Source organism: Acipenser ruthenus, chromosome 16 (genome assembly GCF_902713425.1).
Source record: "Acipenser ruthenus chromosome 16, fAciRut3.2 maternal haplotype, whole genome shotgun sequence".
NCBI lineage: Eukaryota > Metazoa > Chordata > Actinopteri > Acipenseriformes > Acipenseridae > Acipenser > Acipenser ruthenus.
Window position 1 is genome coordinate 15,753,877 of NC_081204.1, and position 288,358 is coordinate 16,042,234.

A 288,358-nucleotide genomic window follows, 5' to 3' on the forward strand; every position below is an offset into this window, starting at 1 on the left:
AGCTTGCTGTACTGAACCATATTGATGTGAGAGGGAGCTGTACTGAACCCTATTGATTTGAGAGGGAGCTGTACTGAACTGAATTAACAGATCGCTGTACTGAACCCTATTGATTTGACAGGGAGCTGTACTGAACCCTATTGATTTGACAGGGAGCTGTACTGAACCCTATTGATTTGACAGGGAGCTGTACTGAACCCTATTGATTTGACAGGGAGCTGTACTGAACCCTATTGATTTGACAGGGAGCTGTACTGAACCCTATTGATTTGACAGGGAGCTGTACTGAACCCTATTGATTTGACAGGGAGCTGTACTGAACCCTATTGATTTGACAGGGAGCTGTACTGAACCTTATTGATTCACCCCGAGTCATGTGTATTGAAAGAGTGAAATTAACCTGATTTCAGTGGGCAGGGAGATCATTACAAGGACCGTGGAACCCATTACTGAGATACAGTAGGAGATACTACTGGGTTCAATGGTAATAAAACTCCTTGTGTCACAGCACATCCAGCTATCGAAATGTGCACCAAGGACCCATTATCAATACCTTCTGTTCCATGTAGCTTTCTCTTTTCGCTTTCCAATAAGCATTTAGAAACAAAACCAACAGTTTCTAAAATTAGCAATCTCTTAACATTTATTCTCTTCAGCTGGTAGAACATGATTTACATTTCTAAATATTGTTTCCAGTTAAATATCACTGTAGTAGTAGTGTACCAGTGCTTCCTTGGCTCGAGGTATTAGAAGGGTCTGACATGTATTCTTAGTCGTAAAAAGAAAGCACAAAATACCTTGTTTTTTGTAAGTCTGTCAAGTTACTGCAACTTATCAGTGTAAAATAAATGTAGAATAAAAAACAAGGTACATATCGAATACACTAAACCGTTTCTTATATATTTTAAGCAAAAAAAGTATCTGCTGGGTCAACAAAATGCAGGTCCGGCAGACATCAAAGGGACTGCTCTGCGGTGCCTGTTTGGAATGGCTGGTAAGAGCAGGTACACGCTAGACTACAGGTGCAACGATACAGCAAAGTCAACACAATGCCTGCACCGATCCACGCAATGGTCCTGATACAAACAAGGGCCAAGGGTTTAGAACAGGCACAACATGCATCCATATTAATTATAAAACACAGCTATTGCTCAAAAACAATGTGGTCAGACACACATCACAATTCAAATCAATACACAGGTTTTACTGTATTCTTCAAAATCAATAAAAAATAAAATAGAGGAGAGCAATAAAATCAGGGGTTGGATTAAATCAAAATTATGGCAGTGCCATAGCCGTTAGAATATAAAGTATAGCTGGCAGTGCCATAGCCGTTAGAATATAAAGTACAGCTGGCAGTGCCATAAACTTTGAGGCTCAGACAATACATTAAACTGTTAAAAGAATAAAGCTTAGGAGCTGTAATCTAAATCATGGAAACGGGCAAGACTGCCATTGGATTGTAACCTGCATGTAGGTACCACTGTGCCTACACTTTCACGAGCGCGAAATAAAAAAATTAAATAAAAAACTACATTAAAATAACTTAATATTGCTGTAAAACAGGTATCCTTTATTTAACATATTCAATAATAAAAACCTGTAAATCACAAAAACAACTAAGGTAGATTTTTCTTAATGTCACTAGTTTGTTGACCAGTATATTTTAGGCATTTCAGGTGTGTCCATCAATTAAGAAAAAAAAAATAAATAAATAAAAGAGGCAAGGGATCAATGTTCCAATACACTACACGTTTAGATAAATATTTCCAAATCTTTAAATAAAAAAATAAATAAAAAAACAAACAAAAAAACACACCTCAACTGCAGGAGGAACACCTCCCTCAAAAGAAGATTTAATACACAAACACAGACAACAGGCAATGCAGCCATGGACATTCTGGTCACTGAAAGATGTTTCAGAAGCCCTCCTGCGACACAGCCTTGATAAAAAAAAAGGTGTGAGATTCTCCAGAGCCAGCCAAATGTAATGATACAATGAAACTGGGAATGGGTCAGAACACGGTCCAAAGGATACAGGAATACCTGGCATACCCTTAGATACACACTGACCCAGCAAGTGATGCAAGCATCATGGACTGCAGATCTGTTTACCAGCCAGCAAAACCCTGAAAGGATTTGGTCTTCAATACAAATGAATGCGAGTCCCTTGAATGGAGCCTCAATGTCCTGTCACTGGTGACCAGTTCATTTAGCTTTCATTGTACTGCATAGTAGAGTTTAAGGCGATGATGATGTCTTTATTGTAGATTTTTTGGAATGAGACAATACCACAGTAACTGTTACATGGATTCACAGCTTTTATCGTGCACAGGGACTCAAACCATTAAAAAGAAAAAAAACAAAAAAACAAACAATCTCACTGCATTTTTGTTGTTGTATTTTTGTAAAATAAAATGTCCTGCATTTTGATACAAGTGGATCTCATAGAAAAGTCCACCATTTTCAACAACCTAATTGTAAAAAGATTTATTTTTAAAAAATCAGCAGCAAACAATGCCACCTGGAAGGAGGATTTATTTTTTGTTTTTTTTATATGGTCTCTGTGCTGTAGTACATTTCCCTTCCCTATACATTTTAAAGACAAGAAAAAAGCAGTTAATTCACAAACGAATTTGGGTAACAAAAGGTTCTTGGCAAATACAAATATAGTGGATTCTGTCTAGAGTTTGTATTCCATAGAGGAACCAAACTACCCAGTGCCAAGAATTTATATATATGTATATACACATACAGTTTACATAGGTTTAAAGAAACGTTGGTTTATTAGGTACATTTACGTAGGTACATTTTAATTGTCATTAAGGTTTGAACATGGTGCCAAAGTCATCGTTGTAGAAGTTCTCCCTTTCGTTCCCCCAATAACCGCCCCTGTTGTGCCTGTGAGGGGCACCGTTCCCTCGGTACCCGTCAAAATGCCCCCGCCCGCGGTATAAAGAATGCCCACCGCCCCCCCTGCGGTTCCCTCGCCTGCGGCTGGCAGAGTTCCCGCCTCCTCTGTGGTGAAAGTTTCCCTGGCCGTAGCTGGAGGGGTTCCTGGGTGCGGCTCCACCGCGGCCCTGGTTAGGAGCCCCGGAGCCTACAGGGCTGCTGCTGCTGCCTCTGCTAGCAGAGTTACCCCTCCCCCGGCTGGTACCAGTCCCAGATGTCGTTGCTGTCGAAGTGCTGGCCCCTCTGCCAGCTGAATTCCCACCGACACTATTATCTGGAGTCCCGGGTGCAGCACTGCCACTTCCTCCGCCAGCTGAACCCCCACTACCCTGACTTGCAGTGACAGTCCCCCTGCCAGCTGAACCCCCACTACCCTGACTTGCAGTGACAGTCCCCCTGCCAGCTGAACCCCCTCTACCCTGACTTGCAGTGACAGTCCCCCTGCCAGCTGAACCCCCACTACCCTGACTTGCAGTGACAGTCCCCCTGCCAGCTGAACCCCCACTACCCTGACTTGCAGTGACAGTCCCCCTGCCAGCTGAACCCCCACTACCCTGACTTGCAGTGACAGTCCCCCTGCCAGCTGAACCCCCTCTACCCTGACTTGCAGTGACAGTCCCCCTGCCAGCTGAACCCCCTCTACCCTGACTTGCAGTGACAGTCCCCCTGCCAGCTGAACCCCCTCTACCCTGACTTGCAGTGACAGTCCCCCTGCCAGCTGAACTCCCACTACCCTGACTTGCAGTGACAGTCCCCCTGCCAGCTGAACCCCCTCTACCCTGACTTGCAGTGACAGTCCCCCTGCCAGCTGAACCCCCACTACCCTGAATGAGACTCCCTGATGTAGCACTGTTGCAGCCACCTCTGTAAGCAGGACTCCTGCTGCTGTCCAGATTACTGGGGCAGGCAGGGGTTTTATGACTACCATCGCCCTGATTAGTCACAGATGCTGGATTGCTACCGCCCCCACTATTAGGAGCAGGATTACACGTGACCTGAATGTTCAGGGTGCTGAAAGCAGGTTTACTGCTGGCTTGGTTAGCAGGGTGAGCAGCCGGGTTTGTGGGGTTCCTGGGTGCAGGGGCAGCGCTGGCTAGGCTGCCAGTACTGCCCAGGGCTGGTTCTGCTCTCTGCTGGTCGCCGGGAGTGTTTGAGGCAGTGAGGAGAGTCTCGGGTCCTGTGCCGAGAAAACTCTGGTAAGTGTTCACATTGAACATGCTGTATGTCATCGTGGTGGGGGAAGCGGGTGAAGCAACAGGCGCCAGCGGCATGGGGTCCTTGGCAGTGGAAGATGTGAAGATGGAGATGGCGGATCGGAGCGCCTCCAGGTCCAGTCCTGAAGCCCTGTGCAGCAAGGGAGCAGCCTGACTCTCAGCAGGCATAGCTGGGATACACACTCCTGGATCCAGGCTTTCTGCTTTAATGGTTCCACCGCAGAGCTCGATTTTCGAAGATTCTTCTTCAGAGTCTATCGACATATCCTCCTCCTCCTCCTCCTCCTTCAGCTCTCCCACTGGTAACATCCCTGCATCCTCTACAAAGAAAAGAACATATGCAGATCGATTTAGATTGTATGTTGCAATGCAGCAACAAGTATTCTGAACATTAAATTAGAACAAGTGTAAAATGGTGTTCCTTGAATTGTTTTGATTTTATCATCCTACTATGTTTCTTTCAATATTGAATAACTGATGCTGGACTAATACTGGATATTCCAGCTGGAAAAAAAAGCAGCCATACAATTTTAGTCCCTTTGGTTAATCCACATAATAATTTCCACTCAAGAGCCATTTACATGCAGAAGTGAAATAGCTTTTTTAAAAAGTGCTTATACATCAAGATGTCCTGCCCATCAAAAATCAAACACTTGTTTCGATATCTGAGATGTACAAATTCAGTGAATAAAATTAAATTCAATTGAATGTATTTTAATAAAACACTACAATAATACAACACACAAACTTGCTAAGTATTGACTACTTCATAGAAAATAACCTTGAAATAAGTTAAGATAAATTGGCACTAGCATTATGTAAATAGTGTAAAACACAACCTGTGAGAACTCATAGCCTTCATGCAATTCCAATCCGCAGGGCTGCACAAGCGCACGCCCACAGGGCAGTGTTTGTTCAGGAGCCAAAGATTATACCCTCCACCCCCAGCACGAAGTTTTCAACTTGCCTCGGCATCCAATAGAATTTTGTGTAAATAAATTCCTGTGTTATTTTGTTTCTGCGTGCTGCTGTAAAATGTCTCGTACTGCAAAGTATGGTGGCCCAGTAAGAAATTAAGTCAGTTTTTTTTTTTTGTGATCAAATGTTTTTATTGAGGCAATCACAAAACAACAATACAGAATATTACATGAACAAATGAAACGCCCCATTTTCTTTTTAACTCCCTCCCTCCCAATACCCCCCACAAGGACCTCCGATTTAACACCTTGATGTTGTCAGCCATACTTTTCCAGGCGTTCCCTGGCACCATGGATCTGAGCGGTGGAGAGCTCCAAGTGATATCAAGGAACGCAAGGACCCATTGGCACCAGGGAAGGAAGTGCGGCGGCTGCCAACGCAAAGCAACCATCTTTTTCGCCACAGTGAGGTCAGCCAACCAGATGCGTTTCTGCTGTGGAGTTAAGTCGAGGGATGTGTCATCGTTCAATAAGAGAACCAGAGTGGAGCAAGGGATTACTTTTGCAAATATAGTGGAGAAAGTAGAGGATACCCACTCCCAAAAAGCAGCTATGACAGGGCATTCCCAGACCATACGCAGAAAGGTGCCAAGGGTTCCCTGGGGGCAAAGCGAGCAGTAAGGGGTAGGGGCAAGCTTCATGTGAAAGCGTCTACGAGGGGTTCTACGAGTATGTTCTATGAAGAAAATTGAAAATGGATCATCTGATGGTTAGGGTTCTTAGAAGCTAAGCCTAAATTATTCCAGATAGTTCCCCAGTTAACCTCCCTATCTAAGGAAGCTAGGTCTCTATTCTAAATCGTACTAGCTGCTAGAGGTTTGTATGAAGCTTTTAAAAGATAAGACATATAATGAAGAAACCAGCCCCTTTGTTTTGCCCCCTGCATTTAGCATATCGTGGAGCGGATGCACTGGTAAATGAAGTCTGTTTATTGTGTTTACACCATCACGGGCCCAGAATGACATTCCAATACGATCGTGTTTACACGATCCTTAAAGGGTTAAGTGAACTCCCTCCCAGCGCACACTCACGTGTGCTACAGCACCAAATTCCACTGTGTGTGGGGGTGTATTCTACACATCATTACTAATGCTAACTAAGATCAAATAAATAAAAATAAATAAATAAATAAACCATCCCTAAATTAGTATAAATATTTAAATGAACAGAAAAACTCCACCAACACCACCACCACTCAAAACAAGGCATATTTTACATTTTTCCCCAAACAAACAAACAAACAAACACAAACAAACAAACAAACAAACACACACTTGTTTTAAAACAGTGCAACCAGAAGAACGTTCAAAGGCTTTCTCTCAACCCCACCCCACCTCCCCCACTGCCAATCCGTTTCGGAAGCAATGGGACAGTTAGCATTGAACTGTGTGTAATATTTACAGCATTCACTCTAGAAACTGGGGTCTACAGCACTGCTAGTACTCCAAACTCACCTGGATGCTAGTTTACTTCACTTAAACTAAATGAAGGTCTCTTTTTTATTTTAAGGTAATAAGCATGGAGAGATCTACTGCAATGGATACCAACTGGTCAGAGCACCGGGTGTCTAATCATGCCATGGCCCTTGGAAGAGCATGACAAAGCGACTCCAAACGTTTCTCTAGTATTTGAACTCTTTCTCATTAAGGAGGATTCCCATGCAGGGCTCACCTGGCTGCACTTCTGGAGTGCTCGTCCCCGGTACACACTTGTCTTCTGTGCTGGAGCTGTTGAAGCCAATAAGGCTCTGAAAACTCTGCATGAAATCCTCTATGGTGGCGACTACAACCCCATTGTTACAGTGCTTGGGAAACATCTCAAAACGTTTTTCTGGAAACAGAACACAACAATAATAATTCATACGATGTTAAGCAGGCTTTGACAATCCATTAGATCTTAAAGACCATCATCAGTTCATTAAGTAGCTCAAGTTCAAATTCAGTTTTTACAGCTAAATACAATTGGAAAATAAAATTAGCAATGCTTCCAAAAAGTAGTACAAAAAAGAATGCATTTCTTTATCACATTTTAATTCTGACATCTCTATTCCAATAACAGCTTTTAAAAATGTCCAAATAACAAAAACAAGCGCTGTGACAGGTAACTGATGGTTTAGCCATTTTAGGATAAAGGGTTTGTATAGGGAACACCTTAAAAAAGAGAACACGTCGGCTAAGGAACACCCCTGTGGGGAAACGGAATCTTCCCATTGTCAATGCTCAGCTTAACGGAACAGGAACTTTGCTTAACACAACACCTTTTTGGTACCAATAGCCATTCGTTGCTAACCGATTAAAAACTGACAACTCATTATCAAAACTTACTCATCAAATGGTTTATGAAATCTTTTCAAAAATGCACTGAACGTGTCTTAACCCTTTGCAGTCCATTGTCGGACTGGGTCCGACATTGCAATTATTCCTCACAGGTCCTTTGTCGGACTGGGTCCGACATCATTATAGCAACGCAATAAACGGGTGTTTAGTCGTTTTTTCTCTGGAAAAAGCCGAGAAAACCATTCAATTGCCGAGTGGGAGCGACAGGAGCCGAGACAAGTCGGAAAAAAAAAAAGGCGTATCTCATGAATAGTCATACATGGTATCAGATAACCGGGCGTTCATAGTAAACAAGCTGGCTGAGTGCGTCAGCGCACAGAGACTATCATGGACATTTGCAGAGCTTTTTTCAGATGTTATAGTAATAAAATAATGACGGATCGCATTATTGAGGAGTTTGGTGATAAAACGAGTGATCCGGAGATGATCGATCGGTATGTACGACTATTATTATTATTATTTATTTCTTACATAGCTGAACGCTATATTATCATTATATTATTATATTTATTTCTTAGCAGACGCCCTTATCCAGGGCGACTTACAATTGTTACAAGATATCACATTATACATTATTTCACATTATACAGATATCACATTATTTTTACATACAATTACCCATTTATACAGTTGGGATTTTACTGGAGCAATCTAGGTAAAGTACCTTGCTCAAGGGTACAACAGCAGTGCCCCCCACTGGGGATGGTTGAGACTCTGGTGAAGAACTACGGCACAATGGGCTGTAGGTTGTCTCTCAAAGTCCATATCCTTGATGCTCATCTTGATAAATTCAAGGAGAACATGGGAGCATACTCGGAGGAGCAAGGCGAGCGCTTCCACCAGGATATACTGGACTTTGAACGCCACTACCAAGGACAGTCTAATGATGGGAGACTACATTTGGGGGCTGATTCGTGAAAGTGATTTACAGTATAATCGTAAATCTCGAAAAACTACTCACTTCTAAATCTTTTGTAGTCATTTTTGTATTACTTTAGTATAAATACATGTTCATTTGGATTCATATGTTGTTTTTTTCTGACTATGTGAATGAAAAGACACAAATTCGCCCGTTTTCTCATTGGAAATAGGTAAATTTCAAAATATCACTGTCCTGGTCACAAAAGCAAAGTTTGTGGGGAATAGCCATTTTCTATACTTTTGAGGCATAAGCAATTATGAAATAACACTTACTACCCAGGAACCAATCAAAAAAAAAAAAATTGTTACACGATGTATTCTATTAGGAGCTGCTTGCTGAAGGTACCTGTGAGGAAGACCACATGTCTGCGCTGGATGTTCTGGGCCTGCAGCTTGATAAGGCAGTCCAGCTCCGGAGCCTGGCGGCTTTGTGAGTCGCACTCATGATAGGACAGGAACTCTACCAGGTGCTTCTTCTGGTAGGAGTTTAGCAGGGTCAGGAGGCTCAGCACTTTGGAGTTCATCCTGAGAAAGTGAGAGAATGCAGGCCCATTCGTTAATCCATGTCAACATCATTAGCATCTGTTTGGATATCAAGGTCACCCACCACTTAACCACAGACAGCTGGTTTACAGATGCCAGGTAGCACTAGTCTTGGACTACCTAGTGTTACTTTAGACAAGGTAATCCAAGATTAGCACTAAAATCAGGGCCGGTGAAACCAGCCATTATATATATAGGTGTTCTAAAATGCACTTAGTAGTTTTACCTTGACAAGAAGGTCAACCAATTGATAAATCTGAGCTTTAAATGATTGGTCAATGACCACCAATCAATAGAAAGCTGTTCTTTGAATGCTTGTTCGCTCACCTTCCCATTTCCTTCAGCTTCTTCTGTGTTTTGAAGTGGATTTTCCATTGCCAGTTACTTTGAGTGTTCCGTTCCTCCAAAAAATTAAGGAAACTCTGCAGTTTTTCTGAAAAGACAAGTAAATTGTCAAGACACATCTTAACCAATGTCACTGCCTGCCACTGAAGAATCGAAAACATGATGCGTAAAGAATTCTTATATTCACCACACTGCCCCACTCCTACCTACACCCCCTCTCTGCTCCTCCTCACAATGAGAGAAATAACCCAAGTTTAGCAATGTTTCGCAGATGGTAAAAAAAAAAAAAAAAATTTAAAAAAAGAGACACTGCAAATTTGAGACTCAAGACAAATGTTGAATAAGATCGCAAAATGTTCCACGTGTTTTTGTTAGCTGTTAAATTGCCTGGATCGATTTGTAAAGATTGTGTGGCTTCTAGTTGCGCCTGAGACCCTAATAACAGAACTTCTCAGAGTTTAACTGTAAACATTTGTGAGACATACACTTCTTCACATAAGTAATGCATTCAGTCAAGGCTGACAGAGTCACAGCACCAGGTTTACAGTGATATAGAGCTGTATATATCTGCATAACAGTGAAAGACAACACCACGTTTATGAACTCTCTCACCCAGCAGTAATAATGTATGGGTCCAAGTACTGAGCACTGGGGAATGCCACAAGCAACATTTGACAATCCAGACACAGAGCCTCCTAATGAAATAAGATCCTGTCTGTTAGTGAGATATGACTTAAACCATTTCAAGAGAGTACACGACATGCCGACCCAGCTTTTGAGACGATCAGTTAAAACGTTATGGTCCACTGTATCAGAATAAATACACAGCTAGAGTGTGCACTTAACAGTAAATCAGTCACCACTCTGATGAGCGCAGTCTCTGTATTGTGCGCACAACGGAAACCCCACTGAAAAGTTACCCTCAAGAAACAAATTCAGCTGGTTGGTTACTACTTTTTCTAGCACCTTTGCTAGCAATTACAGATTTGAAATAGGTCTATAATTCGTTAACCCTTTGCAGTCCATTGTCGGACTGGGTCCGACATTGCAATTATTCCTCACAGGTCCTTTGTCGGACTGGGTCCGACATCATTATAGCAACGCAATAAACGGGTGTTTAGTCGTTTTTTCTACGGAAAAAGCAGAGAAAACCATTCAATTGCCGAGTGGGAGCGACAGGAGCCGAGACAAGTCGGGGAAAAAAAAAAAAAAGGCGTATCTCATGAATAGTCATACATGGTATCAGGTATCAGATAACGGGGCGTTCATAGTAAACAAGCTGGCTGAGTGCGTCAGCACACAGAGACTATCATGGACATTTGCAGAGCTTTTTTCAGATGTTATAGTAATAAAAATGACTTGGATCGCATTATTGAGGAGTTTGGTGATAAAACGAGTGATCCGGAGATGATCGATCGGTATGTACGACTATTATTATTATTATTATTATTTATTTCTTACATAGCTGAACGCTATAGCAAACGAAAGGGTGGGGCGGGGCTGGAGATGCCTAGTGAGTGCTTTGTTGATATGCAGGGCCATTTAAACCTGTTTGACTGTGAAAAAAAATACTTTTAAACAGCGCGTATAAAATTAACTGCGCGTGTGAAAATTAATTAGACCTGGCGTGCCTGACGCGCAGTTAATAAATGGACTGCAAAGGGTTAAAACTGTAGGGTCTTGGGTTGTTTAAATCAGGAGGTTTAACCACAGCAGTTTTGAGCTTCGTTAGCGCCCTCCCTTCGGCTCGTCACTGTCAACTACCTCACGGCAGAGCCTCCATCGACAGACATGTGCGCTTAAAGTAGCCTAGAGTTATTTTTGTTTGTGTCAATAAGGGATGAAAAATAGAAACATCTGTCTGTCTGCCACTTAAAGCACTACTCCAACTGATTTCCTTCCACATTTCAGTGGACATTATTATTATTATTATTAATTTCTTAGCAGACGCCCTTATCCAGGGCGACTCACAATTGTTACAACATATCACATTATACATTATTTCACTTTTTTTTTTTTTTTTTTTTTTTTTACAGATATCACATTATTTTTACATACAATTACCCATTTATACAGTTGGTTTATCACTGGAGCAATCTAGGTAAAGTACCTTGCTCAAGGGTACAACAGCAGTGTCCCCCACTGGGGATTGAACCCACAACCCTCCGGTCAAGAGTCCAGAGCCCTAACCACTACTCCACACTGCTGCTGCACATGAGATTCAGTTCCTCCACCTGCCTTCCAGTTTACAACAAGGCTTCCCTTTTTAAAATAATGGTATTTTCATCCTTCATCCCCATTGTATCTGAACACAAACTACACCTTTTAAAAATACAGGTTTCCTGACCAGGTTCAACATTAACACATAGCTATTTAATACTCAGTCTGTCAAACAAAGCGCCTTTAAATCAATGATTTTTTTTAACTGAAACATGGCACAGAATGGATGATAATATCTCCCTGATTGAGGCTTCTCCCTTAAATTATACCTTTTCCAAAAAAGCACGCTCAATGGGGCGGGGGTGGGGTGGACCTGCTAGTATATTTCATAAAGATTTATAACTGTAAATAAAAAAAACTGAGGAGGAGTACTCTTCATTTCAATCTATTTTTATTAGTTAATAGTCAACTTCCAGTTCTTAATGTAATTTTCTATCACCCTCCAAAACCCAATCAATGCTTTGTCTAAATTTGCAGAACTCCTTTCTATATTATCTGCTAATTATGACAGGATTTTACTGCTTGGGGATTTCAATCTGCATATTGATAATGAATCTGATACAACGGCCATGGAATTAAGGCTTTTGAATTCCCTTGATTTTATTCAGCATGTTACAGGGCCTACTCATAATCGTGGTCACACTTTAGATTTGGTCATCTCTCGAAGGCTAGATGTTCATATTTCTTCCATTACTGTTTCAGATCATTTTTGCATTTTATTTTAGGCTATTTTGCCCTTATCAAGAAAGAGTGTGGTACATACTGTTAAGAAACGCGTTCTTAACTGTCAAGTGAAAAGAGATTGTCGCAAGGCAGAACATACATGGAGAGCTACAAAACTACAAATCCATTATGATATTTTGAAACAACTTTGATTGAAGTACAACAAAGCTTTATTAAGGTCAGCAAGATGCACTTATTTTTCTAATCTTATTGTGGTAAATAAAAATAACTAGGGTCCTTTTCTCAACAAATCAATTGACTAGTTAATCCCTCATCCTCCCACTGACACTGAGGCCTCAGTTACTGTGTGGAGATTTTCAAACAAAAATAGTGAATATTAGGGATCAAATTTCACGGCATGACTGATTCAAACATGCCAGTTAGACTGGTTGAATCAGCAATGGACTTGTTTTCTTTGATCAATGTATAAGAGCTAAATCCGATAGTAATGCCGATGAAATCTGCTACGTGCTCTATGGATCCGATACCAGCTAGATTGCTGAAGGACGTGTTCAGTGACTTGTGCAATGGTGCTCCAGCTATAATTAAGAGTTCTCCGTCAACAGGGATATTTCCAGCTGCTTTTAAAACTGCCCTGTTGAAACCCCTACTTAAAAAATGTAATTTAGATAGTTCAATTCGGAGTAATTATAGACCTATTTCAAACCTTCCTTTTTGAATAGTTTCCTTGATAGTAATACTATTTTGGAGACGTTTCAGTCAGGGTTTCGTTCAAATCACAGCACAGAGACTGCTCTGGTTAGGGTTGCAAATGATCTGCTTATGAGTGCAGATTCAAATGCTATATCTGTTTTAGTTCTTTTAGACCCGAGTTCTGCATTCGATACTGTGGATCATTCAATTTTAATTAATCGTCTTAAAGAATGTGCCTCTGGAACTGTGCTGAACTGGTTTAGATCATATCTAAAAATCGACAGACGGTACTGTTACCGTCGGGTTGTCTGTATCAGGACTGGCTAATATTATATGTGGTGTCCCTCAGGGCTCCATTCTCAGTCCTATGGTTATTTTCCTTGTATATAGAGGTGCTCAAATTTGTTGGTACCCTTACAGCTCATTGAAATAATGCTTCATTCCTCCTGAAAAGTGATGAAATTAAAAGCCATTTTATCATGTATACTTACATGCCTTTGGTATGTCATAGAATAAAGCAAAGAAGCTGTGAAGAGAGATTAATTATTGCTTATTCTACAAAGATATTCTAAAATGGCCTGGACACATTTGTTGGTACCCCTTAGAAAAGATAATAAATAATTGGATTATAGTGATATTTCAAACTAATTAGTTTCTTTAAATTAGTATCACACATGTCTCCAATCTTGTAATCAGTCATTCAGCCTATTTAAATGGAGAAAAGTAGTCACTGTGCTGTTTGGTATCATTGTGTGCACCACACTGAACATGGACCAGAGAAAGCAAAGGAGAGAGTTGTCTGAGGAGATCAGAAAGAAAATAATACACAAGCATGGTAAAAGGTAAAGGCTACAAGACCATCTCCAACGTACTGCCCAGTGTCAGAAAGCTCTGTCTCAGTCGCAGGTCATGGGTCCTCCAACAGGATAATAACCCAAAACACATAGCTAAAAAGCACCCAAGAATGGATAAGAACAAAACATTGGACTATTCTGAAGTGGCCTTCTATGAGTCCTGATCTGAATCCTATCGAACATCTATGGAAAGAGCTGAAACTTGCAGTCTGGAGAAGGCACCCATCAAACCTGAGACAGCTGGAGTAGTTTGCTCAGGAAGAGTGGGCCAAACTACCTGTTAACAGGTGCAGAAGTCTCATTGAGAGCTACAGAAAACGTGATTGCCTCTAAAGGTTGTGCAACAAACTATTAGGTTAGCAGTCCCATCATTTTTGTCCATGCCATTTTCATTTGTTTTATTATTTACAATATTATGTTGAATAAAAAATCAAAAGCAAAGTCTGATTTCTATTAAATATGGAATAAACAATGGTGGATGCCAATTACTTTTGTCAGTTTCAAATTATTTCAGAGAAAATTGTGCATTCTTCGTTTTTTGTGGAGGGGTACCAACAAATTTGAGCACGTCTGTATGTTACCACTAGGGTATTCGTAAACATGGGTTGAACTTTCATTGTTACGCTGAGGACCCACAACTCTACAGCTGTTAAAACCAGGCGATATCAATGCTACTAGTTTTATTTGAGTGTCTTGCTGATACTAAAAGTTGGACCTCTCAAAATGTTCTGCAATTAAACCAAAATAAGACAGAAGTCTTATTAATAGAGTTATTATTAGAGTTGACAAAAATAGATTTGGGTAACCTGACTTCAAATTTGAAATCCAAGGTGAGAAACTTGGGGGTTAGATTTGATTCTGAGCGAAGCTTTGAATCTCATATTAAACAAAATTACTAAAGTGTCTTTTTATTATGTGAGAAACATTGCTAAAATTAGGCAATTTCTTTCATTATCTAATGCACAGAAAGTAGTTCATGCCTTTATTCCATCTAGATTGGACTACTACAATGCTTTCACATCTGCAGCAGTTCTAACTAAAACAAAGAAAAGGGCACGTATTACTCCTGTGTTGGCGTCACTGCACTGGCTTCCAGTTTGTTATATGATTGATTTTAAAATTCTATTAACATTTAAAGCATTTAAATGGCCAAGCACCGAACTATCACCGAGATGTGAGCGTATAAGCCTGCGCGTACACCGAGGTCAGCTGACAGTGACTTACTTTGTGTTCCGAGGGTGAAGCGCAAAAGGAAAGGAGAGGCTGCTTTTTGTTATAATGCTCCCAGACTGTGGAACTCACTGTCATTCTCTGTCAGAGGTGCACCCTCAATGGCAATTTTTAAAACAAGACTTGACACATTTTTACAACATAGCCGCCTTTTTAAATTGAATGTACTTTTAATGTGTTTCGTTTCTGCTGCCTCTAATGGTTAAAATGAAAGCTTTCTTTTAGCTTGTATTACATTGTTTATCACTTTTGTACTAATTAATTATTTTTTAAATTCTCTCTTTTAGTATACATGTTTATTTTCTCTTTTAAATATATTTTCTATGTAAAGCGCTTTGAGCTGCTTTTAGCATGAAAGGCACTATATAAAGTTTATTATTATTTTATTATTATGTGCAGTCTGAACATGAAACATTTAGCATCCTACTTCTCTTAGAAATCACCGAAGCCCTACAAATATAAAAGGTTTGCAGGTTCTGCTCTCTTACCAACAGTGATGACGTCAGGGTTCAGAACAGACTCATCCGATACAATGAAGCCACCAGACACAAAGAGCTCATTGTATGTATGGTTTTTAACATCATCCAAGCTGTCCACACCAGCAAAGCTGACCGACGGCAGCTTCTTTAAAGACACCAAGGCAGGAATCTGGAGGAAATACACATTTTAAAAAACACTGAATATGGGCTGTATCAAGTTACAACACACAATCACTGGCTTACAAGTGCGATTGTTAGGAATTCTTATTAGAGTCCTGTTAAACCACAACCTAACAAATAGGTTTTATTCCAGTATTTCACATTTTTCTGTTCTCAAAAATTGCTCACAGCTGATTCCCACGTAGAATAGTAGCAAACCAATCAAACTGTTGGTCATAGCAAGACCATGGAATTCAGGACACGCTTTGTAGGCTGTCTCAACATTGAACCCCCCCCTCAATAGCCTCCTGTATGTCGGGAGTACCTCATGGATGTTAGCAGCAATGTCTTCATTCTGAATTATGATCAGCAGCTTGTCTAAAGAGCTGTTCTTTTCCAAAAAATTCTGTGGGTTACACTCTGCGTTTCCTAATCGCATCAAGTATTCCTGAAAAAAAAAAAAAAGACCAAAACAAAACACACACAATGGTGAACAAGTTAGACATACAGATTGTAGTAGTAAAAATAGAACAATATATATATATTATATATATATATATTTTTTTTTTTTTGCAACAGTGTAGAGTCTACAATTATCTTTTAGGATTACAAAACTACTCTTGCTTTTAGTACATGCGTGCCTGGGAAAGCCAAAGCTGCGTACGTGCAGCCAGGTTCCTACCCACAGCCCGCCCGCTGAGTTTGGACACATGGACCAGGCGCAGCTCATCCAACTGTTGTGGTGAGGGCCTGTGGTTCTCTGAAAAGGGACCTCAGCAAATGGCACTGGTATGCTACCAGGATGCTATTGTAATTACCCAACCTTGCAGAGAATGCACTGGCTAAATAGGCGTGCTTGGGGCAGGTAGCGTCCTCTGACAAAGGCGGCAATAGAAGCTACCAGCAGAAAATGGGCCAGGCCCAGCTTCCACATCATGTACCCTAGAGCGTCCATCGACCGGGGAAACAGAAGGAGCTTTTGCCAGATGATCCCAGGAGGACTGGATTTCAAAAAGATACAGGTGCACTGGGGGGGGACACGGGAGACATGGTAGGCTCATCATTGAAGATGGACTGCCTTGTTTCACCTTCTGTAGGCCAGGGCACTTGCAAAATTGCAGTGGCCCTCTTGATCAGAGGTAGAAGCTCCGCTGACAGGGAGAGCTTAACAGCAGGGGATGCGCGGTCAGACTCCACGTCCTCAGGCAGGAACGCCAGCTCCTGTTCACCCGCCTCCTCAGAGGCGGTGATGGACAGTATGTCCTCCTGTGGCCAAGGAGCAAACTGATTGGTTGTAATGTTTACGATGTATATTTTTCCTTAAAGTATGTTTCAATAAATACCCGGGGGAAGCAAGTGCAACCACTTTGGGAAGTTATTTGCATGACAGAGTAGGTACAGTAGTCTCCGCGAATAGGAACACCTCCTAAGAGAATACCGCCTCAGGGAACACACTGAAAGCTGGTGAAACTGATTTTTCCCCCCCATTCTAAATGCTCCGGCTAAAGGAACAGGAACTTTGTTAAAAGAACACTTTCTTGGCACCGATAGCGATTCGTTCCCAACTGATACAGCACTGTTTTGTAACCTGATAACTCATCATCATTATCAAACTTAAACTAACATGGTTTATTCAATCTTGTTATCGCGAGAGTGTCTTGAGGCACACTGACTGGTTTATTAAATCTTTCCAGAAGCGCCGTCATATAACAGACAGCAAAATGTGCCACAGTTTCTCTTGCTACAAAACTTTGGAAATTGCTCGAGCTTTTGAAAAAAACCTGAAAATCAGACACAAGTCGGCGAGCAAATTTGGAGTTTCCTGTTCTCCATTCTGTTAAATAATAATGTGCATGTCTTGTATATTAATGCTCAGTTTTGAACGTGTAGGGGTGCTGTGTTAACTTAGTTTGACAGTTTGTTTATTAACGTTAGTTTGTCTGTTACTTTATTATTATAGGTTTATTAACATACACTTACCTATTGCTTTTCTACTTATTCAGTTATTTCATATGGCGATGCATGTGCATCATGACAAGTAACACATATGTATTTATTTGTTTATTTATGGATTCATAGTGTGTCTGGTGGCTAACTCCGTCTAGAGAACACGGCTATAAGAACACTTCACTTGCTTCCCGAGGGGTGTTCTCTTAGCTGGGAGACGACTGTACTACCTAATAAGTTACCTTCACTACACTATTTGCAAGCTAAAGTGGGAAGTGCGGTTGCATGTTTGCTCGATTTAGTCACACTGCGTTGACCATCACAGTAATACTGGAGCTGATGAGGTGAAACAGAAATGCAAATTAAAATTGTTATCACAGATTGGTTAGTAGATCTTTATTCTGTTGGCTTTTGAATCTCTAAATTAAAAATCAGCTTTGAGAGAAAGTAGCCCCACTATAGAGTGAAGCAGCACAGGGCAATAACAAGCAGGAGGGAGATTGCTGTTAATGTAAGCTTTCTGAATCGTGGTACAGTAACAATCTCATCTTTAACATTATAAAACTAATATAATGGATACAGTTGCCATTTGCAAGTCTAGATTTGGTTATCTTATAAATGTTTTGGGCAACTTTAGCAGAGAAATAGCTAATAGCTTTTCAAGTGGCCTTGAACCACTGCTTGGTTTTGTTAGTTTTTTTTTTATGTTAAGCTTGTGCTTAGTTGGGAGATTTAAAATACAAGCATCATCATTTGTCCACGCACCAACCACACCATGATCAATGTATGTTCCTTTAAAGATTTGTTTTCATTCATGTATTTAAGCATAGAGTATAGTTTAAGACTACAACTGCATAGCATTTTGGACAATGCCAGCTTTGAGTGTGTGCGAGACCCCACACACCTTCTACAAGCATCTTACAATTAGGGCTCACAGAAAAACCCAGAATGACTCCAACTATACATAGGGAATATTAAATGATTCGCTGCCAAGTACAAGATAAATTGCTGGTTTCACAGACTCTGATTACTACTAATCCTGGACTAGGTAATGTAACCCCAGATAAGGTGGTCCAGGTTTAGTGCTGCTCTGTGTCTGTGAAGCCAGGCCAAAGTGTTGTATTTTAATGATCTGAACAACTGCAGGAGTACTTCTGCCCGTCTCGACTGAGATCAGAAAAATAACACCACCACAGTCTGGATGGAAGATGGTGCATACCTTTATTTCAGCGCACACAGTGCTTTCTTCTTCTGCATGGATATAAAACTTCAAAGTGTTCTTCTGCACATCCTTGATGATTTTGACCAAACTAGAGAAGACTTCTGGCTTGAGCTGATTGATGAGGTTACTGAAAGCAGCTGGAGCCTGAACAGCCGATGAAATCGGAGAGCAGTGAGCAGCAGCTTCCCCCAGCGGCAGCATTCCATCTCGGCCACCTGCCACCGCTGCAGGCTCAGGCTCCATCGCAGTATCCAGGGACGGCACGCTCAGCGCAGCGGGGTTTACATTCAGGCTCTGTTGTTCAGGCTCTGGTTCATCTTGTTTTAAACATTCTTTTCTGGGAGACTGCGACAGCTCCATCTGGACCTGAGGCGTGTTCGTCACTGTCCCGAGTCGAGCTCCGGTTTGCAGGGACTGCTCTGGAGGAGAACTGCTTAACTGAGAATGTCTGGCAGCAGCTCTGAGCTTTTCAGAGTCCACCAAACTTCTCATCTTCTCACACAGCTTGTCGACGTAGTTCTGCACAGGGACGTGCGGCTCCCGGACTCGGACGCACTTGGAAAACCCAGACGTCAGCTTCTCAGGGATGGAAACGACCGACTTTGTGCTGTACAAGACGTTCTCCTGCCTCAGAAGCTCCTGGACTTTAGTGGTAAAGCCCCCAAACTCTTGGAAGACAGTGCTCTCCACGTCTCTGGGTTCAGCAGAGGTGTACTCCGCGGTGAAGCTGGACCAGCCTGGATGGACAGCGTCCTTGTCATCTTCGTGCATCTCTGCTGGCATCGGGGGAGAGACTTGGGTGAACTTCACGGGAGAAGAGTCTTGGCTGCGCAGCACGCGGGGGTCATGAGGACTAATAGCCTCCTGAGCTAGGCGGTACGTCTGTGACTTCATACCTGCAACACGAGCACAACAATACGCTCACTTTGTAAGACAATGAAAACAGCAGCACTGCACATCTAGAACTCTTCAGGGATCAGCTTCAGCTGTTCAAGGCACCCACTCCAGGGACTATTGCTCTTCAGAACAACCATTAATATAATTCATATACAATACAATGTTCCCTCATCTCTTCAGCAAATCTTGAATGAAGAGTGATGAAGGCTTAGTATAACACCTCAGTTCCCCTTGTATAAGTTTCCACATTAAAATTTGCACAGTAATATTGCAGTTTTCCCATTGTTATACTAATGAACTTGCCAATCATTTACCATACAATTTTACAATACCTCTTTGTGCTTTACTATACTTTCCCTATGCTTTTATAACACTTTGCTATGCTTTTACTATGGGAAGCTTTTATAAGGGCCATATAGGTTTGCTGTGTTTCATGTTCTCCTGATGCCAGCAGCATGTGAAGGTATTTTGCTCACCTGTTATTGGAATGAGTTTCCAAGCCATGTTGCTGTCCCCTGGCAGCCTGGCCCCCTGCTCCCTGTGGTGTGTCTGCTCGAGCTGCGTGCTGGAGCAGGGGCTGAAGCCCTCCAGACTGCTCACACTGCCAGCCATCTGCTCCTGGATGCAATGAAGAGCCTTTTCAAAAACACATCTTTAACTCTAGTAAAGGATAGGACCTTGCCTCAATCCGTATCACAAGCCCCCTCGCCTTCTCTACCACCACTATTATGGAACAGTGAGTTTTGGGTCTGCACCAAAAACTAGAAATTGCTACCAATTGCTGCTCAGATTAAAATATAAAAATGTCCTTGAGAACTTGAAGCTGTAACACTGTTACAACATGTACAGTTCTAGTTCATCATACAAGTAGAAACTGGATAATAATGTCAAAGAAAGGAGTCTACCTCTGAGCTGTCCTTCCCGTCGCTCCTATCATCCCCAGAGGCAAGGCGGAGGTCACTGGCATTGCACGTACTGGAGGGATCTGCTGCCATCAGGGCCCCCTTCTTCTCTGAATCCTCATAGCCGTGCATCGTGGGGGGCTCCTGAGCACATCCTAAGTCCAGGGGCTTGTTCAACAGGGCCACAGCCGAGGCACCCCCAGTGCTGGTCAGGGTGTCCAGGAGCAGCTGGATGAGGCTCTGGGTGTCGGCAGCCACAGTGCTGGAGGGGTCTTGCTTCCTCAGGTCAGTGTCCTGACCACCCAGACAGGTAATGAGAGAGGAGGAATCAGGAGACTGCTCGACATCAGCTGGGAACAAGGAACACAGGCCAGTCAGTGCTGTTCAATGGACATGTTTTTCAAAGCATCAACTAGTTATCTCCCATAAGAAGTTAGAAAAAGGTTACTGTAGCAAAATCACTAAAATAGAACTGGGTATTGTAACAAATGCTGCACAGCAGTTATGAAGCGATACACTTGGTGAGTCTATTGAAGTGGACTTTATAAAACTATCAGGGAGAAAAGGACATGTGCAGGTAAGAGCAATTAAATGTTCCCAACTGATGTTTTAAAAGAAAAAAAAAGAAAAATAAAAATAAAAAAAAAAGTTAAGAAATTAGACTTGTGCAAAGCTAATAAATATCACACCAACTCTTTGTGAACAAACCCAACCTAGCATGTTAAACACAGCACACCTTTGCTAAACATTCAGAAGTACATAGCGTACTACAATATCTCTTTCCTTGGGTAATTATCATCATGTTAGTAACAGTTAACCAGTACTACCTCCTACGTGAAGTCAAGAGAACTCGAAGACCTGGACTGTCACTGATGGAGTCAAGCAAAGTCATACATCAATACTCTTGTTTCTGGAGATTGCCACGAACACAAGCTCACCTTTCAGGTCTTCTCCGTTCTCCCCGGCCCATGTCCTCAAGTGCTTGTAGGCAGTTTCGACATCGTCCCCCTCCAGCTTTCTCTTCAGACTGCGGACGCTCTTGAACTCCTCGCTCTCTGCCCCTTCTCCCATGTGCTTCTTCCTGCTCTGAATCAGGTGGATCAGCTCCTTGAGTTTCTCCGGGTCGTCCATCGCATTGTGACTAGTCTTCTGCGACAGCGGCGCATGCTCCGAGCCATTCCCCCAGCCAAGCCTCTTGCTTTCGCACTTGCCCTCGGAGCCCTCCCGGCTGCACTCTGGGACCCTGAGAGAGCTTTCCACCATCTCCCTCACTCGGGATAGTGACAGCTTAAAGGCGTTGGACTCGTATAGGTAGAAGTGCAGAGCCTTATCGATATTTGTCTTTACGTATGGTGGAGTGAACAAAGCCTTTCTATGGTCCAGCTTCTGGTCATACTCATACAAGACAAACTCCCTGATCCGTTTCCTCCCTCCTTCAGGCAGATTCTTCAGGTAATCCTTCGCACAACGCTCCACAGCAATGTTCGGGGGTGTGGAAGTGTTGTTGCGGGACTTCATTAGGCCGTAGTGGAGGGCAGGAATAAACGTCATCAAATGAGGCATAATCTCCTCCGTGCCTTCGGTTGATTGGGGTGCTGCCTTTGCACTGCTTTTTGCTGATTAAAAAAAAAAAAAAGAATGAATAATTAAAACACAATATCAAAGGATTACATTTACATTTTAAGGAGCAATTGGTTCTTAGCATGTTTAACCCTTTACAGTCCATTTATTAATTGCGCATCAGGCATGCCAGGTCTAATTAATTTTCACACGCGCAGTTAATTTTATACGCGCTGTTTAAAAGTATTTTTTTTCACAGTCAAACAGGTTTAAATGGCCCTGCATATCAACAAAGCACTCACTAGGCATCTCCAGCCCCGCCCCACCCTTTCGTTTGCTATAGCGTTCACCTATGCAAGAAATAAATAATAGTCGTACATACCGATCGATCATCTCCGGATCACTCATTTTACCACCAAACTCCTCAATAATGCGATCCAAGTCATTATTTTATCACTATAACATCTGAAAAAAGCTCTGCAAATGTCCATGATAGTCTCTGTGCGCTGATGCACTCAGCCAGCTTGTTTACTATGACCGCCCCGTTATCTGATACCTGATACCATGTATGACTAATCATGAGATACGCCTTTTTTTTATTTATTTATTTATTTTCCGACATGTCTCGGCTCCTGTCGCTCCCACTCGGCAATTGAATGGTTTTCTCGGCTTTTTCCGGAGAAAAAACGACTAAACACCCGTTTATTGCGTTGCTATAATGATGTCGGACCCAGTCCAACAAAGGACCTGTGAGGAATAATTGCAATGTCGGACCCAGTCCGACAATGGACCGCAAAGGGTTAATTCTGGATGTGCAGATAATGTAATTATCAATGTAATTCAAGGTTGCTGCTGCTATTTCCTGGCAGGTCACTTCCTTGTGCTGTATGTTAATTTCATTCCACTATGCCAGTGTTTTATTTTTTTTAAACTGTACCCCTTCTGTCTTATGGTGTCAGCTTAAGTACCCCTTTACAATTTTCACTATGCTGAATGGTACCAATGCCCCTCAACATGTATGGCTATTCACAGCCATTATGGCCGCAGTGTCTTTTCCGCTACAGCAACTAGAGATGCCTGTGTCAGAAAGTGTTTGGATCCAAACAACAACATGGTTTGTGTGGTTAAGTTGCATCAGCAGGGGAAAAAAAAAAAAAAACAACACACCACACACAACAAAACACACCCCCCACAACAAACACTACCCTTTCAAGCACATGGATTTCTACCATGTGTAATAATGCCATCTCAGAAGAGAGCAGAACAAAAAAAATAGCTGAAAGCCTTACACAATCTGCAAAAAAAAAAAAAAAAAAAGGTGCAAAACTTGATCATATTTTCTAATCAGTAATTTACAAATGTTTATCCCTACATTGCATTACAGTGTTTATTGTAAGATGGACAAAAAATTATAATAGAGATTTGGTACAATGCAACCCAGCAACTCATTCTGTATGCTGCACGTGGGATATACATTTTAACACAAAGGCTAGTAAACTCCAGGGATGTGCATTTTGGTACATTTTTATGAAAGTTTAAACTCTGTGGCACGTAGTAGTTTAAAAAAAAAAATCACTGTGTGTACAGATATACATATAAACACTTTTTTCTGTTATATATACTAACAGTAGACCGTTCGCATCTCAACGAGACAGGATTCTAAGCACCTTCATCTATGTGTGTTTTAACATTTTTTTGCATTCCAACAGCATCGCCGTATCTTAAGCGAAGATTCTTGAAAAACCGTACATCTGTGCGTATGTTTTTTGGGGTTTTTTTTGCCCCGCAGCTCTTTCACACACAGTACACCTTGCCGTCTTGAGAAGCCACGGATACTTCATCTCCCATTCAAAATTATAAGAATGTATTTTTCATTTGCATTTTTGTGCATTACTACTGCTTGCAACATGGCCGAGGTGCAGATGAGCAATCTTCTTCATGAGAATCCCCTGAAGATGCTGAGGGCATCCCTGTTAAACTAGTGCAGAAAATAACAAAAGCACAACGTTAAATGAAGTGACTGCAAAAATGAAATGAGAGTTAAAAGTAGGATCGGGGATGAACAATTCATGTAATTTGTCAGCTCTGTTTGAAATAAAATTAAAAGGGACCAGAATTAGGCTCAGGCAAGATATGATGGTAAAAGCAAAGATAGTTTTGCAATTAACAGCTTTTTCTGAGTTTAATTATGAAACAGAATCAGCTAAATTTGTCACCTAATTAAAAATAAAACCCGAAAACTTCAAGCCCTACTTTGTGTGTGTGTTCACATCTACTTTTTCCAAAATACTTGTTTTATTTCTGAGCAATATGGACCTCTGTGCGTCCCGTGAATTTTTTTTTTTACGTCCAATAGATTTATTTTGCGTCTAGGGCACAAAATTTTGTGTTAACGCGACCTCTGTGTGTGTGTAGAAAATATATGTAGAAAATATATTATATATACACTACCAGTCAAAAGTTTTAGAACACCCCCATTTTTCCAGTTTTTATTGAAATTTAAGCAGTTCAAGTCCAGTGAATAACCTGAAATGGTAGAAAGGTAAGCGGTAAACTGCCAGAGGTTAAAAAAAAAAGTTTAGGTTACCAAAAACTGAAAAATAATGTACATTTCAGAGTTATACAAAAAGGCCTTTTTCAGGGAACAAGTAATGGGTTAACAACTTACAGCTGTTCTGCAGCAATGGAAGTAAATTAAAGCCTTGAAAGTTGATGCTAACAATTCCTACAGGTGTCCCAACTTTTGTTGATTACTTACAAACCCTCTGTCTGTATAAAAGCAGTGTTGGAACAGACTGTGTTACTACACCCTCTTAAGCATTATTTGGACAGTATTGTACTGCAGGAAGTAGTATATTGCTCTCATAATGGCAAGAAAAAGGCAATTAACAAAGGAAGACAGACAGACCATTATAACCCTTAAAAGTGTAGGTCTTTCCTTTAGAGAAATTGCAAAGAAAGCCAAGGTGTCAGTGAGTACAGTTTCCTACACCATCAAAAGGCACTTGGAAACTCTGACAGGAAGAGGTCTGGCAGACCCAAAGCCACAACAGAATCAGAAGACAAGTTTCTGAGAGTCAACAGCTTGCATGATAGGCGGCTCACAGGACAACAGCTTCAAGCACAGCTTAACACTGGTCGAAGTAAGCAAGTCTCAGTTTCAGCTGTGAAGAGAAGACTTCGAGCTGCAGGTTTGACAGGTCGAGTAGCAGTAAGAAAGCCATTGCTAAGATGGCAGAATAAGAAAAAGTGGCTTGCCTGGGCCATGAAGCACTGCCAGTGGACTACTGAAGACTGGAAGAAGGTCTTATGGACCGATGAATCAAAATTTGAAATCTTCGGTTCATCACGCAGGGTTTTTGTACGCCGTTGAGTAGGCGAAAGGATGGTTCCTCGGTGTGTGACACCAACTGTCAAACATGGAGGAGGAAGCGTGATGGTCTGGGGCTCTTTTGCTAGATCCAGAGTCGGCAACTTGCACAGAGTGAGTGGCACCCTGAACCAAAACTGCTACCACAGCATTTTGCAGCGCCATGCAATACCCTCTGGTATACGCCTAGTTGGTCAGGGGTTCATCCTACAGCAAGATAATGACCCAAAACATACCTCCAGGCTATGTCAGAACTACCTTAGAAGAAAAGAACAAGACGGTAGGCTTCAAATCATGGAATGTATAATGTGATACCTTGTAACAATTGTAAGTCGCCCTGGATAAGGGCGTCTGCTAAGAAATAAATAATAATAATAATGGCCAGCACAGTCTCCAGACTTAAACCCCATCGAGCTGGTTTGGGATGAACTGGACAGAAGGGTGAAAGCAAAGCAACCTACAAGTGCAACACATTTGTGGGAACTTCTGCAACAGTGTTGGGAAGAACTTGCCGAACAATATTTGATTTCCATTGTAGAAAGAATGCCACGAGTGTGTTCGGCCGTTATAACTGCAAAAGGTGGCTACTTTGATGAGTCAAAAATTTAGATTAAATTTTGTTAAACAAAACGATTCCATGATTTCTTTTTTATCTCCAATTGTTTATTTGTTCTATGCTTTAATTTCAGAGTACATTGAGACATTAAACTGCGTAAATTTCAATAAAAACTGGAAAAATGCAGGTGTTCTAAAACTTTTGACCGGTAGTGTAAATATATATATATTTGCTGAACCAGTCCGGGGTGAGCCTGGCACAGAGTTCAAATCCTGGAATGTGCCGAGTTATTGGATGACTTAAACTAACCTGTATTGATTGAAATAATATGATATACTCTTTGTCAATAATTATAATAATACTGTATATGTTCCTTTCAAAAAGATCTGCCATACTCAGTAGAAAACAATGGATAGTTGTTGTGTGCAGTCTATGAAAGCACACAAAAAACTTGGCAGACTCTTATCATAAGGCCTTGTTATCATATTCCAGTTTTATGAGAAAAAGTACACTTTACTTTCACTACTTCATGTCTCATATTAATCACCAAAAAATTGGAAAAAAGGCTAGGATGTCGTAAAACCTGCTTCAACTGGATTTTGTATGACCAGAGAACGGGATCAGACTTAATTCAGTAAAATAATATTAGTAACTGTTCTACTGAAGTAACTGAATTAGAAATACTTGTTATAAAATCATTTAAAGTTAAACTGTTATACAAAGAACAGTATTACTGTTGAAAGAACATATTACAGGTAAACACTAAAGAAGTTCAGTACTAACTGACACTGTCAGAATATTGTAATAATTGTACTGTGTTTTAAAGAATATAAAACCAGCATAAATATTGCAGCAAATTATGAACAGGTTACAATGATTTGAACTAAGAAAACTGAACAAGTGTTACTAGGAAGCTGTGTGGTCCAGTGGTTAAAGAAAAGGGCTTGTAACCAGGAGGTCCCCGGTTCAAATCGCACTGACTCATTGTGTGATCCTGAGCAAGTCACTTAACCTCCTTGTGTTCCGTCTTTCGGGTGAGACGTAGTTGTAAGTGACTCTGCAGCTGATGCATAGTTCACACACCCTAGTCTCTGTAAGTCACCTTGGATAAAGGCGTCTGCTAAATAAACACATAATAATAATAATAATGTTAGAAAAAAAGCTTGTCTATGTGCCTTTGTTATTTGTACACATACACCCTTGGAAGCCGGTCAGACTATTGCACGTGGAAGCCTGTAACCTTGAAAGAAGCAGGCCTCTGGGGGAACTAAACAGGGTGGCCAAGTATTGCAAATTAGTAAATTGATTGTGTTGTTACTAAGCATAAAGGTTTTAAAAAAAGTATTAAGATCTAATAGTGACAAAACTCTCTGAAGAGAAATATGTATATATAAGTATTTTGATCTAATAAGAAACATAATATTTAAACTAACAAGTGTTTTTGCTTGTTTAAGGCTCTACTGTAATACAAATAGACTGTAGCGAACACTTAATTTAATCTATTTAAAATAATTAGTTAATTTTCTTCATGCGTCCTTCACAAATACAAATCTACCCGATTCCAGCCTTGCTGAAGAACCCCCAGATGAGTCCAATTTTCAGCTTTGTCCAACACCTGGTCGTCTAATGGTTAGACGGAGACCTGGAGAGGCCTACAAGCCACAGTGTCTCGCACCCACTGTGAAATGTGGTGGAGGTGATGATCTGGGGGTGCTTCAGCAAGGCTGGAATCGGGCAGCTTTGGCATGAATCAAGCCAAGTACAAGGTTGTCCTGGAAGAAAACTTGCTTCCTTCTGCTCTGACAATGTTCCCCAACTCTGAGGATTGGTTTTTCCAGCAGGACAATGCTCCATGCCACACAGCCAGGTCAATCAAGGTGTGGATGGAGGACCACCAGATCAAGACCCTGTCATGGCCAGCCAAATCTCCAGACCTGAACCCCATTGGAAACCTCTGGAATGTGATCAAGAGGAAGATGGATGGTCACAAGCCATCAAACAAAGCCGAGCTGCTTGAATTTTTGCGCCAGGAGTGGCATAAAGTCACCCAACATCAAGACTGGTGGAGAGCATGCCAAGACCATGAAAGCTGTGCTTGAAAATCAGGGTTATTCCACCAAATATTAATTTCTGAACTCTTCCTAAGTTAAAACATTAGTATTGTGTTGTTTAAAAATGAATATGAACTTATTTTCTTTGCATTATTCAAGGTCTGACAACACTGCATCTTTTTTGTTATTTTGACCAGTTGTCATTTTCTGCAAATAAATGCTCTAAATGACAATATTTTTATTTGGAATTTGGGAGAAATGTTGTCAGTAGTTTATAGAATAAAACAAAAATGTTCATTTTATCCAAACACATACCTATAAATAGTACAACCAGAGAAACTGATAATTTTGCAGTGGTCTCTTAATTTTTTCCAGAGCTGTATATACACATACAGTGCCTTGCAAAAGTATTCAGACCCCTGACCAATTCTCTCATATTACTGAATTACAAATGGTACACTGAAATTGGCTCTACCAAATATTAATGTGTGGGGGTTGAATACTTATGCAAGCAAGATATTTCAGTTTTTTATTTTTCTTAAAAATATTTCCCAACATAAAACCAATGTCACCTTACAATAATTGATTTTGAGTTTCAGTGTTTTAAAATAAAATATCAAACAGAATCAAATTTCAATGTACCATTTGTAATTCAGTAATATGAGAGAATTGGTCAGGGGTCTGAATACTTTTGCAAGGCACTGTATACTTATATTATATTATAGTCAGGATTCTGTGAACTTTGGTCCACCTAACTTTTTAGAAAAAGGAGGAGTTGGAAAAAGAGAGCGATGAAATCATGTTCCAATATTTTTTGGCAAGAAGTTATAGCCAATCAATTTTGAAAAAGGAGTTGACCAGATCCTTCTAGAATGTATCATTAAACTTAAAGATAAGAAATGTCAAGGCCGAGTGATGATTAGATTTACTTGGGACTTCTGATGTATTCAATGGAGGGGAAATCCTATAAAAACCTAGGCAAAACCCCAGTCAAGTATCGCGCGACTTGCTAACTACAAGTTGTTTTGTCCGTGCTCTGAAGATCTCTGAAAAACTGATTGCTGTTTGGTCGTATTCACAAGTCTCTGCCTTTTGAAGACAATTTTTATTTTTCAATATATCCTACACTACACTTCCATATACTGGAATGTAAGCATATATTTGAATTGAATATCTCTTATGTTAATTCTCAAACTGAATGATGTTTTATTATTATTATTTCTTAGCAGACACCCTTATCCAGTGCGACTTACAATTGTTACAAGTTATCACATTGTTTTTTACATACAATTACCCATTTATACAGTTGGGTTTTTACTGGAGCAATCTAGGTAAAGTACCTTGCTCAAGGGTACAACAGCACTCCCAACTGGGATTGAACCCACGACCCTCCGGTCAAGAGTCCAGAGCTCTAACTACTACTCCACACTGCTGCCTGCTATAAGGTATAGAAATTATGTATTAGTCTTGAGAGCGAGATAGATACACATATATATAGAATGTTCTACAATTTAGCGGTAGGTGTTTTTTAGCTTTATGCATTTTATAGCCTAAGAGCTAAATATATGATAACCATATTTGTATTATTGTATTGAAGTACTAATGCTGTTAAACCTGTAAAGCACTGGATCACCCAGACTGCTTTTTACTTGGGATTTACGGTGGTCCGCGCAACCAACCAATCCAATTTTTAAAGCATTTAACAAACCGAAAAGAGCACTACTACTGCTCTGATTCATTAAAACTTCAAATTAAATGAGTCTGTGTGATTCTTGAATATTAAAGTTGCGAATATGTTCCTGCACTCTTTATTGTGTTTTTCTAATTTAGAGCCCTGCAAATGAACTCCCCATTTATTTAATGTATTTTTTGTCACACCAGTTTGTGATTGACAAACCGCTGGTTTAAGACACAATACCGGGGCTCCCGAGTGGCGCATCCAGTAAAAGCACTTGCGTAGAGTGCCGGCTGCGCCCTATAATCTGGACGTCGTGAGTTCGAGTCCAGGCTATTCCTTTTCCGACCGAGGACGGGAGCTCCCAGGGGGCGGCACTCAATTGGCCGAGCATCGCCCGGGGGGAGGGAGGGTTAGGTCGGCCAGGGGGTCCTCGGTTCATCGCGCACCAGCGACCCCTGTAGTTTGGCCGGGCGCCTGCGGGCTTGCTTATAAGCTGCCCGAGAGCTGCGCTGTCCTCCGACGCTGTAGCTCTTGGGTGGCTGCATGGGGAGTCCGCAGTGTGAAAAAAAGCGGTCGGCTGACGGCACACGCTTCGGAGGACAGTGTGTGTTCGTCTTCGCCCTCCCGAGTTAGCGCAGGGGTGGTAGCGGTGAGCTGAGCATAATAAAAAATAATTGGCCATTCCAAATTGGGAGAAAATAATAAAAATAATTGGCAACGACTAAATTTATAAAAAAATAAATTAAAAAAAAAGACACAATACCAAGAGGAATTCTTAAAACTTAAGTTTAAATCAAAATTCATTTAGGAAATGTCTTCACTGTGAATGCTTCACATTACCATTTACTTCCCATCTCATCGTTATGTCAGTTGAGCTCCACCACTCACCAGCCTTCACCACATCTCGGGGCTCCTGGAACAGAAACAGCGCCTGGAGACATCTCAACTGCTCGCCTTTCAACTCTGAAACAACCAGGGACAAGGGGCAGGATTACTCTACTGTAAGAGACAGCACTCTGCACATCTTCAACATTATCCTTCTATTCATGATAGATTACACCTACCGTTATAAACCATTTGGGAGGATGAAAGCAGGAAAAGAAATCCTTTGTCTTCCAGAGGTTTGACAAGCACCTAAAAAACAGTGAACGTTAACATTAGCAGTAAACAAGTTCCACGTCCTCGTTCATCAGTCTTCCTTCCAGTTAAAAGCAACTACAGTCCGCACACACGTAGCAAGTTCAGGTATGATTTATATTGTTTCACATATATAGAACAAAGAATCTCTTTAAAAAGGTGCTCCTGTGAGTTATTGTGAATATTATTATAATAATTATCCTGTGAATAATGTATTGGATTTATTGACTCAATATTCGATAACACAAATAATCATTTGGCACAGCCCTGAACTGAGAGTTTAAAAAAAGATTGCTGACGTTTCTCCAAGTAATGCTGGACAATGACACAGTCAGCTTCCCCTCAGGCGGAGAGGGGTGTTTCTTACACCCATGTCCACGGGGGTAGGGTCTGATTACCCAACACGTTTCACTGGTAACCAGAGCTGGATTGAGTTGAAACTGAAGGCAGGAACGCCAGTGTATAATTATGTGATCATTTATTCAACTGCAGAGTACAAGGTGATCATTTTTATATTCACAAAACAAGTCACTCATTACCATTATACCATTACTCTATTAAAGTTTACTCAACTGAAAAGCAAATCTACCAGAAATGTGGGTTATTTTGTTGAACAGCAAAAGCATCCTCAGGAGCATAATGTAAGGGAGTGGCATCTCTGATGGATTAGTTTACACTTGGGAGAAAAACTGCTCTGTGTCAATGCTGTGAGCAGTGGATAAACACAGCTCTGTGTCAATGCTGCGAGCAGTGGTTAAACGCAGCTCTGTGTCAATGCTGCGAGAAGTGGTTAAACACAGCTCTGTGTCAATGCTGCGAGCAGTGGTTAAACGCAGCTCTGTGTCAATGCTGCGAGCAGTGGTTAAACACAGCTCTGTGTCAATGCTGTGAGCAGTGGATAAACACAGCTCTGTGTCAATGCTGTGAGCAGTGGATAAACACAGCTCTGTGTCAATGCTGCGAGCAGTGGTTAAACGCAGCTCTGTGTCAATGCTGCGAGAAGTGGTTAAACACAGCTCTGTGTCAATGCTGCGAGCAGTGGTTAAACGCAGCTGTGTCAATGCTGCGAGCAGTGGTTAAACGCAGCTCTGTGTCAATGCTGCGAGCAGTGGTTAAACACAGCTTTGTGTCAATGCTGCGAGCAGTGGTTAAACGCAGCTCTGTGTCAATGCTGCGAGCAGTGGATAAACACAGCTCTGTGTCAATGCTGTGAGCAGTGGATAAACACAGCTCTGTGTCAATGCTGTGAGCAGTGGTTAAACACAGCGTGACAGTGAAAGTAATGGAACTTGAGTGAAGAAATCCTACAACAGTTGTGTACCAGCTGTAAAGCCATACCTCAAAGCGTGCAGTTCGGTAAAACAATGTGGCAGGGAAACTGATCATTTTAACTGGACAACAATAGAAATGGAACTAAACTGAGAATTCTGGAATACAGCTGTGCACCAAATATTAAGACAAAACACTAAGCCAGAAACAGAAGTCACATGACATCAATGTCAGCCATGTCACGTCAGAAGTCAATGTCACAGTCAACACAACATTCACCATGCAGTGTTAATATAACCCTGCAGTGTTAATATAACCCTGCAGTTATGAGGGGACTGCTTTAAACAGACCCGAGAGGAGAGGAGGTGCAGTGGAGGCAGCTTTTTAAACCAGCTCCACAAAGTATGTGTTCTTCTTACAACAGCAGGGCTTTCAACTGGCAAAAGCAAGGGCAAGGCCAAAATGGCCTACAGTTCAATACATGTGTAGAGGGCACCAAGACCACTACACTTAAGTCAAGGCCAAAGTGTAGGATGTTGTTATTTTGCTTAGGATTCATATATAAAAATTATTAGCCACAGAAAGAAACAATACAGTTTAACTAAATAATAACTATGTTCAGAAGATGCTGTTTCTTGGCAAAAGCTGCCTCTACATTTTTAATTGTATGAACTGTCCTGTGTGGCTACTGGCTTGCTGACACACGGGTGACTTTTGGGCCCAACAGCTTCACTGTTCGGAAGAACAGCTGTCATCACCGAGATGCACAGAGAGCAATTCAGCGCTCGACAGACAGGGGTCAGCTGTGCACTGAGAGGAGGAGAAATCCCTTGTCATCAGAGGAGACACACAGACAGCAATTCAGCACTTGACAGACGGGGCCATGAACATAGAGGAGGAGAGATCCCTGACCAGCAAACTGGCCAGTTGCATTGCTGCTGGGAGCCCTGCCAGCCAGCAGCCTAGACTGGAGCCTGCAAGGACGTAGCTCCCTGCCCTGAAGGCACTGGCTTTTCCCACTACGCATTGGGGCCATTTTGTTCAGTTTTAATATTATTATTATTATTATTTATTTCTTTGTATCCAGGGCAACTTACAATTGTTACAGGATATCACAATATTTGTACATACAATTACCCATTTATACAGTTGGGTTCTTACTGGAGCAATTACCCAGTAAGTTGGGTTCTTACTGGAGCAAGTACCTTGCTCAAGGGTACAGCAGCAGTGTCCCCCACCAGGGATTGAACCCACGACCCTCCAGTCAAGAGTCCAGAGCCCTAACCACTACTCCACACTGCTGCTCTACTAATAATAGCATATATTCTCCAGTTTAAACAGAAGCTAAACTCAGAAATATTGTTCCCGCGTGCAACATACAAAATGCAGAGATGCTGTGTTGTGTTTATAGATAAACCGAAAAAAACAAACCTGTTTATCAGAAGATGGACAAATACTGCCAATAAACACTAATACAATGTAGAACTATTTCCTACCATCTTGGTTTCGTTGTGGTAAAAAAAGGAAATACATATGGGGATAACGGCAATTGAACCGTATTCGATTGCGTTACAGTAAATATTTGTTTTTTAAAAATCGGTGGGGGTTTGGGGGGGGCTTAGGTCCACGGTGTCCTCGGCTCACAGCGCACCAGCGACCCCTGTAGTCTGGCCGGGTACCTGCGGGCTTGCCTGTAAGCTGCCCAGAGCTGCGTTGTCCTCTGATGCTGTAGCTCTGGGTTGGCTGCATGGCAAGCCTGCAGAGTGGAAAAAAAGCGGTCGGCTGACGGCACATGCTTCAGAGGACAGCGTGTGTTCGTCTTCGCCGCTCCCGAGTCAGCGCAGGGGTGGTAGCGGAGCTCAGCTTAAGAGACAATTGGATGTCAAATTGTGTGAAAAGCGGGGCAAAATCAATTGACGACTACTAAATAAAAATAAATAAAAAAACATGCCTCCTATTTACTGTTCTGAATGCCCCTTTATCTACTCATTTGTGACCTGTTTCTTTTTTTCAGGTCGAAAAAAAGTCCCTTGGATCAATACTGCCGGAATTTTGAATGCTTGAATCAGAACGTTGCATAGTCTTCTTTGTTCAAAACTGAATAGATTCAACTCTTTTAGCCTGTCTGCATACGACATGCCTTTTAAATCCGGTCGCTCTTCTTTGCACTCTTTCTAGAGCAGCAGTATCCTTTTTGTAACGAGGTGACCAGAACTGAACACAATATTCTAGATGAGGTCTTACCAATGCATTATAAAGATTTAACATTACTTCACCTTGATTTAAATTCAACACTTTTCACAATATATCTGAGCATTTTTTTGGCCTTTTTTATAGCTTCCCCACATTGTCTAGATGAAGACATTTGAGTCAACATAAACGCACAGGTCTTTTTCATAGATTCCTTTTTCAATTTCAGTATCTCCCATATGGTATTTATAATGGTCATTTTGATTGACTGCATGCAGTATCTTAATTATGTACGTGAGCAATTGGATCCTGGGCGTATTTGATTGGCTATTTTTACTACCTCTGTGAGCAGTAATTAGCCTAATGGGAACGTCACTCATACAATGCAGACTGTTACATTAAAGAGGCAGGTTGTTTTAAAGAAGAAAAACAGTACAGTACATCAATGCAATTTTAGAAACTAATGGGCAGGCTGACTTACCAGTTTCTCCTTTTCCAGCTTCTGGAGCACACTTGGTAAGCTGCTTCCAGATTTAGATTTTTCCATCAGCTCAAAAAGGCTGCAATACATCCCACTTTTTAGCACTGTAATAAAAATGTAGGTTAATGTTGAATCTACAAACCTTTCACCTTTGTGGTTTAAAGCATTTAACACACTGCTTTACCTTCTCTCTGTCTATTGTAAGTGTCCCTGTAAAACACGGCAGCCGGGATCTTCAGTTTCACTTGATCCAGGGCCATCACACTTCCCACGTCAAGCTTCTCGGGCCTAAAACACAGAACAGGCATTACAGAAACACATGAAAAATGCCACAAGAGTTGCAGTACACATTTTTCAAGAGCAGTTAACACACATCCGTTACAATGAACTGAAAAGGGGTGTGCAAGCAAGGGCAGTTAAAACACATTCGTTACAATGAACTGAAGAGGGGTGTGCAAAGGGCAGTTAAAACACATCCGTTACAATGAATTGAAGACGGGTTCACAGAGAGCAATTAAAACACATCCGTTACAATGAACTGAAGAGGGGTTCACAGAGAGCAATTAAAACACATCCGTTACAATGAATTGAAGAGGGGTGTGCAAAGGGCAGTTAGAAATCACTTACAGTTTGAAGGGGGGAAATAGCCACTTGTCAGATTTCAGGTCGGCATGGCAGATTAGGTTCCCCTTGTTTAGAAACTGACCGCTCCAAACCGTGAAGTGGCCTTTACCTAAAATTATATTTTTTTAAATATGACCATTACAGAAAATCCATACAATTCTGCAGCTTTATAAAATTAAATAAAAAAACAGCAGAGAAAACAAGATACCTCCACCCCCATCTGAGCTGTTGCTGACTGACCTGAAAAGAACAAAATATGGAGTCAAAAAAGTTTACCAGTCTTTACTCCAAATGGGAATTTGCACCAAAGCAAAATCTAACTGGTAATTTAATAAAACAATTCAATTTCCCTTTCACAAAAAAAACAGTGCAAATTACAACCAAGCACAATGTTCTGGAGCCCATCATTTTCATAAGCTGCCCTGCAAACCCTCTGTGGTCATCAGCGGACCCAATTCATGAGTGAAACGATGAGCCAGGGCTGGGGCTGTGTGCATACAAAAAATACATCTGTGCAAACCCCATGTGTGCCTTGTTTATATGCACAATCTAATCAGATTCAAGCTAACTGCTTGAGGAATCTATTCCCAGTTCCTCTATATACTGTGTGTGTAAATCACGTTTGAGCTGCAATCTGGTCTGAGGTTTAATCCGACTCAAGTGCAGAAGCATTGATTCCACCCAACCCTGTTGCGTTTGGCATGGTAATTATTTTCGAATTCAAAACATTTAGTTGTACAAGGATCAAATTATCTGTGCATGTAAACGTAGGATGTAATTTGCTTTTCCAAGTGTGGACAAATATGACAATATCATTTTAAAAGCGTGTTTCAGGGGTTTCCCCAACAACAAAACAGTTTGACCCAAGTGATTGACATAGAGTCCGAGTAACCCCCAGATGTCCACTAGAGCTAGGAAGTCTTTTAGTAACGTCCTCCCGTTTAAAAGCAAAATCGCCAAATGAAATGGTTAGGCATTTCTTTATGAGAATTTTTATGTTTAAATGTGTGTCTGTACAGTCTCAGTCAGTAATGTAGGTTTATTACATTGGGTTCTTCCTGGTATTACATTGCAAAATGGGGCATGGTCTTGTATGTAATTTGTAGAGTGGCTCCATGTAATTGTGTACTTACATTGGCGGAGGCGATGGCTTTGGCACTGGTGCACTGCCCTTGTCTTGGCACATGAATGACACCACAGCATAGGGACACACGTGCCTGGGGCGCTTCTTAATGTCATCAAAGACATACTCATAGAAGTAGGTCTAGAAATAAAAGCAAAGTAAACAGGATGTGTGAGTAAAGTATGATATTCTCCCTGTGCTGGGTTGTACGTACTCCTGCAGTATCTGTTAGTAGAAAGCAGGACTGTTATATTTCTATTCACATATCCTTGCTAATAAATCAACTTTGACCAGTGATTTGTGTTTGATATCAGGTTATGCATCCCGCCTGCTTTCATGTCAATGAATTCTGTTCCCGGTCCCTATCACTGAATCTAGTAGCGAGTTTATCCATTTCAATGGTTCACATGTTTGCCATTCTTGTCATTTACCCGCACTGTCCGATTCCCGCAGTACACAGCGACTTCCCTCGAGGTTCCTCAAGTTGACGGTGGTTAATGTTTCTAATAAAAGACTCGAAAAAGAACAGTCAAATCTAAAGCTAAAAGACCAAATTAAAAAAAAAAAAAAGTCTAGGGCTGTCCAGTGAAAAAAAATTAAAATTGCGATTAATCTCACGATTAAAAAAAATTAATCTAGTTAATCACGTTTTTTAATCGCATATTAAATTGTTACAATTACTACATCCACTGAATTTAAATTTGTTTTATTACTGATGCTATTGTTTTTATTATCCTTAACTGTAAATAAAATTGTTTAAAATGTATTTATGTATTTATTTAACCAGGAAATTTACCCATTGAGACCACAACAAAAATGCAATAATTTAGAAATTACAAATACAACCAACACAATAAAATGTGCGGTTCAAGCTTGATCAGCAGCATACAGACATCAGAAAACATGAAATACATAGGATATCTATTTTTAAATGTGATTGTGAACTGAAATTTGTTGTTTTTTAATAAAATTATAAATATGTAGCTATAGTAGCACTTCTAGGAAATTAACTGTTAATTGTGAAGAGTACAAAAAAAAAGTCATCATATCCAAAAACTGCAAAATAACAATTATTAGGCTTTACATACTACGCGCGCAAAAAAACCCCAAAAAAGAGCAAGGCAGCCTAACTCATTTATTATCATGATCATACTTTGCTTGATATGGGCTTGCAGCGATCCTGCATTTCTGTCAGAACTGGTGGGTTGAATTTGTTGTTGTTATTGTCTGTAACAAAAGAGCTGCTAGTGTATTTTGAGAGATGAAGGCGTTTTCAGCACGCAGCAGACTAGATGTACTTGTGTTTGATACTGGAACTCACTTTGACAGTAGACAAGTAAGCGTCTTTCTGTCCAGTGAGCCCGTCAAAAATCTCATTCATTTTTACTGCTTTGCTCCATTAAGCGGTTCAGTGACTAACTTTCTATTTAAAACAATAACTGCACTCAGACACTCAATACAATGCTGCCGCAGACTGAAGTACGGTGTGCCGAAAGGCTCAAGACACAGCAATGCGATTAACGTGCGTTAAAATAAATAATCTCTAAAAACATTTACGCGTTAATCGCAGAAGTTAACTGCAAAAGAGGTATAGTTAGGTTATTATCATAACCCAGGTTCCCTGAAACAGAAATGTAACCATTACCTAATGGGCATCAAAGCTGCACGCAGTACCTGTGATGCAATCACGTCCGCCCCCAAGGGCATAAAAGACTGCCGACATAAACATTGTCATTGCTTTTCCTTCAAGACCGCTGCAATAAAAACTTGAAGGTTAATGGTTACATTTCTATTTAAGAGAACCAGGGTTATGATAATAACCGAACGATACCGAAATGTAACCATTAACTAATGGGTAGAAATGCCAAAGCTGGTCGCAAGGCAATATTGCAGACCAGCCAGAATGCCATAAGGCTAAGTAAAGGCTACCTTGCACGTTACCAGTACAAGTAGCTACGGCTAAAAAAAAATGAGGGAGAACGCACATCTATGTTTATACTTCCATTTCAAAACCAGGGTTTTGTGGATCCACGACATTCAGCCGATAGAACCGCGTAGAAGTATGGAGAGTAGCCCACACTGCTGCATTGCACATGTCCATGGTGGAATGGGCAGTGAGCTTTTCTGGCAGGGGCAAGTTGGCTTGCTCATAGGCCATCCTGACTGTCTGTAATCCATCTTGACAGCCCCATAAGACAAAAAACTGTTCAGACTGCCTCCAACTCCGAGGGTCTGTCCACATAATATTCTAGTGTCCGCACCGGACAAAACGCATGGAGCTGCCGCTCTATCAGACTAGATCAGATCTAGACTAGATCTATCAGACTAGAAAGGAGGCGGATGAAAAGCCTTGAGCTGATTTCCCCTTGCCAAATAGGTCCTGTAAAAATTGCAGTATAACTGCCATGGGACAAGTCGTTGGGTTAAAACCCTCAGGGGCCAGACCCAGAGCTGCAGGCTCGATGGGTCGGGATGCCACAATATCCCCCTGCGCGTGACTGAGCAGGTCGCTGCGTTTCGGTAAGCTCCATGGCTTGCCGCTCAGGAGCTGTCAGGGTTAAAACCATAGTCTCCTGGGCTAATAAAGGGGCTACTAATAGCACCCTGGCCCAATAGTGCCTGATGTTTTCCAGGCACTGCGGCAGCAAGGCACATGGCAGAAAGACATACAGCAGCTGCCTCAGCCACTGGCGTGCCAAGGCATCTATTGCCAGTGGGTCTCCGGCTCCTGTTATGGGGAACCAGAGGGAACAATGGGTTGCTTCTTGGAAGGCAAAAAAAGGTCCACCAGTGCTTTCCCGAACAGTTGCCTAATAAGGCTCACGACCTCCCGGTGAAGCTCCATTCTGTGGCACTGGGGACTCCCCTTGAAAGGAAGTCCCCACTCAATTTGTCACCCCAGGTAGATGTACTGCTCACAGCAAGAGGAGGTGATTGTGCACCCAAAGCAACAGCTCGCGGGCTACGCGATGGAGACTGGGGGCCCCCGCATGGCCGCCGTGGTGGTTTACATTAGCCATAACGGTAGTGTTGTCCGTCCAGACAAGCAATTGTCTCCCCTGAACCTCCTGTATACAATGCTGCAAGGCTAGAAACACTGCCTGCAGCTCCAAAATATTTATTTGGAGACCCTGCCATGGGGGTTTCCATAGTCCTTGAGCTCCTCTGCCATTCCACACAGCGCCTCAGCCATGGCTGGACGCATCTGTGGTGACAACCTCCCTTCTGGCGACGCTGCCCAGCGCTACGCCTAAGCGCAGGTGAGTGGGCTGTGTCCACAAGGATATCGCCTGCAGATAGTGCAGAGACACTCTCAAAAGGCAGCCTGGGCTCAATGCGGGCTGAAAAACCCTGCTGTTGAACCAGGCTTGGAGAGAATGCATGTGCAGAAGACCCAAAGGAAGGGTCTGGGAAGATGCTGCCATCAAGTCCATAAGCCTCAGAAATGTCACTAGTGTGAGCTTTTTGTTGAGCTGAAAAAGCTTCAGACAAGCGGCAATTCGCTGCACTCTGTCCTCCAACAGAGTGGACAGCATGGACCTAGAATCCAGGCACACTCCCAAAAAGGAGGCTGTCTGCGAGGGTGTGAGCTGGCTCTTTGCCTGATTCACCGACAGGCCCAACTGATGTAGCTGGTTGGTGATGAGTTCTATGTAATCCACTGCCTGCACTGAGCAGAAATGAGCCAGTCGTCCAGTTAAGTCTCAAAAGGGGGCCAGAATAGCTTCATGCACTTTGAAAAGGCACAGGGACCTAGAGAGGCCAAATGGCAGTACCTGAAACTTGTACGCTGTCCTTTGGAAAAGTGAACCTCAGGTACGTCCCGCGCCCTGGTCTTATGGGGATGTGAAAATAATCATCTTTCAAGTCCTCCGTGGTGAACCAGTCGTCTGGCCTTATTGACTGCAATAGCTGTTGCACTGTCAACATTTTGAACCTCAGTCGACTTAGATACAAGTTGACCTGTCTGAGGTCGAGGACTGATCTGAGGCCACCATCCTGCTTGGGCACCAGGAAGTCCCTGGAGTAAAACCCTTTTTCCCAATGAAGAGATTGAACTGCGCACATAGCCCGCTTTTGTAGCAGGGCTGTCACCTCCTGAGACAACACCACTGCATCTCGTGGGTCCGTGACTAACGTTGTAGTCACGCCACAAAAGGGAGGAGGAAAATGACTGAATTGTGTAGTACTGAGCACCCAGGTTTCCAAGGTGATAATAACAAATGCGCTACTGGTGTTGCGCTATCGGAGTCTCCCTCAGCGGGGAACTCTTAATTGGCCATCTCCTCCGAGGCAGTGATAGACAGCAGATCTTCTTGCTGCCATCCTGTGCGCTACTCTGTTGCTCTAAAGGCACACAGGGAGCAGGTGGAGCAGTGCCCTGTTGGGAGACCGCCTCCCAGAGCTTATCCAGCTGCTCAGAGCTCTCTGATCTGAGACCGGTGGCTCTTTCTCTTCTTAGGAGGGGAAGCCGGAGGAGGAGAGGGAGAAGACGACCACGAAAGGTCTCCTACATGAAGTTCTCCTGCTCTCCCTTGGCACAGAGCCCTCAGGGGAGGAAATAACCCTCTTTCTGAGCCGAGGATGGAGGGGAGCTTTGTCCAGGTGGAATGGACAAAGATCGCTCTACAGAGCTGGGAGACCCTCACTTCTTCAGCGTGCGCTTAGAAAAAGATGCACAGAACTCAGGAGTTGCAGTTGGACAGTGCCTCCTGAACATGCTCAGGACCCAAACAGGCAGTGGCACACACTGTATGGTACTTGCACAATGCACGGTGCAAACTGTAAGGTGCCAACAATACAGTGCACAGGTCATGGTACGGTGCACAAAACGGTATGGTAGCGACTGCCAGTGAATCGGCAAGGGGTAACCTCGTTCGTTGTACAAAGTACCGGCGGGGACGGGAGTGGAAGTGATATAGGAATGCCCACCTATAACGCTCTTCACTAACCAACAGCTCTAAAACTGAGGAAAGCCTACTCCTAGAGCCCTAACAGTCTTCACATTAATTCTGCAAACAGATCTTAATGTGGCAACAAGACACCGTGGGAAAAACTGCAAGCAGCTTGACCCGAAGCGTGCGTCTCAGTCTAACGTAGGACAGCTGAACCCAGCAGCCGCGTTACTATTTCTGTGAAAAAAAGAAAAATAGAAAATACACAGAGAAAAATGTTTCTCACATAATACAGTAACCAAACAATTACGTTATTTTAATATAAGCTAGCAGCTTAAGAGCGAACACAAGTAGCTGACTTAAGGTGTTCGATCCCAGGGAAGGGGCAGCAGAGCTGCCGGCTTCATACGGGGCACAAAGTCGCTAAGGGACTTAAACAAAAACCACGGCTGAGTGCACAATACGTGCAAGTAAAATTACTACAAGCACACGAATAAATCTAAAAAAAATGTAATACACAAGCAATAAAATCAGATACAAAGTGTGATACATCTGTTTGTAGATCTCTCTCCTGCTTCAGGTCGGTGAAAGGAAAAACGATGACTATGGTTTGTGTCAGCAATCTTTTATGCCCTTGGAGGCGGCGTGACTGCATCACAGGCACTGTGTGCAGCTTTGATATATCTATTCAGGTTATCACAGTCTTTAAGGTTAAATACCCATTAAGTATTTCGTACTTGATAGGGACATTTGCATAAGCACTACAGTATAAGGCTATATTTGCATGTAGAAGCAGGTCAGATGATTAGAAACGAGACCCTGGTTCATGACTGTGGCTTCCACCAGATGGAAACACTTTCATCCCATCAGGGCTCATTTCACACATTCAATGCATCTAGCTTGTCACATTGTTACAAAGTGTCCATGCAGTTTCGGACAGATGTTTCAACAAGAAATCTTACATAGACATTTTTATTTTAGTACTGCAATATGAATTGATTATGGATTGATCCCCAAGATATAGCCAATCAGCTGTCAGAACAGTGAAAGGTCACCCTGAGCTACATTCCCAGCATGTGGAATAACTTCTTGTAGTGTATAGCTGGTAGAGGATATCAATGCAATATAACAATCAGTAATGTCCTGGTACTTTCTGAATGAATGTTCATGCAAAGTTTAATCAAACTCAGTCTAACAGCTCCCAAGATACAGGCTTAATGACTTATGTGCCAATGGGATTTCCTTACGCTTTGTTTCTCCTTGACGACACTGTGTACCTCCACTAGAAATCTCTTCAATAACAGCTTTGTGAAATCTCTACCTGTGTGAGCTCAAACGCTCTGTAGGACCACAGCGTCGTGACCCGTGAAGAATTTTTGGAAACGTGACAATCAAACTTTGGGGTTGGATCCAGGATGTTTTTCGACATGTTTTCATATATGCTCTTAATTCTTCCCTAAAAAATAAAAATAAATTGAATGGTATATAGAAGATATAAAAACATATCAAAAGCAGTTTGGTAAATATAGAAGTTTTACATCAATCCATAATTGAAAGGAAAATGCTGCAGGCAACACCACAATTAGTGCTCTGGAAAATCTGAAACATTAATTATATTACCTTCATAACTTTAAATATGATTATTTCTCCAGTTGCTCCGACATCAAAGGGATTCATCTGTAGCAGATCAGCATGCTTGGACAGATAAACACCTATTAAAAAAAATTATAATTTAATAATCAATTTCTCAACTCAATATCCAACTGTACACCTGACAAATTAAACTACAATCTGATCATTTATGCTAAATATTGTTAATAGCAAGTTTGATGATAATTGGATAAGCGGCTCCCCAGCTAGAGATAGCAGTAAGAGCTAGAGGTGGACGGATATACAGACAGACAGACACCTCTCTATATCTCTAGAATCTGATGTGTTCAATAGGACATGCTGTACGCACCTTCGACAATAACCTCTTCATGTGGGATTTCATTCCCAAAGGGGGAATCGATGTATGACATGCAATGCCCAGTTATACACAAACAGCAACTTAGAACAATTCTCAAAACAGTCCCTGGTGTCCCTGCAGTTAATCACATACTGGATCTGGAAATGCAAGCTGTCCTAGAAGTACCAGCCCTGATCATCTGACAGATCTGTAAACAGCACAGCACAGAGAGAGAGACACACCAGGTCACCCTTACAGGTGAGTGCCAGCAGTGACACAGTGTGACAGCTCTTGTTGTTTCAGGCAGGTACAGCATGCAGAAATCAGCAGCCCTTCACAGGCAGTGTACATGCACCTGCTCTGGAAGGAGACCAGGGAGGGGCTACCAGCAGAGCTCACATCTGCAGGTCATTCACAGAGTGCTGTTAGGAGACGCGCTGAAGTAATCTGAAGGCTCTGAGTTAATCGAGTTTGAGGGGGAGTGACAGGTGGCTACAGTTAACACAGACATTCTCTAAATAAAGATTTGGCTTCTATTGCATATATAGATGTAGATAAAGATATATTATTGTCCATGTATATTATAGCTTGTGTGTATGGAATTGACAGGGCAGAGCTGCCTCTAATCTAGGGGCTAGATCAATAACTACTACATTAGCGATGGATCATCAATAGGGCACAGGTTTCACAGTCAGCTCAACTCAGCATCAGCATTAATGACAATTCCATTGAAAACAGAAAGCAGGGTACTCTGTACAGGTGGGAGGTGCTTCTGGTATTTGTCTTTTTTGGTTCACCTGTGTGGTGCAATTCATTTGCATGTCTAGTGAATATCCATGCCTAGGTGAATGTATCTTTGTGATGTTTCAGTCTGGGCTCAGACCTCAGAGACTGCACTGTTAGGATGAGCCATGCCTTGCTGTGGAATTCAAGCACTCCACAGGGTTCCATTTTTATCTGCTGCCTCTTGGATAAATGAATTGTGATCATGGCATCGACATCTGTTACTATGCTGCACTGCACCAAGGAGAACCAGATTTCCTTTTCCTTCTCACTATCTGATTAGTCTCCAAGTTCTGCTTGTCATGTTGACTTTAAGACCAGGATGTCCAGCACTAGAATTCTGCCAAGACTGCTCGTGGTTGGATCTCGTCATTTATTCAAAACTACCCCACCTCTGTGGATGGCTTTTGATCGGCAACAAGAAATCTTGGTGGCAGTGAGCTTTCCATTGATGCACATATGCGCTTCATTGTTAGACCTGCCTTTTTGTCATTTGACAAATATAGCCAGAATATCAACAAGAATTGAAATTCTCATTTATTTAGTTGTACTTCTGGGTGTCCCAGCAAACAAAAAAAATCCCATTCTATAGTCTCTATACTGGCTTCCTGTTGAGAACAGATTTGGATTTAATGTTTTGATTGCTTAAAGAGGTCCATTACAAGCTCTGCAGATTGTGGTTTACCTGTCCATAATCTTTAAAACCAGGATTAAGACATGCTCATTTAATAGGGCCTTTCACTTTGCAGCCTATAGGGCACTATAGAAGACTGTACTGTATTTTACAGTGCTAACTCTTCACAGTGGCCCTTTATACCACAGGATCACTTATGACGTCTCTCATAGCTCGCATAATGCCATTCGCTAGCACTTCATTCTTGTAGCTATGGTTCCTGACTACAGGGTTAGCTCTGCATTGGATTTTATTTTAAATTCTTCTGCTCAACTCTAGATTAATCCTGTTGGAGGGGTTTGTCCTCTCAGATGAAAATGCTGTTGTCTTGAGAATGCCTAGCACACTGGTCTTGCATTTAGAGGGTTGAAGCATCAGTGTGGCATCTCTGACAGAACACCAATTACTGTCGTGACCGGAATACAAAATATGTATTAGCACCCTTTTTGCAAGAACCGACGGTCACAAAGAATGAAGCCTATATAAAACGTATTATACAGTTTCAGCACAGATAAACATACCCAATGAAGGCTTGCCAAGTGTTGTGACTCTGGAATGTCCAATGTCTAATCCTTTTTCACAAATCCAGTTGAGCTGCAACATACAGAAATAAGCGTATTAGAAAAGATTTGCAAAATCTACTTGTACAGAGCAGGTCACCAGGTCACCAGAAGAAGCATGTCACAGTTACAGCAGGGTTAACTCCATAGCCTTTCTTCAAACCACAAGTGAATGATTTTGGTAATGTGCTTGAGAGAAGCACAGGACCAAATGACAGGGCTGTTTGAGTCACTCTCTCCCTCGCTTGCAGAGCTGGATGGGGAAGCTACTATGGAGCTTGTCAGCACTGTGCCACACGAATTGTCTCTTCACCAGCAGCAAAACAAGTTTTGTTTTTTTAACTGCAGCTGCCAACAGCAATGCAGTGTACGTATATTCAGAATGCAGTTAACTTGGAAGGCTGCTACTTTCTGCAAAGCTCTTCAAAAATAAAAAAAATAAAATCTATGTACAGAACGACGTTGCATATCCGACCTGCTGTGGACTGGGGTACAGGCGGATATGTGAAAAAGTCGGATTTACAAACAATTATAGAAAAAGCATTTACACATCCATAAATAGGTTAGTGTACAAAAACACGCAAACTGCTTTAAATATGGAGAAATGTTTTGCTTTAAAAGTAAATGTACAGTAACCGGCAACTGATGGCTTCTTTCTTAACTCTAGAAGTCCCTGCCTCCCTGGTTCTGCTTTCTTAATATCTCTGTCACGGTACAATCACGGTACTTTTCGCTCTTTCTTGACATAGCCAACAGCCGATAAGCAGCTCGGTTTGAACTGCTTCGGCTATTTTAAATAAACAGCCGGTAAGTATTGCGTTTATGAAGCTTGCTTTGTTTAATTCAAATGCATTTAAAAAGCTACAAGCTGCCATTATCTGCAAGCGTGCGCTCCATCATATAAACACGTTGCACAAAACAAAGCTTTCGATTGGTGCATTGAAATGTCACTGCTACATGCAGCTGACTGACACGCACACAGCCCGCCTCTTAAAGGGGAACGCACCAAAAGGCTGACTGCTAGAACGCTTTCACTGTTTCCATCGCGGAACCTGCATTTGCTGCCAATTCCATTACTCTCGTAGCCTACTTTTAATATTTATTTATTTAGCAAGGCAGTAATTGATCAGAGAGGTAATGTGACGTTTGGATATGCGACATTCAACTGTATTTACTTTCAATCCGAGTGCTACTGACATTTTTCTGTGATAAATTGACCTGGTCATGTCAGTGTCTTTGACTACTCTTACATTCTTCTATAACGATTCTATTTAAGATCACATACATACATACATACATACATACATACATACTGACATAACCTGTGGGATTAACTGGAAAATAGATTCTAATCCCCCTACTAAATGTCTTGTATTGTAATGCAGGGACAGTGTATTAAACACGGTGAAAAGAAAACACACAAAGTTACATTTTATTTGTGCATTTGTAATTTGTATGGTGGGCAGTAACTATTGCTGTAACTTTATACATTATAATAAAATGACCCAATTAAAACGGAATGTGACTCCCGAGTGGCGCATCAAATAAAAGGCGCTCCACTTGGGAGTGCAGGATGCGCCCTATAGCCTGGAGATCGCTGGTTCAAGTCCAAGTTATTCCATCGCCGATCGTGGCCGGGAGTTCCCAGGAGGCGGCGCACAATTGGCTGAGCGCCGCCCGGGTGGGGAGGGTTCAGGTCGGCAGGGCAATCCTCGGTTCACCACGCACCAGCGACTCCTGTGGCCGATAGGTGCCTGCGGGTCTGCTGTAGAAGCCACTCAGATCTGTGTTGTCCTCCGGCATTATGGGTCTGGTGGCTTCGCTGTAGATCTGCAGCGCGAAAAAAAGACGGTTTGGCAGGACACGTGTGTCTGCCACCGTTGAGTCAGCGCGGGAGTTGGGTATAAAATCATTGGTGATGACTAAAGAAAAAAATGAACACAAACTGAATATGTGGGTCTCTACACTGGTCAGGAGTAACAAGTACTGGAACTGCTGCATAAAACCACTCAACATGGGGAGCCTTGTTCTTTAATATTTCTCGAACGGTCACTGCCAATGTATTCCTCTGTCCCAGTACTTGCTGTAGGGGACAGTATATGTAATTTTCTCCCAACACGATTTGGCCTCTTAAAGTTCTTCAGTGAGAAGATAAAAGACACTACCACTGTGGATGGGCAGTAAAGTTCACTGACCCAGCCAGGGAAGAGGGGGCTTCATTTACTAGGCTTTTGCACTAATTTTTTATTTAACTTTATTTAAACCTGGGACCTGGCTCCTTCAGTGTTTATATCCAAGATAAATAGTTCTGATTGACTCCACCTTTAAGAAAGGTGCATCAATAAATCAGAAGCAAGCCTGTCAAGTCAATGACAAGTGTATCCTGGACAGTCTTCCTTTATAGTTGGGTTGGTGTAAACTTAGCACTGCAGGATTTGTTTACCTTAAAAACGAAGTATCCATTTTTACGATCGCATTCCATGATGTGGAACAAACTATGGAGCTTTAACGGAAGTAAAAGGCAACTGTCTTGGAGACGTATTTTTTAATTTACTGTGAAATCAAAGAGCCCACCTTTGTAGGATCAGCCAGCAAAAAAGCATAGGACTCCTCAAGCTCCTTCTCTGTCCGCCCGTCCTGTTTCAACTCTCGTCTCTTTTCAATAAACTGTAGAAGAAAAACAAAAACGCACAGCCAGTCAGCATACAGTTGAATCAGAAATGCAAAAAAAATCAAATGTAAATATTTTGTATGCCGACCTCCTTCTCCAGCAGCTCGCTGTGGATCAGGCTGGCCTTCTTATAAGAAAAGGTGCTTCCTGAAGACGGGTCGAGGTAGGAGGAGCTCATAATCTTCAGAATCTCTTTAAACTCCCGAGAGTCCAGAGACATGAACTGAAACAGCGCTGCAAAACAAATACTCATTTCAGACACAAGCATCTGCAGGACAAGCTCTTAATTACACTGGAATCCCCCTTTCAGACCACTGTAGGGGCTGACCAATGGTCTGAAGCAAGAGCTAGTCCTAACAGAGCTTGAAGCTCATTAGACCTGAATTGAAAGGAACTGACAAGGTTGATCTGTTCTTTATATGGAGCTGGAGACCAGGAAATAAGTTTTTTTTCCCCAGCACAAAAGAAGTCACACAAAATGAATTGTATGTGATCTGTCTATATTCAGAGACACCCTTGAAGATTTCAGTACTGTACAGGACCGGGCATGAAATGTGTATTGATGTTGTTGGGCTTTTATTATTGAAATGTAGACATTGCAGAAATAAAGGTGAAAATGTAGACTTCATGCCCTTATTAGGACACTGCCTTAAGTCCAGGGGACCACAAGAACATGTTCACAATCGATCGGTCCCAGAACTGCATGTATACCAACTACCATTACATGACCTACTTAAAGAGGTAGCCTTCATTAAATCTGCTGCTACTGGAAATCAGTGCAGTTCTATGGACTGGCACCTGCATTAAAGAATACCCTTGCTGAGGAATTCGGCATGCCCTGCAGATGGGGGGGCAGTACCCCTTTCACACTGGCACTCTGACCCAGGTCCTGGCTAACCCGGGTCCCAATCCCGGTTTTGTGTGAAACCACATACCTAGGTCAGACCCGAGTTAACCCGGGTCCCAGCGACCCACTTCAGGATGTGGGTTGACACACTTTGACCCGGGTTGAGCGAAACAAAATGCTTGACGGCCGTTCGTGAGCCGACGCAATAACAAACAGACATGCCTGCGTGAAGGTTTCACTTCCACGAGGAACGTCTCTGTTTTGCCATATTTCGTTGATTGAGAAACACCATGGGCCAGATTGCAGCAGGGATGAAGAAGCATTTGCTTTAATCAACATTTGGGCCGATGGTTCAATCCAGAGAAGCTTGGATGGAAGCGTTGGTAACAAGCTGCTTCCGGGTCATTGATACGCACATTGTGTACTTGCGTCTGTCACCCAGCTCAACCTTGCTTTATCAAAAGCAGTGTGAAATCGCGTACCCTACCAGCATGACACCAGGTCCTGCCCGGGTAGATCATGCCAGTATGAAAGGGTTTTTTGTAAATTTTGTCCAGCTTCAATGTTCATTTCATCATCCCAGCACCAAACCACAGACTTAGACACTGTCCAAATTGTTTAAAAATGTTTTTTTTTGTATTAGATATGCTTCTGGCAGACACATCTAAAGCCTCACTACATTAATCATGATGTAGTTTTAAACAGCAATTCTTCTCCAATGGCAAAAAAACAAATGTTTTAATGCAGACACTCTTAGGAGAAGGCCAAAACACAAAACATATGAAAGCTTTAGCTTACAGAACATCGCTATAAATCTGAGACGGGCAAAGACATAAAGGTTGGTAATGCAATGAAACTGCAGCAGGTAAGAGAAGTGTTTTTAGCAACAAGCACCTGCATGTGCACAACGCCATCATGGCCGAGTTTTCCCATTGGAAATCATCGAGCCAGCAGCATGCATGTTATGTGTTTGCTGTGTGGCAATAGCACAGAGCAACAGCTGACTACATTTACATGGACGTCAACAACAAGTTCTGTAAAGCAACTTGACGCTAGATTCCGTTTAATTTATTAAATGCATAAATGTGAATTAAAACAATAAAAAATAAACACTGACAAAGTGATATTACTTCTTTTTAAACAAATAGCTTTTTATAAATTACAGCATCATATGTCTTTAAATAAATCTATAAAAACAGTGAAGCAATATGAAAAAATAATAGCATCTGGGGTATGATAATGGCCTGTTTGACTACAGGGTGAGCATTAATTGCATTATTAGACACTGTATGCAGTCTAATCATTCTGACCAAAAAACACAAAATGTAAGCAATTTAGGAACTCAAGCACCTCGAGTTGGTCGATTCAGGTTGCTTAACTTTTGTTTCGTGGTAGATTTCTTCTAAGCTGTGTTTAACACAGGCACAACACACTTGATAATTAAACAATCTGAATCATTTGTGTTGGATAACATGGAAAGAAGTTTGAATGCAATAGAAGTTACACGTGTTCACAGGTTTGTACACTCTGTTAGTTTTAAAAGGAGATTATCAGGAGGTATAGTAACTGGTAATGCAAGATTGCATTTAATTGCACTGATGACTACCGTCTGACTGATGGAATAAACACAACAGCACATTGCTGGAGGAACAGTTCAAGAGATAACATAGGTTAAGCACAAGGCCACACCAAGATAACACCATCTTAGGCAATGTGAGCTAGAACCAGTTTTCTTTATGACACGTACACGAGACCCTTCACAGGGTGCCCAGGGTGATTGAACCCACAAAGAGAAGGAAGGAAACTTAATCAAGGTGCACTCAGCTCAGCTCACATTTCTCTTTCATTAAGACTAGTACTGCAGACTTGTCGATCGGAGTCCTGGAGGATCAAACCTACAATATTATAATATTATTTTGTTCTGAACTTAAGTTTTGCTCCGTGCAGATTGCATATGAAAGTGTGAGCTGTACTGTTTTGCTTGGAGCATTCTTTTTGTTTCCAGAATTAAACTGCACATATAAACTGAATAAAATAAACTGATATCTGAAGAAAAGGACTCTTATGCATTTCTTTGCATCTTGATCACTATTATTATTACTATTACTATTATCTGCTGTATTATTGAATTGTGGTTTGTCACACTTGTACTTTGCTTGAACAAAAGTTATTGTATTTCTTGCTCTTATTGTATTACTTGTTTTGTAACACTTGAAATGTATTTGCTTACGATTGTAAGTCGCCCTGGATAAGGGCGTCTGCTAAGAAATAAATAATAATAATAATAATAATAGATCACATCAAGAAATACTACTTTTATAAAGTACTTCAGTTTGTGTCTCAGGTCTAAAGCAGTACTGATGAGAGCTGGATGAGCAGCAGTTTCAACTTCATGAGGGTGGAGATGCTCTTCAATGGCATTTCCTGTACTGCAAGCATACGCTTGCATTGCTGTTTGTCTGCCCCCACCTCCTCCACACTCGATCCAGAAGCAGCAATAGAAGCACAAAGCGTATGTACACGATGCTTTATTTTCATATGCTTTCACATTGCTCCTGTACTGCCAGTGTAACTAAGCTCTGCAGAGCACTATACAGTTTACTTTTTGCTCTCCCTTTTTATCACAATATGCCCAGACAGGGCTTCACTTATTTCGAGCTCCCGAAGATGACATTGCTAATCACGTCAGCAAAAGCACGCTGGACAGTGGAAGGTGAATATCCACCAGCAAAGCACCCAGGACACTGGGAGGGGAATATCCACCAGCAAAGCACCCAGGACACTGGGAGGGGAATATCCACCAGCAAAGCACCCTGGACACTGGGAGGGGAATATCCACCAGCAAAGCACCCTGGACACTGGGAGGGGAATATCCAGCAACAAAGCACGCTGGACACTGGGAGGGGAATATCCAGCAGCAAAGCACGCTGGACACTGGGAGGGGAATATCCAGCAACAAAAGCACGCTGGACACTGGGAGGGGAATATCCAGCAGCAAAGCACGCTGGACACTGGGAGGGGAATATCCAGCAACAAAGCACACTGGACACTGGGAGGTGAATATCCAGCAAAGCAGCACGCTGGACGCTGGGAGGGGAATATCCAGCAACACACTTTGCGAACGTTTAAACTCTAAACGATAAACACCCCTACTTGGCACGTTTTACTGCAACACCTGCACCTGTGTGCGACGTGCTTGTGATTTTCCTGTATACTTTATGCAGACAGTAAGAGCTGAGTTGACACAGTTTATACACTGTGCACACCCCCTAGGAGGACAACACTAAACACTTCAGCAAACAAAATGTAGCACCTACTCAACGCTACACACAAACTGCTTTTTCTTCAGACTATATTGAAATATTTACACCTTACAAAAGCTATCAATATTAGCAATAAACCCATGCAATACAGAACTGCTTCTACAGAAACGTTTCAATATATTTAATTGAAAATACTTTGTTTTAGGGTGTCAAATTTCCAGGATGGTCTGGCATTTACTTGTATTTAATTTATTTTAAAAATATGGTATCCATAATTCACCATATTGAATCTTGAATTGCATCCATCTTGATTCCATGAAGTAGGATATTTGCCAGTTTTATTTTTTGTGCATGTAGATTTTGATTGAACTTCATTCAGTGGTTCTTAATCCAGTCCAGGTTTTAACTCCAAGCAGGTCCTAATGTAGCTAATTGAAGCTGCTAAGAGTCAATTAACTAATTTAAGACCTGGTTGGAATAAAGACAAGGACTGGAATTGATCTCGAGGGCCAGAGCCAAGTACCACTGTGATAGGATTAATCTAAAATTCAAGAAAGAGAACAAATTCTTATTGTTACCTCTAGGGGGCGCAACAGAGATCTTTTGGGGCACAATTCAAAACGACCCTGTCGGCTTTCAAAATCACCAGTTACCATCCAAAGAGCATGCTCCGATTTATTACTGCGTTGCTATTCAAAATAGCAACATGGCCTTTATACCGTACAGTTAATTTATTTTGAACTGGCTTTAAAAGCAAATTTACACACAAACATTACAAAAGGAACGCAAATCGACCTCACAAGGCCAAATAACTTAACAATGCTAATGGACCATGAGAAATACAAAAGGGTTATTCCAGAGTGGCAAGGGGTTTGATCAATTCTATACAGCCAGTGACCAAGAATACTGGACAGAACACCAGGAATTACAGCACGTGTCCAGGCATAATATCTTAGAGCCAGGGGCTGAAGATTTTACTAATGAAAATTTAAGAGAACAGATTTAGGCAGTAGGTTTCTTAACCTGTTTACTGCAAGAAAATAATTTAACAAGTAGTGTAGTATGCATGTGTGTGTTAATGTAAGTTTATTGCTTGTAGGGACAGATGTTGGAAATTGTGTTCTTTATGAACCTGCAGAGTCATTCATATTTCAATTAAATAAATGGATTGGTGGTGTATTTAAAGTGTGTATGTACAGTCTCTTGTTCCATGATAACCGACTGGTATTAGATCTCTGCAGTACTGCATAGTGTTTATGAAACTTGATGACCAAACATTTACACATTTGTCTTCAATTAATTCTGGACATCAAAATGATTGAAAGTGATGCACCATTCAACCACTCAGGGTTCCCTATCAGGAGCACCAACACTCACCTCGCACCTTTCCAACACAACCGCACAAGTCTGATAACGCCCAAGGAAAACCTGAACATGTATATCTGACTTTGCATTCAAATATTACTTGAATACAAATTCAAAAATAAATATACTGCCTTTTAATTGTGTCTGCTATTTTGAAAAACGAATCTCGAACATTAAGTAGCTAACGACAAATCGTGAAATGAAGGGATCCAAAGGGGTGGAGCTTTGCAGTACCATATGTCGCCCCCTACAGTGCATTAACTGTATTGCTCTTTTGATCAGAATCACTTGGAAAATAATTTACTTCAAATTGAATTAAAATAGACCGTACATGATGTTCCTTTTCTTGAGATAAAAATGCCTACATTCTGAAGCGATCCCCTAACCAAGCAGTAAACCGGTCTTAGATTGATTTCAAATATTTCTGGGGGAGGGGTAATACAAATAAAAACCCTAACTACACCTTTGACACTTGGGCACAATGTATTTGAATTTCTGGAATTCTTACATAAGCTACTACAAGTCCTTGACCGATAACACAACCGATATAGCAGCGGCACTCCATGACCAATGGACTAGCCATTCCATGAGGATTCCTCTTAACCTACTACCTTTCCATTAGGATGGCATGGACCAACCACAACGTGAAAGAGGGGGCCAAGTTCTGCATTAGAACTGTGTGGCAACAGCTCTAGCTACCAATTACTGGCCCACAAAAAATCTGGGTTATGAAAAAAATGCAATAGAAGCATTAATTTGAACCAGAAACCACCAAGAAAACCCAAAAGGACAATGGACGATGTGTGTGGTCAACAACCTACCAAAAAGCACAAGACCAGAACGCAAGACTTTACTGGGGAAACCTATTTTATAATTCCAGTAACAAAAGCTGCTGGATCAACAGGTTTCTATTTGGGGAATATACGGGAAACGCGATAGTCCAGAGACGGCCCACGCTGAACTCTTCTCAAGACAACACGACGATAAGGATAAGGCACCCTCTTCACGTGTTGAATGAGTGTTGATGTTCACCAGTTTACCTGCATTTGTTTTGAACGGGATCGATGCTGCTGCTGTATACGGTTTTAAAATAAACTAACCTCTGCATTGGATCAACCAAAAAAAACAAACGTTCTACCATCAGCCGGGTTCACCTTATAATACATACAGCAGACCAACTATGAGATAAATTAGGACAGAATACAGCTTCTTTTAGCAAGAGCGAATGATGAACAACCTTTCTTTTCTTTGTTCTTCCGGGGAATGTGAAAGCTTCTCCTTGGCTGTTCTAGCGCAGCCTTTTCAAACGCCGCGGAGCCATTATCACTCGTCTTCAGGTCCGACATGCTGCTCCTGCGCCGCTCTGCATCTTCTTGCCCTGCTAGCAGCACGAGTCCTGCTTCACATACAGCCTGTTCGCCATCTTGTTTGGATGCGAGAGCCGAGCCTGGCATTAAATGCCTCGGAACATCACTATTCTCAATAGATACGCTGCCTCCGCGGCTCCTCCCGTCCGCTTTAGTCTCCTGTCCTACATTCTGGTTGCTGCTAGCCATTTTCGTGGGAGAAGAACAGTCTTTAATCGCTCTGTGCTTCTGGGTCAGTGTTTCTCAGCCTCAGCTAGCCACCGCCATACCTCTTCTCTGACGCACTTCTCCAGAGTTCTGCTGAACTCTGTGGCGCCTCGGCGCTGTTTTATGAGAACTCTGCGCGCGCCCCCTGCAGTCGGCAGCGCACGTTCCTGTACTGTAAGATGTGTTCAGTCCTCTGGACTCCGCTGACACTACAATGTGCTTCATTTTGTTTATAATAAAACACCCTTTTGAATACGTTTTACACCAGGATGTGTGTGTACGTTTGTGACGCCCTTGTTAAGAGTTTGCTTTAACCAGCTGCTGTATCCCACCCCAGCTATCTCAGCACTCCATCACTGAACTCAGAGTAATCAGACCCGGTCAGCATTGAGAATCTTCTGTCCTTGTGGTGAACGTCTCTGAGGATTGCGGCAGTTCTAAGCAGTGACATTCTGAGCTGCTATCAGCAGCAACACTTCATGGGAAATGCACATCAAGAAATGTTTTTAATTGTATCAAATACAAATGAATGTCAAGACAGTGTGGATGTATGGACAGACAGCGTGGATGTATGGACAGACAGTGTGGATGTATGGACAGACAGCGTGGATGTATGGACAGACAGCGTGGATGTATGGACAGACAGTGTGGATTTATGGACAGACAGTGTGGATTTATGGACAGACAGTGTGGATGTATGGACAGACAGCGTGGATGTATGGACAGACAGCGTGGATGTATGGACAGACAGTGTGGATGTATGGACAGACAGTGTAGATGTATGGACAGACAGCGTGGATGTATGGACGGACAGCGTGGATGTATGGACAGTGTGGATGTATGGACAGACAGTGTGGATGTATGGACAGACAGTGTGGATTTATGGACAGACAGTGTGGCTGTATGGACAGTGTGGATGTATGGACAGACAGTGTGGATGTATGGACACACAGACTGACTACATATACCCTTTCATTCTGATCCCACTAAGATAGGAAGATACCAAACATGTACTCAGCATGGGGCTTGGGAGGGGTAAACCGGATCCTCAGCACACACACACTGAGACACACACACACACACACACAGACACACACTGAGACACACACACACTCACATTCACACTCACACACACTTTCACACACACACACACACACACTCTCTCTCACACACACACACACACACTCTCTCACACACACACACGCACACACACATACCCACACACACTCACACACACTCACACACACACACACACTCGCTCTCACACACACACACACAGATAGACACACACACTCTCTCTCACACACATACACACACACACACACATACACTCTGACACACACTCACTCACACACGCACACACACACACACACAGACAGACAGACACACAGACAGACACACAGCAATGCATACAGACACGCATGACGCACACACACAGACAGACACGCACACAGATACACACAGACAAACACTCATACACTTACACACACACACACAAACACACGCACACACAGACACATACGTACTGTGGCAGACTAGGGGGAGGGCTAAAGGACTACATCACCCAGAATTACACGGGAGGGAGCCAGGATGAGATACACCTGACTCTAATATTTAATGAATGTCCACTGCCTGTGATTAGCAGGCAGGTATACCAAGGGGCAGAAATGTCTGTTCAGGGCAGTCTGCAGTCTGTGTGAAGGCAATCAGGGTGGAGAGACCTGTGTGGATCATAGAAAAAGCTTTTTTTGTTGTGTGTGCTTTGAAGTTTTTTTAATCGGTAAATGGCTTAGCCGTCCGATTTTATTTAGAATCGTGAAGAAACAGTTTAGTTTAGTACTCCATGTGGGAGTTAGGTTTTGTTTTGATTTTTCTTTTATTTCTGTACGTAATAAAATTGCACGAAAGTGCTTAAAAATTCAATTTCTGTGTCTGGGTCGGCTAAAGAGTGCAAAAGAACCTGAAAAATAAGTGAAATCTTTCACAGTACACAGACATACACACACACACACACACACAGACAGACATGCACACAGATGCACACACAGAGACAGACGTGCACACAGTCGCACACACCGCACACACACAGACAAACATGCACACAGACAGACAGACACAGGCACACAGACACAGACACACAGACACACACAGACACAGACAGACACATGCATAGACACAGACAGACACAGGCACACATACACAGACACAGACAGTCGCACACACCGCACACACACAGACAAACATGCACACAGACAGACACACACAGACACACACACACAGACACAGACAGACACAGGCACACATACACAGACACACACATGCACACACAGACACAGACACAGAGACACACACTTGCACACACACACACAAACACACACACACAGACAAACAGACAGACAGACAGACAGACAGACATGCACACAGACGCACACACAGAGACAGACATGCACACAGATGCACACACCACACACAGAGACAGACACGCACACACAGACATGCACACACAGACACACACATACACACACACACACACACACACAGACACAGACAGACACACACACAGTGTTGAGGTACTAAGGCGATGCTTCTATATCCCAATCTGTAAAGCTGCTCTGCAGACAGGATGCATTGTGATGCTGTCTGCTAGAGCAGAGTGGAGGGCAGGATGTGGTGGGTGCCACCAAGGGGGGCAGCAGCATAGCAAGACTTTCCGAGTGTCACAGCAATATCAAGTGTTGTGAGTTAGGTCAATGAATCCAATATGATACCCAATATGACGACAACTGTAGCTGTTGCGTTGGCATGAATTCAGAATTATAGTAATAATAACATTACAGAACTAGCACCACAGCTGTTATTTTTGTGGGGCACTCCAAGTTGAGGAGGCCACTTTTAGTTTTGTTTGTGGTTGAGGACACACCTGTGATGGAATAAAAAGTTGTAGCAAAAAAACAGCTGTGACATGGTGAGACAAATAGTGTGACCCTTATCAAAGCTTCCCATAGTAAAAGCGTAGAAAAGTGTAATAAAGCACAGTTAATGCACCTGCATATTAAAAACATGGTAGACTGCGGTAAATACATAGTACAACCATAGAAAAGGCGTGGGGATACTGCAAAGGGTTAAAGGGTAGTATTAATTGAAAGCTTCATTCAATGAATTGACACGTCATTGATGTAAGAAGGGTTTGAGACCCCCTCCCCCCAGGTCTGCTGGAGCTGCACAGCCCACCCCCACCCCCCACCCCTCTCCCCCATTCCTTCTGAAGCTGCACAGTGGGCTGGAAGCGGAGGCTGCTTATGTAAGTGACCTTGAGGGTTTCACACAGCAGCTCCAGCACTGCAATGAGCAGCACTCCCTCTGGTCTTCATTACTGTTTCCATACAGCAATGACTCAAGAGTGATGCAACCTGGTGACGAGCACTGGGTAGCAGCTCAAAGGAGGACTTCATACCCTCTCAATGTGCACCATGTTATCCTGTGCTGGGTGTTCTCACGCATCATGTATTACTGTTTCTGCACTCAAGTGACCAGCATACACTGACCTGGGCTCTTACTAACAGAGACATTGATCTAGCCTACATGGCAACTAGAACTGAAGAGCAGGTCCTGAACTCTGGACTGAATCCTGAGCGAGGTTGTGTTCCTGTCATTAGTCCAGTATAGACAGGACCACTAGGGGTGCAGCTGGGGTTTGCAAACTTAAGTGATTCTTATTGCAATTACTCAAATACTGTTTCATTCTCTTTTTTGTCTGTTAAATGTGCTTTAACCTCTGAAGCGTCTCTTCAATTCTAGTTGCGAGCCGTACACATGGTAACACAGGCTAGATCAGCCCGTTTTTGAATCATTTTTGTAGCAAGTGCCATGTTGAGACGAGCAGAGCTCTGTCACAGGGCTGATTAAAACCCTTAAGCCTGGCAAGGTGTGCAGAATATACAAAGTAAATACTGGTGTTCAGGCAGGCTCCCTGTCTCATTTAATACTGCAAATACCTACTGACTGTAACTACAGTGCTGAGGTGTGGAAAGATGAAGACATGAAGCAAGTCAATATTATGTTAGAGGCATTAAAATGTCTCATGGGGTGCCCAGCCTGGTATATTTGTGTGAACAAACTGAGATGGAGAAGTATGGGACCTTTCATAACTGTCCTGCAAGAGATTCAGATAGGTTTGTGCTAAAAGTAATACATTCCAGAAAGATGCAAGCCCCTCCGACACACAAAGATCATAATTGTGACAAGTGCCAGAAAAGACAAGGCTCAGTTAAGAAGGGAACTTACACAGCTTGTGTCCCCAAGTGGTATCGTGTTTATACCAAGACTAGCCCATTGGAGCTGGTGCATAACTTCAATGGAAAAGAAATAAGAAGGGCAACCTGTCTCAAGTGCAAACATCAAATAAAATGGGAAGCCATTGGCAGTATACAGTGCCGAGAAAAAGTTTGTGAACCCCTTAGGATTTTCACATATTTCACATATTTCACATATGTCAAACCTAAAATGTTATTAGATCTTAATCTAAGTCCTAATAATAGATAAAGATAACCTGATTAAACAAATGACACAAAAACATGATACTTTTTCAACATTTATTTATCCACAAATGATTCAACATTCAATATCCATGTGTGAAAAAATATGTGAACCTTTAGATTCAGTAACTGGTGACACCCCCTTGAGCAGCAATGACTTCAACTGAGTGTTTTCTGTAACTGTTGGTCAGTCTTTCACATCGGTTTTGAGGAATTTTGGCCCTTTCCTCCTTACAGAACTGGTTCAACTCGGTGACATTTGAGGGCTTCCTTGCATGGACAGCTCGCTTCAGGTCCTGACACAACATTTCGATGGGGTTTAGGTCCGGACTTTGACTAGGCCATTCTAAAATGCAGAATTTCTTCTTCTGCAGCCATTCTTTTGTAGATCTGCTTGTATGTTTAGGATCATTGTTTTGCTGCATGACCCACTTTCGGTTCAGCTTCAGCTGACGGACGGATGGCCTGACATTCTCCTCTAGAATCTTCTAATACAATGCAGAATTCATGGTTGTGTCAATGATGGCAAGCCGTCCAGGTCCAGAGGCAGCAAAGCAGCCCCAAACCATCACACTCCCACCACCATGCTTGACGGTTGGGATGACGTTCTTCTGTTCGAACGCAGTGTTTGGTTTTCACCAAACATAACGTTTCTCATTGAGGCCGAAAAGTTCTACCTTTGACTCGTCTGTCCAGAGAACATTGTTCCAGAAGTCTTATGGATCATCTAATATTCTTTTTAGAGAGCAGTGGTTTCCTCCTGGCTATCCTTCCATGAACACCATTCTTGTTCAGTCTTTTTCTGATAGTTGAGTCATGAACACTTACATTAGCCAAGGCGAGAGTGGCTTGCAGATCCTTGGATGTTACTCTGGGGTTCTTTCTGACTTCCTTGATGATTTTCCGGTTTGTTCTTGGATAGATTTTGGTAGGACGACCGCTCCTGGGTAGAGTGACTGTGGTCTTGAACTTTCTCCATTTGTAGTCTGTCTGACAGTGGATTGGTGGAGCCCCAAATGGTTTTGTAACCCTTTCTAGACTGATGAGCATCAATAACTGTTCTTCTGAGGTCCTCTGAGATTTCTTTTGATTGTGGCATGACGTGTTTCCACACACCTGTATGGTGAAGACCAAACTCACAAAGTTTCTGATCTTTAAATAGGGTGGGGCCTCCCAAACTCACCCCTGAAGATCTACCTAATTATTTAAACACCTGATTCTAATTATCCCCTTAATTGAGCTGATAAAACCAGGGGTTCACTTACTTTTTCACATACCCTGAATCTTAATTACTCATTATTTGTCTAATTCATATCATTTTGTTTCAAAAGACATGGAATTGGTTAATATAAACCCTTTTGGATATTTAAGAAAATACTTGCTGGTTTTGATTCAAGAAAAACTCTGGAATTTCCATAATTATCATTGGGGTTCACAAACCTTTCTCGGCACTGTAGAATGCCCACAGTGTAGGGTGCATACTGAGGGAGCTGCAGTACATTACTGGTGCCAACCAGGGAGAGCTGACCATACCTGTGATGCGAGACACTGGATGCCCGGGACAAGTTCTGCCATTTGTCGGGGAGAAAAAGGGACACAAGAAAAAATGGGGTCCCACTTGACCCAAAGAAAAGAGCTTGCTCGCCTGCAGCTGAACAGGCACACACTGAACTTTCTATAATTAAAAATAACCTATACTTTCCACTTAACAGTTTCTCCGAAAAAAATGAACCACTGTTGTTTTCAAATAACACTTTATCTGTGAAATAACAACACTCCAGGTCTTTATAGACTAGGAAAAAAGATGGGTGTTTTTCAGCTGATAGTTTTTCTAAAAGAAAGAATGCCACATTGACCTTTTTATGAACTATTGTGTGTCTGAAACTTTACTGAAAAAGTGTATTTTTATTAACTAAGCAAACGCAGGTACCAGCCAGGAGTCTGACTGCGAATATTAAGCTTGCTAAAAAATATTGTCTTTATTCAACTGAGCTTGTTCGCTTCCAAAATGATAGCATCTCTGAAAATTACAAATTGAAACTAACACCTCACACTCCCAGTATTTTCCAAACAATAACATAAGTTGGTACCCAGTGATAGCCATCTAGACTATGCATTTCTCATCAGCCAAAATCCAAGGTGTTGTTTGGTCTTGCGACATCACCAGCTAAAACTGGTCTAGTAATGTGCTTCTGAAGAAATATCCAGGAGTGTATTTTTAGTGGAGGTGTTGAGACAGGATCTGGTCAGGGTGTTTAACTAGGATGCCAGCTTGCTGAAATGTATTATTATTCTAGTTGAAATGTTAAATAAGCCTAGAATTCATATTTAACCAAGCTGATGCATTCTAATTATATTTACTTAGTGCTGTGGATGCATTTTTGCTTAAACCTATTATAAGTATTTCGGAGCGTGATTTTTATTAAACATTTAGTGAGCTTTTTATTTATCAAACACATTGTAACTGCATAAGCAGGGAGGTTGTGGTGACGTCAAGCAGGATGGGTAGGCAGCTGAAAAATTGGACATAAAAGCCATCGTCCAACTATACCAATGGGTCCTCAATCTTCAGTCTTGACCTGAGCTCTTGAGCTGTCCGTCCCAGCCTTTGCAGCTTGAATCCAGCATCGAGACTCTGCTGGCAAACCCTCACCTACTTGACATCACCAACCTGCTCTGAATTAAGCAAACCTCAAAGAAGAGGGGAAGCAAATATTCACTGCCTGAAAACTAGATGTCTTAGATAAGTAGAAGTAGAATATGCATGTACAGGTGGTTTAGATAGATTTGTACGCCTGACTAATGAGGTATCATTTCATGAAAGTTTCTCTTATAAAAATTGAGCTCTTAATTACTGTTCTTTCTTTCAGCTTTTGCAAAGCTTGTTCAAATAAAATCAGATGACATTCTCAAACTGTAAACTGTAAACTGTTTGGTTGAGATGCGTCCTGAGTAGGAAAGCACTGCAGTATTATTAAGAACATTGTTAATAAGTATTGTTCTCAATTAAATATAGCTTCTCCGAAGGAGGCTGTTCTCCTAATATAAGTGTCGGGTCTGTTTTTTTGTTCCTCTCATAAATTGTATTGGGTTTAATGTATTCATTTCTCTCGGGCCCAGTGCATGAGTAAAAAACCTTTATAAGGCCAACCAGATCCGCTCTTTGCCGCCTGCAGACCCTATATAAAGCTGCAGCAACCTGCGCGCTGACGGAGAGTGAGAGTGCTGAGAGAGTGACAGCAGCAGGAGTTAAAGACCATTTTCCAGCTAAAGCAACGGCACTTATAAGCGCAATTCCAATTCTACAATAAACAGACTTTCCAGCGCCAAAAGAATATTAGAAGTGTTTCCTTTCTTCCCACTGAAACCCACTACACGCCGCCACCATGTAAAAGACGATGTGACAAAGACATCCTCTTTATTATTGTCTGTGTCAAATAAATAATGTAAACATATAAATGAATAACAGACACTGAAAATGAAAAGACAAATGTATAATTTACTTAGGAGACAAAACTGCGCTTTGTCATTGTCGTTCTCCTTTGTAAAAACAAAATGAACTGAGAGAAGGAACTGAGCAGCTAGAACTGACTGCCATGAACTGAGCATCTAGAACTGACTGCCATGAACTGAGAGAAGGAACTGAGCATCTAGAACTGACTGCCATGAACTGAGAGAAGGAACTGAGCATCTAGAACTGACTGCCATGAACTGAATAAATGCAGTGACCTCGCTGTATTTGCAAAAGCTGCTCTTCAGTTTTAGTTCCCAGCCACAGATGTAACTGGCTATACAGATTAGATGATCTCGAGATGGCACTTACTATAAAAATGATTCAAAAACGGGCTGATCTAGCCTGTGTTACCATGTGTACGGCTCGCAACTAGAACTGAAGACAAGCTTCAGAGGTTAAAGCACATTTAACAGACAAAAAAAAGAGAATGAAACAGTATTTGAGTAATTGCAATAAGAATCACTCAAGTTTGCAAACCCCAGCTGCACCCCTAGTGGTCCTGTCTATACAGGACTCATGACTTGAACCCCACCTTGCTCAGGATTCAGTCCAGAGTTCATTACCTGCTATTTAGTTCTAGTTGCCATGTAGGCTAGAACAGTGTCTCTATTAGTAAGAGCCCAGGTCAGTGTATGCTGGTCACTTGAGTGCAGAAACAGTAATACATGATGCGTGAGAACACCCAGCACAGGATAACATGGTGCACATTGAGAGGGTATGAAGTCCTCCTTTGAGCTGCTACCCAGTGCTCATCACCAGGTTGCATCACTCTTGAGTCATTGCTGTATTGAAGCAGTAATGAAGACCAGAGGGAGTGCTGCTCATTGCAATGCTGGAGGAGTTGCTGTGTGAAACCCTCAAGGTCACTTACATAACCATGTTGCCGTATTCCATGGGGTGAGGGACACTAGTTACATTCAGACACAGGAGAGAGAGAGAGAGAGAGAGAGAGAGAGAGAGAGAGAGAGAGAGAGAGAGAGAGAGAGAGAGAGAGAGAGAGAGAGAGAGAGAGAGAGAGAGAGAGAGAGAGAGAGAGAGAGAGAGAGAGAGAGAGAGAATAAGGCAGGTAGAGTTGCCACATGATGTGCTCCAGATTGTTAAACTGAGGCTTCAAGCCATATGCTATAAAATGCAATTTCAGTTTGTTTCAACTGCAGTCTTCATCATTGTTGGCCGGGTGCTGTAACAGCTCATTGCAATGTGATTCAGCCAGGGCGTGGTGCAAAACACAGTCCTCACAGATAAGCTCCTGGAGCCGCAGCAGCATTGCTCTTGCTGGGATATTAAAGGTTTCAGGGCTTATTCAGCATGTTGTCTGTGCTGGGCACAACTAACCTGTTAGTGCTCTGAGACAGAGAGCTGCCTTTTGCATCGTGTACATTCTAGTTAATGCAATTGTATGAAAATGAGCCATGTAGGAAGTTGTAATAATCTCTACCTACCAAATCCAGTGCTCGGTCACTAATACCCTTTCTCAATATTTCTTAGTCTCGCCTGACTGTAGAATGACTCTGTATTTATATTTCTTGCCTTTTTATGAACAGCACCACTGTGCCCCCCTACACCCTGTATTGACAGTACCCTGTATCCATCCTGCTTCTCCAGCTGCCCTGTCTGAACTCCTACGACAGATACTGCAGTAACCAGGTGGTAGCCAAGGCTGTGCTGGACCACAAGAAGCTGGACCACCGCGTGCACGACTTCCTGCAGTGCTGCCTCAAGTCGCCCTTCAGCCGCAAGCTGGACCTCTGGAACTTCCTGGACATCCCGCGCAGCCGGCTGGTGAAGTACCCGCTGCTGCTCCGAGAGATCCTGAAGCACACAGCCAACGAGCACACAGACCAGCAGCACCTGGACGAGGCGGTGAGGCTCCCTCTTCTAGAGTGTGAGAGCAGGGAGGCTGACTGAGAGCAGGGCCTCCCAGCCTCAAGAGAGTGGGCCTTCACTTCCTTCACCTGCCTCCAGTATTTCCAGATAGATTAAATAACTGACAGCTCTTTGTGCTTCTTGGATGCTAATTAGGACTCCTTCGTCAGTGAGGGTTCGTCAGACTCATTTGTGCCAGTCTGCCATCCTCACTGGGGCTGAGCTGAGACTGGTTTGGTCTCGGACAGTCTGCTAATGGAATGAAACTTGATGTCTTTGTCATTCTTCTCAAAGTCTTTGTCATTCTTCTTTTTGTAAATACGGTTCCTGGGTATAGAAGAGGAGGCTGGCTTGGTCGTGGGATCGGAGGACGCTCACTGAACCTTCAGTTCTCTTGAGCTGTGTGGGGAATTGCTGTGGTGAGGGGAACACATTATTTCACATTCCAAACTGGGGAGAAAATAGGGGGTAAAATAATTCAACACAATAAATGTATTTTGTATTAAGTGCTAGCAAAGGAATGTTGATGTACAATACAATGGTAATTAAATATTTAAAAATGAATGATAAAAACAAACAATAACATATATTTTTAAAACTACTGTATATTCATACTTGATTTGCCCAGGAGTTCCATTTTCAAATTAAGAAAGCAAGCTACTTTCTGAGCTCGCTGTACTTCCTTGTTAACGGTGTGCGACTTTATTACTAGAAACTGCCAGCAGCATACACTCCTCAAAGAGCAAAACGCAGTTTTTAAAGTAAGGGGGTGCCCTTTTTCCTCAGCGGAAGAATATGAAACATAAAAACATGACTAAGAAATAACAAATATAAACCCATGGAGTATCGGCATTAACACATAACAGAAACAATAACCCCATCAGTTTGCCATGACTGACTTCAATGTGTGTTGATGAAAGGCCTTCTTTACCATCTCAGTAGCACAACGACACAAGCCCCCAGTGCCTTGCTCTTGATATTTTGTTACCCAGATTTCACTGGGACCAAACCAGTTTTTCCCACCACAACACTATAAGTTCGCTTCCTTCCTGTGTGACAGTAAAAAGTGCCCCACCTGCGCCTCACACTCACGTTCTGTGCTTCCCACAGGAATCTTTGTGGAGTCAGGAGGTCCTATTACTTGTGGCACACGAAGGAAGTGAACTTATAAAAGGAAACCAAATCCAGTGTAAAGAGCCCTCTGTGTCTAATCTGAATGTGTACACAAAGTAAAAGCAGTCCTCCTTTGTATTTCGATAGCTGTCTCATAGATCATGCTTTAGTCACAGGGTTTGTGTACAGAGCTTCAAGGATGCCTAGTCAGCTTGCTGAGAACTGCAGAGGGTTCTGAACTAAAGATGAGTCTGTTTAATTGTATAACAGGAGAACGCATGCTTGATTTAGAAAGTAATAAAGTCCAGCTGAGATGTACTGGGAGCAGAGTGTCATGTGATACATGTGCCATGTGTTGAAGTGTGTAGGTGGAGCCCTGTCACACGCTACTCTCATGTGCTCACAGTCGCTAGGATCTCAAGACTAACATCTCTATGAGAGACCAGGTTTTGCAAGACTTGTCTGCTTCCCCTTAACTTACTCCTACAGCCAAAAGAGTAAGTTTAGAGTCAGCATAGTAAAGTAATTTAAATGTATATCCTTGTACCTGATAATTTCTAGTGTCCCATTGCTCTGCAGCATTGCATACACACAACATTTTAAAAATGAATCCAATTTGAATCCATAAACATGGTTTGTCTACCACGATCTGCCTAATTATTACTTAAGAGGCAATATTGCAATTCAAAACCAACACAGCATGGAAGTATAGGCCTGAATTGCCTTGCATTTCTCAAGGCTCTATGAATGATGAGCTGATATTGGGAGGGTCACGCTGTGAATGAACGCCAATGTAAGAATGTCATTTTAAAGTGAACTCTTTTACAGGATTAAAATAATATGAAGAAATGCTCCAGTACCTTAATTAGTGCTTATAACTGAAGAACACTGCCCTCTGCTGGTTACAAACTGAACACTGATGCCTGTTTCTTGTCATTGCAGAATGATACTGTTAAAATACTATTGAAATATTACATTATTTTACTATTGCATTTGTTCAACCCATAAAGCAATATACAAGAAAATCTTATTTTTCTAAAAACATACTGATACAAAACTCTTGAACAAATTTATCATTATATGAAGGGTTTAGATAATATTATTATAATATCATATAGCATCACACTTCATTTACGACATTACAGGAATCAGTCAGTATACTGGATTCACAACCAGCAGAGGGCAGTGTTTAACCATGTAAGTTTCATTATAACTAGAAAAACAACCTCTTTTAGTGCTGGCCTGCAACACTCACTACGTGCTTACATTGAACCACAAACAGATTAATTCAGGCTGAAGTTTCCTCAGCTCCCGTTTCTATACAGCGTGGGTCACGGTACAGTACAGGCATTCAGCATGTGGATTTCATACCTGCATAGCTACTGTACAGTACAGGCATTCAGCATGTGGATTCATACCTGCATCGCTACTGTACAGTACGAGCATTCAGCATGTGGATTCATACCTGCATCACCACTGTACAGTACGAGCATTCAGCATGTGGATTCATACCTGCATAGCTACTGTACAGAACAGCATTCAGCATGTGGATTCATACCTGCATAGCTACTGTACAGAACAGGCATTCAGCATGTGGATTCACACCTGCATCGCTACTGTACAGTACAGGCATTCAGCATGTGGATTCATACCTGCATCGCTACTGTACAGAACAGGCATTCAGCATGTGGATTCATACCTGCATAGCTACTATACAGAACAGCATTCAGCATGTGGATTCATACCTGCATAGCTATTATACAGAACAGGCATTCAGCATGTGGATTCATACCTGCATAGCTACTGTACAGAACAGGCATTCAGCATGTGGATTCATACCTGCATAGCTACTGTACAGTACAAGCATTCAGCATGTGGATTCATACCTGCATCACTACTGTACAGTACAGGCATTCAGCATGTGGATTCATACCTGCATCACCACTGTACAGTACGAGCATTCAGCATGTGGATTCATACCTGCATAGCTACTGTACAGTACAGGCATTCAGCATGTGGATTCATACCTGCATAGCTACTGTACAGAACAGGCATTCAGCATGTGGATTCATACCTGCATAGCTACTGTACAGAACAGGCATTCAGCATGTGGATTCATACCTGCATCGCTACTGTACAGTACAGGCATTCAGCATGTGGATTCATACCCGCATAGCTACTGTACAGTACAAGCATTCAGCATGTGGATTCATACCTGCATCGCTACTGTACAGTACAGGCATTCAGCATGTGGATTTCATACCTGCATAGCTACTGTACAGTACAGGCATTCAGCATGTGGATTCATACCTGCATCGCTACTGTACATACAGGCATTCAGCATGTGGATTCATACCTGCATCACCACTGTACAGTACGAGCATTCAGCATGTGGATTCATACCTGCATAGCTACTGTACAGTACAGGCATTCAGCATGTGGATTTCATACCTGCATAGCTACTGTACAGTACAGGCATTCAGCATGTGGATTCATACCTGCATAGCTATTATACAGAACAGCATTCAGCATGTGGATTCATACCTGCATAGCTACTGTACAGAACAGGCATTCAGCATGTGGATTCATACCTGCATAGCTACTGTACAGAACAGGCATTCAGCATGTGGATTCATACCTGCATAGCTACTATACAGAACAGGCATTCAGCATGTGGATTCATACCTGCATAGCTACTGTACAGAACAGGCATTCAGCATGTGGATTCATACCTGCATAGCTACTGTACAGAACAGGCATTCAGCATGTGGATTCATACCTGCATCACTACTGTACAGCACAGGCATTCAGCAAGTGGATTCATACCTGCATCGCTACTGTACAGTACAGGCATTCAGCATGTGGATTCATACCTGCATCGCTACTGTACAGTACAGGCATTCAGCATGTGGATTTCATACCTGCATAGCTACTGTACAGTACGAGCATTCAGCATGTGGATTCATACCTGCATCGCTACTGTACAGTACAGGCACTCAGCATGTGGATTCATACCTGCATCGCTACTGAACAGTACAGGCATTCAGCATGTGGATTCATACCTGCATAGCTACTATACAGAACAGACATTCAGCATGTGGATTCATACCTGCATCGCTACTGTACAGTACAGGCATTCAGCATGTGGATTTCATACCTGCATAGCTACTGTACAGTACGAGCATTCAGCATGTGGATTCATACCTGCATCGCTACTGTACAGAACGGCATTCAGCATGTGGATTCATACCTGCATAGCTACTGTACAGAACAGCATTCAGCATGTGGATTCATACCTGCATAGCTACTGTACAGAACAGGCATTCAGCATGTGGATTCATACCTGCATCGCTACTGTACAGAACAGGCATTCAGCATGTGGATTTCATACCTGCATAGCTACTGTACAGTACGAGCATTCAGCATGTGGATTCATACCTGCATCACTACTGTACAGTACGAGCATTCAGCATGTGGATTCATACCTGCATCGCTACTGTACAGTACAGGCATTCAGCATGTGGATTCATACCTGCATAGCTACTGTACAGTACAGGCATTCAGCATGTGGATTTCATACCTGCATAGCTACTGTACAGTACGAGCATTCAGCATGTGGATTCATACCTGCATCGCTACTGTACAGTACAGGCATTCAGCATGTGGATTCATACCTGCATAGCTACTATACAGTACAGGCATTCAGCATGTGGATTCATACCTGCATCGCTACTGTACAGTACGAGCATTCAGCATGTGGATTCATACCTGCATAGCTACTGTACAGAACAGACATTCAGCATGTGGATTCATACCTGCATCGCTACTGTACAGAACAGGCATTCAGCATGTTGATTCATACCTGCATAGCTACTATACAGAACAGACATTCAGCATGTGGATTTCATACCTGCATCGCTACTGTACAGTACGAGCATTCAGCATGTGGATTCATACCTGCATAGCTACTATACAGAACAGACATTCAGCATGTGGATTCATACCTGCATCGCTACTGTACAGTACAGGCATTCAGCATGTGGATTCATACCTGCATAGCTACTATACAGAACGGCATTCAGCATGTGGATTCATACCTGCATAGCTACTGTACAGTACGAGCATTCAGCATGTGGATTTCATACCTGCATAGCTACTGTACAGTACAGGATTCAGCATGTGGATTTCATGCCTGCATAGCTACTGTACAGTACAGGCATTCAGCATGTGGATTCATACCTGCATAGCTACTGTACAGTACAGGCATTCAGCATGTGGATTCATACCTGCATAGCTACTGTACAGTACGAGCATTCAGCATGTGGATTCATACCTGCATCGCTACTGTACAGAACAGCATTCAGCATGTGGATTCATACCTGCATAGCTACTGTACAGTACGAGCATTCAGCATGTGGATTCATACCTGCATCGCTACTGTACAGTACGAGCATTCAGCATGTGGATTCATACCTGCATAGCTACTGTACAGTACAGGCATTCAGCATGTGGATTTCATACCGTGACCCACGCTGTATAGAAACAGGAGATGAGGAAACTTCACACTGAATGGTCAACATGTTTTAATCTGTAGTCTGTAGTAAAGTCTGATCAAGTCACCAAATGAGGATATTTAAGTAATGGGGTGATTGTTTAATTATTGTTAAATTACTTTACTATGTTGACTCTAAACTGACTCTTTTGGCTGTAGGAGTAAGTTAAGGGGAAGCAGACAAGTCTTGCAAAACCGGGTCTCTCATAGAGATGTTAGTCTTGAGATCCCAGTGTGAGAGCGCATGAGAGTGGCGTGTGACAGGGCTCCACCTACACGCGTCAACACATGGCACACACCCTGCTCCCAGTACATCTCAGCTGGATTTATTACTTTCTAAATCAGGCATGCATTCTTCTGTTATTGTTTATGTATTTCTTAACAGACGTCCTTATCCAGGGCGACTTACAATTGTTACAAAATAGCACAATACAAAGTATCAGAATATCACATTGGAAAATATCACATTACAGATAAGAGCAGCTATAAAGTACAATAAAATCATAGAAAATAAGATCAACTTCAAATAAGAGCAAAATAAAGAATACAGTAAATAATTACATTTAAGAGTGAATTTGACTAAGAGCAGTTAAACTAATAGTAAAAATATTTGCTTATAAGAGTAAAGTCTGTTAAGAGCACATAGTAAATACGATCGATGGATGAGAATGATTTCAAATAAGAGCAATTACAAAAAATGTGAATACAGATACCTATAAAAGTAAAATCAAATATATGATACAGGAAGCAGTTATAATTAAGAGCAGTAGTAGAATACAGCATAGTGTGGAGCAGTTCAGTGCAAGTGCAAGCCGATGTAAGTACTGATACAAATGGGTGCCATATAGTCCAGTATAGTCGAGTGTTGTGAGGTTTACAGATGCTGTCTGAACAGTTGTGTCTTGAGGAGGCACCAGAAGGTGGTCAGGGACTGAGCAGTCCTGATATCCGTGGGTAGGTCGTTCCACCACTGAGGGGCAAGGGAGGAGAAGGCGCGGGCTCTGGAAGCGGGGGAGCGGAGGGAGGGGTATAGCTAATCTGCCAGTGATGGGGGAGCTGAGGGGGCAAGAGGGGGTGTAGGGAGAAATGATAGGAGTTAGGAGGGTGCAGAAAGGTCAAGGCAGCGATAGGCGAGAGCAAAAGTTTTGAACTGGAAGCGAGCAGCGATAGGGAGCCAGTGCAGAATAACAGAATACCCAGTAAGTCAGGCATATAACATTGTCTGTTTCTCTATTTCTTTCAGATGCACAATTTCTTTAAGCAAAGATGTCCAAATTGAGATGAGTCATATATATGATAGTGCCTAAGCTGGCTGACTGCAGGGACACCCTTCCCAGGTACCTGCTTTGCTGTGTGTAGTGCTGCTGTGTTATTCTAGACTGGAGAGGTCAACTCACAGCATACTGATTATAAAACATATTGCAGACAAATCTTTTATGAGTAGTTTGCTTTATGCGCTGTACAGTAATGTGACAGGGTGGATGCAGTGTACAGTACTGTACAAACTGCTGCCTCAGTCTGCTCAAGCAGCACGCTGCTGTACAGTAATGTGACAGGGTGGATGCAGTGTACAGTACTGTAAAAACTGTAACAGGGCGGGTCAAGACCAAGTCCTCTGGTACTGGACTAGGAACTGAGTCATGACTTTGCACCAAGTCGGAACAGTATGGTACTGAGATGGAACCGGGTAGTACCGGGACGGTGCCGGGTCGGATCAGTACCGGTTCAGTGCCCTCGGTACAGGACCCTCGGTATGGTACCCTTGGTATGCTACGGGACCCTCGGTACAGGACCCTCGGTATGGTACCCTCGGTATGCTACGGGACCCTCGGTACAGGACCCTCAGTATGGTACCCTTGGTATGCTACGGGACCCTCGGTATGGTATGGGACCCTCGGTATGGTACCCTCGGTATGCTACGGAACCCTCGGTATGGTACGGGACCCTCGGTATGGTATGGGATCCTCGGTATGGTACAGGACCCTCGGTATGCTACGGGACCCTCGGTATGGTACGGGACCCTCAGTATGGTACCCTCGGTATGGTATGGGACCCTCGGTATGGTACCCTCGGTATGGTACGGGACCCTCGGTATGGTACAGGACCCTCGGTATGCTACGGGACCCTCGGTATGGTACGGGACCCTAGGTATGATACGGGGTCCTCGGTATGGTACGCTCGGTATGGTACGGGACCCTCGGTATGCTACCCTCGGTATGCTACGGGACCCTCGGTATGGTACGGGACCCTCGGTATGCTACGGAACCCTCGGTATGGTACGGGACCCTCGGTATGCTACCCTCGGTATGGTATGGGATCCTCGGTATGGTACAGGACCCTCGGTATGCTACAGGACCCTCGGTATGGTACGGGACCCTCAGTATGGTACCCTCGGTATGGTACGGGACCCTCGGTACGGTACGGGACCCTCGGTATGGTACGGCACCCTCGGTATGGTACCCTCGGTACGGTATGGTACCCTCGGTATGCTATGGGACCCTCGGTATGGTACCCTCGGTATGGTACGGGATCCTCTGTATGGTACCCTCGGTATGGTACGGGACTCTCGGTATGGTATCCTCGGTATGGTACGGGACTCTTGGTATGGTATCCTCGGTATGGTACGGGACCCTCGGTATGGTACGGAACCTCGGTACGGTACGGGACCCTCGGTATGGTATGGAACCCTCGGTATGGGACCCTCGGTATGGTACGAGACCCTCGGTACGGTATCCTCGGTATGGTATGGATCCTCGGTATGGTACCCTTGGTATGGTACGGGATCCTTGGTACGGTACGGGACCCTCGGTATGGTACCCTCGGTATGGTACGGAACCTCGGTACGGTACGGGACCCTCGGAATGGTACAGGACCCTCAGTACGGGACCCTCGGTATGGTATCCTCGGTATGGTACGGGACCCTCGGTACGGTACCCTCGGTATGGTACGGGATCCTCGGTATGGTACGGGACCCTCGGAAAGGTACAGGATCCTCGGTATGGTATGGAACCCTCGGTATGGGACTCTCGGTATGGTACGAGACCCTCGGTACGGTATTCTCGGTATGGTATGGATCCTCGGCATGGTACCCTTGGTATGGTACGGGATCCTTGGTACGGTACGGGACCCTCGGTATGGTACCCTCGGTATGGTACGGAACCTCGGTACGGTACGGGACCCTCGGAATGGTACAGGACCCTCAGTACGGGACCCTCGGTATGGTATCCTCGGTATGGTACGGGACCCTCGGTACGGTACCCTCGGTATGGTACGGGATCCTCGGTATGGTACGGGACCCTCGGAATGGTACAGGATCCTCGGTATGGTACGGGATCCTCGGTATGGTACGGGGTCCTCAGTATGGTACCCTCGGTATTATTATTATTATTATTTATTTCTTAGCAGACGCCCTTATCCAGGGCGACTTACAATCGCAAGCAAATACAAATACATTCAAGTGTTACAATATAAGTCATACAATAAGAACAAGAAATACAATAATTCTCAAGTGTGACAAACCACAATTCAATAATACAGCAGATAATAGTGAAAGTTACATCAGGATATGATTAAATAGTGATAGTTACATCAGGATATGATTAAGTACAGAATACTACAGATTAAACACTTGGCAGATTACAATATTCTGAGGTACAGGATTAAATGCAGTAAAATAGGGGGCAGATAAGAGCAAAATAAAGCATATTTAAATGAAGGGTGATAGTGTCCCAGGATACAACAGAGGAGTTCTACAGGTGCTGTTTGAAGAGGTGAGTCTTAAGGAGGCGCCGGAATGTGGTCAGGGACTGGGCAGTCCTGACATCTGTAGGAAGGTCGTTCCACCACTGCGGAGCAAGGGTGGAGAAGGAGCGGGCTCGGGAGGCAGGGGAGCGTAGCGGAGGTAGAGCCAGTCTTCTAGTGCAGGCGGAGCGGAGAGGTCGAGTGGGGGTGTAGGGAGAGATGAGGGTCTGGAGGTAGCTGGGTGCAGTCTGATCAAGGCATCTGTAGGCTAGTACAAGAGTCTTGAACTGGATGCGAGCGGTGATCGGGAGCCAGTGGAGCGAGCGGAGTAGTGGAGTAGCGTGGGCGAAGCGAGGTAGAGAGAACACCAGGCGAGCAGCAGAGTTCTGGATGAGCTGGAGCGGACGGGTGGCGGACGCAGGGAGGCCAGCCAGGAGGGAGTTGCAGTAGTCTAGACGGGAGAGTACCAGGGCCTGGACCAGGAGCTGGGTAGCATAGTTGGTGAGGAAGGGTCGGATTCTTCAGATGTTGCTCAGGAAGAATCTGCAAGTGCGTGCCAGAGTGGAGATGTGCTGGGAATAAGAGAGGCAGGGGTCCAGGGTGACTCCAAGGTTCTTAGCTGAGGAAGAGGGAGAGAGTGTGGTAGATTCCAGAGGAACAGAGATAGAGAGATCAGAGGAGGGGGAGGAGGAGGGAAAGAAAAGGAGGTCAGATTTAGAGAGGTTGAGTTTGAGGTGATGCGAGTGCATCCAGGAGGAAATAGCAGACAGACAGGTAGAGATACGGGAGGAGATGGTGGAGTCAGAGGTGGGGAAGGAGAGGAATGGTGCTACGGGACCCTCGGTATGGTACGGGACCCTCGGTACAGGACCCTCGGTATGGTACCCTCGGTATGCTACGGGACCCTCGGAATGGTACGGGACCCTCGGTATGGTACAGGATCCTCGGTATGCTACAGGACCCTCGGTATGGTACGGGACCCTCGGTATGGTACGGGACCCTCGGTACAGGACCCTCAGTATGCTACGGTACTCTCGGTATGGTACGGGATCCTCGGTATGGTACGGGACCCTCGGAATGGTACAGAACCCTCGGTATGGTACGGGATCCTCTGTATTATTATTATTATTATTTATTTCTTAGCAGACGCCCTTATCCAGGGCGACTTACAATCGTAAGCAAAAACATTTCAAGCGTTACAATACAAGTAATACAATTAATACAATACCCTCGCCCCTGACCCCGAGGTTAAAGAGCACATCCGCTCTGCCAGTCCTCGGATGCCACGCCGCTTACCGTCCGGGTCAATGAGCTTGGGTGCCGTAGCTCTGCCCCCTTCCTAAATGACGACTTCCACCTACCCTACGGAATAAATTGTCGTGCCATTTAATTAAGGGTACTCTGTTCCTCTTGCACCGTGCCCTCACAGGTCGAGAGGGAGATCTAACACCAAGAGTCATTCGATCTCTGTCACACCTCGGTATGGTACAGTACCATTATGTATGGTACGGTACCCTCGGTATGGTACGGGACCCTCGGTATGGTACCCTCGGTATGGTACGGGACCCTTTTTACAGTACCCTCGGTATGGTACGGGACCCTCGGTATGGTGTGGTAACCTTGTTCACTGTTCGGTACTGGTACCGGGTCGGGACCTACATGTCTACTCTGTTTGTGATATTGCAAAAAGCAGTATACAGGAATGTCCATCTACATAGCTTCTGGCAAACCCAAACAGTCCTAATGCATACAAGACTGAGGGAAACCTGCTGTAGAGCCCTAACAGCCTTCGTAATGGTGCTGTAAGCAGTCACCAAGACAGCAACGAGATACAGTAGAGACTGCAAGCAATCTGCGCCGAAACGCGTATCTCGGTCAATGCACAGCTGCTGTGTTCGTGTTTCTGCAAAAAAAAAGACAGGAAAAACACACAAGAGAAAGAACTTTCTCACAGAAAACAGTAATCACACAATTACAGTTCAAATAATAATAAAATAGTTTACAAAACAAAACTTTTATTTTAAACTCCAGTCGGAGCTAAGCAGCCTGTGAAGAGAGCAGAAGTCAAGCTGCTTGGTCCCTGGGAAGGGGCGACAGTACCTGCTGGCTTCACGCCGAGCACTATGTGCAAAAATGATGTGTAATTAGTAAACTAATACAACGTCCAAAGATGATCGCATTTAATAGTGTAATACACATGCCTGCGACACAGGCACTAGCGCGCAGCTTTGGTATATCTATTCAGGTTTCGGGGTCTTTCGGAGGTAAACACCCATTTGGTTACACTTCGTACAGGAAAGGGAGCAGCATTTTTATGTTTAATAGTAGTTCCTGATTACAGTCTTTGTTTTTTGTGATTCATAATTAGTTGATATGTTGTGTGTAGGGTGTCTCCTCTTATAACAGAGATTATTTTGCACAGTTTAGTAGACAGAACCCAAACTGCAGGAGAGGAAAACTGTTATATCATTAAGAGACACCCTACACACAACGTATTGACTTACAATAAGGTGACTTTTTCACGCTGTAGATGTAGTTTAAACTCCTGCCTTTTCATTTCCTGTGCTGTGGGTCAGGCTAGTCCTGAGTCCTGCAGGCCTTGTCACAACACCGAATGAGTAAGAAACCCCTTTCAGCATGATTAGAGGGAGCTAGCTTTTAAAAGAGTGCGCTCCATTGTCATTGTATGCAGTGTACCCAGGCTCCTGGTGTGGATGGCAAACAGCTGGGCTTTGTGTGTGTCTGCAGTCAGAACGGCTGGAGGCTGCATGTAAAGAAAGGGTACACACAGCCCCAGACACCTCAGAGCTGTGGTGATGTGATCCAGCTGAATATACCCTTTGTCTACAGTGGAGAGCAGAGGCCTGGGAAAGCGAGAGGGACCGCTGTGTTGTCTGTGCATGACATCATGATAATATGATGCCAGCCAAGCCCAGGAAAGGCTCAGTTCTTAAACAGGAACGGAGCTGTTTAACGGGAAATGATTTGCAGAGGTATACAGGTTTACTGTGCACAGGAGATTGGATGACAAAGTGGTGGTTTGCGGGGTGATGAATAGAACAAGATACATCTACTATGAATTACTATCATTGTGTAGGTCTCACAGGTTTACACACACTTCACTGCTATATTTGCTTTGTAATGGCATTTTGCTCGAAGCTCGGAGAATGTATTGCCGGCTCCTTCAAGATATTTCAATGCTGCCCTTCTGCTTATTCCTCACATTGTACTTCAAGAGGTCACGTGACGGCATACAGAGCCCATTGTAGAGTTTACCAGAGTGTGTGTGTGTGTTTATACAGGACAGAGTGAGAGCTGGGTGTGTTTATACAGGACAGAGTGAGAGCTGGGTGTGTTTATACAGGACAGTGTGAGAGCTGGGTGTGTTTATACAGGACAGTGTGAGAGCTGGGTGTGTTTATACAGGACAGAGTGAGAGCTGGGTGTGTTTATACAGGACAGTGTGAGAGCTGGGTGTGTTTATACAGGACAGTGTGAGAGCTGGGTGTGTTTATACAGGACAGTGTGAGAGCTGGGTGTGTTTATACAGGACAGTGTGAGAGCTGTTTGTGTTTATACAGGACAGTGTGAGAGCTGTGTGTGTTTATACAGGACAGAGTGAGAGCTGTGTGTGTTTATACAGGACAGCGTGAGAGCTGTGTGTGTTTATACAGGACAGCGTGAGAGCTGTGTGTGTTTATACAGGACAGTGTGAGAGCTGTGTGTGTTTATACAGGACAGAGTGAGAGCTGTGTGTGTTTATACAGCATACTGGTGACACCTTATCAGGTAAGACTCACTGGTATTATTATTATTCACGGAAATCGAAAGGAGCTCTACAAACATCCTATTTTAACAGTGTATTGCACTGTTTTTTTCTCATATAATTACCAAGGTTACATTTCCGATATGCAGAAGACAGGACTCATGAACCCTTACTTCTTACCATTTGGTTTTACCGTTGAATTGATGATTTGGTGTTCTGGGTGAACTGGCTAGACTCAAACGAACCACACTTAAGACAGGTCAGGCTTCACATCCTTTATTTGATAATGCTTCATGGAAGTTACAAAAGATATTTCAGATTTCATTTCAAAATTCATCTCCACAAACCATCTCACAACATACCTCTTTCTTTCTACGTGGCGTTTAATAAAAATATAAAACGTGCCATTGCCTTCCAGAAAATATAATACATGTCATCTTCATTTCATACTCCGATCCCGTCAGCATTCGCCTTTCCCAGTCCTGCTTCGTACTCTTACAAACCAACTCCAAATATGCAACCTTGAACTACACAGGAAGCATTGCCAAATAACCACAACCCTCTTACACCAAGTGTACAAACTAGAAACACAAAGTCCTGAAGAATACAATTAGACAATACTTTAAAAAATAAGAAAGGAATATACATTGTTTCATAAGGATTACCCTGCGCCACACTGATCCCTTAATGCAAGTGATCTCGCAGTATTTACAAAGCAGAATGACACAAACATTCTATATTATGAGATTTAAAAAATACAAATAAAAAATGACTTTTTTGGCAATAATTTAGCAGTTACATTTCTGCTATGAAGGTTCTGTCCATCTCATGTAAAAGTGATTCATTGTGGCATCAGACATTCTTTTTGATCACATTAAGGCCTTTTTGATGTAACTGGGCTGGAAACGGTGTCGCTGGTATTGAGTCTCGCAGACTACAGTTTAAACCAACACTCCCAGGTCCTTTCTCAGTATCTTTCTGTCTGCAACAGTGTGCCTGTAATAGTAGCGTGTGCTGTAAGACTCTTTTCCGTCCTCTTTTTATTTTGAATGGAACAGCAGCTCAGTGTTGCAGACGGACACAGCCCTCTGGAATAACCCGCTTCAGTTATCATGCGTTTACAGCGGCAGAACACACAGCCAGGGCCTGGCACAACAGGGTGGGGATTTTCACTTTTAGTAACATTCATGGTCCACAGTATTCAGAAGAGTAACTCTTTCCGCATCAGCTTATTCTGATATTAAGTAAATATCCTTTTCCAAATTCCCATCTCCTCCCTCCTATATCTGACAAATGTACAATATAATGCCACATCTCCATCTGATTTTAGACCAGTCCTGTTTGTTTCCATTGGCAGCAGACAGACTGAGCCCAAACCAGTCTGATCCCCAGTGAGGATGGCAGACTGGCACAAATGGGTCCTGCCAGCCCGCACTGACGAAAGAAGATCCCTAATTAGTATACAATGCAAAGGACCCTCGAGGAAATGTAGAAAAGAAGCACAAAGCGCTGTCAGTTATTTAATCTATCTGGAAATACTGGAGGCAGGTAAAGGAACGACTGCAGACTGCAAATGAAACCAGCAGCAGATGCTACAGCCTGGGTTTGTGCAGCACATGGGAACCTGACACAACAATACCTTTCAAACCCTAATGATCACACTGAGAGGTTAGCAAAGCCCAGCTGCTGCTCTGCCTGGTCAGCAGAGCTCTGACCCTCTCCATCCCTGTGCAGGCTAACAGTACTGAAGTAAATGCACACACACACACAATGCATAATGCCAAGGCCTGCACACAGACTGGCTTGTGATCCCATTTGCTCTTCTGATTGTCCGAAACATTCTGTTGGTCATCAACAGGACTTGTAAACATTCTATTAAATCTATCCTAAATAAATAGTTTTTTTTGTTGTTTCTATTATCTCATTGATTGAACAGTAGTACTAAATTGGAGCCAGCATTTGGCTATGCACCTTCTCTGACACCACGATTGGGCTCCCGTGATGGAGCACGAGGCCGCCTGACTGTATTTGTAACCGCCCTGAATTTGGCAGCCAAGAAAACAGAGTTTTCCAGCAGGATTGCAATGACAGCTTTCTGGTCAAGTATCTCCATCTACCACGAAAGGTTACACAGGACTAGACACAGATATTCAGACACAACTGGCCGTTACAGTACTACAGTCACGAAACTGCTGGTGTCGTCACGAGAAATAAAAAGTGCGTCTCCAAACTGCTCTTTCTCAATGCCACCCCCCACCCCCACCCTGCGGAATTCCAATACTGTACAGGTTGAAGACGTGACACACACGACACAGTGTTTTCTGTTTGCTTCCCCTCCTGCCCCCCAGAGCTCAGACGTTGCTCTCCAGAGGTTTGCTGTGTTGATCTGTTTGTTCCATCTGTTCACAGTCTGCGCTCATCTCGCTGGTGTCCATGCTGCAGTCTGACTCACTGCCCGAGTGGTCCATTCGGTCAGACTTTGGTATTTCCTGCGATGTTTTGCTGCTGTTGCTTCCCCCCGGGGAGAGGAGGGGCTGTGGGTTTGGGTAACTGCCCCCCACAGAGTCCCGGAGAGGCTGTGTGTCTGGGGACTGGCCCCCCACAGAGTCCCCGCAGGCCCGCAGCACCGCGTCCTTGGCCTGCCGAATACAGTTGAGCCACTGCTGCTTGTTGAAGCTGTCGTTGGCCTGCAGCAGGTGGGCCTGCAGCTGGGAGCCGCTCCTGAAGGTCACCCGGAGGAAGTTTTTAGCTGCAAAAAATATATATAAAAATGTTGGGGCTGCAGTTCAAAATCTACTGTCTTTCTACTTATCTGAAAACAACTCGGACTGTCACACATCTGCGATATGTACAGGCAACACAATTCAGTGTCAAAGGCTGTGTTCTTGTAAGGTCTGCTTCAGAAAACATTGAAGGCAGTACAGTATAGACCTTGTACCTTATGTTCAATATAATCTGTTATATCCTTATTTAGAAGCGATGCACTGCTTCTGAAACTGAAAATGCAGTCAAATACTCTTCAGCTGCTACAAATTTCTGTTATCTCCTCTGAAGTCTAAATGATGTTAGATTATATCGATGAATTAATTTTACATGATTGTAAAAACCTAACCATATTAATAAGGCAATGTGAAGTTGCCATTCTTACTGTGACGCAGCATGAGAGAGGTGGTTGTGTTTAGCATGGCAGTGCAGAGATTGAGAGAGGTGGTTGTGTTTAGCATGGCAGTGCAGAGATTGAGAGAGGTGGTTGTGTTTAGCATGGCAGTGCAGAGATTGAGAGAGGTGGTTGTGTTTAGCATGGCAGTGCAGAGGTTGAGAGGTGGTTGTGTTTAGCATGGCAGTGCAGAGGTTGAGAGGTGGTTGTGTTTAGCATGGCAGTGCAGAGGTTCAGAGATGGTTGTGTTTAGCATGGCAGTGCAGAGGTTCAGAGGTGGTTGTGTTTAGCATGGCAATGCAGAGGTTGAGAGAGGTGGTTGTGTTTAGCATGGCAGTGCAGAGGTTGAGAGGTGGTTGTGTTTAGCATGGCAGTGCAGAGGTTGAGAGGTGGTTGTGTTTAGCATGGCAGTGCAGAGGTTCAGAGATGGTTGTGTTTAGCATGGCAGTGCAGAGGTTCAGAGGTGGTTGTGTTTAGCATGGCAATGCAGAGGTAGAGAGAGGTGGTTGTGTTTAGCATGGCAGCGCAGAGGTTGAGAGATGGTTGTGTTTAGCATGGCAGTGCAGAGGTTCAGAGATGGTTGTGTTTAGCATGGCAGTGCAGAGGTTGAGAGGTGGTTGTGTTTAGCATGGCAGTGCAGAGGTTGAGAGATGGTTGTGTTTAGCATGGCAGTGCAGAGGTTGAGGTGGTTGTGTTTAGCATGGCAGTGCAGAGGTTGAGAGGTGGTTGTGTTTAGCATGGCAGTGCAGAGGTTGAGAGGTGGTTGTGTTTAGCATGGCAGTGCAGAGGTTGAGAGGTGGTTGTGTTTAGCATGGCAGTGTAGAGATTGAGAGGTGGTTGTGTTTAGCATGGCAGTGCAGAGGTTGAGAGAGGTGGTTGTGTTTAGCATGGCAGTGCAGAGGTTGAGAGGTGGTTGTGTTTAGCATGGCAGTGCAGAGGTTGAGAGGTGGTTGTGTTTAGCATGGCAGTGTAAAGATTGAGATGGTTGTGTTTAGCATGGCAGCGCAGAGGTTGAGAGGTGGTTGTGTTTAGCATGGCAGTGCAGAGGTTGAGAGGTGGTTGTGTTTAGCATGGCAGTGTAAAGATTGAGATGGTTGTGTTTAGCATGGCAGTGCAAAGATTGAGATGGTTGTGTTTAGCATGGCAGTGCAGAGGTTGAGAGGTGGTTGTGTTTAGCATGGCAGTGCAGAGGTTGAGGTGGTTGTGTTTAGCATGGCAGTGCAGAGGTTCAGAGGTGGTTGTGTTTAGCATGGCAGTGCAGAGGTTGAGGTGGTTGTGTTTAGCATGGCAGTGCAGAGGTTCAGAGGTGGTTGTGTTTAGCATGGCAGTGCAGAGGTTGAGAGGTGGTTGTGTTTAGCATGGCAGTGCAGAGGTTGAGAGATGGTTGTGTTTAGCATGGAAGTGCAGAGGTTGAGGTGGTTGTGTTTAGCATGGCAGTGCAGAGGTTGAGAGGTGGTTGTGTTTAGCATGGCAGTACAGAGGTTGATTCTGACGGGATGACAATGGCTTGTCCAGGGCTACCCTTCGGCTGCTACTTACTTCTCTCATTGTTGCTGAAGGCCCCGCGGATTGATCCCCCCAGGCGGATCTCTCCATCTTGCAGGTCCTCCCATGCTAGATCCTTCACAGGGATGGGCTGCCGGTAGAGCTGGAAACAGAGCTGCTCGTTCAGGGTGACGGCTCGCGTGAGAACAAGGACGTCTTGGAACAGGAACACGTGGAGTTTCTGAAGAAAACAAAAAAAGAAGAAAAAGGACGTTAATTTTGCAAGCAAGAGATCAAGCAAAAAGAAAATACATATATATGTGACAGAGTCCGGGGAAAGATTATAGAGGGTAGATATATAGGACCATGAATAACACGTAGCTTGTACCCTCTATAACAAGTACAGAGAAAAATATGTAATCCTATGAGTTTTAAAGTAGGTAGCAGGACTACAGTCCCCCAAATGCCCGGAGGTTGGTAAACATGGCTAACCAGAAAGAAACACAGAGTTTCTTAATACGGTGCACCTGTCAATAATTAAGGACACAGGTGTATATAAATAGGGCAAGGTGGATGGAGTCTGGTTGTCTCTGGAAAGGCTATGTCGTGTGTATAGACCTGCGGAAACTCCCAAGAAAAGGTATATTGAAACTTTGTTGGATTTGTGTTGTACATCGGGAAATGGCTTAGCCATCTGATATTTAGTTAAAAGAACACAAGTTTAGTTAGCACTCCAGAGTGGAGTTAGGACTTTGCTTGTTTGCTTGTTTTGTGTTACTGGGGTGTTCCCCTGTAAAAAGGATGCTGTGACTATAAATATACAGGCACTAAATATATATGCTATTGTGAGCTGTGTTTATTTACACCAGAAGGCAGTGGAAAAGATCCCGAAAGTGACCAAGCTTACCCCACCTTCTCACAAGATCTCTATATATCTATATCTCTATATATCTCTATATATCCCTATATCTCTATATCTATATCCATATATCTATATCTCTATATCCACAGCAGGCTCAGCTATTTGACTCCACCGATGCCACACATTGTTTGTTCAGGTGATCAAGGTAGCACTGAAGATGTCATCGAGAAGTTTGTTTGTAAACCTATTATGTCACTTACCAGCAATTTAAACAGTGCGGGCACATACAACTAAACATATCCTTCTGAAAACAAGAACCAGGGGCCTTTGATAAAAGTAATCTTCAAAGAAACCTGATCAAACCATGCCCCCCCCCCCCCCCCACCCCAGTTCACTGAAGGTCAAACCCAGGGATGATGACAGAGCTCTTTGATGTGGCCAAGTGAACAGCAGCAGACCTAAAGCTGCTACATGAAAGAGAGGCTGTTTGAAAGAGCAAGACTGTGGGGGGACCTTTTCATCATCCCCCACCCCATCCCTGGCCAATGAGACCTCTTCAAACTGACAGAGGAGCAGCTTCCATCGCTGACATCACTGAATCAAGACCCTGTGCTCAGAACCAGCTTCCATCGCTGACATCACTGAATCAAGACCCTGTGTTCAGAACCAGCTTCCATCGCTGACATCACTGAATCAAGAACCTGTGTTCAAAACCAGCTGACATCACTGACATCACTGAATCAAGACCCTGTGTTCAGAACCAGCTTCCATCGCTGACATCACTGAATCAAGACCCTGTGTTCAGAACCAGCTTCCATCGCTGACATCACTGAATCAAGACCCTGTGCTCAGAACCAGCTTCCATCGCTGACATCACTGAATCAAGACCCTGTGCTCAGAACCAGCTTCCATCGCTGACATCACTGAATCAAGACCCTGTGCTCAGAACCAGCTTCCATCACTGACATCACTCTGTTCAGCTCTCTCATCACTTCTGCAGGTATTTATTTTCCCCATGCATGTTTTATTTTTCATATTTAAGAAGGCTGTGGGCCCATGTTGATATATAAGCTCTCTATTTGGAAACAAACCCCTTTTTTCATTTCTGTTTTTCCAGTATGTAATTTAAAACATTCTGCTGTCTTTCATAACTTTAAACAGCCACTCAATTAAAGAATATTCCGTAGTACTAAAATAAACTTTGTGTGGGTTCTAAAACTTTCATTCCCAGCCTGCCTTTGACTCATACTATTAAACAGTCAACTGACATGTCCAGAAGCCAGGCTCCTCACTGCTAGATGGACTGCATGTCCCTTTTGAACCTGCGATTATGAAGATGCAGTTGACCTCGGGAAGAACAAGTTGTTCAAAGGATTTTCAAGAGGAAGTGAATGAAAGGCTTGTTCTGTTTTACAATCACGATATCTCTCAGCATGTTGTGTGGTGCTTTTAAACCCAAGAATCTAACATTATTTCAGAAGGATGCTATGAGTGTGATGAACCTGACATTATTTCAGAAGGATGCTGTGATTGTGATGAACCTGACATTATTTCAGAAGGATGCTATGAGCGTGATGAACCTGACATTATTTCAGAAGGATGCTATGAGTGTGATGAACCTGACATTATTTCAGAAGGATGCTATGAGTGTGCTTGACGGCGAGACCCTTACAGCTCCTCTCTTGTTCTTCAGCTCCCCGTGGCAGCTCAGGACCCTGGAGTTCTCAATGAGAAGGTCCCTCTGGTTGTCCTCCGGGTAGACCAGCCTCTCCTTGTAATACTGGCACTCCGACTCCCCCGTCTTCACGTTGATCTCTGCCACGATTCCCTGAATGATGTTGATCTGAGGAGGAATTCAAAACAGGACTGTCAGGCGTGGCTAACAGAACAGAACAGAAGAGATCTTCAGTACTGCTGTTTTTAAAATGCTCGCAACCTCCACACTGTACAGCAGGGGTGCACACATCTGGTCCTGGAGGCCCCAAGTCTTTTATAGCATCATTACATAATAAACGCATGAAGACCTGGAAGGAGGTGAAATGGGTTCTGCACCTCGAGTCCCACATTGTGCTCCCCTGCTAAACAGCATCTCTAATCTGTGTGTTCAAATGACGAAAAGCCAGGAACAGTAATAAAGGACTATTTGATGGCCCATGCTGGGTCCTCTCAACTATTCATCATCAGGCAACCACTGAACCTCTGTCACTCCAGCAGTCTAGTGAGATCCGGAGTGACTGGGGCTGTCCAGTGGGACCGGGTCGGGTTTCCATCTCATAACGGTGCTAGTAATCCCTGCAGCTTCCCCTTAGCAGCCCTCAGAGGGCTCAGTGAAACAGATCCAGTTGCAAGACAAACAGCCTGCAATGAAATCCTCTTCAGCCAGGCTGGGGTAATGTGAGTAAGGTTCTCGGGTGCCAAACAATGTCTTTCTATTGTGATCTAGAAACTCAAACCCCACACACAAAGTGCGGCACGCAGCTTTGATAGTTATATCCGCCACTGTCAGGGAGGGAGTTCAATGAGGTATCTGTATCAGCTGTTGTTTTAGTTACAAAGTGACTTGTACAGCTGTACATTAAATGGAATTGCAGTTACAATGTACCCCCAATCCAAACATTACATTCAAATGAAGCTCTCAGACAGCAGGATGAAGACAGCCAGCTGCCTCAGTAAAGATGCCTTCATCTTCTCAAACTGATTTGAAGTGTAACGGTTTGTGCTGACTTTGTAAATCCAGAAAAATCACTGAAAAGGACTTGTGCGGTTCAAAGAATAATAACCAATCAATTAAAAAGCTGCAATCTTTACTGAGGGTGTCCTGCGGATCCCAGGACATTGTGAATAAAGCAAAGCCATAGCTTCAAAAAGGAATCAAGCAACTGTAGCAAGGAATTCAGTATCACTCACAATAGGACCTGCAGGGTAAGTTGTTTCTTGCTAGTTTTATGCAGTTATAGAAATGGTTTTATTTCTCAGATATTTGCCTTTGTGCTTGCTTCAGAATAGGACCTTTTGTGTAAAATGTAACAACAACCTTTCTAAAGTTTACTATAGTAAAAGCAACATGTAATAAAGCATAGGTAAGCATTGTAAAGCACAGAGAAGTGTGGTGAAGCATGGACAACTATGCATAGTATAACCATAGGAAAAGCACAAGAGAGGTTGTTTGTGATCCCTTCATCATATTATTGTTTTAACTGTCTACAACTAGCAAAGAGGGCTTGGAAAGTGAGACTTTCAGGGCTGCATCTAAGCTGCTTATTTGTACAGTTTTATCAGAAGACTGGGCTTTGCACTCTCTTGAGGCTGGGAGGCCCTGCTCTCAGTCAGCCTCCCTGCTCTCACACTCTAGAAGAGGGAGCCTCACCGCCTCGTCCAGGTGCTGCTGGTCTGTGTGCTCGTTGGCTGTGTGCTTCAGGATCTCTCGGAGCAGCAGCGGGTACTTCACCAGCCGGCTGCGCGGGATGTCCAGGAAGTTCCAGAGGTCCAGCTTGCGGCTGAAGGGCGACTCGAGGCAGCGCTGCAGGAAGTCGTGTACGCGGTGGTCCTGCTTCTTGTGGTCCAGCAGAGCCTTGGCTGCCACCTGGTTACTGCAGTATCTGTCGTAGGAGTTCAGACAGGGCAGCTGGAGAAGCAGGATGGATACAGGGTACTGTCAATACAGGGTGTGGGGGGGCACAGTGGTGCTGTTCATAAAAAGGCAAGAAATATAAATACGGAGTCATTCTACAGTCAGCCGAGACTAAGAAATACTGAGAAAGGGTATTGGTGACCGAGCACTGGATTTGGTAGGTAGAGATTATTACAACTTCCTACATGGCCAATGCTGCTGCGGCTCCAGGAGCTTATCTGTGAGGACTGTGTTTTGCACCAGGCCCTGGCTGAATCACATTGCAATGAGCTGTTACAGCACCCGGCCAACAATGAATGAAGACTGCAGTTGAAACAAACTGAAATTGCATTTTATAGCATATGGCTTGAAGCCTCAGTTTAACAATCTGGAGCACATCATGTGGCAACTCTACCTGCCTTATTCTCTCTCTCTCTCTCTCTCTCTCTCTCTCTCTCTCTCTCTGACTAATACCTTTTCCTCATCATGGCTGTACAGTCCACAAGTAACTCTATAAGCACCCTTGTATAATTATTGAAATGTGAACGCGTGGTTTCCTGTTGTGTAAGTAACCCTCTAATCTTGACACCTCCCACGCTGGTTCATATTAAACCATTAATTAACATGACTTCATCCTCAACAGGCACTTCTTCCACAGTGTCATCGAACACCAAACCAAAGGCTGATCACTGAACACTGTAATAACCTAGACCACTGTCTAAACAAGGTGCTAGCACACTAGAAATCAGTAACTTCCCAGATTTAGCAATCACATTAAAAAATAAGTTTATTCAAGCACTGTGATTCAGTTCCCCGTAGTAAACAATTGTGAGAAGCTGCATTACTCATCTCTCTGATGGCACTGATGAGTAACAGTTAGTGTAAACACTCTGCAAGAACATCCTACAACCAATTTCCAACATCCACTTTAAACAGGGAAGCAGGACTCCTCTGCTTTGAAGGACCTGTCTGTCTGCCTCCTCCTGCACCCCACAAACACAGGAGCGCTCGGACAAGCAAACTGCACCCCACAAACATAGGAGCGCTCGGACAAGCAAACTGCACCCCACAAACACAGGAGCGCTCGGACAAGCAAACTGTACCCCACAAACGCAGGAGCGCTCGGACAAGCAAACTGCAAGGACCGCTACCTTCAGCACTTGACAGAGTCCCAGCAGAAACTAGATCTACACCATGTCTGCTTTATCAGGAGTGCACCAGTAAACTGCTTCAGGCAGTCATAACAATATAAAAAACAACACATGCAAAAAAAAGATTGCTTCAACAAGTACAGCATTAAACACTATTGCATTATTACAATACCGTTCCTTAAAATAAGTATTTTCATTGAGTTATTAAGTATTACGTGAACTGAACTGTACATGTGGTCTATGCAATTCTACAACAGTGATGGCCTTGTACCAAGCGTAAATCAAACAATAAAAGACTGCTTAGTCTATTTCTGTCTGTAACAAAAACACCAGGAGGTTCCTTTTTTCACGATTTAAATGATATCTGTACTTAGATCTGCCACCTTTCCGATCGCAAGGTTCTGTGCTCTGTGGTACTGGACGCTATATTTTCAGAACACTGTACAACATTCTTAAATGTATTTTCTTACGATTGTAAGTCGCCCTGGATAAGGGCGTCTGCTAAGAAATAAATAATAATAATAACAACAGTAACTTATATGCAAACTGTCCTCATTTTCCCAAAGGTGATAGTAACAAGAGATGGAAATCGCTTGTGTGAGACATGTGGTTGCTATTAACAGGGATGGAAATCGCTTGTGTGAGACATGTGATTGCTATTAACTGGAGTGTAAACTATGGACATTGAAACTTATGGTAAGTGTTTTAAGAGTAATTTTTGGTGCCATTGAAAAGCTACAGTTGAAAGGGTCATTGAGATTCCTCAAGTCATGTTAAAACCCACAGAAGGGTCTAATTTCTGGTGGGGTTATAGTTTCAGACTGATATGAATAGCGTCTATTGAGAACAAAAGAAGCAGGTATTAAAGCAAGGCTGTGGCTGGACTTCTACAGCAGGATCGATTTCTTTTTGATCTGCACGTGTAAAGAGGTCCATTACATCTTAAAACAGCCGCAACAAGCTGCTCTTTTTGTTCTTGCCGCGACGAGGTTAAACTAACCTCTGTTGTAATGCATTGGGGGCCTGTCAGAGCTGCAGTGAAACAGTTAACCCTGCACAGCCTCCCACTGGAGGGGAAGCCGCTGCTCCGTTAGGGGCCGTCCCATTGCAAACTTCACCAGAGAGGCTGCTCTTCAGTGAGTTCAACTGTGGAATCTGGACTTGATGGGTCTTTAGAAAAACAGCTCAGACCCTGAGTTATCGTTTGTTTGCCTTTTCTCTCCTGTTTCCTAATGCCGCAGGAACACCCCCCCCCCACCCCGTTTCCATTACTGAGAAACAAATCAGCCGTTCTAAACCCCCCCGTTCTCATTACTGAGAAACAAACCAGCACTTCCAACCCCCCCCCCCCCCCCCGTTTCCCATTACTGAGAAACAAACCACGGGAGCCATGGCAACCACAAGGCCCTTCCAGGTCTCATACTCCGCAGGGGTCCCGCCTTCCTCTGTGTGTCACTCAAGCCAAACACGTGTTTGCTTATTTAAAAAGGGGTGGCAGAGGGGGGAGCTGAAGCACTTTGCAGATGGAATCTGTTGTGTGTTCTTCCCCATGCTCACCGTGCTTTCACTGGTATTTCTTCTGCATTTGTGCTCATTTTACTAGTACAGCAAGACCACTGTCACTATAAGAAAACTACAAGAAAAGTCAGTTCGAAATAAGAGCTGCAGCAGTCATCTTGCTACACTGTGGCACATACGAACGCATAAGCCAATCCACGGCAATGCAAAGACATTTGACAAGCCTGTTAGGAGTGCTGCATGAGGCTGTGTTCTCACAAACCTCTTCTACCAACAAGAAATCACAAGCTGTTTTATGCGTTACTGTTAACAGCCTGCAAGACCTCACAAGCTGCATCGCAGTCGTGCTCTCCAGATTAATTAAAAACGAAGCAGCAGCGCGCAAATTCCAGCACTCGCAGGGAAACTATTCCTCACACACCTAACCCTTCTCACACAACTGGGGGGGCAGATGGGGGATTTAAACACGTTCCACAAAGATGGACAGTCATCTAAACAGTGGAGGTATTCAGATCAATGAAATAGAGCCCCAGTCATCTCACGCATTTGTGAATTGTTTTCACGTAAAGTTTACTCAAGTTTTACAGCAACGTCACAATCAAAACTAATGTGAACTACGTCTATCCCCACTCTGGTCTCGTTCAGTCACTGGAGTCCATGGAAACAGGGTGCTGCTGCAGTACCACAGCGCCACCTACTGACCTCAAAGTACTATCCCGCTGGTGTAGTGATAACAAAATTAAAACTCAAAAGCTTGAGCGCCTAACATCTAACAACATAATGCGGCACATTCCTGCAGCTTGGGGGCTGCACGCCTTGACGTGGCTGGACGCAATTCCTGTCTTTCAATATACAAAGTCTTTTATTTTTTTTGTTCTAAACCTGTTCTGTGAGTCTTCTTGCATTACTGCAGTAAATCCTTCCAAGGGTTGTAATGTCATGCCACAGTGTATGGACTTATAGAGGGGGTTAGTTTGATTTGAGGCATGCAGTTGCTTCATATGTCTCACCACCACTAACCTAGACACATCTGACCTCCACTCACACACTGTTAATGTCAGTGATACGTATCGATACTGTATTGAAAGCTTGGTAGGCAAAACACATGCAGGTGTTGCTGCTCGTTCACCCCCCTCTCGGGAGGCTGGGCTGCTCGTTCACCCCCCTCTTGGGAGGCTGGGCTGCTGGCTGCTCGTTCACCCCCCTCTCAGGAGGCTGGGCTGCTCGTTCACCCCCCTCTCGGGAGGCTGGGCTGCTCGTTCACTCCCCTCTTGGGAGGCTGGGCTGCTGGCTGCTCGTTCACCCCCCTCTCGGGAGGCTGGGCTGCTCGTTCACCCCCCTCTCCTGCCCTTCACCTTGGGAGGCTGGGCTGCTCGTTCACCCCCCTCTCGGGAGGCTGGGCTGCTCGCTGCTCGTTCACCCCCCTCTCGGGAGGCTGGGCTGCTCGTTCACCCCCCTCTCAGGAGGCTGGGCTGCTCGTTCACCCCCCTCTCGGGAGGCTGGGCTGCTCGTTCACCCTCCTTTCGGGAGGCTGGGCTGCTCGTTCACCCTCCTCTCGGGAGGCTGGGCTGCTCGTTCACCCCCCTCTCCTGCCCTTCACCTCGGGAGGCTGGGCTGCTCAAATGTCAGCCATCCTCATGCTCTGATTAATCCATTATAAAGCTGATTACTCAAGGGGGCTGCTGAGGGAAACAGATGCTTGGGTTGGAAACACTGATACCTATTTTAGGCTGTTTGCAATGATTTCAGAAATACCTAATTATGTATTAAATGATTAGGATGAGAGCAACATTTCTACAGTAACCACTATCCGGTTTACAAATCAGTGAAGAAGAGGAGCGTCTGTGAGGTCTGTTAAGCCACGCAAGTCTCCCACAGAAAAAGCACCTCACAGTGTAATACAACATATTGAAAGCATGGTAAAGCACAGAGAGGTAGTACAGCATTTTAAAACCATGGAAACTATGGTAAACCATGGTGAATGCAAGGTGTAAACAAGGGACAAGCTTGGGGGAAAGACTGCAAAAATACCATGGGGAACTTTTATAAGGGGCGGTCTGAGGGGCGTTCTTTGGAACGAGGGGACTCCAGTGCAAAAAGTAAAAGAAAAGCACTGCATTAAAAGAGAAGTGAAGCCCCTGATATAACTGACAACAACAGGAACACAATGCTGAAAATCTGCTTTAGACTTGATTTCCTAAGCCAGCAATGAAGTCATTAGAAATGGAAGCCATTCTCAGCAGAGCACAGAAAAGGAGGCTCTGCTCTGGGTTCAATCTGGCCAGACTGGTACAAACACAAAGCAGCTTCCTTACCCAGCCTACCAGGATGTGGCCGACATGCTCCGTCGATCCATCTGGCTTCCTGGCTTCTCGGAGACGGCTCAGAAGATCTGACCAACACAAAAACATGAGGAGTGTTTGTCAGTCACAGGGAGGCCAATTTCCTTTGCAGGAAGCTTGCAAACATTTACACAACTTTATGGCACTGGAAGAGGCTTCACTGTTATGGTAGATCTTAAAACAGGGCAGCTTTGTGTTAGAGTAAAAAAAAGAAAATTTCTCTACCTTCGTGCAGAGGGATGAGAGAGTCCAGAGTCCCGAATATCTGGTTGAGCTCCTGCTCTGTCATAATGGAGAGCTTCAGCATGGGGTCATGGTAGGCCTGTGTACAAACAGAAGAGCCCCCTTAGCTAATACTCAACACAGATCTTCACTTGCGCAAGTGGACACGTTGTAAATGAATACAGCTATTGAGTACACTTCACCTACATGCTTTAATTAGTCAGGATATGCATTTACCACAAAATGCTACGATCAGACAATTTGTTTTTCAAGTGTATGCTGGAGTACAGTAATGTTTGCTTTTTTGCAATTTCAGGTTGCCAGTCACAACACTGCACGCTAAGTATTGGAAAATGCCATGCATCTAAGAGCATTGAACTTAAAGAGAAACGTTGTTATGAAATTAGACAAACATTTCGACTGGAAGTGTGTCTGACAACATCTGTTCGGCTTGATGAAGGAATAACAGTTTGAAAGTTATTAATGTTGTGAAAAACCGTTTCCAAACAACAGTTTAACTGCTCTGCTGCTTTTTATCCTGGGGTGAATTTGCATGGCTATTATGAAGCTTCCCTTGCTTTTCCATACTTATTCAATGCATTTACCACTGAACAGTGCTGTCTTTAGGTCTATTAGTGTCTTCCCCCAGTATGACTTATATTTATTAACATTACTACAATGAAATGAGATCCATGAAGAAGCAACTGCTATTGAGATCCAGCACGGTTCAGACCATTCAAATCAAAGAGTTATGAAAGGAGCAACGGGGAAAAGGAAATGTGTTTTTAAACAAACGCAGAAGAGCCCTGCGTCTCTGAACTCTGAACTCTGCTCAGCAGTGGGGTAATAAGAGTTTGAGTTCTGGTGACTATTTAAGATTCTGTCAGAGACGTGGCCTGCAGCCTGCACCTGTTTTCAGACCCCCACCCTGCAGCTATGTACTGGATGTGCTTATGGTGCTCTCCACCCCCCCAGGGATGAATCTTGCGCATTTCTCTGTGTTATTGACTCACCTTCTTGGCAAGCTTCAAGTCTTCAATTAGGTCTTGTTCTCCCTGGGATAGTTCAAATATTGCCTGCAGGAGACAATGTGACAACAAAAAAAACATTATATAAGAACAAATCTCCCAAGCACGTCAGAGCAGCATGAACAAAACGAAACCTTGTTTTAATCTATAATCTATGCAATCTACCCTTTTAATATATACGCTGGCACAAAAGATGTAAGTTACTCAAAGTTTCAATATCCATACTTGTATATACTTAAAAAACACTTTGTAGAAAAGCTAAGCAACTTTAATTCTTAAAGAAACATCTGATCAATATTTTGATAATGATTAAAAAAAAAAAAGTATTTATATACAATCTACACACTGCTGCGAGAAACTAAACATGAAGGGGCCTAAAACTGGGTTAAAGCCTCAGGATGTACAAGGAGTGACTGCATCATGTCCTCACAGCCCTTGCTGCTTAGAATCAGTGTCATGGATTGTGATGAGCCCAATAGGTTACCCTGGCTGCACCATGCTGGCCTCTTACTGGGATCTAAAACCACAGACCAGTTTTACAACAAACAGATAGATTTAGTAGATGAGACAACAAACAACTGACTTTAGAACTTCCCAGTAAAGTAAGTGAGCAGGTTAACCAGCTCTTCAACCAGCCCCCAGTCTCCTGAGCAGGTTAACCAACTCTTCAACCAGCCCCCAGTCTCCTGAGCAGGTTAACCAGCTCTTCAACCAGCCCCCAGCCTCCTGAGCAGGTTAACCAGCTCTTCAACCAGCCCCCAGCCTCCTGAGCAGGTTAACCAGCTCTTCAACCAGCCCCCAGTCTCCTGAGCAGGTTAACCAGCTCTTCAACCAGCCCTGTCTCCTAAACCAGCTGGAAACCAGTAAACCACCAGCTCTGACCAGTACACAGCCAGGGTGTTGATTGCTGGATTTTCCCTCAGGGCAGTCAAACTGCCTGGTCTGAATGAGGTACATGGCTACTACATTCAGCTGTACAGCTGTTTCCAATTGGCCACGCTGTCTCCCATTCTCTTTGATGTGATTCTCATACACTTGGTAAAATAATTATAGGAAGGGGGATCAAATGGGCAGACAGATATGCGTGATTAAAGCATTCAGACTTTTTAATGACACAAATGAGACGGTATGTGAGACTCCCACAGATGAACAGATGTATAGAAATGTCATTATGACAGTTTTCTTTCCTTTGGGGAAATCGAGCTCTGCAAAGATTCTCAAATGTCAGTCTGCTCTCGTGCAGTTCAGCTGTAGTGGCTGCAGACATTGAAGAATGAAAGGCTGGTTGTGAATGAGAAGAGTCCTGCTCTCATGCTATCAGGTGTGTCATTTCTCTATTACTATCATCAAATCATATTCAGTGTTATTAAGTTTGCCTTTTAAATGTTACGTCAATTTAATTTGGGACTGCATTGAAACCTAGAGATTATGAGCTCCCAGCCCTTATCACAACACCACCAGGCACAACTGGCAGAGTCTCTGAGTGACCGGCTGACCCTGCTGAACACTGTCCACTGAGACACCTCTTTGAGTGAGCAGCTGACCCTGTTATTCTGGAACACAAATGAACCCCTGGACATCCTGAGGAGGAAGGCAGCTCCTCTCCCAGCCACACAGAGGCTTCCAGACCCTTACCTCTTGCCGCTTGATCTCCTTGGCGGAGAGCATCTGGTTGACTCTCACGTCGAAGGTCTCGCTCCACAGCTTGCTGTCTCTGCGTTTGGTGATCGCAGGGGGGGCATTGCGGGACCAGGGCCGAGGGGTGGAGATCTCAGAGCGGCTCTCGCTGCGGAAGCTGATGGAGCGCTGGAATAGAAGCCATGAAAAACAACAGCTGAGTGACCAGCACCTCGATTACCACTGTAAACACAGGAAACACTGAGATCTGATCAAACTCAAAAGAAACTGTATGCTCCAGTAGTCTGCCTTCACCAGTCCAAACGTTCCTCAACATGTTCTATTTATCAATCAGATGTACTGTGTATAATGCACTGTTGCAGGGTCTGCCTGCTCAGCAGCTTAAACTGTAAAGAAACCTCTCATGTAATAAGAGGATATAGAGTATGTAGAAAGGGTGGAGTCCGTCGCTGAATGATCATAACCCAGGGTTAGAAACCTCTCATGTAATAAGAGGATATAGAGTATGTAGAAAGGGTGGAGTCCGTCACTGAATGATCATAACCCAGGGTTAGGGTTTTGAGAAGTGAGACCACTGGCATAGATCTCTATAGCTATGTCTCCCAGGACAAAAACAAGTAGATTTAACCAATTTAAAAAAATGTGTTGCAGTTCCCCAAAGCTTTGCATTTAACATGGTTTACCATCATTTGCCATGTCTTTAAATATGCTTTACCATCCCTCTCTGTGCTTTACAATGCTTCCCTATGCTTTACCATCCCTCTCTGTGCTTTACAATGCTTCCCTATGCTTTACCACACCTCTGTGATTTACAATGCTTCCCTATGTTTTACCGTACCTCTCTGTGCTTCACCGTGCTTTCACTGTGCTTCATTACACTTTGCTATGGGAGACTCTCGTATGTAAGTGTGTCTGCTTGCTTCCCCACACGGTTCTGGCGAAGGCCTCAGCCGGTACAGTACTGTGCAAAAGTTTTAGGCAGGTGTGAAAAAATGCTGTAAAGTAAGAATGCTTATAGTTTATATTTATCAATTAACAAAATGCAAAGTGAGTGAACAGAAGAAAATTGATTGCCTTCAAAACAGCATCAATTCTTCTAGGTACACTTGCACACAGTTTTTGAAGAACCTCGGCAGGTAGGTTGGCCCAAACATCTTGGAGAACTAACCACAGTTCTTCTGTGGATTTAGGCAGCCTCAGTTACTTCTCTCTCTTCATGTAATCCCAGACAGACTCGATGATGTTGAGATCAGGGCTCTGTGGGGGCCATACCATCACTTCCAGGACTCCTTGTTCTTCTTTACGCTGAAGATAGTTCTTAATGACTTTCGCTGTATGTTTGGGGTCGTTGTCATGCTGCAGAATAAATTTGGGACCAATCAGATGCCTTCCTGATGGTATTGCATGATGGATAGGTATCTGCCTGTACTTCTCAGCAATGAGGAGACCATTAATTCTGACCAAATCCCCAACTCCATTTGCAGAAATGCAGCCCCAAACTTGCAAGGAACCTCCACCATGCTTCACTGTTGCCTGCAGACACTCATTTGTGTACTGCTCTCCAGCCCTTCGCGAACAAACTGCCTTCTGCTACAGCCAAATATTTAAAATTTTGACTCATCAGTCCAGAGCACCTGCTGCCATTTTTCTGCACCCCAGTTCCTGTGTTTTCGTGCATAGTTGAGTCGCTTGGCCTTGTTTCCACGTCGGAGGTATGGCTTTTTGGCCGCAAGTCTTCCATGAAGGCCACTTCTGACCAGACTTCTCCGGACAGTAGATGGGTGTACCAGGGTCCCACTGTTTTCTGCCAATTCTGAGCTGATGGCACTGCTGGACATCTTCCGATTGCGAAGGGAAGTAAGCATGATGTGTCTTTCATCTGCTGCAGTAAGTTTCCTTGGCCGACCACTGCATCTACGGTCCTCAACGTTGCCCGTTTCTTTGTGTTTCTTCAAAAGAGCTTGGACAGCACATCTGGAAACCCCTGTCTGCCTTGAAATTTCTGCCTGGGAGAGACCTTGCTGATGCAGTATAACTACCTTGTGTCTTGTTGCTGTGCTCAGTCTTGCCATGGTGTATGACTTTTGACAGTAAACTGTCTTCAGCAACCTCACCTTGTTAGCGGAGTTTGGCTGTTCCTCACCCAGTTTTATTCCTCCTACACAGCTGTTTCTGTTTCAGTTAATGATTGTGTTTCAACCTACATATTGAATTGATGATCATTAGCACCTGTTTGGTATAATTGTTTAATCATACACCTGACTATATGCCTACAAAATCCCTGACTTTGTGCAAGTGTACCCAGAAGAATTGATGCTGTTTTGAAGGCAAAGGGTGGTCACACCAAATATGGATTTGATTTAGATTTTTCTTCTGTTCACTCACTTTGCATTTAGTTAATTGATAAATATAATCTATTAACATGTCTATTTTTGAAAGCATTCTTACTTTACAGCATTTTTTCACACCTGCCTAAAACTTTTGCACAGTACTGTAGATGGGAGCTGGCAGACTGTGTGCGGGGGCCTTGTGCCAGTACAGCTGACTTCATGAGCACAGCCAGACGAGGAAAGAAAAGCCTGTCGTTCTGTCAGCGAGTCAGGGGGCCCTGCAAGTCTCTGCTGGATTCGCCTGCAGACAGAGTGTCACTCAGACCTGTCTAAACACGTCTGCAATAATCTATTAAACATAAAGAAGCTGCTTTGCATCAATTGTAAAAACAAATCGCCTGCAGTCAGGTCCATGTTTTATTTGAACATATTGAACCTTTTCAGAGTTTTTAAGGATGCTAGATGAGCGAATGCACAGGAAGCCAGGCTGTGAATAGAACTCTGCAGCGCAGTAATTTTTAAACCTTTAAAAAAGAAATACCCACCCTAAAAGAAAATCATAAACCACGAGCGTCTGTCAGGTAAAACAATAGCCTTTGTCAGTGACGCTGTGATGCCAGACGAAACTGGGATAAATTGTGACTTTACTGTGAACCACTTGAGTTTCAAAAATTGAGAAGGGTGCGAGGTTTCTTTTTTCATTAGGGCTTTACTTATCAAAGTTAAAACATTAATACAAGAGTGCTGCTATGAAAATAAGGCTTCTTCTTCCTTTCTTTTATGGGCTGGTAGAAACTGCCAGGACATGCGTTTACTTTAATTGTAAAAATAAAAAAGTATACTCAAGGATGCTTAAAAATATAAAAATGATGGGCTGGGCGCCACAGCAAAGCAACCTATTATTAAATGGCCTCAGGCACACATGAGATTGTGTATGTCAGAGACAGAAGATCACAAGGCACTCTGCACTGGTAAATGAGCACACACAAACACAACCCTCCTGGTAACACCGCGGCAGTGGAATCTCAGGCACTCTTCACTGGTAAATGAGCACGCACAAACACAACCCTCCTGGTAACACCGCGGCAGTGGAATCTCAGGAACTCTTCACTGGTAAATGAGCACACACAAACACAACCCTCCTGGTAACACCGCGGCAGTGGAATCTCAGGCACTCTGCACTGGTAAATGAGCACACACAAACACAACCCTCCTGGTAACACCGCGGCAGTGGAATCTCAGGCACTCTTCACTGGTAAATGAGCACGCACAAACACAACCCTCCTGGTAACACCGCGGCAGTGGAATCTCAGGCACTCTTCACTGGTAAATGAGCACACACAAACACAACCCTCCTGGTAACACTGCGGCAGTGGAATCTCAGGCACTCTTCACTGGTAAATGAGCACACACAAACACAACCCTCCTGGTAACACCGCGGCAGTGGAATCTCAGGCACTCTTCACTGGTAAATGAGCACGCACAAACACAACCCTCCTGGTAACACCGCGGCAGTGGAATCTCAGGCACTCTTCACTGGTAAATATGAGCATTCTTCTTCTGTAGTGTGTTTTATAATTCATTTTCTGTCAACTCACAGAATCGTTGTTCAGCCATTTTCTCTTGTGAAGAGTGCAGGGAAGCAAGGCGCTCCTTTGAAAAGGGGTGGGACTGATGCTGATGTGAACCAATCACATGACTATTGACTATAAGGTTTTAACCAATCACAAGCCAGGATTTCCAATCATGGACTCATTTTATATATATATATATATATATATATATATATATATATATATATATATATATATATATATATATATATATATTCAATGCATGGCTGACCATTGCTCATGTTATAATTTAAACATTAAGTCCTAGGATTGCAGAATTCATTAGTAGCTCAGATCATTAATGCAAAAGACAGAATACAGAATCCCATTCACATTGTGCGTGAAGGAGCTGTAGAATTAACAATACAACAAACCTCTCAGAGGCTATTTTCCAAACAACAGAGAAGGTTTTGGCTAACGCAGGTCCTTGGGGGAATAACAAGTAAGAAAATGAACAGGCTTAGGTCTCTGCTCCGCAAGAACATATTAGCAAAGCTGAATGTATCGCATTCATTGCTTAAATGCTATATAGCTTTGTCTAGACTTAATATAAAAGCGACTTTCGTTCCAAGCCAACTCTGTAATTACGTAAATGAACACAACAGCTGTCTAAATACAGTTGTAACACTAAGCAAGGCCAGCTGGAATCTCTTTCCACACTGCTCCCCAGTGGAGTGAAGCAGCCTCTCTCTCTCTCTCTTCAGAGGTGACACAAACCCTCTCTCACAGGGGAGTAGCTGGAGCTGGAATCTCTTTCCACACTGCTCCCCAATGGAGTGAAGCAGCCTCTCTCTCTCTCTCTTCAGAGGCGGCACAAACCCTCTCTCACAGACAGCGCTGGAGATCTAAAGGCCCAGGGGGATGCAGGATCTTTGGTGTAGTCACGCTATGTAACAAACCCACAGTGCAGGGAGCTGCCTCCCCTCCCCCAGGTACTGAACCGCAGAACAAAGTGAGAACAACAGTAGCAGCAGAACGCTGGAGAGAGACAGGCAGCTGAAAAGCACTGCCGCCAGCCTGTTCAACTCATTTATTTCTCCTTGAAAAGTGTCTTTGCTTTAAGATAGAGCCCCATGGTGTTTAAACACACGACTGCTTATACAAATATCTTTTGGTAAAATATATCATTATATTTAAAATATATAATCTAGGTTGCTCTATGCAAGATGAAAAATGTATTGAAAATATATACTCAACACAGAAGTGACCTAAGAGAAAATATTAAACATTTATTTTGGATATACTTAGAAAAGGCTTCAATTAATAATGTATAAAGACTGTATGCTTGACCCAAACCCCACACAAAATAAATACTATTTTTAGAAAAAACAAAAAAACTGTAACTGAGCCAACACATGCGTCAAACTGTTCCCCTGCAAATAGTTAGGTCCTACGCAAATGCATCTTTTTGAAAGGGCAAAACACAATGAAGTAAACACTGTAGCTGATATGTGTTTCCTGGCAGCGCTATGTCATCTAATCCTCTTCTCTTCTGGGAATAGTCCTCTCCTCTCACCCCAGATCCCTGTTTGGTCTGTACATTCACACTGAGGTTTGCAGACAGACAGACAGATAGACAGGCAGACAGACAGACAGACAGTGGCCTGTTTGGTCTGTACATTCACACTGGGTTTGCAGACAGACAGACAGACAGACAGACAGACAGACAGACAGGCAGGCAGACAGACAGACAGACAGACAGACAGACAGGCAGACAGTGGCATTGCAATGGCTCGCGAGAGCCAGCATGATGAACACACAATTAAACATCCTGCACTCGCATCCGCCCTCACGAGACAATATTTACTATTCTGTGGATGCTGGTTAGCACAGGTCTGCTCTGAACAGCATCTATTTCACATTTATGATATCTTCTACTTTTATATTTTTTGTATTTGTAAAGCTCCCTGCAAAAATTCTATATTTATATTAAAAAGGTTTACTCCAGACCACTTCCTGATTTATTTTCAGTACTGATTTAGGAAGATCTCCTCAGTGCCAGTGTGGCTGGGAATAAACGGCATGGTTTCACTGTGATGTGAGACCAGCCCTGCTCCGGGACAGAGCCGTACCTGCAGGGTCTGGCCGATCCTCTTCAGAGGGGTGGTCTTCACAGGGGGGATGAGGCTGGCCAGAGATGTCACCCTGGAGAGAGGCTTCACCCGCTTGCTACTGGGCTCCTGTCACATGGAGGGAAGACAAACAGTCAGAGGCCTGTACATTGTTTTTGACTATAATTTAGGCAAACGAAAAGGGCAGATGATCCCCCACGCAGAACATATTTATTTAGGAAATAAATATGAAATAAAAAAATATGATCACGTTTGACCTTTGCAAAGGAAAGGCCATATCCATCTGTTTTAATCATAAATGTTCCTGTATATTTTTAATATATATATATATATATCATAATATGAATAAAACTTAAAATATATATATATATATATAAAAAAAAATATCAACAATACCCTTTTTCCTTTTTTCATTAAATATATACTGAAACATAAATATATAAACCAATACTTTAATATATATTAACATATATTCCAAACTGGTTGTAAAAGGGTTAAATGTCAGAAAGCTGTGAGAAAAGTCTTTGCCAGGAGTCACTGGACCTCCTTTTGGTAAAGCAAGGTGTGCTAAACAGAGGGATGGTAAAGCAGGGGAACTACAAGGCAGGGCATGGAGGAACATGACGGGGGAAACTGCATGCTCATCCCCACAGTCTACACTGATGAAGCAGCGCCTCAATCAGTCACCTGATATTCAACAAGTAAGAAGCTGGTTCAACCAAGTGGTTTAATGGGACAGGATTCCCACCCTCGCTTAGACCTTGACCCCCGACGCTCGCGCTCTGTTACCAGCGTGCTGAATACTGCTCACTGTGACATGCACATGCAAGCAGGAATTATTGAACATTTTTAAATAAAAACAAATCAAAGACAACTGCAGTGATACATTGCTTTTTTGCTTAATAGCAGAGCGTGCAAAGACTGATTCGATAATCGGGTTTGTCGCTGTCTAACAAGACAATACATAGGATTGCTTCAAGGCTAGGAGAGATGCCAAAAGAATAGTTGAAACAGACACTGTTGTATAGTCATGCAGGAAAAACACTGCCACTGTTCTAAATCACATTTGTTTATTTAGCAGACGCCTTTATCCAAGGCGACTTACAGAGACTAGGGTGTGTGAACTATGCATTAGCTGCAGAGTCACTTACAATTACGTCTCTCCCGAAAGACGAAGCACAAGGAGGTTAAGTGACTTGCTCAGGGTCACACAATGAGTCAGTGGCTGAGGGGGGATTTGAACCGGGAACCTCCTGGTTACAAGCCCTTTTCTTTAACCACTGGACCACGCACTGATATGGGACAGGGTGCAGGGGTCCCTTTGTGTGCTCCCCGGACTGACACCCCTAGGCTTGTGAAACGTGCACTTCTCATAGCATGGGTACATTAAGAAACAACCTCCAATTCAACTTGAGTTCCCTTTGTTCTCTATTTGCTGAACAAGCCCCTAAAGGCAATTTGATTCGATCTGACTGGGAGGAACCAGCCAAATTGACCGCCCAAGAGCACACAGATAACAGCATCTCTTTCAGTTACTCTCTCTAATAAATCAAGTAGAAGCTGAAATGCACAGGTACCTTCCGTTTTGCAATTTCCATTTGACCCCTACATCAGGTAGCAATTGACAAAGATCCACAACATTTCATTTCTTCAACACTAAAAGCGGTCTCTGCCTCAGCCATTTCTGTGCCCCTGTGAAAAGCTCCCTGCTGGCCTGACTGCAAGTCCCCTCATCCGGCTGCAGGGTCTCTGCTTCGGTCCCAGTCCCCAAGTCACCTTCTCAGGCGCTCTGGCAGTCATGCTTCATGCATTTCCATGCTCCAGAGCTGCAGACTGCAAGCTGTGCAGCACCACCAATACATTGAGCTTGCCCTCCATTCACAACAGCAGCACAAAGCACACAGACGGCTGCTACAGACACACCCGGGGGGCACCTCCGTATTCTGCACAACAAGAGTCGAGAGGCAATCGGCAAGAACAATACAAGGGCTGCTTTTTAAAGCCTTGATTCCTCGTCCACGGATACATCTCCTCCACACTGGGGTCTGCAGAGGCTGACGTCAGTGTAGCTGCATCCTCATTCTCAGCACAGTCTTAATCAGCTTCCTTCTACAGACTGCTCTGCTAGCTAACATATGCCACCAACCAGAAGCACGCTTACACAGGCAGGCAGGGAGACAGGCAGAGAGGCAGGCAGGGGGGTAGGCAGAGAGGTAGGCAGGCAGAGAGGCAGGCAGATGGAAGGCAGGCAGACAGGCAGGCAGGCAGATAGGCAGGCAGGCAGACAGGCAGGAAGGCAGACAGACAGGCAGGCAGACGGGCAGGTAGAGGGAGGCAGACAGGCAGGCAGGCTCTAGCTAGCAGCTGCTGCAATCACTATACAGCAGGAATGTCCTTGTTCTGAACACCTGGATAGCTACCTCACAGGACAGCTCAATTTTATCTCCATTTCCTCCTGTTTGATAGCTTGATATCTATGAATGCCATCAGCAATTACATGCCCCTTCACTTACTCACATACACTCCCAGCCACGAGTGTAAATACTAAACTAGAGAAGTTATGTACAAACAGAACGTGTGACATGCACACAGACACATGGACGGGCAGGGGCATTAATATAGCCAAAGACTGGGATACTCTCAATAACTTGTACTAAAGAATGTCCTTACCAAGTTTCATCACAATTGGATGAGCCGTTCTCTAGACATATGAAATCTGCATAATCTGAAGTTAAAAATAAAATAAAATAAAAAAACATAAAAAAATGGAAAATGCCTTGATTAGAGCTCCTTTAACCCTAACCCTAGAACTTCCAAATACCGGATGAAACACTGAACAGGTCAGAATACATAAAGGTATTGATCTATGCCACCCTGCTCCCCAACAGCATTTATAACCACTCAGCTAAGAATCAATTTGTATCACATTCACTGTCTTGCCCAAGGATCGGGGCCAGTATCTGGGAGCTGACATTGCTGTTTAGACTTGGCACTGCCTGTCAGGGGGCTGTTAGCGCAGCAGACAGTGAAAGGTGGGGCAGGCAGAGGGGCTCTCATGTATCAATGCTGCCTGCCTGTCTGCCTGCCAACACCATTCCCCTGACTGATGTGGACGGCTGTTGGCACGAACGCTATGCTGAAAACTTTTGCACGAGTCACAAATCTCTTTTACTACAGTTCCTGCTCTACTGTATATCTGAAGCCAGGAGCCCAGATTGCACCTCTGGAGGTCTGGCTTCGAATCCATTTACATGTGAACGGAGGTCTCAACCTAAACCCCTGTGGACATCAGTGTAATCCACAGCACAAAATAAACCCCACAGCAGCCAGCACAATGCTGTCAGTCTCAGCAGAAAGATGCAGTGACCCACAATCGTGTTCACCTTCTACAAAGACATTCCTGGGGATTACTTACTACATCCTTCCATAGCCTCCTGTGCACCCAGCTTCACAATCAAGACGTCATTTGCGTGTGTGAGAATGGAGGGCCGGACCAGCCCCTCTGTCTGTCTCAGGGTGCCCTGAACCCCTGACCTGGATTAGCTACATGTAGGTCTTGCCTCCCTGCTTCTAGTATCCACACGAGGGCTCCACATGAAGGGCCTGCCTCCCTGCTCCTGCTACCCACACTAGGGCTCCACATGAAGGGCCTGCCTCCTTGCTCCTAGTACCCACACTAGGGCTCCACATGATGGGCCTGCCTCCCTGCTCCTAGTACCCACACGAGGGCTCCACATGAAGGGCCTGCCTCCCTGCTCCTGCTACCCACACGAGGGCTCCACATGAAGGGCCTGCCTCCCTGCTCCTAGTACCCACATTAGGGCTCCACATGATGGGCCTGCCTCCCTGCTCCTGCTACCCACATGAGGGCTCCACATGAAGGGCCTGCCTCCCTGCTCCTGCTACCCACACGAGGGCTCCACATGAAGGGCCTGCCTCCCTGCTCCTAGTACCCACACTAGGGCTCCACATGAAGGGCCTGCCTCCCTGCTCCCCACACGAGGGCTCCACACGAAGAGCCTGCCTCCCTGCTCCTGCTACCCACACGAGGGCTCCACACGAAGGGCCTGCCTCCCTGCTCTTGCTACCCACACGAGGGCTCCACATGAAGAGCCTGCCTCCCTGCTCCCCACACGAGGGCTCCACATGAAGGGCCTGCCTCCCTGCTCCTGCTACCCACACGAGGGCTCCACACGAAGGGGCTGTCTCCCTGCTCAAGCGCTATGGGAAGGGAGAATCAGAGGTATTTACAAAGAATTTAATTCCAGCGGCTCAAAAAGTCTCCCTGGACTCTCCAGCATGCAGTGGGAGGGAACTGGGAATGGGAGTGCGTGTACACTTTGAATATAACATGGTTCAGGATGTGATGTTATCTCATGCTGGACCATGCAGTATATGCTATTTATAAAACAGCCATGGTTAAATATTTTGTGTGGGAGATCTGCCAACATGTATGCGATGTAATAAGTGATTCTGAAAAGTCACTCCAGTTTTTTAATTTTATTGTGAACCATTGCTCGCGAGGACACAGAGTATGAGATGTATTCTGTTCTGCCACCTTCAAACTGACCTTTTTGGAGAGCTGGGTTCACAGACAATAGCAAACTAGTTATGTGTGGTGACGACAAATGCCTCGGGACTTCCCTGGAACAGGCATTACATAATTACCTGGAGCAAAGCGTTCCCATTGTTTGTCTATAATAAGTGCAGTCCTTGTTGACTCACTCCTAATTGCCTAAGTGGCTCTTTGTTCTGCCTGCTAATCTTGAGCCCAAGTTTACACTGTAGACTTCCTGTAGTGGCCATGTCCATGGAGTCACGCTACATGAACAGTACAATCCCAGAGCTAGCCAAGGCTCTAGCCCCTTCACCCTCGTCCTCGTGATCAACATATTTATATGCTTTGGTTTGTTTTTAAATTTGGGCCACAGATATTCCAACTACAACCCTACAGTTTGAAAGCTGCGGCTGCTTTTTGGTACCAAATACTGAGCTGTAGAGAGATGTGACTCCAATGATGTAGCTGCACTCATGTGATAAACAGCAAGCAGCAGCCCTGTAGTGACAGTGCTGCATTTGAAAAGAAAAACAGAACAATACAAGCACAGAACCAAAGGGTTTATCGCAAGGAAAGGAGGATGTATGAAAAGGATGCTAATAAATTAGCAAGAAAATGTGTGTTAGCACCTCTTTAAATAAAGAAACTGAAAAATAGAAATCTCCCCAAAATGCAGGGCTGCTGTTTCCTGATTTGAGTGTTATTAGAATGAAGGGTAACAGCGTGAATAATTGTTGGTGCCACTATACCTTATTGATACTAGCCTGACCACTGCTAGAGTCCTTCTGAATAAACCTGTACATGCATTGATGCAGAGGAATGTTTGCTCACTGCTCCCTTCCAATAGTTTGCTATAGTGTTCTGCAGCACGGGCTGCATTGGTTCTGAAAGGCACCGGCATCCCCATGTGAGGAGTCTGTCCACAAACACTTTCCTATCGAGCATGTCTGAGGGGTAAGAAGCTGTGTAACTAGCTCTAATAACAACGCCTCCCAGAATCTAGGTTTCAAATTCCACACGATGATAACAAGGTCTGGAAGTCCCTCCTGTTAAACCTGTCCTGACAAAACAAAGACGGGTCCCGCCTGCAACTGGCATGTGAAGCCCTGGTCCTGCCTTCCAGCTAGGCCGAGCTGGTAGCTATACATCACAATGTGAGCAGCACCATGGAAACAAACCCGCTCCCCTTATTCACAGCAATACCTCATCAATCAACGGCTCACTAAATGAACCAACAAGACAATAGCTGGGTGCACTACCTCATCAATCCTACACGCTAGCAATCCAGCCGCAGTCCGAACCCAAATGATCCCTTTCCAGTCTCAGTGTGCCAAACAGGAAGCAATGTTTTGGTAACAAAAGAAAAATACAGCACCTGACACTCACTTTGCAGCAGACAAGAGCAATTATATTATTGACGTGCATTAGAACTAGAGATTGCACTTACTGTACTTGTATTTATTATTGTGAAGCTTCAACTGTGCAAAATACATTCATAAATAAATAAATACATAAAGTCCCAGTAAAGCAAGGTACCCAATTTTAACTCCTAAACAACAGACCAATATTGAAGAAAATAACAACATAATAATTAAACACAGTACACATTACATATATGGCAGAAATCCGTACTTTTGTAAAGCCCCTTTTTGTATACAGTGTAATACATTTGCCATGTGATAAATGATATAAATCTATATGAATAATATATTTAAATCATAATATTCATTTATAGTACACATTTATTTTTCATTTGGGACATGACTAAAAAATTAAAAATACCACGGCACTGATAAACATTTTTGAAAGTCTTGCTATTCCGTAAACTTATTCTTGTTTTTTTTGTCCAATGCAAAGAGAAGGGCAGATAAGTAGCCACCTGTCTGAAGCTGCCACACCTATCCAGACCCTTAGGGGGCAGTCTGTCCCTTATAAAAGCTTCCCACAGTTTATTTGCAGTTTGCTGAAGCTTTTACCATAGTTATACTATGCACTGATCACAGTTCACCTTGGTTTGCCATGTTTATTAATATGCTTTACCATACCTTGCTATTCTTTACAATGCTTGCCTCTGCTTCATTACACTTTTCTATGCTTTTACAATGGGAAACTTTTATAAGGGGTTAACCCAGCTTTCACTGTTTGTGACATCCCTGATTACATTTCCAATACGGTGCTAAATCACATGGTTTAACACATAGGTAATATATTCTGCATGTATTTTCACATATCCTGTCATTTATACATGAGAATATCATCCAGAACTGCTAAACACTCACTAGAGCTACATTTGGAAACACTAAAGAAATTCAATGTCAAACATTTTGACTAGAAGTCTTTTTCAACGTCTTCAATCTGACCATTATATTTCTTTTATATTTTATATAATAGATATATTTATTAGATATACTCCAGAATACATTTCTGCATGCTTGATTTGTCTGAAACGTGTTTTCCTTGCAGTGATTTGCTGGTACTTGGATCTCAGGAGCTTTGCTAACCTATTGTACAGTCCTCACTAACCCTGCATTCACTAGCAAGGGTCATTACTTTCCAATGAGCCCGTCGGCTTCGTAACAGAGCTCACAATGCAACGTTAAGCAGACATGAATGTGAACTGCTCATACTGAAGGGCAGCTGGCTTCGGAAAGCCCTCTTTTTATGGGTTCATAAAAGTAAAAACAGTATTTAGTGAGATAAGAACAACCATCAGTGAGCCCAAGACAGCAGATGATAGTTATCAACAAAACACCCGATACAGACAAGAGCCTGGTGAAGCACTGCACTGTACAGACAAGAGCCTGGTGAAGCACTGCACTGTACAGACAAGAGCCTGATGAAGCACTGCACTGTACAGGCAAGAGCCTGGTGAAGCACTGCACTGACTGTACTGACAAGAGCCTGGTGAAGCACTGCACTGACTGTACAGGCAAGAGCCTGGTGAAGCACTGCACTGTACAGACAAGAGCCTGGTGAAGCACTGCACTGTACATGCAAGAGCCTGGTGAAGCACAGCCCTGACTGTACTGACTGTACTGACAAGAGCCTGGTGAAGCACTGCACTGTACAGACAAGAGCCTGGTGAAGCACTGCACTGTACAGGCAAGAGCCTGGTGAAGCACTGCACTGACTGTACTGACAAGAGCCTGGTGAAGCACTGTACTGACAAGAGCCTGGTGAAGCACTGTACTGACTGTACAGGAAAGAGCCTAGTGAAGCACTGCACCCCTGTTTACAGAGCAGCGCGGGACAGACCCTGAGCAGCAGGGCAGCCAGCACAGCATCGGGTTTGTTACACAGAAGAAACAAGAAAAAACCAGCTCAGAGTACCAGTGCTCCCTCGATATTGTACCACGTGAGAATGCACCGTTAAATTGTAAATATGTTCCTGTATCAGGCTCCCTTCACTAATTCACTGTTAAATTGTAAATATGTTCCTGTATCAAGCTCCCTCTACTAATTCACTGTTTTCAATATTTTTCTGCTCAGCATAAATAAACAGGTAGCCCTGCACTTGCTGACTACATCTTCTAAATTGCATAAATACTTTGTTATTGTAACCAAATCATGTACAGATACCCTAAAAACGCAACTCGACTTTATTGTGTTCCACAGTAATTAGCCTCCTTTAGTGTGACTATTCTGTTGCAGGTGCCTTAGACTTCTGAAAGGTTACTGTGGTTTACCAAAGCTTAGCAAAGCAAATGTAAAGCAAGCACATAAGCAAAGTCATTCACAGAAAGGTATGGTAAAGCATGGTGAATATTTCACATTATTAGCACAGGAAATGCCTAGAAATCTGTACAAATCAGGTAAAAAGGATGCAACTAAAGCAGTCACCCTAAATACATACTTTGCTTAAGAAATCCCAGAACAAGTCAATAATAAACCTTCTTTGTGTCCAACCAGCCTGCAAGTGCTCTAAAGTAAATATCAATTTGCTTAAAAAAATTTAAAAAATAAATCCCCAAACTAAAAATTAACCCTTTGGTTTCTCAAGAGTGTTTGTTTGTGAACGGCACAGACCCGTATTCATTTCAAAAGGAAAGATATCTGCGGCACATCCCATACAGTGAACAAAGCGATCCACAGCCAGCCCGGGTACCATACCTCTGTCTCTCTGAGAGCCACGCTCCTCACAGACTGCACTTCCAGGGCACAGCTAGCCCTCTTGGCTACAAGGTAGAAGGGGTAATCCTTGGCCACCATGGTGGCAGTGGGCGGTTCGGAGCTCACAGTTGAAGCACAGTGGTCGAAGGCAAAGCTGAGCGGTCCAGCCACCGTGTCTAGGATTGAGCTGCTTCTTACACTTACACACCAGGGGAGGAATGAGGCTGCTGTGAGTCTGTGTCTGCCTGAGTGTAACCCAACACCCAGCACTGCTCTGCACTGTACTGCTCAGACCGCCCACTGATTGGAAAGAGGGGGAGGGGGGGCAGAGAACTGAAGAGAGCTGCAGCAAATTACTGTACTGTGTAGAGAGAGAGAGAGAGGGGGGGGGAGACAGAGAGGGAGTGGGGGAGAGCAAGAGAGAGCGAGAGATAAAGAGGGAGTGGGGGGAGAGAGGGGGAGAGAGGGAGTGGGGGAGAGAGAGAGGGAGTGGGGGAGAGCAAGAGAGAATAAGAGAGATAGAGAAGGACTGGGGGTGAGAGAGTTGGAATGGGGAGGAAGAAAGAGTGGGGGAGGGAGAGCGAGAGAGGGAGTAGGGGAGGGAGAGAGAGAGGGAGTGGGGAGAGAGAGAGAGGGAGAAGGGGAGAGAGAGCAAGAGAGGGAGTGAGGGAGAGAGAGAGTAAGAGAGAGAGTGAGGGAGAGAGAAAGAGGGAGAGGGGGAGAGAGAGCAAGAGAAGGAGTAGGGGAGAGAGAGAGAGGGAGTGGGGGAGAGCGAGACAGACCGAGAGAGATTGAGGCAGACATTGACAAAGTACAGACTCAGCGATCACAGTCTGGAGGTGGAAATGTCAGTTTATTTATTCCATATTTGTATTTTATTTTAAATATAAATGCTTTGGCAATACCTGTAAAACTTGTCATGCCAATGAAACATTTTTTAATTGAATTGATAGAGAGGGAGTGGAGAGAGAAAGAGAGAGAGAGAGAGAGGAGTGGGAGAACTGTCCAGTCAGATTAATGATTGTAAAGATCTGCAGATGTGTCTGGGAGAGGTACAGAACAGCTAGTCGCTACATGATGCACAGTCTGTTTAGATACACAGCGCTGCTTATGACTGATTTGATTACATGTATTAATATAAGGGAATTCTCCTCTGTGTTCTCAGCTTCTGTTTACTTGTGCTCGATTCAATGCAAATACTTTAACCATCTTGCCATGCTAATGATAGTCTTTCACTCTGCAGGCTCGCCATGCAGCCACCTCGCTCGGGTCGCTGGTGCGCGGTGAGCCGAGGACACCCTGGCAGACCTAAGCCCTCCCCCACCCGGGCGGCACTCGGCCAATTATACACAATCACACACCTGGTTACGTTTGCTCCGAGTCCTAATCAGAGCTGGACTCTCAGTTTTCAGAGCATTCAGGTAACAGGGGACTCGAAACATGAATAGAACCCAGCGTGGAACTGGGGGGGAATTACAGGAGATCAATTCCCTTAGAAATAAAGAACATACTGCTTTGCCTTGCTGCACAAATGAGCTCCGACTGCAACCACAAGCAAAGGCTTTATCAATTGAGCCACTTGCGGAGTGCAGCTTGTGTTGAGGGTTCAGGGCTTTTATTAGGGAAGTCCTGGAAGGTGTTTGTATGTATAGTACATGCACACAATAAGTTGTGAGATTCTAGTACTGAATCCATTTTCCTATTGAACACCACTGAATCATTTCGTTTTGGAATCTATCTCTCTTTCATCCAAATCCAATGTTAGAAAGACTGATATATTATATACACTGCTGTGCAAAAGTCTTGTGTTGCATTTTTCTATTCTGATGCATTATGAGCATCAACAATTTACTCAAAGCCTCCACTAGTGTTTTCTACTATTATAACAACCTTGACTTGCATAAAGAAGGGAAAACACTGAGTGAAATAGCTTGCATCACTCGATTTTCAAGGTATGGTATCTGAAGCATAATCAACAAGTATGGAGAAACATCATCTGTAATTGACAAACGCAGGACTGGAAGACCCAAAAAGCTGTCTAACAAGGATGAACAATAATTGAAGATAATATCCTTAAGGAATAGAAAGAAGATGAGTGTTGAATTGGCAACAGAACTGGCAGAAGGCACAGGTGGCGTTGTCCATCCATCAACAGTCCAAAGCACCTTTGACCATTGTTCCATAGTCCAATTCCTGTGTTCTTGTGCATATTTTAGCCTTTTAGTCTTGTTCCCCTTTCTAAGAGAGGTATTCTTACTGCATCACATCCTTTAAGTCCTGATTTCAAGAGTGACCTTTGTACTGTTGATTTGATGGACAACGACACATACAAAAGTGAACCTACTGTTCTACCACTGTATCAACAGCAGCTACCACTGCCTCTCAGTACAGGAGCGATTGCTGTATCACTGTCTCCCTTGCCAGTGAAGATCATTATGTAATGGTATAGTTAAAGCATGCTGTGGTTCTAGTCTACCAATGGCAGCTTCTTCACATTGTATCTGCATTAATAGTTTTTCATTATTGAACCGTAATAGGTCCCAGTATATTGGCATTTTAAAGTAAAACATTGTATTTGCAATATGTTAGTTTTTTCTTAATAACATGGAAACCCACAGGGAAGTTTTTTTTTTTTGTATTGTAATTTGGAAAGCCGCAACACGTCAGATTATTAGAACACATTACCACACGGTCACACTGCAGTTTCTACCTGAATCATGTGGTGACAGGAAATTCTTTATTAATACCATCAAATACGCTGAGAATGCCAATGTAGCAACTTCTGCATCCTGTTCCCGTAACATACATTTAAGCACCCAAATATAGCCATGCCTGAGTCTGTGACAAGACAAGCCCTGCTCCACACTTCAATACGAAGTCACAGCACTGATACAGTACGGCTGTCACTTTAAATGTCTAAGCGTTACAGTTGATTTGACTTCCACAAACGTTTAGCCATTCACTGGATAAGACTGCTGGGTTTTGTTAGAGCAGTTTACAGCACTGGAGAATCCCCATGGAAAATGCTCTAATAAAATCCAGCAGTCTTATCTAGGTGGAGTTTAGACTGATCAAAAAGTAAATGGTACAGGTTAGTTTACTGCAGTAACAGAGTACAGCTGCCAGTGACACACATTATCCCTTTCAATTGACATTGCACATTACCCTGAATAACAGAGATGGGTGAATTTATCAATGAGGAATACCAATTCCAAACTGGAAAGCAAAGCAGCTGGCAGGCAGCCCAGCTCACGTCACAAGAGCTCCCTGTTTCACCCCCACCTCACACAGAGGTTAGGATGAACCTTCCTTTCCACACAGAAACAGCACTTCGTTATGCAAATCACACGAGTTCCATACACTACGGACTTTACGAATATCAAACGACTCCATTCTTTGTGATCCCCTCCAGTGATGATGGTCTTTATTTACAAAGCAAGAGCGTGTTTGAACAGCAAGAGGCAGTTATCCCAGTGAGCCGGCCCCCTGATCTGCACCCAATCCCACCTCCCTGCCACCAGCTTCTCCGCAGATTACCAAGCTTCTGTTCCCTTCCTTCCTTCCTTTATTCTTTTAACTTGTGGTGATCTAAAATAGTGTGCCTTTAAGACAGTCGATCTTAACCTCCATCTCAGACTGCTTTCCGCTGTATCTCATTGTATTGTTGAATGTTAGTAAGAGGGTCAATGCCTCCCCCTGGCAGGATTAATACAGTGGTAAGGGCAGCAGCATGGTCAGGGCCAGGGTCAGGGCCAGGGCTGTCCAATGGATGGTTCTTGCGCAGTATTCATCTCGCTGAGCTCCCCAGTGTGGCTCTTTTGATTCAGCACTGGAGTTTCCCATTCAAGGCTCCTAATGGGTTTTAAAAGACTAATATTGGCTTGTAGTCTAGAAGCAAGTACAGTCAAAATGGAAATGAATTCATGTTGTATATTTAATGAGCAATAACATACTGAAGCTGTGACTCCTGTAGTCTGGTTAAACCTTATCCCTCTTGTTTAAAATGTATTTGCTACTATTCAGTCAGCTATTGCGTTTCAGTAAACTAAACTCCAGTTACTCACGCCTCGCTCCAGTTAGTCACGCCCCACTCCAGTTAGTCACGCCACACTCCGGTTACTCACGCCCTGCTCCAGTTACTCACGCCCCACTCCAGTTAGTCACGCCACACTCCGGTTACTCATGCCACACTCCGGTTACTCACGCCCTGCTCCAGTTACTCACGCCCCACTCCAGTTACTCACACCACACTCCAGTTACTCACGCCCTGCACCCGTTACTCACGCCGCACTCCAGTTACTCACGCCGCACTCCAGTTACTCACGCCCCACTCGTTACTCACGCCGCACTCCAGTTACTCACGCCCCACTCGTTACTCACGCCCTGCTCCAGTTACTCACGCCGCACTCCAGTTACTCACGCCCCGCTCTAGTTACTCACACCACACTCCAGTTACTCACACCGCACTCCAGTTACTCATGCCCTGCTCCAGTTACTCACGCCGCACTCCAGTTACTCACGCCCTGCTCCAGTTACTCACGCCGCACTCCAGTTACTCACGCCCTGCTCCAGTTACTCATGCCGCACTCCAGTTACTCACGCCCCGCTCCAGTTACTCACACCCCGCTCCAGTTACTCACACCCCTCACCACTCTCTCTGTATAAAGAAGCATCTCCTACAGGGTTAACTAGAGGGTTAACAATGCCCACTCTGCAGTACTGGCAAGGGTTAACTTTATCAGCTCTTTCCTATTGGTAAAGGTTAACTACGTCAGCTCCCTGTGCAGCGCAGCTGTGGAATAACACAGTATAAATAACACAGTATAACACAGTAAGACCGGAGGAGGCAGTACATTTTGCTGTCAGACTGTCACCCCACTGCAACGAGCTCAGTGTGTGGGAGAGCTGTTGCTGACTCCAGTACCAGCTATCCTCCCCCAGCCTACTGATCATGGAGAGACTGAGCTTCCTCTGTGAGCACGGAAGCACTGGCACTTCCTGCTGAGTCTGCAATAGCACTGGCACCGGCTTCATATCCATCATTTGATATATTATAGATAGGGCTTCAGTTTTTCGGGTTTTATTAATTGTATTTTTCAGTGCTTATTTTTAGCTATTTTCGAGTTTTATGTAATTTTTTTTTTCGGGGCTTTCGTTTTAGATATACTGTATGAAATTAGTGTTTTCGGTTACTTTCCAAAATGCTTCAGCGTTTATTTTTGTGTATGTGTGTGTGTCAAGATAAGTATAGTAACTCGACAGTTCTTTCCTTTGCTGTCTTCCACAACGAAATCCCTATGGTCACGGGAACATTCTTCTGGGGTTTTTGTGTGTAGGCATTTCTGTACATTTCACCACTATTTTGTTTTAAATCACCTGTATCTTAACTCTAATACAGCTTTAAATCCCGCTAACAAGCCTCCATCCTGATTGTAATCTCGTCACTCAGTAGTTGGTGCGGGATTAAAGTATTCAGAACGAATCAATGATAGATGCAAGTCAGGAAGGCGGTAAATTGCCCAGCAGCACAGCGAAATTTATTTATTATTTTTGTAGTAGGTTTTATTTTTTTAATGTAAAAGGGTAAAGTCAACGTGAATAGATTAACCATTTCCACAGTTTTTCCGGTGTTTATTGGCTATCCACTGATTTAATTTTTTTTGTATCGGGGGTGTTTTATCGGGTTTTATTGGTTAAAACTGAAAATCAGAAGCCCTAATTATAGATCATGGTGCCACTCTCAGCCAATCAAAGCGCCAGATTTCAAACATTACCTGTGCTGGCCCTGTGGGCACAAAGTGACTAAACTAAGTAACAGTGAATAAACTAAGCGTAACTACAACATGATTTATAAAAAGTTTAGATGTCCAGCTGACCCTCTCTCGAGTGTCTTCTCATTTTGCACTTTGGGTGACAGACCCTCTCAGCTTCACTTTGTGATACTCAAAGTGTCAACTGGACATATTAACTTGTGTTAAAGACAGGGTCAACTGGACATATTAACTTACATAGTTGTATAAAAATTATTTTAGAAACTGTTTTGATACGATTTCAGCTGAGACCAACTAGGGCACTAAGATATGCTGAGTAAAACTGAGATATCCTGCACACAATCCAAAATAAATACTCATTCAAGAAGCATTCTGTAGGTTACAAGTTGTGTAATGCTTTAGTCATCACAAAACCACATGTCATACATTTCATGAACCATGTCAGCCCTTTCCATGACTCTGTGTAAGGTCAAGAGTAGTCCATTCTGCTGCTTGATACTAATAAACATTACTTCTATAACCTGCAAAGGAAAGGAAAGCACTTCAGAAACAGAATGACACAATGTTCTTTAATTAGGTTGCTGTCACATCACGTCATCCATTGAAACCACAGACTTCTCTCAATAGAACGCAATATCCCAGAGTTATTCACTCTCAGTTCCATTACGAAATGCTTCTAACCCAGCTCAGATCTGCAGTAGTGAAGACACTATTCTATTGTAGAGCATATTCCCTGGCTCATGTTAAGACCTGAAAGTGTATTACAAATGTAACTGGACTAATTAATTCAATCTCTGTGTCTTGAAGAAAAAGGGCTCCTTTCCTGGCAGACATACTGAACTGGGTGAGTGACCCCTGAACTGGGTGACCAGGGCTAGGTGGCATGTGGACTGGATCAGGCTAAAAGGATAGCTGACTTGTGTGCAGATAATTCTAGGGCTGCAACGAAGGGTACATTTTGACCTTCGAACCTGAAGAACCAGGCACTTCCTGCTGAGTCACTGTTCCAAGCAGGTTATCAGCCACAGTCACATTTTACTACTACTAAAAATATGAATAATAATACTAATAATAATAATATGAACTTACGCTTGTCAAGTGACCCCGGAGATTGGTTGTGCCTCCATGATACATCAACAGTTGCTTGCACAGTTTGCATTTTAATTTTTTTGGGGGCATTTAACAAAAAAATCCCAAACAGCAGAGGGGTTTCGAGACATTTCTTTCATTACAGCTTACGCTCTACAACGCTTTGCTGTCGTGAAGGTGAATGAAGAAATTAAAGGTTTGCCTCTGGATAACACGAGCTGGAGGGGGGAGGGTGCTCAGTTTTTTAAATTAAAATGATTAGTGTTAGTGTATATTTTGTATGTTTCAAACATATTCTACCATAGCACTTCTCTTACTGAAGCACTACAACCGCTATAGGTAACTCCAGTGCTTTGGCTACTATACCCTGCTCCGTACACGCGTACACGGCAGCGGCGCCATATAGAGTTGCTATGTACAGTATAACAATTTGGTAGTGGATTTTGTTTATGTAATATGCATTATACAAATCAAAAGTTCCAATTTTTGCATCTGAGTGACATTTAATGTGTGATTTATAGTATTCACACAGTCAAACGAGAAAAAAACAAAAAATCAAAAACAAAACACAGTGTATGAATGAACCTGACGAACCTTCGAAGGTTTAAAACTACCTTCGAATTCCTGTCTAGTGAACGAACCTTCGAACACAGCCCTAGATAATTCACAACTGCAACAACAAACGGTTTGATGCAAGGATGACATAAAGCATCCATATCCTGAGAGGAAAAGGACATTAAACATCAAAGCACTGTGAGAATAAGAGGCAAGATACACAACAACCTCATGTGGATAGCTACTTAGCAGAGAGAAAGACTATAAATATTCAAGCAAAACTAAACATTTGGCGCTCCACATAGATTGCTAAAAAGTGAAGTCGTTACTCCAGGACTGAAAACAGGAGGCAAGCTGCATGCGAGTAAACAACCAAAGAGACTGAGGACCCAACAAGAGGAGGCAAGCTGCATGCGAGTAAACGACCAAAGAGACTGAGGACCCAACAAGAGGAGGCAAACTGCATGCGAGTAAACGACCAAAGAGACTGAGGACCCAACAAGAGGAGGCAAGCTGCATGCGAGTAAACGACCAAAGAGACTGAGGACCCAACAAGAGGAGGCAAGCTGCATGCGAGTAAACGACCAAAGAGACTGAGGACCCAACAAGAGGAGGCAAACTGCATGCGAGTAAACGACCAAAGAGACTGAGGACCCAACAAGAGGAGGCAAGCTGCATGCGAGTAAACGACCAAAGAGACTGAGGACCCAACAAGAGGAGGCAAGCTGCATGCGAGTAAACGACCAAAGAGACTGAGGACCCAACAAGAGGAGGCAAACTGCATGCGAGTAAACGACCAAAGAGACTGAGGACCCAACAAGAGGAGGCAAACTGCATGCGAGTAAATGACCAAAGAGACTGAGGCACGGAGGGAGGACTGCCGTAAAACGTACACAGACTTTCATCAGACAAACAAGCCTGAGTCTGCTGTACCCAAGCCACAGTATCCAAAGAGACTGTGCCCGGCTACCTGAGTAGTGTACTGTGGTACCACTCCAGCTATGGCAGAATCATGTGGGTATATAATGCATTACAATATATTGTGGATGAACAAATATTGTATATCGCTACCGGTATATCACGCAACAACATATCTGAATTGAATGTCTAACCATCTGTTGAGCTAGACTTCAGTATGGCGAGTTATTCCAGTACATTCATCCCACTGTACTGCAGCTGCCATTGCCCCTCAGTGCAGATTCAATGCAGTGACAGTGGAATGGGTCTTTGTGTTCAGCAGGGAATGCAATGGGGGGCTCTAATAAGTAGCTTACAGAGAGGCAGGCTGACACAAAGTATTAAACCACTTGTTTAACAGTGGAAAGTTCAGCATACTTTAAAGTCTTAAACTGAACCTTTATAAATGCTAAAACAGCAAAGTATAAAATAAAGACTCATTTGCTCACACTTCTGAGTAACACTCTATACCAGAGTACTTTAGCAAGGAGACCTGCAATATGCAACCTTCAGGCTTAAACTCCCCTCGACTGAACTTGGGATGGCCTTTTAAAGCCTTACTCACACTGGACTCCACCTTTCAGGAGATCCCATCATTAACATTAACAGGTAGGTACAAGCCATGACATCTATAAAAATACAATACATGTCAAAACAACATTTATTTTCCCTAATGGACACACAGTGCTTACATACTGTCATCCCTTTACATTATATTACATTACATATCAATACAGTGCCTTCTCATTGACCTGCATCTTGTAAAGCGCTTTGTGATGGTGGTCCACTATGAAAGGCACTATATAAAATATATATTGATTGATTTTAGTATAAAAAGTTCTAATCTTAAAAACTTCCCCATAGACTAACATTAGGCACGCTCACGGGTAGAAAGCGGCATGCATGAGGCGCAAGCACGACACCAACTATGGTGGAGTCCTTGGGGCAGAGAAAACCTTTGGTTTGTAACAGGTAATTAGTGCATATAAAGTGAATACAAACACAGAACTAGAATAGTGAATACAAACACAGAACTAGAAAAAAAAAACACTATTTCTGTATAAACAGCAGATATAACTCTCTTGATGAAAACAGATGCGTGCACTCATCTCCTTTCAACAAAGCAAGCAGAGCGTCACCTACTATTAATACTTTAACACATAGCTTTTTTCTTTTCTTTTTTCTTTTCTTAAGTTTAAAAGTCAATTCCTTTCCATTTTTAGTACAGGTCGTCATTATATAAACAGTATGATGCTCTTTAAGAATATTAATGTCTGTGATGAGGTCGGGATTGGACCGCATCATCACAGTCCTACTTCCAGCCTGGGGGAAAATCAAACTCCACACCACAACCACACAAGCAGTGACTTCTCCTGAAACGTCTGTTTTTTGCCCTGAAGGCTGGGGTGCTGCTGATGACGACCTGCATGATGTTTCTGTAAAAGATGAAGCAATCTGCTGAGCTAAACCGATCCCTCTTCTCTTTGATCCAGCAAACAGAGCCCACTGAAGAGCTCATGCAGTTCAAAGCGTAGATGAAAGATTCCCTTCCCTCGTGTTGAAAGGCTACCAGAGCCTGCACAGCAGTGAATGGATGCACTGATATGAGTGAGGTGTCCTGGTTTGACCGCATCCAATTTCTCATGACATATTCTATTCTTTGTCTACTAACAGTATGCCAGGCTTTGTTTGTAACACATGCAAAACCTTGTTGTGCCATTCCATTGGGACCCCACTGTAATACCCATACCAAAAGATCTGTGTCATTGATACAGGTAGTGGACAAAAAAATGGAAACACCTGGGTAAATGAGGGACACCAAGTATATTGAAAGCAAGGGCTTCCACACAGGTGTGGCTCATGCGTTAAGCAAATAACATCCCAGCATGCTTAGGGTCATGTATAAAAACAGGCCTGGTTGCCTATAATTATGGCTAGCATGGCTGCAAGAGGAGACCTCAGTGACTTTGAAAGAGGGGTGATTGTTGGGGCGCGTTTGGCAGGAGCTTCAGTGACCAAGACAGCTCAACTTGCTGATGTTTCACGAGCAACGGTGTCTAAGGTGATGTCAGCATGGAACTCCGAGGGAAAGACATCATCAGCAAAGGGCAACAATGGGCGGAAGCGTGTGATATCCGTGCATTAATTAGAAGTGCAAGGCAAAACAGGCGAGCAACTGCAGATCAATTGACTGCAAATTTCAGCCTGGGGCACAAGCAGCCAGTTTCATCAAAAACGGTCCACCAAGAACTCTATAGAGAGGGATACCATAGTGGGACCAATGCCCTATTAAGTGACTTGACACTGGTGTTTCCATTTTTTGTCCACTACCTGTATGTCCAGAGGTTAAAAGAATGTGGAACTTTATTGAGAGAATGATAGAATATAACTGTGTCTCAACTCCAAGGCCCCATGTCACGGTCTGTGTCATCGATATGTCCAGAGGTTAACGCAATGCTGCAGTGAAAGGGTTTCATTTTAATGGAATGCTTACTTAACTATGAGCTGATGCAAGGCACTATGTTTGAGGCCTGAGCAGAGTCATTCAGCATCACATCACTCGGTTCATTAACCATGTGATAAGGGCCTCAACTGTAACTCCTATGGGCAATGTTGTATGGGTTATTGTGTTTCTCATAGCGTCTTCTGTACCAAAATGAAGACCTACATTGGCCGGATATACCCCACGCGACTGAATGCCAGCCCTGAATATCCAAGGTCTGCTGTTTTATCACTGTTCAAAAACTAGGACTTAAGGCTCCCGAGTGGCGCATCCAGTAAAAGCACTTGTGTAGAGTGCAGGATGTGTCCTATAGTCTGGACATCACGAGTTCGAGTCCAGGCTATTCCTTTGCCGACCGAGGACAGGAGCTCCCAGGGGGCGGCGCTCAATTGGCCGAGCGTCGCCCGGGAGGACGGAGGGTTAGGACGGCCAGGGTGTCCTCGGCTCACCGCGCACCAGCGACCCCTGTAGTCTGGCTGGGCACCTGCGGGCTTGCCTGTAAGCTGCCCGAGAGCTGTGTTGTCCTCCGACGCTGTAGCTCTTTGGTGGCTGCATGGTGAGTCCGCAGTGTGAAAAAAAAGCGGTCTGCTGACAGCACACGCTTCGGAGGACAGTGTGTGTTCGTCTTCGCCCTCCCAAGTCAGCGCAGGGGTGGTAGCAGTGAGCTGAGCATAATAAAATAATTGGCCATTCCAAATTGGGAGAAAATAATAAAAATAATTGGCAACGACTAAATTTATAAAAAAAATTAAATAAAAAAAAAACTAGGACTTCATTTCAGACTTAATTCAGCAGTTAAAAATGTGTCAATTAGTATCTGGATTATTGATGATATTGAAATGAGCAGCTGTCAGTATTGCGCAGATCTGAGCCCGGAGACAGAGTGCAGTTTGACTTTGAAGAGATGCATCAAACAGAAGAGCTGCCTCTGTCCTGTCAGGATGAAGTGCAGCCCGCGGGCTCACACAGGCAGGGCCGGGGCGGGCTTGTAAAAGCTCTCTCTCTCCCTTTGAAAAGAGAGCAGAGGCGTGTTTGTGCCAGCCTAGCTTTCATCTCTTCTAACTTCCACCCTGAATCTCAGCCTGCGATGCCTCTAACTGAACTGCTAATAGAATGTCTTCAAGCTGCAGTCCCACAACCATATTCACTTTTGCACTAAAATATAGTATCTTGGTGTGAGTTTACTACTGTACTTTCATCCACAGTTAAGTCACTTTATTTCAGAAGAAAGCTGCTAAAAAGCTCCAGTTTCCAGTTCTTATACAGGCTGTATTCCCCCTCCCACCCCTTTGAAATCTTGTTGTAAGTCGCCACAAGTCTATTTATTATACACTTTATACCACGCGTGTGGCTGCTTCAAAGCATGTTTATATTTCATATTTCAAAGGCCAGCATGTGTGACATAACAGCAGTGGCTTTGTCAGGCTTTTAATTCAGAGCTCAACACATCAGTGGTAATGTTTAATGCATAAAACTACAATAAATGACTTATTGTAGTACATGTTAATTACCTGTGGTGTAACAGAAAACACAATGACTATTTGTGAGTAAAGACATGAAGAACAGTTTAGCTCTTTGATTCTTTCTGAGTTTCCCCACTTTGAACCATCCTGTATCCTCTCCATTCAGTATTTCACAGAACAGAATGTTTTTAAATGCAAATGTGACAAGTCTTCCGATATGCAAATGTGAACAAAAACATCTGATTCTGCGTGTTTCTAAAGCATGTCAGGAGCCACTGGAATGTGACTTGAGGTAGCCACAGGAACACTAACAAACATATCATGCAAGGCATTTTATTAGAAAAAAATACAATAAAAGACCTGCACGATTTTACTAAGATTGTAAGTCATTCCATTTAATTATAAAAAAGTTTGCAATTTTCATTTTTTCTCTGGAGTCCTGGTGAGTAGCTGAGTAGCGTGTTTTTTTAAGCTCCTAATGTAGAATGTTGAGTTTGTTAAACATCAATAACATTCCGAGGGCGAGACACACAGTCATATGTGTAGCTGCTGCTCAGAGTTTCCAGTGGGAACGGGAGATCATTAATGTGACTTTACACCTGAAGAAGAGACCTTGAGGTCCTGAAAGCTAGTGTATCTAATAGTTAAATCTCATAAACAGTTTATATTTACACACAGACAAACAGGCATTCCCTTAACTTTGCAGCCAGTGGCATGCTTTAACCCTGAAATGGGGAACTAGGAGCAGGCTGCCTAAGGTAAGTATGTGATCTAAGGCGGCACCAGATGTCAGCATTTGCTATAATGTCCTGTGTTTAAAACTGAACAAGGGAGACCTGCATTGTGAACAGAAGTCAGATTGCTACAGATCAGATGTATGGAAGATATTTACTGACAGACCTATAAAATCCAGGTTCTTATTGCGATTCTCAGTTCAGGTCTGGACTGTGGGGCAGCACCTCCAGCCCTCCTTCCCAACACAACACTGCTGCACTGTGCAATGACAAGCTCAGTCAGCCCCCTCCAGGCATCCTTACCTATCAGCTGCTCCTCTCACGCTATCCCTCTCACATAACTCCTGCACTGCTCTCGGCTCTTATAACCTGTAATTTATTTCAAGGCACCATCCTGTTCTTTCCAAGTCCAAAAGGGGCTGTGCAGCCCGTAATAATCAGCACATTGGCCGATTACAGCAGCACTCAAAGCATTTGAATTAAACCCACCTCAAATGGATTGAACCCCTGTATTCATTGTGTTTGCATCAACAAACTGCCCCGACAGGTAGCTTGAGATCACTGACCAAACTCATTTCACTGGTGACTTGATGAGGGGGCTTAGAGTCACTTAGGGTCTGCACAGCAACTGCAGAGAAAAGCTATTTGTGAATATCGGTATTTATTTTCCAACCTAAAATCCAGAATTGCTTAGACCCACCTAGTAACAATCGCTAGCATAATACAAAAAGTTACCATCCTGTTTTCTTTCAGCAGCTTTGACATGCCTGGAGCGTTCTTTAAAGCAGTCTGGTTTACAGGTTCTTTCTTGGTCAGTGACTGATTTATGAACCACATCATGACTGTCCAGAGCTCCATAGCAACCAGACAGCTAGCCAGTCTGTACTCGCATGTCTAACCCTCACGCCTCACTTGTAAGTCTGCATTGTGATTGTGTGACTGTGGGACCATCTGGGCTACAGCTAAATGAAAAAACAATTTCTTCCCAGTCTGAAAGCAATATTCCACCCTGCTCACCGCGCCTGTACACATCAGTATCATGAGAGAGCCCATCATCACGACCTACACAGACACTGGACATGCTTATACGCAGGGATTGTGCTACTGGAGTGCTGATGAATATCCTTTCCATTTAGTCACAATTGGATAAGCTGCTACATGTAAAATATAAGTGTGCACTGGAGTCTGTTCATACAGGGTGCCTATAGCACACAGACTGGACTCCACTCTGCACTGGAGTCTGTTCATACAGGGTGCCTATAGCACACAGTCTGGACTCCACTCTGTATCAGATTGCTCTTTGAGGGCAGGGCTGTTCACTGACTACTCAGCGCTTTGTTCCAAAACAAATGACGGAAACCTCAGGCACTCCTGTCCAGGAATAGATCAGCAACCTTGAGATCCACACCTCTCAGCTAGAAATACAAATACCACAAACAGGAACCACATTCACACTTTGTGAAGAGGCATGGACAAGCACGCTTTCTCAGTTATAGTAAAGACCTACTTGAGAAGACCTAGTCACTCAGCCATTCAACAAAAACACTTTCCATTGCAGTATGCAGATAACAGACCAAGTCTTTATTCTTAATTGTTTACCTACTGCCACTGAAAATGTACCGAAACACACACATAGTAATAGTAATTAAGCAGTCATTATCTGAAATGCATTCTGCCCAGGATGAAGTCCGATATATTCATGTCGGTTCATGTAACATTATTCATCCGTATAATTTATCAAAATGATAACACTATGTAACACAGTTTTTGTTCCTGGGTAGTAAGTGTTATTTCCTAATTGCTTATGCCTCAAAAGTATAGCAAATGGCTATTATTCCCCACAAACTTTGCTTTTGTGACCAGGAGTGATATTTTGAAATTTACCTATTTCCAATGAGAAAACGGGCGAATTTGTGTCTTTTCGTTCACATAAAGTCAGAAAAAAACAACATATGAATCCAAATTAACATGTATTTATACTAAAGTAATACAAAAATGACTACAAAAGATTTAGAAGCGAGTAGTTTTTCGAGATTTACGATTATACTGTAAATCACTTTCACGAATCAGCCCCCAAATGTAGTCTCCCATCATGTTCTTGTTATACTGTCCTTCATTGACAGCTCATCCAGGAGCCTCAAAGCCGTGCTGCTCCATAATGGTAACAAGTACCCGTCTCTTCCCCTGGCTCACTCGGTGCACCTCAAAGAGGATTACAACAGCATCAAGACCTTGCTGGACGCCTTGAAGTATGATGAGTACGGCTGGGACCCCCGGAAGGTGCTGATGCCACCACTGCACATCAAATTGGGCCTTATGAAACAATTTGTCAGAGCTCTAGATAAGGAGTCGGCAGCCTTCAAGTACCTTCAAGACTTCTTCCCTAAGCTGTCTGAGGCAAAGGTCAAAGCCGGTGTCTTCGTCGGACCACAGATAAAGAAGATCCTGGAGTGCAATGAATTCCCCAAGAAGCTCACTAGTAAGGAGAAAGCGGCTTGGAACAGCTTTGTCGCAGTGGTTCAGGGCTTCCTGGGCAATCACAAGGCCGAAAACTATGTGGAGCTGGTTGAGACTCTGGTGAAGAACTATGGCACAATGGGCTGTAGGATGTCCCTCAAAGTCCATATCCTTGATGCTCATCTTGATAAATTCAAGGAGAACATGGGAGCGTACTCGGAGGAGCAAGGCGAGCGCTTCCACCAGGATATACTGGACTTTGAACGCCGCTACCAAGGACAGTATAACGAGAACATGATGGGAGACTACATTTGGGGGCTGACTCGTGAAAGTGATTTACAGTATAATCTATAGGAGGCTGTGTGGTCCAGTGGTTAAAGAAACAGGCTTGTAACCAGAAGGTCCCTGGTTCAAATCCTACCTCAGCCGCTGACTCATTGTGTGACCCTGAGCAAGTCACTTAACCTCCTTGTGCTCCGTCTTTCGGGTGAGACGCAGTTGTAAGTGACTCTGCAGCTGATGCATAGTTCACACACCCTAGTCTCTGTAAGTCGCCTTGGATAAAGGCGTCTGCTAAATAAACAAATAATAATAATAATCGTAAATCTCGAAAAACTACTCACTTCTAAATCTTTTGTAGTCATTTTTGTATTACTTTAGTATAAATACATGTTAATTTGGATTCATATGTTGTTTTTTTCTGACTTTATGTGAACAAAAAGACACAAATTCGCCCGTTTTCTCATTGGAAATAGGTAAATTTCAAAATATCACTGTCCTGGTCACAAAAGCAAAGTTTGTGGGGAATAATAGCCATTTTCTATACTTTTGAGGCATAAGCAATTAGGAAATAACACTTACTACCCAGGAACCAGAAAAAAAAAAAAATTGTTACACGGTATAATGCAGAGAGTGCACCAGTAGTGTCAGGAAGGTGCAGCACTCAAAAGGGTCCTCCAGTATGAGGGTGTAATTGAAAGGAAGTGCTGCACCCCGACTGCTGGCTGATCTGTGACACCAGTTGCTTTTAAGGGTGTTTAGTAGCAAATGTACAGTGTTGTTAATATTCAGTGTTTATTCACAGTTTATTCCATACTGTGAAGACCTGTAGGGTGCAATCTTCACTGCTGAAAATAATACATGCACGAGACCCTTGATAAATAAAATACAAGTCTCCTTTTATTTTAGTTGCTGATCAGCAAACACAAGACGATCTTAGAGCAACTTGTTATATGACAGAGTCAGAGACACACAATACTTTTTCAATACAACTCTGCAATGTGACAGTCAAAGAGAATACAAATAGAGAAAACAATACAACTCTGCAGTGTGACAGAGTCAAAGAGAATACAAATAGAGAAAACAATACAACTCTGCAGTGTGACAGAGTCAAAGAGAATACAATCAGAGCACACAATACAACTCTGCAGTGTGACAGAGTCAAAGAGAATACAAATAGAGAAAACAATACAACTCTGCAGTGTGACAGAGTCAAAGAGAATACAATCAGAGCACACAATACAACTCTGCAGTGTGACAGAGTCAAAGAGAATACAAATAGAGAAAACAATACAACTCTGCAGTGTGACAGAGTCAAAGAGAATACAATCAGAGCACACAATACAACTCTGCAGTGTGACAGAGTCAAAGAGAATACAATCAGAGCACACAATACAACTCTGCAGTGTGACAGAGTCAAAGAGAATACAATCAGAGCACACAATACAACTCTGCAGTGTGACAGTCAAAGAGAATACAAATAGAGAAAACAATACAACTCTGCAGTGTGACAGAGTCAAAGAGAATACAATCAGAGCACACAATACAACTCTGCAGCGTGACAGAGTCAAAGAGAATACAATCAGAGCACACAATACAACTCTGCAGCGTGACAGAGTCAAAGAGAATACAATCAGAGCACACAATACAACTCTGCAGTGTGACAGAGTCAAAGAGAATACAATCAGAGCACACAATACAACTCTGCAGTGTGACAGAGTCAAAGAGAATACAAATAGAGAAAACAATACAACTCTGCAGTGTGACAGAGTCAAAGAGAATACAATCAGAGCACACAATACAACTCTGCAGCGTGACAGAGTCAAAGAGAATACAATCAGAGCACACAATACAACTCTGCAGCGTGACAGAGTCAAAGAGAATACAATCAGAGCACACAATACAACTCTGCAGCGTGACAGAGTCAAAGAGAATACAATCAGAGCACACAATACAACTCTGCAGCGTGACAGAGTCAAAGAGAATACAATCAGAGCACACAATACAACTCTGCAGTGTGACAGAGTCAAAGAGAATACAATCAGAGCACACAATACAACTCTGCAGTGTGACAGAGTCAAAGAGAATACAAATAGAGAAAACAATACAACTCTGCAGTGTGACAGAGTCAAAGAGAATACAATCAGAGCACACAATACAACTCTGCAGTGTGACAGTCAAAGAGAATACAATCAGAGCACACAATACAACTCTGCAGTGTGACAGTCAAAGAGAATACAATCAGAGCACACAATACAACTCTGCAGTGTGACAGTCAAAGAGAATACAAATAGAGAAAACAATACAACTCTGCAGTGTGACAGAGTCAAAGAGAATACAAATAGAGAAAACAATACAACTCTGCAGTGTGACAGAGTCAAAGAGAATACAAATAGAGAAAACAATACAACTCTGCAGTGTGACAGAGTCAAAGAGAATACAATCAGAGCACACAATACAACTCTGCAGTGTGACAGAGTCAAAGAGAATACAAATAGAGAAAACAATACAACTCTGCAGTGTGACAGAGTCAAAGAGAATACAATCAGAGCACACAATACAACTCTGCAGTGTGACAGAGTCAAAGAGAATACAATCAGAGCACACAATACAACTCTGCAGTGTGACAGAGTCAAAGAGAATACAAATAGAGAAAACAATACAACTCTGCAGTGTGACAGTCAAAGAGAATACAAATAGAGAAAACAATACAACTCTGCAGTGTGACAGAGTCAAAGAGAATACAATCAGAGCACACAATACAACTCTGCAGTGTGACAGAGTCAAAGAGAATACAAATAGAGAAAACAATACAACTCTGCAGTGTGACAGAGTCAAAGAGAATACAATCAGAGCACACAATACAACTCTGCAGTGTGACAGTCAAAGAGAATACAAATAGAGAAAACAATACAACTCTGCAGTGTGACAGAGTCAAAGAGAATACAAATAGAGAAAACAATACAACTCTGCAGTGTGACAGAGTCAAAGAGAATACAATCAGAGCACACAATACAACTCTGCAGTGTGACAGAGTCAAAGAGAATACAATCAGAGCACACAATACAACTCTGCAGTGTGACAGAGTCAAAGAGAATACAATCAGAGCACACAATACAACTCTGCAGTGTGACAGTCAAAGAGAATACAAATAGAGAAAACAATACAACTCTGCAGTGTGACAGAGTCAAAGAGAATACAATCAGAGCACACAATACAACTCTGCAGCGTGACAGAGTCAAAGAGAATACAATCAGAGCACACAATACAACTCTGCAGCGTGACAGAGTCAAAGAGAATACAATCAGAGCACACAATACAACTCTGCAGTGTGACAGAGTCAAAGAGAATACAATCAGAGCACACAATACAACTCTGCAGTGTGACAGAGTCAAAGAGAATACAAATAGAGAAAACAATACAACTCTGCAGTGTGACAGAGTCAAAGAGAATACAATCAGAGCACACAATACAACTCTGCAGCGTGACAGAGTCAAAGAGAATACAATCAGAGCACACAATACAACTCTGCACCGTGACAGAGTCAAAGAGAATACAATCAGAGCACACAATACAACTCTGCAGCGTGACAGAGTCAAAGAGAATACAATCAGAGCACACAATACAACTCTGCAGTGTGACAGAGTCAAAGAGAATACAATCAGAGCACACAATACAACTCTGCAGTGTGACAGAGTCAAAGAGAATACAAATAGAGAAAACAATACAACTCTGCAGTGTGACAGAGTCAAAGAGAATACAATCAGAGCACACAATACAACTCTGCAGTGTGACAGTCAAAGAGAATACAATCAGAGCACACAATACAACTCTGCAGTGTGACAGTCAAAGAGAATACAATCAGAGCACACAATACAACTCTGCAGTGTGACAGTCAAAGAGAATACAAATAGAGAAAACAATACAACTCTGCAGTGTGACAGAGTCAAAGAGAATACAAATAGAGAAAACAATACAACTCTGCAGTGTGACAGAGTCAAAGAGAATACAAATAGAGAAAACAATACAACTCTGCAGTGTGACAGAGTCAAAGAGAATACAATCAGAGCACACAATACAACTCTGCAGTGTGACAGAGTCAAAGAGAATACAAATAGAGAAAACAATACAACTCTGCAGTGTGACAGTCAAAGAGAATACAAATAGAGAAAACAATACAACTCTGCAGTGTGACAGAGTCAAAGAGAATACAATCAGAGCACACAATACAACTCTGCAGTGTGACAGAGTCAAAGAGAATACAAATAGAGAAAACAATACAACTCTGCAGTGTGACAGAGTCAAAGAGAATACAATCAGAGCACACAATACAACTCTGCAGTGTGACAGTCAAAGAGAATACAAATAGAGAAAACAATACAACTCTGCAGTGTGACAGAGTCAAAGAGAATACAAATAGAGAAAACAATACAACTCTGCAGTGTGACAGAGTCAAAGAGAATACAATCAGAGCACACAATACAACTCTGCAGTGTGACAGAGTCAAAGAGAATACAATCAGAGCACACAATACAACTCTGCAGTGTGACAGAGTCAAAGAGAATACAAATAGAGAAAACAATACAACTCTGCAGTGTGACAGAGTCAAAGAGAATACAATCAGAGCACACAATACAACTCTGCAGCGTGACAGAGTCAAAGAGAATACAATCAGAGCACACAATACAACTCTGCAGTGTGACAGAGTCAAAGAGAATACAAATAGAGAAAACAATACAACTCTGCAGTGTGACAGAGTCAAAGAGAATACAATCAGAGCACACAATACAACTCTGCAGTGTGACAGAGTCAAAGAGAATACAAATAGAGAAAACAATACAACTCTGCAGTGTGACAGTCAAAGAGAATACAAATAGAGAAAACAATACAACTCTGCAGTGTGACAGAGTCAAAGAGAATACAATCAGAGCACACAATACAACTCTGCAGTGTGACAGAGTCAAAGAGAATACAAATAGAGAAAACAATACAACTCTGCAGTGTGACAGAGTCAAAGAGAATACAATCAGAGCACACAATACAACTCTGCAGTGTGACAGTCAAAGAGAATACAAATAGAGAAAACAATACAACTCTGCAGTGTGACAGAGTCAAAGAGAATACAAATAGAGAAAACAATACAACTCTGCAGTGTGACAGAGTCAAAGAGAATACAATCAGAGCACACAATACAACTCTGCAGTGTGACAGAGTCAAAGAGAATACAATCAGAGCACACAATACAACTCTGCAGTGTGACAGAGTCAAAGAGAATACAAATAGAGAAAACAATACAACTCTGCAGTGTGACAGAGTCAAAGAGAATACAATCAGAGCACACAATACAACTCTGCAGCGTGACAGAGTCAAAGAGAATACAATCAGAGCACACAATACAACTCTGCAGCGTGACAGAGTCAAAGAGAATACAATCAGAGCACACAATACAACTCTGCAGCGTGACAGAGTCAAAGAGAATACAATCAGAGCACACAATACAACTCTGCAGTGTGACAGAGTCAAAGAGAATACAAATAGAGAAAACAATACAACTCTGCAGTGTGACAGAGTCAAAGAGAATACAATCAGAGCACACAATACAACTCTGCAGCGTGACAGAGTCAAAGAGAATACAATCAGAGCACACAATACAACTCTGCAGCGTGACAGAGTCAAAGAGAATACAATCAGAGCACACAATACAACTCTGCAGCGTGACAGAGTCAAAGAGAATACAATCAGAGCACACAATACAACTCTGCAGTGTGACAGAGTCAAAGAGAATACAATCAGAGCACACAATACAACTCTGCAGCGTGACAGAGTACTGCACCGCTCATTAGCTCTCCTTGTCATCGACCCCCCACAACCGCACTCCAAGTCCTGTACTCTACCCACTAGTTAGGTGGAGGTATGGAAATGATCTAAAGTTAACTATGAACTCTTAAAGGTGTAGGCTATGCAATAGACAGAGGTTCATTACAAGACACACCTGTTCAGACAGCTCTGTAAACCTCACAACTCTCCATGATACTGGACTATATGGCACAATTGTACCAGCACTTGCACTTGCACTGAACTGCTCCACACCTTGCCATATTCTACTTCTGCTCTTAATTAGAACTACTTCCTGACTGAAAAATCAATAAAATATGCATTAAAAAAAAAAAGAACTACTTCCTGTATCTCGTATTTGATTTTACTCATCTATCGTATTTACTGCGTGCTCTTACTGGACTTTACTTGTATAAGCAAATATCTTTACTACTCCTCTTAGTCGAACTCGCTCTTAAATGTAATTATTTACTGCATTCTTTATTTTGCTCTTATTTGAATTTGATCATTTTTGCTACTGATTTTATTGTACTTTATAACTGCTCTTATCTGTAATGTGATATTTTGTAACAATTGTAAGTCACCCTGGATAAGGGCGTCTGCTAAGAAATAAATAAATAAACAAATAAATAAATAAATAAATAAATAAATAATAATTCGGGTTGTATCTGAGTTACCTGTGTAGTTATCTGACTGGTTACTCATGATTCAAATATGTTCAAAATTAACTGTGCCGGAATCTATCTTTATCAGTGTCACAAAGACGGCCGGAGTGGGTGGCGTCAGACCAGAGCCAGGAAATAAATAAACAAAAAGAGAGGTGGAGTTTGGTGGAGCTGAGCGAATGCTTTCGCTCGGCATTTAATAAATAAACAGAACAGACAATAAAAAGGTTGTAAGACAATAAACACACAGGACACGGCACTCGTTCCCAAAACAAAAAGACAAACAAAACGAACTATACAGACAAAACACGGTGAGCAGATTTAACTACTTATTACTTTTACAATTATTACCTCCGTCTCCTATCCCGTTCTCCACTCACCGAACACACAACCCCGAGTATGTGAAAACATGCTGCTTTTATGCAGCTGTACCGAGACTCGACTGCTAGTCAATCATTCAACTGGAGTCGCGGTACAACTGCACATGAATTAATAAAGTGCAATTCCCCGTGCTCACATATTACATTTTACTTGCACGTGAAGTGCTGTGCAATCCTCGTGCCTAAATACAAATATACATTTTAAACACTCGTGTTACACAGACCCGTTTATAACCTGTGTACCAATGACTATACACCAACATTAACACACAACACGCAACATATAACAGAAAATACACACAGGGGTGGGCACTTCGTCACAATCAGTCACTAATCTATGAAGAGTTTAACAATGCTTTTGCATGAAACAAACATTGGACTTTCTGGCAGGCAGGAGCAATGGCAGGTATCTGTTTCTTAGTTATCTTTACTAGGAACAAACCCTTTAAGATACAGATAGACACTGGTGTACTAAAGTGCTGCAGTCAGGAGCTGGTGGATAAAACGATGCATCTCGGGGGTCTAATGTACGGGGAATGGCATCTCTGATAGTATGGGATGTAAATGTGTAGTCAAATGTAGCAGACGTTGTTAACTGATAAAAGGAAAAAGAAGTGAATGCATCGTTAATGCTGAAGTCACACGATTCAACGGTTAAAACATTTTCACTGCCATATCTCTCCACTTGTTCCTTATACAAGTTTACCCTGGTAAATTTGAACAGTAATTGCACACTTTTCTCATGGTTACACTATGCGTTTACCATCATTTACCATTGTTTATCAGTGCTTTACAATGCTATGCTTTACCATGCTTTCACTGTGTGTGATTTCACTCTGCTTCCCCATTATGTTCAGCTCCTCTGCTGTCAGGCTGCAGACCTGTCAAGCTGACCCCCTGATCTACCCTGACAGCCCTGCTGAAGCAATATCAACATCCCCTCTGATGGAGAGAAGTCACCCGCCGGCCTGATTGTTTCATTACCAGCAACCAAAATACAGCGTGCAGATCTGTCACAGCACATTAGTGAAGCCAGAGCTCCACTCAGCAAGGTTAAACAGTGTGCGGGTGTGTGTGTCAGTATGCAAGGAACTAACACATATTTTCATTTCAAAACACCTGGTACTGCACTAAGTAAAAGAAAGTTCTCAGTTTGCTTGCCTTGTCTTCCAGGAAATCTGTCATACTTCCTGGGTTATTTCACCACAGCAGTGTCAGTAGGTTCTGACCCGGGTAGAGCATGCCGGTGTGAAAGGGCTTAAGAGTGTTTTTTTTCGTAACCAGTTAAAAACAACACAGATGTCTAAATGTAACCCTTTTGTAAATCTTACCCCAAACCTCTACCTATACAGCCCTCTGTGTTCTAGCCATCTCTGCTAAAGAGAATAAAACATGCTGTTGACACCAGCTAATCTCCTCCGGACAGGAAAACAACAACACCCAGTACTTCTCATGCAAAACATCAAAGCTGTTTGTGGTCGAATTTAAAAGCTGGAACAATATCTATATTCAGTTATCTTATGAAATGACAGTTTGTGGGGTATAAAATGAAAAACAAACTACCCACTCCTAGTTGTGCACGCATTTGAAAATAGGACGATTAGCCCTGGGGCTCTTAAACACGTCTGATACATCAGAGTGCAACCATTAACCACTCCCCATGAAACTCAAAGCACTAAAGCATACAGCTTAGAACAAATGTGGAATTTCTTACACCCACTGCAGAGTGTTGCAGGGGGACAAGTTAATGGTTACACTGGTGTACCAGCTTTACTTAGAGATTACACATGCTTAGAGCTCTATTGAGGCCACAATGCTGAGTTTTAAAAAGCCACCAGGATGAGATGATTGAAACAGAAAATGATACACAGTGATTCTGAATAAGAAGAACACATTTAAGATAACTGTGATATCCCATATCTACATCACATTTCTCTTCAATACTAGCTGGAGGGAGGTGTAGATACTGTTACAGACAGACAGACAGACAGACAGACAGACAGACAGGGCGTTAGATAGACACACAGACAGATTAAAAATATAATTTGTTAGTCATAAATCTCCTATTTTTTGGTTTTGTGTTCAGACAACATTATCGCTGTGCTTGTCTCATGGATGTGTGAGGCTGGACTGCCCTTTGTCTTGCAGAGAGAGAGTTCACTCGTCAGGCCAAAGTGAGTATTCTGAGTGGAAGTTTACAGAAACATCCATTCTGCTGATATGTCATAATGGAAGCTTCCATCCTGTAATCTCCAGAACATAACAAGCACCCTGTGTTTAGCAAGCCTTGGCCGAGCAGCCAGGGGAGACATCCCTTGTACAACACATACAGTACGGTGTTATAACACGCCTCTCTTTCATAGCGTCTCCATCATACATCACATACATCTCTTGCATGTTTCTAAATGTTTGCTGGCTACCTCTCATTACGTTGAGAGTGTATGTCTTGTGCATTCTTAGCTGTGTCAGAAAATACATGCTCAAATTGATTAGAAGTAGCCACCGTACACTTTTGACCATATTCTAGGTCATTAAATCTAAATAAAAAACAGATGAAAAGCTGATATTAACACATTTGATCTGTTCATGTAGATTCTGCTGTGGTTTAAACGTTTATAATGCTTTGTCATTCTTACATTCGGAGTATGGTATCTGCACTCAGTGGAATTCTAAGTGTAGTTTCTGCTAATAGGTTCCAATGGTGACGTGACTTGTAATGTATACTACCCTAGCACAAACACCTGAGTGTGTACTCCCCTAGCACAAACACCTGAGTGTGTACTCCCCTAGCACAAACACCTGAGTGTGTACTCCCCTAGCACAAACACCTGAGTGTGTACTCCCCTAGCACAAACACCTGAGCGTGTACTCCCCTAGCACAAACACCTGAGTGTGGACTCCCCTAGCACAAACACCTGAGTGTGTACTATACTAGCACAAACACCTGAGTGTGGACTCCCCTAGCACAAACACCTGAGTGTGGACTCCCCTAGCACAAACACCTGAGTGTGTACTCCCCTAGCACAAACACCTGAGTGTGTACTACCCTAGCACAAACACCTGAGTGTGGACTCCCCTGGCACAAACACCTGAGTGTGGACTCCCCTAGCACAAACACCTGAGTGTGTACTACCCTAGCACAAACACCTGAGTGTGGACTCCCCTAGCACAAACACCTGAGTGTATACTCCCCTAGCACAAACACCTGAGTGTGGACTCCCCTAGCACAAACACCTGAGTGTGGACTCCCCTAGCACAAACACCTGAGTGTGGACTCCCCTAGCACAAACACCTGAGTGTGGACTCCCCTAGCACAAACACCTGAGTGTGGACTCCCCTAGCACAAACACCTGAGTGTGGACTCCCCTAGCACAAACACCTGAGTGTGTACTACCCTAGCACAAACACCTGAGTGTGTACTACCCTAGCACAAACACCAGAGCGTGGACTAGCACAAACACCTGAGTGTGGACTCCCCTAGCACAAACACCTGAGTGTGGACTCCCCTAGCACAAACACCTGAGTGTGGACTCCCCTAGCACAAACACCTAAGTGTGGACTAGCACAAACACCTGAGTGTGGACTCCCCTAGCACAAACACCTGAGTGTGGACTCCCCTAGCACAAACACCTGAGTGTGGACTCCCCTAGCACAAACACCTGTACAGTACAGTAAGGCATGTGCACTGAGAACATTCTTTAGTCTAGTGCAGCACCACATATCATGCTTCACAAATAAAAGTTTGCTGTAACAGGGTTTTCTTTCAGAAATGCTCATTTGAAGCCAGTGTGCTGATCCATGACAGGTAAGATTTATGGAATGTATTTGTAATGTACAAGCACTTTGATGTTTGAGAAATATCCCAGTTAATAAAACACAGACTAACTTGTGATGAATACCACCTGTCCACTGCATAGTGACCAGTCTGACAAATCCCCCTTCATACAGGTCTGCCTACATGAACGCTGGTGCGCTGGTCCAGTCAAACCCTTTCATACAGCTCTACCTACATGAACGCTGGTGCGCTGGTCCAGTCAAAACCTTTCAAACAGCTCTACCTACATGAACGCTGGTGCGCTGGTCCAGTCAAACCCTTTCATACAGGTCTGCCTACATGAACGCTGGTGCGCTGGTCCAGTCAAACCCTTTCATACAGCTCTACCTACATGAACGCTGGTGCGCTGGTCCAGTCAAACCCTTTCAATTTCCCTTCAAAGGGACTGAGCAAACATGGTGACAAGAATAAGCATTAAAACACAAAGGTGTCTGTCTGCTGTGGAGAATTCATCCTGCTGTGCTTACATCAGCAGAGTCCATGCCTGACAGCACCATGCCTGCTGTACAGTCAATAATACAATCAGGTGACTGCTACAGGGCTATGACACTAAATACCATCAGGTTTTTATAGGACTAAATGACAATGTTTTCACTTGTCAGCTGTCAGAGACCCCCCCCCCCCCCAGCATAGTCTGAAGATCGCATGAGCCTCTAAAAAAGGGAATGCATCACTTCCTTAGCAACGGTCTTAACGACCACAAACCATAAACCACCACCATGGCGTCTCCAGTTCATGCACGATTGCTTATTTATTTATTCACTCCTGCAGCCTTCAGGACCAGCACTACTATAAACGTTTATGTAGTCTGAAATGTAAATGCACATTTCACAACATGTATTAAGCATAGGTTAGACAATAAGTAAGAAATGAATTAATAAGAAAATGCAAATAGATAAACAGCCCTTAAAATTCACCATCCTGAACTACACGATGTTAAATGTGCTGCCAGTCTTTATTTATTGGAATACAATTGAGAACAAATGACCCACCCATGTGCTATTTTTAAAAGCACCATTATAAAACACGTGTATCTGATAATTACATTGCTCTTGTAATGCATTAAAATTCTAAATGGTTTTGGATCTTTAGGGAAACGGAAGAAGTTTCTTTTTGCTAACGGTATTGATGGAAATGGGATTTGATGTCTTTCTGAATATGCTTCATGCCACTAAGTCATTGCAATATCCATGTTTCAACCCATGCATTTTTACAGTACCAATCAATGATCATGAGAAACCTCCACACATGAACTTATTTAAAGGTTATATATATGAGGATACTATAGAGATATTAAAGGATTTTGTAATGGTAATATGGCTGCTAAAATAATCATACAGGAGTGTTTATTGTTTACAGCGACACTGCTAAAATTCCACTAATGTGTGCACTTACTGATCAAGTTTTAATCAGAAAAAAGACAATAATGTAATCTTCCTAATTAGAAGCACACAGCTTGATCTCTGCCTTTGCTTTACTGTGGAGTCAAAAACAAAACTCCAGCCTGACTAACAAAATGTGATTGCCTGCCCCAGGCGTTAAAATGCCTAGTTACAGCTCTGAACTCACTAAAACATTTTCATTATAAAGCAACCGAGTCAGTACTTGTGAGATTGTGTTGATACAAATTCCACAAGGTAGAAACCAATTCTCTTGTATGTGTGTATGGGCAGCATGCTACACTAGTTGTATTGGGTAGAGTGTACTCTCTTACAGGTAGAACACACCACACACTCTGGATTTACAGCCTGCTGAGACTCCTCAATGGACACTGTGCATTGTTTCTCAAGCTCCACGTCTCCTCACAGTGCAGGGCACAGACTGTCTGGCCTGTCCAGGGAGGAATCGTCAACACACACAGTGCTGATACCTGTGGTGTGTGGGGAAGGGTTTCAGCTAATTCTTCACACAGACGCAGTTCTGCATGAGTCACTTACTGACAGTGTAGGGGACGCAATGTGCTTCAGCATTTCCTTAAATAGAAGCGCTTCTTAAACTGCGCTCACTAAGTCCTGCCTGGGTGGAAACAGTGAAATACAGAACCAGCGCTTTGAAAGCATGGGTCTCTCCAGTGAGGAAGCTGTGACACTTAAAGGCAGAGGCAGGGCGGTTTTGAAAGCATGGGTCTCTCCAGTGAGGAAGCTGTCACACTTAAAGGCAGAGGCAGGGCGGTTTTGAAAGCATGGGTCTCTCCAGTGAGGAAGCTGTCACACTTAAAGGCAGAGGCAGGGCGGTTTTGAAAGCATGGGTCTCTCCAGTGAGGAAGCTGTCACACTTAAAGGCAGAGGCAGGGCGGTTTTGAAAGCATGGGTCTCTCCAGTGAGGAAGCTGTCACACTTAAAGGCAGAGGCAGGGCGGTTTTGAAAGCATGGGTCTCTCCAGTGAGGAAGCTGTCACACTTAAAAGAACAAGCAGGGCGGTGTTGACGATTTGAAAGTATTTACCCTCAATTATATATATACATTACAATTAAGATATTTTATAATAATATATTCCAATCTAATATACAAATTGTTCAGATATATGTTGTTTGTGGTAAAGCAGTCTGTAAGGCACACATTTACCATTGTGCCTTATAGTGCTTTACTTCACAATTGACTATACTTCTATTTATAAACAGGGTGACAAACAAGGTCTTCTAACCTCATCCACTCTGTCCAGGTTACACACACCACGGGACTGGGGTATTTCTTGTAAATAACCTCCACACTTCCTACTTATAAAAGCGACTCTATATTTAAAACATGCTTTTTCTTTACTAGCATCTCTATGTTTAGCCACACCACTATAGGTGTGCCGCCCCTTTCTCTGCGCTACATCATACATTCTGCTTGAGAGTTATCTTTATCTTTTCTGCAAATGTGTGTGAACTCCAGCGAGCTCTGGGTTTGCACTGTGATAGCGCACTCTGGACTACGAAGCGTATCAAGCTGTGTTTGCACTGTGATAGCGCACTCTGGACTACGAGGTGCATCAAGCTGTGTTTGCACTGTGATAGCGCACTCTGCACTACGAGGTGTATCAAGCTGTGTTTGCACTGTGATAGCGCACTCTGCACTACGAGGTGTATCAAGCTGTGTTTGCACTGTGATAGCGCACTCTGCACTACGAGGTGTATCAAGCTGTGTTTGCACTGTGATAGCGCACTCTGCACTACGAGGTGCATCAAGCTGTGTTTGCACTGTGATAGCGCACTCTGCACTACGAGGTGCATCAAGCTGTGTTTGCACTGTGATAGCGCACTCTGCACTACGAGGTGCATCAAGCTGTGTTTGCACTGTGATAGCGCACTCTGCACTACGAGGTGCATCAAGCTGTGTTTGCACTGTGATAGCGCACTCTGGACTACGAGGTGTATCAAGCTGTGTTTGCACTGTGATAGCGCACTCTGCACTACGAGGTGTATCAAGCTGTGTTTGCACTGTGATAGCGCACTCTGCACTACGAGGTGTATCAAGCTGTGTTTGCACTGCGATAGCGCACTCTGGACTATGAGGTGCATCAAGCTGTGTTTGCACTGCGATAGCGCACTCTGGCCCTTCTCGCTGCTGCAGAGGGAGCAGGTCACAACTTGCTACATTAAAAAGTTTTATTTTTAAAACCTATAAAAATAAACTTCAGGAAAATAATATGCAGTTACTGTACCGTGGCACGGCAAACAAACATGGTTTGACATTTTTTTCATTGTTTTCACTGCAGTTTCTAATCATAGTATAATCCCCTGGACAGCTGGACTGGTGCTAAATGCTATTTCAACTGTTCAGAGAGCCTGCCGCTGAGCAATAACACAATACATCTTCTTTTATTGCTATTCTGGATGAGTAGAGTACAGCACGCCAGTTCTATTGCTATTCTGGGTGAGTGGAATACAGCATGCCAGTTCTATCTTCTATTCTGAATGAGTGGAATACAGCATGCCAGTTCTATTGTTATTCTGGATGAGTTCTACTGCTATTCTGGAAATGTTATCCTTCATGTTGTGTGCTGCACAGTACACACAGATACACACAGAGTTCCAGTCTAAAATACAACGTTTTGATTGCTATTGCATAGTTTTTGTAGTTTATTTAATTTATACTGCTCCTCGCTGTACTGCCACCCTCGTTATAGCGGCAGTCTGTCCCGATTCTGGCAGAATAACCAGCGAGGACTGTGTGTTAAGACTGTTTATCTTTATCGAGCAACCTTTTAAGCCAGCCATTATTTATCCCACCTGGGTGTCTGCTGTTTGATCCTAGTTTCCTGCACTTTACTGTATGTAGGGTGAAAAGGTCTTTGGTCAGGTTACACTAATACAATCATCCAAACTATTAAACACCCAACAGGGGACTGTCCAGTGCACAGAGTAGACAGACTCCTGTCAGTGCTGCTATTCTGATTGGAGCTGCTCTACACACAGCACCACTCTACAAGAGAACAAACCACCTGTGACATCGCTTGGATTATATCATTTTCATTTTTGTTATTTAAAAAATAAAACAAAATAAAAAATAAAAATATGCTAAAAATAAAAACCTGAATAGGAAAAAACTAAACACAAAACCCCTCAAACCACAATCCCCAACCCACACCGCTCTTTTTCCATGCAGATGCAGGGGTGATTCAAAGCAAATGATAAAGCTTTTTGAAGTGATAAAATATGATAACAATTATCTATTAACGGCATCACTGACTGCCAGCTCCCACCTGCGAATGAGTCACAATTCCACAGAAACCAAACTGGGTCACACCTGGGAGCCAGTGCAAGGAGCCCTTTCAGAGAGATATACAGCAACCCCAACGACACTGCTCAGAACAGTCCCTACTTCAGATATACAGCAACCCCAACGACACTGCTCAGAACATTCCCCACTTCAGATATACAGCAACCCCACACTGCTCAGAACAGTCCCCACTTCAGATATACAGCAACCCCACACTGCTCAGAACAGTCCCCACTTCAGATATATAGCAACCCCACACTGCTCAGAACAGTCCCCACTTCAGATATACAGAAACCCCACACTGCTAAATATCCCAACACATATTCTGAAAATTAATCTGCTTTTAAAAACAAGTTGTTCTGTATAGTATAAAGAATACATATAAACTAAGTTTAAAATTCAATCATTAAGCATTCCAATTCATTTTATCTTGTGTACAGATCCCGAGCTTCCAACATACAGCATGGTCCTAAAGTTAAATAAAAATACCAACTCCTTTGAAGTTTCTGAGTTCAATCTTTGTTTTCGTGATTGTGAATACGTTCAGCTGTGTGCAGTGTCTCTGTTTTCGTGATTGTGAATACGTTCAGCTGTGTCTCTTTGTTTTCGTGATTGTGAATACGTTCAGCTGTGTGCAGTGTCTCTTTGTTTTCGGGATTGTGAATACGTTCAGCTGTGTGCAGTGTCCTCTTTGTTTTCGTGATTGTGAATACGTTCAGCTGTGTGCAGTGTCTCTGTTTTCGTGATTGTGAATACGTTCAGCTGTGTGCAGTGTCTCTTTGTTTTCGTGATTGTGAACACGTTCAGCTGTGTGCAGTGTCTCTTTGTTTTCGTGATTGTGAACACGTTCAGCTGTGTGCAGTGTCTCTTTGTTTTCGTGATTGTGAACACGTTCAGCTGTGTGCAGTGTCTCTTTGTTTTCGTGATTGTGAACACGTTCAGCTGTGTGCAGTGTCTCTTTGTTTTCGTGATTGTGAATACGTTCAGCTGTGTGCAGTGTCTCTTATCATAACAGAAATCATTCCGCACAGTTTGAGCAGCCAGAACTCTAACCCCAAACTGCACAAGATGGCAAAGAGGGTTTGAATTACACAGGCACAGGAAGCATGCGTCTCCCCAATATCACATACGGACACAAAGAGAGACAGATTGTGATACTCTTAATATGTTAAAGAATGTACTTTACTACGTGAGCCACAGGAGACCATATATAACTGCTAACTTGTTCATCAGTTCAGTGCAGAACCAACTAGTCACACAACATTAAATCATCTAAATCTACAAAGCAGGACTCGTTTGAGTGCCAGTTGAGTCCTGCTAGTCGGTCAGTGCTCGAAGCACAGCGAGACACAAGCTGCCAGGCAGTCTGAAAGAACAATGCTGTCCCGACCCTGGCTTCCCTGTACTCTGTTGCTGCTGAGTGGGTTTATATGGAGAAGCCCTGTAGGACTGCACTCTGGACACTATTTCTTTCCACTTTCTATCAAATAAACAAGGCAGTTACAAGCTTGCCGGGTTTGAAGCATGTTTGAAAATGTTCTGCAAGAGATATGAACCTGAACCTGATAAAGAACAGCACTTAAAACACATTCCTGACCTTCTCTGTCAAGACACACCCCAGCCTTCAGTGCTGACAGCTTCAACAGGTATGCTCCTTTATTTTCATAGCACTAATGAAAAACAGACTTCAATAAGTTAATGCAAGCTACATTTTCAGAATATTTCAAAGACAGGCAGCTTCAAATACATTTTCTTGTTGCTGGTGTTTGCATTCGTTCATATTGCAATGACTCAAATACTGTATTTAGGTGCTCCAATCCCACGACCAAGTCAATTGCTTCTTCTACACCCAGGAGCTCAAGAGCGGATGTCAGTGAGTTACTGGCCTCTGGGGGACACAGGCCAGCCCTGCAGGTGTCTGCGTGAGCTCACCAAGCTCCTGTCCAGTGAGTTACTGGCCTCTGGGGGACACAGGCCAGCCCTGCAGGTTCTATGTGAGCTCACCAAGCTCCTGTCCAGTGAGTTACTGGCCTCTGGGGGACACAGGCCACCCCTGCAGGTGTCTGCGTGAGCTCACCAGGCCCCTGTCCAGTGAGTTACTGGCCTCTGGGGGACACAGGCCAGCCCTGCAGGTTCTATGTGAGCTCAACAGGCCCCTGTCCAGTGAGTTATCTGTTCAGTATTATCATTTTTCTTTATTTTTTTTTAACCAGCTAGCTAATTTCAGTACCGTCCTGGGTGTATAATTTGTGGCTAATTAGTTTAACTTGCCATATTGTGTTATATACATATTGCAACTTTTGTATTGAGTTTATTATTAATAATAAAACATTAAATAATGAATTCTGTAGAATGTCGTTTTTCCATTTTTCTTTCTTTTTTACTGACTGCATGTGGCAAAGTGCCCCGCCCCTGTGTGCATTTGTGTGTTCTGTGTATGTATGTATGCGTGCGTATGTTAATGTTGGTACACGGGATATAAACAGGTCTGTGTTTCACGTGTGTTTAAATTGTATATTTGTATTTAGGCACGGGATTGCACATCACGCACGTGCATTTAAAATATAATATGCGAGCACGGGGTTGCACAGAATTAATTCACGTGCTGGGATTCAAGTGAATAATTAATTAGTAATTGAATCCCAGCACAACAGTATATATAGATGCACATTTTCATTCAGTCGGGGTTAGGTGTTCAGTGAGTGGAGAACGGGATTGGAGACGGAGGTAATAATAAGAAGAAGAAGAATAGTTAAGTGTTTTCACTCACCGTGTTTGTTTGTCTCCGTGCACCGTTTGTCTGTGTAGTCCGTTTTGTTTGTCTATTTATTTTGGCGTGTAGTGCCGTGTCCAGTGTTTTTGTCTGTTCCAACCTTTTATTTTCTGTCTGTTATTAAATGCTGAGCGCAATCACGCGCTCAGCTTTACCAAAACCCCATCTCTCTGTCTGTTTACTCCCTGCTTCTGGTCTGACGCCACCCACTCCGGCCGTCTTTGTGACACTGCATCAGAATGGCTCTGTTTATTGGCGTTGTTGGTGTGGTTTAACCTGGTGGATATGGATGCTTACAACCTCTTGCCGTTCTGCCTCTGCCTAGTGTCTGGGCTAACTCCTGCCAGAACTGAACAGCTACAAAATGACTGTATTACACAACGGTAGATTCACATTGAATAGAAACTAAATGAAAATGCATGGTGCACTGAGGAATAAGCACGCATGTCTGTGTTAATCACTTTATAAAAATAATGTTCTTCATTACCCTAGAACCCTTTTTTATTTTAAATGTCTGGACACCAGGACCTTTGATGTTAAGCCGGGACTGTCCAAGCTAAACCGGGACGTCTGGTCATCCTAGTGCTGAGGAGAAACAGTGCCAGACGGTGCTGGCTGCCTAACTCTCTATGCTGTCAGATAGGATTTTCTGAGTTTGTGAAAGGACTGATCTTTGCTTCAATTTCCACTTCTCACCTGAAGAAGACTGCTGTGGTCTTGAAAGGCTAAAGGTATAGATTTTTTTATACTATAACATTTTATGCTTTTGTAATCTATATTAAATCTTAAATGTAAGTGTGTTTTTTGGCTGGTTTTAAAAACACAATTTGGCTACTTTTTGTTGCAAATACAAACACTAAATACAGGGTGCTCATCAGAGACTCTGGAGTGTACCATCACAACTGGTATGTAGGGAGGCGCAGAAAGACTCATTTGATTTCCCCCCGGGAAAAGAGATTGCTTCATTGGTGCCCAGCACCGACATTAGAGTGGTCAGGTGCCATATAAGCATTTTGATAACAATCAGTAAAGATTCTTAAGTTAATTCTTAAGTCAATGTTCTGCCTGTAGAGGAAAGTGGCGGAACAGCGTTCTGGCTCAACTACACCAGTGGTGAAGAGTAATGACATCAGAGAACCACTCCAGTCTATAATTGTGTTTAATGATTGCTGAGTTTGTGATAACTGGGGCATTGTGAAAGCACTGTCCACTCCGAAAGGACAAACAAGAGAGCTGGCACATAACAGAATGCCTTGAAATCATCCTTTCTAAAAACAGCTCTTCCAAAACCATCCATTGCCAGCAACATTCATCCCCCCACACAAAACTAGAGCATGTGTAAAAATGTAAGCGTGACAGACAGACAGGGTGCCTTAAAAAACACAGTCTGAACTGTGTCATCACCAATGTATTCTCTAGGTATATGTGAAGCTGCAGGTGTCACCTCCATGCAGAGAGTTAAGCACCTCCATGCAGAGGGTGAGGCACCTCCATGCAGAGGCTGAGGCACCTCCATGCAGAGGGTGAGGCACCTCCATGCAGAGGCTGAGGCACCTCCATGCAGAGGGTGAGGCACCTCCATGCAGAGGCTGAGGCACCTCCATGCAGAGGCTGAGGCACCTCCATGCAAAGGGTGAGGCACCTCCATGCAGAGGGTGGGACACCTCCATGCAAAGGGTGAGGCACCTCCATGCAGAGGCTGAGGCACCTCCATGCAGAGGGTGAGGCACCTCCATGCAGAGGCTGAGGCACCTCCATGCAGAGGCTGAGGCACCTCCATGCAAAGGGTGAGGCACCTCCATGCAGAGGGTGGGACACCTCCATGCAAAGGGTGAGGCACCTCCATGCAGAGGGTGGGACACCTCCATGCAAAGGGTGAGGCACCTCCATGCAGAGGGTGGGACACCTCCATGCAGAGGGTGAGGCACCTCCATGCAGAGGTTGGGACACCTCCATGTACCCCAGACTCTGACGCTCTCAATGGCTTGGATAAGCAGCTCCCTTGATATTTGTGAAGCCCTGAAGTGTGACACACAGAACAGTATATATGCAGAGATGCCAGCTGCTAAGATCGGACTGCAGCAGCTACCATACTGCACATTGCAGTGGAAATGGGACCCCCCTCCCTCTACCTTAACATCCCGGTTGGCTTGTCAGAAATACGGGGTGTCTAAGTGATACTGGTACTCATGTCTGTAAAACCATATGGCAGGACTATGCAACCCACATGGATAACTTACAAGGAAACCCAGGCAATACGCAAGAGCTGCTGTTCAGCGTATACTGTATGCGCGACTTGTATTAGTGACGGAGATACTTCAGTGATAAAGCCAGACAGAGACACTTTGTACACAGTTTATCGTTGAGCAAAATCTTCCAGTTGCTGTTGCCATCGGTCCTCTCTGCGCAGAGATTGGCAGTTTAAAAAAAAACTTCGACAAAACTAACAAGAAACATAAACAACTTAATCAGCAGCAGCTCTGTGGCACTGCAAATAGCATTCCTCCCTCATTCTTGCTATGCTACTGTGTGTATATATATATATATATATATATATATATATATATATAACACCATTGATTAATGAAGAGTAAGACCAACTTTATATTTTAATAGTTTTTTTCCCTGATCTCGTGTAAATTGAGTATTTTTTCCTTAACCACAAAAATGTCCAGATTTAGCTAAATACAAACGCGTACCACAAATTCAACATTTAAAATCAGTCTAGAAATCTTTTTTATTTATTTTTTTACACTTCGAGTGAACATTTTGACATGTTAAACCTGGGTTTCTAACAAATAAATCAGTTAATTTAAATATTTTGTTTACACTTGGCAAATCAACATTTAGCTAACATTTCTAACAAATAAATCTGTGAAAAAATACATGCAACTTAACTCTTTTTTAGTTTGTTTTGTTTAAACCTGGTGATTCAACAGTTACCTCACAGATACATCTGAAAAACATTATTGTTCAGCAATTCAATCTGAGGTTTTCACAAAATACAGTATGCACATCGGGAGTGAAGTGAACAACACGAATATAGCACGAGTACAAAAAAATACGCGATTTACAATAATCCAGGAATTTTTTTTTTTATACTTATCGGCACTTTTCATCACTGCAGTTTCACTGACACACTCGCCACTTCAAACATAATACAAGTCCTACAGTAATCGTCAACGGCTCATTTGAAAGGTAAGAACTTGGCCTAATTAGCTGTCATTTATGTATTTAATTTTTTTTTAACAGAACTGCCTCTTTAGTCAGTCACCCCCCTTAGTAACACTCCACGCCCCCCCCAGGGGGGCGCGCCCCCCAGTTTGCGCACCACTGCTCGAAGCCCAAAGCACGTGCCAAAGCAAGCACCGCTTGATCTGCCTCGAGTGCATCGCAGGCTCAACCCTCAATAGGGCTGTGCATGAATGTGCTTCCTGTCTGGCAGTGTATCTGCTTTTCAGTGAATGTTTAAGATTGTGCTGTTTTAGCAGGATTTGGCTTTCGTGTTGTGTAATTATGTTTAAAAGATTGCTTATACCCCTTTAGCAAAGCTTAGTGAACGTGCTTCATTAATTCATGTTTGTGCAGATGGGTTTTGGTTTCTACACAGTGCAGATGGGTTCTGGTGTCTACACAGTGCAGATGGGTTTTGGTTTCTACACAGTGCAGATGGGTTTTGGTGTCTACACAGTGCAGATGGGTTTTGGTTTCTACACAGTGCAGATGGGTTTTGGTTTCTACACAGTGCAGATGGGTTTTGGTTTCTACACAGTGCAGATGGGTTTTGGTTTCTACACAGTGCAGATGGGTTTTGGTTTCTACACAGTGCAGATGGGTTTTGGTGTCTACACAGTGCAGATGGGTTTTGGTGTCTACACAGTGCAGATGGGTTTTGGTGTCTACACAGTGCAGATGGGTTTTGGTGTCTACACAGTGCAGATGGGTTTTGGTGTCTACACAGTGCAGATGGGTTTTGGTTTCTACACAGTGCAGATGGGTTTTGGTTTCTACACAGTGTTTGTGGCCTGGTCCATGTACAAATACTGCAGTACCATCCAAACACTACAGTTTCCAACAGTATACAGCAGTACATGCTATAGCAAGCTGTAGTGTTTTTGAACAGTACTACAGTACTTTCTTATGAGATAGTTGCAGCGTATTCATTTTAAAATTAAAAAATAAGTAATTGTGATCCTGCAGTGCAGTTGACAGGGTGCAGGACTGCTACTCGCATTGCTGGCCAACCAGACGAATACACGAACGATATCATGCAATCCCAGTGCCGCAGACAGAGTGGCTATGGGCCACCCTCCCCCAAAAGACAAAGCCGCCGAGCTATGAGTGGTACAATGGATTAAAATGAATGAATAAACAACGTCCAAGAGCGCATTGCCAATATGAAATGATAATGAAAGAAAGCAACTGAAAACAGGGCCTGCCCCCTGGACCATGACTGCACTGAAGGACGAGCCCAGCCTCTCCAGCCTGATCGAAGGACGAGCCCAGCCTCTCCAGCCTGATCGAAGGACGAGCCCAGCCTCTCCAGCCTGATCGAAGGACGAGCCCAGCCTCTCCAGCCTGATCGAAGGACGAGCCCAGCCTCTCCAGCCTGATCGAAGGACGAGCCCAGCCTCTCCAGCCTGACCACGCACCCCGCAGACTAAAACAAACTGCTCAGCACTCAGATAAGGAAAACCCCTACTTACTTTATTTTTTTTTTAATTTCGATGGTAGGAGGAAACCTTAGGGAATCCATGGCTGAGGGTAGCCCTTCCTCCAGGCTCTAAAATGGTCATCTCCTTGTTTTGGCCTCTCCGCGTGCCTGTGCAGTGATTGAGAGGCCAAAACAAAAAGAAGCGACATGACTGCAGCCACACAGAGTTTTTATGCTGGTGCTTGGAAATGATGCGTTGTGGGCGGATTCTCCTTCCGGAAATACAACCAAGTTTACATGCCTACATGAAGCCCAGATACTGATTTACTGGCACAGTCGGATCGTATCTCTAACTCGTTGCAATGATTCACAGACAGCGTGCTCCATAAATGTGTGCTGAGTGACAGAAACGCGTGGAGGGAACTCGATGAGCAGTGCTCACTGAGGAGGATCAAGAGAATGACTCATCCATCATACAGACAGCTGTGCACACGAGCTGCAGCGACAAGACGTTTCAACTCAAGAGAACAAAATATTGAAAAAAATTACACAACATTGACTCAAAACATATAATGTTGTGTTCTTTCAGAACGCAGTGTTTTCACACACTTCTATTCCCTGTCTTCACAGAACAGTATATGTGTTCCGATCAGTGTGCTTCCCACCGTCCTGGAAGCACGCTGATCGGAAGCTGTGCTCTGGGATCATTGCTATTTATCAAAGACTTGAGACACAGGTAGGAACCGGTCAGGCTGTTGAAAATCCTATGTTATAATAGCTAATGAAATACTTTCACAAATCTAACATGTAGTTGAATTTGGGGATTTTGATTTCAGAACCTATTTCAGCTAGGGATTGACAGGGAAGTGAATGTTCCCCGCCCTGAAGTCTTGTCCAGTAGTTTATCTTGTTTTCTCCAGTTCAAGCTGTTCCTCTGTTCTCAGGAAGTGAAGGAAATGTTTTTGGGAGCAGTATCTGGCCTGTGAGTGCAGAGCTCTCTCGCAGTGCTGCAGTGTGCGAGGAGAGAGAGGGAGAGAGAGAGAGAGAGAGTGTGGACTGTGAGTGAAAAGCTCTCTCACAGGGCTGCAGTGTGCGAGGAGAGAGAGAGAGAGAGAGAGAGAGAGAGAGAGAGAGAGAGAGAGAGTGGACTGTGAGTGAAAAGCTCTCTCACAGGGCTGCAGTGCGTGAGGAGAGAGAGAGAGTGGACTGTGAGTGCAGAGCTCTCTCACAGTGCTGCAGTGTGCGAGGAAAAAGACAGAGTTGTAGAGTGCAGTGTTTGTGGCACTGTGGAACGGACAGTGCTGTCTGATTATATCACACAGTGAACGCTGCAGTTATTTTATTGTGGGGGGTTAGTATCTGCCCAGGTCTACAAACGCTCTGCTCAAGTGCAGGTTATTCTTTAATGTGGATTATACATACTAACACTAAAACAAAACATTCTGTGGTGTGGATGCTGAGCACCCGCTTATTATACCCATGGGTGCTTGAACCCCGGGGCATCACGGAGACGACACTGTGACTGGTGGGTGCTTGAGCCCCGTCCGGGGCATCACGGAGACGACACTGTGACTGGTGGGTGCTTGAGCCCCGGGGCATCACGGAGACGACACTGTGACTGGTGGGTGCTTGAGCCCCGTCCGGGGCATCACGGAGACGACACTGTGACTGGTGGGTGCTTGAGCCCCGCCCGGGGCATCATGGAGACGACACTGTGACTGGTGGGTGCTTGAGCCCCGCCCGGGGCATCACGGAGACGACACTGTGACTGGTGGGTGCTTGAGCGCCGCCCGGGGCATCATGGAGACGACACTGTGACTGGTGGGTGCTTGAGCGCCGCCCGGGGCATCACGGAGACGACACTGTGACTGGTGGGTGCTTGAGCGCCGCCCGGGGCATCACGGAGACGACACTGTGACTGGTGGGTGCTTGAGCCCCGCCCGGGGCATCACGGAGACGACACTGTGACTGGTGGGTGCTGAGCCCCGGGGCATCACGGAGACGACACTGTGACTGGTGGGTGCTTGAGCCCCGTCCGGGGCATCACGGAGACGACACTGTGACTGGTGGGTGCTTGAGCCCCGGGGCATCACGGAGACGACACTGTGACTGGTGGGTGCTTGAGCGCCGCCCGGGGCATCACGGAGACGACACTGTGACTGGTGGGTGCTTGAGCCCCGCCCGGGGCATCACGGAGACGACACTGTGACTGGTGGGTGCTTGAGCCCCGCCCGGGGCATCACGGAGACGACACTGTGACTGGTGGGTGCTTGAGCCCCGGAGCATCACGGAGACGACACTGTGACTGGTGGGTGCTTGAGCCCCGGAGCATCACGGAGACGGCAGCGCCTATGATCGGGACCGATTTTCAAAGCTGTTACTCCAAAGTGTAAACTACTGTCAATTACTCAAAATAAACACACTAACGTAGTTAAACTGCATTCAGTTAAATACCCACTGGGCTTAGTTCTAGTTGTGTAACTTTGACAGGTGTTTTTCTCCTTTTGAAATCAGCTCCAGGGTTTTTCTGTTTTATCTCTGGTACCACACTAGGCTACAGAAAGCTCTCGGTTTGCCTGCCTTACTTTTAGGTTATCTGTTTGCTTGCACTTCCTAGGTCATTTAATCTGGACAGCGAATATCTTCCTAGCCTTTCAACGCTTTGACCTCAAAGACACTTCTGAGGGGAAACAACCACTGTACCTGAAAACGCAGCGTGCAAACCGAGAGCTTTCTTTAGCTTACTTTGGTACTAATTATCATTTTATTTAAATACATGTCTGCTAAGTGTGCTTCTTTAAAAACTGCACATGCATGGCCTGCTGCCCATACAAACGGGCGTGCCCGGCAGGTGAGATTGAAGGAATCATTTCATTAGCTGGAATCGCAGTGTGGTGGTTCAGAGAGATTATGATTTCTAGGGTAGGAATTCTGGTTTTTGCTCCTAACTTGTTGCTTGCAGGGGTAGTGTGTTATAAGGGGTGTCTTGTATTTAGTGATACTCTCTGGCTCTGGAAAGAATCCTTCTTTAAACATCACGGTCTGTTTTGAATAGCTGCAGTCCTGACCATTGATAGCAATCCGCTGCCTTAGTTATTCAGTAGGATACAATCTGAAAGGAGTGATGCCAACGTGAACACAAGCAAAGCAAATCACACAGCCGACCTACACCTCAACTCACAGCTAAACCACAAGTAACCAAACATCAGTGCAGGTGGGCATGGGTTCACTGAAAGAGGTCAAATCTATAGCAATCAGCAGCCCCTATTCCCATCTGAAAGTCAATTTAACAATTAATACTAACATTCCTATCAATGATGGACTGGCATTTCAGACTTGCTAATAACATTTTCAATGAATATAAAATTATAATGTATTATATAGAGCAAGTAATAAAGCATAAACAGCATTTTCAAATGTGTCAGAAAGACGTGAAAGGTTATAACCTTGGACCCCCTTACTACCCGTTCGGGTTGAAACTGTGGTGATTTTGTATGGAAGTATATTCACAAAGCACAGTGTTGCAGGGGGAGAGGGTAACAGTTACACTGGTTTACCAGATTGATTCTGAGAGCACTATTGAGGTTATATGGAGGCTTTAAAGCTAGCCATGCAGTTTATGTTATAAGGGTGCTGCTGTGCACAGCTAGCCATACAGTTTCTGTTATCAGCACGGAGAGGGGCGTCTCTGTACTCTGTGTTTCCCCCCTGCATGCTGTGTTTCCCCCCTGTACTCTGGCAGCACCCCCCTGCACGCTGTGTTTCCCCCCTGTACTCTGGCAGCACCCCCCTGCACGCTGTGTTTCCCCCCTGCACGCTGTGTTTCCCCCCTGTACTCTGGCAGCACCCCCCTGCACGCTGTGTTTCCCCCCTGCATGCTGTGTTTCCCCCCTGCACGCTGTGTTTCCCCCCTGTACTCTGGCAGTCCCCCCTCCCTGCACTCTGTGTTTCTCTGCATTCTCCGAGGTGACATTTATGGGTTTGCCTACAAAAGGGAAGCGATTCCCATTGACTTGTGTAATCACGACCCATCAGAAGGAGCTACTGTTCTTTGCCAGGTCTCATGAAATGCAATCCCCGGAATGTGTTCTACTTTATCAGCTCTCAACTAAATAGCTGACAAGATGTTATTTGGATCTTGCTTTTCTGGAAAGGTTACAACAGTCATGAAATTCTTGGGAATGGCTACTGTGACGTGATTTGTGCGCTGCAGCCAGAGGCAGACTGCTTATGGGAGATGCGTTTCCTAACGGTAAGGGAGGGGTCCAGGGCAGCCAGCGAGGCACTGACAGGACATGGCAGAGAGGTGTAGAAATGAGGGCTTTATCTCAGTTAATCTCGGTTTTAATTGCAGATTTATTTAACATAACACCAATGCGACTACTTTATTTTTCAGGTCTCAAAACAACTGAGCACTGCCTTTTGTTTGTCGTGCTAATTTTTTACAGTCACTTTTACACTAAACAGATCATTCTGCATGTAGCTCTATCATTGGTTCAACTGTAGCATTCAGTGTTCCTGAATTTAGAAGAAGTAAAGAACTCAAATATTAAGATTAAGAAAGATGTAAAAAGCGTGATTAATCTGCATTGAAACTGTGTTACTTGACAGCCCTTGTTTAAATTGTGTTACTTGACAGCCCTTGTTTAAATTCTCTCTGTGATTCACAATGCATACCTATGCTTTACCATACTTTAACTGTGCTTTATTACACATTGCTGTGCTTTTATTGTGAGAAACTTTTATAACGGCCAGTTCACATTGTTTCAATGCAACCATGAAAGTGATGTTGAATGAATGCTGTACACCAGTGATGCTGCAAGTGGCCCCTTGGGAACAAATGTGTGGCCCCTCGACTCTAACTGAACTTGAATCTTGCTGTTCTATCTGGTTTCTACTCTCCCCAGTTTAATATTCAGCCTACAGATCTGAAGCGCCAGGGAACGCATGACTGCTGAAGGAGGGTTTGATGCAAGATGACTTTTGTAATAGGAGAGAATGCGTGACCTGAGTGTGATGTTAGGTGTGTGTGTTGTGCAGGTGTGGCCTGTGGCAGCGCTCCACACGTGTGTACTGCAGGAAGGACTCCGCTGTGTCTCACCTGGGTGTCCAGGCTGCAGAGGCTAAGGGAGTCTTCATCTCTCTTGCTCTGCTTCCGCTTCCTCTGCAAGAAAACAAGAGAGTAGACGTTCAGAATCAGACACCAGATTACAAAGAACAAGGCAGCTCACTGGAGAACACGCAGCCTTATTAACAAGACTTCTACTCAAAGAACAACACAGCTCACTGGAGAACACACAGCATTATTAACAAGACTTCTACTCAAAGAACAACACAGCTCACTGGAGAACACACAGCCTTATTAACAAGACTTCTACTCAAAGAACAACACAGCTCACTGGAGAACACACAGCCTTATTAACAAGACTTCTACTCAAAGAACAACACAGCTCACTGGAGAACATACAGCCTTATTAACAAGACTTCTACTCAAAGAACAACACAGCTCACTGGAGAACACACAGCATTATTAACAAGACTTCTACTCAAAGAACAACACAGCTCACTGGAGAACACACAGCCTTATTAACAAGACTTCTACTCAAAGAACAACACAGCTCACTGGAGAACATACAGCCTTATTAACAAGACTTCTACTCAAAGAACAACACAGCTCACTGGAGAACACACAGCATTATTCATTAACTATTTGCAAGGAAAACCATGTTATTTGTGTACATTGAGGAAGGCACCAGCTGAAACGTGTGTCTACCTGCTTTATTTATAAAATAGTTTTACCTTTAGATATTTAGTAAGCAAGGGTTCTGAGTGGAATAAAACTGGCAATAACTGGATCCATAGACATCGTCTCCCAGTCCTTGCTTTGCAGATACTATGGATTTGCAGTGCTTTTCAATGGGTTTGTTCACTCAGTGCAGTTTTAAACTCAAAAGCATTTTGTGCACATGTGAAAGAGATATTGAAGATTGACTGTTTTCCTTTTAAATCAGAAGGAAGGAGTTTACTTTACTGATATTTCAAAAGTTTGTATCTTAAAAGAAAACAGCCATGTGACAGGATTGACCGAGGTTTGAGACTCAGAGACAGTTTTAAAGTTCAAAATAAAGTTTTTAATAAACAAAAATACAAAATAAACCAGCACAAGGGCCAAACAAAAAGGTTTAAACATAAAATAAACACAAAGCAAAAAGCAAAACTTACAAAAATAAAGGTTTCCAGGCTGGGCGTTGCCTTCACTGGAACAGAAAAACACAGCACAAACAAAACACACCTTCTCCTTCCAGAACTCTCTCTACCACTCTCTCCAGCCAGGGCCTCTCCTCTGGCTTTTATCCCCTGTGGTACACTGAGCCCAATTAATCAATAATTGCTAATTAGTCAATTAGGGCTCCAGCCACATTCTCACATGTTTTCCTGGCAGGGAGGAATTTTAACCCCCTCCCTGCCAGTCCCAACCATGATCATAAAGACGGGGCAGTCCCCCGTCACAAGCCACTGATTGAAAATGCCGATGAATCGAAAGCAGCTGACCTCAGACCATTCACATTGATTGTTGGCAAACCAGTCCCATTCTTACTAGTGAGGGCACTTTGCCTTGATTGCTTCCAGACGCACACCATTAGGCTATTTATATCACAAATACCTTTTTATCGCTAGAACACTTTTGTCATTTTCATTTAATTGGATGCTAATTCAGGAGTTTGGTTCTCATCCAAATGTGGTTTATGGAAACCTTCCTAAAGACAGGGCTAAACAAATTCTAAATATATGCCTGTCCTGCTTTGTGTGTCAAGTGGTTGTCATATGGTCAAGGTAGCAAGTGTGGTTAATCCAGCAGCAACAGATATACAGAAGCAGGAGTTTCCAAATATATCACAATATTTTATTTATTAAGAAAAAACTGATCAAGAACCAAAGAAAATTAAAAAACAAACAAAAATAGTGTACACAAAAACAATTAGTGCACATGTGAAAGAGATCTTGAAGACTGATTGTTTTCCTTTCTAAATCTAAAGGAAGGAGTTTACTTTACTGATATTTACTGATGAGTTAGACTGAGACACACTGTACACTGAGCATTCCAGCTTGTACTGATGAGTTAGAGACACACTGTACACTGAGCATTCCAGCTTGTACTGATGAGTTAGAGACACACTGTACACTGAGCATTCCAGCTTGTACTGATGAGTTAGAGACACACTGTACACTGAGCATTCCAGCTTGTACTGATGAGTTAGAGACACACTGTACACTGAGCATTCCAGCTTGTACTGATGAGTTAGAGACACACTGTACACTGAGCATTCCAGCTTGTACTGATGAGTTAGAGACACACTGTACACTGAGCATTCCAGCTTGTACTGATGAGTTAGAGACACACTGTACACTGAGCATTCCAGCTTGTACTGATGAGTTAGAGACACACTGTACACTGAGCATTCCAGCTTGTGCTGATGAGTTAGACTGAAACACACTGTACACCGAGCATTCCAGCTTGTACTGATGAGTTAGAGACACACTGTACACCGAGCATTCCAGCTTGTACTGATGACTTATAGGACACACTGTACACTGAGCATTCCAGCATGTACTGATGAGTTAGAGACACACTGTACACTGAGCATTCCAGCTTGTACTGATGAGTTAGAGACACACTGTACACTGAGCATTCCAGCTTGTACTGATGAGTTAGAGACACACTGTACACTGAGCATTCCAGCTTGTACTGATGAGTTAGAGACACACTGTACACTGAGCATTCCAGCTTGTACTGATGAGTTAGAGACACACTGTACACTGAGCATTCCAGCTTGTGCTGATAAGTTAGAGACACACTGTACACTGAGCATTCCAGCTTGTGCTGATAAGTTAGAGACACACTGTACACCGAGCATTCCAGCTTGCACTGATGCTAAACACCCTTCCTGACAACAAGAGAAAGTGAAGATGAGTGATCAGAAACACAAAGAAAGCAGTGACAGTTTGAACAATCCGACCCCTGGTAAACCTGCACTGAAATAACTGATCGCAGGTCTCATCACAGCATGAATACATCTCATCTGTGAGTGTAGGGTTACTAATAGGAGTGTTCAAGCAGCTGTAGGGGTTGAACAGTGTATGCAAGAACTCCAGGCTCCTGCTCATTGTTGGTAGCTCTGAAAGCAAGGACTGGGTGCAGTGTGGGTTTTAAGCCATGGCAATATGCACCACATTGCACTATGTTTCTAATATGCAGTATTGCAATCGGAAGGCAAAATGGGTCCAACTGCTGCTGCAATGCAAAGTTTTTACCATTTGTACATGAATAGGAAAAGATCTAAAAATACAAAATGAGTGAAAACAAAAACTGCCACTAGCTGCATGCAGAAATAACTAAATTATTATTCAGAGTTGCTTATTTCTAGTTATGAAACAGTTACAACTGGTGGAAACTTTGCACTACACAGAACAGGTCTACTTCAAATTGCCCAAGGTTTCAAACAGTTCTGTACTGCAGTGCCTCGCTTGTCAATGGAAGGTCCTACTCATTGTGAAAGAAGACAGCGTGATCTCTCTGCAGCTTTGTTACTGTATGACTGTCTTCACTCCTGGTTTTCAATGAGGTTTCTTACAATGCGTTACTGTACTCTGTATTATTTGTAAAGGTCTACTGGACAGTATCCCTCTGTATTGTCCAGTAAGACAGATTCAGAATCTTTTTCCAACCCCTCCTGCATGCAGGTAAGCAGGTGACAGGCACAGCGCCACACTACAGTACCCTGTCAGTAGAAATAATGGTTCCATTGATGAGGATGACAGAATAACCAGACAAGCCCCTGACACGGTTGTTCGTTAGTGACCACAGCAGCTCTCCTTTAACCTTAATGGAGTATGATGCTCATATAACAAGTACAATGTATGGAAAAGAAAGTATGTTTAAACACAAATGAAACAGCTCAATTCCTGAATGACTTTCTTAAATCAAGCTTCACATCTGCTTTGAAACGCGATTTGATCTGGAACAGTGCGATTCTCCTAGCAATCTTACTATACCTGAACACACAGACCCCCCTGCTTACTGACAATCTTACTATACCTGAACACACAGACCCCCTGCTTACTAACAATCTTACTATACCTGAACACACAGACCCCCCTGCTTAATAACAATCTTACTATACCTGAACACAGACCCCCCTGCTTGCTAGCTATCTTAGTATAGATACTGGCCCCCTCTTCACTGACATGTGCACCAGTCCTGGCACTGACAATGAAGAATAATATGTAAGCGGATGGTACTTGGTACACCACTTCACTTATTAAAAACTGCTTGTTCAAATTCTTCTGTGTGGATTTGAAGAGGACTACTACCTATTCATGGATAGCAAGACACTAAGCAAGCAAGAAGCCCACTCGAGGGTATTCTAATAGTAGTGAAACTTGAAACACTTTCAAAATGAATGCTCTCATTTTAAACTTAATGTCAACAATCTGTAAGTCTTGTAAATGATCTAGCAGAATCTGCAGTTGTTTTTCATTCACTGTTCCACACAGGCAGGCTGTGGTTTGGCAGTTAACTAGTTAAACTGCAGCAGGTGCTGTCGTTCACACCACAGATGTTCCTGTTCTCAGTGAGAAATCTTTGAGCTCTGTAGCTACTTTATTTGAAACGCAGGGAGGCTTGTATTAATACTCCACACTCAGAAGTGGGGCTTCATATCTGAAGTGTGTGTTTTACAGAAGGCATTGCTAATCTTTTGTGTGCTTACCAATGGCATCACCTTCTGAATGTGAACAAAGAATATGTAAACTTCTCGTAACTTATTTTGAGAAAGAAACATACATAGAAACAAGGAAATACAGAAATAAAGAAAAAAGACTAGAAAAAAGGGAAGAAACAAACAAAAAGCAAAAAAGAAAGCCAGCCCACTGAAGTGCCTCGCAGTTAGTGCTCAGACCCCTGACTGTGGTGGATCTGCAGTGACAGTGAGAGGCCCTGGCTGGGGGCCTGCTCTACACATGCCCTTGAGAACACCTCTCTCTCTCCACACTGTGCAAGAGTTCACTTTCATCCCTGTCATCATGCATCTTAACAAGTACCAACTGCTGCCCTGAATTATCAGCTGACATTTCCAAACTTGTTTAGCCATGCAGCAGTCCGCAGGTCAGGTTGAGTTAGCTCTGCTGTCTGGGCCACACACCTGGTACCTCTCCACTGATTTGATGTCTGTAACTGTGATGAGTCAAAGGGATCTCGGTCTGTAATTCAGCCTCCCGACAGTAGAAGGCAGCAAACCAACTCGGGACTTCCCTTACCAAGGTCACGTGACCATGACGAAAGTCATCTTTATGAGGGGCGTCACCTATGAGAGTTTGGTGTTCCACTGACTGCAGGGGTGGGGCTTTGCATACTAAAGGGAACTTGCTACTGCGTCCGGGGATATCGTGAAGAGGACTAAGGAGTTTCCGAACCCTTCTTTTTATCATTATTCCAGCACCCCCTCCCTCACGCCATTCTTTTTTCGTTTCGTTTTATTTTATCGTGTAACAAATAATATTAATAAAACAAATTTTATTTTGTTGCACGTAAATTACTGTCTGGACATTCCATTATTACTCACACTCCTCACAGTAACACATACTGATATTCTCAGCAATATATGCTAAAGAAAGGAATGCCCTTACCAAGTCTCATCCCCACTGAATAAACAGATCTCTTGATACAGTGGAACCAGGCTTTGAGGCCATCTCACAATTAAGACTTCTTTGCAGCCCCTACTTGCTGCAGTTGACAGCTATGTATTCTGTATTCATCTGCAGCCTTTAGAAAACAACTCTGAAAACTTCAATTAGAATAGATTGAATTAAAGAAACAACATCAAGACTGATCAATAAAGTGTTAACCAGTTAAATAAACTTTTAAACAATCACAATCAATGGTTTTCATTTGCTACAAGGACTTCTATGCACCTTTGGTAGAGATGCCACCCCCTTCCATTGTGCTGGTCTGTTCACTGGTCTTTACAGTGTGGTTTACCTGCAGATTAATGCTGGTGTGACGTGTACCTCCACTACTACAAAATGATATATGACACCCCCCACCTAAAAACCATCTAGAACCCCAAACTCAATTCATCTTGAATTCTTTAGCGTTCCAAAGTGATTTGAAGTTTTGTAATAGCCTTTGCATTCTTTCATCGCAGTAATTATTGTAATAGGGAGGGTTTTCCCTCAAGCATTCCAGCATTCTATCAGTACACATCAGATACTGCTCCACAACCCCAGCAATCAGCCAGTGAAGTGTCCTTTTCATCTGCTGCCAACAGTGTCCATGCGGAGACGCGAAAAACCAACGCTTAGCCGACACGATTAAGGCTTACATCACACTCTACATGTCTTTTCTTACCGGTTAATGTTCGATTAAGGGGTCTATATAATGATCTTAACAGTGGTAATTTTTAAAATCATTGGGCCAAATATACAAAAGAGATGCGAGTTTCTGACTTGATAAATAGTTGTGCCTGCGAGTGAAATTTAAAACAGGAGCTGCAGAAAAACAATCCCAGTGCAAGTCCTCTTAAAAGTGTGAAATTAGCAAACCAGCGAAAATACTGTTGAAACCTTATTTACTCCTATCAAGAGGGAGCTCAGGGCTCACTAAGTTTTGTTCAAATGAACCTGAACTCTAGTTATTCAGAGCAGTGCGTATGTTCTACTGTATTTTGTATTGTATGTAGTAATGATACCAAGTGGAAAACAGCACCTGTATTAATCCAGAGATCACGAGTGACGGCACGTAGACCTGACATTGCTTACAGCTTTCAAACAAACCCCTATTTGTAAAGCATGTTGTTTCTGTATAAATCCCTTTAGGAATTTCTGTTTGCATCGTTAGTGTGAGTGAGGGAGCCTGCAGCACATCTGCTGGTTATATACGTCTTCTTGTCTGTTTGTATGAAAGCTTGTTCAAGATTAAAATACAACTAATCTCGTAGAAATGCTGCCGACGCATAAAACAGTCCGGTACAAAGTCAAAGGCAAATCTTCTGACAGGAATAACCCCATCGTAACTGTATAATACTAGCAGGAAACAGCACTGGGATTACATTGTAATCTGACAGGAATAACCCCATTGTAACCGGATAATACTAGCAGGAAACAGCACTCAGATTACATTGTAATCTGACAGGAATAACCCCATTGTAACTGTATAATACTAGCAGGTAACGGCACTGTGATTACACTGGGGCCTCTAATAGCGGATTTTAAAAAGTCAAAATCACAAAATAAACAAAACAACAGCTATGATAAAGAAAAGAGTTTTGGATGATAGATGCAGTGTTATTAAATGTCATGGACGATAGATGCAGTGTTATTAAATGTCACGGACGATAGATGCAGTGTTATTAAATGTCACGGACGATAGATACAGTGTTATTAAATGTCACGGACGATAGATACAGTATTATTAAATGTCACGGACGATAGATGCAGTGTTATTAAATGCTGGCTGTTAGTGATCACATGACCGTGCAGAGACTTTTACATACCCTCAATTGGGATCACTCGGTTTCACCTCGTGCCTCACAACACACCGAGGGTGCACAGTAACTGCATACAGTAACTCCTGCACGCCCTGTCCTGTTATTGATTACTTAGTATCACATAATTGCACGCTGTTCTTATTCGTTATTATTTTGTTTAAAAGCCGCTATAAGGACAGTTACACTACAATCAATTACAGTTCAATTATTTTTCTCTTGACAGATGAAACGGGTTTTTTTTGTTTGTTTTTTTGATAGACTTGCATGAAAAAGTTTTATTATTTAAAAAAGTCATTCAAACTTGAGCAAAAGTAAATCTGGGGACCACAGTAAACCAGTGCTCCGCCCCCTGTAGTGCACTGCAAGAATTGCAGTTTACATTGAACAAACACAATCTTTGTTGAAGCACGTTTACATTTAAACACTGATACTGTCAAAAATAAAACAGGTTCAGAATCGGTAGCCTTCATTAGACTTGCATTTTAAAACTCACAAAGCAAACACACGACAAATCACATCATTATAATACAATGATCATTTATAAAAACTGGATTTTAAATTAAAAGCTTTACAAATTTCAACAGGCTACACTTACTGTCCTCAAACTGAACAAATATCCAAAAATCCCAAACCATTCTAAACCTGTTTAATAATCTCTGACTACAATTACCCAGCAAGATGAAAACGTGAAAGATTTCTAGTATGCAATGTTTGTCAGTTTCGTTAGTATTTCTAAATGTAGCACTACTGAGTGTTTGATAGTTGTGGATGAGCATTTTAGAGTAAGGGGCACCTGGCATAACCCTTTCTGAATTGCTGCTAGGTCCAGGTCTCACGAACAGGCTGCCCATACCCTTCCTCTAATAGTGAGACACTGAGACCGTGGTTTGCACTCTCTGCTTAGATTTCTGCAGCATCAGTAAAGTGCCCGACTCACCCGAGGATGTACGAAGAGGCAGCACCACACCATGAGGAGTCCCAGATTTCCACCAGCCCAGGTCTGTGTTCTCAGGCACCTCAGCCCACAAGGTAACCCCTCTGCTAGGCTCTGCTTCTGCTGCTGCGTGCTTGTGTAGGCTTCCTTCTCTGCCTGTACTCTTCACTCTTCAGCCCCATTAAACAACAGGATGTGAAGAGGGGAAGCTCGTGTCACAGTGCTACGGGGTGAGTGTGCAGGGACTGCACCCCTGTGCACACACACGCAGGGCTCTGCGGTCTGCAGCGTCTGATTGAGCAAGATTCTTCTGTTGATGCAGCCGCCGGTACCCGCAGAACAAGCTTCTACCGGCACAGGTTTCGAAAAATAAAAACTGTGCTTTTTCAAACCTGACCTAGACTGCTGACTCTGAAATACCTCATATGCTGTTACTACTTTCAAACCTTTTAAACTACAGGGAAATTCAGAGGGCCAGATTTATCAAGCATGTTTCATTTCTAGTAATGTTTAAACTGTAGCATTTCAGATGTCCGCACTATTGTAAAAAGAACAGATCGAATGAGAAGGACAGAAGAGATCAAACCCATACTGGAGTAATAGAAGAGTCGCGGCGTTGAAGCACATTTCTGCTAGAGAGGGGAGTTGCTAAAGGACGGGCTGCTAAGCTGTGCATGTCCTCACTCTGCTCTTGTACAAGTGCAATGCTGTTGTTGTTGCTGTGGTTTTGGTTTGATTTGCTCCAGTATGAGTAAAATCAAGACCTTGTTTCCACTTCAGAAGTATGACCCGGCTGGCAGAGTGGCAGGGCTAAGCTATCAGCCTGTAGTTTAGAGAACAGAACCCCCTGGAGCTCAGTCAGTGCAGCGCAACCTATCGGACCTGCAGGACGTGGGAGTGTGCCCCAACGTGCCATTCAATTACACTGGAAAAACAAATAGAAACTATTTACAGCACCCAAACTACATCCTGAGTTTGGGTTTGCATTTTTCCTTTCAGAAAAACACGACGATTTGGAGTAAAAAGCTTTCATAATCAAACCCCATGATCATTGTCGTAGCTAGCTAACAGTTCACCGAGGTCCAGACCGCGGTTAAAAAGTTTGCTTAAATGTTAACATTTTTAAGAATATGATAGAAAAATATGTTTATTCTACAACATTTTAAGTATATAATAGCCCTGTATGCAAGTCATCTATTTACCTCGGCAGTCTTCTTGTTTTGTTAGTTAAGGCCTGCAACGCTCCAAGTTGCATCGGGTTGCCTAGGCAACGCGACACAGTGTGCACCTCACTTCCTGGTGGCCATGCGCTGGAAAACATAGACAAGACACGCAACTGTAGAATTGAATCCTCCTTGACTGAACACTGAGTGGCGTGGGAACTCTTGTCGTCAAAATCAAAATGGAAAAGTCTGTCGACTAATCCGTTTAGTGCAAAAGACTTTGCAATACCTAATTGAGGAAATATTAAAAAACTGAAGTCCAAAACCAAAATTGCAAGTAGTAAGTAGAAAAGCAGGAAGAGTTGAAACGGTATATCAGCAAAACAGTGTCCAGTTATAAGAACTTAAGAATGTTAAGTTCTGATTGATCCCAGAATCTCATCAAGCAGCTTCTTGAAGGATCCCAGGGTGTCAGCTTCAACAACATTACTGGGGAGTTGGTTCCAGACCCTCACAATTCTCTGTGTAAAAAAGTGCCTCCTGTTATGAATGGATCTGTGGTATTTGGTTTATTGAATCGCTATTATTAGCCTACATTATAAGAACTTTTTTTTTTCTCTCATGTCATCTAAAAGTCGATGCATGCCTTGTTAAAAACTCACCGCATGCCACTGATATTCTGGGAAGTGACTGAAGCGGTTAACATGCACACATCAACAAAATCTGCTATTACCGGGAGCTGGGTTCAGGGGAGAGGGGTATTGCTGCAGAACGCAGATTCACACAGCGTAGCTCTCACAGAGTAGTAATAAACGTCATCATTGTATGCTACAGCCTGATCACATGATGAATTTAGGTACTAAAACTAAGTTTATTTCATAACAATAAACTAACTCTAAACCTAAGGTTCGTGGGGTATTGGTCATGGATCACTAATTAATCCTCACAGGGTAATCACTATGTTCAGTGTTCTCCCCCTCCCACACCCTGTTTATGGTCACGTGTACGAGCCTTCGTTCTGCAGCACTACCCTGTGCGAGCTCCCTGCGAGAGCTACGCTGTGAGAGCCTTCGTTCTGCAGCACTACCCTGTGCGAGCTCCCTGCGAGAGCTACGCTGTGCGAGCCTTCGTTCTGCAGCACTACCCTGTGCGAGCTCCCTGCGAGAGCTACGCTGTGCGAGCCTTCGTTCTGCAGCACTACCCTGTGTGAGCTCCCTGCGAGAGCTACGCTGTGCGAGCCTTCGTTCTGCAGCACTACCCTGTGTGAGCTCCCTGCGAGAGCTACGCTGTGCGAGCCTTCGTTCTGCAGCACTACCCTGTGTGAGCTCCCTGCGAGAGCTACGCTGTGCGAGCCTTCGTTCTGCAGCACTACCCTGTGTGAGCTCCCTGCGAGAGCTACGCTGTGCGAGCCTTCGTTCTGCAGCACTACCCTGTGTGAGCTCCCTGCGAGAGCTACGCTGTGAGAGCCTTCGTTCTGCAGCACTACCCTGTGTGAGCTCCCTGCGAGAGCTACGCTGTGAGAGCCTTCGTTCTGCAGCACTACCCTGTGCGAGCTCCCTGCGAGAGCTACGCTGTGCGAGCCTTCGTTCTGCAGCACTACCCTGTGCGAGCTCCCTGCGAGAGCTACGCTGTGCGAGCCTTCGTTCTGCAGCACTACCCTGTGTGAGCTCCCTGCGAGAGCTACGCTGTGCGAGCCTTCGTTCTGCAGCACTACCCTGTGTGAGCTCCCTGCGAGAGCTACGCTGTGCGAGCCTTCGTTCTGCAGCACTACCCTGTGTGAGCTCCCTGCGAGAGCTACGCTGTGCGAGCCTTGCTATATGCTATATGTGAGGTTGACCCTATGTGCATGTCGGTGTTTAGACCTCTGGCATATTATCACTCTCGCTACGGCCATGCCGATGATATCAGTTTGAAAAACTATTTCACAACAATGTAGCTCTTTTAATAACCACAATGTCTGCGTTTGTCTTTGTTGGGTTCTAGAGTGCCGAGACAGACAACATCAAAACATTCCATGTGATATCAGCCTTCGCAAGTATCGATTGCATTTGCAGAATTCTATTTTTTGTATTTAGTCCTTGTGACAAAGGCAGCCGGAGTGGGTGGCATCAGACCAGAGCCAGGAAATAAAACAACAGAGAGGTGTGGTTTGGTGGAGCTGAGCGAATGGTTTCGCTCAGCATTTAATAAACAGAACAGAAAATAAAAAGGTTGTACGAACAAAACACAGGACACGGCACTTCACGCCAAAATAGAGACAAACAAAAACGAACACACACTAACAAACAGGGACGAACACTAAACAAACACGTACTGTGCTGGTCCTCCAGCACCATGTAGCAATTGCTCACTTTCACTTTTTCTTTCTCGTTCTCGTTCTCTTTCTCCTCACTCTCTCCCGTTCTTTCGCCCTGAACACACAACCCCGAGTGAATGAAAAATGTGTCTATATATACACTGTTGTGCTGGGATTCAATTACTAATTAATTATTCACTTGAATCCCAGCACGTGAATGAATTACGTGCAACCCCGTGCTCACATATTACATACTTTAAATGCACGTGAAGTGATTTGTGCCATCCTCGTGCCTAAATACAAATCTAATTTAAATCACACGTGAAACACAGACCCGTTTATATTCCGTGTACCAATCTCTATACACCAACATTAACACACGCACGCAACATACAACACAGAAATGCACACAGGGGCGGAGCACATTGCCACAGTCCTCAATTAGGTATTTACTCTACTTTCCCAGTTTGAATGACAACTCCCTGTGTAAGAACCATATAAACTGCACGACGACTGAGACCAGCGGGCGTCCTCCATTCCTGCTGTTGAACTAATCTCCTTTTTCACCCGATTAACCTAAACAGAGGGTGTTGCCAAGCAACTGAGCCCAGGACGGACAGTCTCCACCTGGCTTCACATGCTGCCTGACCAGCAGGAACACTGCGGTGCCCTGAGGTGAACCAACAGCTGCTTTCCTTCCCTACCACAATATCTGCAACCTGGTGCAACTAAGAGCTTGTGACCAGAAAACTCATTGCAGTCGGGCCAAGGCCTTTGGGGGTAACACTTTTATTAAGAATAAATCATTAAAACCTCTGGACTGATTCTGCTGCTGAAACAATGACGGTGAAATGCAGGGTTGTACACAGAACCGGACCCTGCTTCTTATTGGGTGTGTGCCTGTGAGAACAGGAAGCCAGGAAACTTTGTGAGTCACACTTCCTGGAAACCAGAAGACTTCTGTGTGGCACTTCCTGGAGACAAGGGCAAGTCAACACTCAACCTTAAACCCTAGTTGCCTTTGTGTCACTTCTGGTTCAAGTAACGTTTCTACAACCAAAAACAATGTAGGCTTTGGGAGCGACTGTTCAATCTCATTGCACAGGTTTTATCAGCAGTTTAAGCAGAAAGGTAGAAGTCCTGCGAATCATCAAAGTTCAAGCAGAGAAGGTGATGAGATTTTCCAGTGAGTTTGTGTGTGTGGGTGGACACAGGAACAAGCCTTGTAGAAAGCACAATGTTTATAATGAAGTTTAATGACAGCCCTGTCTGCACTGGGTGAAGAAATGTCCTACCCCACGCTGAGCTTGAACTGTTACAGCATCCCCAGTCACAACTCAAAGTCAGCACAGTTTCAGGCTGCTTAACATTGTCGGCACTCACAGATCTACCAAATGTGGAAAAATAAACAGCAGGCCAGCAAATAGTAATAATCACCTTCCACTAATCCCAGTTACACACGTTCAGTTTCAACAGCTGGACACACTGACTGAACTGCAAAAAACGAAACATAGCGTACTACCAAGGGATGAAACTGTGGTGGACAGAGGACTGTTCTCAACATATTAAACAAAGCAGTTCTTTTTAAATGAATAAGTTAATAATAATCTGAAAGTGTAAATAAAGCAGATTGACATTTATTGAGATACCGTCCATTGTACTTGCTGATACTTATTCTGCTAAATATTCTTTTCAACTTCAGGTTCCAGAGAAACGCTCGCCAATTGTGATGAAACTTGATACAAGAATATCCATCTTAATCTAACTGCTACACTCGCAAACTAGAGTGAACTAAATAAGACAGTCCCGTGGAGCCTTTCAGGGCCTCAGTCCTGTTATAACACAGTGCTCCTGGCACGACCCTTAAGAAATGCTTATTGAAGGACTTGCAGAATGAGTCGCCCGAGTCAAGAGAAAGTAACAACACTGAGATCTACATGTGTGGAGTTCCTGACACCCGTCAACATGTCTAACCTACACACTCAAAGAGACTAAAAGTAGGTATAGAAATACAAGCTGGACCAGCACGCTGTGCTCAAACACGCCTGTCAAAGTGAGTCTTGCCTGAGGTTACTGTAAATCAGAGGGAGACTGGGGGGAGCTCACCTGGTGTCTGACAGCGCTGCTGTTTTAGTACTTTAGTGCTGCTGCTGGCAGCAATAAGAGTGAAAGGAATCCAGACTCTTTATTCTTTAATGGCCAGGTCAAGAACAGACCCCAGGGGAAGGTCTGCATTCACAAAGCTCTGTTCTGGAGGGCCACCTGCACCTTACCATTAACGAATGTAAGTTTGCGCGATGTCTGATTCCTTCTTGTTTTAAATGTAGTTGTGTCTTCACTGTTGTGTTAACAGATGTGTTAACTCACTAAGCAGTTGCTTTGCCTTGAACTTGTTTGACTGTATCAGAAAGATGCCGTGCAAAGGAAGCCACTGCATAAACAGCATCAGAAATAAAGAGCTGTGCAGAACAGTGTTTTTCTTCTTTCTTAACAGGTCATTTCATGGGGCACCACAAGGTTTTATTTTACTGTGACATGAATTACAAATTACACTTTGGTTTTCCAGCTAATTCAACAAACTAAATTCCATATTTCAGATTTAAATCTAAACTTAAAAACACAAATCCAATAATAATTTATTTTTTATAAAAAGCAGCGGTTGATAGTAATAGGAGTTGGGCCTGGTTTATCTTTTATCAACTCCAACCCTGCTGTGACACCAGCTGTTGTTCCAGTGCCTCTGTGTGCCGGAGAGATGGAGTAGTTACTGCTCCTGCCTTCTTGTGCAGTAGAAGCAGGCTGCACTGACACAGCCTCTGTGTGCCGGAGAGATGGAGTAGTTACTGCTCCTGCCTTCTTGTGCAGTAGAAGCAGGCTGCACTGACACAGCGTCCGTGTGCCAGAGAGATGGAGTAGTTACTGCTCCTGCCTTCTTGTGCAGTAGAAGCAGGCTGCACTGACACAGCCTCTGTGTGCAGGAGAGATGGAGTAGTTACTGCTCCTGCCTTCTTGTGCAGTAGAAGCAGGCTGCACTGACACAGCGTCCGTGTGCCGGAGAGATGGAGTAGTTACTGCTCCTGCCTTCTTGTGCAGTAGAAGCAGGCTGCACTGACACAGCCTCTGTGTGCCGGAGAGATGGAGTAGTTACTGCTCCTGCCTTCTTGTGCAGTAGAAGCAGGCTGCACTGACACAGCGTCCGTGTGCCAGAGAGATGGAGTAGTTACTGCTCCTGCCTTCTTGTGCAGTAGAAGCAGGCTGCACTGACACAGCGTCCGTGTGCCGGAGAGATGGAGTAGTTACTGCTCCTGCCTTCTTGTGCAGTAGAAGCAGGCTGCACTGAAACAGCCTCTGTGTGCCGGAGAGATGGAGTAGTTACTGCTCCTGCCTTCTTGTGCAGTAGAAGCAGGCTGCACTGACACAGCGTCCGTGTGCCAGAGAGATGGAGTAGTTACTGGTCCTGCCTTCTTGTGCAGTAGAAGCAGGCTGCACTGACACAGCCTCTGTGTGCAGGAGAGATGGAGTAGTTACTGCTCCTGCCTTCTTGTGCAGTAGAAGCAGGCTGCACTGACACAGCGTCCGTGTGCCGGAGAGATGGAGTAGTTACTGCTCCTGCCTTCTTGTGCAGTAGAAGCAGGCTGCACTGACACAGCGTCCGTGTGCCGGAGAGATGGAGTAGTTACTGCTCCTGCCTTCTTGTGCAGTAGAAGCAGGCTGCACTGACACAGCGTCCGTGTGCCGGAGAGATGGAGTAGTTACTGCTCCTGCCTTCTTGTGCAGTAGAAGCAGGCTACACTGACACAGCCTCTGTGTGCAGGAGAGATGGAGTAGTTACTGCTCCTGCCTTCTTGTGCAGTAGAAGCAGGCTGCACTGACACAGCCTCTGTGTGCAGGAGAGATGGAGTAGTTACTGCTCCTGCCTTCTTGTGCAGTAGAAGCAGGCTGCACTGACACAGCGTCCGTGTGCCAGAGAGATGGAGTAGTTACTGCTCCTGCCTTCTTGTGCAGTAGAAGCAGGCTGCACTGACACAGCCTCTGTGTGCAGGAGAGATGGAGTAGTTACTGCTCCTGCCTTCTTGTGCAGTAGAAGCAGGCTGCACTGACACAGCGTCCGTGTGCCGGAGAGATGGAGTAGTTACTGCTCCTGCCTTCTTGTGCAGTAGAAGCAGGCTGCACTGACACAGCGTCCGTGTGCAGGAGAGATGGAGTAGTTACTGCTCCTGCCTTCTTGTGCAGTAGACGCAGGCTGCACTGACACAGCCTTGCTGCTTTCACTTCACAGGTGTCTCACACCAGATCAGGTTCTTAAACCCTTTGTTTCGTACTGTGGATTGCACTAATATCCACTAGGGGTCTAGGTTGAGATCACTAAACTCATTGCACTTGTTACCTGAGCAGTCAGACTGTAACCCTTTTTCACCCTCAAGTCTGTCACCAGTAAGTTCCACTTGTTTTCCTTTGCTTGCTGGCACAGTGTACAACTGCCCTTTGATTACATCAGGCACCGCTTGCCAAAATAAGCCTGGTTGTCCAGCACAACTTATTCTTGTGATTACAATCAGACAAAAACTGCAGTACGTTCTGTTAACAATACCAAATAAATTAAATTAGCAGTGAAACATTTAAAGCACACCAGGTTCACAGCTATGGCCAACAGTTTTACATCACCCTGTAGAATGAATTAATTTGGCTTTATAAAGTCAAATGAAACCTGCTGAATAATTTTACGTTCACATATTGAATACATACTGCTTTGTAGTTTTCCATATACTTAATGAAAAACAGTAAATTGAAAAAAGTGACATTTCGAAATCTAACATGAAATACTGTACTACTATCATTGCTTCTGATATCGTTTTGTAGTTTCATAAATAAACGTTGTTAAATAAATAGTTGTTAAATAAAAGATCTAAATTATGTTCATGTAGTTTTTTTTTTTTAAATTATGTCTCAATCCTAAAATTCTAGGTGATGGAAAACTTTTGGCCAGTCCTGAAACAAACTTCAGTCTTTGGACCTGCTTCGCCTGTTCTCTGCTTTGAGATTTTCTTTCTGTTTGCCCAGCAGACCAGAGAAGGTTGCATTATATTTTGCATGAGTCAGAGTTTAGGGTCAATGTAAGGTTAACCTGACATTAAAGGCATGCCTTTCCACTCATTAGAATAACGCTCTCGTAACAACCTTGCATTTCTATTGTTCCACGAGCCTGATTTTCAAGTGGATCTGAAGCACATTTACTCAAGTATGTATCGGCTTTGCTTTACCACTTCATTTCATTGCTCTGTATATATGCCAAAATAAGATTAGCATTTTCTCAGATTTCTTTATTAATTAGAAATACTCCATGCCAGTTACCAGGTTTTTTAGACACTGCTGCACAGAAAAAACTATTGGCCATAAATATTTAATTCAAAATAAAAAATGTGTAAAATCCACAGCTGAATGCAATCCACACGGTCTATAAGAAGGTAAGAAACTATGGTTTGAAGAAGACTACAGAAAAGGCATGAAACAGAACATGTGAGCCAGAGCATCATCTAAATCAGACAGCCAAGTCCCAGGACAGGCCAGTCACTGTCTCAATGTGTTCCAGCCAGGTCCCAGGACAGACCAGTCACTGTCTCAATGTGTTCCAATCAGGTCCCAGGACAGGCCAGTCACTGACTCAATGCGTTCCAGCCAGGTCCCAGGACAGACCAGCCACTGTCTCAATATGTTCCAGTCAGGTCCCAGGACAGACCAGTCACTGTCTCAATGTGTTCCAGCCAGGTCCCAGGACAGACCAGTCACTGTCTCAATGTGTTCACACCCTGCCATGAATGGATGTGTAATTGAAGCCAAAGGAAATCACAACCTCAGTGGCCCCTATAAATTACAGTGCAGCACATCATGTGGAAGTCTACCTCTCTCTGTGAGCGCCCCCTATAGGCTACAGTGAAGCACATCACATGGAAGTCTACCACTCTCTGTGAGCACTCCAAGGCAGTGTGGTCTCTCACTGGATTATTATGCAGCCTAGTTATACATCAATGTGGCTCATTTCCTCACTGTGACCGCAGAAAGTTGAACTGAAATGAGTAAGGAAAGCAATCGTACATTTCTGAGCGACAGTCTGGTCTAATTTCCTGAACATTTCATTCCGTGTAGAAACAATCCAGCACTTCAAAGAGAAACAAACATCATCTTTGGTTATTGCCTTTTTAATCTGTAGCACTGGCAGCCTGAGATCTGAATTATGAGGAGCTTGAACAGAAGCTTTCTTCACTTGTGAAGCACCACCATCAGGTCTCAACACAGAAACTCACGCTACTGCTTAAAACTATTAGTCATTCGAATCAAAGAGCAGTTTCAATAACTACTATGCATTCACATCATTTCAAGCAGTTACAGAAAACTGGGTCTATTAAGAATTTGCATTGATCACATAAAACGCTTTGATATCGCTTCAAAGACACACGTCTCATACTTCGTCTGCTGTCTACATTTCTGAAATAGTTTGGATTTTAATAAATTTGAGCCAAAGGGAAGATACCGTAATTAAAACCTGCCTTAAAGGGCAACCCTCTGTACAGAGCGAGTCACTCTGACTCCCTGACAGCCAACACATACAAGCTGCTCACAGGATGCTTGCTGCTATCCTGGCAATGTCCTCCATGCAGCGTCTTCCAAGACTCGCTGCAGCATTCAGTCTCCGTCAGGGATTGTGAAGAGCCAGTTACAACTAAATAAACTATGTCGTGAAACTGTGCCATGTAGCGCTGGCAAGCTTGCAATCTCGAAACACATCACAGGACACTGAGGTCCGTGTGCATGCAGTGCCAGTGGTTCTGTTTAGTATTTGCAGCTGTTACATCTAATTCATTGTTCATCATTACTACACTGCCTCTAGAACTCCTCACAAGTCTGATTCGATGTCCTTCACAGGTCTTGGCTCCTTTTCCAGTTCAGTGAACTTGATCCTTCAGCTTTCAGTAGAAGGCTGTTGTTCTGTTTTGCTGTTGTTTTGAGGGGGTTTCAAACAGGAAAGATAACACCACGTGACCTCCTGCTCCAGGCTTGTTTTCTTTGTCTTTTCCTGAGACCAGACTGCGAGTCTGCTCTGCAGTGGAGGCGTCCTCAAGGGAACGAGGCAGGGGTGCTGAGAAATGTGCTGCTCAGGAGAGGAAAATCAACTTGATCTTCATCAGCAGCTTGAAGGGGCTTGAAAGTTGAGCACATTATAAATCAGTCCTCAAAGTTTTTTATTTAGTCACGGGAACTTGTGTATCAACCTTGACATTTAACTAATTCCTTGTTCCAAAATATAATGACATAATAAAAGTACAATACAGATGTGTCCACAGGCACAGAAGCAGAGAATGAGCAGTCGATTGTAATGACAGTGTGAAATCAGATTACTCATCACAGGCACTGTTTTGCTTTGAGGACCTCTGTTGTAAATCGTGGGCTGATCATTATGAATGAGGTGCCCTACCAGACATTATCCAGAGAGCTGGAAGTCAAAGCCAGGACACTCAATGTCAACCTTGCCTGGCAAAGGGAATAGGGTCTGATTAGAGATTCCTGCTGCAGAGTGAAGGCTCTTCAAGAAGCAGCACAAAGCTGTAGCTGCCGGCAACTCCCAACAAGAGGAGCACGCAGCAATTTAAACTATATGACTCTGCTCTCAATCTCTAGTGTGCAGTTTTATGATGTCATTTTATATCACATTTTGGAATACATAGTTGAGGATATAGCCCTCAGAATTATGAGTAATATGAATAGCAGGAACAGAGCAGGAATAGGAAAAGAAAGCTGCAGTGTTCTTTGACAAACTTTTTCAAAGTTTTAAAAGGTTTCTGAGTGTTCTTATGCCTTGCTGGCTACAACCAAAGGTGTAAAAACATTTAGTAACCCTATTTAAGAGCTGAATGTGTCTCAGATACACAAATTGTCCATTAACCCTTGCCTCAAAGTGCACCTCTAAGGAAAGAGAGGTAGGTACAATGCGGTCAAGCTGGAAATTAAAAGCAAAGATGAGAGAGCAGAACAAAGTGAAGAATGAGATACAGGAGAGAGATGCATGTGTGAAAACTTCTTTAGGAATATCGGGCCTCATTCACAAAACATGAAGGACTGTTTTAAGGAATGTTTTGTTAAGCCCATTTAGAATAATGAAATCAGGTTTGGAGTTCATGAAACATTTAGCCGCAGTTTTAGAGAGGGTTTATTGCTGGTGTTATTGGGTTTGTGCTGCATGAGCGGCCCTGTTTGGTGACTGCATGGGGTTGAAACCGTGACCATGCAGACTAAAGTGTAATGAGACAGGAGTAGCTGCAGTCAAAATGCTCTAGAGAAGGTATGTCAGCATCCTTCACATAATATAGGATGCTTTGAGGAGCCTTTCAAGAAGGCGGTACAGTGCCAGGGAGGTTTGGCACAGGCGGTACGGTGCCAGGGAGGTTTGGCACAGACGGTATAGAGCCAGGGAAGTTTGGCACAGGCAGGCTCGGTGCCAGGGAGGTTTGGCACAGGCAGACACAGGGTCAGGGAGGTTTGGCACAGACGGTATAGTGCCAAGGAGGTTTGGCACAGGCGGTACAGTGCCAGGGAGGTTTGGCACAGGCGGTACAGTGCCAGGGAGGTTTGGCACAGGCGGTACAGTGCCAGGGAGGTTTGGCACGAGCAGTACAGTGCCAGGGAGGTTTGGCACAGGCGGTACGGTGCCAGGGAGGTTTGGCACGGGCAGTACAGTGCCAGGGAGGTTTGGCACAGGCGGTACAGTGCCAGGGAGGTTTGGCACGGGCAGACACAGGGTCAGGGAGGTTTGGCACAGGCGGTATAGTGCCAGGGAGGTTTGGCACAGGCGGTACAGTGCCAGGGAGGTTTGGCACAGGCGGTACAGTGCCAGGGAGGTTTGGCACAGGCGGTACAGTGCCAGGGAGGTTTGGCACGGGCAGTACAGTGCCAGGGAGGTTTGGCACGGGCAGGCTCGGTGCCAGGGAGGTTTGGCACAGGCGGTACGGTGCCAAGGAGGTTTGGCACGGGCAGGCTCGGTGCCAGGGAGGTTTGGCACAGGCGGTACAGTGCCAGGGAGGTTTGGCACAGGCTTCCTTCACTATCTCTGTAAGTGAGAGATTCGTAGAGTTGCTTCAACACAGGAGATCTTCAAAAAGCGCATTCTATCTGTTAATTAACATCCTTTACACTAGAGTTCAAAACAGACCAAACAAACTCGGTCCACTACACAGGATAGCCTCCTCGCCGCCCCCAACCCCTTCTTACACAGACAGAGCAGCAATCTACCTCGGGGGCCTCCTGAAACACGGCCGCTTCAAACTAATACTGCAGATGCTTGAGGGCCACTCTGACAGTACAGTTCTGGTACTGTTACAAGGATGTCATAAGGAGATGATTTCCAATGAGACAAGACCTCAAAAAGACAGATTGTGATCCACTCAATAAGTGCTCCTACACTGAATAGCTCTGTTATTCTAAACACACAGCCTGACAGTCCACTGACCTGCGGCTCTCAGTGAGGTCAAGTAGACCTCACCTCATACCTGGGTCTCTATTTTGAAGGCACATTTTCCAACAGCAATAAAACAATTGTAAAGGTCTAAATCTAGCAAGAAGCAATTTAGCTAAGAAGCAATTCAGGTGGGAGCAGTCTAAACTGCTAGTTTCATGCTGGTAAAATTATTTAATTCGTCACTGAAATTTTTCCTTTTGACTTTGTGCTTTTCAAAGTAGAGCCAACATTTTTTTTTTTTTTTTTTTTTTAATGTAAAAAGCATTATTATTGTTTTTTTTTTTTTTTAAAACAGCACTAACAGCCAATCACAGAGCTTTTCTCCTGATCAAATTCACAGCCAGTCCCTCTCCAGCTCCTGAGCACTGCATTGCACAGATATCAAAATGTAAAAATCCTGCAACTTGTTACCTACAAAAAATATCTTGATATAACGTATAGTAGGCCTTGCTATTGATGCAATACAGCCACCTGAAATGTATGTGTACAGACTGTAAAGATATCTAAGATTAGCTACACTGTTCAATTATTCTTATCTAACTATACTGTATATTATTAAAACATATAGGTGACTATCAGATTCATGTTTATCAGTGAGGGAGGTGCAGTTGGGGAGATTTCTGGGAGCAGCTGGTATTAGCTCAGACACGACAGCCTGGGAACCTCTGACCCAGCTGGTATCAATCCCACCCAGTAAGAAAACAGATTACTTCACTTACCCCTCTGAAACCCCAGCCGTTTCTGGATGGGAGAAGAGAGAAGGAGCTCTTAGGCTGCACTGTGGACCTGCGAGAGAAGAGATGGATGGGTTTAGGGTTTATCAGTTAACCCCCGTTCTACAACAAAGTTACTGTTGCGACAAACCAAATCATGCCTCAGTTATCGATGGCTAGAAGGCAAAGCGTGTTCCTGAGTCCCTGTGATTTCCTGTGATGACTGATCTGGATCAATGCCTGTGGGTATGGTTCACTTACAATGCTCCTGTTTTTCACTTGCAGTTGAATGTATTGCTTTGAAGTGATTATTCAAGGTGTGTTCCTAAGAAAGTGTCCTCTGTTTATCAGTAAAATTCCTCCTGCATACCTAACAGGGCTCCGCCCACTACCTGCTCCAGTGCTTGGGTTGCTGTGCAGACTGATTGAGGCCTTTCATGTGTCCTCTACAGCCATCCTCTTCCCCTACCAGTCATGAACAGTACGCAGTTGCCTGGGACACACTGGGGCTGACCGCATACCTCCGCCCCCCCCCCGTCCCACTCGGCTGGGACACACTGGGGCTGACCCTCCTCACCCCCGCCCTGCTCGGCTGGGACACACTGGGGCTGACCCTGTGCTCACAGATCATAACTGGACAGACTTCCTCTGAAGAATGTCAGGCCTAAGATGCTCTCAACACAAATATCAATAAACATGCCAGCAGCAAGGCACTGAGACACAAGCAACAGGCTTCAGGATTTAGGAAGCTGTGGTCCTGGTCTGGCTGAAAATCAACCTGCTTTTGTGTTGTTCATAACAGGATCACCCAGATCGCTTCAAAGAGAGACCCCTAACCAAGATCATGTGCTGTTATTAACATCCACCTGGTGTTGTGTAGGCACAGGATCATCAGCAATGCACCACCTCCAGTACTTATCAAATCTGACCTTATAGTACTACTACAAGAAACTTAGTGAAGTTCTTTGACAAACGTTTCAACTAGTATCATGTCTAGAGATGGAAAAAAGACTCCCGCTGTATAGCAGTTAATTCATTCTTGGTTTTACTATGAGTTTAATAAGACACACCTGAGCTTGTTACCTATACACTGGGGCTAATCAAGCTCACAGTAAAACCTGGAATGCGTGAAACTGCTCTGCAACAGGAGTCTTATTTCCATCCTTGATGTTTCAAGTGGCTCTTTTACTGTATATGCACATCAAGCTACCTATTCGTGGAATCAATTCCCAAACCCTCTCTTAAACGCTGCATGTAAACCTGCAGCGCTGCAGTCAGGAGGGGTGTGTTTAATGGGTGCACACAGGTGAGAGTGACCCTGTGACAGGATGGTCGAGTGTGACGTCAGGCCAGAATCAGGAAGGAAAACAAACAAGCACTGCAGCGCAAAAAGAGATGCTGCGCCGCCGTTTATTTATACCAAAAAAAAATAAAAAAATAAAAGGTTTTAACAAACGCACTGCTCACAGAGCAAAATAAAAAGATGAACAAAAACAAAATCTCAAACACAAAACACAGGTCAGGCTGGGCAATCGCCTTCACTGACCCTGTATATTGTTTTAATTTTACTTTTAAACTCCTCTCTCTCCCTCCCATTCCTCCTCTCGAACACCCACCTAGAGCTGGGAGAACTGCAGGCTTATATACAGGTGACCATCTCCCGATTAGCAACAACAATTAAAATTAACTCGGGAGATGGTCACCTTCTGCACGAGGTTTTTAATGTGGATGGGGCTTCCCATCCACGCTGCAAAACAATAACAAAACATGGCTCCATCGCTATATTTATAAACAAACCATAACAATAATGACCATAATAATAATAATAATAATAATAACAACAACTACAATAAAACAAATACAAAACATAAACTGCACAGGGGCGGAGGGGTACCCCGTTCTATAAATAAACAAACACATATACAGGGCTCCTCGCCCTGTTACAGACATGTACAGTGAACTCTGCACACTTGTTTTCAGATGCAAACACTCATAGAAAAGGACTGACTCCGTGTGCATGTAAAACTAGTACATGAAGATGCTGAGAAAAGTTTGTCAAAGAAATCTCTTTAAGTATTACTATATAACCTTTGTATGCATTCATCCTTCTTGCTAATGGGTGCCAGGAATAGTACTGCCTTGAAGATGGGAATCATTATGAATTTATAAATGTACTGAAAAGCCTTGTGGGTCAGAAAGAACATTCATTTTGAAGCACTTTTCATTAAAAAAAGAAAAACCCCATAAGTGGAAATCTAGAGATGTGACTAATAATTAATGACAGTGGAGGTCTTATTAACTGCAATTCGGAGACAGATAAAAGCATCCCACGCTTAGCACACAGAGAGAAAGCCAATCTCAAGCACCAGCTCTCAGTAATTACTGTCTACACCCTGTACCATTTCAACCTCTGTGTTTGTCACACACACATCACTCACTGCACAGACCCTCTCTCCGTCTGTGATGTCATCCTAACAACCCTATTAGAGCTACTGAGTGCAAACCATGTGGCTTTTCACCGAGGCCCATTAACAGCAGGGCACCTCTCAGCACTCTCTGCAGAGCTAAAAATATGCATACGGCGCGCTGTACACGTGATGGCACTGCTCACAAATGCAGCCGTTAGCTTTTTAAAAGGGTACAGCAATGGAATACTCCTACCTTGGTCCAGCATGCAGTAGGAATCCTGCTTTTGCATTCAGAATGCACTGCTTTGCTATTTTAATGATCTGAAGAGCGTCAGATGAAATATCGCCGCTTCAGTGTGTTATGTGAACAATACAATCTTTTGACTGCTCCTTTGTGATGTGCTGTGAATAAAGTGTGTTTGTGAATCTCTGACTTGGATTGGCTAAGTGTCTCAAAGTCAGCAGGTGCGTTGAATGAGCTCATGAATGGAAGAGCATGACAGGAGGGATGAATAGTTTACGAAAAAAAACCCACTAATGTTAATAGTACTTGGAGGAGCTTTTAGACTTCCAGGAGTTGTTATTTGAAGTTTTTTAACATCAATGTCTGGGGCTGACTTAGCATGCTGGAAATGTATTTATGAATGTGACCTGTAAATTATTAGTCCTTTGCAAAATGCATTTAGAATGAAAAGCCTATTCTTATCTCTTTATAGTAAAGCAAATTCATTTTAAATGCAAAATACTGCTATAGATATAATTCAATTTAAACAGTGGCAAACAAGAGAAGGATAGTGAAATCTAATGAGGAGATGGGGAGCGAGAAGAGGAGAATAGAGGAGATCAAGGGAAAAGGAGATAGACAGGAGATAGAGGAGATGGAGAGGAGAAGATAGAGACAGAGAGATAGAGGAGAAGAGGAGAGAGGAGAGATAGAGTAGATAGACTGGAGATAGAGGATAGAGAGGAGATAGAGAGGAAATAGAGAGGAGATAGAGGAGAGACAGAGAGGAGATGGAGAGAAGAGGAGATACAGGAGATAGAGAGGAGACAGAGAGAAGATGGAGAGGAGACAGAGGAGATAGAGAGGGGATAGAGAGGAGACAGAGGAGATAGAGAGGAGAAGAGGAGATGGAGAGGAGAAGAGGAGATAGAGGAGAGATGGAGAGGAAATAGAGAGGAGATAGAGGAGAGACAGAGAGGATACGGAGAGAAGAGGAGATAGAGGAGAGATAGAGAGGAGACAAAGAGGACATAGAGAGGAGACGGAGAGGAGACAAAGAGGAGATAGAGGAGATAGAGGAGAGATGGAGAGGAGATATAGCAGAGATGGAGGAGATGGACTTCAGTACAGTACACTGTCTAATCTCTCCCAGGAAGTCATTTCCCATATATGGAGCTCCAAGAATTGAAAGTGTTGGCTAAAAAAAGACAAAAACAGTATTGGTGAGTCATCCACAGATGAAATGAAAATGTTCCTGTTTGTGTGTGCGGTGGCTTTCTTCCATGCAGCCCACACTTTAGCACCAACATTGTTTACTGCTGTGAAGTGCATTAACCACGCAATAGTAATCTCCCAAGTGAGAAAGGTAAACAATAACATCCTGTATCAATGGAAATGTTATTTGACTACCTTATCACAGTATGAAGCAATGCTGGTTTTAAAAGCTCTGGTGTGTCCCAGAGATACAGCATCATGTCATTACTGAGAAGGAGCTATCTGAAGCATTCACAAGTCTTTTACCAGGCACGGGTCTGGTATCGTTCTGGCAAAAAAACATATCTTAGGTAAGTACCCTGGGAAAAAGCGTCAGTAATACAATAAATCTCAGCTTGTATCAAACGCCTGCCTGGGACACTATCTTTAACACCTGACACTTCACAGCTGTAACAGCAGGGGAGCCCATTCCGATCCTGGGGGGCATTCCACGCTGGCTTTAATGACTGTACACTTCGAATGTGGAAGCGTGACATACGTGTGCATGTATGGACTGACGGACAAGCTCCTCCATATAGCCCCAGATTCTGATATTAAATTGAGCTGACGTCAAAACTAAGTACAAATGAAAGTGGAACATACATGCCTATATACAGACAGCTCCTTCCTATATCTCAATGACTTGTATAATCCAGGGTAATGGATATATTGGGGTAATCATACTAATTCCATTAACTGAATATGTCAAGCTAATGAGTGAAGTGTTAGCGTGCATTGCAGTGAAGAACGCCCGTGCCCCGTGATGTTTAATGAGTGAAGTGTTAGTGTGCATTGCACTGAAGAACGCCCCTGTGCCCCGTGATGTTTAATGAGTGAAGTGTTAGTGTACATTGCACTGAAGAACGCCCCTGTGCCCCGTGATGTTTAATGAGTGAAGTGTTAGTGTGCATTGCACTGAAGAACGCCCCTGTGCCCCGTGATGTTTAATGAGTGAAGTGTTAGTGTGCATTGCACTGAAGAATGCCCCTGTGCCCCGTGATGTTTAATGAGGTGATCTTGCTCATACATTCCCATTCCACTGGAGCCTTGCTGAACCCAGCTCCAGAGCAGCAGACACAGGGATCTCTCAGTTTATACAAGCAGCTGCAGTCACTGGAGTTCTCAATTCCAGAGACTGCAATGCAGACACTCCGTCACATTCATGAGAATGAAATCACTTGAAGATGCTTATTGACAGACACCATAGTCAAGGGCAAACACTGCCCTTTGATTGACTTTTTTTTTTTTTATAAATTTAGTCGTCGCCAATTATTTTTACCCCGGTTTTCACCCCAATTTAGCATGCACAATTATTATCTGTATCCCCGGCTCACCGCTCGCAACCCCCCCGCCGACTCAGGAAACGGAGGCTGAAACACGCGTCCTCCGAAACGTGCTCCTTCCAAGCCGTCATTTTTCGCACTGCAGATCCACAGCAATGCTACCAGACCTATAGTGCCGGAGGACAACACAGATCTGGCGGCTCCGCTGCAGAGCCACAGGCGCCCTATCGGCCACAGGGGTCGCTGATGCGCGGTGAGCCGTGGATTCCCCTGCCGACCTAAGCCCTCCCTACCCGGGCAGCGCTCAGCCAATTGTGCGCCGCCCCCTAGGAACTCTCAGTCACGGTCAGCTGTGACATAGCCTGGATTCGAACCAGCGATCTCCAGGCTATAGGGCACATCCTGCGAGGAGCGCCTTTACTGGATGCGCCACTCGGGAGCCAGTTTTGATTGACTGGTTAAAACAAAACAGCTCAAACAATCACAAAGTGTTCTGTGTTTGATACAGCTAACCTTGGTATTGCAGCTGGCCAAGGGAGCAACACAAGGCAGACTTAATATATGGGTGGCCTTACACTGAAGGTATAAAGAATATTAAGAAAACTGGCTTTTTATTTCCTGGCATCTCATTGGCTAGTACCCATGGCAGGGGGGTATATTAACTTTCAATAGATGACCAGAAAAGGCACCAGAAAGTGCCTGTGTGTCAGTGTCCTGCACTCACTGTTATATCTCATGTGTAAAGTGCCTGTGTGTCAGTGTCCTGCACTCACTGTTATATCTCATGTGTAAAGTGCCTGTGTGTCAGTGTCCTACACTCACTGTTATATCTCATGTGTAAAGTGCCTGTGTGTCAGTATCCTACACTCACTGTTATATCTCATGTGTAAAGTGCCTGTGTGTCAGTGTCCTACACTCACTGTTATATCTCATGTGTAAAGTGCCTGTGTGTCAGTGTCCTACACTCACTGTTATATCTCATGTGTAAAGTGCCTGTGTGTCAGTGTCCTGCACTCACTGTTATATCTCATGTGTAAAGTGCCTGTGTGTCAGTATCCTGCACTCACTGTTATATCTCATGTGTAAAGTGCCTGTGTGTCAGTATCCTGCACTCACTGTTATATCTCATGTGTAAAGTGCCTGTGTGTCAGTGTCCTGCACTCACTGTTATATCTCATGTGCCTCAGATCTGTTGTGTCTGAGAGCGAGCAGCTGTTCCTATGCCTGGTTTCCCACACAGTTTGTTTTCAAACAGTGCAGTCAGCTTCGCTGCGTAATCAGAAAGCAAAGCTCTTGTTGTACTGAGCTGCTGCTGACGCAGAGCTGTGTCTGCAATGGCATGTGATTGCTTAAACACACAGCACACAAAGCCCTGTGCAGCTGGGAGCACAGAAGGAGAGCTACCATGAGGAGAAAACAGATCACCACAAGCTGCAGCCACTGTGCAGTATGTACACGCACACACAGAAGCGCTTCCACATGTCAAATAACAACTACGGGTATTGCAGCTGAGTAACTGTCTGAATAACAGGGGGGTTCTGTTTCATTTCAGACATTGCTAAACTTTCTTCAACTGCAACGTGTATCTGTGTAAAAGACTGTGTGTGTGCAGCGTTTCAATGGAAAAGAGTGTGAAGAAACACTGAATACTGTAGGTAAAAAACTGATTACACTGCACTTTCTACAATGAAAACACTGAATACTGTAGGTAATAAACTGATTACACTGCACTTACTACAATGAAAACACTGAATACTGCAGGTAATAAACTGATTACACTGCACTTACTACAATGAAAACACTGAATACTGCAGGTAATAAACTGATTACACTGCACTTACTACAATGAAAACACTGAATACTGTAGGTAATAAACTGATTACACTGCACTTACTACAATGAAAACACTGAATACTGCAGGTAATAAACTGATTACACTGCACTTACTACTATGAAAACACTGAATCCTGTAGGTAAAAAACTGATTACACTGCACTTTCTACAATGAAAACATTGAATACTGTAGGTAATAAACTGATTACACTGCACTTACTACTATGAAAACACTGAATACTGTAGGTAATAAACTGATTACACTGCACTTACTACTATGAAAACACTGAGGCTAACGTCTGTATTTGGCCTGTATATTGCTAACGTTTAGCCAAAATTATATACATTGAAAACCTGACTAATGAGTAAATGTTAAAACTATAAACTATGACCACCCCTGCTGAATAAGTGCGGTGCCCCTGTGTTGTGAGAGGACTGTGACTCTGACAGAGCGCAGGAACCCTGCAGTGAAATGATCTGCTGCAGCCTTATAGAACCCACAGCAAAGTAAAATAAAGCACAGTGAAAGCATGGCAAAGCATTGGAAAACAAAGATAAGTAAGGATAAGTATATTACACATTAAAAATGGTAGACCATGGCAAACTGTAGTACAAGTCGAACCATGGGAAAGGCATGGGAAACCTGCAACCTGACTGTGGTGAGCTTTAGCATGGGCCAGTGTGCTACGAGTGGACAGGGCGAGGCCACATTCCTCAGGCTCTGTCTCAGCCTTCAATGCCAGGGATGGTACAGAGACAAGCCCAGTCATGCGCTTATGTACCAACAATCTGAAGTGCACAGAGTTCACAAAACATCCCAGTACATTTATCAACATGAATTACTGGCATTTAGTCATTTATTTATAGCTTGGATAACACCCCAATACAAAGCATCCAGGTTTAGTGGACATATTGTAGTAATATACTGGAAAATGTGCCATGATGTAGAGAGCATGCAGTGGAGTTATTGGGTTAGCTCTGTATACTGAACAAACAGACCAGGGGAGAAGAAAAGGAGAAAATGTACAGCCAAAGAATGTGAGAAATGTTTTGCATGCTTGCTGTTCCCTATTATTTCTAATAAATAAAGATAAACATTGTCCTTGGCAGATCCAGTGAGTGATCCTGGAAGAAGTGCCCGCTGGACTCAGATATTGGCTCCAGTCTTGCCTCAACACATTTCTCCAGCGGGTGCTGATTTCAGCCATGCTTTCCCCATGGTTTGCGGTGCCCCTAGGATGATGGATCCAGATACTGTACCAGCACTGTTTAAATCAACAGTGCACACTCATCACAGTGTTTCACACATTGTTACAGACACTAACCAGAGCCCATGCAATGCTGGATGTTTGCATTTTAGAACCTTGTTACAAAAGGATCTTCTTTAATTCTAAAGGTAAAACTTATTAGAAGCAAAGTCAAGTAGACAAACGTTCTGACAGGTGCAGTACGTCAATGAAGCGCATTCTGAAACATTTGTCTGCTTGACTTAGTTTCTTGCAGCTTTATCTTAGACTTCTGATTGAGCATTTTGAAGTGCATGGATGATTTATTTTATTATATTTTATATTAAACAGTGGTGGTATTTAGATCCAGCATTGTTAGTTCACACATTAATTAACCCTTCGTTTTGGTTCTTGTATCTGCTGTGAAAGTTTAGCTGTCGGGTCTGGAAGCTTCATATTAACAGAACGCACTTCATTTCAGATCTCAGGTCTAGAAGGTTCATGTCAGACCTCAGGTCTAGGAGGTTCATGTCAGATCTCAGGTCTAGGAGGTTCATGTTAACAGAATGCACTTCATGTCAGATCTCAGGTCTAGGAGGTTCATGTCAGATCTCAGGTCTAGGAGGTTCATGTCAGATCTCAGGTCTCGGAGGTTCATGTTAACAGAATGCACTTCATGTCAGATCTCAGGTCTAGGAGGTTCATGTCAGAGCTCAGGTCTAGGAGGTTCATGTTAACAGAACGCACTTCATGTCAGATCTCAGCTCACATTTTCTTCTACGTTGTTAAATTCCAAAGCTGTGAACACTTGTTTGGCCTGATGTGTCACTCGCTAAGTTTCATGTTCCTGACAAAAGCTTTTACCTCTTTCTCAATGATTTTGACTTGCAATAAACTGTTCTGTGCGGCCGAGCAGACACCCGGCTCATACATTAACTACGACAGCTGTTGCAAAGAATCAAGATTAGATTTGTCATGGGTTTGGATTTCAAATAGAAATGAAAGAGGACGCCAAAATAATGGGGATGTGGTTCAATATATAAACCAACATTTGTTAACCCATTCCACACCTCCCCTACCCTCTGTCCAGGCGGGGTGTTTGAGAGGAAGCTCAGGCTAAGGGGTGCAGCTCAGCGAGGGCTCAATCATCCCAGGTGGGGTGTTTGAGAGGAAACTGAGGCTAAGGGGTGCAGCTCAGTGAGCGCTCACCGGCCTACCCTTACATCCTGGCTTCTCGGGTCTGTCTGGAGTAGGAAAACCAATACACTCTGATGTTGTCACCTGCTTCCTTTGTTTCTGCTCTGTTTCCTGTTGAACTGAACAGCGCAGGTCGCTATAGAAACAGGCTGTCGGGATTCTGTTTTTAGTTTGGCTGCTTCCCACCCTCAGGGTGACTAACAGCACAAAATCAATGCAGGACAACAAAAAAACAAGCTTCTAAATTGGTGGCAAAGTGCTTTAAACACGCTGCTCAACCTTCTGACTAAAACTAAAAAACAACATTTGTCTCCCGACCTAGAAACTCCTATTAAATGGTGTACTTCCTCAGATGGAGGCAGATATGTGTACATATACACACACTCAATATTCTTTACAATGCAGCTTTCCCGTGGTTATACTGTGCATTTCACATAGTTTACCCTGGTTTGCCATGTTTATAAACATGCTTTATTCTTTACAATGCTTAGCTATGCTTTACCATGCTTTATTCCAGTTTGCTATGCTTTTACTATGGAAACTGTTCTAGGGGTTATCAATGTGTCCACTGAAGAGGCTGTGTGCTCATGCAAAGAGACTACAGACCGTGAGACAGAAATAACCTTTAAATATTTCCTGAACCGAATCCTAGGAATTGTTAATGATATTACTCAAGAAAATAACAATATTTATATTTCTTCAGCTCTGATGTTAATCAACACACCCCGAGCCAAACTAACAAAAAATCATAATCTTAAATGTGGAGAAAAGTCTATTTTTCTGTTTTCAATATGCTTTACAAAGCTTACCTTTGCTTTGCTTTCACTGTGCTTCATTACACTTGTCCGTGCTTTTACTCTTCTAAGGGAGTTAACTTGTAAACGCAGTGACTGAACGCAGCCCTCGTGTTTTTAATGCATTGCATAACCATTCTGTATCTACTGTCAACTGAGACAGGGCAGGAAACAAAACAAACCTCCTCATTCAAGTGCCAAACAAACCTCATCATTCAAGTGCCAAACATCAGCGCCCTCTTGTGTCGATAGCATCACATTGCACAGATGAGCTGCTTTCCACTACTGTGAGGTGGGACTAAGGCTGAAAGCCAATTGCACTGTTATTTCAGACTCTATGCGTTTGTTTTTTTAAATATGTGAGAAATCGTTTTAAAAAGATATTTAAGAAGGTCTCAACCTTATAATAAGCCCATGTTGAAAACAGCATAACAAAAAAGAGCATTTCTGTTTTGCTTCCTTGAGCGATAACGGAGCTTCAATTTGCATATATAACCTCCACTTGCTGCAAGTTGTAGCAGGAGCATGATTATTTGGCTCACAGATTGACAATGTGGACAGCAGGTTCAAAAGGGCTGGAAACTTGAAGGGAAAACTATCTTGGATGAGTAAACAAACTGGACAGCCAACAAGGTCTCCCATCTAATAACACAGAGCACACACAGGGTTACACACTGGATTAATTGATGGGTTGTTGGCAGATGTACTTGAAGCAATCTTTATTAATATCATTTTGTGGAAAAGATTTGTGGGTTTGCTGTCTGCCAGTATTGCTCTCCAGTCACTGACAGGTTTAGGCAAGTTACCTGCCTAAACCAAGCCATTGCTTCCCTTTCCCTGCCCACAAGGAGCTTCCTGTTTTATACAACAGTGACCCCTGGTGGCACAGACTAGTCACAGTCGCAAGAGCTCTTCCTGATATCAAGAAGCAGCCATTTGTATACACTTAGCACTTTGGGTTTTTAGATGACTGTGGCAATGTGCCCCGTCCCTGTGTGCATTTGTGTGTATGCGTGCGTGTGTAAATGTTGGTGTATAGATTGGTACACGGGATATAAACGGGTCTGTGTTTCACGTGTATTTAAAAAGTGTAGATTTGTATTTAGGCACGAGGAGAGCACAAATCACTTCACGTGCTGGTTAAATGTAATATGTGAGCACGGGGTTGCACAGAATTAATTCACGTGCTGGGATTCAAGTGAATAATTAATTAGTAATTGAATCCCAGCACAATAGTATATATAGACGCACATTTCTTGCACTCAGGGTTGGGTGTTCGGAAGAGGAGAACGGGTGAGAGAGAGAGGAGAAACTAGAAAGTAAAAACGTGGAAGATAAGTGTTTGTTCTCACCGTGTTTGTTTGTCTGTCCGTGCACCGTTTGTTAAGTGTTTAGTCCGTTTTGTTTATATGTTTCTTTTGGCTACCAGTGCCGTGTCCTGTTTTTGTACTGTTAAACCTTTTTATTTGTTAATAAACGCTGAGTGCAGCCATTGCACTCAGCTCATCATCACCACCGTCTCTGTCTGTGTATTCCTTTTCTGGTCTGACGCCACCCACTCTGGCCGTCTTTGTGACACGTGGTGTCATCGTGGGATAGCCGCGCCTCCAAGCGTCAGACCAGGAGGGGTTTTGTTTAAAAAAAAATATATATATATATATATATATATATATAATGGCAGAAGACGCCACAAAATGGCGGGACTGGTTCCTGGAGAATGCTGGGCTGGAGGCCCAGGCTCTGCCCATAGTCGTTCGGGCCCTGTGGATGATGGACAGTGAGAGATGGGAGGCCTATCAGCAGGAACACACCCCAAACACCTTGGAGGAAGGTGTGGAGTTTCTCCTCAGCTACCTGGAGGCAACGATAAACGGAACAGCAGCCCAGGTAGCAGGACCACCAGCAGAGGAGTACCTGCTGTCCCCATCTCCACCAGCAGAGGGTGAATGCCTGCTGGTTTTGCCTCCACAGCCCAAGCGGGAGACAGATAAAGAGGTGAAGGACAGGGAGGAGGAGTGCCGCCTAAGGGCCAGGCATCCACGGCGATGTAACAAGCCATCGTCGGGGTGCCTCCTCTGCGACCAGGATCACCTGTTCGCCCACTGTCCCTTCCGCAGTTATGGGGAGGAGCCTGAGCGTCCACAGCCCAAGCGGGAGGAGCCTGAGCGTCCACAGCCCAAGCGGGAGGAGCCTGAGCGTCCACAGCCCAAGCGGGAGGAGCCTGAGCGTCCACAGCCCAAATGGGAGGAGCCTGAGCGTCCACATCCCAAATGGGAGGAGCCTGAGCGTCCACAGCCCAAGCGGGAGGAGCCCGAACGTCCTACGCCTGAGTGGGAGGAGCCCGAACGTCCTACGCCTGAGTGGGAGGAGCCCGAACGTCCTACGCCTGAGTGGGAGGAGCCCGAACGTCCTACGCCCGAGTGGGAGGAGCCCGAACGTCCTACGCCTGAGTGGGGGGAGCCCGAACGTCCACAGCCCAAAAGGGAGGAGTCGGTGCGTCCACAGCCCAAAAGGGAGGAGTCGGTGCGTCCACAGCCCAAAAGGGAGGAGTCGGTGCGTCCACAGCCCAAAAAGAGGGAAGTCGGGGCTTCCACAGCCGTAGAACCCAAGCTGCCAGCAGAGGGAGAATGCCTGCTGGTTCCACCACCGCCAGGAGCAGAGGAGCTGGAGCTGACTCTGCCTCCACCACCGCCAGGAGCAGAGGAGCTGGAGCTGCCTCTGCCTCCGCCCGGAGCAGAGGAGCAGGAGCTGCCTCTGCTGCCCGTACCTCCGCAGGGAGTACGGTGGCCGGAGCCCCAGAAAGGGGAGCTGCCGGCCACGAAGGGGGAGGAGGTCTGGAGACCACCAACCCCAGCAGCAGTTTCGCTGCCGGAGATCGTGGGGGAGGTCCGGAGACCTGCTCCCACTGCAGCTTCTTCGCTGCCGGCAGTACTGTGGTCGGAGCCCCACCAAAGGGAGCTACCGGCTACAAAGAAGGGGGACGAGGTCTGGAGACCACTTTCCCCAGCAGCAGTTTCGCTGCAGGAGTTCTTGTGGCCGGAGCCCCACAGGAGGGAGCTGCCGGCTACGAAGAAGGGGGAGGTCGGGGGACCACCTGCCCCCGCAGCTTTTTCGCTGCAGGACGGGACCAACAGGCTGTCAGCCGTGCCACTACCGGCAGGGGTGCTGACAGCATGGCCAGCCATGGGCCCACTGAAGCCTCCCTTCCCAGCCCGAGACTTTGTCCTGGACTGCTGGGTTTTTAAGGGGGGAGGTGGCCGTTGAGGCCATGTGTGCTGCGCACAAGGGGGGGTATATGTGGCAATGTGCCCCGTCCCTGTGTGCATTTGTGTGTATGCGTGCGTGTGTAAATGTTGGTGTATAGATTGGTACACGGGATATAAACGGGTCTGTGTTTCACGTGTATTTAAAAAGTGTAGATTTGTATTTAGGCACGAGGAGAGCACAAATCACTTCACGTGCTGGTTAAATGTAATATGTGAGCACGGGGTTGCACAGAATTAATTCACGTGCTGGGATTCAAGTGAATAATTAATTAGTAATTGAATCCCAGCACAATAGTATATATAGATGCACATTTCTTGCACTCAGGGTTGGGTGTTCGGAAGAGGAGAACGGGTGAGAGAGAGAGGAGAAACTAGAAAGTAAAAACGTGGAAGATAAGTGTTTGTTCTCACCGTGTTTGTTTGTCTGTCCGTGCACCGTTTGTTAAGTGTTTAGTCCGTTTTGTTTATATGTTTCTTTTGGCTACCAGTGCCGTGTCCTGTTTTTGTACTGTTAAACCTTTTTATTTGTTAATAAACGCTGAGTGCAGCCATTGCACTCAGCTCATCATCACCACCGTCTCTGTCTGTGTATTCCTGTCTGGTCTGACGCCACCCACTCTGGCCGTCTTTGTGACAATGACTTTTTTCTGAACATGTAGATTTTTCAAATACAAAAATCGTTTAGGTGCTTCCTGGTACCTAATCACTTCCTGTGCAGTAGGTCACACAGTCCGATTACAGTTAATGTAGACCACAGAGGTGAATCAGACCTGCAACAGCTTTCATCTCGATTGTACACGTGGTCCTTCAGATATATGTAACACTCTAACCACGAGTGGCTAAGATGTGTGTAACAATGCTCATTGTCACCCTGCACTTTCAATCCATGTCCTGTTATCGTGCTGTATACAGGACATTGTCCAGCTTGGGTAAACAAACGTCACAAAGGACCCCGTTTACAGCACAGCTCATCCAGCGGCTCAATGCCGGATTGAGGCGAGAGCAGAAGCAGCACATCCACTAATTGGACTTGTTTTTATTAAAATCCAGCACTTCAAAAAAAGTCGTTCAAAGAACTTGTCACATAAAACTGACTGGAGAGTCCATGGAGCCAATCATATCTCTCGCTAGTGTAAACCCTCCAATCCCACTCCACTCGGATCACTCTGACTGGCTCATACACTCCATGAAGCCACAACGCTTTAATAAAACTGCTCCAACATTGTCTATCGTTTGAGGAAATAATGCAGAATACTTGACCTCTACATTGTGCAAATATGTATATGTGGCAGGGCTGAGGGAATAATACAGTCAGCACTTACATATCCTATAACATTGTGACTTCAGTGACGGTTAAACGCGTGACGGATATCTGATTATTTCATTTTGTCGCGTTCCAACCCTTGTCTGTTTTTCAGGGAAGACAAAAAAGATACAATGTCAAAAATAGATAGCTGAAAGGACTGTGTTTTAAAATAAGCAGGCTTCCATTTAGATGTACTGTATTGTATTTTCAACAGAATAAGTATTTTAATTCAGAACGATATGATTCTGAAAATATCCCTTGCCAAAACTAAAGAGATGACACGTTAACTGTAATACAGTACATACTTTTAAATCCGGTACGTATTGTAGTGGTATGTAAAATTTCCCATTAACGACCTAACAGCAAAATGAAATCTAACTGTTATCCATGCACAGAACTGTGTAAAACGTAAAAAGCAATGCAATTTACCAAAACCAAAAGATTAAAAAAACAACAATACAGTTTCCAGAATTCAAACAGTATCTAAAGTCAGTATTCAAAATTGCAGAATATAGTGCTCGATAAGGCCCTAATGTCACAGTTCACTTGCAAATGAAAATGCACAACATAAACTAAAGATCACAGATAAAAAATTTAAAAAAAAAACATCACAGTATCTAGAACTGTTTAATGATTAACTGTTTTGTTACATTACCTTAGCTGGTCTCGTTCGCTTTGTTTTGCTGCATTTTCATCAGGTGAAACGGGAGGAAGCGCTGTGTAACTGCACAATATATGACAGACTAATTTGGTATTAGAGAGATTTTCTTCTTTTTTTTATTTTTTTTTTTTTAACGCGGGGTGTTGCACGGGCAGGAATAAAACCTGAAAAGCAGACAGTCGATTTCACTTCTACTAGCATGTATTGAAATCAATCAAACCCAATGAACTGCTCTGAAGAGGGATTCATTCTACAAAAAACAAAGAATATTCATCTATTGATTTGAAATGAGAAACAGTATTGAAATGTCAACCCCCCCCCCAGTCCTCCCTCCACAGTAACACAACCTGCACCCTGAGATGGGTGGGGATAGATTCCAGGAATAATCCATAGCCCAGCTCCAGCCCCTCTGAACACACAGCGTCCTGCCTGGGATCCTGCAGTGTGCTGCTTTCACAATCTCCCTCTGAACACACAGCGTCCCGCCTGGGATCCTGCAGTGTGCTGCTTTCACAGTCTCCCTCTGAACACACAGCGTCCTGCCTGGGACCCTGCAGTGTGCTGCTTTCACAATCTCCCTCGGAACACACAGCGTCCTGCCTGGGACCCTGCAGTTTGCTGCTTTCACAATCTCCATCTGAACACACAGCATCCTGCCTGGGATCCTGCAGTGTGCTGCTTTCACAGTCTCCCTCTGAACACACAGCATCCTGCCTGGGATCCTGCAGTGTGCTGCTTTCACAGTCTCCCTCTGAACACACAGCGTCCTGCCTGGGACCCTGCAGTGTGCTGCTTTCACAATCTCCATCTGAACACACAGCATCCTGCCTGGGATCCTGCAGTGTGCTGCTTTCACAGTCTCCCTCTGAACACACAGCATCCTGCCTGGGATCCTGCAGTGTGCTGCTTTCACAGTCTCCCTCTGAACACACAGCATCCTGCCTGGGATCCTGCAGTGTGCTGCTTTCACAATCTCCCCTTTCCTATCAGACAAGTCAGCTGCGGAGCACACCAGCAGCAGCGAGGCTGGAAGACATGAAAAGAACCCCAGAAGAAAGCTTTGTCAGCGCATTCAAAAATATATCAAACCATGTTGACAGTGCCCAGCTCTATTGATACTTCCAAGTATTTCTTTAAAAGCAGAAGAGCAAGCCTTCTGCCACCCGTTTCATTGCAGATGGGAAGCCAGCGTATATCCTCGCCCTCTCCCAATGCTTCCTTGGTCCCCTGTTCAATATCATCCTGTTGTGAGCTCTGTCACTCGCTCTGGAGGTTTCAGCTCAGATCACATTGACCCGGTTTTACTGTTAAATGAGGAATCAAGCAAGGTGTTATTTTAAAGAAGTGACCACTAGGGGGTGTCATTCCTGTGATATTGTACAGAGATCGTTCCATTCACTAACTTCCATTTGACAGCTGCACGCACCCTAGTGGTCAATTCTGAAACAACCTTCAGAAACGCAGCTTTAGGGCCAGAAACTGGAGGAAATCACTCAGAACACAGAACAGCATTTTAAACAGGTGAATATTCTAACATGCAGGGGTATAGAGCATCCCTTGAAGCCATGGTCATTTGAGATGTATCTATTGTACTGTGTGTTCAGCATGAATGTTAGAATTTATTACAATAGTCTGGGCTCTCAAAGCTACTTACACTGATTTAGAATTGGAAATGGGTGATATGTATCAGTACTTATAAAAAGTAAAATGATTAACATAACACATACATCTACAAAATTACCCCAGATTACTCCTTACACAGACATGTGTCAAACAAAAAGTGACTGTATTTGTACAAGGACAGTCACCCTGTCACACCCTGAACAGTGACTGTATTTGTACAGGGATAGTCACCCTGTCACACCCTGAACAGATAATTACAGGCTCCCATGAAAGAGCAGAGGTGAAAACTGAAAGAAACCAGGCAGCCTGCTCGCTCTCCTGGCTGGCTGAGCAGTTCCAGTTCCCTCGCGGGGCTCCAGAATGTGAAACTGTCACGGGGAATCCCTGAGCACTAAACACAAAGACAGAGACCTGCCAGGGCATTCCCCATGTCATCTGAGAACCTGCCTCACTGTCCACAGCAGAGACCCAGCACACTGCAGGCCTGCACACACACACACACACAGACCCAGCACACTGCAGGCCTGCACACACACACACACAGAGACCCAGCACACTGCAGGCCTGCACACACACACACACAGACCCAGCACACTGCAGGCCTGCACACACACACACACAGAGACCCAGCACACTGCAGGGCTGCACACACACACACACAGAGACCCAGCACACTGCAGGCCTGCACACACACACACACAGACCCAGCACACTGCAGGGCTGCACACACACACACACACACAAAGACCCAGCACACTGCAGGGCTACACACACACACACAGAGACCCAGCACACTGCAGGGCTGCACACACACAGAGACCCAGCACACTGTAGGGCTGCACACACACAGAGACCCAGCACACTGCAGGGCTGCACACACACAGACCCAGCACACTGCAGGGCTGCACACACACACAGAGACCCAGCACACTGCAGGGCTGCACACACACACACACACACAGACCCAGCACACTGCAAGGCTGCACACATACACAGACCCAGCACACTGCAGGGCTGCACATACACACAGACCCAGCACACTGCAGGGCTGCACACACACACACAGACCCAGCACACTGCAGGGCTGCACACACACACACAGAGACCCAGCACACTGCAGGGCTGCACATACACACACACACAGATACCCAGCACACTGCAGGGCTGCACACACACAGACCCAGCACACTGCAGGGCTGTACACACACACAGAGACCCAGCACACTGCAGGGCTGCACACACACACACAGAGACCCAGCACACTGCAGGGCTGCACACACACAGAGACCCAGCACACTGCAGGGCTGCACACACACACAGAGACCCAGCACACTGCAGGGCTGCACACACACACAGAGACCCAGCACACTGCAGGGCTGCACACACACACAGACCCAGCACACTGCAGGCCTGCACACACACACACACACACAGACCCAGCACACTGCAGGGCTGCACACACACAGAGACCCAGCACACTGCAGGGCTGCACACACACAGACCCAGCACACTGCAGGGCTGCACACACACACAGAGACACAGCACACTGCAGGCCTGCACACACACACACACAGACCCAGCACACTGCAGGGCTGCACACACACACAAACCCAGCACATTGCAGGGCTGCACACACACAGACCCAGCACACTGCAGGGCTGCACACACACACAGAGACCCAGCACACTGCAGGGCTGCACACACACACACAGAGACCCAGCACACTGCAGGGCTGCACACACACAGACACACAGCACACTGCAGGGCTGCACACACACACACACACAGACCCAGCACACTGCAGGGCTGCACACACACACAGAGACACAGCACACTGCAGGCCTGCACACACACACACACACACAGACCTAGCACACTGCAGGGCTGCACACACACACAAACCCAGCACACTGCAGGGCTGCACACACACACAGAGACCCAGCACACTGCAGGGCTGCACACACACACAGAGACCCAGCACACTGCAGGGCTGCACACACACACAGAGACCCAGCACACTGCAGGGCTGCACACACACACAGAGACCCAGCACACTGCAGGGCTGCACACACACACAGACCCAGCACACTGCAGGCCTGCACACACACACAGAGACCCAGCACACTGCAGGGCTGCACACACACAGAGACCCAGCACACTGCAGGGCTGCACACACACAGAGACCCAGCACACTGCAGGGCTGCACACACACACACACACACAGAGACCCAGCACACTGCAAGGCTGCACACACACACACACACAGACCCAGCACACTGCAGGGCTGCACACACACACACACACACACACAGACCCAGCACACTGCAGGGCTGCACACACACACACACACAGACCCAGCACACTGCAGGGCTGCACACACACAGAGACCCAGTACACTGCAGGGCTGCACACACACACACACACAGACCCAGCACACTGCAGGGCTGCTCACACACAAGAGACCCAGCACACTGCAGGGCTGCACACACACACACAGAGACCCAGCACACTGCAGGACTGCACACACACACACAGAGACCCAGCACACTGCAGGGCTGCACACACACACAGAGACCCAGCACACTGCAGGGCTGCACACACACACACAGAGACCCAGCACACTGCAGGGCTGCACACACAAACATAGAGACCCAGCACACTGCAGGGCTCCAGAATCTGAAACTGTCACTGGAGAATCCCTGAGCACCAAACACAAAGACAGAGACCTGCCAGGGCATTCCCCGTGCCATCTGAGAACTTGCCTCACTGTATTTACATGTCAAATATTATTGGTAATTGCTAGCCAGTTAAAGTGAGACTGATTTTTATAAAACAAATAAATAAAGTAATAAATAAATAATTAAAGTAATTACCATGCTCGTGGTGAGGGACAGAGAATGGGAGAGAGAGAGAGGGAGGAGAGGGAGAGAGAGCACACCTCAATCCTGACCTGAACACCCAGCCTGCCATTCAGTCGTGGGCCCCGCTCAAACAGAGACTGACAGTATCGTGCTGAATCGTGGTGTGGATTACACTGATGCTGAATTGTGGTGTGGATTACACTGATGCTGAATTGTGGTGTGGATTACACTGATGCTGAATTGTGGTGTGGATTACACTGATGCTGAATCGTGGTGTGGATTACACTGATGCTGAATCGTGGTGTGGATTACACTGATGCTGAATCGTGGTGTGGATTACACTGATGCTGAATTGTGGTGTGGATTACACTGATGCTGAATTGTGGTGTGGATTACACTGATGCTGAATTGTGGTGTGGATTACACTGATGCTGAATTGTGGTGTGGATTACACTGATGCTGAATTGTGGTGTGGATTACACTGATGCTGAATCGTGGTGTGGATTACACTGATGCTGAATCGTGGTGTGGATTACACTGATGTCACTGGGTTCTATGTTGAGAACACCAAACTCATTTCCTTTGTGTCGTGAGCAGCCAGATTCAACCCTAGTGAAATAACCCGCTGTCTGTGCCACCTAGCCCCCTTGCAGAGGAAACAGACTGTGCACAACCTGTGAAGAACGCACCCAATGGAGTCTCTCAGCACAGCCCAGGCCAGGCACACTGAGACAGGGCACAGGAAGCTGCTGCAGCCCCTGATAGGAACGAGGCCATGCCCATGATTCACAAGTCATAAAAAAAGAGCAGGGAAGCATGGGAGTTCCTCTCTAATGTGGAAAAGTCTGATTGCACCAAGCGCTTTTTTCCTAATATCACTCAGGACTCCTGCTGTGATGAGCGCTCACTTGGATTAGCTGTTAGTACAGGCCAGGCTGCATCTGATGTCACTTGAGGTCTAAACACACACACACAGAGAGAGAGAGAGAGGGGGGAAGAGGGAGAGAGAGAGAGAGAGAGAGAGAGAGAGAGAGAGAGAGCAAAAGAATAGGGCAGGCAGAGTTGACACACACTGTACCAGACCCTTCTAAACAAAGCTTTACAGTAACTTATTTGACAATGTTTTTTTCAGCCAATATTATACATTCTGATGTTCAGAATTAGCAACAAGAGTCTTGAGTAGTTTAATGAACCATTAACAGAGCACAGCTTTGCCAGTAGAGCACAGCATTGCCTTCGGTCAGTCTCTCAGTAAGGACAGCACCATGTGTACTGATACGACTACACAGGAACACCAGCACTGTGTACATTGATGCAATGGCAGCCCCACCCCATTGCAGCTGCCCTCAGTGCAGATCCAGTGTGTTGCCATGGTAGCATGAGCAAACAGCCCATAGGAAGATCCCAGGCCACTGACACGCCACTCTATTCAATTTGGCAAAAACAAGGGAAAAAAGGATTCTTTCCACAGCATTCACTGTCATGTGATTGGGAAAATAATTGTGTTTTTATCACCTTGCTATACTGTAGCGACTGTCTGTACCACTTCAGCATGTCGAGCTGGTGTACATGAACAAAAACAAAGCATCCCCTGGACAAGGCGCACAGGGCTTGAACCTGAACATGGGGTGCAAAATGAAGTGTGCTAAAATGGGTATGTGAAGAAAGCAGGTGGGCTATTTCATTGGTATGGCTAGAGGTTAAAATCTGCAAGTTTGCAAGCTCACAATCACCATTTCAGAATCATCCAAATGATACACAGCGGGTGTCATTTTCAAGGTCATTCTCTATAACTGTGTTTATGGAATAAGTCAGTGGTTTGTATCACACACGACACTGAATGCACCCACATGATATTTTCTCATTGTGGTTTTGAACTGCATTGCGATTCACTGAAAGCTTTCTCCTGTTTACAAGATACTTGAAGGTATTTCTGTTAAAAATTCTATTCAAATGTATTCTGTTACGTGTACATCCAACACCAATATATGTGCATCCGACAGCATGCAAATATAATTCATTACTCTGAGCACAATCACGGAGGAAGACTGCTGCTCTTGTAGTGTAATGATAAGGGTCTGATATGAGCACAGAGAAAAATGTGTGCATACATCACAGATATTTTAATACCGCCCCAGTGTGGATGAAAAAGTCAGTTTGTGTGAGTATGTTGACACCATGGTATTTTATGACTATTTCTCCCTTATCAAGAAAGGAGGACAAATGATCTCAATCTGAATTCCAGTCTTAATTGGTTGACAGACTGTGCCCAAGTAAAAAGCCACTTTATGATTATACTAATGATTACCCACAGCTTTGAAGTGTCTGGACGTGCCCAGAGCAGAAACCATGTTACTGCAGGTCCTGGGACTCCCAAGGGCAGCGTCAGCAGCACAGTTAGCATGCCTGTGAATGTGAAGTCATGCCTCAATGGCAGGAGATGAAGCTCCGACAGTGTGGCTGCGACAGCTTTGTAAAATGACTTTGTCTTCTACGATATCTACGATCGAACTTGAGTTAGAGAAACATACAACATAGTCCTGTACGGAGTATTGAGCTAATATCTCAAAGTGTTAGGTCTTTATCACCTGGACAATAAAAAGATACAAAGCCTAATCCCAATGGTTCAATAGATATTAGCTGATGAAACAGCAGTGGCAAAAAAACTAGTGAAGTGAATCCAGTGTGGACAGGTTCCAAACCAGAACATTTCTTCCCAGCTGTGTCACACAGGCTGTGTGATACAAGATGCTTGAGTCAGGAAGTCCCTGCTGCTTGTATCACCCAGATACCAGTGAACTCATTCTAATAATATTCCTGCTCTTATAATTATAGTCATGTTAGACTATTCACAAGCAAGGTGCATTCTGACATTATCGCTAGGTAGTGTCTGTATCACGCTGACTGATTCTAGAAACCAAGTACATTCAGAGTCCCTGTTGCATTCAGCATCACCATGCTATAGTCACTGCATGCACACTGCTGAATCAGCAGCACATCACCATGCTATAGTCACTGCATGCACACTGCTGAATCAGCAGCACATCACCATGCTATATAGTCACTGCATGCACATAGAAAACTGTTTGTTTGACAGATGCCCTCTCAACCCACACTCTGAATCTGGCTGCTCAGGTCACAAGTCAAAGAAGTGTGGTGTCTCAGTAACCTAGCCTCCAGTGCACACTAATCACATCTCAATACACCTGTCACTGTGTGAGAGGCTCAAGGACAGCCTGTCAGTGTGTGTGTGTGTGTGAGAGGCTCCAGGACAGCCTGTCAGTGTGTGTGTGTGAGAGGCTCCAGGACAACCTGTCAGTGTGTGTGTGTGAGAGGCTCCAGGACAGCCTGTCAGTGTGTGTGTGTGTGAGGCTCCAGGACATCCTGTCAGTGTGTGTGTGAGAGGCTCCAGGACAACCTGTCAGTGTGTGTGTGTGAGAGGCTCCAGGACAGCCTGTCAGTGTGTGTGTGTGAGAGGCTCCAGGACAGCTGGGTGTTTGCTGGGTGTTTGTTCAGGTCAGGGAGTCAGTTGAGAGGGGAAGCCTCATTTAAATTCATTTAAAAATTGCCAGACGCTGTTATCAACACTAAAGGTCTATTCACACTACAGCGTTTAATCCCTGCGTTTTCTATGGTAACAAATCAAACCTATGGAATTGAATACTACCTTTCATACTTGAGCGTAATCACTGCGAAAAGAAATGCTAAATTCGCTGTGAAAAAAAAACAAAACAGGTTCGATTTTTGGACGAAAAATACTGTGATCACCACCCTGTCCTGCTAAATTTGGCTATAATCTGAAGCCAATATGGATTGGGTGCAAGACGCTGCATGGTTATTGCTCTGAAGAAGAAGAGAAAGAAAGAAAGAGAAGAATGTGGATTCACACTATAATAACAAGCAACGGGAAACCCTAGGGGAGTACCAGCGTCCTGTGCAAGAGCTGAAATATACTGTATATATTTCATCTCAAATTGTGTTATTGGCAACATTAGAAGCACAGACACGACTACCAAACGCAGTCATTTCCATGCATCCTGATGGGTTTTTCTTCTTAATAAACAATACAGTAAACGCAGGTAAATGGTACTGTCAATGCAGATGTCAGACAGCACACACAGTGGTTTACGTTATTGGGAAAAAATACACGTATACATAAAACTGTTTAGACAGTTTAATTTGCAGTAAATACAATACGACTTACCTGCATGTGCTACTGGATATAATTAGATATTTGATTGTGTTTTGTAGCTCAGTCTATATTTAATAATGGGCCGCGGTATCTCATGGCAGTCTCTTTCTAGAAGCTACACACGGACATTTAACGAAAACCTGTAATCAAAACAGTGTGTTTATTTTAACATACCAAAAGTGCTTACTTTCCCATTTCCTTATATTTTCCCATAATTTCTGTTTGTATTCTTTATCATGCTATTTCTTGTGTTGCTTTTCATGAACAAGCCATTCTGCACTGCTATAATCAGACATTCCCACTGCGATATTCGACGCGCAAGTCTGAATACCAAAATAGCAGCGAAACGTTGGCCATTTAAAAACCCAGCAAATAAACGCTATTGTGAATAGTCCTTAACTCCGCAGCGGAACACGTCACAGAGAAAAGTGATGACGAGTGATATCATAATCCTGCTTCAAGCCAGTTATTAGAACTACAAAACAGCTGCGTATCTCTAGCACTGACTTGTGCTCAAATCTTTCACAGCAGCGTTTCATTTACTTTGGCAACATTTGTGTTGAACAGAAAACAAGGGTGTGTGAGCCAGCTCGTTTCAATGCTACACAAGGGTGTGTGAGCCAGCTCGTTTTAATGCTACACAAGGGTGTGTGAGCCAGCTCGTTTCAATGCTACACAAGGGTCTGTGAGCCAGCTCGTTTCAATGCTACACAAGGGTGTGTGAGCCAGCTCGTTTCAATGCTACACAAGGGTGTGTGAGCCAGCTCGTTTCAATGCTACACAAGGGTGTGTGAGCCAGCTCGTTTCAATGCTACACAAGGGTCTGTGAGCCAGCTCGTTTCAATGCTAGACTTCAAGGGTGTGTGAGCCAGCTCGTTTCAATGCTACACTTCAAGGGTGTGTGAGCTAGCTCGTTTCAATACTACACTTCAAGGGTGTGTGAGCCAGCTTGTTTCAATGCTACACAAGGGTGTGCGAGCCAGCTCATTTCAATGCTACACTTCAAGTGTGTGCGAGCCAGCTAGTTTCAATGCTACACAAGGGTGTGTGAGCCAGCTCGTTTCAATGCTACACAAGGGTGTGTGAGCCAGCTCGTTTCAATGCTACACTTCAAGGGTGTGTGAGTCAGCTTGTTTCAATGCTACACAATGTATTTTAGAATGACTATACTGCAAATAGGGGACAATGGTGATATTAAATACAGAGCGCATTAAGTGTACAGGGAGATAAATCCAGGTCCACTCAATGCCTCCTCTCAGGTCTATTATCAAGTATTTCCTTGTTTTAGGACCTAGTTTTCAATAAAAATAAAAACAAATGTAATTCTAATCAGTCATTGGGCTCAGCGACTGGCTGCTGTTGCTATGCTAATGGGACCCTTTGCACTGCATCGTTTTATCAAAAGGCAACAGGATTTTTAATCTCAGTGAAAGTGATGGCCAGAGAGATGGCCCGTCATGTGATTTGATGTAGAAACACAGCCTGTGCTTGTGTTTAGGTATGCTGTGTATTTAATGCTAATCCTGGCACCCCCTGTGCTGTTCTCTGCAGAGCATGGTGATGTGCCTCTGTGTTTACATGCCCAGAACACATTTCAATAACCCAGGCAGCTGACTGCAGAACAAAAAATATAAGGCAGAGGAGCATTGTATACTCCCCTCCTCCCCGGACAAGGCTGGGAGTGAGGTGGTGGTGGAATAGTTTGTGAAATAGGTTTATATACCTTATAGGTTGATGGGAACTTGCCAGTAATTGGCTTGTAGTTTGACCAGTGAATAAATGTGATGTACTAGGAACTTGTATTAATGATACTATAAATGTCCTGCCTTATTACATTGCTAGCTTTATATTACACAAATATAAACACTGAATCTGTTAAATATACATTTACAATCTTAGCAGCCCATGGACCACGCGACTGTAAGTCGCCCTGGACAAGGGCGTCTGCTAAGAAATAAATAATAATAATAATAATAATAATAATAATAATAATAATAATACAATACAGTTTGTCACCAGACACAGGCACCCCATGAACCAATCACAATACAGTTTGTCACCAGACACAGGCACCCCATGAACCAATCACAATACAGTTTGTCACCAGACACAGGCACCCCATGAACCAATCACAATACAGTTTGTCACCAGACACAGGCACCCCATGAACCAATCACAATACAGTTTGTCACCAGACACAGGCACCTCATGGACCAATCACAATACAGTTTGTCACCAGACACAGGCACCCCATGGACCAATCACAATACAGTTTGCCACCAGACACAGGCACCACATGAACCAATCACAATACAGTTTGTCACCAGACACAGGCACCCCATGGACCAATCACAATACAGTTTGTCACCAGACACAGGCACCCCATGAACCAATCACAATACAGTTTGTCACCAGACACAGGCACCCCCCCAACAGACCCCTGTAATGCTCACAGTGAACAGCACGGTCAGGCCGGCAGGATGGAAGAAACCTCAAAGCTGTGTCAACTTGAGCTGGAACGCTAAGGGGCAAAACTTTACCGCGTTGAAGAGGCTGATTTCCAAAGATTCCCCCTCATTTGAGACATTCTGAGCCCCAGTTCACTTGAGCCCTCCACAGTTCATACCGTACCTTCATCCTTGGCAGCTCCAACAGACACGTAACCCTTCCTCTACCAGGAGAGCTGTGTTAGTCCATGGGCTGGATCTCCAATAGACACGTAACCCTTTCTCTACCAGGAGAGCTGTGTTAGACCATGGGCTGGATTCTCAAAGCTATTTACTCCAAATCAACGCAAGCAGAAATAGACTGTGCAGAAATGTACTTGGTCCCCTTACTCATTTTAGAATGGCTATTTATGTTTTTCTTTCTTTGTATTTGTGTTAATGACAATTCACAGTAAAATGCATTGAGACTCTCTCCCTCCATGTGTCTGCTTACAGAATACAGTTTCAGTCAAAATGTAATTTGTCACATTTGTATTTTTCTTGCATGTCTAGAACACAGCAGAGCATAAAATCAAAAACAAACCCTGGAGCCTTCTGTAAGATCAGTGAGAAGTTAGGGGTATGGAGCTGGGATTTCAGTGAATTGCTGTGTAAGATCAGTGAGGTGTGAGGGGGTGGAGCTGGGATTTCAGTGAATCGCTGTGTAAGATCAGTGAGGCGTGAGGGGGGTGGAGCTGGGATTTCAGTGAATCGCTGTGTAAGATCAGTGAGGCGTGAGGGGGGGGGAGCTGGGATTTCAGTGAATCGCTGTGTAAGATCAGTGAGGAGTGAGGGGGTGTGGAGCTGGGATTTCAGTGAATCGCTGTGTAAGATCAGTGAGAAGTGAGGGGTGTGGAGCTGGGATTTCAGTGAATCACTGTGTAAGATCTGTGAGGAGTGAGGGGTATGGAGCTGGGATTTCAGTGAATCGCTGTGTAAGATCAGTGAGAAGTGAGGGGTGTGGAGCTGGGATTTCAGTGAATCGCTGTGTAAGATCAGTGAGGCGTGAGGGGGTGGAGCTGGGATTTCAGTGAATCACTGTGTAAGATCAGTGAGGAGTGAGGGGGGTGGAGCTGGGATTTCAGTGAATCGCTGTGTAAGATCTGTGAGGAGTGAGGGGTGTGGAGCTGGGATTTCAGTGAATCGCTGTGTAAGATCTGTGAGGAGTGAGGGGTGTGGAGCTGGGATTTCAGTGAATCGCTGTGTAAGATCTGTGAGGAGTGAGGGGTGTGGAGCTGGGATTTCAGTGAATCGCTGTGTAAGATCTGTGAGGAGTGAGGGGTGTGGAGCTGGGATTTCAGTGAATCGCTGTGTAAGATCTGTGAGGAGTGAGGGGTGTGGAGCTGGGATTTCAGTGAATCGCTGTGTAAGATCAGTGAGGCGTGAGGGGGTGGAGCTGGGATTTCAGTGAATCGCTGTGTAAGATCAGTGAGGCGTGAGGGGGTGGAGCTGGGATTTCAGTGAATCGCTGTGTAAGATCAGTGAGAAGTGAGGGGTGTGGAGCTGGGATTTCAGTGAATCGCTGTGTAAGATCTGTGAGGAGTGAGGGGTATGGAGCTGGGATTTCAGTGAATTGCTGTGTAAGATCAGTGAGGAGTGAGGGGTATGGAGCTGGGATTTCAGTGAATCGCTGTGTAAGATCTGTGAGGAGTGAGGGGGTGGAGCTGGGATTTCAGTGAATCGCTGTGTAAGATCTGTGAGGAGTGAGGGGTGTGGAGCTGGGATTTCAGTGAATTGCTGTGTAAGATCAGTGAGGAGTGAGGGGTATGGAGCTGGGATTTCAGTGAATCGCTGTGTAAGATCAGTGAGGAGTGAGGGGTGTGGAGCTGGGATTTCAGTGAATCGCTGTGTAAGATCTGTGAGGAGTGAGGGGTGTGGAGCTGGGATTTCAGTGAATCGCTGTGTAAGATCAGTGAGGAGTGAGGGGTGTGGAGCTGGGATTTCAGTGAATCGCTGTGTAAGATCAGGGAGTAGGGAGAGTTGTGCAGCTGGGATTTCAGCGGATTGCTGTGTAAGATCAGTGAGGAGTGAGGGGGGTGGAGCTGGGATTTCACTGAATCGCTGTGTAAGATCAGGGAGTAGGGAGAGTTGTGCAGCTGGGATTTCAGCGGATCGCTGTGCAACATGCAGGGTGAGGAAGGGGTAAAGTACCCCCCCTCTAACCACACACTGCCTGCTGACTGCTGCGTGAGAAAGCTCTTCAATATGGGCACTAATAGGCAGCTTCTCTGCAGGAATCCACAGCGGCCTTCATTTTAAACAGATGGGTAAACTGGATGAAAAGAAGGCCAGTCACATGGGAACAGATGAAGGGTGGACTGAATCTAAATTTAAACATTTTAGACCATTTCTGTCAAGTTCCACTGTCAACACCCCCAGATTTTGAGCCTCTTACGAACTATGGAATGGTCTTAGCAGAGAATCTACAGTATTGCTCTGAACTTTTTAAAAATATGTGTTAAGGATGCGACAAAAAAAAGTAACAAAACAAGAACTGGAAAGCAAACAGCATGAATTGATACGTGGCTGAGAGTGGTATTTAATTTGCACACCCTATTTGCTCGACTGTCTGAGTTTCCCAATTTCACTGTGTGTTTTGAATACCCCCCTAAACCCCTGGGTTTCAGTGCACACACCCATCCTCATTTTATTAACCTGAGGACACACCTTTGCAATAAGCAGGCATATTGCTGGACCTGGAAATGAGGGAGTCGAATTAATCCAGTTTTATAATGGGCTTTGAAATGTTAGACTTAGGGCCAAGATACTGTGACTCCTCTGGCATTGAAATTCAAAGACGTAGCAGTTAACCCTGCCACCACAGCAGCAGCTGTTCCAGCAACTGTTTTTAATCTGATTCTGGGGTTGTGCTGGCTGTCCTAACAGCTCCCTCAGCAGCACACACTGACATGGGCTGGCAGGAGCACACTCAGGCATGGTCAGGACCTGCAAAGGCAAGGCAAGACCACTGCAGAACATGGACCTGCCAAGCCAGCCACGACACTGAAGAAAGATCACTGCAGAACATGGACCTGCCAAACCAGCCACGACACTGAAACAAAATCACTGCAGAACATGGACCTGCCAAGCCAGCCACAACACTGAAGAAAGATCACTGCAGAACATGGACCCCCCAAGCCAGCCACAACACTGAAGCAAGATCACTGCAGAACATGGACCCCCCAAGCCAGCCACAACACTGAAGAAAGATCACTGCAGAACATGGACCCCCCAAGCCAGCCACAACACTGAAGCAAGATCACTGCAGAACATGGACCCCCCAAGCCAGCCACAACACTGAAGCAAGATCACTGCAGAACATGGACCCTCCCAGCCAGCCACAACACTGAAGACAGATCACTGCAGAACATGGACCCCCCAAGCCAGCCACGACACTGAAGCAAGATCACTGCAGAACATGGACCCCCCAAGCAAGCCACGACACTGAAGAAAGATCACTGCAGAACATGGACCTGCCAATCCAGCCACGACACTGAAGAAAGATCACTGCAGAACATAGACCCCCCAAGCCAGCCACAACACTAGACCTGCTTGGAGGTGCTGGGTAGGGGTGTTTAAATGCTTAAACGTTACTATCCAAATTTTCAAAGTTTAGCATTTTGTCTAAAAGTTTCAAACATTAAGAGACAGAAACTCTTCCCTCGCTCTCCGTCAAGCTATCCTTGTGCTGCAGAGTCCACTGGACTGGAGCAGAGGGAGCCAGGATGCTCAATGCTGCCATCATGTGGGAGCCTAGGGAAGCTTCAAACAGCCATCAATATGATAAACAGTAAGGGGATGAGAACAAATACAGGGCTGTTGATGGTAAAATCTATATAACAAAAACACCAAGAATGCACAGAAATGAAAAACTATAACAGAATAAAGTCCAGCTGCAGACACCAGTGAGCTAGGAGTTAAACTGAACAAGGTTATGTCATTGAATTATATAGAAAATGACAGAGGAGAAAAGGGGATCTTCTACCTTCCCCAGGTTTTCAGTTCTGATATGAATCACTGAAAGTGTTTCTGTTCTCAACAGCAGTAGAGACACACAGTAACTAGATGTTTTAGTTTATCTGCTCAGTCGATACTGAGTCTGTTGGTATAAGACTGCCCTGAGCAGCACAGCTCAGTTAATATGAATTATCTTTAGTTCAAAATTAGCTTTAATAAATGAACCAGCTTATTCTGTCTCTACACCGTAACCTAAAATACTCATATGAAGCGCTAAAAAAAAAATAGTGCACATTTGTATAAAAATGACGTTTATCGTTTCATAACCAAATGCGATACGGAACTTCTACAGGTCTGGTGAAGAAGTGAGTTCTGTTCTAATGCCAGACTCTGCCTTTGATCAGGGTGGAATAAGACAATCCTATGAAACTATACAGACCACACTGCACACAGCTAACACACCAGATCAGCTGTGATCAACTGCACACGCAGTCATGTCAATTTCCACACAGAGGGCTAATGCCTTTAAATACATGCGAGTATATGAAAGGGTTATTCTTGATCAACAGGATTAGCTCCAAGATTTATAATCTCCCCATTAAAATAAAATCTCTGATACTCTCAATGTGCCATCAGTGTGATAGTCTAAATGTGCCATCAGTGTGATGCTCTCAATGTGCCATCAGTGTGATACTCTCAATGTGCCATCAGTGTGATGCTCTCAATGTGCCATCAGTGTGATACTCTCAATGTGCCATCAGTGTGATACTCTCAATGTGCCATCAGTGTGATGCTATCAATGTGCCATCAGTGTGATACTCTCAATGTGCCATCAGTGTGATGCTCTCAATGTGCCATCAGTGTGATGCTCTCAATGTGCCATCAGTGTGATACTCTCAATGTGCCATCAGTGTGATGCTATCAATGTGTTGTGCTAATGAATGATTCATCACACAACGTCATACGTTCACCCACAGGACTTCTAGTAGTACAGCAGTAACTATAGCACGAGTCAGGGCACTGCGTTATAGTTTGAGCCTTGAACTTCCATTCTGCTTGAATTCTTGTTTAATTCTTGAATCACTCTCTTGAGCCTCCTTTCTGGATTATACGTTTAGCGTGAGTCGTGAGTCGGCATTTTCCTCACCAACTATGCTACCCAGCTCCTGGTCCAGGCCCTGGTACTCTCCCGCCTAGACTACTGCAACTCCCTCCTGGCTGGCCTCCCTGCGTCCGCCACCCGTCCGCTCCAGCTCATCCAGAACTCTGCTGCCCGCCTGGTGTTCTCTCTGCCTCGCTTCGCCCACGCTACTCCACTACTCCGCTCACTCCACTGGCTCCCGATCACCGCTCGCATCCAGTTCAAGACTCTTGTACTAGCCTACAGATGTCTTGACCAGACTGCACCCAGCTACCTCCAGACCCTCATCTCTCCCTACACCCCCACTCGACCTCTCCGCTCTGCCTGCACTTGAAGACTAGCTCTACCTCCGCTACGCTCCACTGCCTCCAGAGCCCGCTCCTTCTCCACCCTTGCTCCGCAGTGGTGGAATGACCTTCCTACAGATGTCAGGACTGCCCAGTCCCTGACCACATTCCAGCGCCTCCTCAAGACTCACCTCTTCAAAGAGCACCTGTAGAACTCCTCTGTTTGTATCCTGGGACACTATCACCCTTCATGTAAATGTGCTTTATTTTGCTCTTATCTGCCCCCTATTTTACTGCATTTAATCTTGTACTTCAGAATACTGTAATCTGCCAAGTGTTTAATCTGTAGTACTTTGTATTTAATCACATCCTGATGTAACTATCACTATTTAATCATATCCTGATGTAACTATCACTATTATCTGCTGTATTATTGAATTGTGGTTTGTCACACTTGTACTTTGCTTGAACAAAAGTTATTGTATTTCTTGTATTGTAACACTTGAAAGTATTTGCTTACGATTGTAAGTCGCCCTGGATAAGGGCGTCTGCTAAGAAATAAATAAATAAAATAAATAAATAAAAATAAAATTTACACGCAGAGCAGCAAGATTCTGTACTTCCGGATTGGCTAGCAAGTCTGTGTGCAGTGAAGTATAGAATTTAATATTTCAGTTTTGAGGTGGCTGATGACGGAATAGTAAAACAATATAACAAGACCTTGTTTTTCTCCATGGATATTGTGAAGCAAAGCACCACTAAGTTAAAGTAAGTTATTGCTTTTCATGGAAATATCTGTTAAGTTCTGTATATGTTTGATATTGCAACTCTGTTATTGTATTTTTCAGTGTTTTGGAAGACTTTGATATTATCGATATCGAAATACATGCACGATATCAATATGCAATTTTCATATCATCGATGGCTACCCCTAGTTCAGACTAATACTTTCACTGCTCCTTCCTGCATCTCGGCTGTTCCTTGATAGTTTTACACCCGATTACAACCATTATCAGAAAATGAGCCTTTTCCTTAGCATTTTATTCAAGGGTCCTTGAACTTTGCTTTGGCAGAAGTAAGTGACTCAGCACCCAGGGATGTGAAGGGGGGGAGGTAATACACTTGCTGCAGACTGAGAATCCCTCTCTGTTTTACAATCTCATTCCACATGTCCTTGTCAAGTTTGCTTTGACACTGAAGTGAGGAGTAAACACAAACAGGCCACTGAACAAGCAGAGCCTGTCTGTGTGTCTGTGGAATGCAGCAGGACTAGTGGCACAAGCAGTTAAACGCAGTGTGCAGAGAGGTAACCAACGCTGCACTGAGCGATTGTACTTCTTATTGTAACTCAGCAAACATCGCCTCCTTCCATAATATTTACAGAGTGAAACAGCAGCCCAATAAAGTCTTGAATGAAAACCCTGACAAACAGCAAAAACTAAAAAAGGTACAGTTCACTGGACAATAACAAGTGTGTGAGTAACATAGATCCCTGGCACAGCTGTGAATTGAGAGTCAGAGCTATCAGTGTTGATGGAATCCTGCTGCGCATCACATATCTCAGCAGTACAGACAGAACAGTGTAACATACGGCAGACAGAAACACCTTCATGTATCACCACAATGTGATACTCCCAATAATCCAGCATGCTGCAGCAGGAGTGGATTGATACGATGTCGGTCACAGATACTGTAGGGGTTCACGTTTCACAGTTAAACTCCTCATTAACATGCTGTAGCTGTGATAAATCATTGAGACTTCCTGAAACAATGATTTGGAGATTTCCATATTTCACTTTTTAATGGAAGAACACTATAGTGGAAGCGTGGGTGTTTTACTAGGGAAGAGCCAGCTAGCAATACAACCAGCGATGTTAGACCTATCACAATGCAAGATGTGTAATAGGGCAGGGTGTCTGACAGCGTGGTATTGTTCATCCATGTTCACTTCCTCATACCAGAGGGGAAGCACGGTAAAGCATAGGGAGGCATTGTAAAGCACAGAGAGGTAAAGCATAAATATCTGTGCTTTATATTGAAAAGCATGGCAAACCATGGTAAACTGTGTTAGGTGCATTGAATAACAATGGGAAAAGCAGATCCCAGTGCTCTAACACAGAGCTTCTCAAATCATCTTGTTTTAAAAGCGGTTTTGACCTGGGGGACTCCCAAGTGAAAACCAAGGGACACTTCTGAAGTTTCCAGGATTTTCTGGGGACTTCCTGAGGTCCCAGCTTGAGAAGCTCTGGTTTGACACATCGCTACAGAGCCTCTCTGATAAACAGCCAGCAGCTGTGGGTGAGGTGGGAGCTCCTGGAACACACACCTGCTGCTTTCTCACTGGACACCCAGCAGGTACATAAACCCTAGATTGACCAGCGCTTCAGCCAGCACTACAGTCTCTAGAACCAGCATGAGTAGCTGGAAACCAGCACAATTAAAAGCAGCATCTTCTCTGACCAGTATAATGCAGTGTTGCTCATTATTATCATTTGTTTATTTAGCAGACGCCTTTATCCAAGGCAACTTACAGAGACTAGGGTGTGTGAACTATGCATCAGCTGCAGAGTCACTTACAACTACGTCTCACCCGAAAGACGGAGCACAAGGAGGTTAAGTGACTTGCTCAGGGTCACACAATGAGTCAGTGGCTGAGGTGGGATTTGAACTAGGGACCTCCTGGTTACAAGCCCTTTTTTTTAACCACTGGACCACACAGCCTCCTTCGCTCAGTGCACTGCATATTCACCTTAGTTTATGCTTACCCTGTAAACCAGCACACTATCATTTCTTTCAATTGCTCCAACACTCTCATGGGTTGCTTTTTTTTGGTTATACAATTAATTACATTTTACATCTAACAAACAACACATCTCTGATGTATTAATGTATATAAATGTACCAGTTCAAATTCATTACAATTCCAGTATGTATTAGTTTATTTTATTTTATAAGGCGTGCAATAGTATTGGTTATAATGAGGTATAAACAGCAGTATATACTACATAAACATAATAGGGTATTTACAGCACACCTGCAGTAAAAGTGCAGTAAAACGGCACTTCACATAAGGCAGTACTTTTTTGTAAGGTTAGACTGCAGTTCAGCGATGGCAATATGACTCTCATTGCATAGCAGTTTGATCCAATCCTGGTTTTGCTATGAGTTTAATAAGATGCACCTGAGCTTGTTACCTATAGTAAACACACTGTGGCTAATCAAGCTCGTAGTAAAACCTGGAATGGGTGAAACTGCTGTGCAATGGGAGTCTTGTTCCCATCCCTGCAGTTAGTTACAGTAGGTGTTTAAGGGTAGCACAGTTCCCATGATCTCCTGATTCAGCAACATGGGAAGCTGACTGTAACACTTCGTAATGTTAGAGAAAAGCAGCTGACGTGCTCGCAGTGAACTCAAACCAGTTCATGCGTAGGAAGGCTCGAGCACATTGATAGTGAGATCGAATATCATTTTCTGAGCAAACCCATTTTTAAGGTCACACCGCACTTTTTTAAATGATTTTAACACGTATTTGTTGTTGGCAGACTCAGTACAATTTAAACTCCACGGAACAGTAAGCAGGCACTCTGCTGCAGTCAGAAACGTTCAAACACTAAACAATAAAGTCGTATTACTTACCTTGCAACCTCTTTGTTTTCATGTCCTGCTTGCATGTGAGTGGACCCACTTGTATCTTCAACCAAAAACGTGAACATGCAGGTTTCTGATCCAACACAAATCAATAAAGTCTGTCATGCGTCCAGTTTTAACTGTGATCTGAGCCGGGCTGGTCGCTCCTGCCTCGCTCTGTAAATTACTGTACTGACTAGACCAGAATGTTGTTTATGTCCAGAACGTGCTGTTTATACACGCGACCGGAACAAAACAACATGTACGCCTAATCGTTTTATTTATTATTTATTAAAACAAAACTAACTCCAGTTGTCTATTTCGCGTTGATCTTGAAATTTTTTTCTTTTTAACTTTCACGCTTTGCTTCATTTCACGCACACACCGTCCCTAACATGCAAGTCTAGCGCCCTCCCTAAATCAGTCTGTGCAAAACGTTGCTAACATCGCCTGGGCTCGATTGATAACCGTGAGCTCATATTACAGCGTGTGTGTGTGCAGGAAGTACAGTCGAGTTCAACATTGAAGGCCAGTTAGCAGGAGCATACATATTAAGTAAGGAAAATAGCACCAGAATTTATGTAGGGTGCCAAAAGGGAATTTGTTGAACTTTTTTTTTAAACATGAATAATTCAAATAGTAATAGTTTTCATTCATTTTTCAAATATTTGAAAATAGCATCACATTATAAATATCAATAAATAATTTTTGCAAATACTTGAAAATGTTTCAAGATCAATTCCCTATTGGCACATCTAATTTATAAATATTAATAAATACATTATTTATTTTAAAATTAATTAAGTATTTGAATTTAATATTTTAAAATTAATTGATATTATTTAAAACTGAATTCGTATTATAGTTTATAAAGTAAATGTATTTTTTTCTCTATAGATCCAGCTAGTTTAAGAAGATAACCGTTCCCAACAACATAAACCACCAGACCGTGTTCAGAATTCATAAGAAATAGTGTACACCTAATTCACCACAGGGGGCGCTGCCTCCCGCCATTGAGCGTTTTCAATCCACATGCTGCTGCTCAATGGGCTTTCTATTTGCTTCCAGCTTGGCCACTGTTGGCAGGACGTTGTAAACAACTGAGCATCATCTCTGAGGTGTTGTGCATTTCACACAAATTAGGACCATGTTCAGAGAGAGAGATAAACCAACTGCAAACAAAATTAAAATAAAAAAATTATTGAACTTGAAATAACCAAAAGAGCAATGACAAGTGAACATTAAAACTGCTAGGCTAACCCCAGATTCCTGAAACACATAACCCAGCTCCCTGAGAGACGTGAACAGTGATGCTGTGCAGTCAGCTCCCTGTGAGACGTGAGCAGTGATGCTGTGCAGTCAGGTCCCTGAGAGACGTGAGCAGTGATGCTGTGCAGTCAGCTCTCTGTGAGACGTGAGCAGTGATGCTGTGCAGTCAGCTCTCTGTGAGACGTGAGCAGTGATGCTGTGCAGTCAGCTCTCTGTGAGACGTGAGCAGTGATGCTGTGTAGTCAGGTTCCTGAGAGACGTGAGCAGTGATGCTGTGCAGTCAGGTTCCTGTGAGACGTGAGCAGTGATGCTGTGCAGTCAGCTCCCTGTGAGACATGAGCAGTGATGCCGTGCAGTCAGGTCCATGTGAGACGTGAGCAGTGATGCTGTGCAGTCAGCTCTCTGTGAGACGTGAGCAGTGATGCTGTGCAGTCGGCTCTCTGTGAGACATGAGCAGTGATGCTGTGCAGTCAGCTCTCTGTGAGACGTGAGCAGTGATGCTGTGCAGTCAGCTCTCTGTGAGACATGAGCAGTGATGCCGTGCAGTCAGGTCCCTGTGAGACGTGAGCAGTGATGCTGTGCAGTCAGCTCTCTGTGAGACATGAGCAGTGATGCTGTGCAGTCAGCTCTCTGTGAGACGTGAGCAGTGATGCTGTGCAGTCAGCGCTCTGTGAGACGTGAGCAGTGATGCTGTGCAGTCAGGTTCCTGTGAGACGTGAGCAGTGATGCTGTGTAGTCAGGTTCCTGAGAGACGTGAGCAGTGATGCTGTGCAGTCAGGTTCCTGTGAGACGTGAGCAGTGATGCTGTGCAGTCAGGTCCCTGAGAGACGTGAGCAGTGATGCTGTGCAGTCAGCTCTCTGTGAGACGTGAGCAGTGATGCTGTGCAGTCAGCTCTCTGTGAGACATGAGCAGTGATGCCGTGCAGTCAGGTCCCTGTGAGACGTGAGCAGTGATGCTGTGCAGTCAGCTCTCTGTGAGACATGAGCAGTGATGCCGTGCAGTCAGGTCCCTGTGAGACGTGAGCAGTGATGCTGTGCAGTCAGCTCTCTGTGAGACATGAGCAGTGATGCTGTGCAGTCAGCTCTCTGTGAGACGTGAACAGTGATGTTGTGCAGTCAGGTTCCTGTGAGACGTGAGCAGTGATGCTGTGCAGTCAGCTCTCTGTGAGACATGAGCAGTGATGCTGTGCAGTCAGCTCTCTGTGAGACGTGAGCAGTGATGCTGTGCAGTCAGCTCTCTGTGAGACGTGAGCAGTGATGCTGTGCAGTCAGGTCCCTGTGAGACGTGAGCAGTGATGCTGTGCAGTCAGGTTCCTGTGAGACGTGAGCAGTGATGCTGTGCAGTCAGCTCTCTGTGAGACGTGAACAGTGATGCTGTGCAGTCGGCTCCCTGGAGACGTGAGCAGTGATACTGTGCAGTCAGGTCCCTGAGAGACGTGAGCAGTGATGCTGTGCAGTCAGCTCTCTGTGAGATGTGAGCAGTGATGCTGTGTAGTCAGGTTCCTGAGAGACGTGAGCAGTGATGCTGTGCAGTCAGGTTCCTGTGAGACGTGAGCAGTGATGCTGTGCAGTCAGCTCTCTGTGAGACGTGAGCAGTGATGCTGTGCAGTCAGCTCTCTGTGAGACGTGAGCAGTGATGCTGTGCAGTCAGCTCTCTGTGAGACGTGAGCAGTGATGCTGTGCAGTCAGCTCTCTGTGAGACGTGAGCAGTGATGCTGTGCAGTCAGCTCTCTGTGAGACGTGAGCAGTGATGCTGTGCAGTCAGCTCTCTGTGAGACGTGAGCAGTGATGCTGTGCAGTCAGCTCTCTGTGAGACATGAGCAGTGATGCCGTGCAGTCAGGTCCCTGTGAGACGTGAGCAGTGATGCTGTGCAGTCAGCTCTCTGTGAGACATGAGCAGTGATGCTGTGCAGTCAGCTCTCTGTGAGACGTGAGCAGTGAGGTCCCTGAGAGACGTGAGCAGGGATGCTGTGCAGTCAGGTCCCTGTGAGACGTGAGCAGTGATGCTGTGCAGTCAGGTTCCTGTGAGACGTGAGCAGCTCTCTGTGAGACGTGAGCAGTGATGCTGTGCAGTCAGGTTCCTGTGAGACGTGAGCAGTGATGCTGTGTAGTCAGGTTCCTGAGAGACGTGAGCAGTGATGCTGTGCAGTCAGGTTCCTGTGATACATGAGCAGTGATGCTGTGCAGTCAGCTCTCTGTGAGACGTGAGCAGTGATGCTGTGCAGTCAGCTCTCTGTGAGACGTGAGCAGTGATGCTGTGCAGTCAGCTCCCTGTGAGACGTGAGCAGTGATGCTGTGCAGTCAGATTCCTGTGAGACGTGAGCAGTGATGCTGTGCAGTCAGCTCTCTGTGAGACGTGAACAGTGATGCTGTGCAGTCAGCTCCCTGTGAGACATGAGCAGTGATGCTGTGCAATCAGGTCCCTGTGAGACGTGAGCAGTGATGCTGTGCAGTCAGCTCTCTGTGAGACGTGAGCAGTGATGCTGTGCAGTCAGCTCTCTGTGAGACGTGAGCAGTGATGCTGTGCAGTCAGGTTCCTGTGAGACGTGAGCAGTGATGCTGTGCAGTCAGGTTCCTGAGAGACGTGAGCAGTGATGCTGTGCAGTCAGCTCTCTGTGAGACATGTGCAGTGATGCTGTGCAGTCAGCTCTCTGTGAGACGTGAGCAGTGATGCTGTGCAGTCAGCTCTCTGTGAGACGTGAGCAGTCGATGCTGTGCAGTCAGCTCTCTGTGAGACGTGAGCAGTGATGCTGTGCAGTCAGCTCTCTGTGAGACGTGAGCAGTGATGCTGTGCAGTCAGGTTCCTGAGAGACGTGAGCAGTGATGCTGTGCAGTCAGCTCTCTGTGAGACGTGAGCAGTGATGCTGTGCAGTCAGCTCTCTGTGAGACGTGAGCAGTGATGCTGTGCAGTCAGCTCTCTGTGAGACGTGAGCAGTGATGCTGTGCAGTCAGCTCTCTGTGAGACGTGAGCAGTGATGCTGTGCAGTCAGCTCTCTGTGAGACGTGAGCAGTGATGCTGTGCAGTCAGCTCTCTGTGAGACGTGAGCAGTGATGCTGTGCAGTCAGGTTCCTGTGAGACGTGAGCAGTGATGCTGTGCAGTCAGCTCTCTGGGCAGCAGTGTGGAGTAGTGGTTAGGGCTCTGGACTCTAGACCGGAGGGTTGTGGGTTCAATCCCCAGTGGGGGACACTGCTGTTGTACCCTTGAGCAAGGTACTTTACCTAGATTGCTCCAGTAAAAACCCAACTGTATAAATGGGTAATTGTATGTAAAATAATGTGATATCTGTATAATGTGAAATAATGTATAATGTGATATCTTGTAACAATTGTAAGTCGCCCTGGATAAGGGCGTCTGCTAAGAAATAAATAATAATAAAAATAATAATAACATGAGCAGTGATGCTGTGCAGTCAGATCCCTGAGAGACGTGAGCAGTGATGCTGTGCAGTCAGCTCCCTGTGAGACGTGAGCAGTGATGCTGTGCAGTCAGCTCCCTGTGAGACGTGAGCAGTGATGCTGTGCAGTCAGCTCTCTGTGAGACCTGAGCAGTGATGCTGTGCAGTCAGGTTCCTGTGAGACGTGAGCAGTGATGCTGTGCAGTCAGCTCTCTGTGAGACATGAGCAGTGATGCTGTGCAATCAGGTCCCTGAGAGACGTGAGCAGTGATGCTGTGCAGTCAGCTCTCTGTGAGACGTGAGCAGTGATGCTGTGCAGTCAGCTCTCTGTGAGACGTGAGCAGTGATGCTGTGCAGTCAGCTCTCTGTGAGACGTGAGCAGTGATGCTGTGCAGTCAGGTTCCTGTGAGACGTGAGCAGTGATGCTGTGCAGTCAGCTCCCTGTGAGACGTGAGCAGTGATGCTGTGCAGTCAGGTCCCTGAGAGACGTGAGCAGGGATGCTGTGCAGTCAGGTCCCTGTGAGACGTGAGCAGTGATGCTGTGCAGTCAGGTTCCTGTGAGACGTGAGCAGTGATGCTGTGCAGTCAGGTTCCTGTGAGACGTGAGCAGTGATGCTGTGTAGTCAGGATCCTGAGAGACGTGAGCAGTGATGCTGTGCAGTCAGGTTCCTGTGAGACGTGAGCAGTGATGCTGTGCAGTCAGCTCTCTGTGAGACATGAGCAGTGATGCTGTGCAGTCAGGTCCCTGAGAGACGTGAGCAGTGATGCTGTGCAGTCAGCTCCCTGTGAGACGTGAGCAGTGATGCTGTGCAGTCAGCTCTCTGTGAGACGTGAGCAGTGATGCTGTGCAGTCAGCTCTCTGTGAGACATGAGCAGTGATGCTGTGCAGTCAGCTCTCTGTGAGACATGAGCAGTGATGCTGTGCAATCAGGTCCCTGAGAGACGTGAGCAGTGATGCTGTGCAGTCAGCTCTCTGTGAGACGTGAGCAGTGATGCTGTGCAGTCAGCTCTCTGTGAGACGTGAGCAGTGATGCTGTGCAGTCAGGTTCCTGTGAGACGTGAGCAGTGATGCTGTGCAGTCAGCTCTCTGTGAGACGTGAGCAGTGATGCTGTGCAGTCAGCTCCCTGTGAGACGTGAGCAGTGATGCTGTGCAGTCAGGTCCCTGAGAGACGTGAGCAGGGATGCTGTGCAGTCAGGTCCCTGTGAGACGTGAGCAGTGATGCTGTGCAGTCAGGTTCCTGTGAGACGTGAGCAGTGATGCTGTGCAGTCAGCTCTCTGTGAGACGTGAGCAGTGATGCTGTGCAGTCAGGTTCCTGTGAGACGTGAGCAGTGATGCTGTGTAGTCAGGTTCCTGAGAGACGTGAGCAGTGATGCTGTGCAGTCAGGTCCCTGAGAGACGTGAGCAGGGATGCTGTGCAGTCAGGTCCCTGTGAGACGTGAGCAGTGATGCTGTGCAGTCAGATTCCTGTGAGACGTGAGCAGTGATGCTGTGCAGTCAGCTCTCTGTGAGACATGAGCAGTGATGCTGTGCAGTCAGCTCTCTGTGAGACGTGAGCAGTGATGCTGTGCAGTCAGCTCTCTGTGAGACGTGAACAGTGATGCTGTGCAGTCAGCTCCCTGTGAGACGTGAGCAGTGATGCTGTGCAGTCAGATTCCTGTGAGACGTGAGCAGTGATGCTGTGCAGTCAGCTCCCTGTGAGACGTGAGCAGTGATGCTGTGCAGTCAGATTCCTGTGAGACGTGAGCAGTGATGCTGTGCAGTCAGCTCCCTGTGAGACGTGAGCAGTGATGCTGTGCAGTCAGCTCTCTGTGAGACGTGAGCAGTGATGCTGTGCAGTCAGCTCCCTGTGAGACGTGAGCAGTGATGCTGTGCAGTCAGCTCTCTGAGAGACGTGAGCAGTGATGCTGTGCAGTCAGCTCTCTGTGAGACGTGAGCAGTGATGCTGTGCAGTTAGCTCTCTGTGAGACGTGAACAGTGATGCTGTGCAGTCAGCTCCCTGTGAGACGTGAGCAGTGATGCTGTGCAGTCAGATTCCTGTGAGATGTGAGCAGTGATGCTGTGCAGTCAGATTCATCACTGTGCTCTCCCTTCTTTCTCCCTCCACTCAGGAAATCTTTTATAAAGCCTCTATTTTAAAAGCCTCTAAATTCCCAGATAGGGTGTGTAACTTTCCATTTGGTCATTCCAGCGGGTGCGTGGATAAGCTTAAGTTCCCTGAGCTTGTCTGTGATAACATCGCGCTCCTCCCTGTGTTCTGGCTCAAACTACAGTAGGAACGCCTCACTTACCCTGATGATGCAATGCAATGCACCCCCTTGTACAAGTCCAGGCTCCTCCCACTCTGTTTGAACATTCTAGTGTGGTTTCTGTTAATACCAGAGCAGAGTTCCATCATCACCATCCCATTACACACAGTGTGGCTCTTTCACAAGGACTCACAATGCCTCATAGCAGATGGCATGTGTCAAATATTGAATAGATGGGAGAACTGTAGCTTTAAAAAAAAAAAAAAACAGAACGACAAGAACAAGAAATCCCTGCCAGCCTGCTTATTAAATTGGGATGAAACTCTGGTATTCACATTCTGGACATCCTCAACTTGTACATCATACTGATAGTTCTGTTGTTGAATTTACAGCTGTGGAGGGGGTATGTGTATGGTGATAAACTGATCCCTGGTTAGTCGAGTTTTTATTAAATTATCTGTAACTTTGCTTCAGGAGGAAAGACTGCCCCCTTCACACATTGGATCAGTCAAACAGAAACAATTAAAGCGCCCCTTATTTGCATTTGTTCATTCATATCCCTGCGCCTCCCTTTGCTCTATCTCCCCCATTTCCAGCCTCATAGCTGCCCCATCCTCAATCTCTCCATCTCCAGGCTCATAGCTGCCCCGTGCTCGATCTCCCCATCTCCAGCCTCATAGCCGCCCCGTGCTCGATCTCCCCATCTCCAGCCTCATAGCCGCCCTGTGCTCGATCTCCCCATCTCCAGCCTCATAGCCGCCCCATGCTCGATCTCCCCCTGCTCCAGCCTCATAGCTGCCCTGTGCTCGATCTCCCCATCTCCAGCCTCATAGCTGCCCCATGCTCGATCTCCCCATCTCCAGCCTCATAGCTGCACCGTGCTCGATCTCCCCCTTCTCCAGCCTCATAGCTGCCCCGTGCTCGATCTCCCCATCTCCAGCCTCATAGCTGCCCCGTGCTCGATCTCCCCATCTCCAGCCTCATAGCTGCCCCGTGCTCGATCTCCCCCTGCTCCAGCCTCATAGCCGTCCCATGCTCGATCTCCCCCTGCTCCCACCTCATAGCTGCCCCGTGCTCGATCTCCCCATCTCCAGCCTCATAGCTGCCCCGTGCTTGATCTCCCCCTGCTCCAGCCTCATAGCTGCCCCGTGCTCGATCTCCCCCTGCTCCAGCCTCATAGCTGCCCCGTGCTCGATCTCCCCATCTCCAGCCTCATAGCTGCCCTGTGCTTTATATGATCTCTTACGTGGGTCTGCAGCCTCGTCCAGCTGGTCATGGGGAGCGCCCTCAATCACTGCTTGATATTCTTATTGGTGTGTTTGTAATATAATGCTCTTCTGAAACTTTGCATTGCTTTATATTTAAATGTCTGTGTAGCGAATAACTTAAAATAAAACAGAATCAAAACCCCGATACTAATACTAAACAAATAAAGCAGGGAGACAAAGGTACCTCGATTTTAACAGCTGGATTTATTCATTGCATCAGGTACTATAAAACAGTACAAAGTGTTTATATAATTTAGAAATGTCATCTCTATTTATCTAAACTATAAAAATAACATCAAAAAAGGGTTTGCAAAGTACCAAAAAGTACCGATGATGGAAGAAAAAATACAAAGGGTGCTTCTTTTCTTGCTTACAATTCAATTATAAAACATCAAACAGGGTCATGCGAGATACAGATTTCACATAATGCAGTGTGTGGCCAGATCAAAGAGCAGGAGAGGAAGCGGAGACTGTCCTGTAACTGTAACAGGAAGCGGAGACTGTCCTGTAACTAACAGGACGCTATTAATCAAAGAGCAGGAAAGGGGAAGCAGAGACTGTCCTGTAACTGTAACAGGAAGCGGAGACTGTCCTGTAACTGTAACAGGAAGCAGAGACTGTCCTGTAACTAACAGGACGCTATTAATCAAAGAGCAGGAAAGGGGAAGCAGAGACTGTCCTGTAACTGTAACAGGAAGCGGAGACTGTCCTGTAACTGTAACAGGAAGCAGAGACTGTCCTGTAACTGTAACAGGAAGCAGAGACTGTCCTGTAACTGTAACAGGAAGCAGAGACTGTCCTGTAACTAACAGGACGCTATTAATCAAAGAGCAGGAAAGGGGAAGCAGAGACTGTCCTGTAACTGTAACAAGAAGCGGAGACTATCCTGTAACTGAACAGGAAGCGGAGACTGTCCTGTAACTGTAACAGGAAGAGGAGACTGTCCTGTAACTGTAACAAGAAGCGGAGACTGTCCTGTAACTGTAACAGGAAGCGGAGACTGTCCTGTAACTGTAACAGGAAGCGGAGACTGTCCTGTAACTGTAACAAGAAGCGGAGACTGTCCTGTAACTGTAACAGGAAGCGGAGACTGTCCTGTAACTGTAACAGGACACTATTAATCAATTGCAAGGTGTTATAACCAAGGCTTGAATAACACTGTCACCACTCAGTAGCAGAACACGCTGCTCACAAGCCCCTCATTGTTTTACATGACCCACAGGAAGCCTGTTTGTCCAGCCACAACACTATGAGTTTAACGTAGTGTTCCTCTCCATGTTCACTTCCTGTGTAAAGGTATTGGGGTGCCCACACATATCTCCGAGGTGTCAGGTGGGGTTTATTACATGCGACACAGGAGAGGAAAGCAAAGGACTTGACAAAGTATTGAGATCCACCAGCTACAACGGGGGTGGGCAATTCCGGTCCTGGAGGGCCGGTGTCCCTCCCGGCTTTTGTTCCAACTTTGCCCTAAATTACTTAATTGGATCAATTATTACCAATTATTGGTCTAATTAAGTAATTTAGAGCACAGTTGGAACAAAAGCCAGGAGGGACACCGGCCCTCCAGGACCGGAATTACGGGCGTCTATCCAATTAATCTAAACTGAGTCACAGATCTAAATTCCACCGTACTCGCTAACTACCCCCTCCCTATCAGAGGGTGGTTTTCATACAGACAGAAATGCACCCCCCCCCCCCCCCCCCACTATCAGAGGGTCGGTTTTCAGAACCTTTTCTCTCACGTTTCAATTATGTTCGTGGTGATATTTAGACCTGCTACTGTCTAGATCAATTGGACAGACCCCATGGTGCTGCTGCTGTATGTTAATGGGAGTTATGGAAAAGTGAAGCCTTGGATTAATTCAGCCCATTTTCGTGGATCAACATGAGTTGCTCTCCATTGCCCTCTACTCTTGCTGTAAACCTCCACCTCACTGCAGTGCAATCTTACATGGATATAGAAGGATCTTGTCGCACTGCCATGAATTGGGTCCAGTTGAGAAAGCTTTAACTCTGTTACTGAAATCATTTTTAATGAGAAGTAACACAGAGTTTGAGGTTAATAAAAACACGCTCTCGAGCGATGCTGGCTTCTTTACCTCCACAATAGTGTATAAATCAAGAGTTAAAGGCTTGTGTTCAGGAATGATTGTATTCTTGATTCAAGTTTAAAATCCTTAGTTTTCTAAACAATATGCAATGGATAAGATTGTTCTAATTGATCTCATTAAACGCAATCAGATTATTTCACCACGCCCCCAACTCCACCCCCAGTGTTAATTTTGCAGTATGAATTACATTATAAATATGCATCTATTATAAGAAAAAGCTGTACTAAAAAGAATAAATAAAATAATAAAACCATACACACACACAAAAAAAAATAATAAGCACATGAAAAAAAACATGCAACAACTATTCAGCACATTTGAACTAGCCCTGGTCCCGGATATATACAGCATACAGCCCTAGCCCTGGTCCAGGATAGATACAGCATACAGCCCTAGCCCTGGTCCAGGACAGACACAGCAAACAGCCCTAGCCCTGGTCCAGGACAGACACAGCATACAGCCCTAGCCCTGGTCCAGGACAGACACAGCATATAGCCCTAGCCCTGGTCCAGGATAGATACAGCATACAGCCCTAGCCCTGGTCCAGGACAGACACAGCAAACAGCCCTAGCCCTGGTCCAGGACAGACACAGCATACAGCCCTAGCCCTGGTCCAGGACAGACACAGCATACAGCCCTAGCCCTGGTCCAGGACAGACACAGCATACAGCCCTAGCCCTGGTCCAGGACAGACACAGCATAAAGCCCTAGCCCTGGTCCAGGATAGATACAGCATACAGCCCTAGCCCTGGTCCAGGACAGACACAGCATATAGCCCTAGCCCTGGTCCAGGACAGACACAACATACAGCCCTAGCCCTGGTCCAGGATAGATACAGCATATAGCCCTAGCCCTGGTCCAGGACAGACACAACATACAGCCTTTTAAAAAAGACTGACACATTATAAAACACCGGTCAAACCAACATAAAGGTTAAAAAAATCCCATGACTTCAAGCAGGAACACAGGCTGTGATCCCGATAACGTACAATTGGATTGTGCTAATCTGAAAGAACCCATTCTGTTAATGCCGATGTTAAAGCTAGGCTGGGGTTTTTTGGTCTCTTAGCGCCCAGCCATTCCCCTTGGAACAGGATCTAGATCCTGCATTTCACATTGGGGTCACATCTACAGCAGATGCCATTTCACCCCTCCACCCCTCTCCTTCTGATACAGTGTGTCCCTCTCCATCAAATAAGCACGCCTGCAACACCGACGAGCCAAAATAACAGCAAGATGCTTTGTGGTGATGTCGGCTCTGTCCTAATCCTTATACTGTGATGATCAGAAAGTGGGCTTGCCAGTCTCTGAGAATCATGATCCTGCAGCAACGCTGCACTGTCACTGAACCTCCTGTTTTAATGTTCGCTTCTCAAGGGTTTACAATCAGTTTTCCTCCTACCTGTTCGCACTACTGCTCATTACTGCTAACTACCTTATCACTTGATCTGTCATTGGGACAGCTTTTATTTTACTTAAATTTGAGATATAATAAACAAAAAAAAACCTGCTTCCAGGTACGCAGAGACCACTGGAGTAAAACTGACCTACAGCACAGGACCAGGAAAAGGCAGCAACTGTTCATTCTAGATCTTGTATTTGAAACAAATTCATATCCTGAATTAAAGTCTGTAAATATTATTATTATTATAATTATTATATATATATATTAATAATAATGTTGCTTGGAGCTAATAAGGCAAGAAGTGTGATTTCAGAACCTTGATTCATACTGTCAATAATTAGTTGCGCAGGGACAAATATGGACATTTCTGGAACAAAATAATTTAGCGGTGCACACCCCTAGAAGTCATTCTTATACTAACTGGCCTCATTACTCTGTGCCACACAGGTGAAACATGGTGATGTGACTTCATTAAACATGACCAATATCCATAGGTGCAGAAACACTAATCACTAATGATTAAGAATGTGTATCACTGGCTAATAGAGATAATAAATGATATATTATGTAAATCTAGAGGGTATAAAGTATTCTTCTAATGATGTTGTTTAGGGAGTAAACTTGACGTTAAGCCAAAGCGTTGAACCCTTTTCATTGTGGAGCCCCTGCCGGTATACAGGGTAGTTCTGAGCCCTGTTGTGTTTGTGCTGTAGACTCCCTATCTGTGATGCAGCAGTCACAACAGAGCCACGCTGTACCTGGATCCAGAACAGCTGCTGTACTACAGCCACTGGGGGGCCAGGAGACAAAGGGTTTACTCTCTATTCACAAATACGCACTTCTCAGGCAGCAGACTATTTTTCTTTAAACATTTAATTTTCGGTAATCTACCCCAAAGTGTTTGTTTCTGGCTCCCCCCACAGCTGCATCTTATCAGAGTAGTCAGAAAGCAAACTCTCGGGGCATGTCACAGAAAAATATATATATATCAACTGTATATCAGCAAAACAAATAGTACGGTGCCTGAAAGCAACATGTGGCAATAAAGGAGGCATCAGTTTATTATATGAACCCATTTATATCAAAATGAAATGAATAGCATTAAAGTATATATTAATACGTCACATTTTCAATCCTTGATCAGTATAAAATGCTGAGGTTAAGATGATCCCTTTCAGTTTCAACGACACAAGGTGGTTAAGCAGCGACAAGAGGACTAGAGACACGCATTGAGGGAGCAAAGGAACCAGTCACAGAGAGAGAGGGAGGGAGGGAGCGCACTTGAATTTGGTACGTCCAGCTGCCATACGACGTGATGCACATTGTTAACTTCCACGGTGGTCCACAGGGGGCGCTGTACATTCATTGTTTTCATGAAGTTGTATTAACTAGCACCTGTCTGTCTGTGATAAACACCTTTTCTCCGCCAATGCAGTCTAGACCCCGAGACCTTAGACTAGCCTGTATGAGAGCTATCCTGTATCTCCAAGCTGCTTGTGAAGCTCAACTAGTGAAACTGAACGAGCGGCTGTTGGGTTCACAGCTTCTGCAGTGCCTCTCCTGGTAGGGGGTGCAAAGCAGGACGGCTGTCTTCTCTCTGCTCCAAGAGGGTGGTGGGTCAGGCAGTAAAGTGGCAATGCAAGTCCAGGGCGGTGCCACACTACAGAGGTGCGACGGGCTGCAGTCCTTCACTTTGTAAGTGGCTGTGGTGGAGCTCGGCTTTACACACTGTGGAGACCGAGGAGTGTGTGGAGCTCAGAACAGGGGGCTCCTCATCGCCTGAAACACAAACACAGCAGCAGGTAAAACTACAGGGATTCAGAACCACCCCCCCTGGACCTGTTGTACTGACAGGGACTCTGAACCATACCCCCTGGACCTGCTGTACTGACAGGGATTCAGAACCACCCCCCCCCCTGGACCTGTTGTACGGACAGGGATTCAGAACCACCCCCCCCCGGACCTGTTGTACCGACAGGGACTCTGAACCACACCCCCCTGGACCTGCTGTACTGACAGGGATTCTGAACCACCCCCCCCTGGACCTGCTGTACTGACAGGGATTCAGAACCACCCCCCCCTGGACTTGCTGTACTGACAGGGATTCAGAACCACCCCCCCCCCCCCCGGACCTGCTGTACTGACAGGGATTCAGAACCACCCCCCCCCCCTGGACCTGCTGTACTGACAGGGATTCAGAACCGCACCCCCCTGGACCTGCTGTACTGACAGGGATTCAGAACCGCACCCCCCTGGACCTGCTGTACTGACAGGGATTCAGAACCGCACCCCCCTGGACCTGCTGTACTGACAGGGATTCAGAACCGCACCCCCTGGACCTGCTGTACTGACAGGGATTCAGAACCACCCCCCTGGACCTGCTGTACTGACAGGGATTCAGAACCGCACCCCCCTGGACCTGCTGTACTGACAGGGATTCAGAACCACCCCCCCTGGACCTCCTGTACTGACATGGATTCAGAACCGCATCCCCCTGGACCTGCTGTACTGACATGGATTCAGAAACGCTCCCCCTGGACCTGCTGTACTGACAGGGATTCAGAACCGCACCCCCCTGGACCTGCTGTACTGACAGGGATTCAGAACCGCACCCCCCTGGACCTGCTGTACTGACAGGGATTCAGAACCACCCCCCCTGGACCTCCTGTACTGACATGGATTCAGAACCGCATCCCCCTGGACCTGCTGTACTGACATGGATTCAGAAACGCTCCCCCTGGACCTGCTGTACTGACAGGGATTCAGAACCGCACCCCCTGGACCTGCTGTACTGACAGGGATTCAGAACCACCCCCCTGGACCTGCTGTACTGACAGGGATTCAGAACCACACACCCCTGGACCTGCAGCCAATCACAGCTACAGAGGCTAGAAATTCCACACTGGGCCCTGCCTCCAGACAGACCTGCAGCCAATCACACAGCTACAGAGACTAGAAACCACACCCCAGCAACAGACACACAACTGCAGCATGAACCAGCCAGTAAGAGTTTAAACAGAATGCTTACACTTCAACATGCTTCGAATATTTCTACCATGAATCTTACTTGCATGTTGCAGGCACAGTGCAGTTCTATCTTGGCATTAGATATTTGAATTCTAAACTGAGCTCATTTGAAAAAAATGCTGGACTGTATGCTGGCTCCTATTGCCAAGGCTCTACATTTACTTCAGTCATGTTTTAATGAATCTGTTTGATGGGTTAAGTTGTTTTGTTTGCATGAAACTGTTCTGAACAGTTAACCCGAGCGTTTTTCAGTGGGATGCTCCCCCAGGACCAGGCTTTTTCAGTGGGATGCTCCCCCAGGACCAGGCTTTTTCAGTGAGATGCTCCCCCAGGACCAGGGTTTTTGTGGATGTACAGTATTAACTCGCTTCCTATAAAAAATTCACTATAAATCAATTTTTTTTACAGTAGACTCTTGGAATTGTTGTCTTTTTTTCAGAATAAGGGAACATTATAAATTCCGTCAGAAACCATAATAACATTTCTCTATGCAGTAGTCTCTGTGTATAGGAACACCTCCTAAGACAACACTTTGTCTAAGAGAACACCCTTGTGGTGAAATGGATTTTTTCCCCATTGTAAATGCTCTGCCTAAAGGAACAGGAACTTTGCTTAAAAGAACACCTTCTTGGCACCGATAGCGATTCGTTCAGAAAGGACACTGTACTGTTCTGTAACCTGATAAATCATTATCATCAAAACTGAAATTACAATGGTTTATTCAATCTTTTAAAAAATGAGGCACACGGATTGGTTTATTAAATCTTTCCAGAAGCGCTGTCATATTATTAAATTGTTTTGTATTCTGATTTCCATGGCGCTCTCTGTGTTATTGCTTTTTCTTTTTTTGATTGTAAAAACTACTTGAGATTAATTTAACCTTTTGTAATTATTGTCTTCCACAAGGTGTTCTGTTGAAGTTTAAAATATATATGGAGAGATAGAATAAAATATAATGGGTGTTAATCTTATAAACTAAAAGGAGTTCAATTGATCAGCCTATACCCTGCACCTATCCGTGGTTTTCCCTGGATTACCACTAAAAAGAGGCTGATGAAATCCATGGTAATTCCCCTGTGCTGTAAAATACTCTAATTAAATCCAGCTGTAATTCATCCCAGGTATGGGCTGATCAAGTTAATATAGATCAGGGGTCTCCAACTCTGGTCCTGGAGAGCCCCTATCCAGCAGGTTTTATAGGTGTCTTTACATCTTCAGTGGCTAAAGATCTGGAACACCTGTTAATCTTGACTAATTAAGCCAATAATTGGTTCAATTAAGTAACAGAGAGATTGGTTGAAACAAAAACCAGCAGCCACAGTAGCTCTCCAGGACCAGGGTTGGAGACCCGATATAGACCAACGTTTCAGAACTGTAAAGAACTGTCTTTATCAACGGCATTTACCCTTGATTTGAGATTCCTACAGTATAACTAACACTCGACACTCCACCACATAAGCTTCACAGCCAAAATAAACATTAAAAAGCGTGGAAATGTGTGTGAATAGAAGTGGGCAGGGTAATAGCCGATTCACAGGGCGAGGATATGGGGCTACCGCTGGGTCTAAGATTCGTGTTGGCCCAGGGCAGGGGTTCCCAATCCTAGTCCTGGAGTACCCCTGTGTCTGCTGCTTTTCATTCCAACCGAGTGCTTAATTACTTAACTGATCCCTTAATTGAACTAATAATTTGCTTATTAGACCTTAATTAAGCACTGTTGGAATGAAAACAAGCAGACACAGGGGTCCTCCAGGACGAAGACTGGGAAACCCTGGACCAGGGGACACCCTTTCTGCACCAGCGGGGAGCCACCTTGGAGTGCAGCCCCATCCCCCGCGTCCCCCTTGGAGGGCCACTCTGTGAAACTGGGGGGTGTATTGATGTGGCCAGTGAGAGTACACAAGTGTATTTAGTTGAAAGCCTACCTATTTGTAAAGTACTGTATCGACTGAAGCCTGCTCTCTTACCCAGCCCCGAGGAGGAGGAGACGCTGCCTGTGATGGAGGAGGTGTCTGCCTGGTCAGTGGAGAGCCCTTCCATCAGGGGGATGGAGAGCGAGGAGGAGGGCACTGAAGAGGAGTCGTAGATCCCAGAGTCCCTGGGCATATCAAAGGGGCCCCCGGACTCAGGCGCGTGGAGCAGCGGCCTCAGAACAGTGCATCCGTCCTGGGGCCCGGTCGACTCCAGCTCACCCCGCGCCCCCAGGCTCTGGACGAGGGGGTAGGGGCTCTCTGCAGGCTGCCGGACCAGCACCTCGTTCATCCCCAGCCCCGAGTCGAAGCGCTCCTGCAGCAGAGAGGAGGCGGGGGGAGCGGGAGGGGGCGCTGGCATCAGCTGCTTCTCGAACCAGTCGGGCTGCTGCTCTATGAGCTGGTGCATGTTGCAGATGGCCAGGTAGAGCGCGCGGCCGGCCTGGCTGCGGAAGTAGTTCCTCTTGCTGACGCAGGGCTGGGGCTCGCGCTCGGGCAGGCTCGGGTGCTGGGAGTGCAGCCGGGAGTACAGCTGGGGCAGCTGCTCCATCAGCTTGTACTTGGTGGCCAGGTCCAGCACGGCGGGGATGTCGCTCTCGCGGGAGTAGTCGAAGTAGACCGCCAGGAAGGGGGCCAGGTCCTGGGAGCTCTGCCGCGCCTGCCTCATCTTCTCTGCGATCAGAGACACGGCCACCACGAAGAGCTGGCTCCCCGCCCCCGCCCCTCGGCGGCTCCTGCGCTTCTCCACGCAGTACTTCATGCCCTTGGAGCACACGGTGATGATGAAGTGAGCCTCGCTGATTTGCCGGCTCAGCCACTCCATCTGACCCTGCTTACAGATCTCCAGGTGCTCCCACAGGTCCAGGGCCACCTGAAACAGCAGGGCAGCGCAGCGACACTCAGAGGGGTTCAAAAGCATGTTAGTAGCAAGTATCCCCATCACAGCTGTACGTGCAAAATTAGAGCCATCAGGAAAAAGACAGACATCACCAGGACCTACATCCACCGCATGTGTGTGGAAATGTGCAAGAGTACGGAAGGAAGGATGGACAGGTTTCTCTATATGCACCGCACTCTGAGGTTCTCAATAACTTGTCAAAGTACTAGCTAGTGGCTCTTTTAAGGAGACCCATATTTGAAACCTTGTTTGAAAGTTGCTGATGTAAACAAATGGCATAAAAATAACATTTCAGAGTTTTTCCACAAAAAAAATGTAAATAAACATAAAAAGTACTTTTCCTACATGGTTTATACAGTATATTTGTTTGTATTCGTACACTTACAACAATGCTGAAAATATCAAATTGCCCCAAACATGGCATTAGCAGCTTTGTTGCAGTTCAGGAACTTGCCAGTAGATGGCAGCCCAGGCTTTCATTTTGCAGTTCTGTGCCTGATAGGTGCATTCTTCAAAGCCTTATTTGCCAAGAATACATATGATCAATTATTATTCCTGAGATGTTCAGCTTTTGTTTGATACCACATACATAAACATGCACTGTCGGATAAAGGAAACCTCAAATGTGGGGCCGTGGCTCCTGGCCTGAGCCCTGTGGCAGTGTCCTCGCCTCACCTGAGCCCTGTGGCACTGTCCTCCCCTGAGCCCTGTGGCAGTGTCCTTGTCTCACCTGAGCCCTGTGGCAGTGTCCTCCCCTGAGCCCTGTGGCACTGTCCTTGTCCCACCTGAGCCCTGTGGCAGTGTCCTTGCCTCACCTGAGCCCTGTGGCAGTGTCCTCGCCTCACCTGAGCCCTGTGGCACTGTCCTTGTCTCACCTGAGCCCTGTGGCACTGTCCTTGTCTCACCTGAGCCCTGTGGCACTGTCCTCATCTCACCTGAGCCCTGTGGCACTATCCTCCCCTGAGCCCTGTGGCACTGTCCTTGTCCCACCTGAGCCCTGTGGCACTGTCCTTGTCCCACCTGAGCCCTGTGGCACTGTCCTCGTCCCACCTGAGCCCTGTGGCACTGTCCTCGTCCCACCTGAGCCCTGTGGCACTGTCCTCGTCCCACCTGAGCCCTGTGGCACTGTCCTCGTCCCACCTGAGCCCTGTGGCACTGTCCTCGTCCCACCTGAGCCCTGTGGCACTGTCCTCATCTCACCTGAGCCCAGTGGCACTGTCCTCGTCTCACCTGAGCCCTGTGGCACTGTCCTCCCCTGAGCCCTGTGGCACTGTCCTCGCCTGACTTGAGCCCTGTGGCAGTATCCTCACCTCACACCCACATAAGTCCTGCAGGAAGTATGCAAAGTGCTGGATGACGGTGCTGTGCTTGGGCCCGTCCTCGCTGGAGTAGCAGATAAAGACTTTGGGCCGGGGCCAGGGCCTCTCCACGTGCAGAGCGGAGGTGTGAGCAGAGGACTCTGAGCTCTCCTCATCCAGCTGGGAGTAGATATTTTCTGCAAGCAAGGTTACAATCACACGCTGAATCCATATTCCAAAACTCAAAGCATCCAGCTCAGAGTGCTCCACAGGAACTCCATAATACACAGGAATCATACACTGTGAAAAACTATGGGGGTAACATTCCTAAGGGTAGACAATCCTAAGTGTTTCAGAGTGAATATTGCAGAGTAATACATTCTGTATCGCCTTCTCCTTTTGTTCATTCAGTAACAAGCATGCATGTGAACTCAATTCTAAGTTAAACTGTGTTCACATCAATCATGAGTGTGCTGCCACTAGTAAGAAACTCCATTCTTGATTAATCATTTTGAAAATAATGTTGTGAAGGTTTATTTGAACCTGCATGTAAAATATTATGGTTGAAAATAATCAAATGTCTAGTCTGTCTTCTGTAACTGTTTGTTGAACCACAAAACTCTGGTCTCTGTACTACCATATTTTATTACAAATATACAGCAAGTAATGCCCTCGGCCAATCAAAACGGCAGATTTCAGAACATTCCAGACAAAGGGAAGAAACGAAGTGGCATCTCAACCTATTGAATAAAGGAAAGACGAGGGCTGGAACCGCAAACCATCCGGATCAAAGACAGGCTCTTAGCATTCAGCTGCAGAGCAGGCTCTGTAGTGAAGAGGTACGTATGTGTCTTCAGACGCTAGGAGGAGATCCATTACATTGACATGGATAACGTTTCGTACTTTAAAATGAGAGAAGTGCCAGCTTCACTTCACAGTCCTCTCACGAGAGGAGCTCTTACACCATCAGGAGACAGGGCTCGCTGTGCATACGAACTTCTCTTACTGGCTGTGAAAGTACAAACAGAAGCACACCTTGTTGTTTCTTGCGACACATGACAGTGAAGAGTGTGGCGAAGGCAGACATGATGACCAGAGGGGCAGTGATAGCCACTGCCCTGATCGGCCCGGCCCAGAGGGAGTGCACTACAAACAAGAGGGAAAGAGAAGTTACATTGAGACTGTTACAATCCTGTACCAGACACGCCTTATTATCTTTCACATCTGTTCTCCAGTTGGTAAATTACTCTGCTTCTGTATTCAATGTTTTTCTAGCTGCGAGAAAGCATGTTTGAACACTATACATGAGCAGTTTAGATTCTGATTTGATTAACGCATATAAAACTGATCCATAGTCAATGTTTATGGCTTGAGCTTACCTTGATTCACGTTGTAATGAGCGCTCTTTCTTGTGGTGTTGTTGTTATCAGCAAGCTGAAAGAAAATAAAAAGGAATCTGATCAATAGAATTCTACATTTCAACTCAAAGACACATTTCTGTTCACTTTTATAAAACTAGCATAGTCTTTGTTTTATTCCTGTCCGAATGAATGAGTGGGAACTGGGCACTGGTTCAAAAAGAACAAACGCTTTACTTCAAATATGAATATTCTCCTTACAGAAACGTTTTGCAATGAACTCCATCCAACGGGGTAGGGATGTCTGTGACCTTGGGCCACAACAGTGTAGTGCTGTACCATTTAATAAACACACAGGACCCTCTGCAGAATTCTCTCTAAGAATACCCTTAGCGAGTGTGCTCACAATCTGATAACCAGTGTTGCTAAAATTCCAACAACCTTTGAACTCTTTGAGCTCTTGCCAAGTCTGCTCTGAATTGACTGGATTGCTGCAGGAGTTACAATCCAGCCTGGAATAATAATAGGTCTTCATCTGATTACTTACTTGATGCACCAAGTGATCCAGGTAACTTTCGAGGGGTTTACTATGGGCCTTTAGTAACACTTTCCAACAAGGTGGATGTAAACACCAGGCCTGGGTGCAGGACAGACAGAGCCCCACCCCCTACACTGGCAGGGTTTCTCAGAGCAGGTCACTTATACCCTATCCACACTACCTGGGTGCAGGACAGACAGAGCCCCACCCCCTACACTGGCAGGGTTTCTCGGAGCAGGTCACTTATATCCTATCCACACTACCTGGGTGCAGGACAGACAGAGCCCACCCCCTACACTGGCAGGGTTTCTCAGAGCAGGTCACCTATACCCTATCCACACTACCTAAAAGACATGAGATCAGCGGGCATGGAAACCATGCAACTGCCATTCACGATCGCATCGTCAACATACGAAACATAAGAAAAGTTACAAACGAGAGGAGGCCATTCGGCTCATCTAAGCTGCTCCAGTTCCTAGTAGCTGATTGATCTTAAATTCTGCCTCGACAATGTGACTAGGTAACCCATTCCATCCCCTCAGCACTGTCTGTGTGAAGAAGAGTCTCCTTCAGCAACATGACTAGGTAACCCATTCCATCCCCTCACCACTCTCTGTGTGAAGAAGAGTCTTCAACAACATGACTAGGAAACCCATTCCATCCCCTCACCACTCTCTGTGTGAAGAAGTGTCTACCCTTTGTTTCCTAAGTCTATGTGGTGACCATACATTATTATTCAGGTAGTGTGACTAGGGTCATATGCAAAGATGAAGCTGTGATGTGTATGTGCAGGTGCTTCCACTGCATCCCTGTCTCTAGGCAAGTGCATCCGAGCTTAACCACCCAGAGTGGAATACACCCAGGCTTACCTCGATTGTGTAGTATCCTGGAGTGACATCTTGGAGAATACAGGTGGTGAAGGCAGTGCTGTATGCCTGTCAACAAACACAATCACATTGATACCTGCTCATTTATAAATGAAGACATTTATAAGAAATCCAATAAATACTCTTGCAAAATAATCACAGGGGGCCCATTCACAAGCCTGTCTCCTCTGGGGGCTTGGGGTATGAATCTGGCTGTGAAATGAGTTTGGTCAGGGGTGTCTACCTATCCCCCAGCATGGCTGTCTGTCTGAGAAAGGCACACAGGACTGGCAGGCAGGCAGGCAGGGGGTGTGCTAGTCAGGACTGAGGTGTGCGCTCTCTCTCCCCCTGCATTCACAAGCACCGGAATTAAGAAGAAAAGAGTACTCGTACAAACACTGCCATGTACCAGGCTTACGAACGAACCCCGCGCCCCCACCCCCGCGTCTTTAGATCCTCTGCTGTTCAGGTTTAAAGATAAGAGAACAAAGCCCTTTCATGTGAAGCCTGCTGTGTTTGTTCAGCGACGGATATTCCAATGAAAGGTGGAACACTAATGCTTTGTACTGTGAGAGGTCTCCTCCTCCATGTCTGACAGCAGGCAGCCCTGTTCAGCATGCAGTCTCAACTTCAGATCCTTAAAAAACAGAGCTGGCTGTACAATGACTTGTGAATAACAGGATACAAAAGCAGGCACTGCCAGTACCAAAGAGGCATGAAATGGGGTTTATAGCTTTTGTTAGCACTCCTTTAAAATGTTAGTTCTGCTCACCACAAACCATTCACCCACCCAAACAAAGCGCAGTTTAAACGTATTTTCTTCTTTCTCAATATTATATAACATATAGTAAACCCTGATCCTGACTCTAGGTATCTTCTCTGGCTACCCCAATCCCCAGATCTCAATGAAAGCCCCTCCTCAGTTGTGATTTTGGTTCACTCACCGGTCTGCAAGCCTTCTGCTTGTAGGAGCCTCCGGCGCTCGTCCTGTACTGAAGGTAATACAGACTGAAGCCAAAGCTAAAGGGCGCCTGGTCAAACCTCACATGCAGGTTGGGGCCCTGCTGGGAAATATTCAGGCTCTTGGGCTTCCAGACTGTGCAGATAGAGGGGGAACAGAAAGAAAATAAGAAACAGAACTTCAATACAGAGCGCAACACACACACACACAGACACACACACAGACACACAGACAGAGACAGAGACACACACACACACACACACACACACACACACACACAGAGACACACACACAGACAGAGACACACAGACAGAGACAGAGACACATAGACACACACACACACAGAGACACACAGACAGAGACACTCACAGAAAGGCACAAAGATACAAAAAGACAGAGACACACGCAGACAGAGGCACACACACACAGACAGAGACACACACACAGAGGCACACAGACAGAGGCGTGCACACACACACAGAGGCACACAGACACAAGACAGAGGCACACACAGACAGAGGCGCGCACATACAGAGACACACACAGACAGAGGCACACACAGAGATGCGCACACACACAGACAGAGACACACACAGAGATAGAGACACACACAGACACACACACAGAGACACGCACAGACACACAGTCATGCACACACAGACAGACACACACAGCAGCGCACACACAGACAGAGACACACACACACACACACACACAGAGACACGCACACACACACAGGCATGCACACACAGAAACACACACAGAGACAGACACACACACACAGACAGAGACACACACACAGACAGAGACACACACACAGACAGAGACACACACACACAGACACACACACACACACAGACACACACACATTAAAGAAGTGAAATTGTTAGAAAGTATATCAAGTAGTCAACCATTTCAACAAAACACCCTTTTCAAAGTCTGTTGAAGATATTGGTCTCCTTAGTTTCTTAGAGCTTTACAAAGCTTTTTTATTCATTTTTATTTCAAGGATGAGCAGCATGAAACTACATTTGAAGTGCCTTTATAAAGCTGATGCCTGTGCAGCACTGTGTTTCATGATGAGAAGACGCCAATGTCAAACTCAGGGTGAACACCCTTATTAAAAAAGACTCATTTTATTTTACTATTTGAGGAGAATGACACTATAAATATATATGCATGTTCAAAAGAAGGAGACACCACTGGATTCATTTGTGAACTTCCTCCCCGGAGAGCACCAACAGGTACAAAATAAACCTGATTCTGCAGTCCAAACCAGAAAGCTGAACCCCCTATATCTGGAGTTACAAATCTATAAGAACATAAGAACATAAGAAGGTTTACAAACGAGAGGAGGCCATTCAGCCCATCTTGCTCGTTTGGTTGTTAGTAGCTAATTGATCCCAGAATCTCATCAAGCAGCTTCTTGAAGGATCCCAGGGTGTCAGCTTCAACAACATTACTGGGGAGATGGTTCCAGACCCTCACAATTCTCTGTGTAAAAAAGTGCCCCCTATTTTCTGTTCTGAATGCCCCTTTATCTAATCTCCATTTGTGACCCCTGGTCCTTGTTTCTTTTTTCAGGTCGAAAAAGTCCCCTGGGTCGACATTGTCTATACCTTTTAGAATTTTGAATGCTTGAATCAGATCACTGCGTAGTCTTCTTTGTTCAAGACTGAATAGATTCAATTATTTTTGCCTGCATACGACATGACTTTTACACCCGGGATAATTCTGGTCGCTCTTCTTTGCCCTCTTTCTAGAGCAGCAATATCCTTTTTGTAGCAAGGTGACCAGAACTGGACACAATATTCTAGATGAGGTCTTATTAATGCATTGTAAAGTTTTAACATTACTTCCCTTGATTTAAATTAAACACTTTTCACAATATATCCGAGCATCTTGTTGGCCTTTTTTATAGCTTCCCCACATTGTGAAGATGAAGACATTTCTGAGTCAACAATTTTTCTTCAATTTTAGTATCTCCCATATTCATAATGCACATTTTTATTGCCTGCATGCAGTACCTTACACTTTTCTCTATTAAATGTAATTTGCCATGTGTCTGCCCAGTTCTGAATGCTGTGTAGATCATTTTGAACTATTTTTGTGTCGTCTGCAAATTTAACAATTTGTGACACTCTGCACAGATAGGGGGTAATAATGACCCTTAACCGAGTCGATCTATCTTTGTGTTCAAAGTGAAGTGAACTCACAGGGTTTGCAGGCGAGATTATCAGACTGCAGCAGCATTTCACAAGCTGTGAAAAACAAGAACAAAAACATGTTTCAAATATTGAGAAATAAAATCTGTGTTAAATAATTGCATCACCTGTTCAGCCACAGTCACATATAAAAGCAACACGATAAGAAAAAACAAGTGTTGCTTATGCCAATCCTTAGATAACACCCTTTTAAACTGTGTGACACAAACACATTGAAGCCCAGCGTACAGGTTTAAACTTTAAAATAAAATGCTCAACCAAGCCCCCTGAGCTAGACAGGTATCTGTGTGTATCTGAACTGGGAGAGGGGTCACTCACACAGGATTGACTGCGAAGGAGACCCTTACAGAGGGAATAAGAAATCCTCAGCTGTGCTTAACAGAACATGGGAACAAGAGAAACTAACAGAGAATACAATCCGAGTCAGAATGCCTGCCCCCAAATAAAGAAACAGTACAGAGGGTCCTCGTAACCATTAGAATAATCACACAGCTCCTGAAAGGATACAGCTGTCTGTATAACATCAAGAGCTGATCTGATTGTAGATCAATGCAATCTGAAGCGTCTACAGGAGGCTGGGAGTGCTGTATAACAGTGTGGGGTGATGGTGCAAAATCAACACTTACAGTGCTCACCGTGTGGGACGGCCTGACGGAAGAACACCACGATTTGAAACTCTCAAGGCAGCGTCCATCAAAAAGGGATTTAAAGACATCACTGCACACCTTCATTAATAGTAGACAGGGTGTCCCATAGTTCAGGCATTAGAAGCATACTGGTAATGCTGGGTGTCTCTGTTTCTTTCAGGTGTGGAATGAATTCAGCCGTGTGGTGCTGCTGCTCGATTAACAGAGAACATCCTGATCGGCACGATCCAGCCTATGACAGGACTCCCTGTATCTATTCCTCCAGGCATCTCCTTCAGAGTGAGATTTCCATGTGCGAAACAGCATCATTGCACAGGTAACGAAAGGTAAAGGAGCAGTAGAAGATGCCTGTACTTACTTTTGGTTTTGAAGAAGAAGGGGGGGTAGTTGCTTTCGTTCTTGGAGGAAGGATACGGCACAATCATTACCATATAGTCTGTTTCAAACTTCAGATTCAAAAACGGCTGAGAATCAATTTTCTAGGCAAACAAAAGGGACATGATCATTAAATGACAAGCTTCAAAGAGGAGTTTTGAACTGTGCACATTCACACAATACAACACAATCCCACTCACTGGCATAGCACAGCGATGCACAGAGACCTGTCATAACAAAACAAGAATGGGTGTCTCTACTACCAACACAGCTCTATACCCAGGAGCAAATCAATTACAGTTATGGTGAAAATGCCTGATGAAAAACGTGTACTCCTCCCTAATAGCACAGAACATGTGCTGGAGAATATCAAAGGTCAAGAATGGCTGTAAAGACAAAATACAGGAATCAGCATAATGAAAAAAACCTACAGCCTTGTCCATGGGAAAATGATGTGACATACAGATCCTCCTCTTATATCCCCGGATTGTGACACCCACAATAACTTGTGCTGAAGAATGTCCTAACCAAGTTCCAACACAAATAGATTCTCTAGTTGAGTGGTTCCATTCTTTTCTACAATAAGGACCATCTTGGTGTTGCAATGAATTCTGAACTGACCACTACTGGCATTGGCACATCACATACTGAGGAACAGATCTGTGTAAAATATCACTGTAATTGAAAGTGGCAGCATGCTGTAACATTATCAGCAGTGAACAATCTGTATTAATGTTGTGAAATGATAGATAAGGAGCCTGGGATGTAGGGAGGCCAGGCTGCTTGTTTGGGTGCAGTGCTGTGTGTTTGGAAGTGTGGGAGATGCACTCCAGACCAGACCGGCAGGCAGGCAGGCAGGCAGCCCCTAGACTGTGTCGCTTTGAGCTGGAGCCCTACAGGGGGTGTGGGTCTGCAGACCGAGCGGTGTGTGGATCTGGGAATGCCTCACCGCGCTCCGGAAGGTGTAGTTCAGCTGACGAGGGTCTTTCAAAATCAGGTACTGACATTGCTTCCCTTCCAGCTGCTTCTCCTCGATGATCACCCGGAAGCTCCGGACGTGCTCAATACCTGGAACACAACAGGAGGGGGGTTTAATACACTTCGTCCGTCTCTGCGTTCTGTGGACAGACATTTAAGAAAAAGTATTCTGAAGCAGAATTATGAGGATCATCTTGAATTATTTGAAACATTTCTCAACCAGAGATCACACACACAGAGTGCCCTCATAAATCGTGTAATAAATGGCACACTATATTTATATAAAACCCAGAGCTTTTTGGATTCTAGTCGAATGCAATCCGAATATGTATATGACGGTTGTTTTGGTGAAGTCTGGCCGTTCACCATGTAGAGTGTGAATGACAGATGGACAGACACGATTATTATTATTATTTATTTATTTAGCAGACGCCTTTATCCAAGGCGACTTACAGAGACTAGGGTGTGTGAACTATGCATCAGCTGCAGAGTCACTTACAATTACGTCTCACCCGAAAGACGGAGCACAAGGAGGTTAAGTGACTTGCTCAGGGTCACACAATGACTCAGTGGCCGAGGTGGGATTTGAACCTGGGACCTTCTGGTTACAAGCCCTTGTCTTTAACCACTGGACCACACAGCCTCCTGATTAGCACATGAGGGTAACCCTCTTGAACCATAATACAGGTGATCGTTTCCACTGGACACTCTATATATTATTACAGAAAGGAATGCACTACAGAGACACGCCTGCACTATATCAGAGCCTGGGTACAGAAAGAGCCCTGTTTGAATTGTACACAGACAGTGGCACTCTTTAGATCTACATCAACTGAATAGAACCCACAGTAACAATGAATAGAACTCACAGTCACAATGCAGGGTGCCGAATAGAGTCCACAATCACAATGCAGGGTGCCGAATAGAGTCCACAGTCACAATGCAGGGTGCTGAATAGAGTCCACAGGCAGTAACAACACTCCATGAGGAAGTTAATTGCCATTGATTGGTACTCAGTTGTAAAGGTGAGGGAAGGAAGTGCAGCTTTTCTTGTTTTGAAATCAACACATAAATAGGTGTATTTTGATTTATTTAATACCAATGTTGTTTTATTGAATATGAGAATCGCATTACAGTATCCACCACATACACCATACAGGGTTATTTCAGGCAGCCATTAATATCGGACAAATTGCGTTTGCCATTTGCCATTCCCATTGATTTCAATAACAATGGCATCGTTTATACCGTGTTACGCACACCATAAAGTTTGGGCAAACTCAACTGTTTGGATCTCGTTATGTACCATTCACTTAGATTTAATTACTGCTTATTACTGTAGTAATCACTCTTACTAATCCACCAATCAGCTGTTTTCACAGGCAGCACTTTAATGTAGTAAAAGCTTGACAGATCGATCAATCAGCTGTTTGCACCTCATTATTGAGCGATTACCCCTGTAATCTACCTTGGCTATTTAATCCCTGTATGCAGTGTCGGGTTTACAGTTTGAAAAAACACACACATTTTGAATGTCAGGTTATTGTGTGGGAGTTTATACCGTCCATCGCTTACTGTGGGTGAATCACGTTTACACAAACGCGCCCGTTCTAAGCGGTGGCGACTGTATGTTCAAAAACAAGCCAGGAGAAATCCTTGCACTGCCTCAGGAGGCAGACTCGCACAACAGGTTTACCGCGTTCAGTGCAGTGCCTATTTTTACTGCACCTGAACTGAATTAAACAGTAGCAGTATCCGGCTTGGTGGTGAAGCAGAGATAATACAGCAACACACCTCTGGAGCCAGCCTGGTTGAACGCACATGTGGTGCTCTGTGATTGTGAGGGAGTGAAGCACAACACAAACTGAATACATACAATTACTAAACAGCTTAACAGCCAAAGGTGCCTCCAGACACTGTCCACTGCTAGCACAGACAGACGGGTGAGATTGCATTGACAGGCAACCCATTCCCTGTGAACTCCGCCACACAGTTTCCAATGCTCCCTTTGGGGTCTGTTTCACTGCAATGATCCTCTCAGTCAACTTTCATCCCTGATGGGGGGCAAACACAGTGCCTATTCTACTGATACAGTGCTGGCTTTAAAAACTGTAAATATAATATAAATACGGCTTACTACTATAATTCTGGAAATCAAACATCGAACTGCAGTGATGATATGAGCAAGTCTGAACTGCAGTGATGATATGTGCGAGTCTGAACTGCAGTGATGATATGAGCGAGTCTGAACTGCAGTGCGAGTGAACTGCAGTGATGATATGTGCAAGTCTGAACTGCAGTGCGAGTCTGAACTGCAGTGCATGATATGTGCGAGTCTGAACTGCAGCGATGATATGTGCGAGTCTGAACTGCAGTGATGATATGTGCAAGTCTGAACTGCAGTGCATGATATGTGCGAGTCTGAACTGCAGTGCGAGTCTGAACTGCAGTGCATGATATGTGCGAGTCTGAACTGCAGTGCGAGTCTGAACTGAAGCGATATGTGCGAGTCTGAACTGCAGTGATGATATGTGCAAGTCTGAACTGCAGCGATGATATGTGCAAGTCTGAACTGCAGTGCATGATATGTGCGAGTCTGAACTGCAGTGCAAATCTGAACTGCAGTGATGATGTGCGAGTCTGAACTGCAGCGATGATATGTGCGAGTGTGAACTGCAGTGATGATGTGCGAGTCTGAACTGCAGCGATGATATGTGCGAGTGTGAACTGCAGTTATATGTGCGAGTCTGAACTGCAGTGATGATATGTGCGAGTGTGAACTGCAGTGATGATATGTGCGAGTCTGAACTGCAGTGCGAGTCTGAACTGCAGTGCGAGTCTGAACTGCAGTGATGATATGTGCGAGTCTGAACTGCAGTGATATGTGTGAGTCTGAACTGCAGTGCATGATATGTGCGAGTCTGAACTGCAGTGCGAATCTGAACTGCAGTGCGAGTCTGAACTGCAGCGATATGTGCGAGTCTGAACTGCAGTGATGATATGTACGACTCTGAACTGCAGTGTGAGTCTGAACTGCAGCGATATGTGCGAGTCTGAACTGCAGTGATGATATGTGCAAGTCTGAACTGCAGTGATGATATGTGCGAGTGTGAACTGCAGTGATGATATGTGAGAGTCTGAACTGCAGTGCGAGTCTGAACTGCAGTGATGATATGTGCGAGTCTGAACTGCAGCGATATGTGCGAGTCTGAACTGCAGTGATGACATGTGCAAGTCTGAACTGCAGCGATGATATGTGCAAGTCTGAACTGCAGTGCATGATATGTGCGAGTCTGAACTGCAGTGCAAATCTGAACTGCAGTGATGATGTGCGAGTCTGAACTGCAGCGATGATATGTGCGAGTCTGAACTGCAGTGATGATATGTGCGAGTCTGAACTGCAGTGCGAGTCTGAACTGCAGTGCGAGTCTGAACTGCAGTGATGATATGTGCGAGTCTGAACTGCAGTGATATGCGTGAGTCTGAACTGCAGTGCATGATATGTGCGAGTCTGAACTGCAGTGCGAATCTGAACTGCAGTGAGAGTCTGAACTGCAGTGATATGTGCGAGTCTGAACTGCAGTGATGATATGTGCGACTCTGAACTGCAGTGATGATACGTGCGAGTCTGAACTGCAGTGCGAGTCTGAACTGCAGTGCGAGTGAACTGCAGTGATGATATGTGGAAGTCTGAACTGCAGTGTGAGTCTGAACTGCAGTTATATGTGCGAGTCTGAACTGCAGTGATGATATGTGCGAGTCTGAACTGCAGTGCGAGTCTGAACTGCAGTGATGATATGTGCGAGTCTGAACTGCAGTGATGATATGTGCGAGTCTGAACTGCAGTGCGAGTCTGAACTGCAGTGATGATATGTGCGAGTCTGAACTGCAGTGATGATATGTGCGAGTCTGAACTGCAGTGCGAGTCTGAACTGCAGTGATGATATGTGCGAGTCTGAACTGCAGTGATGATATGTGCGAGTCTGAACTGCAGTGCGAGTCTGAACTGCAGAGTGAGTCTGAATTGCAGTGATGATATGTGCGCGTCTGAACTGCAGTGATGATATGTGCGAGTCTGAACTGCAGTGATGATATGTGCGAGTCTGAACTGCAGTGCGAGTCTGAACTGCAGTGATATGTGCGAGTCTGATCTGCAGTGATGATATGTGCGACTCTGAACTGCAGTGCGAGTCTGAACTGCAGAGTGAGTCTGAACTGCAGTGATGATATGTGCGAGTCTGAACTGCAGTGATGATATGTGCGAGTCTGAACTGCAGTGCGAGTCTGAACTGCAGTGATGATATGTGTGAGTCTGAACTGCAGTGATATGAGCAAATCTGAACTGCAGTGCGAGTCTGAACTGCAGTGCGAGTCTGAACTGCAGAGATGATATGTGCGAGTCTGAACTGCAGTGATGATATGTGCGAGTCTGAACTGCAGTGATGATATGTGAGAGTCTGAACTGCAGTGATGATATGTGCAAGTCTGAACTGCAGTGATGATATGTGCAAGTCTGAACTGCAGTGCGAGTCTGAACTGCAGTGATGATATGTGCAAGTCTAAACTGCAGTGATGACATGTGCCAGTCTGAACTGCAGTGATGATGTGTGAGTGTGAACTGCAGTGATGATATGTGTGAGTGTTTAGGGCATTTCTATCTGTATAAATGCAGTATGTATTTTGATCTGCAATTGTTTACATCGATATAAATGTATATCATGGGTTTTCCCTCCTTCACCCCCACGACCGCCACAGTCAATGCTCCCTGTGGAATCCCCAGTAAAAAGGTCGTCAACTTTGTACAGCCAGGGAACGAACCTGCGATCCTCTGACTGTATGACTCCCCCTGCACACCACGCAGTCCTGCCTTTACAGTGTAATTAATACATTTAGATTAAAAATATTGCAATAAAAACAAATACTGTGTCTTGTGTTAGAGGCTTTTTAGCACAAATGAATATCTTCTGGATTGCATGTTTTAAATTAAAATGTGTGCTTGCTAGAATATGTGTTTCTTTAAAAAAACTGCACATTTTAGACCTACATAATTAATGCAAGTGCAAAACAGATAAGATTTATGGAATTATTGTGTAAGCTACAATCACTTCAAGTCTGGAGCTGGAAAGGAGTCTTATCAGAGCTGTCTGAATTCTAGGTTTTGAGTGCCCTTTACAATGCTTCCCCCAGGCTCACTGCAGTCACGTGTGTTTGCCAACAGCGCTAAGATTTCGGCTTTAACACTAGTCAACACCTCACTTTAATTACATTCCATGTGAAGACATTCCAATCCGTTCCCATTACCAGAGAGCAGGGAGCTGACAAGCCTACCTCTTGTAGCTTGTGTAACTCCACACCTCGCCATGCAGATCCTATCATGTAAAAAAAAATACAAAATACAGAGGAAGTCGCCCGACTGGTTCTCCTCATTCCCTAATAAAGGGCTGCTCTTTCAGTGCTTGCGTGAGCAGAGAGGAGGGGCTGGACCGAGCTCTCTAGCTTTGTCCCAACTTGCAGATATCAGCAGGATTAACCTGAGAGAGCAAAAGGGAGAGGGAGAGGGAGAGGGAGCACACAGGAGGCTGCATTGTGCTCCGTGCTCCTCCCGGGTCTGAGACAGAGAGCGATGGAGAGCTTTAGATTACCAGGTTCAATAGTGCTTCAGTACATGAAAGCCCAGGGTATATCCATTTCAAATTCCTCTTCTAATGCATCACAATGTGTAATTTGGGACCTCTGTACAGATGTGAGCTACTGTCACATACAGAGTACCAATAACCCGCTGCAGGTAATCTGAACCTTTGATCACTAAGGGCTTTGAAGAGGAGGTCTGGGCTCCTGTCAAAGACTTCAATTAAAGCGCTGCTCTCCTTTGTGTTGACAAAGCCTGGAAATCACAGCGATTGTGCAGTTTATCATCCGGAGCTGCTCCACCACAGTGCATCACAAACCTTTTCTAGCTGGGTGCTCTTGTGACCACCCAAATCACTGACGATTATTGCATGAAATCTAAAACCATTTGGCTGACTACATCACTGCAATTCAAGTGTATGATTCAAACACCCTTATTACTGTAGCTTTCAATTACATTTTTGTTTCTTGTATCTGGAGATAAGTTGACTGGGTAGTAAAACAAAGATTTGTAAGTGATGTATTTCCACCCTACCATCCATTGAGCATCCCCCATGCACTGGAGAGTGAGTCACTTTCCAAACCCCACAAAACCCATGCGGTGCCTTCCTGCTTCTCTACTGAAGAGGAATGGCAGAGTGCAACATGTCCTGGGGGACTCTCTCTGCAATTAGACTGTTCCTTCCAGGGGGTTTGGAACAGAGGCTGTGAGAGGTATGGAGAGAATCGGCTTCTCCTGATGAGCACATCTTGCTCAAATCAAAGCTAGAAAAGGGAAAACTAGCCGAAGGCACGAGTCTAAATGGTTTCACAGACCCTGATTAGCTCTAATCTTGGACTACCCAATGGTGTTAGGTAAGGTAAGAGTAATGTTAAGCAAGGTCTGTGAAACCAGACGTAGAAGTATAATCTACAGTATATGTTTCTGAACATTGTGATGAATTACCTACAGCACCTGAAACAGGGTGGAGGCTGGGTGCGAACTGGTGACCCTGCACACCGCAAGAGAGTCTTAACCACTGTGCAAAAGAGTGCATTCGTCGTTATAGAGCTTTAAACCTCATTTCATTGACAGGGGACAGAAGCCCTGCCTGTCACATATCACCAGATATCATCAGAAACTGGGACTCTGCTAGCTGCAGCTTGGAGTGGACAGTGCTGTCCTATAGCAGTGGTGCACACACTTTTTATATGCCACCCCCTTTTCTTAGCATACATGTTACACTGGCGCCCCATACATGGAAGCCACCACTCCGGCTCTCTTCACTGCAGCTTCACTGACACATACCACTTCAAAACATCATTTCTCCGGTTCTGTAAGTCCTAGAGTGATCGTCAATGGCTCTGCGCACCACTGCTCTATAGCACTGCAGTGCAGTGACACTGGTTCCGGGTTCCAGGCAGGGGAATGGATTGGAGAAGCCCAATGGAAGTGCTTCCTCGCTGGTACTCACCGAGCGGGCTAGGGGTCCAGTGGACAGTCACAGCCACCTGCTCCTCACACGCCCCCTGGCTGAAGTGGACGTTCTTCACTCCATCAATGGCGTGTTTCCCAATTCCACTCCTATTAAGAGTGCAGTCTGAAAACAAAGACCGCAGAATGAGACACAGTGTGAGATACTGGTATAACATTCAATAACGCAAAATACAATGGGCTGTTAACCCCATATTTTATGACATTAAAAAAATTGTGAAACGCAGAGAGTCTGAGTATTGGGAAAGTGCAGCCCCTCCAGGGACAGACATGACTGCAGAATGTATACTTCAGGGGTTCAGTGTTAAACTCTCAATCCAAAACCTGAGATCAGAACAAGAAGAAACTCACACTGAAAATGCAATAGATGAAACCTAATTCAGCTGCTGCGGAACTGGGGAGTATTCCAGTATTCCAGGTTTGGAGGGTAAAATATGTATTAAAGCAAACATGAACAAATTAGGGCAAGGGTTCCCAAGGCCTCATTCTTGGCTTGTCTTGCTATACTCTGTTTTAGGATGTGTGGGTAATTTCATATGCAGCTCTGTCAGAGGAACCAAAAGACAAAGCAGCCTGGGTACCACTCCTTTAATTAAATAGATTAAAGATAATGGAACAAATCTTAGAATGAGAAGAGAACAGCAGACTGATTCACAATCAGCTGCTTCCCATTGTCAGAGTGAGGACCAGATTGTATAGAAGACATTATTATATTCTTCTGAATATCCGGACTGTATAGAAGACATTATAAAATTCTTCAGAACAGTAATGTGCAGGGGATATTAAAAGGGCAGGGGCACTTGACTGAGAAAAGGGCACTTTTAAGACAGATTGTATGAAGAGATTCTTACTTTCATATCTGAAGGTGACTCCCCCGGCCGGTCCTGAGATCTTGTTGCCAGAAGTCATCGCCTGAGAATGAGAGATGGAGAGTGAGCAGAAATGCAGTAAACGGACATGTGCAGTAAACAGACATGTACAGGATGAGACCAGGGCCTCCCTGCATTAGGTCTCTCTCCTTCACTGCATGTACACAAGCTGAGCCCCACTCCAGAGTGCACCCTGACCCAGGTATCTCTCCTTCACTGCATGTACACAAGCTGAGCCCCACTCCAGAGTGCACCCTGCCCCAGGTATCTCTCCTTCACTGCAAAAGCGGAGCCCTGCTCCAGAATGCACCCTGCCCCAGGTCTCTCTCCTTCACTGCATGTACACAAGCTGAGCCCTGCACCAGAGTGCACCCTGCCCCAGGTCTCTCTCCTTCACTGCACATACACAAGCTGAGCCCTGCACCAGAGTGCACCCTGACCCAGGTATCTCTCCTTCACTGCATGTACACAAGCTGAGCCCCACTCCAGAGTGCACCCTGCCCCAGGTATCTCTCCTTCACTGCAAAAGCGGAGCCCTGCTCCAGAGTGCACCCTGCCCCAGGTATCTCTCCTTCACTGCACAAGCTGAGCCCCGCTCCAGAATGCACCCTGCCCCAGGTCTCTCTCCTTCACTGCATGTACACAAGCTGAGCCCCACTCCAGAGTGCACCCTGCCCCAGGTCTCTCTCCTTCACTGCACATACACAAGCTGAGCCCTGCACCAGAGTGCACCCTGCCCCAGGTATCTCTCCTTCACTGCATGTACACAAGCTGAGCCCTACACCAGAGTGCACCCTGCCCCAGGTATCTCTCCTTCACTGCACAAGCTGAGCCCCGCTCCAGAATGCACCCTGCCCCAGGTCTCTCTCCTTCACTGCACATACACAAGCTGAGCCCTGCTCCAGAGTGCACCCTGCCCCAGATCTCTCTCCTTCACTGCATGTACACAAGCTGAGCCCCACTCCAGAGTGCACCCTGACCCAGGTATCTCTCCTTCACTGCATGTACACAAGCTGAGCCCCACTCCAGAGTGCACCCTGCCCCAGGTATCTCTCCTTCACTGCAAAAGCGGAGCCCTGCTCCAGAGTGCACCCTGACCCAGGTATCTCTCCTTCACTGCACAAGCTGAGCCCTGCTCCAGAGTGCACCCTGCCCCAGATCTTTCTCCTTCACTGCATGTACACAAGCTGAGCCCCACTCCAGAGTGCATCCTGCCCCAGATCTCTCTCCTTCACTGCATGTACACAAGCTGAGCCCCACTCCAGAGTGCACCCTGCCCCAGGTATCTCTCCTTCACTGCAAAAGCGGAGCCCTGCTCCAGAGTGCACCCTGCCCCAGGTATCTCTCCTTCACTGCACAAGCTGAGCCCTGCTCCAGAGTGCACCCTGCCCCAGATCTCTCTCCTTCACTGCATGTACACAAGCTGAGCCCCGCTCCAGAGTGCATCCTGCCCCAGATCTCTCTCCTTCACTGCATGTACACAAGCGGAGCCCCACTCCAGAGTGCACCCTGCCCCAGGTATCTCTCCTTCACTGCACAAGCTGAGCCCTGCTCCAGAGTGCACCCTACCCCAGATCTCTCTCCTTCACTGCATGTACACAAGCTGAGCCCCGCTCCAGAGTGCATCCTGCCCCAGATCTCTCTCCTTCACTGCATGTACACAAGCTGAGCCCTACACCAGAGTGCACCCTGCCCCAGGTATCTCTCCTTCACTGCACAAGCTGAGCCCCGCTCCAGAATGCACCCTGCCCCAGGTCTCTCTCCTTCACTGCACATACACAAGCTGAGCCCTGCTCCAGAGTGCACCCTGCCCCAGATCTCTCTCCTTCACTGCATGTACACAAGCTGAGCCCCACTCCAGAGTGCACCCTGACCCAGGTATCTCTCCTTCACTGCATGTACACAAGCTGAGCCCCACTCCAGAGTGCACCCTGCCCCAGGTATCTCTCCTTCACTGCAAAAGCGGAGCCCTGCTCCAGAGTGCACCCTGCCCCAGGTATCTCTCCTTCACTGCACAAGCTGAGCCCCGCTCCAGAATGCACACTGCCCCAGGTCTCTCTCCTTCACTGCATGTACACAAGCTGAGCCCTGCACCAGAGTGCACCCTGCCCCAGGTCTCTCTCCTTCACTGCACATACACAAGCTGAGCCCTGCACCAGAGTGCACCCTGACCCAGGTATCTCTCCTTCACTGCATGTACACAAGCTGAGCCCCACTCCAGAGTGCACCCTGCCCCAGGTATCTCTCCTTCACTGCAAAAGCAGAGCCCTGCTCCAGAGTGCACCCTGCCCCAGGTATCTCTCCTTCACTGCACAAGCTGAGCCCCGCTCCAGAATGCACCCTGCCCCAGGTCTCTCTCCTTCACTGCATGTACACAAGCTGAGCCCCACTCCAGAGTGCACCCTGCCCCAGGTCTCTCTCCTTCACTGCACATACACAAGCTGAGCCCTGCACCAGAGTGCACCCTGCCCCAGGTATCTCTCCTTCACTGCATGTACACAAGCTGAGCCCTACACCAGAGTGCACCCTGCCCCAGGTATCTCTCCTTCACTGCACAAGCTGAGCCCCGCTCCAGAATGCACCCTGCCCCAGGTCTCTCTCCTTCACTGCACATACACAAGCTGAGCCCTGCTCCAGAGTGCACCCTGCCCCAGGTATCTCTCCTTCACTGCAAAAGCGGAGCCCTGCTCCAGAGTGCACCCTGACCCAGGTATCTCTCCTTCACTGCACAAGCTGAGCCCTGCTCCAGAGTGCACCCTGCCCCAGGTCTCTCTCCTTCACTGCACAAGCTGAGCCCTGCTCCAGAGTGCACCCTGCCCGAGCACTGAGGGAAGTTTTAAAAATGGTTTAGAAGCAGCCGCACTTCTAGTGTCTTCATTTCTTGTGCGCAGTGCCAGCTTACTCACGAGAGAACAAAACATGCTTTACAACCAATGAAATATGAAGCCCAGCATAAAGTAATGAACTCTGATAGCTGACTGAGTTGAGTCATACTGTACAAATAAGTGTTTTGTCTGTTCCACAGCAGACAGACTGACAAGCAGACAGATAGCACGCTGGGCACCGGCTCCCATCCTAAGACTGAATGCTTTTTTCAAGTGTCCCCTTATTTTACTTTGATATAATCTGTGTAAAGAGGTTTGACCGGAGAACAGATGCTGCTCTTCAGTTCTAGTTTCCTGTCATTGAAAGTGTAGGAACAGTACAAAAAATATGTCATCTGATACAATGTATGTCATCAGATACAATGAAATATGACATAATTAATCTGACCTATAGATGTTAGTCTTGGCACTAGATGAACTGTCCGGTGCTCTCTGAGTTGAAGACAATTCTTCGTACGTGTGATACAGCTCCACAAACCCACTGATCTGCTATTGGGATTGAGCGCTCCACAGAAACCAGGTGCTGTCAATCAGCTGAGGGGCACTGGTGTGGACTGGGCTGATTCACCATTCAAAAGTTCATTTACACTTGATTTACTAAGAGACAGCATCAACATCCCCGCTATTCACAGTGTGCATGCTCCTGGAGCATACCATGCTAGACTAACTGACAGTCGGCTCTACCAGCACTGGTACAAAATAACCCAGCATCATTCAGAACGAGCATGTGTGCTAAAATTAAATACTAAAAGAAACTTCATAAATAATGACAAGCATTTCGACTAGAAGTCTTTCTCAATGCCTTCAACAGAAACACTATAATAAACTCAATTCAATGACAAATGCTTAGACTAAAACACATGTATTCGCTTTCTATTCGGCAAGTTCGTATAAATAATCCAAAATAATTTCCACTGGAAATGTGTATTACATTACCTTTCACGTCCCATCTCAGCATAATTATATGTGCCATTTAAAATGGTTTACAACATCAGAAAACATTAACCTCAAGATAAAACTATAACAACTAACTATAAAAAACTTAATTATCCAAAAAGACTCGGTATGACTTTGTCACTTTTCACTTTCTGTAGACCCTTTTGTGTTTTCTTCCTTAGTTTTTTTTTTTGCAAGTAAGACATTTATATATTTTTTATCTGGATGTACACAGAAAACAAATTGAACCAGCTGCTATTACTGTTACTCAAATGCAGCCGCGCCCAGTATCAGAGTGGAAACCCATGCAAACCGAAATCATGCATGTGTACAGATGGATGATCATTTTGAAACTATAGGTGAGACTGTAACCTTTGAGCTGCAAAAATATATATTTGCAGTGGTTCAGGAGATATATAATAGATTATATAATACCGTTAAATACAATCAATTCAACATCATTGTTTTCTTTTCCTTTCATTTTTATTTGTGCATGTCTGCGTCGTCCTGCGTACCCGCTATGACCCAGCGGTACACATGCCCCGGTTGAAAACCCCTGAATTAATTACACAGTCGATAGAAATTAGAAATACATATCACAAGATGTTTTGCTTTTCACCATTTTACCATATTGCCATAATTTGCGCAACAGTGTGATAAAACAGCTCAGTGCGATTAACCATATCCTGTAATAAAAAACAGGATAAGCAAAGTGCTGCTTCAGATTTGACAAGCGAGTCAGAATCGGGTGGACACAGGTGCAGGGTCTGTACGTCACTGGAACATGCTTCACGCTTTCCAAACACTGGCCCAACTTGCAAAGTAAATGTTACGTAGAGCGATCAACATTGTGTTTTCTGTCGTGGTCATATCTTCTGTTATGAGGAATGCAATAAATGAAAATGGTGAGTTTCTGTTCTTTGTACAACACCCCTTTTCTACATTTATTTTATTGAAGTAAAATTTGACAGCTTTCACTTGCATGCAAGAGAAAAAAAGAATCTCAGTAATGTTATTACTTTATGAAAATGTCTGCTGTTTATTGTGAAAAAAATAACATGAAAACATTTTGTACTGTTTCTGCCTGAAACACACAAGAAAAAATAATACATTTTAACTACTGTGTGACAGCCTTTGCTTTCTAGTTCATTCCGTGGGGTAATGTAAGGCCTTCACGACCTAGTCTTCTGGGATATTTGTTAATAGTTATTCATATCATTTCATGATGCAAGCATTGCAAATCATTATAATGGTGTTAGATTTAGCTGGGAATTGGGCAGCATGTGATTTGAACAGGAAAGTGAAAGAAGCTTTTGCATTTAACTTTAATGTGTTAGTAATGTACTTTAGCTTAGATATTATATTCATTGATATCAATTTCTATGATTGACTGACCTGTTAAGTTTGACCTGCTGTCACAGCAATAAAATCTCGCAAAACATCTGATTGTATCATTAGGGCCTGGTAATTCAGATCCAGTGCAGCTCAGAGGGGCTGCTGTGTTTAAATGAGAAACACTCTGGCTCCATTACAGAATAAATGAAATAAAAATGACAAGTGCTTAAGTCTATATTGTATTTATTTTGTAAATGATATACTTAGTATTGGCAGTTGTAATGTCTTTTTTATGTATTTCTTATATTTTTTCATCCTCCTCCGTGGTCTGGATTTGAACTGCTGACCCCTGGCACTAAAGGCAGACACGCTACAGTTTCGCTAAAGAGGAATGCCCCCCTAACAGGGTTTGTAGTCATGTCTTTTATGCACACATACAATGTGCCTATTCGGCCAGTAGGGGTCATTCATTACACAGTGCTGGCACCAGTAAGTGCTGATGGCCACACTCTGGTCACCAAAGCATTTGGCTTCAGAAGCACTGGTCCAGCCTTACATGGTTTCATGTTTTTTCTTCAAACTCAACATTAACATTGAAACCCTGGCCGTTCCCCTCGCCACAAGCCCTTATTGAGCACCATACGGTCTGTTTAATTAGGGCTCAGTTTACAAAGACTGTTGCCAGTCTGTAAGAGGAGAGAGATGAATGCTAATCTGCAGGCCTGAGGAAGCTCACATTCAGGAGTTCATTAACAAGCAGCATTGGTTCAGCTCATGTGCCAGCTCGTAACTTCATCCAATAGCTGTAGAGATCAGCCCCCCTCCCAGCCCTGTCTTTGCTTCCCCCCGGGGTTGTCCAGGACACTCCTTTGCTCTCCCCATCCCCGGCCCTCTAGTGTGTGAAGTGCTATGTGGCGAGGCCTAATTGCCAAGACATGTTCAACGTGGTTGAAAACAAGCACACAACAAAACAAAGGTGGAGCTCACACTATAAATCAGCAGCCCAAAATCACTCTACAGATGAAAGATGTGGGAATACATTCATTCACTTCAGAAGATCTGGCAAGGGGGTTTCTGGAAATAACAATAGAGAGCGTGTTTTACATAGAGGGGCTAAGGAGGCATGTAACAGCATAGTACCTGGACAACCACCAGTGAGCACGGGCTGAGGCATGTAATAGCATAGTTACTTGAAAGACTACAAATATTTGCAGGGAAGTCAAGATTTGCAGATTGTAGCCAAATGCAATACAAGATACAGAAGCAGAGGTTCTAAACCATGTTATGGAAACAAAACATTGGAATAGAAAAAGGATCTTTCCTCACAGGAGAACCCTCTGCGCAGAATATTCTGGAACTTCAAGGTCACACAATAAGCATTATAATCAGTGTGTGGGAGTCCACTGTTAGTTTTGGCTGCAGTTTGCTGGGTTGGCAACACGAACATCCTGTGTTGGAAGAGATAAAAACACTTTATAGAGTTTGGGGTTATTGTTCCACCTGCATTATCTTATCAAGGGCATTTGAGGATTTTGTATTGGGGCTAGATAAAAAAAAAAAAAGGAATTAATGCACAAAGGAATTATAAAAGTATATATATATATATATATATATATATATATATACATATATATATATATATATATATATATATATATACACACACACATATATATATATATATATATATATATATATATATATATATATATATATATATAGCTATTAATCCAAACCTCTGTATTTGTGTTCTTTATATTAGAGTTCTCTATTCAGAACGAAGCTACACAGGTTTTCCGGGACCAGTTTTAATTGTCCCAATCTGGCCCTGAAAGCAGGAAATGACTACCCTTCGGAACACAGCCAAGCTCACCAGACCAAATCAGCAATCAGGATCCATCCTGCATGTGGTTCTCATTACCTCTGCATGGCTCAAAGTTTACACTCCCGCTCTCACACTCTGGGACAGCAGCCTTCGTGTCCTGCATCGGGTAAAATTGACGCTAATGAGATACAGTGCGTCTTGTCATAAGCATGCCATGAACTTGGGGTTTTCTCTTCATTTTGAATGTAAATACAACATGCAGAGAGTCAGTCGCTGCTAATTCCGTGTGCACATTCCTTTTGAAACTCTTCTGTCACAGCAGTTTTTTCTTTTAAAATTGAACGGGGATCACTGAAGAGAACACAAATTCCAACGCAGAGTGTCAGTATCACCCCCTTCACCCATCTTCAATACTGTCCCGACAGTACACCGATTCACACCACCCCCTTCACCCATCTTCAATACTGTCCCGACAGTACACCGATTCACATCACCCCCTTCACCCATCTTCAATACTGTCCGATAGTACACCGATTCACAATCCTGATTTTTGCCGTTCTTGGTTCAACACCTCTCTCTTGCATGCTTATCATTGGACACTCTTTAGGGAACTTCCTCCATTGTTGGAGAGTCCGATTTCAGCCAGCCCACAACCTTCCAGACTGGGGTTGAGCGAGTCTCAATCCACACTGGTTTGATATTGGTCTACTGCCAATGGGAACGAACAGGACTGCTTTCAAATCACTTCAAAACCTCAGTCCTCGCTGATAACACTTTGCAGGAAATACCTACAGCTCCAATGTCTTACCACTGGCTCAGCAAGTTACAACTTTCTGAAATGCACAGGTTAGAACAGTTTCTGAAATGCACAGGTTAGAACAGTTTCTGAAATGCACAGGTTAGAACAGTTTTTAAAACCATTACAGGCACTACTTGAGTCATGGAATACAGTTAAAGAGTAATGGAAAGTGCTTTTTGGGTCTATTTTAACCATCTAAACAGGGGTGGACCTAAACACTGCCACTCTTCAACTCATCTGGCGTTTTCCTCCAGCCATGATTTACTGACCCCTTAACGAACGTCACTAAAGACAGTAAAAATACAGACACAAGGTCCACGGAACACCAGAGGAACACGTTTACAGAGGGGGTACCGACATGTCCCTGCCCAGTCCCTGACCACATTCCGGCGCCTCCTTAAGACTCACCTCTTCAAACAGCACCTGTAGAACTCCTCTGTTGTATCCTGGGACACTATCACCCTTCATTTAAATATGCTTTATTTTGCTCTTATCTGCCCCCTATTTTACTGCATTTATTCCTGTACCTATATTGTAATCTGCCAAGTGTTTAATCTGTAGTATTTTGTACTTAATCATATCCTGATGTAACTATCACTATTTAATCATATCCTGATGTAACTTTCACTATTATCTGCTGTATTATTGAATTGTGATTTGTCACACTTGAGAATTATTCTATTTCTTGTTCTTATTGTATGACTTATATTGTAACACTTGAATGTATTTGTATTTGCTTGCGATTGTAAGTCGCCCTGGATAAGGGCGTCTGCTAAGAAATAAATAATAATAATAATAATAATAATAATGTTTTACAGAGGGGGTACCGACATGTTTTACAGAGGGGGTACCGACATGTTTTACAGAGGGGTTACTGATTCGAGTGAAAAAGACAACCAATTCTTCACAAAACTAATTTATTAACAAATTATTTCCATTCTTATTTTTTATTTTCGCTTTTCTCTTCACATTTTTTAGAAAACAAAAAAGCAAACAAAATCAACATGTTTCGACAGATTCTTAATCGTAAGTAGACTTATTTTGATACAGAGGAAAACCCCTTTTTTATACACTCAATTTTCCACAGGTGATTAATCACCTTTACGTCACAAACCTTCTATTGACAATTAGAACAAATCAAAAACAACTGAAAATACGAATAAGTAATTAGGTACAGAAACGAAAACAAAAGGCAAAGCACCATACTTTTTATATTAAACATTCAATCTGTACACAAAACCACTAGATATTCTTTTACTAAGTTACTTTTTTCTTTTTACTGTGCAACTTGAATAATGAACAGAGGCATACATACATACATACTACATTGTAGAAAAAAGACCCATAGTTAGTCTTCATTAAGTCTTCAAAAGAATTCAAAAAATATATCCAAAAACTTTCCCTTCTCAAGAGTCGTTTGTCAACTGAGCCACCTCTAAAGCCAATTTTCCAAAATTTCCAAAGCCCAAAATACCAGATCAGATATGGAATGCTGTTTTTTATTAAAATGTACAGCTAAAGGATAGTTGGTATCATTTTTCCATATAGTACCTTTGTGTCATTAATACGGGTCTTCAAGGGCTGTGTTGTTTTACCGACATACATCAATGAACAAGGGCCCTGTATGACATAGACAACATTAACAGAAGAACACGTAGTAAAATCTCTCAATATCATGCATTTACCTGTGTTGGGATTTTGTAAAGAAGTTGTTTTTTTTAGTGTTTGCGCAGCAGTAGCCTCTCCCACACGGGTGATGTCCCTGCAGCACTGAACCAAAAAAAGTTTGCTTCTGTTCTGTTTGTGTTCTGCAAAATCTTTAATGTTTTTATTATGTCTAATAAAAAAAATTGCAAAAAAAAATGCAAAAATTGGATGAACCTGAAAAATAGTGTGTAATTGTAAAACATGCCAGTGTCTCTGAACAATACGTGCCTGTGTGTGAGGCAAGCTGTCTGCCGTATACACACCTGGACACAATCCACAACATGCATCCCTCACGGCTGATGGACTCCACAGGAACTGAAGGCTGTTTCCAGTTGGGATCCCCGCCACACACACACACACATGCACATGCACATGCATTTTAAAGGCCAGAGGGGTTGCCTGGCTGGTTTTGTAGTGCCGTCACACAAGCACCGTGAGGTACGCAATGCAGGAGTAAACACGACGAGATCCGATAGAACTAAAGCAACCACTTTTATACAAATCAGTATAACTACGGGTCATTAGCGCCATTTATTCAAAGTCTGTAAAGTAGATCCAGTCACATCATTACAGTAGAATTACAGTAACTACACAGACACATTTACAATATGTTTTTCCAAAAGAAAAGATCACAGTTGATTATTTGATCCAGAGACAACTGAACCCAACCAGTATCGGGTGGAAATAAGACACCCATTGCACAGCAATTTGATCCAGTCCTGGTTTTACTAGGAGTTTAATAATACACACCAGAGCTTGTTACCTAATCAAGTGGTTAATCAAGCTCAACACCTGGAAAAAGGGGGGGGGGGGCATGCTGTACAATAGGAGTCTTATTTCCATCCCCAACTACAATATTTTACCAAGATAGTTCCCCTCTCCATTTCCATTCCCTGAAGGTAGTCCCAGCGGCAGGCACACAAACTGACACAAGCAGTTGTTTACTGTGGGGAATTCTTTGAGAAAGGTGACCTGGGAGAGAATTAAACACACGCACACACTCCTGTAGCCCCGCAGGTATACATTCATGAGCCACAGCAGGACTGATACTGGGCCTCCACAATCTGAATCTGCACTGCACTAGAACAGACTGCTTTATCAGCTACTGTTCAAACAGAGCTCTGGTACCATTGTAACAAGCCCAGGCATGTCGGCATAGACAACGGTCATGCAGAACAAAGCACAGGAGCACGACAGACAGACAGACAGACAGACAGACAGCTGCTCCCATAGACAGGATTTTAGTCCAAAATATGGGGGGTGAAAAAAATTCACAGCTACTGAAACATGTGAAGTGCTGTTTTGTCGATCGCTACATTTTTCAGTTGTTGTTCTCCAATTTGAAAATGGATTGGTCAGCACTGTCGGGCCTACTAGCATTTGAACACAGGTTTCACTATTTAATGAGCTACATACATATCATTAGACCACTTTGGGAGTAAAACTGATGAGGGGGTCCAACTCGAGAACACACACAACACTTAATAAATGAAGCTCTAATAAAAAAATCACGCTTAAAACACGTCTTCATGGTTACACAAAATGTTTTCACAGTTTGGGAACCACTGACCTACATCACCTCTCTGGGAGGCCAGCATCACTGTTTCTTCATGCGACTGTCACTGTCAATAGTGATTCCAGTGCGTTTCTTAAAATAGGAATCTAAAAAGTGTAACTTAAGCCACTTTTTATTTACAATACGATAAGGCATACATCCGGATTAGCATCACATAAAAATGCCTGCTCATATTACTTATTGCATGTTTAAAGAGCAGCCATGGCATCGTGGAGCGCTTTGTCATGGAGCGCTTCATTGTGGAGTGCTTTGCAAGAGTAAACAGATTTGAGGGGGAGGGGGGTTTGTGTGGAGAGAAGCTGCTGGTTGGAGAAATATGGGATGGGAGTGAGACAGTGCAGCCCTGCCCTCTGGAAGTATGTAGCGTTGCCCGCAGGCCTTGAGAAGCACAGCAAGGCACACACACGAGGGGAGAGCTCTTCAAATAGAGAACCAGGCTGCAGGAAAACGTCCAGACACAGAAACACTTGCAGCAGGTAAAGGGCTGTCCCTCACAGAAACACACATTACTGTTATTATACTAATAAGCATCTGAATGCAGTAACTTACACCCCCTGCCACAGCTGGAATACAACGTCAGAGCCTTCAGTGTCAGAAATAGTTGATGAACTTGTCTTGAACAAGACGCGTGTAAAAATCTAAGAGGGACACAGATGGGTGGATGTACAGAGGGAGAGACACCTCCAGCTATCCCCACAATCTGACACTTGCAGGAGGGCGCATGATCTGGAGGCACTGCGAACATCTCAAGAGAAATCCTCTCTCCAGGTGAGCACTCCTGAGTCAAAGCTGAGAAATGTTTTCCCAGGTGATTTATGATGTGTAAAAAAATGTAAGACTTGGAAAATGTTTAAACTCTCAACTATTAACATCTCTAATACAATGAAGCCATTCCACCTCCATGGGGGGCTGCTCACCCCTCGAGTCGATGGCTTTCGTCTATCAAGCTGTTTATGCTGCAAAGCACTCAAAATCATACTGCCATTATTTCTCAAGGTCATCCCACACATGGAGAAAAGGTGGCCATCGGTCATAGAGCAAGCATTGTGTTGAAGCTTCACACACGTCCGCGCCATGTGGGGCTGCAGGAGTCACTCAGCTCTTCCACTGCATGCACACAACACCTGCCATGGAGCCCGCCTCTATCCCACTACACATGGAGTCTCGTATCATCAGCACCAGCCCTGGAGCCCGCCTGTATCCCACTGCACATGGAGTCTCGTATCATCAGCACCTGCCCTGGAGGCTGATAACCGGAGCTCAGGTGGCAGGTCTTTCTGTATCCAGTATAAACCAGTTCCAGGCCAATCCACTGCAGATTCCCAAACACCACACCCCTGAAAGGTGGTGCGATGCTCATTATTGGAGAAACGTCACTCAGAACAGTTTAAACTTGCAGACATGTGAAAGTTACTATTTTTTTGTAAAACGAACAAACAAACTTATAATACTACAGAATTATCAAGAAACAACTAAGGCTCATACAGATTCTCTTCATTAAGCCCCAATGTTTTTTTGTTTATAACATCCTTGCTCTGTTAAATGTTTTGTGAATACAGCCCTAGGTGTATTAACAGGGCTTTAAGAAAACGCACTCGTCGTTTCTTGATTACAATCCAACAAAACAGTTTTGAGAGGAGGGCTTTCCTATGAGCAGCACAGGATGTGGGTATACCTGCAATGAGATCCGGATATAGATATCCTGATTACACACAGGGGACACCAACAGGCAGGTATGTGATCAGGATGTGGGTATACCTGCAATGAGATCCGGATATAGATATCCTGATTACACACAGGGGACACCAACAGGCAGGTATGTGATCAGGATGTGGGTATACCTGCAATGAGATCCGGATATACAGTGCCTATAGAAAGTCTACATCCCCTTGAACTTTTTTCACATTTTGTTGTGTCAGTGCCTCAGAGTTTCATGCATTTAAATGAGGATTTTTTTTTCCACTTATCTACACACCATACTCCACACTGTTAAGGGGAAAAAAGTTTTTATTGAGAAAAAAAAATTATATATTAAAAATAAAAAACTGAAAGATCATAATTGGTTAAGTCTCCAGCCCCCTGAGTTAATACTTGGTGGAAGCACCTTTGGCAGCAATTACAGCTGTGAGTCTGTTGGGATAGGTCTCTACCAACTTTGCACACCTAGATTTGGCAATATTTGACCATTCTTCTTTACAAAACTGTTCAAGCTCTGTCAAGTTCCTTGGGGAGCGTTGATGGACAGCAATCTTCAAGTCATGCCACAAATTTTCGATTGGATTTAGGTCGGGGCTCGGACTGGGCCACTCAAGGACATTTACCTTTTTGTTCCTTAGCCACTCCAGTGTAGCTTTGGCTGTGTGCTTTGGGTCGTTGTCATGCTGAAAGGTGAACTTCCGTCCCAGTTTCAGCTTTCTTGCAGAGGGCAGCAGGTTTTCTTCAAGGACTTCTCTGTACTTTGCTCCATTCATTTTCCCTTCTTTCCTGACAAGTGCCCCAGTCCCTGCTGATGAGAAACATCCCATAACATGATGCTGCCACCACCATGCTTCACAGTAGGGATGGTGTTCTTTGGGTGATGCGCTGTGTTGGGTTTGCGCCAAACATAACGCTTTGCATTTAGGCCAAAAAGTTCCATTTTAGTTTCATCAGACCACAAAACCTTTTGCCACATGGCTACAGAATCTCCTGAGTGTTTTTTGCATACTTCAAAATGGGATTCAAGGTGGGCTTTCTTGAGTAATGGCTTCCTTCTTGCCACCCTACCATACAGGCCAGATTTGTGGAGTGCTTGAGATATTGTTATCACATGCACACTTTGACCAGTCTTGGCCATAAAAGCCTGTAGCTCTTGCAAAGTTACCATTGGCCTCTTGGTAGCCTCTTTAACCAGTCTCCTTCTTGCTTAGTCATCCAGTTTGGAGGGACGGCCTGATCTAGGCAGGGTCTTGGTGGTGCCATACACCTTCCACTTCTTAATAATCGTCTTGACCGTGCTCCAAGGGATATTAAAAGGCCTTTGATATTTTTTTTATACCCATCCCCTGACCTGTAGCTTTCAACAACTTTGTCCCGGAGTTCTTTTGAAAGCGCCTTTGGTGCTCATGGTTGAATCTTTGCTTTGAAATGCACTACCCAGCAGAGGGAACCTACAGGAACTGCTGAATTTATCCTGAAATCATGTGAATCACTACAATTTAACACCGGTGGAGGCCACTTAACTTGGTGTGTGATTTTGAAGGCGATTGGTTACACTTGAGCTAATTTAGAATTGCTATTACAAGGGGGTGGACACTTATCCAACCAAGCAATTTCAGTTTTTATTTTTAATTCATTTTCTACAAATTTCTAGAATATTTTTTTCACTTGGAAGTTGTGGGGTAGGGTGTGTAGATAAATTTAAAAAAAACAAAAAAAAAAAACAAAAAAAAAAACAATTTTAATGCATTTTAATTCCAGACTATAAGGCAACAGAAGTTGAACATTTTGAAAGGGGGTGTAGATTTTCTATAGGCACTGTAGATATCCTGATTACATACAGGGCACACTGACAGACAGGTATGTGATTAGGATATGGGTATACCTACAATGATATCTGGATATAGATATCCTGATTACATACAGGGCACACTGACAGACAGGTATGTGATTGACTGCATGCAGGTATGTGCGATAACTGAAGACAATGTAGACACAAAGACAAGCAGGCAATCGTACTTTAATAATTTAGGTGAAAATGAATATAAAAATTGGAATACAAAAGTAAAATGAAAATTCTTACTACAGAGTGTTTTTTTTTTTTTTAATGTAAAAAGTCTCTCTCAATGTCTTCACTGAGAAATGCTTGAAGTCAAAATGTTAGACATTCAATTTAACTTTTAGTATTTCTATATTCAGTGTCAAATTGTTATGGATGAAGCTCCTGTTAAACAATGTGAAGTGTTGAATCAATGCTGACAGAGCCAGAGCTCTTGTTCTGGAAAGCATTCTGAAAAACTAGCCTTTCCACCTGTCCCTCATGCAAAAGGGATCCCTGCAGTAACTGCTTCCAATGCCTCTCAATCAGGCTGCCTGGAGCCACAGTCCAGCCCCAACCCCCTCACCAAGATCACTGCAGCTTCCAATGCCTCTCAATCAGGCTGCCTGGAGCCACAGCACAGCCCCAACCCCCTCACCAAGATCACTGCAGCTTCCAATGCCTCTCAATCAGACTGCCTGGAGCCACAGCACAGCCCCAACCCCCTCACCAGATCACTGCAGCTTCCAATGCCTCTCAATCAGGCTGCCTGGAGCCACAGTACAGCCCCAACCCCCTCACCAAGATCACTGCAGCTTCCAATGCCTCTCAATCAGGCTGCCTGGAACCACAGCACAGCCCCGACTCCCTCACCAAGATCACTGCAGTAATTGCTTCCAATGGCTCTCAATCAGGCTGCCTGGAACCACAGCCAAGCCCCGACTCCCTCACCAAGATCACTGCAGCTTCCAATGGCTCTCAATCAGGCTGCCTGGAGCCACAGCACAGCCCCGACTCCTTCACCAAGATCACTGCAGCTTCCAATGCCTCTCAATCAGGCTGCCTGGAGCCACAGCACAGCCCCAACCCCCTCACCAAGATCACTGCAGCTTCCAATGCCTCTCAATCAGGCTGCCTGGAGCCACAGCCAGCCCCGACTCCCTCACCAAGATCACTGCAGCTTCCAATGCCTCTCAATCAGGCTGCCTGAAGCCACAGCACAGCCCCAACCCCCTCACCAAGATCACTGCAGCTTCCAATGCCTCTCAATCAGGCTGCCTGGAGCCACAGCACAGCCCCGACTCCTTCACCAAGATCACTGCAGCTTCCAATGCCTCTCAATCAGGCTGCCTGGAGCCACAGCACAGCCCCAACCCCCTCACCAAGATCACTGCAGCTTCCAATGCCTCTCAATCAGGCTGCCTGGAGCCACAGCACAGCCCCAACCCCCTCACCAAGATCACTGCAGCTTCCAATGCCTCTCAATCAGGCTGCCTGGAGCCACAGCACAGCCCCAACCCCCTCACCAAGAACACTGCAGCTTCCAATGCCTCTCAATCAGGCTGCCTGGAGCCACAGCACAGCCCCGACTCCCTCACCAAGATCACTGCAGCTTCCAATGCCTCTCAATCAGGCTGCCTGGAGCCACAGCACAGCCCCAACCCCCTCACCAAGATCACTGCAGCTTCCAATGCCTCTCAATCAGGCTGCCTGGAGCCACAGCACAGCCCCGACTCCTTCACCAAGATCACTGCAGCTTCCAATGCCTCTCAATCAGGCTGCCTGGAGCCACAGCACAGCCCCAACCCCCTCACCAAGATCACTGCAGCTTCCAATGCCTCTCAATCAGGCTGCCTGGAGCCACAGAACAGCCCCAACCCCCTCACCAAGATCACTGCAGCTTCCAATGCCTCTCAATCAGGCTGCCTGGAGCCACAGCACAGCCCCAACCCCCTCACCAAGAACACTACAGCTTCCAATGCCTCTCAATCAGGCTGCCTGGAGCCACAGCACAGCCCCGACTCCCTCACCAAGATCCCTGCAGCTTCCAATGCCTCTCAATCAGGCTGCCTGGAGCCACAGCACAGCCCCGACTCCTTCACCAAGATCACTGCAGCTTCCAATGCCTCTCAATCAGGCTGCCTGGAGCCACAGCACAGCCCCGACTCCCTCACCAAGAACACTGCAGCTTCCAATGCCTCTCAATCAGGCTGCCTGGAGCCACAGCTTAGCCCCAACTCCCTCACCAAGATCACTGCAGCTTCCAATGCCTCTCAATCAGGCTGCCTGGAGCCACAGCTTAGCCTCGACTCCCTTACCAATATCACTACAGCTTCCAATGCCTCTCAATCAGGCTGCCTGGAGCCACAGCACAGCCCCGACTCCCTCACCAAGATCCCTGCAGCTTCCAATGCCTCTCAATCAGGCTGCCTGGAGCCACAGCACAGCCCCGACTCCCTCACCAAGATCACTGCAGCTCCTTCCCTGCACTTCATTCAAATCAGATGTTTGTTGAAATGGGAAACAGACAGTTCTGGAAGGAGAATCGTTTCCTGTATGTTTTATGCATTTAAGGAGAGCCTCTAGCTAGTAGTTGAACTCATAACAAAGGTATGGCACTAAGCCACTCGCAGTCATTTAAATACGAAGGATTCAGCGCTATAAACCCCTTCAAACCCCCCCCCGGCCCCCCCGGCCCCCCCCAGAAAAACACAGCCACTCTCCATTCTCCTTCCCCATGTTACCCAGACTTAACTCCTAAAGCCACTTTTAGCATTCCTCCATTTAAGTGCTAGAGACATTGTTCTGGAACAGCAGGAATTTGGCTGCTGAAGGGGCCAGTGCATCTGAAAAGCCCTGGTTCCACATTCACTAAAGCGATCTGGAGATTTTCCCTGATTCAGAGCTAGTCAACCAGTGACTTTCCCACAGCCCCATACAAAACTCGTGAGAGGTCAGTGGGCTGGATGGCTGGTTTTGAAGGCTCAGGAACATCCCCCAGCAATACCTTCCCTTGTCACAGTGCAGATGAATGGCCGGCAGCTCACAACGTCATTCTTCTCCAGAGAGATGTTGGAAAATGAAATTATCTTATTGAGAACAGCACAAAGCTAATCTATGCTGCTAGAACATGCCAGATGTTGAACTTTAAATAGATCATTTATATAACACCTTTCATCACAAGTGATCCCAAGACAATAAAAGCATACAAATAATAAAACAGCACTCAGAATGGTGCAGAGCAGAACATACAATACGAAGAGAATCGGGGAAAGAAAGCTACTTGCTCTTTAACTAACCATTGTTTTTTAGGAATATATTTGTCCTAAACAAATATACTGTATATACTATTGCACCACCTGCCACTACTTCTGATAAGCATCAGCACACCAACCTTAATTAGGGTTCAAACGATTACCTTTTAAAACTAGAGAAGCAAGTCAAAATAATCCAAACGATCCAAACTAAAGAAAATAAAAAGGCAGAAACGAAGGAGAAACACATTCCTTAACATGTTCAATTATAATTATTAATAGAAGTATTGACTCGGTTTCAATCTCCCCTCGCAGAGAAGTCGTTTTTAGCTGGGTGGTGATTCCAGGCAATAATCAAGGACTATGCAGTGCATTTTGTATAGGCCACGGATTTGCAGCACTATGGAAAGCTGGCCTTGGCTGAATAGGTATTAACATTTCACTGGTCCTGAAACACACAGAAAAGCCTGGAAGTGCCTCTGACAAGCCAGGCATTGGACTGAACTACAAAGCACTGCACAGGGCTGTTTGCAAGGTACAGTCTATTCTCTCAATGCTCTCCGCAAGACACAAGCAGTGCTTTATACAGCATCCAGTGTTTAGATTCAGGTGCCGGTACAAGGCGATTGACTAAATGCAGATGGCTCAAGTGCAGGGATGCCAGGTTTGAATATGTGCTTGCTTAGCCACAGTGTATATATAGGTACAGTAACAAGCTCAGGTGTGTCTTATTAAACTCATAGTAAAGGATCAAACTGCTATGCAATGGGGGTGTTATTTCCGTCTCTGAGGAGTTTTCAGAACCTGAATAAATACTGGCTTCTTTTGATTTTGCAGTGTGATATCTGGAATGGGATACTCACCTCATGCATTTCTAGCAGAATCCCACAATTCTGATAACAACATTAGTCCATAAGATGTGCACTGTGCTTTAATCAGAGTGAAAGCAGGGCTGTGCTTTAATCAGAGTGAAAGCAGGGCTGTGCTTTAATCAGAGTGAAAGCAGGGCTGTGCTTTAATCAGAGTGAAAGCAGGGCGGTGCTTTAATCAGAGTGAAAGCAGGGCGGTGCTTTAATCAGAGTGAAAGCACGGCTGTGCTTTAATCAGAGTGAAAGCAGGGCTGTGCTTTAATCAGAGTGAAAGCAGGGCTGTGCTTTAATCAGAGTGAAAGCAGGGCGGTGCTTTAATCAGAGTGAAAGCAGGGCGGTGCTTTAATCAGAGTGAAAGCAGGGCTGTGCTTTAATCAGAGTGAAAGCAGGGCTGTGCTTTAATCAGAGTGAAAGCAGGGCTGTGCTTTAATCAGAGTGAAAGCAGGGCTGTGCTTTAATCAGAGTGAAAGCAGGGCGGTGCTTTAATCAGAGTGAAAGCAGGGCTGTGCTTTAATCAGAGTGAAAGCAGGGCTGTGCTTTAATCAGAGTGAAAGCAGGGCTGTGCTTTAATCAGAGTGAAAGCAGGGCTGTGCTTTAATCACAGTGAAAGCAGGGCTGTGCTTTAATCAGAGTGAAAGCAGGGCTGTGCTTTAATCACAGTGAAAGCAGGGCTTGTTGACGCTCTATATTGTTTGCATTCCCCAAAGCATGTTTTTAGCTGCAGGGACATCAGCGTCCTCCCTGCTTGTCAGTATGGGATCTAATTAGCCATGTTAAGTACTTGCAGCAGCAGGGGGTTATACATGATATGGCTCATAATAAAAGGAGGAGTGGGGGGGGGGGTAGTGTTTTTGTTATAATTTTACAGGAATGACTATAGGTAATACTTTAATATGGGTTTATAAATGAACCTTTTAATCTAGCAAAGTGTTTTACAGAGTGTATGCAACTCTTCATACTACTCGCCTTGTTGTCCAGCCCCCGCCGTGTTCCGGGGGGGGGGGAGGGGGGGGGGGGGGGGTGAAGTGGCCTGTGGTTTCCGTGAGGAAGCGCTGAGGAATTTCAATAGCGCTAATAACCTTGACTTCCTATGGGGGGGATCACTTCAAAGGCACCGTCGCTGCCCCCGAGCAGCCCATTCCTTCCACAGCTAATCAGTCATTCAATAGCGTGTCAAATGGCACAGACCGGGGACTTGTCAGACAAGAATGTCATTTCCAAAAATCAACAAATACCGGTACAAAAACACGCGCAATAACCGAAAACAAATGCAAAGCAATGCATGTGAAAACATCTAAAACGCCAGCATTGTATTTCAATAGTTTTTTTTTTTTTTTATCAATTTAAAAACCTATATTTTTATATTGATTTAGTAACTCATATTAAACAAAGTCGTTATTTATATTTTGAAACAAGATCAAATTACAAACTTTCTTCAACAATAAAACATAATATTTGGAGACAACGAGAAAGAGACTTGAAAAGAGTGAAAGATTCAAAGATTTCCTAACTGTTCCGGCTCACTGGTTTTATATGCCTGTCTGAAAACAAGTGTCTCCGCTTTCATTAAAATGACAAAAGGCGGACGAATGCACCACGGCATTCAAAGGGCAGGTCGGGCCATGCAGAGCCGGTGACAAAGGGACCAGCACAATGACTTCTTCACAATGTGCTCCGGGGCAGATAAACCAGAACAAACACTCACCCCACTACCCCCCTCCTGGGAGCTGCAGCAACAGAACCACGACTAGAACTGCATCACTTTCAAAACTAAGACAGTGCTCTCCAAATTCTCATCATTTGCACGGGGAAGGTACATATTTGTTAGCTGCGAGTATTGTATTAACTATTGTTACCCACACAACAGAATTAGAACTCGGGCAAAAACAATAATAATACAAATAACACGTCAAAAGTCAAACACAAAAAACAGCACCATGTTATAAAAGGAATGTCTAAATGTTTTTGTGTTTTGTATGGGTCACACCTTTCACTGTAGTTAAATGCCCCAGTAGTTACTGCGCTGGAATACTGTTTTTTTTTAAATAACCATACAGTACCTGTACGTTACATATGTGTTATCACAAGATTTTTTAAAAACAACCCCACATTTCCACGTTGCGTGCACTATTATTATTAGTAGTGGTAGTGGTAGTGGTGGTATTATATCAACTCAAAACACAGTTCAAATACCCCACGCGTTTTCTGAAGCCCCTCGCCACAGCTGCCACCAGCTGTATCACAGAGGCTGGCTGTTACATTGTATAAATTAGTTTCTTCACTTCAAGTAAAAACAAGAGAGTCTTTCTTTACCTGCCGCCCACATGTTTCGGATGCCAGCTTCTCTGAACTGACCGTGGGAGATATTCCGTAGCAGTTAAAAAAGAAGTTGAGCGATACAAATAAAGTAAGAAGCTGCGGTCCCGCTGCCATCCTGCGCAGTCCATAGAGACTAGTCCAGTGAGCTCGGAGCGGGCATGCGCTTTGAAGAGCACTGTGATTGCAGGAGCACGTCTGCCGTCAACCACCAGGTGGGGCTGGCGAACACCCAGAGAAAAATAACAACAACAAACAACAACTAAGAAAAAAAGAATTGCAAAGATTTTTTAAACTCATGAGAGCTGGCGCTTATATCACCAGGAACGAGGTTCAAAATAATACTAATGAAATAAACGTTTACCACGCGCTGGCTTTTAAACACAACTAAGCCCACTGCTGGACCGCAGCAGCGCATGTTTTAAAAAAGAAAGTCAATCGTGAACACAAGCAGGTACAGATCATTGTGCTGTTGTGAAAAGCAGTACTATAGTCTTCAGTCGTGTGTACTACAGGCCCTCCGAGAGGACGGAGAGACAGGGGAAGTTTCCTCGGGGCCCAATGTCCCAAAAGGGGCACTGGAGAAGACAATTGCTGGTAAATCAATAGCGAACATTTCAAAAAGTAAAAAAATAAATAAATAAATAAAAATAGCGCCAGCCCTACATGACTGAATCTACTGCAGCATTGTACACCGAATCAGTGTGCTCCTGTCGTAGTCTGTTGTATTGTACACGGCAGTGCAAAATACTATTCATTTATTTAACATTAAATATTTGAACTATATAGTGAGAAACATGCCTTGCACTGTTAAAACACACCTAGTCAGAGCAATACGACCCCTTTCTGTAATTCAGTCCTGGGCCCCTCAGGTGAAGACTGACGTTGCCGAATTGTGTGGTGGATGTGATGTGGAATACACTAGACGCTATGTAGTGAACGTGAGCTGATTCAAACCCTAGCCTCCAGAGTCTAGTGCATTATCATACTGCACACCTTGCTGGCTTTCTAGTTTCTTTACATCCCAATAAAGAGACAATAAACACAAGCTTTGCCTTTCCCTCTGAACTAAACAGGTATTCTCCCCTACTACCTGCAGCAGCAAGAGGTGATGTGTGTAGTAATGCCTTTTCTTCTCTGCCCTGGACTGCAGGGAGCAGTTCAGCCTCCATGCCTCAAGCCTGCCCTGGACTGGAGGGAGCGCCCTTTCTGAATTAGGGTGAGGGAGGGAGCAGTTTTGTCTTTATGCCTCAAGCCTGCCCTGGACTGGAGGGAGCGCCCTTTCTGAAGGGGGGTGAGGGAGGGAGCAGTTCAGTCTCCATGCCTCAAGCCTGCCCTGGACTAGCTGGAGCGCCCTTTCTCTTGAAGTGATTATGAATACCTGCTCCACACGCACACCCAGCAGCACAGCTGTTATATTGCTTTTAAAGTGATGAAAGGCTCCAGGCTGCTCCTCTTTGTTGCTGTTTGAAAGCTGGCCAAGTTTACAGACACAACAGCCTCAAAACCAGACCCACCCAAAGGCTGTGCTTTAATAGTTAGGTACTGAAAGCCCGTAGCTTACAAATGATCATCAGTGAACAATAACAACTAGGCTATGAATATCAGTTTCTTTGCGTGATTCAGCACAAAACAGGCCCAGATCAAAAAGGATTGCTACAATGTTGCTTTAAATGATCAAGAGAGTTTAATAGAGGGGGTTCATTCAGTGCCTACCCTTTCTCTTGAGTCACTCACTGTTCTACCAGTTGCAAAAACCCATTGTGATGGGGACTCCATTCAGAGATCCCAAAAGAGGCTTAGTAGTTTAGTAAGAGGTGGTTTGGTAGTTTAGTAAGAGGTGGTCTGGTAGTTTAGTAAGAGGTGGTTTGGTAGTTTAGTAAGAGGTGGTTTGGTAGTTTAGTAAGAGGTGGTTTGGTAGTTTAGTAAGAGGTGGTCTGGTAGTTTAATAAGAGGTGGTTTTGTAGTTTAGTAAGAGGTGTTTTGGTAGTTTAGTAAGAGGTGGTCTGGTAGTTTAATAAGAAGTGGTCTGGTAGTTTAATAAGAGGTGGTCTGGTAGTTTAATAAGAGGTGGTTTGGTAGTTTAGTAAGAGGTGGTTTGGTAGTTTAGTAAGAGGTGGTCTGGTAGTTTAATAAGAGGTGGTTTGGTAGTTTAGTAAGAGATGGTTTGGTAGTTTAGTAAGAGGTGGTCTGGTAGTTTAGTAAGAGGTGGTTTGGTAGTTTAGTAAGAGATGGTCTGGTAGTTTAATAAGAGGTGGTTTGGTAGTTTAGTAAGAGGTGGTTTGGTAGTTTAATAAGAGGTGGTTTGGTAGTTTAGTAAGAGATGGTCTGGTAGTTTAATAAGAGGTGGTTTGGTAGTTTAGTAAGAGGTGGTTTGGTAGTTTAATAAGAGGTGGTTTGGTAGTTTAATAAGAGGTGGTCTGGTAGTTTAATAAGAGGTGGTTTGGTAGTTTAGTAAGAGGTGGTTTGGTAGTTTAGTAAGGGGTGGTCTGGTAGTTTAATAAGAGGTGGTTTGGTAGTTTAGTAAGAGGTGGCTTGGTAGTTTTAGCGGACGTACTTACAGAGGTGAGGGGAGTTAGGAGTACAGTAGGCGCTGTATGAGATTTGTGGAGTACGAAAATCAAACCAAGCAAAAAAAATAATATGTCAGAGGAAGGGCAGCAAAGTCCTCTTGGTGCACAGAAGAGAAAAGAAAAGTTTTCTGAGGAGGAGCTGAGAGTCCTTATGGCTGAAGTCACTCAGCAGGAAATTGAGTAATTCAGATAAGCCTCAGCAAACATCAGTTATGCTACCAAAGAGGCCATATGGTCCTCCATAGTGGAGAAAGTCAATGCTGTCGGTGTTACCAGGAGGACAGTGAACCAGGTTTGAAAATGTGAAATTCAGCTGTTAGGTCTAGGATGACCTGCGGAGTGAGACGATAAGGCCTCACCACATCATCCCAAACAAAGTGACCCTGGTTTGAATATGCGGGGTCTGTCTTCTCCGTCTTGCCTGTCTCCTCTGAAGGTTTTCCTGCCTGTCCTCTATGAACCCTACCTGTGCTGCACTCCCACTCTCTGTGTCGATCGCTCCTGTGCAGTCTGGAAAGAAGCACGTGTCCTACAAACATGTACAGGTGAGTTCTTCATTGGCATGCCTTGCTTCAGGCTCTCAGTACAGGTGAGTTCTTCATTGGCATGCCTTGCTTCAGGCTCTCAATACAGGTGAGTTCTCCACTTCCTAGGTTTTCTTACATCAGCATATTTCTTCATAGTCAAAGCATGACAGTCATTAAGAGAAGCAGCTGAATGTGTGCAGAGAATCTCATTCTCCAATCAGCTACTTCCTCTTATGACTGACATGCTGCGCAGCCAATGACCGAGGCCCTGCTTAGTGTACAGGCAGCCAGACATTGAACTCTCTACTTTATAAAATGTTTTCAGTATTCTCCATAACATAGTCTAGATGTGTCTTTGTTTGCTGGCAATACACTTCTGGAGTGACTGCACTCAGAACAATACAACCCAGTACTGGAGTGACTGCACTCAGAACAATACAACCCAGTACTGGAGTGACTGCACTCAGAACAATACAACCCAGCATTGGAGTGACTGCACTCAGAACAATACAACCCAGCACTGGAGTGACTGCACTCAGAACAATACAACCCAGCACTGGAGTGACTGCACTCAGAACAATACAACCCAGCACTGGAGTGACTGCACTCAGAACAATACAACCCAGCACTGGAGTGACTGCGCTCAGAACAATACAACCCAGCACTGGAGTGACTGCACTCAGAACAATACAACCCAGCACTGGAGTGACTGCACTCAGAACAATACAACCCAGCACTGGAGTGACTGCACTCAGAACAATACAACCCAGCACTGGAGTGACTGCACTCAGAACAATACAACCCAGCACTGGAGTAACTGCAATCAGAACAATACAACCCAGCACTGGCGTGACTGCACTCAGAACAACACAGGGCAGCAGTGTGGTGTAGTGGTTAGGGCTATGGACTCTTGACCGGAGGGTCGTGGGTTCAATCCCATATGGGGGCACTGCTGCTGTACCCTTGAGCAAGGTACTTTACCTAAATTGCTCCAGTAAAAACCCAACTGTATAAATGGGTAATTGTATGTCAAAAATGTGATATCTTGTAAGTCGCCCTGGATAAGGGCGTCTGCTAAGAAATAAATAATAACTAGAATGGAAGTTTCTGGAGAAACTTCGTCTGCATTGTAAAACACGACAGGTCAAGGCCATTTTTGGATATGGCATACTTGGTTTTCTATACAGGTACATATCTGCAGTGTTTAAGAAGCACTCATACTGTCAAATCTGCAGTTACAAGATTTGGCCACCAGAGGGCAGACAGAGAAAGTTGGAATGTGGCATTTTTCTGGGCACTGCGCCCGCATTTCAGATCCGATCAATACAAAATGTAATAGCAAGTAAATTCAAACATATTGAAAGAGTTGAGCGAAAAAATCGAGTTGATTGGTTGAAAACTGTAGGAGTAGGAGCTGTCCAGTTTTTAGCTGTCATTCTTGAAACAGCAAAATGTCCATATCTGGCTCGGGGAAGGTCATAGGTCAACAAAACACGCGAAGACTTTTAGAGAACCAATGGGTTTCTATACATGTTCAATTGTAACTATGACCCTATCTTGCTCCTAAAAGGAGTTATAAGCTGTTTAATTTTGGAGGGTCATGACCTGTTACCCCCAAATCCAACGGTCCGATCGCCACCAAAAGTAATAGCTTCTCAAATGAGACAGAGTGCAGTACTTGTGCAAAGTTTTGAGTTGATCAGTTTAAAGCTCTAGAAGGAGATGCGTGCAGACAGAGAAAGTTGGAATGTGGCATTTTTGTGGGCACTGCGCCCACATTTCAAATCCGATCACCACAAAAATTAACAGAAACTAAATTCAAACATATTGGAAGAGCGGAGCGAAGAAATCGAGTTGATCGGATGAAAACTGTAGGAGTAGGAGTTGTCCAGTTTTTAGTTGTCATTCTTGAAACAGAAAAATGTCCATATCTAGCTCTGGGAAGGTCAAAGGTCAACGAATCCTGTGTTGACTTTTAGGGAACCAATGGGTTTCTATACATGTTCAATTGTAACTATGACCCTATCTTGCCCCTAAAAGGAGTTATAAGCTGTTTAATTTTTGGGGGTCATGACCTGTTACCCCCAAATCCACCAGTCCGATCGCCGCCAAAAGTAATAGCAACTCAAGTGAGATAGAGTGCAGTAGTTGTGCAGAGTTTTGAGTTGATCAGTTCAAAGCTCTAGGAGGAGATGTGTGCGGAATTTTGTTGGAAACTGGAATAATAATAATAATAATAATAATAATAAAGAAACCGAGAGAAAACAATGTCTGCGTTTTACAACAGGGAGTGTGTTTGGTGTTGGTGAGGTTCACATGCAGAGAGGGAGTGTGTTTGGTGTTGCTGAGGTTCACATGCGCAGAGGGAGTGTGTTTGGTGTTGGTGAGGTTCACATGCACAGAGGGAGTGTGTTTGGTGTTGGTGAGGTTCACATGCACAGAGGGAGTGTGTTTGGTGTTGGTGTGGTTCACATGCAGAGAGGGAGTGTGTTTGGTGTTGGTGTGGTTCACATGCAGAGAGGGAGTGTGTTTGGTGTTGGTGAGGTTCACATGCAGAGAGGGAGTGTGTTTGGTGTTGGTGAGGTTCACATGCAGAGAGGGAGTGTGTTTGGTGTTGGTGTGGTTCACATGCACAGAGGGAGTGTGTTTGGTGTTGGTGAGGTTCACATGCAGAGAGGGAGTGTGTTTGGTGTTGGTGAGGTTCACATGCACAGAGGGAGTGTGTTTGGTGTTGGTGAGGTTCACATGCAGAGAGGGAGTGTGTTTGGTGTTGGTGTGGTTCACATGCGCAGAGGGAGTGTGTTTGGTGTTGGTGAGGTTCACATGCACAGAGGGAGTGTGTTTGGTGTTGGTGAGGTTCACATGCACAGAGGGAGTGTGTTTGGTGTTGGTGAGGTTCACATGCAGAGAGGGAGTGTGTTTGGTGTTGGTGTGGTTCACATGCACAGAGGGAGTGTGTTTGGTGTTGGTGAGGTTCACATGCACAGAGGGAGTGTGTTTGGTGTTGGTGAGGTTCACATGCACAGAGGGAGTGTGTTTGGTGTTGGTGAGGTTCACATGCGCAGAGGGAGTGTGTTTGGTGTTGGTGTGGTTCACATGCACAGAGGGAGTGTGTTTGGTGTTGGTGTGGTTCACATGCAGAGAGGGAGTGTGTTTGGTGTTGGTGAGGTTCACATGCAGAGAGGGAGTGTGTTTGGTGTTGGTGTGGTTCACATGCAGAGAGGGAGTGTGTTTGGTGCTGGTGAGGTTCACATGCAGAGAGGGAGTGTGTTTGGTGTTGGTGAGGTTCACATGCACAGAGGGAGTGTGTTTGGTGTTGGTGAGGTTCACATGCAGAGAGGGAGAGTGTTTGGTGTTGGTGTGGTTCACATGCGCAGAGGGAGTGTGTTTGGTGTTGGTGAGGTTCACATGCAGAGAGGGAGTGTGTTTGGTGTTGGTGAGGTTCACATGCACAGAGGGAGTGTGTTTGGTGTTGGTGAGGTTCACATGCAGAGAGGGAGTGTGTTTGGTGTTGGTGTGGTTCACATGCACAGAGGGAGTGTGTTTGGTGTTGGTGAGGTTCACATGCACAGAGGGAGTGTGTTTGGTGTTGGTGAGGTTCACATGCACAGAGGGAGTGTGTTTGGTGTTGGTGAGGTTCACATGCGCAGAGGGAGTGTGTTTGGTGTTGGTGTGGTTCACATGCACAGAGGGAGTGTGTTTGGTGTTGGTGTGGTTCACATGCAGAGAGGGAGTGTGTTTGGTGTTGGTGAGGTTCACATGCAGAGAGGGAGTGTGTTTGGTGTTGGTGAGGTTCACATGCGCAGAGGGAGTGTGTTTGGTGTTGGTGAGGTTCACATGCAGAGAGGGAGTGTGCTTGGTGTTCGTGTGGTTCACATGCACAGAGGGAGTGTGTTTGGTGTTGGTGTGGTTCACATGCAGAGAGGGAGTGTGTTTGGTGTTGGTGAGGTTCACATGCAGAGAGGGAGTGTGTTTGGTGTTGGTGAGGTTCACATGCGCAGAGGGAGTGTGCTTGGTGTTCATGTGGTTCACATGCAGAGAGGGAGTGTGCTTGGTGTTCGTGTGGTTCACATGCACAGAGGGAGTGTGTTTGGTGTTGGTGTGGTTCACATGCAGAGAGGGAGTGTGTTTGGTGTTGGTGAGGTTCACATGCAGAGAGGGAGTGTGTTTGGTGTTGGTGTGGTTCACATGCAGAGAGGGAGTGTGTTTGGTGTTGGTGAGGTTCACATGCAGAGAGGGAGTGTGTTTGGTGTTGGTGTGGTTCACATGCAGAGAGGGAGTGTGTTTGGTGTTGGTGAGGTTCACATGCAGAGAGGGAGTGTGTTTGGTGTTGGTGAGGTTCACATGCGCAGAGGGAGTGTGTTTGGTGTTGGTGAGGTTCACATGCAGAGAGGGAGTGTGTTTGGTGTTGGTGAGGTTCACATGCAGAGAGGGAGTGTGTTTGGTGTTGGTGAGGTTCACATGCAGAGAGGGAGTGTGTTTGGTGTTGGTGTGGTTCACATGCGCAGAGGGAGTGTGTTTGGCGTTGGTGTGGTTCACATGCAGAGAGGGAGTGTGTTTGGTGTTGGTGTGGTTCACATGCACAGAGGGAGTGTGTTTGGTGTTGGTGAGGTTCACATGCAGAGAGGGAGTGTGTTTGGTGTTGGTGTGGTTCACATGCGCAGAGGGAGTGTGTTTGGTGTTGGTGTGGTTCACATGCAGAGAGGGAGTGTGTTTGGTGTTTGTGTGGTTCACATGCAGAGAGGGAGTGTGTTTGGTGTTGGTGAGGTTCACATGCACAGAGGGAGTGTGTTTGGTGTTGGTGTGGTTCACATGCAGAGAGGGAGTGTGTTTGGTGTTGGTGAGGTTCACATGCAGAGAGGGAGTGTGTTTGGTGTTGGTGAGGTTCACATGCGCAGAGGGAGTGTGTTTGGTGTTGGTGAGGTTCACATGCAGAGAGGGAGTGTGCTTGGTGTTCGTGTGGTTCACATGCAGAGAGGGAGTGTGTTTGGTGTTGGTGTGGTTCACATGCAGAGAGGGAGTGTGTTTGGTGTTGGTGAGGTTCACATGCACAGAGGGAGTGTGTTTGGTGTTGGTGTGGTTCACATGCAGAGAGGGAGTGTGTTTGGTGTTGGTGAGGTTCACATGCAGAGAGGGAGTGTGCTTGGTGTTCGTGTGGTTCACATGCAGAGAGGGAGTGTGTTTGGTGTTGGTGTGGTTCACATGCAGAGAGGGAGTGTGTTTGGTGTTGGTGTGGTTCACATGCGCAGAGGGAGTGTGTTTGGTGTTGGTGTGGTTCACATGCAGAGAGGGAGTGTGTTTGGTGTTGGTGAGGTTCACATGCAGAGAGGGAGTGTGTTTGGTGTTGGTGAGGTTCACATGCGCAGAGGGAGTGTGTTTGGTGTTGGTGTGGTTCACATGCAGAGAGGGAGTGTGTTTGGTGTTGGTGAAGTTCACATGCAGAGAGGGAGTGTGTTTGGTGTTGGTGAGGTTCACATGCAGAGAGGGAGTGTGTTTGGTGTTGGTGTGGTTCACATGCGCAGAGGGAGTGTGTTTGGTGTTGGTGTGGTTCACATGCGCAGAGGGAGTGTGTTTGGTGTTGGTGTGGTTCACATGCAGAGAGGGAGTGTGTTTGGTGTTGGTGAGGTTCACATGCACAGAGGGAGTGTGTTTGGTGTTGGTGAGGTTCACATGCGCAGAGGGAGTGTGTTTGGTGTTGGTGTGGTTCACATGCACAGAGGGAGTGTGTTTGGTGTTCGTGTGGTTCACATGCACAGAGGGAGTGTGTTTGGTGTTGGTGAGGTTCACATGCAGAGAGGGAGTGTGTTTGGTGTTGGTGAGGTTCACATGCAGAGAGGGAGTGTGTTTGGTGTTGGTGTGGTTCACATGCACAGAGGGAGTGTGTTTGGTGTTGGTGAGGTTCACATGCAGAGAGGGAGTGTGTTTGGTGTTGGTGAGGTTCACATGCACAGAGGGAGTGTGTTTGGTGTTGGTGAGGTTCACATGCAGAGAGGGAGTGTGTTTGGTGTTGGTGTGGTTCACATGCGCAGAGGGAGTGTGTTTGGTGTTGGTGAGGTTCACATGCACAGAGGGAGTGTGTTTGGTGTTGGTGAGGTTCACATGCACAGAGGGAGTGTGTTTGGTGTTGGTGAGGTTCACATGCAGAGAGGGAGTGTGTTTGGTGTTGGTGTGGTTCACATGCACAGAGGGAGTGTGTTTGGTGTTGGTGAGGTTCACATGCACAGAGGGAGTGTGTTTGGTGTTGGTGAGGTTCACATGCACAGAGGGAGTGTGTTTGGTGTTGGTGAGGTTCACATGCGCAGAGGGAGTGTGTTTGGTGTTGGTGTGGTTCACATGCACAGAGGGAGTGTGTTTGGTGTTGGTGTGGTTCACATGCAGAGAGGGAGTGTGTTTGGTGTTGGTGAGGTTCACATGCAGAGAGGGAGTGTGTTTGGTGTTGGTGTGGTTCACATGCAGAGAGGGAGTGTGTTTGGTGCTGGTGAGGTTCACATGCAGAGAGGGAGTGTGTTTGGTGTTGGTGAGGTTCACATGCACAGAGGGAGTGTGTTTGGTGTTGGTGAGGTTCACATGCAGAGAGGGAGAGTGTTTGGTGTTGGTGTGGTTCACATGCGCAGAGGGAGTGTGTTTGGTGTTGGTGAGGTTCACATGCAGAGAGGGAGTGTGTTTGGTGTTGGTGAGGTTCACATGCACAGAGGGAGTGTGTTTGGTGTTGGTGAGGTTCACATGCAGAGAGGGAGTGTGTTTGGTGTTGGTGTGGTTCACATGCACAGAGGGAGTGTGTTTGGTGTTGGTGAGGTTCACATGCACAGAGGGAGTGTGTTTGGTGTTGGTGAGGTTCACATGCACAGAGGGAGTGTGTTTGGTGTTGGTGAGGTTCACATGCGCAGAGGGAGTGTGTTTGGTGTTGGTGTGGTTCACATGCACAGAGGGAGTGTGTTTGGTGTTGGTGTGGTTCACATGCAGAGAGGGAGTGTGTTTGGTGTTGGTGAGGTTCACATGCAGAGAGGGAGTGTGTTTGGTGTTGGTGAGGTTCACATGCGCAGAGGGAGTGTGTTTGGTGTTGGTGAGGTTCACATGCAGAGAGGGAGTGTGCTTGGTGTTCGTGTGGTTCACATGCACAGAGGGAGTGTGTTTGGTGTTGGTGTGGTTCACATGCAGAGAGGGAGTGTGTTTGGTGTTGGTGAGGTTCACATGCAGAGAGGGAGTGTGTTTGGTGTTGGTGAGGTTCACATGCGCAGAGGGAGTGTGCTTGGTGTTCATGTGGTTCACATGCAGAGAGGGAGTGTGCTTGGTGTTCGTGTGGTTCACATGCACAGAGGGAGTGTGTTTGGTGTTGGTGTGGTTCACATGCAGAGAGGGAGTGTGTTTGGTGTTGGTGAGGTTCACATGCAGAGAGGGAGTGTGTTTGGTGTTGGTGTGGTTCACATGCAGAGAGGGAGTGTGTTTGGTGTTGGTGAGGTTCACATGCAGAGAGGGAGTGTGTTTGGTGTTGGTGTGGTTCACATGCAGAGAGGGAGTGTGTTTGGTGTTGGTGAGGTTCACATGCAGAGAGGGAGTGTGTTTGGTGTTGGTGAGGTTCACATGCGCAGAGGGAGTGTGTTTGGTGTTGGTGAGGTTCACATGCAGAGAGGGAGTGTGTTTGGTGTTGGTGAGGTTCACATGCAGAGAGGGAGTGTGTTTGGTGTTGGTGAGGTTCACATGCAGAGAGGGAGTGTGTTTGGTGTTGGTGTGGTTCACATGCGCAGAGGGAGTGTGTTTGGCGTTGGTGTGGTTCACATGCAGAGAGGGAGTGTGTTTGGTGTTGGTGTGGTTCACATGCACAGAGGGAGTGTGTTTGGTGTTGGTGAGGTTCACATGCAGAGAGGGAGTGTGTTTGGTGTTGGTGTGGTTCACATGCGCAGAGGGAGTGTGTTTGGTGTTGGTGTGGTTCACATGCAGAGAGGGAGTGTGTTTGGTGTTTGTGTGGTTCACATGCAGAGAGGGAGTGTGTTTGGTGTTGGTGAGGTTCACATGCACAGAGGGAGTGTGTTTGGTGTTGGTGTGGTTCACATGCAGAGAGGGAGTGTGTTTGGTGTTGGTGAGGTTCACATGCAGAGAGGGAGTGTGTTTGGTGTTGGTGAGGTTCACATGCGCAGAGGGAGTGTGTTTGGTGTTGGTGAGGTTCACATGCAGAGAGGGAGTGGGCTTGGTGTTCGTGTGGTTCACATGCAGAGAGGGAGTGTGTTTGGTGTTGGTGTGGTTCACATGCAGAGAGGGAGTGTGTTTGGTGTTGGTGAGGTTCACATGCACAGAGGGAGTGTGTTTGGTGTTGGTGTGGTTCACATGCAGAGAGGGAGTGTGTTTGGTGTTGGTGAGGTTCACATGCAGAGAGGGAGTGTGCTTGGTGTTCGTGTGGTTCACATGCAGAGAGGGAGTGTGTTTGGTGTTGGTGTGGTTCACATGCAGAGAGGGAGTGTGTTTGGTGTTGGTGTGGTTCACATGCGCAGAGGGAGTGTGTTTGGTGTTGGTGTGGTTCACATGCAGAGAGGGAGTGTGTTTGGTGTTGGTGAGGTTCACATGCAGAGAGGGAGTGTGTTTGGTGTTGGTGAGGTTCACATGCGCAGAGGGAGTGTGTTTGGTGTTGGTGTGGTTCACATGCAGAGAGGGAGTGTGTTTGGTGTTGGTGAAGTTCACATGCAGAGAGGGAGTGTGTTTGGTGTTGGTGAGGTTCACATGCAGAGAGGGAGTGTGTTTGGTGTTGGTGTGGTTCACATGCGCAGAGGGAGTGTGTTTGGTGTTGGTGTGGTTCACATGCGCAGAGGGAGTGTGTTTGGTGTTGGTGTGGTTCACATGCAGAGAGGGAGTGTGTTTGGTGTTGGTGAGGTTCACATGCACAGAGGGAGTGTGTTTGGTGTTGGTGAGGTTCACATGCGCAGAGGGAGTGTGTTTGGTGTTGGTGTGGTTCACATGCACAGAGGGAGTGTGTTTGGTGTTCGTGTGGTTCACATGCACAGAGGGAGTGTGTTTGGTGTTGGTGAGGTTCACATGCAGAGAGGGAGTGTGTTTGGTGTTGGTGAGGTTCACATGCAGAGAGGGAGTGTGCTTGGTGTTGGTGTGGTTCACATGCAGAGAGGGAGTGTGTTTGGTGTTGGTGAGGTTCACATGCACAGAGGGAGTGTGTTTGGTGTTGGTGTGGTTCACATGCAGAGAGGGAGTGTGTTTGGTGTTGGTGAGGTTCACATGCAGAGAGGGAGTGTGTTTGGTGTTGGTGAGGTTCACATGCAGAGAGGGAGTGTGTTTGGTGTTGGTGAGGTTCACATGCACAGAGGGAGTGTGTTTGGTGTTGGTGAGGTTCACATGCGCAGAGGGAGTGTGTTTGGTGTTGGTGTGGTTCACATGCACAGAGGGAGTGTGTTTGGTGTTCGTGTGGTTCACATGCACAGAGGGAGTGTGTTTGGTGTTGGTGAGGTTCACATGCAGAGAGGGAGTGTGTTTGGTGTTGGTGAGGTTCACATGCAGAGAGGGAGTGTGTTTGGTGTTGGTGTGGTTCACATGCACAGAGGGAGTGTGTTTGGTGTTGGTGAGGTTCACATGCAGAGAGGGAGTGTGTTTGGTGTTGGTGAGGTTCACATGCACAGAGGGAGTGTGTTTGGTGTTGGTGAGGTTCACATGCAGAGAGGGAGTGTGTTTGGTGTTGGTGTGGTTCACATGCGCAGAGGGAGTGTGTTTGGTGTTGGTGAGGTTCACATGCACAGAGGGAGTGTGTTTGGTGTTGGTGAGGTTCACATGCACAGAGGGAGTGTGTTTGGTGTTGGTGAGGTTCACATGCAGAGAGGGAGTGTGTTTGGTGTTGGTGTGGTTCACATGCACAGAGGGAGTGTGTTTGGTGTTGGTGAGGTTCACATGCACAGAGGGAGTGTGTTTGGTGTTGGTGAGGTTCACATGCACAGAGGGAGTGTGTTTGGTGTTGGTGAGGTTCACATGCGCAGAGGGAGTGTGTTTGGTGTTGGTGTGGTTCACATGCACAGAGGGAGTGTGTTTGGTGTTGGTGTGGTTCACATGCAGAGAGGGAGTGTGTTTGGTGTTGGTGAGGTTCACATGCAGAGAGGGAGTGTGTTTGGTGTTGGTGTGGTTCACATGCAGAGAGGGAGTGTGTTTGGTGCTGGTGAGGTTCACATGCAGAGAGGGAGTGTGTTTGGTGTTGGTGAGGTTCACATGCACAGAGGGAGTGTGTTTGGTGTTGGTGAGGTTCACATGCAGAGAGGGAGAGTGTTTGGTGTTGGTGTGGTTCACATGCGCAGAGGGAGTGTGTTTGGTGTTGGTGAGGTTCACATGCAGAGAGGGAGTGTGTTTGGTGTTGGTGAGGTTCACATGCACAGAGGGAGTGTGTTTGGTGTTGGTGAGGTTCACATGCAGAGAGGGAGTGTGTTTGGTGTTGGTGTGGTTCACATGCACAGAGGGAGTGTGTTTGGTGTTGGTGAGGTTCACATGCACAGAGGGAGTGTGTTTGGTGTTGGTGAGGTTCACATGCACAGAGGGAGTGTGTTTGGTGTTGGTGAGGTTCACATGCGCAGAGGGAGTGTGTTTGGTGTTGGTGTGGTTCACATGCACAGAGGGAGTGTGTTTGGTGTTGGTGTGGTTCACATGCAGAGAGGGAGTGTGTTTGGTGTTGGTGAGGTTCACATGCAGAGAGGGAGTGTGTTTGGTGTTGGTGAGGTTCACATGCGCAGAGGGAGTGTGTTTGGTGTTGGTGAGGTTCACATGCAGAGAGGGAGTGTGCTTGGTGTTCGTGTGGTTCACATGCACAGAGGGAGTGTGTTTGGTGTTGGTGTGGTTCACATGCAGAGAGGGAGTGTGTTTGGTGTTGGTGAGGTTCACATGCAGAGAGGGAGTGTGTTTGGTGTTGGTGAGGTTCACATGCGCAGAGGGAGTGTGCTTGGTGTTCATGTGGTTCACATGCAGAGAGGGAGTGTGCTTGGTGTTCGTGTGGTTCACATGCACAGAGGGAGTGTGTTTGGTGTTGGTGTGGTTCACATGCAGAGAGGGAGTGTGTTTGGTGTTGGTGAGGTTCACATGCAGAGAGGGAGTGTGTTTGGTGTTGGTGTGGTTCACATGCAGAGAGGGAGTGTGTTTGGTGTTGGTGAGGTTCACATGCAGAGAGGGAGTGTGTTTGGTGTTGGTGTGGTTCACATGCAGAGAGGGAGTGTGTTTGGTGTTGGTGAGGTTCACATGCAGAGAGGGAGTGTGTTTGGTGTTGGTGAGGTTCACATGCGCAGAGGGAGTGTGTTTGGTGTTGGTGAGGTTCACATGCAGAGAGGGAGTGTGTTTGGTGTTGGTGAGGTTCACATGCAGAGAGGGAGTGTGTTTGGTGTTGGTGAGGTTCACATGCAGAGAGGGAGTGTGTTTGGTGTTGGTGTGGTTCACATGCGCAGAGGGAGTGTGTTTGGCGTTGGTGTGGTTCACATGCAGAGAGGGAGTGTGTTTGGTGTTGGTGTGGTTCACATGCACAGAGGGAGTGTGTTTGGTGTTGGTGAGGTTCACATGCAGAGAGGGAGTGTGTTTGGTGTTGGTGTGGTTCACATGCGCAGAGGGAGTGTGTTTGGTGTTGGTGTGGTTCACATGCAGAGAGGGAGTGTGTTTGGTGTTTGTGTGGTTCACATGCAGAGAGGGAGTGTGTTTGGTGTTGGTGAGGTTCACATGCACAGAGGGAGTGTGTTTGGTGTTGGTGTGGTTCACATGCAGAGAGGGAGTGTGTTTGGTGTTGGTGAGGTTCACATGCAGAGAGGGAGTGTGTTTGGTGTTGGTGAGGTTCACATGCGCAGAGGGAGTGTGTTTGGTGTTGGTGAGGTTCACATGCAGAGAGGGAGTGTGCTTGGTGTTCGTGTGGTTCACATGCAGAGAGGGAGTGTGTTTGGTGTTGGTGTGGTTCACATGCAGAGAGGGAGTGTGTTTGGTGTTGGTGAGGTTCACATGCACAGAGGGAGTGTGTTTGGTGTTGGTGTGGTTCACATGCAGAGAGGGAGTGTGTTTGGTGTTGGTGAGGTTCACATGCAGAGAGGGAGTGTGCTTGGTGTTCGTGTGGTTCACATGCAGAGAGGGAGTGTGTTTGGTGTTGGTGTGGTTCACATGCAGAGAGGGAGTGTGTTTGGTGTTGGTGTGGTTCACATGCGCAGAGGGAGTGTGTTTGGTGTTGGTGTGGTTCACATGCAGAGAGGGAGTGTGTTTGGTGTTGGTGAGGTTCACATGCAGAGAGGGAGTGTGTTTGGTGTTGGTGAGGTTCACATGCGCAGAGGGAGTGTGTTTGGTGTTGGTGTGGTTCACATGCAGAGAGGGAGTGTGTTTGGTGTTGGTGAAGTTCACATGCAGAGAGGGAGTGTGTTTGGTGTTGGTGAGGTTCACATGCAGAGAGGGAGTGTGTTTGGTGTTGGTGTGGTTCACATGCGCAGAGGGAGTGTGTTTGGTGTTGGTGTGGTTCACATGCGCAGAGGGAGTGTGTTTGGTGTTGGTGTGGTTCACATGCAGAGAGGGAGTGTGTTTGGTGTTGGTGAGGTTCACATGCACAGAGGGAGTGTGTTTGGTGTTGGTGAGGTTCACATGCGCAGAGGGAGTGTGTTTGGTGTTGGTGTGGTTCACATGCACAGAGGGAGTGTGTTTGGTGTTCGTGTGGTTCACATGCACAGAGGGAGTGTGTTTGGTGTTGGTGAGGTTCACATGCAGAGAGGGAGTGTGTTTGGTGTTGGTGAGGTTCACATGCAGAGAGGGAGTGTGCTTGGTGTTGGTGTGGTTCACATGCAGAGAGGGAGTGTGTTTGGTGTTGGTGAGGTTCACATGCACAGAGGGAGTGTGTTTGGTGTTGGTGTGGTTCACATGCAGAGAGGGAGTGTGTTTGGTGTTGGTGAGGTTCACATGCAGAGAGGGAGTGTGTTTGGTGTTGGTGAGGTTCACATGCAGAGAGGGAGTGTGTTTGGTGTTGGTGTGGTTCACATGCAGAGAGGGAGTGTGTTTGGTGTTGGTGAGGTTCACATGCAGAGAGGGAGTGTGTTTGGTGTTGGTGAGGTTCACATGCAGAGAGGGAGTGTGTTTGGTGTTGGTGAGGTTCACATGCAGAGAGGGAGTGTGTTTGGTGTTCGTGTGGTTCACATGCAGAGAGGGAGTGTGTTTGGTGTTGGTGTGGTTCACATGCAGAGAGGGAGTGTGTTTGGTGTTGGTGAGGTTCACATGCACAGAGGGAGTGTGTTTGGTGTTGGTGTGGTTCACATGCAGAGAGGGAGTGTGTTTGGTGTTGGTGAGGTTCACATGCAGAGAGGGAGTGTGTTTGGTGTTGGTGAGGTTCACATGCAGAGAGGGAGTGTGTTTGGTGTTGGTGAGGTTCACATGCAGAGAGGGAGTGTGTTTGGCGTTGGTGTGGTTCACATGCAGAGAGGGAGTGTGTTTGGTGTTGGTGAGGTTCACATGCAGAGAGGGAGTGTGTTTGGTGTTGGTGAGGTTCACATGCAGAGAGGGAGTGTGTTTGGTGTTGGTGTGGTTCACATGCGCAGAGGGAGTGTGTTTGGTGTTGGTGTGGTTCACATGCACAGAGGGAGTGTGTTTGGTGTTTGTGTGGTTCACATGCAGAGAGGGAGTGTGTTTGGTGTTGGTGAGGTTCACATGCACAGAGGGAGTGTGTTTGGTGTTGGTGAGGTTCACATGCAGAGAGGGAGTGTGTTTGGTGTTGGTGTGGTTCACATGCACAGAGGGAGTGTGTTTGGTGTTGGTGTGGTTCACATGCAGAGAGGGAGTGTGTTTGGTGTTGGTGAGGTTCACATGCAGAGAGGGAGTGTGTTTGGTGTTGGTGAGGTTCACATGCAGAGAGGGAGTGTGTTTGGTGTTGGTGTGGTTCACATGCACAGAGGGAGTGTGTTTGGTGTTGGTGAGGTTCACATGCACAGAGGGAGTGTGTTTGGTGTTGGTGAGGTTCACATGCACAGAGGGAGTGTGTTTGGTGTTGGTGAGGTTCACATGCGCAGAGGGAGTGTGTTTGGTGTTGGTGTGGTTCACATGCACAGAGGGAGTGTGTTTGGTGTTGGTGTGGTTCACATGCAGAGAGGGAGTGTGTTTGGTGTTGGTGAGGTTCACATGCAGAGAGGGAGTGTGTTTGGTGTTGGTGTGGTTCACATGCAGAGAGGGAGTGTGTTTGGTGCTGGTGAGGTTCACATGCAGAGAGGGAGTGTGTTTGGTGTTGGTGAGGTTCACATGCACAGAGGGAGTGTGTTTGGTGTTGGTGAGGTTCACATGCAGAGAGGGAGAGTGTTTGGTGTTGGTGTGGTTCACATGCGCAGAGGGAGTGTGTTTGGTGTTGGTGAGGTTCACATGCAGAGAGGGAGTGTGTTTGGTGTTGGTGAGGTTCACATGCACAGAGGGAGTGTGTTTGGTGTTGGTGAGGTTCACATGCAGAGAGGGAGTGTGTTTGGTGTTGGTGTGGTTCACATGCACAGAGGGAGTGTGTTTGGTGTTGGTGAGGTTCACATGCACAGAGGGAGTGTGTTTGGTGTTGGTGAGGTTCACATGCACAGAGGGAGTGTGTTTGGTGTTGGTGAGGTTCACATGCGCAGAGGGAGTGTGTTTGGTGTTGGTGTGGTTCACATGCACAGAGGGAGTGTGTTTGGTGTTGGTGTGGTTCACATGCAGAGAGGGAGTGTGTTTGGTGTTGGTGAGGTTCACATGCAGAGAGGGAGTGTGTTTGGTGTTGGTGAGGTTCACATGCGCAGAGGGAGTGTGTTTGGTGTTGGTGAGGTTCACATGCAGAGAGGGAGTGTGCTTGGTGTTCGTGTGGTTCACATGCACAGAGGGAGTGTGTTTGGTGTTGGTGTGGTTCACATGCAGAGAGGGAGTGTGTTTGGTGTTGGTGAGGTTCACATGCAGAGAGGGAGTGTGTTTGGTGTTGGTGAGGTTCACATGCGCAGAGGGAGTGTGCTTGGTGTTCATGTGGTTCACATGCAGAGAGGGAGTGTGCTTGGTGTTCGTGTGGTTCACATGCAGAGAGGGAGTGTGTTTGGTGTTGGTGTGGTTCACATGCAGAGAGGGAGTGTGTTTGGTGTTGGTGAGGTTCACATGCAGAGAGGGAGTGTGTTTGGTGTTGGTGTGGTTCACATGCGCAGAGGGAGTGTGTTTGGTGTTGGTGTGGTTCACATGCAGAGAGGGAGTGTGTTTGGTGTTTGTGTGGTTCACATGCAGAGAGGGAGTGTGTTTGGTGTTGGTGAGGTTCACATGCACAGAGGGAGTGTGTTTGGTGTTGGTGTGGTTCACATGCAGAGAGGGAGTGTGTTTGGTGTTGGTGAGGTTCACATGCAGAGAGGGAGTGTGTTTGGTGTTGGTGAGGTTCACATGCGCAGAGGGAGTGTGTTTGGTGTTGGTGAGGTTCACATGCAGAGAGGGAGTGTGCTTGGTGTTCGTGTGGTTCACATGCAGAGAGGGAGTGTGTTTGGTGTTGGTGTGGTTCACATGCAGAGAGGGAGTGTGTTTGGTGTTGGTGAGGTTCACATGCACAGAGGGAGTGTGTTTGGTGTTGGTGTGGTTCACATGCAGAGAGGGAGTGTGTTTGGTGTTGGTGAGGTTCACATGCAGAGAGGGAGTGTGCTTGGTGTTCGTGTGGTTCACATGCAGAGAGGGAGTGTGTTTGGTGTTGGTGTGGTTCACATGCAGAGAGGGAGTGTGTTTGGTGTTGGTGTGGTTCACATGCGCAGAGGGAGTGTGTTTGGTGTTGGTGTGGTTCACATGCAGAGAGGGAGTGTGTTTGGTGTTGGTGAGGTTCACATGCAGAGAGGGAGTGTGTTTGGTGTTGGTGTGGTTCACATGCAGAGAGGGAGTGTGTTTGGTGTTGGTGAAGTTCACATGCAGAGAGGGAGTGTGTTTGGTGTTGGTGAGGTTCACATGCAGAGAGGGAGTGTGTTTGGTGTTGGTGTGGTTCACATGCGCAGAGGGAGTGTGTTTGGTGTTGGTGTGGTTCACATGCGCAGAGGGAGTGTGTTTGGTGTTGGTGTGGTTCACATGCAGAGAGGGAGTGTGTTTGGTGTTGGTGAGGTTCACATGCACAGAGGGAGTGTGTTTGGTGTTGGTGAGGTTCACATGCGCAGAGGGAGTGTGTTTGGTGTTGGTGTGGTTCACATGCACAGAGGGAGTGTGTTTGGTGTTCGTGTGGTTCACATGCACAGAGGGAGTGTGTTTGGTGTTGGTGAGGTTCACATGCAGAGAGGGAGTGTGTTTGGTGTTGGTGAGGTTCACATGCAGAGAGGGAGTGTGTTTGGCGTTGGTGTGGTTCACATGCAGAGAGGGAGTGTGTTTGGTGTTGGTGAGGTTCACATGCAGAGAGGGAGTGTGTTTGGTGTTGGTGAGGTTCACATGCAGAGAGGGAGTGTGTTTGGTGTTGGTGTGGTTCACATGCGCAGAGGGAGTGTGTTTGGTGTTGGTGTGGTTCACATGCACAGAGGGAGTGTGTTTGGTGTTTGTGTGGTTCACATGCAGAGAGGGAGTGTGTTTGGTGTTGGTGAGGTTCACATGCACAGAGGGAGTGTGTTTGGTGTTGGTGAGGTTCACATGCAGAGAGGGAGTGTGTTTGGTGTTGGTGTGGTTCACATGCACAGAGGGAGTGTGTTTGGTGTTGGTGTGGTTCACATGCAGAGAGGGAGTGTGTTTGGTGTTGGTGAGGTTCACATGCAGAGAGGGAGTGTGTTTGGTGTTGGTGAGGTTCACATGCAGAGAGGGAGTGTGTTTGGTGTTGGTGAGGTTCACATGCAGAGAGGGAGTGTGCTTGGTGTTGGTGTGGTTCACATGCAGAGAGGGAGTGTGTTTGGTGTTGGTGAGGTTCACATGCACAGAGGGAGTGTGTTTGGTGTTGGTGTGGTTCACATGCAGAGAGGGAGTGTGTTTGGTGTTGGTGAGGTTCACATGCAGAGAGGGAGTGTGTTTGGTGTTGGTGAGGTTCACATGCAGAGAGGGAGTGTGTTTGGTGTTGGTGTGGTTCACATGCAGAGAGGGAGTGTGTTTGGTGTTGGTGAGGTTCACATGCAGAGAGGGAGTGTGTTTGGTGTTGGTGTGGTTCACATGCAGAGAGGGAGTGTGTTTGGTGTTGGTGAGGTTCACATGCAGAGAGGGAGTGTGCTTGGTGTTCGTGTGGTTCACATGCAGAGAGGGAGTGTGTTTGGTGTTGGTGTGGTTCACATGCAGAGAGGGAGTGTGTTTGGTGTTGGTGAGGTTCACATGCACAGAGGGAGTGTGTTTGGTGTTGGTGTGGTTCACATGCAGAGAGGGAGTGTGTTTGGTGTTGGTGAGGTTCACATGCAGAGAGGGAGTGTGTTTGGTGTTGGTGAGGTTCACATGCAGAGAGGGAGTGTGTTTGGTGTTGGTGAGGTTCACATGCAGAGAGGGAGTGTGTTTGGCGTTGGTGTGGTTCACATGCAGAGAGGGAGTGTGTTTGGTGTTGGTGAGGTTCACATGCAGAGAGGGAGTGTGTTTGGTGTTGGTGAGGTTCACATGCAGAGAGGGAGTGTGTTTGGTGTTGGTGTGGTTCACATGCGCAGAGGGAGTGTGTTTGGTGTTGGTGTGGTTCACATGCACAGAGGGAGTGTGTTTGGTGTTTGTGTGGTTCACATGCAGAGAGGGAGTGTGTTTGGTGTTGGTGAGGTTCACATGCACAGAGGGAGTGTGTTTGGTGTTGGTGAGGTTCACATGCAGAGAGGGAGTGTGTTTGGTGTTGGTGTGGTTCACATGCACAGAGGGAGTGTGTTTGGTGTTGGTGTGGTTCACATGCAGAGAGGGAGTGTGTTTGGTGTTGGTGAGGTTCACATGCAGAGAGGGAGTGTGTTTGGTGTTGGTGAGGTTCACATGCGCAGAGGGAGTGTGTTTGGTGTTGGTGAGGTTCACATGCAGAGAGGGAGTGTGCTTGGTGTTCGTGTGGTTCACATGCAGAGAGGGAGTGTGTTTGGTGTTGGTGTGGTTCACATGCAGAGAGGGAGTGTGTTTGGTGTTGGTGAGGTTCACATGCACAGAGGGAGTGTGT

The 288,358-nt window shown here is 44.8% G+C and overlaps 3 protein-coding genes across 9 annotated transcripts; all 3 read right to left on the reverse strand.

Moving 5' to 3' along the window:
• Positions 1-1,552: 1,552 nt before the first annotated feature.
• On the reverse strand, positions 1,553-55,306 carry LOC117412563 (protein TASOR-like). Of its 3 annotated transcripts, none has more exons than XM_058988907.1 (23): positions 54,857-55,306; positions 48,233-48,378; positions 48,048-48,140; positions 45,435-45,507; positions 43,130-43,221; positions 42,831-42,965; positions 36,625-36,755; positions 35,700-35,731; positions 35,495-35,600; positions 35,052-35,155; positions 34,868-34,971; positions 30,855-30,924; positions 30,679-30,753; positions 21,514-22,191; positions 20,579-20,925; positions 20,150-20,291; positions 18,774-19,672; positions 15,933-16,055; positions 15,458-15,617; positions 9,271-9,376; positions 8,747-8,925; positions 6,815-6,973; positions 1,553-4,477 (listed from the first exon to the last, which is right to left on the reverse strand). In XM_058988907.1, the coding sequence occupies exons 1-23, from the start codon at positions 55,173-55,175 to the stop codon at positions 2,823-2,825; spliced, it is 5,928 nt and encodes a 1,975-aa protein (XP_058844890.1). In that variant the 5' UTR covers positions 55,176-55,306; the 3' UTR covers positions 1,553-2,822. The 3 variants fall into 3 exon arrangements, with proteins under 3 accessions (XP_058844890.1, XP_058844889.1, XP_033876928.2); XM_058988906.1 differs by having other exon boundaries at positions 1,553-4,486; XM_034021037.3 differs by lacking the exon at positions 1,553-4,477 and adding an exon at positions 5,373-5,577.
• Positions 55,307-78,540: 23,234 nt separating this feature from the next.
• LOC117412365 (rho guanine nucleotide exchange factor 3-like) lies at positions 78,541-211,918 on the reverse strand. 4 transcript variants are annotated; one of them, XM_058988908.1, is made up of 12 exons: positions 211,423-211,918; positions 175,795-175,861; positions 153,731-153,793; positions 101,309-101,416; positions 95,291-95,461; positions 93,641-93,703; positions 92,631-92,727; positions 92,379-92,455; positions 87,152-87,409; positions 85,457-85,627; positions 82,977-83,163; positions 78,541-81,029 (listed from the first exon to the last, which is right to left on the reverse strand). In XM_058988908.1, the coding sequence occupies exons 1-12, from the start codon at positions 211,497-211,499 to the stop codon at positions 80,632-80,634; spliced, it is 1,737 nt and encodes a 578-aa protein (XP_058844891.1). In that variant the 5' UTR covers positions 211,500-211,918; the 3' UTR covers positions 78,541-80,631. The 4 variants fall into 4 exon arrangements, with proteins under 4 accessions (XP_058844891.1, XP_058844895.1, XP_058844892.1 ...); XM_058988912.1 differs by lacking the exons at positions 175,795-175,861; positions 211,423-211,918 and adding an exon at positions 162,112-162,267; XM_058988909.1 differs by lacking the exons at positions 153,731-153,793; positions 175,795-175,861; positions 211,423-211,918 and adding an exon at positions 109,977-110,244.
• A 9,386-nt stretch (positions 211,919-221,304) lies between these two features.
• On the reverse strand, positions 221,305-268,087 carry LOC117414156 (interleukin-17 receptor D). 2 transcript variants are annotated; one of them, XM_058988914.1, is made up of 13 exons: positions 268,067-268,087; positions 246,209-246,269; positions 245,338-245,463; positions 238,227-238,345; positions 237,261-237,381; positions 236,247-236,291; positions 234,014-234,165; positions 233,073-233,138; positions 231,687-231,741; positions 231,343-231,453; positions 230,320-230,504; positions 228,109-228,982; positions 221,305-224,893 (listed from the first exon to the last, which is right to left on the reverse strand). In XM_058988914.1, the coding sequence occupies exons 2-13, from the start codon at positions 246,264-246,266 to the stop codon at positions 224,775-224,777; spliced, it is 2,031 nt and encodes a 676-aa protein (XP_058844897.1). In that variant the 5' UTR covers positions 246,267-246,269; positions 268,067-268,087; the 3' UTR covers positions 221,305-224,774. The 2 variants fall into 2 exon arrangements, with proteins under 2 accessions (XP_058844897.1, XP_058844896.1); XM_058988913.1 differs by lacking the exon at positions 268,067-268,087 and adding an exon at positions 267,243-267,460.
• Positions 268,088-288,358: the final 20,271 nt, after the last annotated feature.

What these genes read in the sequence shown, in the direction of transcription:
- LOC117412563 (XM_058988906.1), bottom strand. Translation starts at nt 55,175, where the DNA reads ATGGCTAGCAGCAACCAGAATGTAGGACAGGAGACTAAAGCGGACGGG. An exon ending in TCATATTTAAAGTTATGAAG is followed by an intron (nt 42,966 to 43,129) that starts GTAATATAATTA and finishes TTTATTTTTTAG; the next exon opens with GGAAGAATTAAGAGCATATA. An exon ending in ACGGGAAGGACAGCTCAGAG is followed by an intron (nt 20,292 to 20,578) that starts GTAGACTCCTTT and finishes CATTGCATCCAG; the next exon opens with GAGCAGATGGCTGGCAGTGT.
- LOC117412365 (XM_058988908.1), bottom strand. Translation starts at nt 211,499, where the DNA reads ATGTTCACGTTTTTGGTTGAAGATACAAGTGGGTCCACTCACATGCAA. An exon ending in GAAAACAAAGAGGTTGCAAG is followed by an intron (nt 175,862 to 211,422) that starts GTAAGTAATACG and finishes CTTCTCTCGCAG; the next exon opens with GTCCACAGTGCAGCCTAAGA. An exon ending in GCCACATCCTGGTAGGCTGG is followed by an intron (nt 87,410 to 92,378) that starts GTAAGGAAGCTG and finishes CTGCTTCTCCAG; the next exon opens with CTGCCCTGTCTGAACTCCTA.
- LOC117414156 (XM_058988913.1), bottom strand. Translation starts at nt 267,362, where the DNA reads ATGGCAGCGGGACCGCAGCTTCTTACTTTATTTGTATCGCTCAACTTC. An exon ending in CCGAAACATGTGGGCGGCAG is followed by an intron (nt 246,270 to 267,242) that starts GTAAAGAAAGAC and finishes TCTCATTCTCAG; the next exon opens with GCGATGACTTCTGGCAACAA. An exon ending in ACTACACCTTCCGGAGCGCG is followed by an intron (nt 237,382 to 238,226) that starts GTGAGGCATTCC and finishes TTGTTTGCCTAG; the next exon opens with AAAATTGATTCTCAGCCGTT.